Source organism: Phascolarctos cinereus, unplaced genomic scaffold (genome assembly GCF_003287225.1).
Source record: "Phascolarctos cinereus isolate Bilbo 61053 unplaced genomic scaffold, phaCin_HiC Scaffold_1;HRSCAF=81, whole genome shotgun sequence".
Classification (NCBI taxonomy): Eukaryota; Metazoa; Chordata; class Mammalia; order Diprotodontia; family Phascolarctidae; genus Phascolarctos; species Phascolarctos cinereus.
Genome location: NW_027555514.1, coordinates 286356372 through 286579171, shown reverse-complemented (window position 1 = coordinate 286579171; position 222800 = coordinate 286356372). Strand labels below are relative to the sequence as shown.

The window sequence follows — 222800 nt, the reverse complement described above, 5'->3', positions numbered from 1 at the left end:
GGAGGAAAGGGATGTTTGACATATTTCCCATGGTACTTACCCATCCTCTCCAACACCCATTGGGCCCTGAGAACCTAATCTTATGCCAGTATTAAAAACCTCCTGAGTGCTCAATGCATCAAGCTTCCAACTCCTAATTCTAACCTCACAATTAGCAACAATACTATGAGCAACAGTTGCTGCCTTCACTCCATCACCCTCACTAGCTAGCACTTACCGTTTGTACATATGCTCAGTAAATACGTGCTGAATAGACTGGAAAACAAAATGTTTCCTCTGACACAAAACTCAAGAATCCTTAGAAGAAACCATCTCACCTCCATTTCCACCAGCTCTCCCACCCTCACCCATTCCTCCACTTCAGACTAGGCTTGCAAAAATCCTTTGTCAACCAACTGAGGAAGTCTATTTCCTTTCCTCTCTCATGCCCCATTCGTTCAGAAGCCATAAAAGCCTCTTAGATGGTTTCTTAGAGAAAAGCCACTTCAGAGAACAAGAGCAGTCATGTAAATAAGTTATCCCCTCCAAAAACGGGATGGGTCAACCAGCAAGTTCTGACCCTTAGAGGGCATCGCCCTGCTTGCCTCGATGGTATGTGAACAGTCAGCTTGGTGGAAGATCCTGCTGTCCTTCCATCCTACAGTAGCACAGACAGCAGAGCCTACCCGGGTACCCTGTGGAGCTCTGGGGAATCATACCTTAGGAAGCGTATTGGGGAGGGGCTTGGGTATCACAGAGTGGAGGGACACTGGGATACTGGGGGACTGGGGGGAGGGGAGGATAGAGATAGGGGGCAACAGAGGGAAAGCCTACACATGGCCAGCATACACCAGTGTAGACAGCAAGGTATGGTCGGCATCTACAGCTCTCATGGTAGCTGGAGCAGCTGAGGTTGGTGTGGAGAGATTGGGAGCCTGGGAGAGTATAGCGTCTTGGCCTTGGGTCTTCTCTCCTTGGCATTGTGATGGATGGGTAGGTAGATGGGGTGGCACAGTGTGGGTTTCCATCTGGGTTATGCTTCTTGCCGCTACCAAGTCCATGTCTGCACATCGGATGCCAGTGTAGACAGCACATGAATGAAGAACATGCTATAACATGCTGTAGTTGGGCTTACCTGAGGCACAGGAGGTTGGCCTCTGAGAGTCCTAGGATGCCAGACCTAAAGCTGAAAGGGACCTTGGGAGTCCCATAATGCAATGCCCCTATTTTACAGATGAAGAAACTGAGGCCCAGATTGAGTTCATAGGATTTAAAGTTGTACAGGACCTAAGAGGTCATCAAGGCCAGGGATTCTTAGTCTGGTATCCACAGCTCCCCAAGGAGCCCATGGATAGATTTTAAGGGGTCCATGAATCTGGATGGGAAAAAATGCATATTTACTTCAATACACTTGGCTTCCTTTGTAACTATGTGCATTTTTCTTTTCTTTTCTTTTCTTTTTCCCACTTAATAGTATCATTTTATGCATTTTCAAAACACGATTCTGAGAAGGGATTCCTGGGCTTCTGCAGGCAGCCCACAGAAAGATAAGGTCCCTTGATCTGGTCCAGTGCTTTCCTTTTTCACAGAAAAAAAAAAAAAACAGAGGCCTGAGAGCACACAAAACATAAATGGCAAAGTTGGGGCTGATGGCAGGGGGTGCCCACCGCTTCGTGAAGCCCTGTCTTGACTCGGGGACAGGAGAAAAGGGGAAGATTTTTCTTCTCTGTTTCTGGGTTGTTAGATCAGGTCACCGGGAAGAGATGATTGTAAAACTGCTGTCTCGCCCACCGTCACACACCACACACTCTGTTCCCACAAGCCCTCTGTGAAAGAGAGGCAATGAGTTTTCAAATTGCTTTGTGCACCACCCACCCACCCCCAAACTGTGCCCAGAGTGTCAGAGCTGAGCAAGATCCCCGTCTAACCCATTCTGCCCATTTTACAGGTGGGAAAGCTGAGGCCCAACTTGGGGAAAGTCCCTTGTCCAAGGTCCTTTAGCCAGGAAATTACAGCCCTGGGCCTAGAATCCAGGCTTCCTGAGTCTTCACTAGGTTCTCATTCCACTATACCATATTGCCTCCATTTGTAAGGGGAATTTCAATAGGAGTTTGTTATTCTCAGATGTCACTTACTGGAAAGCAGTAGTAGTAATAGCAGCAACAACAGTAGGAGTAGCAGCAGTAGTAACAGCAGGTAGTAGTAGTAGTAGTAGCAGCAGCAGTAGTAGAAGAGTTGCTGTGTGACCCTGGGGTCTGGATTTGAACTGAGGTCTATGTTCTATTCACTGCGCCACCTAGCTGATGTTTGTATAGTGCAGCAATAGTAGCAGCAACAGCAGCATTAGCAGCCGCAGCAGACTTGCCCAGGGTCACACAGATAGTATCTAAGGCTGGATTTGAACTCAGGTCTTCCTGACTCCAGGCCTGGTACTCTATGCACTGCACCACCTAGCTAATGTTTATCTAGGTTTTAATAGGTTTATAATGTTTATGTAGATTTATATAGGTTATATAACGATCATATAGGCTTACTATGTACCACGCACTATGCTAAGTGGTTTTATGGGCCATTGGTGAGTATTCCACAACGCTTTGCCAAACGTCTTCCTGCAACAGTGGGCCTTCCCTGGCCCAGCCTTGCCTTGGGGACCAGCCATTCCACAAGAAGACAGCTGTCCACAAAAGATGCCCAGGCCACGTGGACCTCAGAAATAAGGCCATCAGCTGGCAACGTTGACCCAAAGGCCTGAGATGGCTCTTGAGAAGGAAAGCTTTGGGTGACTGTGGTGACCATGTCTTAGGTTTGTCCGCCCACATCGACCCACATTGTCCAAGGTAATCACTCGAGTCCAGAAGAAGTTGACCAGGAACAAGAGGGAAGGGAGCTCCCGTAAGAATGGGCTCAGCAACTGGGGATGTGTCGCCTGGAGAAGACTGAGGGGCAAGAGGGCACCTGGTCACTGTTTCCAGGCGTCCAAAGACCCTTCACGAGGCAGAGGGATTGTGCCTTTCGCTACAGTCAAAGGGAAGAAAATAGGAACAGTGGCTGCAAATTGCAACTTGACGTGAGGACAAGTTTCGCAACAACAGGAGCTGTCCAGCACCTGCCTCTGCAGCTCTGGAGGCATCTCTGTCCCTGGAGACGCCTCTTTCAGGGACGATATGAGAAAAGATTCCCATTCCATTTGAGGAAGAATCCATATAGAAAACCTCCACTCCAGCTGTGAGACCCTGGGCAAGTCACTTCCCTCACCGAGTCTGTGTGAAATGCAGATAATAACTGTAGCATCTGGTTTCAGGGTTATTAAAAGCAAGTAGTTGGCAATCTTTTTTTTTTAAACTCTATCTTGCCCAATCTGGAAATGCAGGACACTTGATTGGCTTAGCCCACCGCAACTCTGAACTCCAGAGCTCAAGAGATCCCCAAGCCTCAAACTCCCCAATGGCTGGTACTTGGTGATCTTTAAATACTATGGGAGTATCAATAAATCAAGGAGAATTTCTTAGGCACTTGCTAAGTGCCAAGCACTGTGCTGAGCCCTGAGAATATAACAATGACTAGAAGAGAAGTGTAGAGGGTCAGGAGCAAAGGCAAGAGTGGAGTGAGTGGGGTGAGTACGGATGGACTGGGTATTTTCCCAAAATGGAGCAACTCTGCCATCAGAGGAGGAGCTGCAAGGCAGAGGAATCTTCCAGGGTAAGAAGGCCATTGAGGAATGAAGGACATGTGAGTTATTACAACTCACAAGCAACCTTCTCCTTCCAGGGATTGTTAGGAGGAAAGAATGAGGACGTCTATGTATTCTTCAGACATTTATTAAGCATCTATTATATGCAAGATGCCCTGCCCTCAAAGAGTTTACAGTCTCCTAGTGTGCTTTGCTCAAACACAAATGAACATCCCATCACATGAAAAACAATGGAGACCAGGGAAAGATTCAAACAAAGGGCTTCAGTTGGAAATTAGAAGAGGGAATAAAACTTTTAAGGAGATTTGAGGAGGAATGGACATGGAAGAAGCTGTACTTGAGTGGAGCCTTGAAGACAAGGTCAATCAGAGCTCAATCAGTCAATCGACAAGCATTTATGGAACACTGTATGTCAGGCACATGCTGGGAATAAAAAGACAGAGACAAAACTGTGCTGGCCTCCAAAGCTCTTCCAGGCTAACTGGGGAGAAACTGAGTATCTATAAAATTACATGCAAAAGAAATACAAGCTGATTTAGGGATGAGGAGGCACCAGCCTCAAGAAAGGCTTCTTGTAGCAGGACATAGGAGATTCTAAGGACAGAGGGCATGCCAGGCATATGGCACAGCCTGGGCAAATGCCAGGAGAAGGAAGATAGGGAGTCATGTGTGGGGAATAGCAAAACAAAAAAGTCTGCTTTGCCTGGAATGAGACTAGAGATTCTATTACATGAAGATGCCCCGAAGCAGGACAGGAAAGGTGCTTCAAGGATGGCGGTGTGGCAGAGTGGAAAGGGTGCTGGGTTTAGAGTCAGAAGACCCAGGTGCAAATCCTGCCTCTATAACCATGAGCATGTGACCTCGCTGGTCCTCAGCTACTCCATCTGTAAAATGGGGGAAGAGGTAGTCAAGGGGACATCTGAGGTCCTTCAGCTCTGAATCAATGATTCCATGATCCTAAAACAGCATCTACAGGGATGGTGAAGGACCTTGGGGCCACGCCATCAATTCTTCAGGTTTCAGTTTCCTTACCTGTAAAATATTGGGTTGCACCTGGTGACCTCTGAGGTCCCTTCGAGTCCTAGATCTAAGGTACACAGTGGACAGATTGCTGGACCAGGATTCAGGAAGCCTTGGGCACTAGCTGTGTGACCTTGGGCAAGTCACCCTTTGCCTGCCTCAATTTCCCTATCTGTAAAATGGGGGAAATAAGAGCACCTGCCTCCCAGGGTTATCCTGAGGATCAAACGAGATAATATTTGCACAAGCTCTCTGCAAGGTGCTTGATTAAGGCTTGCTGTTGTTGTCGTTCAGAACCTTCCAGGTGCTGCTCTAAAAATAATCCCTCATGCCCCATATGCTTCAGATCCACTCTGTGTAAAGACTGGAGTCGGCTTGTCTCCACAGGGCAGCACGCAGTGTGGACCCCGAAGCCCCCACTTCATTGCACAGCTCTCCGGTGCCATCACACACTCTGTGGGTGGAAGAGAGCTTGCCTTCCCCAGTAGGCATCTCATCCCCACCTCAGTAGGCAGCAGGGAGAGCAATGCTTTGAAAATGTCCAGTTCTGCCTCGTGATATCCTGTCATTAGCCTAGCTGGGAGCCTCTGGGGGGCTCGGCACAGCCTTTAGCAGGTAAGTCACTCCTCCACCTCAGTGTCAGCACTGGGCAAGTGAGTCACCCAGAAGATCTTGCAATGAGGCGCTCCTAAGCACCGCGGGATGCTGGCAAAGTGATGGGACCGGTTGACGCTGTTACCTCCAGAGCCGCTAAGCCTCATCAGCTGACAGCGGGACAGGAGGAAAAGAGGTGAGCGCATCTTCCTCCTCTTCATTTACAAAGAACTGCCCTGTAAGGTAGGCTGGGCGACAATTACTAGGAAGGATCAGACTGAGGGGAAATGAGGGGAGATGTGTGGCCAAGCTCACACAGCTGAAAACAACATGGGAATTAGGACTTGAAACCAAGTTGTCTGACTCTAAAACCAGTATGCTTCCCATGGTTCCTAATGAGGGCTTGACACCGAAATTATAACATCTCACCAGTCAGTTTAAGCACTGTGTGCCAGGCACTGAGCTAGGCACAAAGGATATAAGTACAAGAAAAAAACCCCACCACAGGCCCTGCCTTCAAGGAGCTTTGATTCTATCTGGGAGAAATATTAATTATAAATATAACATAAAACATATACAATTTTTGCTAAAAGCAATGAGAGGGGAGACAAGTGACTGGGGAGATGAAGAAAGGCTTCATGGAGGTGGTGCTGAGTCCTGAAGGAGAGAAGGAATTCCAAAAGACAAAGGTGAAGAGAACGTGCATAACCGGCATGGGACACAACCAGGGCAAGGCTGGGAGGTGGGCTGCCATGTTTGAGGAATAAGGAGAGCAGTCTGGCTAGCCCGTGGGGTTCAGGGAGTAATGAATAACAATGCTGGGAAGGTCAAAGGGGACTGGATTGTGAAGGGTTTTAAATGCCAGAATCGTTTCTAGGCAAAGGAAGTCACCAAAGTTTTGTGGGCAGGGAAGCAGCATCATTATGCTGGTGCTTTAGACAAATCACTTTGGCAACTGGGTAGATGATGGAGTGGAGAGGAACTGGAAACAGGAAGACCAGAAGGTTCTCGAAATAATCTTGACAAGAGGCAAGGAGGTTCTGGCTATATGTGGTGGAGGCTGTGTGTGTAGAAAGGCTGAAGGAGAAACAAGATTTGGCAACTGAGTCAACGTCAGGAATGAGGGAAATTGAGAAGTGGAGGGTCGTGCCGAGGTGCCTGACCTGGAAGCCTGGAGGGACGGTGGTGTCCCGGGCAGACACGGGAATGTTCCGAAGAGTGAAGGTGGGGGCAGGGAGAGGTTGGGATTCAGCTCTGGACTCGCCAAGCTGGGACCAAGGCACCAGCTCGCTGTCACTGAGGAAAGGCAGAAGCTGACTCTTAGCTCAGTTACAAGGTTCTTTTTCCTAAAATCTGGAGACCAACTTTCAAAGAGGGTTTTTTGCTTTCTTTTTGCCATGACTTTCAAGGGCCCAAAACTTGTTCTATGGCAAATTCTAAGCCCATTAAGGTCAGGAGTGGAAGCTGGAGGTCTAGAGCGGACTCTCGAGGCGGTGAGGGGTGTGGAAAGAGCAGGGACCAGGGATCCAGAGATCTTAGAATCACAGATTTGGAGCTGGAAGGGACTTCAAAGTCACCAAATTCAGCTCCCTCATCTTTCACAACAGTAGACTTTGTCCAGGGCCACAGTCCAAAGTGGGACCCAAGGCTTCTGACTTCAAATCCAGCACTCTTTGGATAGCACTGGGGAAATGGATTCAAATCCCACCTCTATCCTTTACTACCTGTGTGGTTCTGGATACATTTCTCCCCTTTCCAAAGTGAGCCTCAGTTTACCCATCTGTAAAATGAGGCACCACCACATATGGACATTGTGCCTTGTGAGCCTCTGTCTATGGATTGGGAGGATGCTCATTTGTTTTTCTCACGCCTGACCCAAGTGTCAGAATTTCATATGTGAAAAGCTGAAAATTCTCCAGACGCTCACCTTTCTGTCAGGAGGGGTGCAAGCCATGATTGCCATTAGGATAGAAATGTGGACTTCGATTCTGATTCTCCTGGCTCTATGGGAACAGTTGGCAGGCTCCTGGTTTTCAGACTCCCTCGAATCTGGGGCAGGCAAAGATCTCTCCCCCAGGCAGAGAAGGAGACCATCTCACCTCCATACCTACAGCTGGAGAAGACTAGGAAAGGCCCCCTACCATGGTTGATGGGCCACTGGACTGAAGAGTCAGGAAAGTCTGCATTCAAATCCCACCTCAGAGACTTCCCAGCAGTGTGACCCAGAGCAAGTTGCTTAGATCTCTGTGCCTCAGTTTTCTTATCTATAAAATGAGTGCTTTCTCCAGCTCTCAATCTGTGAGCCTATGAATCTCACAGGATGAAGGGGTTGTAGGCAGGCAGCCATGGTCCCTGGGGGAGGCTGAGGCCCCACGCCATGAGGTCAGAGATCCAGGGATCAAGTGGATGTAGCTAAATGTGGGAGAGGCAGCGCAGTACTAGAAAGGGTTTTGCACAGGAGAAAGAAGGGAGCCCCTTTTCAATGAGCCCTTGAAAAGAACAAGCAGGCATCTGGATTTCATTAGTTTATTAGTTCCTTAGCATCCACGTCCATTCTCTTGTGGAGCTCACCACCTCCTGCACTAGCTGGCACTTGCAGGGGAGCCCACATCGTCATCTACTGAAGAAATGCTCGTAAGAAATCATTATAAGGGATTTTTGAAGACAAAGTTTTATCGTAATATTCCAAAATATGAAAGAACTCCTCTTCAGACAAATTGATTCCATATTGCCGCAGAACCTGGAGAACAGAGGAGAGCAGATTAGGGGAGCTGGGGTGGATGGGGCAGGGAGCTGGGGGGTCCTTGGGCTAGCCCAGGGAAGAGGCTTAGCTTATTCTGCTGGGGGGAGCAGGGAACGGCAGATTTCAGCTCAATGTAAGGAAGGAATATCCCACAATGAAACAGGCCAACAAAGCAGGGACAGTGCCCCCATCTGACGGGCCTCCTTTAGCAGGGAGGTGAGAGGGGCATCCTGCAGCAGTATTGGGCTGGGCTGGGTGCCCTCTTGGGTCTGTTCCAACTTGGGGACTCTGGGGTTCCACAAAAGAGCAATGAGCTTAAACTCCCAGTTTAGAAAGGATGCCTGTATTATTACTGTGGTAACCTCTGAGGTCCTGTTTGGTCTAAGACTCTGATTCTTTGATGTGGCTGCAAAGGGTCAGGCAAACATAGAGTCAAAGAATGTCAGAGCCAGGAGGGCTGCAGAACAGGGAAGGTCAGAGCTGGGGAGGGCCTCAGAATAGGGTATGTCAGAGCTGGGAGGGCCTCAGAACAGGGTATGTCAGAGCTGGGAGGGGCCTCAGAACAGGTAATGTCAGCACTGGGAGGGCCCTTAGAACAGAGGATGTCAGGGCTGGGAGAAGGCTTAGAACAGGGGATATCAGGGCTGGAAGGGAGCTTAGAAGAGGGAATGTCAGGGCTAGGAGGGCCTCAGAACAGGGGATGTCAGGGCTGGGAGGAGCCTCAGAACAGGGGATGTCAGGGCTGGGAGGGAGCTTAGAACACGGAATGTCAGAGCCGGGATCGTCCTTAGAACAGGGAGGGTCAGAGATGAGAGGGATCTTAGCTCTTCAGTAGCTCAACCTTCTCATTTTACAAAGAAAGAAACTTAGGCTCTAAAATGGGAAATGACTTGCCCAGGGCCACATAGCAAGGCAACAGCAGAGTCAGATGAAGAAACTGAGGCCCAGGGAGAAGTGACTTTTGTAGAAGTCTTATACCCTGAAGGGGCCTCCCCACACACCATGCACCAAACTAGACAGGATCACTGAGGCCCAGAGAAAGGGAATGGCCAGCTTCATGGGACTCAGACAACAAGGGGCAGACACAGATGTTCAGCTCAGGCCCTGGGACAGCCGAGCCTCCACGCCTGCCACCGTGTGCCACGCTGCCTGCCACTGTGTGCCACACTGCCTGCCTCCGCTCCTGCCACCACGTGCCACACTGCCTGCTGCCGCTCCTGCCACCACGTGCCACACTGCCTGCTGCCGCATGCCACACTGCCTGCCACCATGTGCCACACTGCCTGCCACCGCATGCCACACTGCCTGCCTCTGTCCCTCTTTTCTTCCTGATTTAATTGTCCCTTCCTAGAGACGTAGAGAGCAGTAGGGACATGGTACGCCATCATGTGTCCCTTGGGTTTGCTTAAATGTCGGGTTTTGTTACAGAAACAAGGCAGTGAATGAGGAAGGAGCAGAAGGGGAGAGAAGTAGGGGTGAAAAGCCAATAATAAAACTTTAACACAAAGTCCTTTGAAATGTCACAGCCCCGTCAGGACATCCAGGAGCATCTGTGCCTTAGATTTCAATAATCTCATTTTTTTCTGGCCCTAAGATATGAAAATGACCCCAAGATATGAAATGACCCTGAGAAAGTCCTCAGGCCTCAGGTCACCCGTCTATGAAGAGTGCTTAGAAAGAAGATGTGCCCTGGCAGAGGGACAGCTCCGTGGTGGAGGGATAGCATCAGAGGAGGCGGCCATCTACGGGTAGGAAGCGGCTTGGCAGATTTCCGCCCTTCCTTTCCCGGCCCCTCCCCGCCTCAGGGTCCTGCTCACCTTCCTGAAGTCAGCTATGCTTAAGAGGCCGGTCCCAGCTTCATCATAGCTTTTGAAAGTGCGCCGCATGGGTCTCCAGCAGTGGAGAATTTTGGGCTGGATTCTCAGCAAAGCCGCATAAAAGGAAGCGCTCTGAGTTCCTGAACCTTTCTGGTGAAGGGAGACAGGAGGAAACCACAAGACTTAATCACAATAATCCACTGAGGGGCAGAGTGGCCCCTAGAGCCTCAGGCCCACTGAGGCAGCCCCCAAGCTTCTCCATTGCACGTGCCCCACGGCCGACAAATTCCCACCTCTTGACCCTGCAGTCCCCGACATTCGGGACTGCTGCCCACCCCGGTAGAAGCCCTATTTCTTCCTCCACTTCCCTTTTCTTGCACCCAGCTCACCTACACTCCAATACTCCCCAGTCAATTCAATTCAATAAACACTTATTTAGCAGCTACTCTGTGCCAGGTACTGGGAGTGCTGAGACAACAGATACTGGCCCAGCCCTGCTTGCCCTAAGGAAGCTTATGTCCTATCTAGGGAAACAACATGTATAAAACTCAATCCCCACAAGTGTGTGTTAAGCACCTACTGTGTGTCAGATACTACAGCAAGGGTGACAAAGGGGAGAGAGGCAGTCTGCCCTTGAGGGGCTTCTATTCTGTATCAAGGGAAACAGTATGAGCACAGTCAAGCACCTAAGTCACCAACAAGCAGGAGCATTTATTAAGCATCTCCTAAGTCCCAGCTAAGCAGGAGGAATACAGAGAAAGGAAAAAGAAAGCAGTCCCTGTTCCCTGGTGTTCACACAATTGATGTCGGTGTTTGTCCTTCTTCTGAAGAGGGCGCTACATCCGGAGTATAATGCCTTGACATGAAAGTGAACTGGATGGAGTGAGAGAGGGCTGTGCAAAGGCCACAGTCTCCTACTGCCCCTGGGGCTGTCTCCAGTCATCCTGATCAAGCCACTGGACCCAGATGGCTCACAAAATCTATACGAAACACATGCTAAGTAGTTTGGGGGTGGGCTTGACCTAGGAGGCTCCCAAGCCTGTGCTGAGCCTTGCAGGGAGGAGGCAGAGCTGAGAAGAGAGTGCATTCCAGGCATGAGAAACTGGGTGGGCGAGGAACAGTGAGAAAAAGGCAGACAGACTGGTGGGACCAGAGGGTGAATGAGGAGACCACCGGGTAATCGGTCCGGATCTGCTCCAGGCTCCTCTCTTCCAATATTCCCTCCCGATCTCCCACCCTACTGTTAGTAAGCTCCCCCTTCATCATCTGCTTCAGCCCCAAGGTTGGCCATTACCATTACACAATGTTGCGTTTCAAATTCTTTTCCATTTACATGGTTGTACTGTAGACATCGTGTTTGGAGTTTCCGTGGTTCTATTTACTTCACTTGTCTCTGTTCATATGTCTGCCCATGCTACTCTGTATTCATCACAGTCATCAATCACCATTGATAGGCTATTATATTCATGTGCCGCAATTCATTAGGCTATTCCCCAATCAATATTATTTCTGTGTCTTTGCTATCACCAAAGAAGTGATGCTATGAATGTTTGGGTATATATGGAGCCCATCTTTTTCCCCATTAACTTCTTTGGGATGTACACCTAGCAACGGAATCTCTGGCTTAAAGGACATAGACATTTTAGTCACTTTCTTCACGTAACTCCAAACTGCTTTCCAAACTGACTGAGTCAATTCACAGCTCCACCAACAATGCATAAGTATGCGTATCTTCCCACAAGCCCTCCAACGTTGACCATTCTCGTTTTTTTGGAGTGGAGTAATGCCTCAGGGTTGTTTTGATTTATATTTCTCTTATTAATGATCTGGGATATTTTTTCATATGGCTGCCAATAGTTTGTAATTCTTTGGAGAAGTATTTGTCCGTATCCTTTGACCACTTCTCTACTGGGGAATGGCTTTTGGTGTTAGGGAAGCTCCTTTCCTCATGGAGACCCTGGCTGAGTTTCCTCACAGGACACCTGCTAAGTGCCTCTTGGGAAAGGGACAGCCAGCCAGTGGTTCTAAAGGACGAAATCAAAAAGAGCTCATGTTCCTATTGGCCTTTACAATTCCAACCCACTCCATCAATATCCATTAGCTTGGAAGCTGTAGGTCATTTACACCATGTACCTGGGTAATTCTGCAGGGTGGAGGGGGATATCTCCCTCACACAATTTCTTTGGTTCACGGACCCACCCAGAAGAATTTTGAGAATGTCAGTTCCAAGAACAAGCAGTCATTTTGCTTTTTCCGAAAAAGAACATCAGATCCCACGTGAGCATTAGGGTTAACAAGGCACCAGACATAGGACAGGACTGATTTGCCTCAACAGGGCATCCGGATCAGTACCCTTGTTTCTGAGCCCTCTGCCTCAAGAAAAGCCAGGTTTCCCCTCTCCCTTCAAGTGGGTCCCACCTTCCCTCAGAAGGTATATAGTCCATGTGAGTAATAATCCATGGGATGAGTCAGGGTTGCTCCTCCTCCCCTTGTTCTGATCCTTCTTCCACTTTGGGGCCAAGCAGATGGTCCAGGCAGGCTCTTTTCTCCAGGCCAAAGTGAGGCTGATTGTTGCCAGGTTTCCACTGACCTTTTTCTTCTCTTCTCTTTCATCTGGGCTCTCAATGCCTTGCTTCTTTTTTCTTTTTCTTTTTCTTTTTCTTTTTTTTAGGCAATTGGGGTTAAGTGACTTGCCCAGGGTCATACAGCTAATAAGAGTCAAGTGTTTGGTCTGAGGCCAGATTTGAACTCAGGTCCTCCTGACTTCAGGGCTGGTGCTCTATCTACTGTGCCACCTTGTTGCCCCCTAACGCCTTGCTTCTGATGCTCATGAAAGCTCTCTCTTGCCCTGGACCCCAGGGAGTTTCTTTAGAATTCTCTCTTTCATTCCACATTTCCCTGTGGCCCTTCGTGGCCCCTCTGTCCTTGGGTCTCCTTGTAACAGCCACATTAGCACATGGCTAGCTCCATTTTTTCCTCCTAGGCTCTGCTGGCTCCTTCCTTCCACCTCAACATGGCCCCTCTTGAACAAAGACAGAGGCTTACCTTCGTGTCTACTATTGGGATGGACGTGGGAGGGGTCCAGTGAATAAGGAACACTCACCTGCATGAACTGTCACCATCAGGTGGTAGTGATACAGCAAAGGCCATAGAACTGTAAGAGGTGGAAGGACCTTGCAACACAGTCAGTTAACAAGCATTTATTAAGCACCTACTATGTGTCACCGCTGTGCTATGTGCTGGGAATACAAGGGAAGACTAAGCAGTTCTTGAGGAGCTCGTCCCATCGGGACACAAACAAGAAACAGGGTACAGACAATTGCAGAGGAAGGCACACGTCTTTCAGAGCAGGGAGGGACCTTAGAACAGGGAATGACAGGCGAGGAGGGCTCTCCGAATAGAGAACCTCCGAGGATGTTAGGAGGCAGAATGTAGAATCTCAATGTAGAATCTAGAATGTTAGCACTAGCGGTCGTCTCGCCCACAGCAGCTGGGTGGCTGGGTGGCTTGGTAGCTAGAGCACCCACCAGACCTGGAGTCATGAAGACCTGAGTTCAAATACAGCCTCAGACACTAACTGTGTGACCCTGGACAAGTCATCTAACCTCAGTCTGTCTCAGTGTCACATCTGTAAATCGAGGACAATAATAGCACCCACCTCCCACTGTTGTTGTGAGGATCAAATCAGACAATATGTATAAAGCAATCTGCAAATATTGAAGCACCATATGAATGCTAGCTATTATTATCTCTCCCAAACCCTGCTGTTTTCAAATTAGGAGACCGAGTCTCAGAAGAGGACCGTGATTTGTCCAAGATCCCATAATTCATAAGAGTCTGGGCTCAAAGTCCTGGGCATGGTCCATGCCAACAAGCGCCAGGGTCAGCGGGTGGCGGAGAGCCACAGAGAGGCCCAGGCGCCGCGGCAGGTGGGTACGGGAGCACTGAGGACACAGGCGCATGCATACCATCATGTAGACCTGCTGGATTTTCATCCTCTGCATCAGCGAGGTCTCCTTCGCCTTTAAGAGGAGGACACAGCTCTGGAAGAAGTCGCAGTACGCAAACTTTCCATTGTTCTTCAGATCATACTTGGTGATGAGATGCTGGCACTCTTCCTTGCCGATCTCCAGGTTGTACTTGTCTGCCAGAGCTAGAGCACAAGACAGGGAACTCAGCACATTGTCTGCCTGTCCACCTATCCGTCCATCTGCCATCACCTGGGTACCAGCCCCTTAAAGAACCCTTTGAAACAGGCAGAATCTCAGGGGTCAGATGAGGAAGCTCAAGGAAAGATCATGACTGGGGCAAGGTCACACTGCCAGGAAATGTCAGAGGCAGGATTCACCCTCAGTTCTCTCCAAGTTGTCTATAGTTTACCCTAAGGGACTCTCCACTCTTACTGCATGTGCATTTCCCCACAAGAGCAGGGGGAGGGCAGATATTATCATCCTTGTTTTTACAGATTAGGACATGATTCATCCTGTGTTAGCTTCTGAATCTAAGTGCCATGCTCTCTCCACCCATAAGCATACAGCACACTGATAGCTGTTCCCATGAAAGCATGGTGGTCGATAAAACAGCATTACAGAGGGTGGTCAGCTCCACAGGAACAACTTCTTAGTTGCGGAGGGGGGTAGAGAAGACTGCCCCCCCAGGGGCCACAGTGCAGTGGGGCTAGAGCTTTTGCCCAGCTCTCGGCCATCTAGCTGATGGAGGATAATTAGGATAATTAGTCAGATGATGGCACAGCAGAGATTTGGGACATTATGGGGTTAGAGTGAGATATTCATTAGAAATAGAATAATAAGGGCAGCTAGGTGGCACAGTGGATAGAGCACCGGCCCTGAAGTCAGGAGGACCTGAGTTCAAATATGGCCTCAGAACAAACACTTGACACTGACTAGCTGTGTGACCCTGGGCAAGTCACTTAACCCCAACTGCCAAAAAATAAAAATAAAAAAAATAAAAACAGAAATAGAATAATATGCCTCAGCTGACATTTCTCCAGTTTCCATCAATAGGCATTTATTAAGCATTTACTGCATACCAGACACTGTGCCGGGTTGCTGGGGCAACCGAAACAAGAGTGAGGCAGTCCTTCCCCCTCCAGGAGGGAGACTGCATTCCCCTGGCCCCCTTTGACAGATGAAGGAAGCCAGGACCCCAAGAGCCCCCATAGGGCTCCTCTCCTGGCCACCCCATCCTGGGCTTGGGTCTCAGCCTTTCTCCCACCTCAGTTTCCTTGCTTGTCAAATGAGATTAGACCAGGTGTCACTAGAGCCCCTCCCAGCTCTGGCTTTCTCTGCCAGTCTGTGACCACGGTGGGGGCAGGTGCTGGCACCTTGGAATTCGGCCACGGTGATTTCTGCGTGTTTGTCGACGTCCTTCTCCTTACACTCTTTCAGCATCTCCTTCCAGCAACCCTGGATCCTCTTCCTCAGCTTTGCTTCAATCGCCTCACAGTTCTGCAAGAGAGGGAGCCAGGCCCGGGAAGCTGTGGAGCCAGCGGTCGCTGGAACCTGGCGGCACGAACAGAGAGGGGTCAGAGAGGGCGCCTGGTGGGCAGCAGGGGCTCAAGAGGGCAAAGGAGGGAGCAGGACGTCCTTCTTGAGGCCAGAGAGGAGAAGTCACCCAGCCCAAGATGTGCAGGAGGCTTCCCAGCTGCTTCCTTGCCTTTTGGCCGATTTGGAGCTATACTCCCCACACTGTGATAACATCACAATAGGAAGCCCCTCAAGGAGCAGACTCCATTTACCAGCTCAAATCAGCAGCTGTCTTGGAGGTGGAGGGACTGGCCCAGGGTCTCAGTCAGTGTGTGTGTCAGAGGAAGGTCTTGAACCCCAGCCTTCTGATTCCAAAGCATTGCCCCTCTCCCCATACCCCAGTGCCATCTGATGAAGCAAACATGGAATAAGTCCCCGCCGTCCACAAAGGACTGTACTTTGTACTGGAGAACACACGAAGGTTCAGTGCCACACGCTCCCTGGCCTCATGGAGCTCAACCTGCATATACAGCGGGGGATGGGGGCAGGAATTGGTGCTGTCCTGCCTGAACCTGCCTTATTTCATAGCACCCCATGTACTCTGCACTCTACAGCCCAATCTCTGTCCCATAAATGTGCCTCAAACTCTCCCACCTCCATGGCTTTGCTTATGCTGTTCCCTCTGTCCAGGGTTCTCTCTCTCTCTCAAGCGTGCTCTTGTCACCCCTTGAATTTAACCCATCCAGTTAAAACACCAGCTCCTCTAGGTGCCTTGGCCCCCCACCCAAGACTACAGCACTCTCCTGCCCCTCCCTGGGTGCTCTTCCTTTGCACCTTCTGCATTCTCCTCAGCTGTGGACCTCACGCCCCCTCTCCGAGGCTGCTGTTTTAGCAAAACTTTGAATGCCCCTCAGGCCTCAGGATTCTCTGCCCACAGTAGATGCTTAATAAATATTCACTGGTTGAACTGAATAATGGGAGCAACTGTTTCCCCGGGTTAGAAGCCATGCACCTGAAGTGGTCAGCGTTTAGACTAAACTGTCTCCACATAGTATCTCTGTAATTTATTCAGTCACTTTTCTAACAGCTAAACATCACGAAATATCAAAGTAATTAGGAAACAGATGTGGCTGACTGGAAGCCAGGTGGGTGGGCCATGTGCAGAGGCTGGAAAGACAGGCTGCCAATGGGTGTCCCCGGGACCAGCCCCTGTAGCCAAAGCCCACTGCCCAACAGACCCGACTGCTGGAAGCAGGACAAGGGATGAGTTCTCCCCAGAGCACTAGGCCAAGGTATTTGCCGGCTCTGCTGGGGGCACACACCCCTGGCCTTCCCCTTGGGTCTATTCAATCTCTCCTTCGGTCTGACTCTGGGCCCTTTTTCTATCTGTCCCTGATCCCAGCCCAGCCCAAAACATTCAACATTCATTTACCAATTGCCTGCAATGTGCAAGGCCATTAATGAAGTAGGCGAGGGGGAGAGCCTAGACTCACATATAAAAGAGGCAGCAGGGCACAGGAGGAAAGAACGGAGGGCTTTCCATCAGAGGAGGTGGGCTCTTAGCCCTCGCTCCCCTACTTACCTTGCCCAAGTTGAGTTCCCCTCTGTGCCTCAGTCTCCCCACCTTTAGAATGAGGGAGTTGGGGAGCAGCTAGGTACCATCACAGTGCACAGAGCACCAGCCCTGGAGTCAGGAGGACCTGAGTTCAAATCCCACCTCAGACACTTGACAGTTACCAGCTGTGTGACCCTGGGCAAGTCACTTAACCCTGATTGCCTCAATAAATAAATGAATGAATAAACAAACAAATAAATGAGCGAGTTGGATCAGATGATCTGTAAGGAACTTTTCAGCTCAAAATTTGGACTCTATGTCCTATAATCCCATGTTTCTAGAATGTACTTAGCACAAATAGAATTAAGGCCATTTTGTAGAGGAGAAAACCGAGGCTCAGAGAAGGGTTAAGTGATTTGCCCGATGTCGCACAGTAGATGGGTCATCTTAGCCCCAGGTCAGCGCTCCTTCCGCCAAACCGGTCGCCTCCAGCTGAGTGGCCCCCTTCCCAGCTACCCCTCTCTACAGGACGGGCGTCCACGGGCGCCGGGAAAGCCCGAGAGGGACGTGGTAGGCGCTCCGCCTCCGGGCAGCTTACAGTTTCGTGACCAGTCTGGGGGCGCGGCGCGGCCCCCGGGGCGGAGCCGCCTGCGGTCGGGGGCGCGGTCCCCGGCGCTGCGGTCACTGCCGCGGCCTCCGGACTGTTGCCCCGCGATCGCTGGGTTTTCGCCGAATCCGCCGTGGCCGGGGGGCTCAGAGCTTTCTCCATGTTGAACTTGTTTAAGAAGTCCAGGTACTTGAGCCTCCCCTCGCTGTGGAGGGGCAGCTCGTTCCACAGGCTCTCGAACTGGGGACAGAGGGAAAGGCGCGTTAGGTGGGTGGGTGGGGGACGTGACGTCCTCCCCACGCTGGCACTCGTGGGCCGAAGGGGCGCAGCAGCTAATGGAAGGCCTCGGGCCTGAACCAGCCAAACCAGCCTCCCCCCAGTTTCGGCCGGCCTCAGCCCTGGAGAAGGAAGAGGAGTAAGCCATGGCAAACGGGTCATTCACACCCTCTGCAGGACATCTTAAAATGGAATGGGGACCTGGGGAGCAGGTTACGGCCATTCAATCTCGTGGTCAGTCACGGAGGCAGCCAGCCAGCCAACACACCTTTATCCCAGCTACGGGCCTCTGGGTGCACCCCTCTTTTTCCCTGGGACACCAGCGCTCTGCATGCATCTCAACAGGACGCACCTACCTGCTGCCCCACCATCAGCAGGGCTATTGTCTCCTGACAAAACCAGCATTGAGACATTTGGGAAAATGGAAAGGATTTGATAGCTCAGCAGCCCTGGGGTCATACCACCAGGAAACCAGGCAGGGGATTGGACTTGTTGACCTCTGAGGTCCATCCCACTCAGGATTCTTCTGTGACTGTCTCATTCAAAGACCCCAGAACTCAGAGAGGCTGCGATTTCCTATGCCCTCATCTTTACATCCCAGAGAGAGTACCAGGTGCTATCAATTCCGTCTTCACATCATCTCCCCCATCATGGGTCACAGTATCAGAGATTTAGGGCTGGAAGGAACCTCCGGCCCCGTCCCCCCAATTCTCATTGCCTCCATCCTAAGACAGGCATATAAGACCACCAGCCTGGACTTTTACAGCATAAACTTCTTAACAAGTTTGCCCCACTTCCACCCTCTCCCTTCTCGAAACCATGTTCAGATCAAGGCTATAAGTATTTACTGAGCACCTACTATGTATCCCCCACTGGGGATACAAAGAAAGGGCAAATGGAAAACAAAAGATATTCCCTGCCCTCAAGGAGCTCACAGTCTAATGGAGGGTATCCTCCAACAAGCAAACACTTATGCTCAAACAGGACAAAGACAGGATGAACTGGGAATAATAAACAAAGGAAAATCATCAGAATTAAGGGAGACCACCTTGTGTAGAAGGAAGGATTTTAGCTGGGACTTACAGGAAGCCAAGGAAGCCAGGAGGGAGAGAGGAGGAGGGAGTGAATTCCAGGCCTGGGGCCAACCAGGGAACCACGCCCAGGGCTGGAAGGTGGAGAAACAATGAAAAGGTCAGGGTCATTGGATTGGAGTAAAATTAAGAAGCACGAAGGGGCCAGGTTAAGAAGGGCTGAAAGAAGATTTTAGAGTTGATCCTGTAAGTAATGGAAGCCATTCGAGTACAATGAAGTGGGGGAAGGGGAAGGCAATACAATCAGACCTGCCCTTCAGGAAAATCACTATGGCAGATGGAGTGCGGAGAGACTAGAGGCGGGCGGACCCATCCACAAACTATTACAACAGTGTCAGAGCACAGAAGGGGGCATGTTCGCGAGATGCTGCAGAGGTGAACTCCACAGGCCTCGGCAATTGGATTTGGGGGTGAGAGAGAGGGAGGAATCCTGGCTGACTCGTGGGTTGGGAGCCTGGAGGACTGGGAGAATGATGCTGCCCTGTACAGCAACAGGGAAGGTGGGAGTAGGAGGGTTTAGGGAGATAGAGCATGAGTTCTGCTTTAGACATAGTGAATTCAAGATGTCTGCTGAACATCCAGTTTGAGATATCAGAAAAGCAGTTGGAGATGAGAGACTGGAGGTCAGCAAGGAAATTAGAGCAGGATAGGGAAACTTGAGAATCAACACAGAGACAGTCATTAAATCCAAGGTAACTAATGAGATCAGCAAGGAAAGTAGTCTAGAGGGAGAAGGGAGGCAGGTCCGGGACAGAGCCATGAGGGACACCTCTGGTTAGAGGGTGTGACCTGGAGGAGGGGGCAAAGGAGACCAAGGAGGAGCAGTCAGAGAGGGAGAAGGAGAACCAGGTGAGGAGGGGGGAGGGTGTCCTGAAAACCGAGAGGAGAGAGTGATCAAAGGCTGCACAGAGGTTGAGGAGAAGGGGAGGAACGGTCATTGGACGTGGCCACTAAGAGATCATTAGTAACCTTGGAGGGAGCAGTTTGGGTAGAATGAAGTTAGAAGCCGGATTGTGGGGACCAGGCTCAGAGGACAGCAGGAGGAGAGGAAGTGGGAGTGCACCCTGTAAACAGCCTTTGGGAGTCTAGCTACAAAGGGCAGGAAAGATGGAGGGCAGCAGTTAGAGGGCCATGGAAGGATCGAGGGAGGGCGTTTGTCAGGAGGCGGGACACATGGGAGTGCTTGTAAGCTACAGGGAATGATACAGGGAGAGACTGAAAGTAAGTAAGAGTGGAGACAGCAGAAGGGTGACACGCTGGAGGAGACGGGATGGGATGGAGTGAGCAGGTAGAAGAGTAAGGTCGCTTGGTCACGAGAGATGGCGGTGACGGAGGAGGCGGCGACAGAAGGCAGGAGAAGAGGGATGAAGCAACTGGCCTAAGATCACCTGGTGAACTTAGTGCCGAGATGGAATTTGAACCCACTCCTCCTGCCTCTGCATGCAGGGCTCTGGCTCCTGGGCTTTGCCTTCGTGGCTGCAGCCAGAGGTCCGGGGGGAGCTGAGGCCCTAGCACAGGCAGGAGGGGCTCCACACTGGCCCCTGCCTGGAACAGGTAGGCCAGCTTCTCCAGGGTGCCTTTGCTCTATGTGGTGCTGAGGATGCTGAATTCTTTCCTGGCAGGAGGAGAGCTAGACAGAAGCTTCTTCACTTTTCTCTGAACTTCCAGACAGATCAAAGGAGAATGGAGGTGGGAGAGTCTGTGGAGGTAACCACACCCACCCCTGTATTTGATAGAATAGGAAACTGGGGCCCAGAAGAGTCTAGTCTAGAGTCACAGGCCCAAAAGAACCCTGGCTCTGGGGGGAGAGAGAGCTTCTTCCGCTACCCATGACCTCTGAGACCTTGGACAAATGGCCTCACCTCCCTGCACCTACCTTGGTTTAGTCCTCTCTCAAATACAGGGTTTGGACTCAGAGGCCTCTGAGGCCCGTTCCAGCTCTAATGGGGGTCTGAGTTCTGGCTTTGTGTGACTTTATGAAGCACACTTACCTCATCTCTGGAGTTTTCTCCTCTGTGGAATGAGGGGATCAGGCTGCATCATCTCTCTGACCCTTCCCTCCCAGCTCCAAATCCCACTACCCAATGAACCTATGAGCTGGGTGGCCTTGGCTAAGTCCCTTCCTCTCTCCAAGCCTCAGTGTCCTGAAAAATGGGGATGATAATAGTTGCATTCCTTATCTCCCAGGGTTGTGGGGGGAAGGTTTAAAAACCCTAAAATGCCACAGATGTAAATTATTAAAGGATTTTCCATTGGTCACCCAGATATTGAGCAGCTGGGCCCTGGAGGATTCAAAGGCAGGGCAGAGTGCCTGCCTTCTGAGACAGGAATGGACAGAAGGCTGGCCAATTTTAGGGAAAAGCCACAGCTTCAAAAACACAAATTTTGAATTTCATTTTGTCCTTTAAAGAAATGCAATATTCAAACTGTTAAGAATCTCCAAGAAGTCAAGCCCCCCAGATGCCTGCAGCCCTCCTGGTGTGTCCTGTGTTTCTCTGCTTTTGCTTATGAGCTTCCCTTAGCCTGGAAGAAAGGTCCTTCCTTTGCCCTGCCTCCCACCCCACCTCTCCAGCTCTCTCCAGGCAGGTCCAAATGCTGCTTCGTACAAGAAGCCCTCCTGGTCCCCCTAGTCAGAAAGGATCTTTCCTGTTTCTGACCCCCCTGGCACTCTGTCCCTCTCCAGTGGGGGCTAGAGGCTTTTATGCAGTATTATGGATCTTTTTGTGCATGTAGACTGGAAGTTTCTTGAAGGCAGGGACTGGGTACTATCTCAGTTTTCTACCTCAGCCACTTCTGAGCCCAAACTGTACGGACTTTGTAAATGCTTCTTAAGTTTGAGTTTCAACCAAACTGCCAGGAGCATTTTTCAGTTTGGTTCAGACTTGTAATTTCACTGGTGGGTGGGAATATTCTGTCTGTCCCTCAGTGTTAGTATTATAAGAGCAGCTAACATTTCTGTAGCACCGTGGTTTGTAAAGTGATCTGATACTGTCTTGTAGGTTCTTTTTGACACCCTGTCCCCCAGCTTCCACCAGAAGCTGTCAGCTCAGGCAGCAGGCCCCAGACTGACATACAGTAGTTATTGCATGCTACCGAGCCCATGAGCTCTAGCTTTGGTGGGAGCGACGCCCGGCCCCACCCCCACCCCCAGGGCACTCCAATGCACTGGCTGCTGGCAGGAGACATGGGGGCACATCTTACTTGTTCATCATTCAAAATCTGGAAGTAACGATTGCAGATGCTTCGGAAGTCTTCTCTGGATATCAAGTTTGATCTGGAACAATCAATATCAGAAAATTCCTGGGATATGTTCAGGTAGCGGGTCGTCACGACATCCCGGATACGCGTCAGGATGTCTTTCAAGAACTGGTCCTTCAGAGATTTGGGCCTACAGGCTTTCTGCATTTTATCCGACCACTCAGCAGCAGTCTAGACAAAGGAGAATCGGTTTTGGATTCATTTAATAAAGACTGAATCTCAGCTCAGCTCTTGGCCGGGCCTGGCCCCAGGAGGCCCCACTAGAAGCCACCTTTGGATTCTAAAAACAAACGGGGCCTACCTTTCCTGGAAGACCTGCCCGAGCAGGTGATGAAGAAAGGGAACTCGCCACAGTCATGGCACTGAAGCCACAGAAAGATGAGTTTAGAGCTCGGTGTGCCAGGTCAGAGCCCTGCACGCAGAGAAAGGAGGCTTGGGTTCAAATTCTGGCTCAGCACTAAGGTCACCGTGTGATCTTAGGCCAATCACTTTATCCCTCAAAGCCTCACTTTCCTCACCTGTGAAATGGGGGTATAACAACTGCACCCCACCCCATACCTACAGGGTTGTTGAGAGAAGAGCACTTTATAAACTAACCAAAGTGCCACTTGAAGGCCCATTCTTAACACACTGTGGGGGTCACTCATCAGTCACCTAGCCCTGACTCTGCTAGGCACTGTGCTCCAGACACAGAGGGGCTCCGGATGAGGGATTTCACTGCAATGAGGACTTCTGGGAGAGGAAACTCCCTCCACTGACGCAAACGGGCACCTTGTCTGTAACGCGTAGTCTCGGATCAGTGCCCGGGACACTAAGGAGTTAAGTGACACCCTAACTATGGGTCAGAGGTAGGGCTGGAACCCAGGTCTTCTTGACTCTAAGGCAAGCCCTCAAAAGCTACCATGCCGCACTCACTGTCTGAGATATCATGAGTATTGTTATTAATAGCAGCGTGCCTGGACGCTAACAAGTGCTTAACAGATCACGCTCTTTATCAATCTATTATTAGTTAGAATAGCAGCCACTACTTTTATTCTATCACAAAGAACTGTCATTTTGTCCTCGTGGGCAATAGTCCACAGCACATTAAATATAAAAGAAAAACAGTCAGATAGCCACTTGTCTCAGGACCATTTCTATCTGAACTCCATCAAAAACAGATGAAAATGAGAGGATAGTAGCAGTGCTATTTTCGCAGTAGTAAATTGCCAAAGTAGAACATTAATTCATAAACACTGAAGAACATCATTTTGCACAGAGGTTGCCATACTCAACACATGCAACCTCCAAACTACAAAAAGCTCTCAAAACCTAGAGAGTGAGGGGAAGAGACCAGAACATCATCTTCTATCCTGCCTGCCACAGGTGCAGTTAGGGGTGCCCTCAGGGAGCTACAGGAGATAAGCTTCTAGCCCAAGGCTTTTGCTCAGCTAGAAAAAGCAGCCGTTTGGTTCACCTACACAGGAATCCATCACAGAGCAGGACGATGACTTGATGCCATGAGACCCAGCACCTCCACCCCAGAGCACCAACAGTCAGAAGGCATGATGTTTAATGGATGTTTACAACTATTCTCAAAGTCAAATGGCTGAACATTTGCCATCAGGAAAAATACAAATGGTGGACAGGCAGGTTTCAGGTTTTCTGGAATTCTAGCAGCTGTAAATGAGTGCCCAGGACAAACGGCCAGCCTCATCACTGCGTAGTCCAAGGCTGCAGCAGCGGGTCGGTGAGAAGGGATTTCACACCATCTGTACAGATCTGCCCTCATCACTGGACACTAGAAAGGCCAGTGACAGCACAGAACTGTCACATGGCAGGGCTGGAAGGAAGCCTACCTGTTACCAGGTGCAGCAGAAAGATCCCTAGCTCTGCATTCAGAGGACCTGGTGCAAATCCCATCTCTAATGCTAGCAACCTGTGTCCCTAAGATAACCACTATAAAAAGGTCCCTGGGCCTCACCCTCCCCATCTGTAAGATGAAGGGTGGGACCTGATGGAAAGCCATGAGCTGGAGGCCCAGTTCCCCTGCTGTGCATGTGAGAATACAGCCACAGGGGGAGAAAGACCACAGAGCCCATCATGACCAAGCTCTGTGCCTCTTCATAGCGTCCTCCACTGTCCAAACAAAGAGGTCATCCAGGCTAGAACTGAGGCCCTGCCCCCAGCCATGGGGGTTTCCCCTACACTTGGGGAAGTTCTTGGCAACTTTCAGCTCAACCTTCCCCTCCCCAAAAACCTCCAGAAGCTCCTGGTAGTCTTCCGCCCAAAATCAACTAGCAGCTGTTTAGCCTGGTACTCAAGGCCTCTAGACCAGAGCTCAGCTCCAGACTGGCTTTCCTATTTCACGTAACTCTACACTGGAGTCCCACTGACCCCAAACTTAGCTGTGCTCCTGTACCCTTTTTGACCACCATACATTTGTACCCACCATGCTCTGTCCTTGTAGGTGCGTCCTTAACATGCTTTGGAATTAAACTGAAGCTCAAGGACTTTTCTAGTTCACTTTTGATATAAAAAGGAAACTATCTCTTCCATTCAATCATCAGCTCTCCAAAGAGCATGGTACTATAGACATGAGGATAGAGCTGGCCTCAGAGAATGTGGGTTCAAAGGCCCGTTCTGCCACGTACCCACCCAATCTTGGGGAAGTCACTCTATGGTGCTTTCTCACCTATCAGATGAGGGTTTTGAACAAGATGACCCCTAAGGTCCTACCATCTCTGGGATCCTAGTATGAGCCCATGAGAGCCATGCTTTTCCCCTCTGTAAAATGGGGGTGGTCACAACAGGCCGGGTAAATGGGCACCTCTGTTGTGTTCTTTAATATTTCATCAGGCTCTTGTTGGCCCTGGGAGGATTTCGCCTGAGTCAGACTTCTTGTAAGGGGAAATCAGTGCAAGACAAGGATTGTGGGTCCTCCTTTCCAGTCCCCACCAGCCCGTCTCGCCATTGTCATGCTCTGAGGGGGAGGCAGAGCTGGGAACAGCAGATGGCTGCTGGTGTGGCCCGATCATTTCTCTGTCACTTCTCCCAGGATCATTATATCTGAATGGAAAAAAATTATGCTTTTTCCCTGACTAGACGGAATGCTTCTCCTAATCAGAGAAGACACCACCATCTTCAGATGCAAATAACACTTTCCAATATTAACTACGCTTTACATAAAAAGTCCCCTCAGGATAGGAGCTACAGCTGTATTATTAAGAGAAGAAATATGAGGAGAGGAATTGAGCATGCAGATGTGGGAGGCAGGTCTGCACTGTGGCTGGCGCTCACTAGCTCACGTGCCTGCAGTGCCCTAGGCCTCCCCACCGGCCTCCAGTCGACAAAGCAAGGCGGGGCTACTTATTTCTTAAAAGTTAAAACAAAATTATTAGTGGAATTTTTAGGATTGTAAATGAGATCTATTTCTATTTATTCATATTTATATTTTGAGGGGATTTCCCCCCCATTCATCCATTTTAAGAGAATTTATATAATTCAATTCCAAGCAAGCTCACTGGACTCTGAGGTTTTCAATGGTCTCTACAGTCTGGGAAACATCCTGAGGGACTTTGCTACACAAGGAGAGGGGAGACCTGGGTTCTAACCCCACCCTTGTGAGGTGGAACAGGTCACTTGCCCTCTGAGCCTCTGTTTTCTCCTCTGGGAAATGGGGTTGTAGGACCTATAGTCCAGCTGGAACACTTTCAGCCCTGTTCTATGTTTTAAGGTTGCACCCAGCTCTGAGATCCTGTGTTCTAAGGGCATTCCATGTTCTGAGGTCCCTCCTGGCTCTAACATTCTATATTCTGAGGCTCCTCTCAGCTCTCACCTCACCTGTTCTAAGGTCCTTCTCTTAGTTCCGATCATTCTCTGTTCTAAGCATTCTTTCAGCTCTGACATTCCCTGTTCTCAAGGCCCTCTCAGGCCTGACAGTCCTTGTTCTACTTCTCAGGCCCCAAGATTGTAAAGCTGCAACATCCATCCGAGGTCTGCCACCCACTTCCCCAGGATGTAAAGCAGTTCCTCAGGTATCCAAAGCCCCTTATGGCCTGGGTCTGTCTCTCCATCAAAGTAAAAGGCGAAGCTGCTGCAATGGTCTAACTCCCACAGCCGCTCGTCCCTGTCTGGATTTTTCAGAGGGAAATGGGTCTCTCTGCCCGAGTTGCTGCTTCCACAGGGGCTCACGTTGTGCTGTAGCTGGATCAGCTCTCACAGCCCAGGTCTAGGCCACACGTTGGTGTATGACCCACAAAGGGACCCGGCGCTGACACCTATTGTAACTTCAATTCACTTTGGCTCGGTTCCCTTCTGTGCTGCGTTTAACATGGTTTGCCCAGCTCCAGCATGGGCATGGGGGATGTCAAACAGTGATGACAGAGAACCGCCTCGTGGCAGCACTGAAAGGGCCCTCAGAGGCCATTTGCTATCATGGAAAGAAGGACCTGTGTAATCCTGGATAAACCCCTTCCCCTCTCTGCCCCTTCATTTCCTCCCCTGTGAAATGAGACGGTTGGATGAGACAGCCCCGAGGTCCCTTCCCGCGGAACCCGCACAGGGCAGGATGAGGACCCCAAAGCATGGCCCACGCAGGACATGGGCTGGTGCTTCCCTGTCTGCTGCAGGCAGCAAACCCATGCAGATCCTACTTCTGCCGGGGCCACTCTACTACTGGGCGCCTGGGGCAAGTCCCCTCCCCACCTCGGAAGCTATTTCCTCCTGTGGAAAAGGAGAGTTGGATTCGGTGCCCCAGGGGCCCCTCCAGCTGCAGGGTCCTGGATATGACTGTAAGCCTGGGGATGCTTAATCTTGGGGAGGGGAGCTGAGTGTGGGGAGCAACCTGCTGGCTTATCAAGGAATTCTGACCACGCTTGAATTCTGGAATTGCAAACGTTTCCAGGATATGAGTGCAACAGTTATAAAGGTTGCAATTTGCCAATTAAGCCGCATGATTCATTTAGTGAATTTCAGGGTTATGATTGTATACATACATATACACATATACACATACACACACATATACACATACATACACACACATACATATATACACATATACACACATACATAAAGTTTTATATTTCTATATATAAAGTTTCATATATATATATATATATTTCCATTTTTATGTGTGCCCAGATCTATATATAGATATGGATACTGTCCCCCCACCCCCGTCCTTTCCATGTGTATAGAGGGGCTACTATGGGCAGGCAGGGAGGGGAGGAAACCTTTTGCTCCGCAGAGGCCAGGCACCCAGCAGGTAACAAGAAGCCTAATTGGAATCACTCAGGAAAGAATCCTTCTCCTTCTTCCTGAAGAATGGGGTAATTGCTTCTAAGAATTGAAGAATTGCTTCATTTGATCAAATATTTTGATTAGCAAGCAAATTAATTGTACTGTATCTTCATTTGTATTTAGCAGGAAGAAACGGGATTTAAAGAAACAACAGCAGTTTAAAAAAAGCTTTGTCATTTAAAAAAAAATGATAAACCATCCCCAACATACAAATGAAAACAGTGGGTGTGTTGGGCTCCTCCAAGCGCCTCTTCCCACTGGGGAGAGCTGGGCAAGAAGAGGCCAGGCAGAGCAAGAGATTGAAGGAGAGCCTGGCCCTACCGTGTCCCGGCCTCAGTTGCCCAAACGGGAGAATGGAGACCAAAAGAAATTACTTCTTGCATCACTGTTGAAGGAGGGTTGGATTTGGAGGGTCCGGGGTCTGGGTTCGAGATCTAGCTCCCCAGTCATGGCCTGAGATTACCAGACACTTCACTGCACTCAGAAGTGTTTTCCTTCTGTGAAAGGCAGCAGCCCCTGAACTCATTGGACTTAATGGGCTGACCAGCCTCCAAGCGCCCTGCCCACCCTGAATCTGATCTGTCCATCTCGAGGAGTGGTGAGCAAAGTTCTCAGACAGTTGTAGCGGAGGCCAGGCAGGGGTCCTCGCGGCAGGTTCGCTAGTCCACAAGGAAGGGCCCAGCCGCTCCCGACATCATCTTTCTGTCAGCTGGTAGAAGGGCCCCATCCCCATCCACAGCTCAATCAGAGGATCCAGCGTAAGAGTCAGACCTTTCATTTTACAGGCAGAGAAACTGAGGCTCAAGCTCAGTAAGTGTCTGAGGTGGGATTTAAACTCAGGTCCTGCTGGTTTCCAGGTCAGTGCCCTATCTACTCCACAACACTGCCATTAATTGGAGTTATCACCAAGTTGAAATAGTGGAGTTGGTGCATAGGAAACAGTAAATGCTTACTAAGAAATTCATTCATTCAATCATTCCTAATAATAAAAAAGGTGATAATAATAACTCATCTCCTTAGCACTGAAAAGCGGCACTGTGAGGGAGGGAACCTGGGATTTTACAAAAGAGGAAACTGAGGCTGGGATTTCCTGGTTAGGAAGAAAACAAGAGACAGAGTTAGTATTGAACCACTCTTCCCTCCAGGGAAGGGGTTTCTTTTACCCTAAGTCCAGCACCCTTTGCACTCAGACCCCACTGCCTTGATTATACCAGGCTAACCATATCCACAAAATTCCAGTCCACAAGATGGGGATAGTCTCAGGGCACCCTGGGAAACACACTAGCTTTCGACAAGTCATTTAATCTGCTGCCTCAGTTTCCTCAACTGTAAAATGGGGAAAATAATAGCACCTCCCTATCAGGGTTGTTGTGAGGGCCAAATGAGATAATAATTGTGCAATGCTTAACACAATGCCTGGCACACAGGAGGAGCTTAATAAATGCTTGTTTACTCCCTCTTTCCCTCCTTCTGCGGGAAAATCTCAGGAGGAAGTAGCGCCTTGTGCTCCCCAAGGATGGGACTCCCCACTGGAATGTGCCATTGGAGCTTTATTCAAAAGGAACCGAATAATGGGGCGGGGGGGGGGGTGTTGGACGGCAGTCAGAATCCTCAAAATACCGCAACAGGCTCCACGAAGGTGAAATTTAACTGGGATAAATGTAAAGTTCTCTACTTGGGTTCAAAAACTCAATTTCACAAATAAACAATGTGACAGCAGATCCTCAAAGATCTGGGAGTTTCATTGGACTGAAGATTCAGCGACTCAGCAGCGGCCAGCCATTGCTGTCCTCGTGCATCGAGAGCAGCGTGCAGGGCAAGTGAGGCCCTACAGGCCGCTGAGCCGCCTGCTCAGCTCACAGGTCACATCTGCAGGGCTGTGTGCAACAAGGGGTCATGTTTTATGAGAACAGCATTGATAAATATTGGAGCACATCCAAGATAATGAAAGACTTGGCCTCCCAAACTCATGGGATGGGTGGAGGGAACTGTGAGTGTTTAGCCTGGAGAAGAGAAGATGAAGGAAGAGGGATGAACAGTGATGGGGGCGGGGGGGGGGGGTGTTGCAGGAACAAATTCAGGCTTTCATAGAAGGAAAAACTTGCAATGTGAGTGGTCTGAAAGTGAAATCGACTCTCTAAGGAGGGGATGGCCTCTGCCCCGACTAGAGGACTTCCATTAGAGGTTCGATGACTGCTTAGTGTGGGTCAAACGAGATGACCACTGAAGTTAATTCCTTCTCATAGATTCTGAGCATGGTTATCCTTTATTTACAAATGGGGAAATTAAGGCCCAAGAGTGGTGGAGTCTTGTTGCAGATTACAGACCAGAACTGAAACACCCGTCATGAAAAGGTCATAATTTCACAGCAGGAACAGACCCTAGAATTTAAGAAGCCCAAGCTCATCACTTAACAAGGGTGGTAACTGAGGCTGAGAGAGGGGAGGAGTTTGTCTGAGGGAATCAGGTTTCTATGTGCCCTAAGGCATAAACCTGGCAGAGCCTTCAGCCTGGTGTGCCAGCAAATGTTTAACAACCAGCTTTGTATGCATGCCGTGTTTTCCAGTTTAATCTGCATTATTAACGTCATGTCTAGACACCCACAAAACAATCAAGCCCCGATCTGTGATATTCGTGACTTTCAGAGTGTAAACGCTCACACTGAAAATTTCCCAATGGGCGCTTCCAGTGGTGGGAGCTAGCTGCAGCACACCCCTGCCGGCATCAGCCCATCTGGTCCAATGCCCTTCATTTTATGGAGGAGGAAAGTGAGACCCAGAAAAGAGAAGCCTTGCTAGCTAGAGGTCTTCCTCTGAATCAGTCTATCAAGTAAGCATTCATTAGGCACCTACTGTATGCTGGTGCTAAGTCCTATGGATGTAATAATGAAATATAGTCCCTTCAAGAATCTAGTAGGGGAGCAGGGAGGGAAACAGCAGAGGAAGCTGGGAGGGAGGAAGACATTTAGGGATCTTTAAATCAGTCACGTCCTATCAGGAGCATTCAGCCTCACAGAATGGCACAGCTGACTCCATCTAGTTCACAACAATCTCCAGGGCTGCCCCTCCAGAAACGAAAACTTTTCTCCACGTTCTCTTTCACTCTCTTTAAAAACACATGGACAGTGTAAAAAGAAAAATAAATCTAAGGACCACCGTTGGCAACCCTTGGAAAGAGATGAAGACAATAAAAGATTACAAACATTTCAAGGTGGTTTATGGGATCTTCTTCAGTAGGAAAACTACATTCTAAACGTCCTCTTTCCATGGCGGGGGTGGGGCCGGAGGGGAGCCTGTAAACCCTGGATCAGTGGATATTTGCCACAGCTGTATTTTTTCTTTGAAAAAATCAGAGATGATGGCAGCAACCAGGCAAGGCTCTCATTGGTCCCCCGGGGGCTGGACTGTGACATCACAGGGGCTTCAAGTGGAGTTGAGGTCCTGGGTTCAAATCCCAGCACCGCTGCCTTCTAACTCAGAGACCTTAAAGGGCAATTCAATCCACCTTTCCTGGGGTTCTGTTTCCATCTGCCAAACAGGAGCGAGGGTTCACGAGGCCTCTCACATTGCCGGCCAGCTCTGACATTCTATGATCCATTTAATTACCCCAAGGATGCAATGGATGGTTTCATTCAAAAGTCTATTACTTCCGTGGCAATAAAATCGGAAGAAAAGTAGAGAGGCTGGAGATGGGTTTCTTTTTAAAAAAAAGAAAAGGAAAGGAAAGGAAAGGGTCCCTGGATTAAGTTTGGGGGTCTTCCTTGGTTCCACCATTTCCCAAGAGTCAGCAGCTTATTGTTATGACAGAACAGAGGGGCTGGTAAAAAGGGGCAGCTCCTGCCCCCCTAAATGATGCTCTCTGTCTCTGCATCTCTGTGTCTTGATCCCCTTTCTCCCCCTTTGTTTCTCTGTCTCCTTCCCTCCTTCCATCTTTGTCTCTGTCTATATCTGTCTCTGTCTATGTCTCTCCCCATCTGCCTATTCTTTGTCTCTCTCCCCCCTTCTCTCTTCCCTTCCCTCCTCTTTTTTCTCTCTCTCCTTCTCTCTGTCACTCTTTGTCTCTGTCTGTATTTAACTGTCTCTGTCTATGTACTTCCCCACCTGCCTGTTATCTGTCTCTCTCCCCCTCTCCTCCTTCTCTCTTCCCTTCCCTCCTCTCTTTTTTCTCTCTCTCCTTCTCTCTGTCTCTCTTTATCTGTCTTTCTCTCCCACCCCAGACCACCATTCCTAGGAAATGCTCTTTGGGAGCAATTCAATTTACTTTTCCACTGCAGTGTAGACAACGTCTCTGGATTTGGAGGCAGAAGCCCCAAGTTTGAGGCCCATCTACCACTGAGCCATTCATCTACCACCTATATGAAGAATCCAACTCAATCCTATTTAAAGGGTACTTATTGTGCTTTAGACTTTGTCTCAAAAACAATAGAGTGCCATTGCAGGTTCCTAAGCTACTTTTAGAGTAGTTAGGAAGAGTCTATATAGGTAAAGAGTATGGGTACAAGTAGATTATGTTGAGGTGATCTTCAAAAAAAAAAGGCAGGATGAGAAAGAGGGATGCACTGGGAGCAGAAGGGAGGGAGGAGCAGAATGGGGCAAATTTTCTCACATAAAAGAGATGCACACGAAAAGAGCTTTTATGGTGGAGGGGGAAATGGAGGGGAGGATGACAGGCAATGTTAAACCTCACTCTCATCAAAATTGGTTCAAAGAGGGAAGAATACATATACCAACTCAGCTGGGTATAGAAATCTATTTTATCCAAAAGGGAAATAGGAGGGGAAAGAAACAAAAGAGAGGAGAGGTAATGATAAAAGGGAGGGCAGATTAAGGGAGGCAGCGGTCAGAATTAAAACAGACTTTTGGGGAGGGACTGGATAAAAAGAGAGATAAGAAAGAGAAGAAAATGGGATGGAGCGAAATACACAGTAATCATAACTGGGAATGTGAATGGAATGAGTGCACCCATAAAATGGAAGCAGATAGTAGAATGGATTAGAAACCAGAATCCAACAATATATTGTTTACAAGAGACACATTTGAAACAGAAAGACACACACACACAGTTAAAATAAGAGGCTGGAGCAGAATCTAGTATGCTTCAGTTGAAGTAAAAAAGGCAGGGATAGCAATCATGATCCCAGATAAAGCAAAAAACAAAAAACCTAATTAAAACAGGTAATCAGGAAAAGTTCATTTTGTAAAAGTTACCATAGACAATTAATATAAAAAAATTTTATAGCAAGTTTCTCTAATAAAGGTCTCATTTCTCAAATATATAAAGAACTGAATTAAATTTCTAAAATTAAATTAAATTTAAATTTAAATAAAATTAAATTTCTAAAAATAAGAGCTATTCTCAGTTGGTAAATGGTCAAAGGCAATTTTCAGGTGAAGAAATCAAATTTTTTATAGTCATATAAAAAATGCAAATCACTATTGATTAAAGAAACACAAATTAAAACAACTCTGAGGAGGTGCTATCCACACCTATCAGAAATGACAAATGCTGGAGGGGATGGGAGGAAATCAGTCCACTAATGCACTGCTGTAGACTTGTTACTGATTCAACCATTTTGGAGAACAATTTGGAACTATGCTCAAAGGGCTATAAATCTGTGCATACCCTTTGAAGGAGAAATGCCACTACTAGGCCTGTATCTCAAAGAGATCAAAGGAAAAGGAGAAGACCTATATGCACAAAAATACGTATAGCAGATCTTTTTGTGGTGGTTAAGAAACGGAAATTGAGAGGATGCCCATCAACATGACAATATAGGAAAATGATAAATGTTGGAGAAGATGTGGGAAAATTGAAACACTAATGCATTATTGGTAGAGTTGTGAAATGATCCAGCCATTCTGGAGAGCAATTTGGAACTATGCCCAAAAGGCTATAAAAATGTACATACCCTTTGACCCAGCAACAGCACTTCTAGGGCTGTATCCCAAAGAGATCATACAAATGGGAAAAGGACCCACATGTACAAAAATATTTACAGCAGCTCTTTTTGTGGTGGCAAAGAATTGGAAATTGAGGGGATGCCCATCCTTTGGGGAATGGCTGAACAAGTTGTGGTATATGAATGTAATGGAATACTATTGTGCTACAAGAAATGACAAGGGGGAAGTTTCAGCAAAACCTGGCAAGAGCTCTATGAACTGATGCAAAGTGAAGTGAGCAGAACCAGGAGATCGCTGTACATGCCAATAGCAACGTTGTAATTGTGATGTTCAACTGCGGAAGACTTGCCTGCTCTGATCAATACCATGATCCAAACAATTTCAAAGGACTCATGATGAGAAACGCTCTCCATATCCAGAGGGAGAGCTGATGAACTCGCCGTAAACTGAAATATGATGTTCTCACTTTCTTTGTTTTTCTCACTCTTTGGCAACATGGCCAATACACAAATGTGCTTTGCATGATTTCCCGTGTTTAATTGGTATCGTGTTGCTTGCCTTCTCAGTGGGCAGGGAAGGGGAAGGAAGGAGGGAGAAATTTAGAAATATTCATGTTAAGTAGATAATACAAAAGAAAATACCAGAACAAAGGGGTGGCTTTGCCCTCCCCCACAGCCTCAAGGGTTTAGGATAGGCTCTCAATCCACCCTCTCCTTATCTGGGCACAAGTCCGTGATGCAACTCTAAGGTTCACCCAGGCACTTGCCTTCCAATCTGTCCTGGTGTGAGGGGAGCAAGTGCGATCATCACCCCCACTTTACATATGAGGAAAACTGAGGCCCTCAGAGAGGCAGCTCACCACAGTCACACAGAGCCCCACACTAAGGCTGCACCCCTCTGGGGTCAGATCATGAGCATTAATCTTGGGTAATTTCCTTTTAACTGTTTACCTCTGCCTGCTCCCCCAGGGAGGACAGCTGGGATGCAGTTGGCGATCCTGGTGAGGCCTCACCTAAGGGTGCTTTTACCTCCTTTTCCTTTGCCAAATGGCTGCAGCTTCCCCAATTTGTACATTATTCCCAGGCTGCAAATCAGTGATTTTGAGAGATGCTTGGGGGCATTCCCCCACCATCCGCACACAGAGCTGCCCTTGGGCACCATCAGCGACATCGTTAGGTCACCATGTGACCACAGGTGGTGCTGCAGTGGTCTGAGCCTGCCCTCCCCCAGACTTCCAATAACTCCCAATGACCTGTTCTCCCTTCCCGTCTGCCTCGGCCACCACTTCCCGCTCCTCAAATCTCACTCCTCCCCAACTGCACTTTCCTGGTTCTCCTCTGACCCCTCTCCTGTGCCTTCTCTGCCCCAGGACGGTTTTCTATCCCCATCCCCTATGTGAAGGCCCCCTGAAAGACCCTATCTCCGACCTGCTTCTCCTCTCTCTCATTTCACCCTCTCTGCTCACGCTCAGATAATGTCCACATCTCTGTCTCTGCCCCGACCCCTCATCCAGGCTTCAGGCCTCCCATTCCCAACTGTTTGCTGCCCATCTCTACCCACGTGTCCCACCAATACCACCAGTGGCAGCTCTGAATTCATGACCTCCCGACCAGTCCTGCAGAGAGGGCCAGTCAGCCTCTCTGTGGATCCTCCAGCCAGACCCATGTGAGGATTAGGTCACCGCAGCACTTAAGCACCTGTGATTCTGCATAAGCATTCCCGTACAGGTCCTTGACATGCTGACCCAACCCTATGTGGCTCCTTTGTGGAAGACACTAAAAAGGGATTGCCTGAGGCTCAGAAAGATTCAGGGACTTTCCCCAGTCCAGTACACTGTCTGACATGCCAGGCACTTCTCTCAGCATCGGATGGGATTCTACCCTCCCTTGTACAGAAGAAGAAACCAAGGCTGAGAGAAATCAGGTGCTTTGGCCCAGGATCACCAAGGCATCAAGTGCCAGAGCTAGAATCCAAATCCAGCCCTCCCTCCCCCAACCTCTGCCTCCTCCTAGGTCAGAGAGCAATGGCTAACATGGCTGCTCCGGCCAATCCAATGATCCAGGACAGCATCAAAGGATTCGCGGGGAAAAACACTCTCCCCCCCCCCAAGAGAGAGGGCGCAGAAGTACCCATTTCTCACTTTCTTTATTTCCCTTGCTTTTTTTTTCCTTTGCAATATGGCTAATATGGAAATGTCTTGCACGATTTCACATGTATAATTGATATCCTATTGCTTGCCTTCTCCATGAGTGGAAGAGACGTAGGGGGAAGGGAGAGAATTTGGAACTCAAAATTAAACAAGAAAAGAACGTTAAAAATAAATGATCCTTTTTAAAAAGTCAATGGCTAGCTCCTAATTGTTTGAACACTATGTATAACTGTTGACAGTCATATGTCCCTTTTTTAATGCAGATGACAAATGAAGCTATCGAAATTCTAAATGCCAACTTATTCAGAGATTGGGAAATGCTATGTTCCTAACACTAGGCAGGGGATAACTTAATCATCTAGGAGCTCCTTCCAACTGAGACCCCATGATTAGAGATGTCTTGGAAACCCCTGTCACCACCAAGGCACGTTCACCTTCTAATGGTCCACATGAAAGCCAGACCGTTCGTTGTTTATCAAGAATTTCCTGATACCACTGGTCCACCCTCTCCTATTTTAAACAATCATTAAAAGCAGTTTGACAAACATGGCACACATTTCATCGACATTCTTACCTCTTCAAAGAAACAGGGGAAGTTCCGGAGGAAAAATTTCCAATTTATGTGGGTGTGGAGATGAAGTCTTAATTTCTTCAGCACATAAGTATATTGAGAGTCTTTGAGCTTAAAGCATAAATCTTTTATGACCTGTGCAAAATCTGATGCTTTGATTATGCCCGTATCTTCTTTATCATATGCAGCAAATGCCTGGCAAAGAAAAAAGGATGCAGACCTGTCAGAGGCAGGCACAGATTTCAGAAATATTTCTCAACATTGTTTCTAAGGGATGACTGAGACATGTAAAAACACACTATAAAGTTAATCCCATGTCAGGATTTTTTAGAAATATTCATTTACTTTTAAAAATAGCTCACAATTCTATAGAGTCTCAGAGTTTACAGAGGAGGGAGGTGACTTCCCCAAGGTCACTTAGCCAGTGATGGTCAGAGTGGAGGGGTTCAAACTTCATGGCCAGTCCGGTGTTCCCTCCAGCAAACCCCAAAATGGAAGTCCCCACAAATCGATGTTCAGCAAAGGTTAACTGAGGTATATCCTTCACCCCAGAGAAGGACAGCAGGTATATTATCAAACAATCAATTATCAAAGTACTGAACCCGTCTTGCCCAAAATTGTCTTCTTTATTAGCCATCCTGAAAACTCGAAGTGAGTGTGGTGGGACCAAAAAATGAGCGAGACTCAGAAGGCAAGAAGACTGAGCCCGAGTTCCACTTCTGACACTGCCATAAGACGGTGGGCCAAGCATGCTGACTCAGTTTCCCCACTTGTAAAGTAGGAGCAATAAGATAGTGCTCTATGAGATGCCCGGGAGCTCCTCTGCAGCAAGGAACAGGCAGGTGTATGAACCGTCTTCAGTTAGAAGCTGGGTAAGTAAGCCAAGGCTGGGAGGACAGGGGAATTCACTAAATCTCTTAAATGCCTGAAGAATCAATGTCAAAACACAAGGGCTCTGGGATTGCTTTTTTCTTCTAGGTCAGGGATTCTTAGCCTTTTTTTGTGTCGTGGACCTCTACTGGCAAAGTCTCTGGGCCCCTTCTCAGCATCATGCTTTAAAATGCATGAAAAGATTACAAATTAATTCTACTGAAATATGGCTACCAACATATGTTTAAGAATCCAGCTCCTGGGCCCCGAGGGAAGGTGGCTAGTCTGAATAATGGCTGAGGTAGCAGCATGGAGCAGGGGAACGGGGAAGTCAGGGGCTGGCACTGGCGATCCCTCCTAGGGGGGCAGCCTGGGCCTGGGGCTGCCCTTCTTGGGGACCTTGTGAACTCTTAGAAGGCGTCCAGAGCCCCTTCCAGCTCTAAGGGGCCAGCCGTCTTGTGCGTGTCCTGATACCAGTCAATGCCTTGCATCGGGCACTTGGGAAGTCAGACCCACCTTAACCTTGCACCCAGACGGGCTGACCACGCTGCTCCAGAACTGACTGGGACCCGACACCTTCAGAAATATCAGGTGCCTGAATTTGGGCAGGCCAAGGTAGATAAGTCCTTTGTCTCCCTCAGGTTTGCTCTCTATGGACCTGGGCCAGTCCAAGCTGAACACCAGCCCCCTAAGAGTATCTCTCTGCAGAAAGAAATGGCAGTTAAGCTGCCCTGAAGATCTGGAATCCTTGGGAAAGGAAGCTTCCAGAGCAGCAGGAGAATGGATCCAGGACTTCCTCTTTGTACCCAGCTCTTGTGAGCACAGAGAGGAGCTTCCTGCGAAAAGGGCCCTTAGCAAGCTGCCATCTTGTCCAGAGGAGTGAAGGAGATGCGTCACAGAAGCTCTCAGTCATGGCAGGAGCCTGGATCTAGAGCCAGCAAGGGCCTTCCATGTCATCTAGTTCAACACCCTCATTTCACAAGTCAAGCCGACAGTCACAGCAGCATCTACTGGGTGTCAGGGACAGAAAAAGAGGCAGAAACAATGTCGGCTCTCAGGAGCTCGCTGTCCAATGGGAGAAATGACCACAAGTGCCTGTGTACAAAGATGTGGACAGGATAAACTGGAGAGAGTTAATGGGGGGAAGGCCCTGAATCGAGAAGCCTCTCCCAATTCCATAGAAGAAGGTGGGAGTTTTGTTGGGACTTGAAGACAGGGAGGGCAGTAGGCGAAGATGAGCAGGGAGAACATTGCAGGCACAGAGGACAGCCAGAGGAAATGTACAGAGCCGGGAGACGGAGAAGCGTATTCATGGAACAGCAGGGAGGACGGTGCTGCTGGATCAGAGAATCTGTGCTGGGGAGGGAAGGTCAGAAGGTCCAGGTTATGAAAGGCTATGAACACCAAACAGAGGATTTTAAATTTGAACCTGGAGGCAATAGGGGGCTACTGGAGTTTATTGAGGGGGAGAGTAACAGGGTACAGACCCAACTTTAGGAAAATTACTTCGAGTTTTTACACAAACAAAAATCAATGCAGCCAAAATTAGGAGAGCAGGAAACTGGGGAATAATTTTTACAGCAAGTTTCTTTGATAAAAGCCTCGTTTCCCAAATATATAAATAACTGAGCCAAATTCATAAAAACAAGAATCATTCCCTAATTGATAAATGGTCAGAGGATATGAACAAGGCAGTTTTCAGATGAAGAAACCAAAGCTATCTATAGTCGTATGAAAAAAATGCTCAAAATGCAAATTAAAACAACTCTGAGGTACCACCTCACACACCTCTCAGATTGGCTAATATGACAGAAAAGAAAAATGACAATGTTGGAGAAGATATGGAAAAGAAAGAACACCAATGCCCTATTGGTGGAGTTGTGAATTGGTCCAATCATTCTGGAGAACAATTTAGAACTATGCCCAAAGGGCTATAAAATGTGCATACCCTTTGACCCAGCAATATCACTACTAGGTCTGTATCTCTAAGAGATTAAAGAAAAATGGAAGGACTTATATTTCTAGCGGCTCTTTTTGGGTTGGCAAAGAATTGGAAATTGAGGGAATGCTCATCATTTTGGGAACGGTATATGATTGTGATGGAATACTATCATGCTATAAGGAATGATGAGCAGGATAATGTAAGAAAGCCTGGACTTAAATGACCTGATGCAAAGTGAAGTGAGCAGAACCAGGAGAGCACCGTACATAGTACCAACAATATCGTACAATGATCAACTGTGGATGACTTAGCAATTCTGATCAATTCAATGATCCAAGACAGTTGATGAAAAATGCTATCCAGAGCTGATGGTCTCTGAATGCAGACTGAAGCAGACTTTTTCATTTGCTTAAATTTTCTTGTTGTTTTTTCTTTTTGCAAATCTATATGGAAATGTGTTTTGCATGATTTCACATGTATAATGCATAGTATATTGCTTGCCTTCTTAATGGGTGGGGGAAGGTCAAGAGGGAGGGAGAGAATTGGGAATTCAAATTTTTTCTAATTTATGTATTTACTTTTAGTTTTCAACATCCACTTCTGTAAGATTTTAAGTTCCAAATTTTCTCCCCATCTCTCCCCTTCCTCCACCCCAAAACAGCATGCAATTTGATATAGGCTCTACATATACATTCATACTGAACCTATTTTCATATTAGTCATGTTGTAAAGAAGAATTAGAACCAATGGGAGAAACCACAAGAAAGAAGAATGAAAAGAAAAAGAGAAAGAGAGAGAGAGAGAGAGAGAGAGAGAGAGAGAGAGAGAGAGAGAGAGAGAGAGAGAGAGAGAGAGAGAGAGAGTGCAAATGGTCTGCTTTGATCTGCATTCAGACTCCATAGTTCTTTCTCTGGATGTGGATCGCATTTTCCATCATGAGGCCTGTTGTCCTGGATCCTTGCATTGCTAAGAAGAGATAAGTCAAAGTCAGTCATCACACATCATGGCTGTCACTGTGTACAGCATTCTCCTGGCTCTGCTCATTTCACTCAGCATCAGACCATACAAGTCTTTCCAGGTTTTTCTGAAATCAGCCTGCTCATCATTTCTTATAGCACAATAGTATTCCATTACAGTCGTATACCACAACTTGCTCAGCCATTCCCCAACTGATGGGCATCCCCTCAATTTTTAATTCTTGGTCACCACAAAAAGAGCTGCTATAAACATTTTTGTACATGTGGGTCCTTTTCCCATTTGTACGATCTCTCTGGGATACAGCCCTAGAAGTGCTATTGTTGGGTCAAAGGGTATGCACATTTTTATAGCCCTTTGGGCATAGTTCCAAATTGTTTTCCAAAATGATTGGATCATTTCACAACTCCACCAACAATGCATCAGTGTTCCAATTTTCCCACATCTTCTCCAACATTAATCATTCTCCTGTTTTGTCATGTTGGCCAATCTGATAGGTGTGATGTGGTGCCTCAGAGCTGTTTTGATTTGCATTTCTCTAATCAAGAGTGATTTGGAGCATTTTTTTTCATATGACTGTAGATGGCTTTAATTTCTTCATCTGAAAACTGCCTTTTCATATCCTTTGACCACTTATCAATTGGGGAATGACTTGTATTCTTATGAATTTGACTCAGTTCTCTACATATTTTAGAAATGAGGCTTTCATCAGAGACACTGGTTGTAAGGAACTCAAAATTTGTAAAAATGAATGTTAAAATAAGGCATAATCACTTTTTAAAATTAAAGAAGTTTTTAAAAATCACTTTGAGATCTGAATGGAGGATGGTCTGATGAGGAAACTGAAGCCCAGAGAAGGAAAGTGACCATTTGCTCAGGCAGCAAAGCCAGGACAGAACCAAGGACTGCTGACCCCAGATTTTGTACTCTTTTCACTCATTTGGCTTTTGGAGACAGCAGAGAGGCAGGAGATGGAGTTGGCTTTGGGGCACAATCAGGAATCACACCAGGAAAAGCAGACAGGGTATTTGGCCCCCAGTAGCGCCAGACCCTGTGAGTTCCTGTGGCAGCATGGGTGCTCTGGGGCCACCTCCATCCACCACCATTAGGCATTTTCACCAAGGGATGGGATGCACCAATAATTTAATTAGGATGCAGTCACAAGGATCAGACTGATCAGAAATTCCCAAGACTCGTGGAAATCGACTGGGTGAAAACTCTGGGCTCTGCGCATCTTCTTCCCGCTCTGTGCAGGTTCCTTTCCATTACTGCCACCCCTCCCAGAAGCTCCCTAGACCCTCCCCTTGCCTTGGCCATGGCCACCAGATGCAGCCCCAGCAGAGGGAAGGCACAAGAGCCTCTCTTGGCCCGGGGGGGAGGGCATTCCTCTTAGAAAGCACAGGAGGGGAGAGGGAAGAGCCCTCAGCTGGAGTGGTTCTGCCCTTCACTAGTTATGACACCAGGTGAGCCCCATCCCCCTCACTGGGTCTAAGTCTCAATATCCTAATTTGTAAAATGACAGTAACAGCTCACGTTTATGAATCACTTCACATGCATCATCACTGCTTCCTCACAACAGCCTGGGGGAGGGGGGAGTAAGTGCTGGTGTTATACCCATGTTAGGGAAGCACAAGTGAGGCTACTAGAGATCAAAGTGACTTGTTCAGGGTCACATGGCTAGTAAGTATTGGAGGCAGAATTCAAACCCAGATCTTTGTAATGCCACAAAGTTCATTGAGCTCCATCTACTTTGTCCTGATTCTTTTCATTAAAAAAGTGAGGGATCATACATGCTAATCCGTGTCACCAAAGTGTTTCTGTCAACCCTGCAGAATTATGGAAATGAGAAAGAGTCTATTTACCAGCCTTGAGAGACAGGGCACTCTACTGCCCCTTCTTGGAGTCCATTTTCTCACCTGTCAAATCCTCCTTAGCTCATCTACCTCCCCAGAGAAACTGCTTCGAAGCCACGAGCACCATGGATAAGGGGGCAGAGCATGGCCAGGTGCCCAGGAGGGGCAGGGTGAGAGCCTGAGACAATGGGTCGGTGGAGGAGCTGGGGCAACGCTCTGGGAGACCCAGAAACAGCCCTGGAGGCGGTGAGGAGGGCAGGGGTAGTACCTTGAAGAGAGCTTCGTAGTTTGCTGAGACCACTTCCTTCATCTTCTTCAGGGCCTGGTTGGGAGCCAGCGTTGAGAAGCCCACTGCCTGACACTCCTCCTTCTCCTTGGGATGAGCCTTGACGGGGTTGAAGTTATCAAGAGTTTTCAGAAATTCATGGTAGTAGATGATATCGTCGTTACAGGAGATCCCCCAGCTAAAGGGAGAAACACACACAAAGAGAGGGGTGGCAAGGTCAACCACCAAAACCCCCATCCACTGGAGAAACAGTTCTTGAGAGCCCAAGGGCCTCCCCCTCCAGGAAGCCCTCCTGCAAGGTGGTGGTCAGCAATGAGCTGCACCTTTGACCTCCCCATTCATTTCATGGGTAATTCAGCTAGTGACCCAGACCATTCTCCTTGGGGGGGGGTACATACACACATACCACCCCCCTATCTTTTACCTAAAACTATGAGACGTTTTGTCTAGAACAAGTGTTCTTCACCTGCAGTCTGTGAACTCAGTTTTTAAAACCTGTTTTGGCAAATGTAATTTGATGTCATTGGCTTTCTTTTCATCCTGCTCTTCCTCTTCCAACGTGGTTCTAGAATGGCTTGGCTCTAGGCCTCCCCAGACCACCTGCTCCAAGGTTCTGTTAGGAGGAGACCCCGGTCCCAGTCCCAGCTCCATCCCAACTGAGATCAGAGATCTGGAGGACAACCTTCCCATTTGATAGATAGGGAAACTGAGGCCCAGAGGAGGGAAGGGGGTCCCCAGGCTAGGGGGTGAAGCTGGATCCTCTGACTCTGAAGCCAGCGGCCTTTCCACTAGGCCATCCCGCCTTCCCTAGCTGGGTGGCCTTGGGCAAGTCCCACCCCACTCCTTTAGGCCTCCTTTCCTCTTGTCAACTGAGACAGTGGCTCCCTTCAAACCCCCAGGTTTATGGCAGCGCTGTGGTGGGGCTGCCTGGGGGGATGTGTGGAGCTGCAAACAGACAGGTAACAGTGTAGTTGGGAGGGTGGAGTCGGGAGAAACCTTTGGCACTTACTATATAACCACTGAGCCAAGCCTCAGTTTCCAGATCTGTAAAATGGGGATATCTGTAGTGTACTGTGCCCTCACAGGATCACTTGCAAGAGTACAGTCCTTGTGCCGGAAGGGACCTGAGAGGCTGCCTACGTTCCCCAGGCACTGCCCTCAACTCTGCCACCGAACCCTGAGGACCACCAGTGTTGCCACTCAGCCTGCGGTCACACGCACTCTAATCACACCAGACCTTGCCATCTGCCCTGCCCCTAAGTCCTCCTGGGTGAGCCATCCTCCCAATCAGAGTGTGGTCTCCATGAAAGCAGGGGGCACTCAGCACACTGTCATATCCCAAGTGCGGAATAAGCACTTTATCAATTACAGGTGAGGAAACAGACAGCTAGAGACGTTCAGTGACTTGTTGAAGGAGCTGGGAGTGTGAAGGGAGAGAATGCCCAGCTGTTGCTCCGCCAACCTCAATGTCTCCCTCACTTTCAGGGGCTGCTGCTGTGACTGACCTCTGAGCTCTGTGGAGCCACGAATCAGCTACTACTCCTCCACCTCGAACCTTCCTCCCATCCCCTGGGCACTGGGCCCTGAATACAGGCGGCACTAAATAAATGAGGCTGCCCTGCACTGAATTAGGCTCATGGCAGCATTTGGACTCAGAGTCAGGAGCCCTGGGAGAAGTAAGGGCTGGCTCTCCTTCTGAGCAGGAATTTAACTGGGCCCAGGCTTGGGATTTTCTGGGCTGCAATATCCCTCTGTTAGAGAGGCAATGGGCATGCTAGGAAGTGAGCTGACCTGGGAATTGAGAAGACCTGGCTTCAAGTCTTACCTCCGACATACACTGATTGGATAATCGTGGGCAAGTCTTTAAATGCCCCCAGGCAGTTCTTAACAGAGTAAAATTCAGAAAAGGTAGAGGGATAGCCTCCACTGGGAGTTAACAACTCCAATAAAATCATAAACCCAATTTAAAAAAGAAAAAGAAAACAAAATAAAGGGATGAGAAGGGAAGGAGAGGAGAGACAGAGAGGGGAAAAGAGGAGGGGAGGGGAGGGGAAGGAAGGGAAAGGAGGAGACAAAAAGAGAGGAGAGACAGGGGGAAGAGGAAAGAGAAAATGATGGGCTTGGCCTAGAGAACCTTGAGGTCTCTAGCAGCTCCACATTGTCAGGATAATTTCTCTGGCAGTGTGACTTGGATGGACTGGAGAAGCAATAAACTAGGGGCACCCTCATAAGGAACTACTTCCCTGGTCCAGGTGAGAGGTAAAGAGAGACTAAACCAGACCGGGGCTGGGACAAGGAAGGGACAGATTGAAGAGACACCTTGAAGGAAGATTGAATTGGCAAAGCTCAGTGACTGGTGAGAAGCCAAGTTAAAGTCCTTTTAAAGAGCTTGTCTTCCAGGCTTGAAACTGACGTTGCCAAACTTTGCTCTCAAAACCCTGGCAGAAAATACTCAAAAATAGATTTTTACAACCAGAAGCTCGGCAGTTTAGTACTTTCTCAAAAAAAAAAAATCCTTTTGGTTGTGTGTCTAAATATAGATGTCCGTGTGTAAATGTGCTCTCGTTTCTCTCCCAATTCTCTGAGGAGCGAGATCCCATTTCAGCCCCAAATCTGTCATTCATCATATTTACAGCTAAAAGGGCCCTTAGGGAGCCCAAGATCAGAGGGGTCAGAGCCGGAAGAGTCCTTAGAGGTCACTGAGTTCAACAGATGAGAAACCAGGGCGCCCAGGAAACTGAGCAGCTTACTCATCAAGGTCACCCAGGAAGGAAACTGTCAGTATTCGAAACCAGGTCCTTGCACCCTGGATCCACGGTTTTTTCATCCATCGTACTGCCTACCTTTTAAAAATTGAATTAGATTTTCTTTTTTGGGGGGCACGCCCAAAGCCCAGAGCTATTTCTGTGTGCCGCTCCCCACCATAAGAAGCCCAAGTGGCTTCCTCTTGCCTCTAGGGGAAAAAATGCCAGCTCTTTTCCTCATCGTCAGATCCCCTGGCCACTCTGCCTCCAGTTGCTCCACCATTTCTGAGATGATGGCAAACTGCTCACTCTCACTCCTTGTTAGGTTCCAGCCACACTGAACTACTTCATGTTCTCCAGGTACAATGCTCCATCTCCCACCTCTAGATTTTTGCACCAATGTTTGCCAGGCCTGGAATGCTCTCTCTCCTTACCTCTGCCATGTCACCCCCGCTCTCCCACAAGAAGCTCTGCTCAAGTGCTGCCTCCTAGAAAAGGCCTCCTCTGACTACCCCAGCTTTTGGCAATCTTCTGCCATGGAGTTCCTCCACCCTCACTCTGTGTATGGATGCATTCTCCCCATCCCCAATTTGGCACTGTAGTCTCTTGAAGATGAGCGGCTGTTTCATTTTAGTCTTCATAGCTGCAATGCTTAGCACAAAACCTGGCAAACAGTTGGTACCTACTAAGTGCTTGTTTTTGATTATTTGCTCCATGGCTCCTGAGCTTCTCTATGGCCAGCGGTGGAGACATAAGAAGAGTAACCCGAAACATTTTTCCTTTTTCTGCTTGGAGTTGGAAAGTCTACATGGCCAGCTAGGCCAAGGAGAAGTGGACACAACATCCTCTCAGAAGTGATTCTGATTCCCATATTTTTAGGATCATTATTAAGGATTCCATTTTCCTCATCCATGAGTCATTTTTTGAGGTACTTGTGTGTTCAATTCAGTGAGGAATTTCCCCAGAGAATTCAGGTATTTGATCCTCTTCAACTTAGCCAGCATCTGGACGTCCTCCTCTGGTCTGTAGAGCCTTGGTAGGTCTCATTAAATCCTTAACTCTGGATCTCTTGTTCAACTGGCTGATGGCCAGGAGATCCTCAAGCATGAGGATCACCAATGGACATGAGGTGTGGCAGGCTCATCAATACTGATGACAACATGTTGAAAACAATGATGTGGGTATAAGGAGTGGGGTTCACCTCGCCATGGAGGATATGCATGAGGAAGAGGACATAAGGCTAAGGGGTGAAAGTGAGAAATAAAAAGGAAGAGACCTGATGCTTCCTTGTACAATCCAACATTCAATGCCATCCCATTCAGAAGCATTTGTAAAGCCCTTACTGTGCACTTGGCACTGTGCAAGATTCTGGATATGCAAAGAGAAAAGAAAACAGCCCGTGCCCTCAAGGAACTTACGTTCTCTTGTAATGTGATTGAGGCTCAGAAGAAGAGCTCCACCTGCACGTTGGGTATGTCCACCATGAAACACAGACAGAGGGATGCATTGCATAAAATGGTATGGAGGGGTGGTGATCTGCACTGGCAAGGAGCACACTCCCACACGAGGTGTCCCAGGTCTGTAGCAGAATCCAATATTCTATGTGAGAGGTCACTCAGCATGATGTAAAGAGCATTGGATTTGAAGTCAAAGGACCCAGGTTCCAGACCCAACTGGCTGTTTACAATAGCTATGACCTTGATCAAGACACTTCCCTGCTCCCCGTCCCATCCAATCACTCACCAAGTCCTGATTCTACCTCCACAACTCCCGCCCCCTTCTATCTACATGCCCATCACCTCCACCCCCATCTTGGGATCTCATCACTCTCACTTGAACTAACAGGTCATTTGGCTTCCAGTCTGTCCCCTAATCCATCCTCCCTCACAGCTACTAAAGTGACACTTGGAAAGCACAGGACTCTCTGTGCTACAACTTACTAGCTGTGTGACCCTGAGTAAGTCACCCTCCATCTGCCTCTGTATCTTCAACTGTAAGACAGATAATTATAACACATGCTTCACAGGCTTGTTTTGAGGATTAAATGAGATAACATTTGTAAAAAAAAAAGTGTGTAGTACAGTGCCTGGCACACAGAAGGCATTACATAAATGCTCATTCCCTCCTCTTCTTCTTTCCTATTCCACTGCTCAGTAAACTTCTGTGAGTGCTCTCAATCACCACTAGGATAAAATACAAAATACTACACCTGACATTTAAAGGCCTGCCACCCACTGGACTTTCCAGGTTTACTGTGTCCCCCCCACACACAAACCAGATCTCCATCTCCTGTCTCTCTGTCTTTGCATGGGCTGCCTGGAATGCTTTCCCTCCTCACTCCAACCTCTTAAGAATCCCTAGTTCCTTTCAAGGCTTCCTAGTTAATGTCCTCTCCTTCCACTCCCAATTACTCTTTGCTCTTCCTCTCCCCAGGACCTCGCCCAGCGCCTGGTACTGAGTAGGTGCTTAATAAATGCTCACTGAGTTGGATGAGGGAGTGGAAAGGAACAGAAGGCTACTGCTGAGTGAAGTCTGCTTCTCTGAGTAAACACCACAGAACTTTATTTCCTATCTCCACAGCTGCAGAGCAGCCTCCCATATTGCCAGGCTAGAGCTGGCTAAAACGCCAGCCACAGAGCACCAAAGAATAATCAAGAGTATTTCATCTGAAAGATAAATTGCCAAGTTGGTATTAAAATTTAGTAATAAAATCAAATGCATATGCTAATCGCCTCTGCATTATTGAAAGAAAGTCTATTTTGGACCCAGGAAAGAAGAATGCATGGATAATTACAGATAAAGAGATGGTCTCATCAGGAGGGTTTTGAGAAAAACAAATGTCGTAGTTGGAGAGACAGATTCCTTTTTAGGGTGGCAATTCACCAAAAAAAAAAAAGTTGATCACTCCATTGGAAGGTAGGCTGGGTAGGGTTCTAGGAGAGCTGCTTGAAAAGGTGTCAGGTCTGGCTCTGGGGAAGCAGGTGATCTTAGGCTCACTTAAGCCAGGATTTGTCTGGGGCTGCCTTTCGGAAAGGGTCCCTGCACCCAGTGACTGTGGCAGACTCCTCTGTGGGCTGGGAATTCACTCTCAGAGGAGGAAGCTCCCTTAAGGGAGAAGAGATGAAAATTCACCCTTTAAGGACTGGGACAAGGGAAGAGAAACCTCTATAGACACATTCATGTTGGTTTGAGATGGTGCCTTAACAAGGAAAGTATTAAGGATGGATGTGGAGTTAGGAGCCTGGCTTTGAACCTCAGGCTCTTACACTCACTAGCTGGTATGTCATAAAGGGGCGTAAGAATGTAAGCCCTTATTACTATTCAAAAAATGCTCCAGTGGGTTAACGATCTCCTTGAGGTGGGAGCTCCCTCCATTAATGCAGATCACAGCCCATCCAAGACACCCCTGAAGTAAGGCTCTTGTTCACCACAGAGGAGCTATCCAAAGTGCTGGTAGCCTGCCTCCATTCCTTCTGACACAGAACCCTCATTAGCATCATCCATCAAAGAGAGATAACTGTCTTTGCACTGCCCAACCTCCAAGGGTTACTCTGGGGAAAGGGTTCCATAAGTCTCAAAGAGCTGGCCCAGAGAAAGATGATATGATAGATGATGACTGGCCAAGGGCAGGAAGCATCCAGAGGTCAAAGTCAGAGCCCTGGAAGAGTTGAAAATGACTTCAAAGGTCACTTGGTCCAACCCCAATCTACACTTATGACATTCCCTGGCTTGGAATATCCTCTGTTCTCCCTCTCTGTCTACTCAATAAACCAGTTCACCCACAAATATTTATCAAGCATCTACCATGCATACAAGTAGCATACATATCCACAATAAGAGGAGTACATGGAATTTCTAGTCACCCTTTAAAGCCCATTTCAAATTCTACCTCTTCTAGGAAGTCAATCACGAATCCCAACTTGTTCATGACCTTTCCCTCAGACCTCGCACAGCACTTTCCTCCCTTTATCCTCCAATGTAATGGGGAGGAAGAAAAGGAGAGGGGGGAAGAGAAAAAGGAGGATGAGGACAGAGAGGAAAAGGAAGAGAAGAAAGGAGAGGAAAGAGATATAGAAAGAGAGGAATAGCTGGAGTCTAGCTCCATTGGGAGAGAAGGAGGCTGAAGAAGAGGACTAGGACCCTTGCTTGATGTAGGTGGGATGATGAGAGCTGACAGTTAAGAGAAGGCTGCGTTTCTCACCTGTTACTTGGTTTTCTCTATTGTGGAGAATGACTAACAGAACTGATTCCCAAGATAAATGCAGAGATAATGATTGAGAGCCTTTGGCTGACCTTAACAGGCCATGTGACTACATCCTTGGGTCATGAAAGCACTGGCAGGTAGGATTTCTGAGCTGCTGAATGTCAAGGCAAACAGAAGAGGAGAAGGGCAAGTATGGTTGGGATTTTCAAAAAGTAGAACAGAGTCTGCAGACAAGTGCTCAGAGAGTTTGACATCAATTCCTGGAGAAATTCTAGCAAGAGCATTAAAGAGATGGTTGGCAAGTACCCAGAAAGGGACGTGATGATTGAGAAGAGCCAGGAAGACACTGTCATCAAAACAGGCCAGACTGCCTTCATTTCCCTTTTTAACAGGGTTGCTAAACCACTAGAAAAAGAGGATGCTGTGGATATAAAGTAGCCCATACAACTCTTGTAGAGAAGATGGAGAAGTGTGGGTTAGATGATAACATCAACAGATGAATTCATAGCTTGTTGGATGGTCACTCAAAAGTAGTTGTTCATGATTCAATGTCAACATGGTGGAAGGTAGGTCTCCAGGGAAGTGCCCCAGGAATCTGTGCTTGCACAATGACTTGGCCAAAGACATGTTCATCAGATATGACAGTGACTCAAAGAGGGGAGGAACAGCTAAGGAAGTGGATGTGGGAGAGGTGGGATCCAAAATGACTTTGACTGAGGAGAGCGCTGGGCAGGTCCCTATGAAGATGACATTCAGTACGGATCAGTGTGATGTCCTGAAATTGAATACAAAACATTCAACCTCATAAGTGGAAGGTGGAGGAGGCCCGGATAGATGGGGGTTGTTCTGCATAGGATCTGGGGAGCTGTAGCAGCCACATAGCTGCTGCAATCCTGGACTGCATCAGGAGGGGCAGAGAGACGAGAGAGTCCTCCTCTGAAGGGGTGGCTGCAGTTCTATGTGCCACCACTGAAGAAGGTTCTGGAGAGTGGAAAGGCCTGGAGAAGAGCAGACTGGGGAGGGTGGGGGAGGAATTAAAGGCAGAGACCATGACCTGTGTTCAAGTGTTTGAAAGGCTGGCATGTTCACAACTTATCCTGCTTGGCCTCAGAGGGCAGGACCAGGAACCACGGGGGAAGAGGGAAGTAAAAAATAGGACAACTGAGGCTTGGCATCAAGAATAATCATTCATAATTAGAACCATCCAAAAGTGGCACGGGCTGCCACAAGAGGTGCTGGGCCTCACCTCCTTGGAGATCGGATGAGTGCTGGATGGCCACTCTGGCCCCTTGGGACTCGGTGATTCTGTGGCAGGAATCCTCTTTATCCTATCCCTGACAAGTGGGGGCCCGATGGCCTCTGGTCAGGGGAAGGCCACTACCTTTAGCTTCTAGTGAGGGGGCTTTCTTTCTTTTCTTTTTTTCTATCTCTTTGCAGCTTAATAAATGCTGGTGGGTTACATCTACCCACTCATGCTGCTGGCTCTGCCCTCTGCTGCCAAGCCTCGTCCCTCCGTTCCCTGTGAGATTCCTTCAAAGGCTAGCGGGTCGGACCCTTGTCCTTTGTTCACTCCTTCCAGGCCTTCTCTTCTCCAACCCAGACGCAGACTCAAATGATCCAGGACTGGAAGGGACCTCAGGGGCCATCGAAGCCCAACCCATCCATTTTACAGATGAGGAAACTGAGGCCCAGCAAGGGAAGGTAGCTTGGCCAAAGCTCCCAGGCCTGCCATCGCCTGTGCCCTCAGCATCCTGGTCTTCCTCTTCTGAACAGACCCTGCATTTTCTGTGTTCTTCCTAAACTGGACAGAAGACTCCATGTGGCCTGACTGGCCAGTCACCCACGCCTAGGCCTTTGCTCACTGCTGCCAGACTCCACTGAAGCTGTATGATGAGAGAATTAGTATACAGAGAAAGTGCTGGCCTCAGATCCAGAAAGACCTGGGATCAAATCCCGCCTGAGATACTTCCTGGCTGTGTGGCCCCGCAAAGGTTATTTTCCTCATTTATAAAATGAGGTGTTTGTGTTCCATGAGGTCCCTCCCACCGTGCCTGGTGCACAGTAGGCACTTAACAAATGCTGCCTGACTCGCTGACTTGCTCTCTAGTCTAGATCTGGACTCCAGCCACCTGCCTGCCTGTTGCCCACGTCGGACCTGCTGGCATCAGCCTCCTTCTGGAGCTTCCCCCAGTGCTTCTCCTCCACAGCCCCCAGCCCTCCCAGACAGTCACCAAGGCCCATCCGGGCCTCCTTGTGCAGTGTCTTGAGGACATCGCCTGCTCCGATCACCCACGGGCAAGCAGTCCCAGTGGGGTCCATCCCAGCCACACAGATGAGCACACACACACACACTCATCTGCCAGTGACCCCCACTGCAGTAACTCCACACCTCATGCCCAGGATCTGTGATATGGAAGGATCTGGGCCTGCCTCCTACCTGATTGTGACTCCATGAGGGCAGGCACGTCTCTGACTTGAATCCTGTGCCCTTACTTCCCCCACCACCAGGCAGGGCTTTCTCCACACAGTAGGTGCTTTATATGTGGTTTCTGACCTGTTTATACGCTGGGGCTCCTTGGACTGTCCTTGTCACAAACCACAACCTGACCCCATCTCCTTGACATGACTTTGTATTATTGACTTTGTTGAGGGTGCAGGCACTGAACCAGGGCAGCTACTCAGAGACACAGCTCTGCCCTGCCATGCCAAGGATAAGAAGGAAACCAGGACTCTTCTTTCATTATCCCCATGGACCCCTGACTGGCCCTACAAGCTGAGCAGAACATAGAGGGCCCCAATCGGCCTCAGTGGAGGCTGGGCCCACTCTAAGCAGGCAGTATGAAGGAAGAGGAAGAGACCTCTGCTACAAGAGACGAGATAAAGAGACCTTTTGAGCATTGTCATTATCTCCTCTTCAGTTATGTTCGGCTGATATTCCTGCAAGACTTTCTGCATCTCACTCAGGGAGATGAAGGCAGTTTTATGTTTATCCAATTTTGCAAAGGCCTGGCTGATGTCTGGTAATGGTCCTTAAATTTGTCCCTGGAAGAGACAGCAAAGAAAGTGAGCGTTTTCCTGTTCCTTTGTATATGTTACCTTGAAAGAGTTCCTCTGGTAAGGACAGACCCCGGGGGACCTTTTGTGGGATGTGTGGGCAAGGTCAGGAGTCCTGGACCTGGTCGTGGCTTTGCCATTGGCCAGTTATGGGTCCTGGAGGAAATCCCTTAGCATTTCAGACCGTCCGTTTCACCATCTGTTAAATGGCCATGGTCGTCTTGCCTTACCGAGGCCACAGGGGTGTTGGGGGCACCAAGGAGATCACAAACTGCTGTATCATAGAAGTGGGGGCTGGGATGAGGGGGAGACGCTTGAGGGGAAACTTCTGGGAAATTCAACAAATCAACTCAATGAGCATGGATGAAGTGATGAAAAGCTAGGCACTGTGCAGAGGGCTAGGGGTAGAAAGACCTAACGAGCAGTGCCTGCCCTCAGAGATCTTCCATTCTACCTGGGGAAACAACGCACATGCAGAGAAGTCAATAAGAATACACAAAAAGGAAACACAATGCAATTTGGGGTAGGAGGAAGAAAGTTGTAGAGCTGAAGGGACTAAAGGCCTGCCTGCTAATGCCTCCTCCCTGCCCCCCCCAATCGACTTGTATTTGTTGTGTATATTTTTGGTATGTACTTATACAGGGTGTCCCAAGAGTCTTACACGATGGCTTACTATTGCACTAGCACTTTTGGGACACCCTGTCTTCCTCTAGTGGAATGTAAGCTCCTTGAGGGGAGGGACTGTTTCCCTTTTTGTCTTTGCCTGGCAAACAGTAGGCACCTAATAAATGATTGTAGATTGGTTGGTAGGTAGTGACGGGGAACTCATTAACCCTGGAGGCAGTCCAGACAGCTTTGATTGTCTAGAAGTTCTTTGTTTTATTATTAGCATTATCGCTATCATTATTTATGATGATAACAGCTGGCATTGGTAATGTGCTCTAAGGCTTCTGAGGTGCTTCACAAACATTATTTCACCCAATATTCAGACAAGACGTGCCTCTGCCCCACCCTCCACCCCTATTGCTCCCAGTTCTGCCTTCTGGGTTCAAGCAGGGCAAGTCTAATCCCTGCTTTCCCTACATCAAGTCTTCCAGTGCTTTGGTTCAATTAGTTTCTCTCCAGGTGCCTTCCCCCATCAGCCGTGCTCGGCTTTTCATTCCTTTCCCAGGCAGCGGAGTGGTATCCTGGAAACAGCCTCACAATTGGAGCATTCTTTGTTTGCCAGAGGAAATTCAGCACCGTGGAGAGCTCCCTGGCTATGCAGTTGGCTGGCTGTGTGACCTTGGAAAAGTTGATCGCTTCGCCTATGTGCCTTAGTTTCCCCACCTGAAATCCTTGCTATCTCCCTCACCCAGGGCTCTTTTGAAGAGGGAGGGCTGTATGTACCATTGCTGTCATGGAGTCACAATGGAGAAATGCCTTCAATGTGCAGAGTCCATTTTCTTTCTTTTAAAAAAATTTTTTACCAATTTTTTCTTTTGAATTTTTAGTTTTTCAATTAAGAAGAACTTATTTTTCTACCCTTCCCACCATCCCTTCCCAAAAGAATCAAAATAAAGCCCTTATATCAGACATATATACTCAAGCCAAACAAATTTCCAAGCTGGCCTTGGAGTCCAGTCACATTAGTAAGTAAATGTAGGCCGTAATCCCAGGCTGAGAGCTCCATGATCTGACTCGGAGTCCCAGATTTGTGATTAATCTACATGTAACTCTAGTTAAGTCACTTCCCTTTTCAGAGCCTCAATTATCCTCTATGTAAAAATAAGGGGGTTGCTCTAAATCTCCTTGGTTCTCTGAACGCTACTAACAGAGGTCAGGATTTGAACTCCTGCTGATCTCAGATCTAGAGCTGTAAGGGCATCTAGTCCAACCTCCTCAGTGTAAAGGTGAGGCAATTGAGGTGGGGAGGGAGACAGGGAAACAACTCACTAGCTGTTGTTTCTTCATTCATTCATTCATTCAACCCGGGGGCATGGAACTTAGTATTTCTCATAATTGGGTTATGTGAGAAGAAGACTGTATGAACAGAAAGGAAGGTGAGCAGGGGAAGCAGGCATTCAGATCTGAAGTCCTTCTATTAAGGGGGCTTGTTCTGTGAAGTTTGGATTCAGTCAAAGGGCCACACTTGAGGGCCTAGAAGGCCACAGTTTCCCCACCCTGCATTAGTAGAACCTGACTCTTATCTGACATGGACGAAGGAGGACCAAACATGGACATGCAGTCATGAAGAAATTTGGTGTAGAAAGACTGAAAAGGGAAAGAAGCGTGAGTTGGGGTAGTTAAGAAGACGGGTAATGCCAGACAGGGAACTTCCTGACCCTGAAGGGGGAATAAAATGTGGGGGGCTGTTATTGTTCAGTTGTTTCAGTTGTGACCAACTCTTTGTGACCCCATTTGGGGTTTTCCTGGCAAAGGTACTGGAGTGGTTTGCCATTTCCTTCTCCAGCTCATTTTACAAATGAGGAAACTGAGGCAAACTGAGGGTTAAGTGACTTGCCTAAGGTCACACTGCTAGTAAGTAACTCATGAAGATGAGTCTTCCTTATTCCAAGCCTAGTGTTTTATCCAGTGCGCCAACTAGTTGCCATTAATGGAATATTATTACACCATAAGAAATGACAAGAGATAATTTCCACAAAAATCATAAGCATTCCTGTATATTACTAACAAAACTCAGCAAGAAAAGCTAGAAAAAGAACTTCCATTTCAAAATAACTGCAGAAGGCAAAAGCTATTTGGGAGTGTATCTACCAAGATTCATGCAGGAACTATATGAATTCAAGTATAAAACACCCTTTGGGGAAATAAAGCCAGAACTAAATAACTGGAGAAACATTCATTGTTCAGGGGTAGGTCGAGCCAATGTAATCAAAACAAGAATATTAACCTAAATTAACTTATATATTCAGAGTGGTGCCAATCATTCTACCAAAGAGATAGCTTATAGAGCTAGAAAAAAAAATAATGAAATTCATAGGAAGGAATGAAAAGTTGGGAACCTCAAGGATAATAATGAAAGAAGTGGGAAGGAAAGGGGTCTTTCAGGCCAGAAATCAGGTTGTATCACAAAGCAGTAATCATAAAATGATTTGGTACTGGTTAAAAATAGAGAGGTTGATTGGTGTGAAAGATTCAGCACCCAGCATTAGCATAGTGTTTGCTAAACCCAAGATCCTGGTTACTGGAGGAAAGACTCCTGGGAAACTAGGTAGCAGGTTGGCAGAAAATGGATTTAGACCAACACCTCACACCAAGATAAGCTCCAAATGGATACATGGTCATGTTATAAACAAATTGGATCTATGAGTTGAGGAAGAGTTCTTGACTAAACAAGCGATAGAAGGGATCACAAAATAAAATGGACAACTTTAATTAGGTGGCACAGTGCATAGAGTGCCAGGTCTGGACTCAGGAAGACCTGAGTTCAAATCGGGCCTCAGAAACTTACTAGCTGTGTGACCCTGGGCAAGTCACTTAACCCTGTTTGCCTCAGTTCCTCATCTGTAAACTTAGGATAATAACAGAACCTACCTCCTAGAATTATTGTAAAGATCAAATAAGTTAATAATTGTAAAATGCTTAGCATAGGGGTGAGGATATGAATAGGTCATTTTCAAAGGAAGAAATGCAAACTATTAGCAATCATATAGAAAAAGTTCAAAATCATTAATAATTAAGGCAACTCTGAGGTTCTATCTCACTCACATTAGATTAACAAAAATAACAAAAGGAGAAAATGACAAATGTCAGAGGGACTGTAGGAAAACAGACACAATCACACAAAACTGGTAGAATCATGAAATTGTTCAGCCATTCTGAAGAACAATTTATAACTATGCCCAAAAAGCTAGAAAAATGTGCATGCCCCTTAACCCGGCAATACTACTGAGGCCTATACCCCAAAGAAATCAAATCAAGGGGAGAAGGACCCCCCCATGTACAAAAATACTTACAGTAGTTCTATTTATGGTGACCCCAAATTGGAAACTATGGGAAGGGGGTGAAAGAGAAGGACCCATTGACTAATCCTCCTCTTGGCAAACAGCTAGACAAGTTGTGATATATAAACATAAGGGAAGGTGGCTGCATCATAAGACATGATGGGCAGTTTCAGAGCAAACTGGGAAGACTTTTACGAACTGATGCAGAGCAAAGAACAAAGCAAGGAGAACAAATTCCTTAATAACAACATTAATAGAGAAAAACACCTCGAAACAAATTCTGATCCACAAAATGATGAGGCAGGAAACCAAAAGGCTAGGAATGAAACACAACGTTGGCCTCATAGCAGCGAGGCGATGGACTCAAAGTGCCCAAGGAGACACGCGTTTTGGGTCATGGCCAATATGGGGATTTGTTCTGCTGGACTAGACTATAGTGTATTGAGAGCTTTGTTTTTCTCATTTAAAAAAAAAATCATACAGTAGGGGAGTAGTGACAAGAAGGACAGGGTAATAAAACAAATAATTAAATCACACTTTTTGAGCACCAAGTACACTTAAGACAACAGGAGACACTGGGCATTGGGGGAAGGAAGGCACAGATGGAGAAGATCCAGCTGTATCTTCCAGCTGCTTCCCGTCTACTTGGAGAGATAAGGCACAGCACCCGCAGCTAAAACACTGTCACTATGACTTCAATATGAACCTGGAAAAGGGCATGGGATATTTTTTTTTCATTATAAAGAGACGATTTCAGAGAATCCTGGGCAGCATAAGTTGATGTTGCTGAGGAAGGTGGGCAAACCCAAGAGAATCGTTGATACAGGAAGAGCAGCATTGTCAAGAAAATCCACTAGAGAGAATGAAGACTCTAGTTGCTCCATGACCAGTTGCGAATATGGAGGAAGGTCTGCAGAGCAGGCAGCCTCTCCCCCCAACCCAACAAGCTGGGTACAAAAAGACACTGAGCTTTGGACTTGGCCACTTTGGGAATGAATTTTGCTTGACTTTTTTTTCTTTGTCTCATTTGTAATCAGGGGTGGGGAAGGAAGAGGAGAAGTTAGCAACAGCAGTGCCAAAAAAGAGGGAGGGACATGAACAGAAGGATGTTCAGAGATGCAGAAACAGGCAGTCTTTTTCAAAGTGATGTGTAGAATTATATACTTGGATGGGTTTGGTTTTTTTTTTGAAAGCCAGGGGATGAAATGGAGATTCATAGTTTCTTAGAAAATCTTTTTGTGCTCTACCATGAGTATGGAAATGCCCTTTTGTGCGTAAGTTCAGAATTAAAAATTAAAATTGAGAAAAACAAATAGATGAACACCCCCTACACACACACACAGACTGATCTAAATAAGACACTGCATTGACTCAAGCACCAAGATCTCCCAGGGCGCTGTTTGTTCTGGGGGCGTCCCCCCCAACAGAAACCCTCACAGGTGTGTGTGCTCCAGGTACGCTCCATCTCAGGCTGCACAAAGCTCTCTCTTCACCACTACTATTATCCTCCACTTAATCCTTCAAAATGAAAGCAAATGACGGCAGAAAATCAAAACAATTCTGAGATACATATTTTTAGAAAATTGAGGCATTCAATGTTTCCTGGACGAAGCCACGGTTTCCAGGCAGTAATTATTTGTCTTGCAGAAGGAAATATGTGAGCAGAGCAAGAAGCAAGAAGTTTTAAGTCAGGAAAAAAGTCACGATGCCAAGAATTTCCCATTTGTGACAAATATCCAGGGGGCTTTTTGAACACCACAGCTCAGATAATCCCAGGCTGGAAGGGACCTCAGGTGTCATCTGGGCCCCATCCCTGTGGAACAACCCGAGATAGCACAAGTCATCACTTCTGCCAGAGCCTCATTTTCCCCATCCGCAAAATGAGGAGGGTTGGGCTCTGGGGACTCAGAGGTCCCCTCCAATTTTGAGTCAGGGATAATATGATCTGCTTGACCAATGCCAGTGACACACAATTCACTGTCTCCTATTCCTTCCTTCCTTTATTCAATCAGCATTTATTAAGAAAAATGGTTCCTGCCCTAGCCAGTGTCTTGCACATAGCAACTAATGCTTGTTAATTGATTGATTGATTGACTCACTGCTATCCAGAATCCTAGAATCATACCTTTAGAAGTGGCAGAAATCTTAGAGGCTGTAAAATCCAATCCTCTCATTTTACAAATGGGGAAACTGAGGCAGGCACAGGTAAAGAGACTTGCCCAGGTTGCCCAGCTCGAAAGCATGTGAAGCATAATTTGAACTCAGGTCTTTCTGATTACCAACCCAGCACTGCGTCCCCTGGGCCACCTGTCCAGCTGTCCAGTTTACGTTTCACTTTAAGGTAGGGAAGTGAAAAGCAATGTAGACACAGATAAACAAATACAAAATAGATGGGGAGTAAATATGAAGTCATTTTAGTGGGGAGAAAATTTCCCACAGCCTTGCCTTTGCATTGACTGTCCCTGTGCCTGGCCCCCCAGGCTTTCCCCCTACTTTTGAGCACTGCTACTTTTTGGAAGACTAGCTCCTCTCAGCTCAGGCCACCTTCTGAATCAGGCCTGTCCTAATCTCCTCCTACCCCCACCCCCAAGAATTAATGTTCCCTGCCCAAATAATTTTTACTTCTTTTGTGTCCGTTGATATGCTTTTTATCGATGTACCTTTGGTCTCCAACCCACAGTAGAATATGAGCTCCTTGAGGGCAGGGCATTTTCTTTCCATCTTTGTAACCCCCTGGGCCTAGAACAGTGCCTGGTATAAGTGGACCTGTTTGGTTAGAATGGGAGATTCAGAGCGGAGAAGTGTGTAGTTCACCTAGAAAGGTAGACTGTCTTTGACCCTAGTGGCAGTGGGAGCCACTGAGGTTTTTTGAGCAGGAGGGTACTATCAAAAATGAGAAATGGACAACAGAGATGACATTGACACTGACTACAATAATGCCGTGCAGATGTTAAGCCAATTTAAATGACCGCTACAGTGAGAACAAAAGAGCCCGCAAACATTTGATTTCTGTCATTGAGACATCTCAGTTGTGTCCGACTCTCTGTGACCCCATCTGGGCTTTTCTTGGCAGAGACCCTGGAGTGCTTTGCCTTTTCCTTCTCCAGCTCATTTTACAAATGAGGAAACTGAGGCAAACAGGGTAAAGTGACTTGCCCAGGGTCACACAGCTAGTAAGTATCTGAGGCTGGATTCAAATTCAGGTCCACCTGACCACAGAACTGGTGCTCTATCCACTGCACCACCCAGCTGCCCTAAACATTGGACTTACTTGCCTAATGAAGAAAGATTGCTACCACAGGCAACACCAAGTTAGACTATAAAAGCTTAAGAAGAAGGAAAACGAACAATTCATTATGACCAGCACTGTCTCATAAAGCAGAGAGAAACTGCGAGGAGTAAAACCAGTCCAAAGAAAGCTGCACAAGATATACAGTGAGCTCGGGGACCTGAAAATTAGGTGAAAAGGAGAGCGGAGCAGCACATGCTTAGGGAACAGCACGGCTCTCTCGCTGTTTCTAAGCTCCATAAGAGCAAAGGCCCATCCTTTCAAGACAGAGGGCTCACGGGCGTGGCAGCTAGACGTGGACCACCACTGCCCCCAAAGAACAAAAGACAAGCATCCCCCAGGACAATGGAAAGCCATTGGGTGGGCATGGGGGCAATGACACGTGACCAGTGAGGAAGAGAAGGATAAGAGTAAAAGACGTCATCAAAGAACAGGACCTGGAGAAGACGGGCCAGCCGTGGGCCTAGAGCCAGGGATGGCATCTTTGGCTCCTCCCTTTCCATCACACTGTGCCAAATCCAATGATTCGCCCTCAAATACTCTAAGCAACCTGTGGCCTCACTGATTTGAGGAGTTCCCGACCTATTGGTGTCTGCCCCTCCTGGCTTTCCAAAAGTTCCCCACGGGGGTCCGTTCAACATACCGGAAGCCTCCCTTGCTTTCTCCCAATATTGATGACGGTGCCACCCAGGATTTAAACTCAGGTGTTGCTGAGCAGAAGACTGCCATGCCCTGCCACAATTAGCACACGAGTCAAGACGTCACCCTGTGATGTCATCGGTCCCAAAGGAAGGACAAACAACCACAGTGACGAAGGATGCACTGGGAGGCAGGAAGAGCAGTCAGAGGGCTACTGCAATAGGGGAGACGGGGACCTGAACCAGGGACGCCGAAGCAGAGCCAAGGGCACGAGTGTGAGATGCTGCGGCAGAGGGGGAAGGCAGCAGAGGTCTGGCGACCGCTCAAGCGTCAGGAGGGAGGGGCCAATGGCATGGTCAAGGCGTGGGGGAGGGGTGTGCTCACCGGGTAAATGAGTGCCGGGGGCACAGCAGGAGCAGGGACGGCTCCCATCCCCGCCCCCTCCACATCTGGCTCCCGCGCTTACTTGAACGGCCTGGCCGACTCCAAGTACTGCTGCAGCTCCCTGCTCTCCTCCAGTATCGGCTCCGGCTTGGTGAAGTGGCCCATGAAGTTGAAATGATCTACCGCATAGGGCCGATGGATAGAAGGGGAATACTCAATGCCCAAGCGGTTCAAAAATTCTTGGTAAGTAACGTACCCTTTTTGAGCAGTGTCATATCTGTGAAAAGAAAACTTCCAGTCACCATCTAAAGGAGGCAGAGAAAGGCTTCACTAGCTTTGCCTCTTTGGGGGAGAGACAGCACAGGGAATGGCGGGGGGCGGCTTAGAAGAGGGGATGGCAGAGCTGGGAGGGCCTTAGAACAGGGAAGGTCAGGGCTGGGAGGAGCCATAGGACGGGGGGGGGGGGGGGGGAAGTGTTAGGGCTTGGAGGGACCTTAGAACAGGGGATGGCAGGGCTGGAAGGGTCTTAGAACAGGGAAGCTGGGAGGAGCTTTGGAGACCATCTAGTCCACAGGTTCTTAATCTTTTTATAAGTCATGAACCCCTTTGGTAGTCAGCCTGGTGAAGTCCATGGACTCCTCAGAATCATGTTTTAAAATGCTTAAATAAAAATATAAAAGATTACACACAAAACCAATTATTTTGAAAAAACCATAATTTTCCCCTCCACACTCACAGACCCCTTTGAAACCTGAGGGCCCCAGGTTAAGGATCCCTGGACTCTCATTTTATGGCAAAGACCACAAAGTAAGAAAGCGTGTTAGGTGACTGAGCAGAGACTACAGCCATGGCCTTCTACCCCTTGTCCTGTGCTCTGGTCACTTCTTACAGGGGACACCCAGACTCTCTGACTCCTCCACCAGAGACCAGGGCTCAGTTGGTATTAGCAGATGGGGTGATTAGTCAATACTTTTAGTAGATCCATTTTACCGAATGGCCTGATGTTCATAAAGAGTTAAGCAACTTGCTAGTTGTCCCAGAGCTCAGAGTGAGGCTCAAAGGCAGGATCTGAACCCAGGTCTTCTAGCCACCAAGTCCAGCCCTCTGCCCACAAGGCCAGGCCATGGTTGGCAGCTTGTAAGATGCTCTGACATTTACATGAGGGAAGTCCCCCCAAAACCTCATCCTTTGATTCTATGGTTCCATTATATCACCCAACATGCTTATAAGACAGAATTAAAAACCAGAGTGGTTCGTTCACTTCACAGATAATTTCTGAGTCTTTTCTATGGAGAAGATCATAGAGTGAGGACTTGTACAGGCCAAAACAAAACAAAACAAAGCAAAACAAAAAACCCTCCCCTGAACAGCATCAAAAGTCTCATAAACGAACAAGTGGACCTGGGTTCAAATTCCAGTTTAGACACAAGAAAGCCATTTACTGCCTATGTGACCTCAGAGAAGGTCCATGAGTCCCTGGGCCTCATTTTCTCTCTCTGCAAAATAAGGCAAAGTGCAACAGTGGGTAGAGCTATTGTTAGAGTCAGGAAGTCTCATCTTCCGGAGTTCAAATATGGCCTTGACACTTACTATCTGGGTGACCCTAGGTAAGTCACTTCATCCTTTTTGCCTGATTCCTCATCTGTAAAGTGAGCTGGGGAAGGAAATGGCAAACCACTCCAGTGTCTCTGCCAAAAAAGCCCCAAATGGGCTTAAGAAGAGTTGGACAGGACTGAAACAGCTAACCAACAACAAAAATGAAGAAGAAGGAGATTAAGAGGGATGCCCTCTGGGGTCCCTTCTCTCTGTCTATGAGGAGGCCCCATCTCTTCTCTGGGCCTCAGTTTTCTGGTCAGTAAAATGAGAGAGCTCAGATCCCTGCACCTCTAAATTATGCCATGAATGGGATTTGCTTCAAGAAAGTAAGACTCCTCTCTAGTTTCACAAACTTTGGACGCCGGCCAGGCTCCTATCTCATTTTCCACCACTGAATTTTTCTGCATTCTACTCCATTCAAAATCACAGTTTCTAGAGCGTCTGATTTCTCGGTATTATTCCAACAGAATAGAATGGTTCTATAAAATTGTTAAGACCAATTGCCAAACTGCCTTAAAAAAACAAAGGGAAAAGTCTGTTTTTGCAGAAAGGCCTTGGACATAAGCCACAACCCTGCCCCCTACATCACTTCACAAACACCCCAGGCTAGTGCGCTAAAGGCAGCATCGTCTGACTGACCTTCTGGCCAAGCAATGGGTGTGTCTGCTGGCCTCCTGTCAACTGCAGCCTCTGCCCCTGGTACGAATGCCCTGATGTGATGAGATGCAGAGTGAGAAGAATACCGGGACAAGAGTCACAGGACCCAGGCTGGCCTGCAGTTCAGCCACTCAGAACCCGTACGGCCTTAGGAGAGTCATGTAACTCCGTGAGCCTCCATTTCCTCAACTGCTAAATGAGGGGCTTGGATTAGGTGACCTGTCAGGTGCAGCTGTACTCCTGATCTTATGAACAAGCAGCTGCTAGCAGTCAGGCCAGCACCGTGAAGCACCTACTACGTGCCAGGCACTGTGCCAGGTGGGGATCCAAAGACCGCAATGAAACAGTCCCTGCCCTCAGGGAGTGGCACGCTGTCGTGGAAAACCCAAACGGACACATAGAAATACCAACAAGATACATTCAGAATAATTCATGATGATTCGGAGGAGGAGGAGGAGGAAGAGTCTTGCTTTGTGGGAAGCACCAGGGGCTGGCTCCCAAGCAACTTCTGAAGTATGATGGATGGAGCCCCAGGCGGACCCTGGGCGGCCCTGCCCCAGGAGGCCTGAATGCAAATCTCAGCTTTGCCCTCACTCGCTCAGAGGCACAGAGTTCAATGCAGCAGACCGCAAAGGCCTAATCTAAACACCCTAAGAAGGCTCCTGGTGTCTGGTAGGGCAAGCAGCCCGCCCCCCCCACCCAAGGGCGCTCGCTCAGCGGCGCTCGCCTCTAGCCATCCCAGAACTCAGTCAACTTTCAGAACTTGTCAGATAAAAGGGAAATGTATGAGGGGCTCCTGAGCAGCACTGCTAAAGGCAGGGGACTCCAGAAAACAGGAGTGTGCGGTTAACTGTTTGTTCCTGCTGATGATGGAAGTCATACACTTAAGGAAAGGGCAGCCCAGTCCTCTGTCTGTGCACAAAGCCTCAGCCAAACGAGCGGGAGGATCTAAAAGGAGGCCAGGGCTGCTCTCCTGCTGATCTCCCTTCAACAACATGGCTTCCCAGCCGCTCAGTAGCCCTCCACGGCTCCCTATTACCTACCCAATAAAATGCAAACACTCCGGGTCTGCCATTCAAGGCCATCCACAATCTGGTGGCACTTGGATTTCCGATGACATCTTAGGAATCCAAGTTAGGCCTCTGTGGGCACTTTATAAGATCATAGAATTGCAGGAAAACTTGGAGAGGAGACTGAGGCTCAGAAAGAACTGCCCCCTGACTCTTGTCCCTCTGCTGCCTCAGTTTCTCCTTTCCGCCTGCTGTCCTCCTGGGAGGCAGAACCAGATGATCCCATCACAGCTTCTGCTTCTGGCCACCCTGCATTACCTTGGGCTGTTCCCAGAGTCCAAAGTGCTCCTCCTCCTGTTGAAATCCTGCCCAACCTTAGGACTGGCCCCTCTGGGCCCCCCTCCACCTCCTGGCCTGCTCTCGATCACCAATGAGCGTCTTTTGTTGGGTCTGAGGCCCTCTTTGACCAGGAAGTGTGTGTGTGAGCTTGAGGAGAGAAGACGAGGAGAAAGGGGACAGTTGGGAAGGAGAGGGGAGGAGAAGGCCAGCATGTGGGTGGGTTGGTGGGAGGAAGGGGAGTTGACCTTTCCCCTGCCGGGCGGCTTCAAGCTCTCTGCCCACCCAAAAGAACTCTTTCCTTGGGAGCAGCTAGGCCACGGGCAGGGATCTGGTCATGATGGATTTTCTCAGGTGGGAGGCCAGGGGGTGAGGAGGGGGCAGACCTTGGCACACAAGGCTAGCACGAGGTGTCTTGTGGGGAGACTGAAGGAGTTGGGGCAGCTCCGCTTCAGCACTGCGGGGAGGGAGCTTTCTCGTTGAGGACTGTAATTACAGGACCACCAGAAGGGCAGGGACAAGCTCTATGTCTCCCCCATGGCCTGGCCCCGGGCCAGGGCTCTGCACACAGAAGACCTAACATTAAGGAGGATCTGGGGTCAGAAGGCCCAGATTCAAATCCTGCCTTGGAGCCCCAGATGCTCGGCGTCCCCCTTCTCTGCTATTACTTCAATGTGGCTTATGTTTGTGCACACATCGATTCCTCCCAGCAGAATGTAAGCCCCTTGAGGGCAAGCACTGACTCGGTTTTGGTTTTGTCTTTGTAGGCCCAGCATCTGGCTCATAGTAGGTACTTCTGAACTGTTGAGGGGATTGGACTGGATTGGACAGAATCCCTGCTCGGTTCCCCAGCCTGGTGAGCATTAGCCTGCACAGAGCCCAAGCTCTTATTTCTTTTTTATGGGCAATGGTTAGAATAAAAATGCTCATTAGACTAGAGCCACTTCTGAAGAAAACCCCTGAGGTGTGGCCAACCCCAAGCCTACTGCTCCAGATGCTTGGATTCAATGAGAATCTGTTTTGTTTTGTTTTTTCGTGACTTTTATAAGTCCATTCTTATCATCAGAGAAGAGCAGCCCAGGTTGGGAACAAGGGGGCCTTGATTCACTGTCCGCAATCTCAGCCTCCATCACAAATATTGGTTGGAATGTGGGGAAAACAATCAAGCCACCCCTAAGTGGGACAGATGCATCAGGCAAAGTGCCCGCCATCATGGCCCCGGGACCAAGACACACGACCCTCAGAGCCGGCGGCCACACCATCTGGTCCAGGGGAGGGGCACGATCATGTTAATAATGGCCCCAAGCACGCATAGCATGAAAAGCCCTGGCATCTCTGCCACCTGCCACACACCTGCGCAGCCCAGAGCTTCTCTCTGACAGCTTCCTCTTCTGTTGAATGGACTGTTCGGGATCCATGCTAGAATGCAGAAACGGAAGGGAGTCTGGGAAATCCTCCCGCTCCTTTGTGGTCCCAAGGAAAGTGCTCTGGCGGTGGAGTCCGAGGCCAGAGTGTGAAGCCCAGCACTCTCCCCTCCTCTGAGGGACTCTGATGCTGTTTGGGCCTTTCAGGCATGGCCCCTCATGGGGTTTCCTTGGCAGAGACACTGGAGCAGCTCTACCACCTCCTTCTCCACCCTGAGACCTCACCTCCTCTTCCACTAGGCCTTAGTTTTCTCATCTGTAAAATGGAGGGGAAGGGGGACCCAATGGCTTCCAAATTCCCTTATTGACTCTAAATCTATGACCCTTTGAGAAGACAAAGAAGAAAAGGTGCAAAAGGCAGACTTAGATTTCAGTTTGATGTCAGGAAAAAACTTCCTGATGACCAGAACTGTCCCGTAGTGACCTGGGAGGCTTCCCACAAAGGCTGGATGGAGGCTTCCCAGCTCAGGGATGCCAGAGAGGGGATCCTGGGTTACACGGGGCATAGACCAGGTATCCTTTGGGGTCCCTTCGAGCTCTGAGGTTTGGTGATGGAGGCCATGACACATCCAGCATATTGCCCGATGCTTAGTCATCTAGACAACAAGGGGGAACCAGACAGCTGGGCTCTGTTCCCTGATAGCATGTGGTCCTAGAGGCCTCCTGGGTCACTATGGAAGCTTGGCCTTGTGCCTCCTGGCAGGGCAATCCCAAAAGGGCCGAAATGGCTCTGCCGGTGGAACCCAAGCTCTGGCAGACCATGCCAAGCTGGGAAGGCTTCAAGCACCAGCCCCTTTGGTGGATCAAGGACCAGCCTCGCCCACGGGAAAGGCTCAGCCTGAGAAGGCTGGTTACCGGATGATGGATCTGACATAGCTCCTCCACAAAGGCAGTCTGCTAAAACATGGCAGACCCATGCTGACAAAGTCATGGCTCCTTGGAATAATAATAATAATAACTAGCATTCATGCAGCATCTCAAGGTTGCAAAAAGCTTTACAAATATTGTCTCATTTGAACCTCACAACAACCTTGATAGGGAGACGTTCTTATTATCCCTTTTTTACAGATGGGGGAACTGAGGATTAACCTAGGGCACACAGCTAAGTGAATGGCACAGTCCAGACTCAGAGCCATAGAACAAAAGCAGAGGCTCGGGGAGCTTTCAGGCTAGGGTGAAGGCCATGCACATTTCATTAGTTCAGCAGACTTTTATCAAAGGTCCCTCCCCTCCAGGGGCACAGTACTGTGCTAGACCTGATGGGGAACTAAAGGTCAATGGAAGCCAGAGTGGCAAAGAAATAAAGAATGTGTGTGAAGACACTATATGGGAGCCCCTCCGAGGTCCTCTGGTCCAGCTCCATCCTTTACATAAGAGGAAACCGTGGCTCCCAGTCACATGGGCAGTAAGCAAAGAGCCAGGCTTCAGCACCCAGGGCTGGTTCCCTGATGCCGTGCTGACAGCCGCAAGTCGAGGGCCGAAGCACACAGAGGGGAGACCATCCCCTGTGTGGGGAGGGGGAGTCAGGGAGGCATCCCGGAAGGCTTCACAGCGGAGGTGGCACTGAGCACAGATGTGCCCATGGGCACCTTTGAGATCCAAGGTGCCAAGAAAGAAAGTGCCTTCAGGTCTGCTCCCTGCTGCAGAGGCCACGGTCTGCCGTCATTCCCTATTCAGAAACTTTCAGACAGTCCTAAACTTCCTCTCTTCCCATCAGCCAGTTGAACTGTTGATTGTAATTAAAGAGAAGGCAAACGAACAAGCAGTCTAATTTGGCCCAGCGTTGGAACCAAAGAGGAGAAATAGAAAAAGGGGTGTGAAAGAATGTCACACTGCCTTGCTAAATTAGAAGCACAGCAGCCCACTTGTTCCGAAATGCAGCCAACATTTTAGCCGCGACTTGGAGAACTGGGAGGAAAAGTGAGTAAGGACATGGACAGCCCAGGCTGACATGGAAGTCACTCCTTCTCCCAGGAGAGTCAGTCTCTTTATCTATAAGACCAGCTTAGACCTGACAACATCTAAACTCTCTTCTAGCCTTTAAAAAAAAAAAACTAGAGCCCTATGACCCGAGGGCAGGTCTAAGAAGCTCTCAGTCAGTCAACAAGCATTTTTTAAGCACCTACTATGTACCAGGCTAGGCTCTGATCATAAAAAGAAACACAAAAACATGTTGTGCCTGCCCTCAGGGAGCTTACAGTCTATTGGAGAAGCAAGTCACTGAGGTAATCTTACAGAGGAGCAGGGAAGGGGACAGTGCCAGACGAGAAGGCAGAAGGCTTCCATGGGAAATGCATGAATAGTCAAAGTCGATTGACTCAGACTCAGTTTCTCCCTCAGAAGAATGGTGAGGCCAGACCAGATGATCACCAAGGGTTCTCCTGGCTATTCTAACACTCATTCAGAGTTACAAACAGCTTTCCTCCCAACAGCCCCCAGGAGGCAAAGGGATGAAGGGGCTTAACCCAAGGTTCACTCAGACAGGAAGTCAGTGTCTGGGCCAAGACGGGCGCCCATCTCCCAACACCACACCCAAGACACCATGTTCTACTGGGGGAAGGCCTTCCCAGCCCCCACCCCCATGGTCCCAGCTGAAAGACCCCTCTCAGCTCTGACATTTTCTATCCTGTTGTGGGAATTTTGTCTTTTTTATTTGGGACTCAGGAGCATTCTCCTCCACATTTTGGTTAATACTAATCCCATCTGGTCACACCAGGCATGAAGATTTAGTTAGTTGTTACGAAAGCATTAAATATTCCCTAGACAAGAAGAATCTCCACTGTCCCTGACTCTGGTGACATCCTCAGGAAATCCTCCCCCTCCATCGCCTCCTTGTGAAGCCGCTGAGTGTCCGTTCATCTGTAACGTGACTTAGTTTCCCTGTAGAGGTGGATGAAGTTTGATTCCTGGGGGGTGTACGAGATTATGACTCCCTAAGTTTGTTCTCCTTTTATGGCATGGAAGGAGGGTGGGACTGTGGATTTAGCTTCTCTCCAGTGGTTACGGCCTAAGGAAAAGACAGGACTACAGAATGGAAAAGAATCCCTTCTCTGTCCCTGAGGGGGCTTGGGAGGGTCCCAAGGAGGGTCAGGTTTTCTCTGAGGATTGAGCCTGTGCTTGAGGATAATAAGAAAACTGAAGGCTCTACCTCTGTAATTTCTGCATCGTGCTCAACGTCTGTTTGGCAGCAGCCTGCCCACCAGACACCCACCAGAGAGCAGAGGCTGTTCAGCTCCAACATTCCTTGTGCTAAGGGGCTTCACAGCTCAGACATTCCGTTCTAAAGGACCAGACGTTCTATCAGAACACTTCTGAAACCAATTTGAATGTGAAAGAGATGTGGACTTGACAACTATTAATGGAGTCCATAAATGCTGGCCCCAGTTTGGGCACATAAATGGAATGTTAGAGCTCACAGGGAGCTTAGAACAGGGGATGTCAGAGCTGAAGAGGCCTTAGAACAAGGGATGTCAGAGTTGGGAGGTCCCTTAGAACCGGAAAGGTCAGAACTGGGAGGGGCCTCAGAACAGAAATGTCAGGGATGGGAGGGGTCTTAGAACAGGGGATGTCAGAGCTGGGAGGGAAACGTAACCTGTCAGACAATAAGAAGGTCTCAGAGATCATACAGTCCAACCTCGTTGTTTTACAAAGTAACTGAGGCAAAGTAACTAATACTCTTGCCTCCTCCCACACAAGTCGGCAGGACCCAGGCTGGGAGGTTGAGCACAGATTTGCTGACTTCCTGGATCAGTATTCTTGCTTCTATATCATTTTTCTTCAGACAACTAACATTGATTGAGTCCTTTATACTGGGACAATGTCTGTGTAAAACAAATCTGTGGACTAAGGGAGGTTTCTCTGTAAGGACAGGATACAAATACTATCAGACACAGACATGCACCTGTGTGTATGCCAAGAAGGGGTACACCATCTACATAAGCTTTCCTCAGCAAGAATTCCATCGCATATCTGTTCTAGATCTATCCGGAGCTATAACTATCTCTAGCTCCCTAGGTCCCCTGATGCCATGGAGGAAAAGATAATAATACTCACTCATTCACCATGGTAACAAGTTGCCTGAAACAATTAGAATGGAAAAGGACTAGCCTGGGAATCTCCTTACCTCGCCCAGAGCTTTTCAAATTCCCTTGGTGTGATGGGAATGTCAAACCCATACAGAGAATTCCGTATATCCCGTCGTCGGAGAATGCCGTTGCCCTCGCTGTCAGTTTCTAGAAAATTCTGCAACACGAAAAAAGGGGGTTAAGTCAGAACTCAGAAAAACAAGTGCAGCTTGGAACTTCTTGTCAGAGAAATAAAGGCATGCATGCACACCATGCAGAAAATGAAACTGCCTCCTTTCTTTGTCATTGCCAAGAATAAACTTCAGGAGCAATTTAAGACATGTTCATTGTCTTGGGGGGAGGTCTTCTAACGCCAACATTCTAGGCTTCCAAGACCCCAAGGTTCTAAGATTTCATGATTCTGAGACCCTAAGAGGCTATGATTTCATGATTTTAGAACTAAGATATAATCTTCTCTGTGTTTAGTCCTATTGGTACTGGACCCACTCATACTCAGAAACTTCTTTTTAAAAAATTGCAAAGTCAAAACAAGTTACTTTCATAGCCACTGGATAGGGGTGCAATTTTTGGAAATGGATGCCCCCCCATTCAACGTCCCTTCACCAATCTGACCATCCCAAGTCATCTATGGGCAAACAGACCCATCCTTACTAAAGAACTGATAAAGTCAGTAACTCAGGATTGAACGCAGTCCAAGATGCTGGTAGTTTACTATCTCAATCAATCAATTAGCATTCAGTAAGCACTTACCGCATACCAGGCACTGTGCTAAATTATGAAGATACAAAGAAAAGCAAAAATATTCCAATCATCTATAGGCTCAGAGAGGGGGTATGTCTCACCCAAGAATACACAACAAGTCAGTGCCCTGACTGGGACCAGAAACCAGCTCCCCTGAGCTCTAGGCTGGTGCTTGAGCCCTTTTATCCCACACATTCCTCCCTCACCTCACCTGCTTTTTCCTCCTCACTGAGACACCACTGGGCAAAAGAGCATGAAGAGAGGGCAGTCTGGCTCAGAGGCTTTTATTGTTGTGAACAGATAATAAAATAAATAAATAAGAGAAAATAATAAGGCATTGTGCTTTAACTGGTGCAAGGTGTTGCCGTGGTCAAAAAGAAAGAAAAATAAAATCTTGAATGATTCAAATCTCATTAAAAGAAAACAATTTGCACCTCCGTGTGTCTGCAGCCCATGGACCACAATCCCATCTCCTATTTTGCTGGCCCTTTCAGTTTTACAAAGAAATTTTCTCACAACCCTGTAAAGAGAGTAAGGCAAGAATTTGAGAAGCTGAGGAGGAGGAGCTAAAACATTGGACTAAGAGTCAGGAAAGCTAGATTCAAATTCCAACTCAGGCACAAGTTTTCTGAGAGTCATTTTATCTTGGTTTTCTCATCTGTGAAAAGGGGCTAATGATACTTGCCCTACCAAACTCATAGAGCTATGGTCAGGGCTGGGAGCCAGCTTAGAACAGGGGATGCTGGGGGCAGCTAGGTGGCGCAGTGGATAGAGCACCAGCCCTGAAGTCAGGAGGACCTGAGTTCAAATTTGGCCTCAGACCAAACACTTGACACTTACTAGCTGTGTGACCGTGGGCAAGTCACTTAACCCCAATTGCCTCACTAAAAAAAAGAAAGAAAGAACAGGGGATGCTGTAAGGGTCCTGTAATAAGTGGCTGAGGTGGGAACTGAACCCAGGTCTTACTGACTCCAAGCCCAGGGCCTTATCCACCACTGGGCAATGGTGCTGCCTGTGTCAATGGATGAGAGAGGGGGAAGGGAAAAGGGTTGCTTGCTCTTCTGCACTGGGAGGCATGGATCGGGCATTGGGAATTGGGCCTGCACAAGTTAGCAGCACGGGATCGATGGACCTCAGGCTGTATGACCGAAGGACAGCATCCAGTGTGAGAGAGGCCCAGGCCCGGGTCAGGCCACATCTGGATCTCAGCTCTGCAGAAAGGTATTAACAAGCCAGAGCCTGCCCAAAGGAAGGTGACCAGAAGGGGGAGGGGACTGCAGGCCAGGCCACACAGGAATCACTGGAAAGAAGTAGGAGCATTTCAGCTGCAGCAGAGAAGCCTTAGGGAGACCACTGCCCCACAGGAAGCGGTGGCTGGCCCTTCGCCACATCAAGGCCTTCGGCCTGCTCTCTGCTAACGGACCACAGCGGCTGGTCCAAACTTTTGCTTCTCTCCCCAAAGCCGCCATGGCATCCCTTCCCTGACACTCTGCTGAGGACTCCAGAATAGTGGAAGACCATCCTCTGCAAGCCTTCCCTTCATCATCATCTCCCTCTCTCTCCTCCTTTCCCCCAGTCTCTGACAAGGAGGCCAACCCCTCTACACGTTCCCTTGGTCCCATACCCTCCCATCTTCTCTGGCAAATTTCCTCTTGAATCATTCCCCCACATCTCATCTCCAGCATCTGCTTATCTAGCAGCTCCTTCCTAGCCGCCGAGGACTCCGCACAGGCCTCCTCCATCGTTAGCCCTATCGTGCCCAGCAGCCTCCATCCTAGGTCTCTCATGCCTTTCACTAAACCCCTTGAAAAGCTGTCGAAAAGCAGCATTTTCCCCTGCTCTTCTCTCACCCTTCTCAGCCCTCGGCAAGCTGGCCCCTGATGCCACATGAACAGGAGATGTGCCCTCCATAAAGGACACAGCTCGACTTCTTTCCTTGGCCCCGCTTGGACACTGAGGATCCTCGTCTCCGCTCTCTCTACCACCTGTCCGACCGCTCCTTCCCAGTCTCCTCTGTTGGGTCTCCGTATTGACCTGCCTGCTGACCGGGGGCTGGCCCCCACGACTCTGGGGCCCTCTTCTCTTCTCTCTGTTTTATACAATTTCTTTTGGGGTTCTCGTCAGCTCTCAGCCCCAATTATTGTCTCTAGTCAGATGATTCTCAGATCTGTTTATCCAGGACTAGTCTCTCTCCTGAGCTTGGTCTTACATTACCAGCTGCCCTCTGGACATCTCCCAGACAACTCCAACTCAATGTGTCCAGAAGCGAATTCAATGACTCCCCTTCTCCAGACTTCTCTCTCCCTGGGGAAAGCACCACCCGTTATCCATCACCAGGGTCCCCTTTGGCCCTTCTCTCTCTCATGCCATAGAGCCAATCCCTTCCTCAATCCTGTCTTTGCCTTCCCTATACCATCTCTCACCTAGGTCTTCTCCTCTCTGCTCCCCCAGCCACAGGGGCTCCCAAGGACCTCCAGAATCAACAAGGTTCCTCCCTGCCTTTCCAATCTCCCTTTCACAGACTTAGAGATCTGGCCAGTCTGCTCCCCACTCTCCACCTTTTCCTGGCCTGTTCCCCATGTTTGGAATGTCTCCCCTCCTCACTTCCAGCTCCTAGAATCTCAGGCACCCTTGAAGATTCAGCTGAAACCTAGCTTCTGCAGGCAGCCTTTCCTGGTGCCTCCGTCTCCCACAGGGGCTAGTGTCTTCCAAGATTGCCTTCCGTCTACTCTGCCCATCGCTTCTGACTTAGTGGGGTCATCTCTCCGTTAGAAGGAGAGCTCCCTGAGGGCAGGGCCTGCGTGGTCTGGGTTGGTTGTCTATGTCCTGGGCAGTGCTGGGCACATGGGGAGCTCTTCATTAATAAGCAAGATGGCTGCTTGGCCATGATCACTGTTGTCTATGAGGAAAGAGACTCAGAAAAGAGGGCTTAGACTCATTCCAACTAATTCCGAAGGCAGAGCTCAGAGCAATGGGCAGAGGGAATAACGGCATCTGCCGGAGCAGCCTCACCATCATTGCTGCTCAGGGCAGTTTCAGGCAGCTGGTGAGCTTACTACCCATCCCTGGTAGTGGTCAAGCAGCAGCTGCTTGGTCCCTTGAGTATTCGCAGAGGGGACTCATGCATGAATCACAGGGCAGGGGAGGTGACGGGGGGTGGGTCCTCGATGTCTCAGAGAGCAGACAAGTTTACAGATTCATTTTTCCAGGGTGCCATAGGGCTGTGACACATAGACCCCAATAGCCTCTGAAGAATGGAAAATAACTCCCAGTTCTGTATTCTTCCTACTGAACTACATTGCCCTCCCTTCTACTTATAACATGGACCTTTCGGGACCAACCTGGGGGCTTAGCTGTTATTTATACTGCTGTTTCTATGGGGAAGTGAGCTCCAAGTTCCCAACAACCAACTTGCAAATTAATTTTTGGAACATGGCCCATTTGCAAGTTGGGGAGAACAGTTACTATGTGAGTAATGAAGACCAAAATTACTTTTGCTTTATTCAATATCTTTAATAATAAGTGAGTGGTGCTTGACTTTCCCAAATGCCCTGAGGCTGGTTAAAGGCTCCGACTTCCAGAAAGGCATCCCCTCAGTGCATTAAGACTTCAAATTCCGAGGACCACAGACTCACAGAAAAGATAAGAGAATGGGAAATGTACTGAGTTGGAGCCTAAAGAGATCTGGGTTCAAATCCTGCCTTTGACACTTATTAGCTGGAGAACTGTGAGTCAGTTCAATTCTCTGAAACCCAGTTTCCTCATCTGTAAAAGAAGGGGGTCCCTTCTGGCCCTAGCTCCCATGACTACTGTCCCCATTGTGAAGGGCATGCCAGAACATTTCACGACTAGGGTTCAGCTCCCGAAATCAACGGAGACAAAAATGGAAATTGGCATCTGAGTCGAAATGGAGAATGTTCCATTTGGCTGGTAAATGCTTGGAAGATTCACACCGAGGGCGTAGGAGCCAATCTCGGCTATTTCAACAGCTAAGTCAACGAAACACTTCCACAGAGACTGTTCCAAGTCTCAGCTCCCTGTGTCTCACTTCAGTTCAGTCAGAAGACACTCAATTCGGGGCCTCGGAGGCTCTTGTGGCAGGGAAGGGGGGGTCAATAAGAGTCGGGTCTCTTGTGTTTTTCACATGCTATATTCCATCTCCCATCTCTGCACCTTTGCCCTGGCTATTCCCCATGCCTGCAATGCCCTCCTCCTTCATCTCCTTCTCATAGAGTCCTCCTCCTTTAAACAGCATCTTCTGCATGAAGCCATTCTGCCTCCCCCAGCCCTCAATTTCTATCACCCTCCTTATCTTGTTTTTAACCGCCTTATTATTTGCATCTTGTTGTCTTTTGTATTATAGTAACATGTCGCGTTATATTTGTAGATACAGTTACGCTGTCTACTTTCACATACGTCCTTGGCATCTCCCTCTTCAGAACATAAGCCCCTTGTGGGGAGGCAACCTTTCATGCTTTGCACAGTGCCTAGCGTTAAGGCTTGATTAACACCACCTGGTTCCGAAATGCTATGATTGTGGCTTTAACCTTATGCTGACTCCCTGAATGCCCTAAGCCTCCTAGACAAACTCAGGACCACGCCCGTCACAAGGAATTGCTCAGGTCCTCTCTCCCCCCGTTCCCACTGTCATTTTTTTTTAACTTACTCACATTTCTCCTTTTCTCCCCCTGCCCTGCTCATCCCGAGAGAAGGAAGCTAATCTGAGGGCCAGCAATGTCCCGTTCCCGACTTGTGCCTTTAACTATGACCCAGAGAAACAGCTCGGCCACAATCCCTGCCCCGTCCAATTCCCTCTTCCAAGAAGAAAAGTGTTAAGAAGAGGGAGAGGTGGCCATTGCTCTGGGAGCCCACAGGAATCCAGAATGGAATTCAAGAGTCAAACACAAGAAAAGAATCCCAGGTCAGTGAGGGAGTCTCAGACTCTGCTCCAGAGCTCTAACTGATAGAGGCAATGTCCACAGTGTCTCAGAAAACAGCACCAGTGACAGGGAGCTCACTCTTTCACAAGACAGTCCATTCTCCTCACCTGCCCCAACCCTAACCCTAAGAAGTACTTCCTTATTTTGAGAAGCATAAATGACATTAAAAAATCAGGACCCAGATGGCGGCTCAAGCCTAAGTCAAAGTCAGGACCTGAATCAAAGAAGAACCATCCAAGGAAGTCTTTGGGAGTCCCTTCCCTTGGGACAGCAGCATATGCAGGTGACAGGAGAGGTGGTGACTTGGAGCTCAAATCCCACCCTAAAACTTGCTAGTTAATATGAACGTGGGCAAATGGCTTCCCCAGCCATCCCCTGTCAACATGGCCCCAACCCACGGAGCTGGCAAAGGGCCTTCCCATCCTTTAGATGAGACAGACTGAGGCTCTGCCTTAGCCAAGTGACAGATGGAGCAGAACAGCAGGTCTTCCAGGCCAAGGACTGCTGCATCTTTGACTTTGTACCAAGAGTGTCTCATGCTTTTTTTTTGCTTTTTTGGGGGGAGAGGAGGCAAGAAGGCAGGGAACTACAGGTTAGGAAAGTCCTTCCCCCAACACAGATCAGCGGCTCCTTGGAGACTTGCAGGCCAAGAGCTTCTCACACGTTAGGAACCAAAATGCTTGTTGGACTGACATTATGGAAACATTTTATAACTAAGCCCTTAAATTTGCATAATTAATAATTCTAACCCTATAGGATGCATTATGGTCTATAAAGTATTTCCCTCCCAACAGCCTATCTTTCCAGACTAATCTATTCCCCTGCAGGTACTTGACCTCCCACCCAAGCTGGCCTAATTGCTGTTCCTCATACAAGCTGTTACTCTCTTGCCTCCAGGCCTTTGCCCAGGCTGTTTCCCCTGCCGGGAACACTGTCCACCCCTCAGAATCTCCAGCTCCCTCTAAAGTTCAGCTCGAGGGCCACTTTGGACATAAGGCCTTTCCTGAGCCTCCTGCAGATGTTAACTCTCCCCTCCCCAACTGTTTTCTTTGTATGTGTAATGAGGATTTGAGTGAGATCTTGGGATGTGTAGTTCAGAGAGATGAGCATCCCCGCCCCAGCTCGGAGAGCGATTTGGGCCCAACTTTGAGCAGAACTGAGTAACAGCCCAGAGTTCTGAAAGAGACACAGACTGAGAGGAAGGAGGGAGACCTTCACAGATGGGCCGCAGCAGCAACAGTGGGGTCAACCTTCCCCAACCTTGCCCCTCCTCCTCTCCTCCCCTCCCGCAAGTTGATCCAGAAAGAATTAGGCCAACAGGAGAAAGGAGAAAGAAAAGGGTGCCCTGAGACTGGGGAGCCACCATCATCCCCCTCCAGGCGGCCTCAAGGAGGGCTCAGGCTGAAGCCGCAGGGCTCCTGGGAGCCTTTTCAAGGCCTGAGGAAAGCTCCCAGAAGAATGCCAGATGCTTTCCCCAATCTCCACTTCTGGGGCTGCCCACCCACAAAAGGCACAGCTGACTGACGTGCTGCTTTACCTAAACATTAGCAGCAGCATCTCTCATGAGGTCATATCCGCAAAGCCCTCAGCAAAGTAAGTGCCTAATCAATGCTTATTCCCTTCCCCACCTTCCCCAGAACCTGAATTTCTCCTCAAACATTCAAAGACTTAGGGTCACCTGGAAGTAAAAGTTTAGATGAGGGCATGAAGGGAAAGTTCTGCCTCAGTCCTGAGAACTCTCTTGCCTGGGGGCTCTGAGCCATCATGACTGTCCTAACTCCCTGTTTAACATAAACTTCAATAAAGCAGCCACAGATGGGACCACATGGACCATGGTCCCTATACTAAAGAAAGAATTCCTTATTTTACCAGAGCTGATTAAATCTCCAGATTTACATCCCTCCAGAAAGGGAGCAGAGAGAAGAGGGTGGTGAGGAGGACTGTCGCCCTGCCAACAGCACCCTCCAACAGCCCCAGACACCCCAGTGACCAGGATGACACACAAATGCTTAACAGATTTCTTGGAGTGCCCCCATCCCTTGCAGAGAAAACGGGGCTGTTTCTCATCTTTGCAGCCCCAGCACCTGGCAGACATTAGGCACTTAATGAATGCCCTCCCATGCTTCTCTCTTACAGGGGCCCTTTGTCTTTCTCTTTGGCCTCTGAGCTTTAGAAACCTCTTCCTCAACAACCTGGGAAGTGTGGTATCTGCTGCTTAGACTACCTGCCTAATGGAGCTGTGCTGATAACAGCCAGCATTTGGGGTTTGCAACGCACTTTAATCCAAGGTCTCATTAGAGCCTCACAACAACCTCATTAGGGGTGCTATGATTATCTCCATTTTACAGATGGGGAAACTGAGGGACAGAGAGGCTAAGTGACTTGCCCAGGGTCACACAGTAAGTGTCTGGGTTGGGATTTGAACCCAGATCTTCCAAGCCACAACTTTGTCCACTACCACAACCCTCTGGAGTAACTACAGTAACGCCATCTCCATCCATACCGCTCCTGCAAAGAATCACCGTTCCTAGAGTTGACTCACCTGAGATCTCGGGAATCTCATTTGTAAGACTATTTTACAACTGAAATGTGTCGACACAATATTGGCGTGGAAAGTTGTTCTCCTCTCTGAACCTGTGCCTCTGAAGAGACCTGAGGGGCAGGAACCACGGAACCCCCATGGAAGCCAGACAGGCATAGCATTTTCTGGGCACAATGGGTGGTTCCTGCTCTAGAGAGCAGAGCGTTCTCACGCTGGCGCAGTTTATCGCTGCTGGGGCACGGCGATCCCAGAGCCATGGAAAGGGATTCTCTTTCCCTTTAGAGAACACGTCCTCCTTCTTACCTTAGACAAGTCGAACCATCTGTTTCTTGCTTCTGAAACAAGGTAGTTATGAGCCTGATCACAAGCTAGTTCTGAATCTGTGTTCTTCAGTTTGGGCCTTGAAAAGGGAAAAATAATAATAAATAACTGTTTTCAACGGAAGGCGACCACGAATCTCCCGCAGGCTTAGCATCCCCCCTCCAAGGAGCCCCCTGGCCTCCGTGTCAAAGACCCTGCTTTGCGTCTGCCATTTCACATCTGGTCTGACTTGTTCCTTAAAACACTGGCTTATTCCCCCGGCCGCATGGCAGGGAAGTTTTCCTCAATTTTCTTTGTCCCCGTTTATCTTCAGACGGATGTGTGCAGCTCTCACAGCCCCACAAAACAAGCAGACAAAGACAATAACAAAGTGTTCGATGCCTTAGGAGGAGACCCAAGGAGCTCACTTTTCTCCCGGAGTATCCCAGTCGGAGCCAGACTGCAAAGAAGGGTGTGGCATCGCAGGCGCTGCATTGAACCCAGGGCGCTCACCGGGGCTGCTACTGTCTGGGAGAAGGGGGGGGGCAAAGAACTGGCTTTAAATTCTGACTTTGGCCCAAGACAAGTCTCCCACCTGCCCTCCACGAGCTACACGCCCCTCCCTCATCCCCTTGTCTGCGGAAGGAGGTGATAGAAATATCTGTCTTTCCTCCCCATTGTAAAGAACGCCCAAGGGCTGGGACAGATTGATGGGATTGGGAGTCAGATGACCTGGGTTCAAATCCTGGCTTGGCTGCTTCCTAGCTGTGTGACCTTGGGCAAGTACCTGCTTCGGGTTTCTCATCTGAAAAATGGAATGGAATGGGCCGTGGATGGCGTGGCCTCCTTCCAGGGTCTCCCTGCCTCCGGTGTCTCCACAGCCCAGTCCATTCTCCCTCGCTGCCAATGTTTCATTCCAAAACCACAGTTAGGAACATGCCACTCTTCTATTCCAGAAGCTTCTCCTTCGAAGACCGAAGACTGACGTCAGGCTGCTCCCCCACTTTGGCCTCCTTGTTGTTCCTCATACACAACGTCCCACCGCCCAGCCTTTGTCCAGGCTGTGCTCCCAGGCTTGGAATGCCCACCCTTCTTTACCTTGTCTCTAAGAAGGCCCCGATTCCTGCAGAGCTCACTTGAAATCCCACCTTCTATAAAAGGCAGCCTCTCATCAAGCATCGCCCTACCCGTCAAAGCCCTGGGGGGAGCACTAAGGAGTCTGTCACATACAGGCAACCCTGATGGATAACCAGAGGAGCTGGGATCTTACTGCTGTGGGTACTGAGCCCCCACACCCAAGTCAGGCACTTGGGGAGTGCAATGGCTAAAAGAAGACGACAAGTTTGGCACCCGATTAGATGTGTGGGTGAGGGAGAGCGAGGATTCGGGGGTACTGTTGAGGTTCCAGACCTGGGGACCACAGCTAGTGAGTGTCTGGACAGGATTTGAATAGGGGCCCTCCTGTGCTCCCATTTTTTTTTCAGTTTAATTTATTATTTTTAGTTTTCAACATTCACTTCCATAAGATTTTGAGTTTTTAATTTTCTCCCCCTCCCCGAAGGTGTACAATCCAGTATAGGCTCTCCATATGCATTCATGTTAAGCATATTTTCCCATTAGTTGTGATGTAAGGAAGAATTAGAACAATGGGAGGACCCACAAGAAAGAAGAAACAAAACGAAACAGAAGAAAAAAATAGCAAATAGTCTGCTTCGATCTGCATTCAGACTCCACGGTTCTTTCTCTGGATGTGGATAGCATTTTCCACCATGAGTCTTTTGGAGATGTCTTAGATCCTTGTATTACTGAGAAGGGCTAAGTCCATCAATGTTAGTCATCACACAACGTGGCTGTTACTGTGTACAATGTTCTCTTGGTTCTGCTCACTTCACTCAGCATCAGTCCATATTAAGTCTTTCCAGGTTTTTCTGAAGTCCACTTGCTCACCATTTCTTATAGTACAATACTATTCCATTACATTCATATACCACAACTTGCTCAGCCATTCCCCAATGGATGGGCATCCTCTCAATTTCCAATTCTTGGCCACCACAAAAAGAGCTGCTATAAATATTTCTGTACACGTGGGTCCTTTTTCCACTTGTATGATCTCTTGGGTAACTCACAGCTCTAGACTGAGGGCCTGCACGTCCCTGGCCTCTTTGGCAAAAGGCTGACCCCACACATCCCATCACACATCACCTCCTAGACAATGGAACGTTTCTTCTTGGCATCTTTACTCTCCTGATGAATACACGCTTTTTTTACTTGTGGGTCCCTGAGACCATTAGGGGCTTAATCCCAGAATATGCAGAGCTTCCTGGGCCAGCCTGCTCTCTTGGCTGTGTCCTAAGACAGCATTATACTTTTTTCAGTGAAAAGCAGTTTCCTTAAGGCTAGGACCTGGAAAGCTCCTCAGGTCAGCTCTCTCAAGCCACAGCAGACAATAAAGGGCAACAGGCAAACCCATGGGGGACTTCTCCTCTGCCGAGCTATCAACGGTGCTAGAAAGCACCTTTTTCCAATCAGCTTGCCTTCTCTAATCTGCTCCCAGCATCAGAGTGTTCCTCCAAACAGATCCACTCCCCACCACCTAAGAGGCCCACCTATCTCTCTCCTCACCTGGTCTCAGTTCAGAGCAGCTGCTAGTGTCTTCTTTTGTTCCCACTTGCTTTCCCTGTCTCTGTTGACTTCACAGCTGTTGGTTTCTGACTTCTGTATGCAGTGTCTAATGAAAGCATCTACCTTCCAGTTTCCTGGCTTTTCATCCGGCTTCCCCCTGCCTCTTATCAGGGACTGCTCTCATACTAATTCAGCTCTCAAAATCCATATTTCTCTCAGATGTGACACAAGCCATATAAGACGGTCTCATAGTCATCAGAAAGTTCTATCATGGTTTCCCAGTTTCAACCACAAACATCTGCAGAATAGTTGTGTAAATTAGTCATGTAAATTAAAAGTAATAATGCATTTGAGCCATATTTGCCTTCCACTGGCATGCTTTGTCTCCCTGAGGAGCTGTCTTCTCGCCCTCCTGTGCTCAACATTGGATTCTGGGATGAGGAAGGAGGAAAATGTCCAGGATGGGGGCTCAGGAGTTCCGAGACTCACGTTTTATACGTTCTTACTGAACTGCCAAAAAAGCATTCAGTTCTTGCGCATACTACGGTCGCAATGCTTCTTGCATTTTTCTCCTCCTCTCCACTCACACATCTGCCACCCTAATTCAGTCCCTTGCCACGTCTTACTTGGATGACTCCCAAAGCCAAATACCTCTAGTCTCCGTGGCATCAGCCTTTCTCCCTCTATAACCCACCACTGAAACAACTGTTAAAAGAATCTAGGAAATGACTAGATTGGTACATACGTCCCCCTGCTCAAAAATGGCTCCTTATCAGTAGCTCCTAATCAACTATGGGCAAATCGAAGCAAGCCCTCCCTTAGGACCTGGCATTGAGGGTCCCCCGTGAGCTGGTACCCACCCACCTTTGTGGTCCTATTCACTTTCTTGACACCGCAGCCTCCCACTACCAGAGCTCTGCAGGGGAGCTTTGCTCACCCTCTCCTGCCCTCGCTTGCCTCTGCATGCTCCCACAGATGGACCTCCACACCCCAACATGCTCCCTCCCATCAGGACTCTTCAAGGCTCACCCTTTCCCTTCCCACCATGACCTCTGGAGCTCCCCTCCAGCCTACATCTTTTTCTCTCACGTTCCTTCCATCTTCTCGTACCCCCAAGACCTGGTTTCCCTCTGAAGATCCCCCATCTCATGGGCCCTCCACTAATGCTGGCTACTCCTACTCTCCTGCCCCAAGACAGGGCAGAGAAGGACCTTGGTTCCACTTTCACAGCTGTCCTCTGCCACCATCATTCCCCAACCACTCCTCTTTCTTTCAAGTTCCATTAATTTTGTCCAGATTCTCGCACTGCCATTTATGGGCCTCTTTGAGTCACTCTCCCTCCTTCCCAACAACCTCTGTGCCTGATTCACCATTTTCTTTCCCACCCTAACTCCCACCCCTTCAAAAGCCCCTGCCTCCCAGCCTCCATTCTCCTCCAGTGATGCAAAGAAGGGGCCATATGGTCATACCTCAGGTCACATCGAGTTAGGTTGGCCACAGATACTGGAATCCCTAATTAGGGCTCTGAGTCTGTGTTCCAAGGCTCTGGCTGGTAATCTGTACCCTAAGGTCCCTCCCAGGTCTGACATCCCCTCTTCTAAGTGCATTCTAATATGTCTGCCTAATGGGACAGATGAGCAATTGCCTTCTGTCCTGCTCCTTTTGTGACCGCAGGTGACATGTCCCCAGTGAACTGTGCTCCTAATGTAAAAGCAGAAAGACCTAGTCAATCTTACGCTATGAATTTCTTCTTACCTGATAAGTCTTTGTGGGGGGTCATCTTTTTTGAACTGTTTCTTCTCACACAAGTTACGAAACTCCCGGTAATTTAGCGTCAAGCCTGGCTTCAGATTCATCGACTCAAGTAGACGCATAAACTCGTCATCTTTCAGGGTGATCAGCACGTGATGCAACATTGTTCTAAACTCCACCATGTTAATGATGCCGTCATGGTTTGTGTCCGTTTTGTAAAAGGCAGAGTAGGCATCCTTTAAAAAAAATGTGCAGTTTCTTGGGTTTCTGTTTTAAATCATGGTGGTCCCTCTCTCATCAACAAAGTAACCCAAAAAAATTGGTGGGTTTAGAGGGACCTGGTTTCCAGTACTGATTTTTACGTCCAGAAACAATTGAATTTAGTAACTCAGTGTCTTAAAAACATGAGAACACAAATTGCTGGAGGAAGGAATCTCTATTTGATAAGAACTTCTGGGAAAATTAAGAGCAATTTGGCAGAAATTAGGTTTCAACCACCATATTACACCATATACTCTAATAAACTCAACATATACAAATGAATATTAAAAATCACACTATAAAAAATCATGTGAAAAGTGGATCGGGTACTTTTAACAGCCAGGGTAAGAATTACTAAGCAGACAAGGCATGGAAGTCGTCAGAAAAGATATAACTTGATCATTTTGATTACGTGAAATTGAACAGCTTTGGCATGAGCAAAATCAATGAAAAATATGGTAAGAAAGGCAATGGTCAACTCAGGAAAACAATCTTTGCGTCAAATCTCTTTGATGAGGGTTCCATATCCAAGACATACAGAGAATAAATACTAGCATATAAGGCCAAAAGCCTATCTCCACTGGTCAGAGGATATGAAGAAACAGTTCTTGAAAGCAGAATCGGAAACTATTAACAACCATTCGAAAGATTGTTTCAAATGCCTAATGACATGAGAAATGTAAATCAAAACAGCTCTGAGGCTTCATTTCACACCCAGAAAATTGGAGAAGATGACAAAAGATGGGAACAATTAATGCTAAGGGGACTGTGGGGAAATAGGCCCACTAATACATTGTTGGTAGAGCTGTGAAATGGTGGGATCATTTTGGAAAACAATTTGGAATTATGCTAATAAAGTGCCAAAATTGCCAATCCCTTTCAATGTATACATAAATGCCACACTGGGCGTGTGCTCTGAAGAGGTAAAATAAAACACAAATTTTCATGATCTTATACAAGTTATTTGGGACAAGTAATCATTTTTATATGGTGACAGCAACAATCATGTGTGTATGCTTCTGCTGACACCAGGCTAACTCAGAATATCTTGATGAAAGTGGACTAATGAAAGTAGCCACAATCACTGATTTGAGTTGGTTCTCTGTCATTGAGGGCTGAATTTTAAGTCAAACTTCACATGTTTCATTTCTCTTTTGTTTTTGAGTTCTGTTTGTTTTAAAAATGGATATTACTCATGTTTCCATGACAGTGACTGTTAGAGATATGACAGGGGCTATTGATGAGAAGTACAGCAATTCAAGGATCATTCAGACCCACAATGCAATGGGATTGGTTCTGCCAAAGCACAAAGCCAAGACTTTGAGAAACAATTGCTGTGAAATAACCTAAAAAATCCTCAGACAACAAGCAAAGACATTCCAAGGGATGTGGAATCTGGATAGGATTGTTACTGATTCCTCTACCATGCATCCGAAGCTTCCCGATGTTGGAAGAGCTATGAGAAGCACAAGAAGAAAGGGCAGCCGCTATCCATCGCTATAAAGAGAAAATGCTTGTCATGGGCAAGTCAATAGAAAGACTGGAGTCCTGAAGATGGGGAAAAGGTCCTTTTTACTGATGAAAAACTTCTGCCAAATCCATTGGCAAAAGAAGTGTTGGAGAGCCTGTAATATCCGGGTATTTCATCAAACACTAAAATATTCACTCCCCAAAAATATATTTTGGGAATTTTTTAAGACCGGTGGACCCAGGAGTCTTGTCCCCATTAAGGAAATGATAACCCCTGATATATCATAAATACTAAATGACCCCTGATAAATAATGCTGAGAAACAGAATTGTTCCAGGCTGACCAGAATTCCCAGCTGAAGATGGAATGCTTCAACATTACCTTGCATCATTCCACACATAATAAAAGATTAAGAGAAGTACGGAAAATCTCTTATGAACTGATGCAAAGTGAAGTGAACAGACCCCGGAACAAACTAGGAGTGTAGCATTGAGACAAAGCTCCATGAATGTGCTGTAAGAAATGATGAACAGATAACTATAGAGAAGCACGGAAAATCTCTTATGAACTGATGCAAAGTGAAGTGAGCAGAACTGGGAAAACACATGCACAATGACTACAGACACGCAACGGGAAAGAGAAACACACACAGAAAAATCAAAACTGAGGGCTATGAAATGAGAAAAGCCAAATCTGACCCCAAAGAACAATATAAGAACGCTCCTCCCTCCCTTCTTTAAAGAGGTGGGGAAATATGGGTGTGGCATAGAGTATACAGTGTCAGGCTTAGCTGTTGTGTCAGTTGGTTTTTCCAAACTTTTTTTTTTCTCTTTTTTGCTCTAGGAGATGCAAGGAGGTTGTCTATTGGGAAACGGAAGTGGCATCTGAGCAAAGAATGTGATAAAGCATGTTAAAAATAATAATCCTCCATTGCTGGAGCATGTTAAGGTTCACAGTGCACTTTCCTCACCACGATTATGTGAGATGAAACTGTGAGCAATAATATCCCTCTTCTAGAGAGGAGAAAAATGGCCACTCACAGAGGTGACACAATTGACCCGTGGCCACACAGAGATAAAGGGCAGGACTGGAATCTGCTCCGATGATTCACCACTTCATTCACCAGTGTTCTCACCAGAGCCTGCTGCTTCCTGGGTAACCCCAGGGGCGAGTCCTGAAAGAGAACCCAGGGCCAAAAAGACTGGTCTCGAGGTAGCTGCCCGCACTGTCCAGCGTGGTAACAGAGGAAGCCGTGGAAAACCCAGGAGCTACTAGTTAAGCTAAGGCCAGAAAACAAATGTCTCCTTTTCTTCTGTCCTAGACACTCCCAGCATGAATACTCCTTCCACCAATGCAAACTGGCACTTGGCCTGTAACCGTTAGTGCCGGGGCACCCGGGGTGGTAGGTGACTTGGCCAGAGTCACACAGCCAGAACACAGGTTTTCCCATGCCACATTGCCTCTCACTCATCAGATGACAAGGAAGCAGTGTGGTGCAATGGTAGGTGCCAGGAGACCTGGGTTCAAATCCTGGCTCTTCCTCATAATTCCTGTGTGATCCTTGGTAAGTCACCTTAGCTCTCTCAAGGGTTTATCCTTGATTATTTGTGGGGGGAGGTGGGTTATTTGTAGAAGAATTCTGCTTTCAGGGCAAGGATCCCAACATTTCGAGGCTGTATAAGAACCTGCCCAGAGCAGCTACTTAAAGAATGCTTTGAGAGTGGCTTAAGAAAGCGTGGCACAGGGTCCCCAGGGAGGGGGCCCTCCTCTCTCTCCTCCAGAAATCTAACAAAAGCTGAACAAAGGGGGTGACGATGGAGGGTGGAGAGATGGGGATTCGGAGGAGGGGGCCTCTTCTCCAGGGCAGGGCCCCAGCTGCTGGCCCTTCCCTGCAGAGGGGCAGTGGGACAGGGTGGAGAGGGGAAGCAGGAAGCCCTGCTGCCACTCTCAGCCCGGCTGAGCCTCAGGGGGCTAGCCAGTGACTCTGCCCTGCTCAGCCCACACACGGGCATGTTGTTTGTGGAAAGAGAGCAGGACTTCCCGGAGGAAGACAAGGGGGACAGAGGGTTTCGGCTGGACTCTCTTACCCCGTAGATTTCTTTGATCTTCTTGGGAAAATTCTTCAGGCATTCTTCAGCAGATGTAAAATGACTCTCAAAACTACCCTTTGGAGTAGCAGCCGTTGGCACGGCCAGGATCCCAGAGGGCTCTTGTCCACCAGGCTTCCCCTCTGAAGCTATTAAAGAAATCACAAAAGGCCGAAGGTCACAAGGCCCCTGCTTGCTCTTTTGAAGCCCAGTCGCCATATTTGTTCTGACTGTATCGGGGACAAATCCCAGCCCATTCATGCAGTGGGAGGCACTGGCCAAAAATAAGTCAGCCCCCTCCCCCTCCAGGCCTTCCTCTGGTACCAAGCCTCTGCCTGATGCTCCCAGTGACATTGGTATGGATTTCCTATTTATTTCTATTGGCTCATCTGCATTCATATGGTCTCCCTTCAAGGGAACATAAGCTTCTCAGAATTGTGCTTCTAAATGCATAAAAGAAAATAAAAAGGCCCAGAGAGGAAGTGGCTTGCCCAGGGTCCTAGAGCTAGTAAGAGATCTAGTTAGAGGGGTCACGGAAGATATAGTGGGAGCACCCTGGCTCTGGGGTCAGAGGGCCCCGGGTTCAGTCTCCGCTGCCAGCTTAGACAAGGTTCTCCCCAGGCCGGAATCTCCTCAGCTGCCAGATGGGGAGGGGGGCATCGATGGCCCCCAAGGCCTTCCCTTCCAGCCCCACCCTGGGATGCCACAGTTCAGGTCTCTTGATTCCTAGAGCAGCACCTTCTCCATCATGGCATCTGCAGTGCTCAGGGACATAGGTCTTGTAGCTGAAAGGGACCTCAGAGGTCATGGAGGCCAACCCCTGGTCCTACAGGCAAAGAAGCTGGAAAATGCTGCATACGCCCAGCAAGGAGAAGTGCAGTGAGCCCGGGAGGCAGGTGTCCACAGAGGAATGGCCAGGATGGGCAAGACGTGGATGCTGACAGCAAGGACGACCAGCTGGGCCTCACCGAGGGTGCCTGCAGGGGCCTGGCGCCCCAGAAGCACTGGCTCCATAGATCCAGGGCCACCTCTCCAAGTCAAGGCCCCATCGCTTCTCCCTAGCTCCCGTGTCTCCCACCTCCGGCCCCTCCTTGAGGCAGTGGCCGCAGCGATCTCCCCAAGATGGGGCTCTGGCCATGACACTGCCCAGCTCAGGGGAGCGGCTCCTGATCCTCTCTGATAAGATATCACCTCCTCCCCACAACCACCTTAAGCTCCCCATATCTGGCTTTAGATTTTTAAGTCCCTCACTCCCATTCCCAAGCTCCTCATCCCAGCCCACAAACAGCGATCTAACAATGAAACTGAAAAACCCTTGAGCTAATATTTACGCCATCTTTGGAGAACCTCCCTAGAGCTCATTCCTCCAACTGGAATGCTGTGTGATGTTGGAGAAGAGCCCGAGAACACCAGAGCAGAGGCAGAGCCACTCACATAATGTGGGCAGGCCCAACTTCGGCTCATTGTTCTGGGATGCCATTGTCTTTGGGAGGAAATCTTCATCCGTCTATCTCGAGGAAGAGTACCAGCACCCAGGACCAGGCAAGATGGTGGAGGGAGGCAAGTGGTCGGGTGGGACCAACCACTGGCCCTGCCATTTGTGACAGACTAATAAAGAACAGAGGTGATGTGGCATTGGGAAGTGTGCTGGACACAGCAAATCCCTTCCCTTCTCTCTGCCTCATGAGCCTCCTCTGTAAAACTGCGGGGTTCTAGCTCAGCATCTATGCTCCCACATCCTCAACAGTCTCTGCGCTCCTTCAAAGCTCCAAATCATGACATTTCACCTCCCGGGCCTCAGTTTCCTTCTCTGTCAGATAAGGGGCTTGGACCACATGGCCTGTGAGGTCCCTTCCAGCTCCACATCTCCTGGTCTATGAATAGCAAGCCTAGATTTAGGGAATTGGGGTGGAGGAGAATTCTTTAAGTTGTAGGAGACTGCGAATTTAACATTCTGTCCTTTTAATTTTATTCATCTTAATTTGGCTTAACTAGGCATATATCTCCCTCCTTGAAAAGAAAATCAGGACCTGGTCGCTGCCATTTAAGACAATCATCTGAATGGCTTTTTTACAAAAATCCAAATGTGATTAGACTAAGTTAGTGAGCACCAGCCCCTCTGGGCCCCCAGGAGGGTATGGATGACATTGTAGGCACACCCTAAACCACATCGGTCCTGCTTCGTGACACTCTCTGCTCTGGGGGCCAGCCCAAATGAGGCCTTGCTGTTATACACACACACACACACACACACACACACACAAATGTGTATGCACACACATAGACATACACGCACGTACATATATACACACATACACATGCACATGCACACACATACACACATATACACACATGCACCTATACACACTCATATGCACATGCACACATGCACACACATACACACATGCACACGCCTATACACACACTCGTACACACATGCACATGCACACACGCATACACACACACACGCACAATGTTCCTTCATCTCCAGAATTCACACCTTTGCCCATGTTGTCCCCTGCCTGGGACACACCCTTGCTTGCCTCCCCCTTGTAGGATCCCTTCCCCTTCAAGGCCCAGTTCAAGGGCCACAGCCTGAGCTGCCCCATAGCCACGGCTCCCTGCCTCTGAAATTACCTTGCAGTAACTTGTATTACATTCAGTGTTTTACATATATGTATGTGTGAAAGTGTTCTTTCCCCAGTGAAGTGTAAGCTACACCAGGACAAAGACGGTTTTCCTTTTCACTCATTCCCGTCAAAGGGCACAGCGCCGGGCCGGGCACGGGCAGGAGTCTGCTCAGCACTTGTGAGTGAGCAAGTGACTGGGCACAGTGTTCACCCCTTTACCCAAGCCCCAGCTCAGCCTCTGTGGCACCGCCCACCACATCATGTGGCCAAGAATGCCGATGGCGCTGACTCATGGCCGCAACAACCCCGGAGCTCGGCTCTAAGCAGGCGCCCTTTGCCGATGCTAGCGCTGCACGGTCACTGACAGACTGAGCGCCTGAGCCCCAGCTCAGAGTCTGCGGTCTGGCTGCGGGACAAAGGGAACAGCCCAGCTGTTCATACAAGATTTGCTTCAGGCCATATTTGCATCTTACATTGAGCTACCTTCAAATCCAGATGCAAAATCAAGATAACTCAGTCCTTCGTTTTTATATCCTATTTTTTTAACCAGCAGGCCAAACTGTTCATCATCCATGGGCATTCCGTTATCTTCCAGCACCTGGCAGAGAGAGAAGATGAGGAGGAGAAAGTTAAGCGGCAGCCTCCACTGGGCGTTTCAGCTGGCACCTCGGAATGGCACGGCCCATTGCTGGGAACAAGGACAAGACGGAAGTGGGGTGCTTGTCTTAGCCAATGGCATCTCTGGTGCCTGCTATGATTGACAGGGGATTGATTTCACTTCTACACAAAGAATCCAAAACTAAGCCAAGCAAGTTAGCTGCCTCTTAGCAGGGGAAAAGTGTGGGGTAGGGAGCAAACATTGGGCTGGGAGGCCAGAGAGCTGGACTGGGGAGCACCTACTAGCTGTGTGACCTCAGCTGAGTCCCTTTCCCCCTGTGGACCCCAAGAGGCTCATCTGGAAAATGGCAGGGTCGGACAAGATGGTGTCTGAGGTCCCCTCCAGCTCATGAAGCCTACTGCTCTCATTCTAAGCATAAAACAATGTCAGCTTTATTGTAACTTTCAGTCAAATGCATGAGCCCATCCTTTGCTCATTGTAGCATTGGCCAGGCTGGACTTTGGCCTCCAAGTCACTCTCAGTCTCTCCCGTCACAAACACGGAAAAGAACATGACCACAAAAGGCATTCTAACCTGCTTTCTGGCTCAAGACACTTGAGTGAGTGGGAGGAGTGGAGATGAGTCACTGAGAAGGAGCTGAGTCCATAGGCCAACTCAAGTTGGACAACAATAACTGGAAAGGAGAAAGGTCATTACTGAGTTGTTTCAGTCTGCCCGACTCTTTGTGACCCCATTGGGGCTCTTCTTGGCAGAGATCCTGCAGTGATGTCATTTCCTTCTCCAGGTCATTTTATAGATAAAGAAACTGAGGCAAACAAGGCAAAGTTACTTGCCCAGGGTCACACAAGCTAGTAAGTACCTGAGATTTGAACTCAGATCTTCCTGACTCCAAGCTCTGTGCTCTACACTGAAGGAAGGACTAGCTACTTACTATCTATTTGGCCATGAGCCAATCAGGTACCATTTCTGGGCCTCAGTCTCCTCATCTGTAAAAGGAGGGGGTTAGACTAGTAGCCTCTTCCGTGACTATGTCGATGATGCCTCCCTTCCGTCATCTCCAAATCACCCTCTCTAGAGCTTATTCACACATATTGTCTCCCTCCTTAGACTGTGAGCTCCTCGAGGGCAGGGACTGTCTTCTACCTTTCTTTGGACCCCCAGCCCTTAGCACAGTGCCTGGCAAACAGTAGGTGATTAATAAATGTTTATTGACTGACTATGAAAAAAATCATAGTCTTCAGGTCTGGCGTAAGGCAGTGGCACCAGTCATTGCAATGACAGTGACGAAGGAAAAGCCCCCAGGGGTGATGGAGAAGAAAAATCATAGGACCTGGTGCTGGATTACTGATGGGGACTAGGGAAAGGAGTTGACAATGAACCCAGCAGTCACTGGAGGGTCTTGGAGGACAAGGGGAATGAGATATAGTGGGAAAATATGGTATCAAAGGATTTGAGTTTGAATCCTGGCTCTGTCACTTGTTACCTGTGAAAGCTTGGGCAAGTCATTCTTCTCTCCAGGCCTGTTTGCTTATCTGTAAAAACGAGGGGACTAGACTAGATGACTACTAGGGGTTTTTTTAATTCATTTCAACAAGCACTTATTAAGCACCTATCATACGCTTGGGGCTCAAGGTAAGGATTCAAAAATTTAAAAACAAATTCCCTGCCCTCAAGGAACTCATTTGCTACCAGGATGAAACAACCTAGGATCCCAGCTCTGGAGCCAGAAGGGACCTCAAGGGCTCTCTAGCTGAACTCCCTCATTTTACATATGTGGAAACTGAGACCCAAGCAGGCTGAGTGACTTATCCAAGGTCCCCCAAGTAATTTATATCAGAGATGGGATTTACACCCAGTACCTCCAGTTTCAAATTTAGTGCTCTTCCCATTGTACCACGCTGCCTCCCAATGTACACAAGGTAGTATATATGCAGGATATCTACACACTAAATACAGTGATGGGAGGGGTAGTAATCAAGACTGGCTTCCTGTAGGAGGGAGTATTTAAGCTGAGCCTTGAAGGGAGCTGGAGGCTCCAAGAGGTAAAGGTAACGAGGGAGATCGTTCCAGGGATGTACAAAGATGGGAGAATAGAATGTTAGGGAGGGGCAACAGGGAGTGGGCTGAAACAAGGGACTGCTTGAGGAGGAGTGACGCTACAGCAGAGCATCGATTTCCTCCCTCCCCCCCACCAACCCCCAAATGGACGTATTGGCTGATATAACCTTGGCAAATAATTATGCAGATTTTTTATTGGGAATTCTTCCTATCCAGCTCCTTCATAATAACCCCCATAGAATGGAGACAAGAAATATTCCCCAGGATACTGGACAGCACCTGAGGAAAGGGGTACAGTTCTGAATGCCTCCAGAAGGCTGCCCAATGGCAGTGCAGGGTGGGATCAGTGCAGACCACCAAGTAGAAACAAGAGGAGAAAGAAAGGAAAAGGCACGATTATAGGAAGAGAGACTGAGCCTTTGACAACACACACGGCCCTCATGCCTCTCAGTCTCCCCTTGCTCCACTGACATTCCAAGATGATTGGAAAGCCAATCAGCAAGCTTTATTACAAGCCTCATAGAAGCAGCTGTAGTCAGAGCCTTCTCTCCTTCTGCCTTCGACATCTCCCCCCAGCGCTTATTCTTCATCCTCATCCTAACTTCCAGTCTGTACACCCCTCAGGCTCTCCTGGGACTTCACCCATGCTCCCGTTTTACTCTGAACCTTTTATGAGGCACGAATGCCTCTTTGATTGGGTCAAGAAGGGAACAGAGTGACTGGCTCTGAGCAAATAAGTTAGACAGCCTCTGAGGGTTTTAAATGGCTGAGCCCTAAGTGAAGTTCAGTAGTTCACATTTAGTGATAGGAGAGATTGCAAGGTAACAGCTCTATCTATAGAAGAGACCCCTACAGGTGAGGGGAGAGCAGTGGATTTACACACACACACACGCACACACACACACACACACACACACACACACACACGCTATACGGCTTTCAAGGAGAAGTACTAGACCAGTAAGAGTCACTGCACCCAGTGCAGAGATGACACAACACAAATGAGGGCATCTGTCACTTCAAAGACATGTTCCAGCCAAATACAGATACAGAGACAGGGACCTGGAGGAAAAAGTAGCTTCAAGAAAGAGAACTGTGAATTGAGAGCTGAGCTGAGAAAAGGGCAGGCTTGAGAAGCCAGTAAGACACTCCACCCAGGGGTAGCTTCGTGAGGACTTTGTGAAGTGAGAATGCACTTTCAGTACCTTTGCCACATACGTCTCCTGTAAGCATTCCTCATTATCATCACAGTTTAGGTGTGCCTACTCTTATGACAGATGCTCCGTTCATTTGTGGGAAAGCGCATACGCGGCTCATGGGAGGAATATTTTGTGACTACTAGCTTCTTGCAATGCCATTTGAGACAATGCCCTTGCTAAGAGCTAACTGGGTGTTATCGGCTGATTGTTAATGTGAAACCTACCAGTGGGGGCTCATGATCCGCAGGAGTAGGAGTAGCCACCTACGAGGCTTCCCCCAGAAACTGAGGTAACAGTTGCCCTCTGGGGACCCAATCTACAAAACTGAGTGCGAGCTGGGGGAGCTGCTCAGAGCAGGTGCTAGAACTATAAAATGGGTACAATAACACCGGTAACACAGATGCTTCACAGGATTGGTGGGATGATCAAATGAAACGATATAAAGGTACAAAGTGATTTTGAAATATCAAACTCCTATGTAAGTATCTATTATTATTATTTTTATTATTATTATTGTGTTATTTGTCTGAGGTCACCCAGGGAAGCCACTGGATTTAGAGCTAGAGTTTTTAGAATTGCATAGATGAGGTAAGGAAAGTCACTCAAGATCAAACGGATCGAGCAGCCAAGGCAAGAGGAAGCCTAGGCCTACAGAGCCGGATCTCAAGGCTCTCTCCACCATGCACCCCCTGGAGTACAGTGACTGACTTACCCTAATAAGAAGCAAGACCATCAAGCCAGAGCCCAGGTTTAAATGGGCCATCAGAGCTGCCCTGTGGAATTGCTAACACTCTGGACACACACAGAAGCCAGCAGCAACAACAGGGCACTGGGGACTGTCTCTACTTGGAAAGTAAGAGTCCTGGCCTCGTGTATTGTACAATACTGGAAGCATCCTATTCCCCATGGGCTGTCTGCCTGAAATATTCAGAAGAAAATCAGTGAATTCCTAGCGGCATTACCTGGAAATGCCAACATATAGAAATTACCCTCTAATAAGCCCAAGCAGGATTGAGCTGTGGACAGGGGTGGGGAATGCAAGAGATGGGCCTAAATTTGGTCCTAGTCTGAATTTCATCTGAGCCGAGAACAATTACCAAGAGATGAGACTTCTGTTTGTGCCTATAGTTGTGAAAATGCAACATGGCTGAAAAAGTCTTTAGTTGCAAAGTTCTAAACTGGGAATGTTAACATGTAAAATTGCATTGAAACATATGAAACATCTTTCGTGTGTTTCAGATGCATAGGCTAAGACTCACATGGAGGCCCACTTTGAGGGTTACTCTGCAGTACCAGTACTACTGCTCTTATGGAGTTAAGAGCAGAGCACTTCCAGCTCATAACAACAATAATAGCTATCATAACAGTCTCAGTTTACAAAGCATTTACACGTGTTATCTCATTTGACCTTCATAACAACTCTGGGAGATAGGGGCTACCATTATCTCCATTTTACAGATGAGGAAACCAAGGCAAACAGAGGTGAAGTGACCCACAGCTAGTAAGTGAGGTGGTTTTTCCATCGGTAAAATGAGGGGGTTAGACCAGGTGATCTCTCATGTCCATCTTAGCTCTAAATTGATAAACTTTTCCATTCTAAATTCTTTCATCTCCAGCCTAAGTCATTTCTTCATGCAAGTTTAAAACCTTCACTGTGAAACAGTGGCAGAGTTTTGCCTTGGCCAAAGCAAAGACTTTTTCCTGTGTCCCTGAAGAGCCCAATCTGTTGGCTGTGATGACCTGTTGGGAGGCCACAGGCCCACGAAGACCAGGATGGACAAGAGGTGGCCTCTGCTGAGCCTCACCTCAGAAACTACCCAGCCTCTCTCGGGTTTCCCTTCCCTCCGAGGTCACTCAAGGCTTAGCTTCCTTTTCTTCTCTTTAAAAACAGATTTATATTTCCCATGTACTGACATATGGAAATGTTTTCTTCTCCGGTAAAATGGAAACTCCTTGAGGACAGAGTTGGTTCGTTTTGGGGTTTGTGCCTAGCACAGGGCATGGCACAACTCTTCAAAGAGTCTGACGGTCCAGTGGCAATGTATTTTCCAAGGCTATCTTGAGCCAGTTATGTCTTCAGGGAAATGTTGAGATGATGAATGGCTCCTGGAGACAGGTCTGGTGGATTTTTGGGGCTTACACAGAACTGTTGGGTGGCAATAGGCCAGCCACGTCAGGGAAATCGAGGAACACATGCAAACATGTGATGTGCAAACACGTGCACGTGAGCATGGGCATACATGTGCAGAAGTACGGGACCACACTCATGCATGCATGCACTCGCGCGCACACACACACACACACACTTTGCACTGTCCTACCTTCCTAAATTCCTCTTTGCTGATCTTCTCCAGGGGATGCTTGCTGTACTCGAGGAAGGTGTCCCGAAAGCCGGTGTCCTGCAGCTGAATCCAGTTCTTGAGGCTCTCGATCACTTCTTCAAGAGCCTTGTTTTTCATTGGCTCATTTCTATAGTCACCATGCTTACTCCTGAAACACAGAGGCCCACCCACAAGGTTTACAGGAGGATGGTGGCACGATGACAGTGGTGAGTGGGGACGCCTTGAGCTGAACCACGTGGTGCCTCAGTGGACCAGGGCGAGCCGGTCAGTCTAAGTCTCTGTCCTCTCTAGCTGTCCAATGAGAGGATGGTCTAGACACCTTGGGGAAGTGAAGACGCCCCCATGGGTGGTGGAGGTCTTCAGGAAGGACAATGACTCCCCATTGGGGAGGGCATTAAGGAGGATGCCTATTCAGGAATTAGCTGGTCTAGATGGCTACCAAGGGCCCAGGCTGGCTCTGACATTCTGTAAAAATGTCAGATCAAGCTGTGTGGGGGCTTAGGTGGTCGAGGCCCCTACACCAGGGCCAATAGGCAAGCCTCTGGTCTGCATTGCTTTTGCACCAACTGTTTGCACGTTGTCTCCCCCATTAGAGGGTGAGCTCCCTGAGAGCAGGGACTGCCCCAGCTTTCTTTGAATTCCTAGTGTTTAGCACAGTGCCAGGAACACAGCAGGTGCTTAATAAATGTTTAGCAACTTGGCCCAAGCCCTACACACTCCATCACTACTAAATCCTGCGTGGTGATTAGAGTGCTCTTGGAGGCAGAAGACCTACATTCAAATCCTGCCTCAGATACTTCGTTGCATGACTCGAGGCCAGTCACTTCACCCCTGCCTGCCTCATTTCCCTCACCTGTAAAATGGGGGTAATAATAGCATCTACCTCCCAGGGTTGTTGTGAGGGTCGAATGAGATCACATACAACATGGCTGTGGGAGCCTTACTACAGTGCCATGGTGGGGGGGGGAGGGGGCGGACAGGCCCCTGAGTATACAGGATTACAGATTCATTAGCCGCCTGGGGTAATAGCCTCCTTTTTTCACAGGAGGAAACAGAGGCCTGGGAAGGGGAGGAGATGGAGTGACTCCTATTCATTGCTTTTCTAGAAACAAACAGATCACTGTGACATTACAATCAGGTGGGCAGAGAGTGTGGCTGGGTGTCCCAGCACACCCTGGGGCAAATGGTAATATAATAGTGATAATAATAATAATAATAATAGCATTTCTGTAGCTCTTTAAGGTTTGTAAAGTCTTTACACAAATTCCCTCATTTGCTCCTCACAACAACCCCAGAGGGGCTGCTATTATCCCCATTTTACAGATAAGGAAACTGAGTCACAGAGGTTAAGTGACTTGCCCAGGGTCACACAGCTAGGCAGTAAGCTCCCTGAGAGCCAGAAGTGCTTCATTTTTGTCTTGGTAGCGAGTCCCTGCCCCTTTGGGGCCCACTCCCCTCACCCATCATCTGAAAAGTCTTCCAGCTCAATGATTCCGAGACCATCATGAATGCCTGGCCCTTCGAGGCCATCACCGTCTTGCCTGTCCCTGTCCTCCCTCTGCCCTACAGGGACTTTTAACCTATCTTTTTCAGTCTGATCCATCTTCCCCATTTTGGAAGCTCTTGCCAATGCCACCACCCTAACAGGAATGCCTTCAGGTTTTGTCAGCCACCCATTAAGACAGTCCACCGATACTCATCCCAGAACATCTTCCAAGGGAGGCTACAGTGAGAAAACCTCGCCTCTCTTTTACATTTCTTTGTGGATTTATTATGACCCATGAACAAGCAAGTTAAAATCATTCTTTTTCATTAGCACTCAGTGGCATTTTTCAAGAAGAAGAAGAGTCAGAATGTTCATCAGGTGGGCTTTTTTAATAGATTCACTAAGTATGTTTATGCTAAGACTTAAATTTGGCAATCATTTTAATAGCTTGATCACTCGTACTGGAAATGTTAAGTAAACAGTTTAATGGGAGCTTTTCCCAAAGAAGATGAAAGGAAGAAGTCTGGGCTGCTGGAAAGGTAAAGGGAGCAGCGATCCTGCAGTAGAATGATGGACTCTTGGCTGGAATCAGAAGGGAACTTAAGTCCAATGACCTGGCACCAAGCCTAATGTGGATGTGGGAACTTCTAGCCCAGCCTATGCCAGAGAACCCAGACTGGGAATCAGAAGACCTCGTGTCTTCTAGGTACCATGTGTGACCTTGTGCCCATCTCCCCTTCTATACGAGAGGTTTTGAATAGATGGACTCGAAAGTCCTTTCTAAAGCTCTAAAATATGGCAGAACCATGTCCAACGGCTACTGAAGCACTTCCGGCTCATCGAGAAGCAAAATTAGAAGGACCTAGGTGCTAATCAATTAACAATCAATAAGCATTTATTAAGCACCTACTGTGTGCTAGGCACTGTGCTGAGTGTCAGGGATAAAAGACAGACATGAAACAGCCCCTGCCTTCAAGGACCTTATTTGGAAGGAGGGCCAAGCACTCTGCCAGGTGCTGGGAATACAGAACAAAAAAGATAAAAGTGCCTGCCCTGAGGAGCTTCCACTCTCTCAGGCCAGCTTTCCAAGCTCCATGTTGGAACTTCATGGAACCTCCTCAGCTCTCAGAAGGCAGTGTTTGCTTTGGTTTTCTCTTCTCTTTTTAAAGCTGAGATTTATTTTATTTTTTAAACATTCGTCTTTTTATTTTGAGTTCCACATGGTCTCCCTCCCTCCAGTCCTTCCCCCACCCATTGAGAAGGCAAGTAAGTGCTTTGTTTTTCTCAGGTTTTCCATAAATGGCATCACTTATCAATTCCCCCCAAAAGATTTGTAATACATGTACCATACGTCTCATTTAACCTACAACAGCCTAGTCAAACAAATGAATAATTTTTAACCTCAAATCAAAAGCTTGTCTCTATACCTCTCATAAACATCATCTCTTCGACAAGTTCCATTTAGTGACTGGAAGCTCTGGACGGTGACTGGAGAGTCTTGGGGCAGGCTGGTGATTCCAATACTGGCCAAAAGTTTCTTGTAAAGGATTCCTCCTGAAGTCGCATCATGGAATTTATCACAGAGTCTGAATAAAAGAAAGAAACCATTAGAACTTTGGGGAATGAAAGAAAAGCCTCACTCTGTATCTTTGGCCTCTGTAAGTGTTCTAGAAAGAGTTGGGGAGCCCTAGTGGCCACAGAGCAGATTTCCCTTGGGATTGCAGAGGAAACCAAGCGCTTCCAAATCAGCTCGACCAGTGCTTGCCCCATCACAGACAACACAGACATGTTAAAAAAAAAAAGGCTTTTTTTTTACAGATACAGCTGATACAACACAGCAATAAACATGCATTAAACTCCAGTCATGTACAGGACCCTGTGCTATGTGCTGAGGGAGATACCAAGTTTTGATAAGAGCACAGACCCTGCCCTCCCAGAACTCACTCACTGCCAAGGCGATGGCACCAACATAGATAACTTATAACACTATCTCAGGATGAATGGGAAGAGGTGTGAGGCAAAGAGCTATGTGAGGTCTACATGGGAAGAGTGTTCACTAATGGGGGCTCTTCCTAGGGGAGGTTGGGCTTTAAAGAACAAGAACTCAACAGCCAAGGAGAGTGAGAGACGTCACTCCAAGCATGGAGAATGGACTGAGCAAAGACACAGAGACATCATCTCCAAACTGAGAAGGACAATGCTTACCCTACCTCCTGTGGAGGGTTTGGGAAGGAAAGCCCTTTGTAATCGTGCATGACTATTATGATATGCACCAGGTGGCACCACTACACAGCCGTGGGCCTAGAGTAGGAAAGAACTGAGTTCAAATCCTGATTCAGATACTGACTAGTTGTGTGACCCTGGCAAGTCACTTAGCCTGTCTGCCTGTCTGTGCCTCAGTTTCCTAGGTTTCCTCTTCTATAAAATGGGGATAATAATAACACCTAGCTCCCAAGGCTGTGAGGATTAAATGAGATCATATTTGTAAAGCAGTTAGCACAGTGCTAGGCACATAAAGCACACTGAATAAGCGCTTCCTTTTTCCATATACATCTAAGTATAGATAACTATGTTATCTATGGAACACAGCTACGTACATACACATGTATATGTGATATATGTGGGAATTGGTGTGGTGTGGATCTGGAGTCAAGAGGACCCTGGCTCTGCCCCCAGCCCAAAAGGAGCTTCTCTAAAGTCTGCATTTCTCTCAGCACTGAGCACAAGGTCCTGTACTCCACAGGGGCTAATGGCATCAGCTCTTCTTGGCTTGGAGGGAAGCAGGACTCCATCCCCTAGAAGGCTTTGGGCGAATCTGTAGCAGGAGCAGCCTCTGATGTACGTGGTCCAGAAAATCACAAAATGAGAGGGCAAGAGCTGACCAATTAATTCAGCCTTTGTCAGCCCCTGCTTGAGGCGATTAAGTCACGACACACACCGGCACAGCTTCCAGTTATACCGGCTCCCCTTTTTTGAGCCGGTTGAGTTTAATAAAGCACTTTCAAAATGTGATCTCTCATTATTGGAAGCCATGCTAGCGTGCCCCTGGCCTTAATCAGTTACCTAGAGCAGGAGCTGGTAAACTCTGGCCCGAGGGCTAAATCCAGCTCCCTGCCCGTTTTCATAAGGCTGATGAGCTCAGAACGGCCTCACCCTACCGCTGACCAAATAAATGGTGGTGAGTTGTCTTGGGATTGGGTTTAAGCAGAGAGAAGACTTGGGGAAGTCCAGGCAATGAGATGACACACTCGGAATCAGTGGCCAGACAACTTACTTTGTCAGATGCTCATCAGACAAATAGCGGCAGACCATTTGTAAGATTTTCTTTAAATTATTTCTACTAATGACTCCCGAGTCTCCAATGTCATAGGTCTTCAACAAGGTATGGAAGCCTTGCAAGTTCTTGGAAATGGCATCGTGAAGGACTTCTTCCATCTAACACAAACATCAGAAACATTTTTATTTCATGATCCTTTGTATAAAACAAATGAGGCAACGTCCACTGAATGAACATGAAGGAAGAGAAGGAACTGGAGCATAATGGAAAGAAAACTAGGCTTTGAGTTTTAAATTGGGGTTGAAGCTCTGACTCTGACACATGCCAGTCATGTAGCCCCCGACAAGTCCCATCTCCTCTCTGGGCACATTTTCTCCTTGGTAAGATGGGGATAACCTAACGTTTGCTTGGCCTCCATCACAGGGCACTACAAGGCACATGCTCTGTTCACTGTAAAGCTTGTGAGTGATGGTGGTACCTCCCTATACTCACCTTGCATCTCTAATAGCCATCCCAACAGGCACAAGCATTGGCAGATGCTAGCCAGGTGAGAAAGCTCTGAGTGCAAGGTGGGATAGGCCGACTATGTCTGTCTGTCACCAGGGGTGGAGAGGCTCCTCACCAAAGTGATAGCCACTTGGAGATGGCAGCTTTGGGCGGCCAACAACTAACCATCAAAGGCTACTTGCAGAAGCATGGAGTGGGTGCACTCAATGACAAAATCCTGAGCTCTTAAAATACCGAGTCAACCTAGTGTAAGGTCGATAGTAATGCCACTGATCTTATTAATAACAAGAAAGGGAATGTTACTTACTGAATCCCAAGCTAGAAATTGAGGTGTCTTTTCATCTTTGAATCCATTCAGTCTTTTTTTTCTAAGCTAGTGGAGAGAGAGGACCACTTATTGGAAAAAAAAACTGATTACATAATTTAAAAAAACAAATTTCATGGGATTCTTTTCTGCCTTTTCCCAGTGCCCCTGCATCTGCTGTTGCCTGGAATTTGCTCCTTCCCACTATAAGCCCCCTCTCAAGACTGTGGTGCAGGTACAAGCCTACACTCAAAGCCTTTCTTAATTCATTCAGTTGTTAGAGTTCTCTCTCCCTTCTCAATTTATGCAGTATTTGGTTCTCTGTGTAGCTAAGCTCATCATACACACAACACACACACACATCCCAGAACAGAAACTCCTGGTGAGACCAGAGACTCAGGTTTTTTCAGTGATTTGCTGTGTATTTTTTTCTTTGTATCTCTGATACCTAGTCCCATGTGGGGAACATAGTAGTTTAACAAATAGATGTTTCCTGAATGGGATATATTCAGGATATACGTGCTACCTATAGCAGCTATTCAATAAAGATGGTTTGCCATGCCATTATCTCTTCCAACCTGTCCAGCAATGAAACTGTCACATCATTAATGTCTTGGAACCTCTTCCAGGGATGAAGCCTGCTCTCTCTCACAGTCTCAAGATGGTCACAACCCAGACTTGGCTGTCCCCCATCTCTCATCCTTTGCAAAGCAAAATATTTGATGAAATGGGTGGTATCGAAGTTGTATTGCATAAGGTAATGTGCCTGCATCACACATACAGACTTTCTAAAAGGGCTTCAATATGGGTTGAATTCAAACTTTGGACCCAATAAAATGGCCCCTTTTGAACCATGAAGTGTGTTCTGGGTGCTCCACCAGGCGTTGAAATCACTGGAAAGCAGAAGGGTGGCAGGGCCTTGGCTGAGGCATCCCACCATTGCAGGAAGGAAGGCAGATGCAGCACAGCTTGGGGCAAGTCTATGAGTGCCTCCATAAGGTCATCCAAGCCTATGGCCCAATTAGGCCATCAGAGAACACTGCCCAGCCAGGGTTCAAAGCATTTATGAAGAACTCACCATGTGCCAGCAGCCCCTATGCTAAGAGCAGGAGATACAAAGAAAGGTGAAAACAGGCCCTGCCTTCTAGAGTCTCCCAGTGTAATGGGAGAGACACCCCGGCAAGCAACTGTGTACAAACAAGATCCGGCAGGAGAAATCAGGGGCTCTCAGACAGAAGGCAGCAGCATTAAGGATGACTGGGAAGGACTTCTGGTAGAAAGCAAGACTTTAGCTGGACTACCCAACCCTAACCATGCTGGTCACACTCACACGCTGGATGGAGAAATCTCTATCTAGAAAGGTGGCAGGGCAGAATGGGGAGAGCCCTGCGTACACCTGGAGCCCAGTTGGGGCGAGGAGGACGGGACCTGACTTTGTGTCCTCCCAGCTGGGTGACCCTGGCCAAGTCCCTTAACCATCTTGAACCTTTATTTCCTCAACTACAAAATTGAAATAACCATTCTTCCACCTCCAGGAAGGTTGCGAGGAAAGTACTTTGTGAACCTGGAATCCCTGGAAATGGCTGCTGAGCCATCTAGTGAGGACTCCCAGCAAGTGGCCAGCTGGCATCGGGGGTCCCCGTCACATGGGACAGCCCCTTCCACAAGCTCTCCTTTTCCTCAAGCCTGACCCTGCCTCTCTGCAGTTCCCACCCCCCTCCCTCCACCCCCTGGGGACAATTCTATGCCTAAACCTCGCACAGAGATCCTGCCACTCCCAAGTCTGCTCTTCCCCAGGGTAAATCCAACTTAAGTCAACAAACATTTATTCAACACCTACTGTGTTCAAATGATTGTGCCAAGTGCTGGGGATACAGAGACAAAATAAGACAGGCCCTGCCCTCGAGGAGCTTCCACCCCACCCGAGAAATGTAGCACAGAAAATTCAAGACAGGGACTTGGGGGAAGGAAAGGGGACGGCATTAACTGCACATCCTCTGGCCCTTCCATCCACCTTTGTCAGGCCTGGTGCCAGCCCCTTCCCCACTCCTGTCACCTCCGCCCAGCGCTGACCCCGGTCCTGGGATCTTCTGCTAGGAGAGTCCACATGCTCGTGTACACACACACACACACACACACGCGCGCGCGCGCCCCTTGGAGAAAAAGTTGAAGAGGCATTGCCGTGGACACCTAGGGTGAAGCTCCACTCTGCCCGGCTCCCTACAGAGACGCCCGGGAGCCCAGGGAGGTTTCAGGGAGCTTCAGTCAGCAGGAGATGGAAGCCCAGCCTGCGGGTCCGCGGCACGTTACAATGCCTAGGCCGCTTCACTGGCAGGACCTTGGACGGCTCCCGGGCCCGGACGCCGTCGTCTGCTCCGCTGGCACACTCACCGCGGAGCTCTCCTCTTCCAGCAGGTACAAGAGGGTGATGTAGTGGACGCAGCCCGAGCCTGCTGGGTCCAGGATCTGCATGAGCTCTTTGTATTCGAGGTCGTTGACTTTCCAGAGGGCACAGTTCAGGATCTGCCGCAGTTCTTTCCCCGTGATCTTCCCGTCCTGCTTCTGACTCGGGCACCACGGGGTGGAGGAGAAAAGGGACAGAGACAGAGACCAGCATGAAAGAAGTGTGGCAGCTTTGATTTGGCCGGCCGATGCCCGCGGGCAAGCGGAAGATAGGGACCCAGCCCCCCACCCTTGTGGGGCCTCTGTTTTCTTACCTCTGTGAAGTGGGTATAGTAATGCACGTAGGGCAAATTGTAAAGAGTTCAACTGGAAAATATGGTTGTAAGTAAACATGTAGTACATTTGGGAAAAGAGGAGGCAGAAAGATCCAGGTTGGGCAAGGGACTGAAAGAGATGTCAGAGGGAGGGGCAGGGAAGGAACTGGCAACGATTAGTGTGGAGAAGACTGGGATAGAGGTGGAGAGTAATGGGCCATTGATTGAGGCAGTGCACTGGATAGTGCCTGAAGGAAGAAAGACCTGAGTTCAAATCCTGCCTTGTACACTGACTAGCTGTGTGGCCCTGGGCAAGTCATTTTACCCCTGTCTGCCTCAGTCTCCTCATCTGTAAGAGAATTGAACTAGCTGGCCTCAGGAGTCCCTTCCAGAGCCTCAGTCTACTCAGCTCCCATGAGCTGCTCCTCCCTGCTGCCTCACCTGCCCACCTACCTTTGATCCTGCCCTCACCTACAATTATCACACATCCGTGTTTGTGAATGCTGAAATGCCCTCATCCAATGGTAATGTTGTACTATCTTCCTCTGTTTCCCGGTGCCTGCCTCCTCCTAAACGGTTCTTCATCTTCACTGTGGCCTCCAATCCCTCCACCCCACCATCTCCCCTACCTACCCTGGCTCCACTGTCCTCTCTAGCCCCTTAGCACCCTCTTCTCTGCCCTCAAACCCTCGGCCTTTGTCTTCTCCCCAAGTATTCCTTGTCAAACCCCAACCCTCCATCTGTGCCCACCATCTGTCGACGCTGCTCCTCTTCTCGTCCTGCTGGACAGAGAAGGAGGAAATCACGAAAGCAAACTCTCCACTCCTTCCCTCTGCCTTTTATTTCCACCCTGGCTTCCTTCAAGCCTCAATTAGCTCCTCCCCCTTCAAATGCCCTCCTTCATTTTTCTGGGTACCTATGGTGCCTCCCCAGTGAATGGAAGCCCCTTGAGGGCAAGGATTTTTTTGTTTGGGTCCTTATATTGTTGGCACTTAGCAAGGTGTCTTGAAGATAGATGTTTCTTAATTTTACTTTAAAAAATTGTGTCCTGTAACCAAAAAATGCCCTATAAATGTCAGCTATTCATTATTGTTATTATATTCTTCTCCTTAATCAAAGGGCCTAATTTATTTTAAAGGAGCAACTTAATTGCCCAGAAAGGTGTGTTCTATTCAGCATGCCCTTCTAAAGCCCATCTAAGTAAATTTATTCTACACAGAAATGCATTTTTCCATGGAACAAAACCTAACAAAGCCACCTGCCTTGATGGCATCATGAAACACCAGTCTTTGTTCTCAAGGGATGTAGTTACCAACCTACTAAGGACCTCTGGGTCCTGGGATCAGTCAGCTATCCCACCCTGCCCCAGGGGCTTTGGGACCTCACTCATCCTCCTCTTTCTTTAGTGCCTGGGTTCTAGGCTCAGCCATCCCACCCTGCCCCAGGGGCTCTGGGACCTCACTCATCCTCCCCTTCCTTTAGTGCCTGGGTTCTAGGCTCAGCCATCCCGCCCTGCCCCAGGGGCTCTGGGACCTCACTCATCCTCCCCTTCCTTTAGTGCCTGGGTTCTAGGCTCAGCCATCCCACCCTGCCCCAGGGGCTCTGGGACCTCACTCATCCTCCTCTTCCTTTAGTGCTTGGGTTCTAGGCTCAGCCATCCCACCCTGACCAAGGGGCTCTGGGACCTCACACCTCCCTTTTCCTTTCACCTCTGGGACCTTGTTCAGCTACCTTCTTCCACCCCAGGGTCTCCTCAAGCTCCTATATTCTCCCCATTCTCTTAGTGTCTGGAAGGGTTAGGACGAGGCCAACCCTACGGAAAAGATTTTCTCCAGTGAATGACACCGTCAGAGCTCACCCGAGTCATGTCCAGAGAGCCCCATTCCCTTGAATTCCTTGAAGCTTTCCCATCCCCTGATCACTAGGGATTTCACCATGAGGGTGCCGAGCCACCATCACCATGCTCCTCAAGGCAGTGGCGGCTGTCTCCGTATGGCTCATTCCTAAAGCTCAGAGTCTCGAAGGAGCCCTCACAACAGCGCTCTTAGGTGCTGGAGGCACCGAAGGCATCATTATTCCATTTCCCAAAACTGAGACTTGCCTGTGGTCACACAGCTAATGTATAAGGTGGAACTGGAACCAAAAACAACTTGCTTTGCGGCTGGGTGCTCCACCCACTGTACCACACTGCCCCTCGGCCCCTTAACAGCCCATTTATCGGTGCCAGACACTGTGACAGGAGCTTAACATGTGTCATGTCCTCATGTTCATAGAGCCAGCTCTCAGAACAGTCCCACCAGATCAGCAGGGCATGGATTATGGCCATTTTACAGACAGCAAAACTGAGGCCCTGAGAGGCCAAGGGACTTGCCTAAGATAATACAGCTAACAGACCACAGAATTCACTGCTTCTCCTTTTCCTTCTTTAAACTGACCCCCAAACCCTGCCTTTTAAAAAGCGACATCAAGGCAGAAGAGAGTGTAACCTCGGGGGATTCACTGAACCCTTCTGGGCCTCATCTGTGTGGGGTGGGGGTGCTGCTCTGGGTGACTGGGCAGGTGTAGGCCCTCAGGGAGTCCCCAGGGATGCCCCTTCTGGGAGAGGACAGGGCAGCTTCTGTCAGTCCCTCCGGGTGGCTGACCAAGCCCAGAGCTCCCACAGGCCCAGCCTCACTCTTACCCCAGTCTTACCGGGTTAATCATATGGAAGGCCTTCTTCAAGGAGGAGAAGTCTTCCACGTGCCTACAAAGCTTCATGATAATGTTCTCCTTGTAGATGGGCTCTTCCCCAGACATTCTGAGGGAAGAATAACAGGAGAGAAGGTCTTCCTCCCAGACCAGCCCCACCCTCGACCCTCCTCAGAGCTGGGCCAGCCAGCCCCAATCACCAGGGGTCTGCCGGCCAGTCCCCTGGCTACCCCAGCCCAAGGTCAGAGCTTGCAAGGTTCCATCGGCCCCAACGGCATTCCTTCCTGGCCCTGGTCCTCCGTCCAGGCAGCCAGGGTCCAGGTCCAGGCAGTAGCCTCTCATGACCAGAAAGGCACAGGATGTGGTCAGAAATGCCTCTAAGCCCCCTCCTCCCTGCATCACTGAACAGATGCCTGATGGGTACTGGATGGAAGGATTCATATCCCAAGGTCCCGCTCCGAGCAAGTGGAAGAGCTTTCCAGAAAGTGGCCATAGACAAGGAATGTGTCTTTACACATACAAACCTAGACATGTACATACATATAAACAGGCAAACACATATGTGCATGCGTGTGTGTTCATATATGTTTATTGTGTGCTTATGCAGTGACCATGTAAGAGCCAGCATTTCTACAGGACAGTTGGGTTTGCAAAGCACTTTACAAATATTTGATTCTCTCGACAGCCTTGAGAGCTTGAGACATTTTTATCAACCCCAGTTCACAGATGATGAAACTGAGGCAGGCAGAGCTCAAATGACTTGTCCAGGGTCAATTGAACTCAAGCCTTCCTGACTCTAGTGCTTTACCTACTGCGCCCTCAAAGGCCCGTATGTTACAATATTGACATGAGGCTTTTTTTTTAACACATGGGAGCCAACATTTTCTTACCTTGGGAACATAACTCTAAAATTCAAACTGAAAGCAATAGGAAAATATAATTCAGCTTACATTCTTTGAAACACAATTGTCTTGCTTGCACTTAGTGAAATTAATAGGAAAAGGCTGCTATTAAGTGCTTTCCTTTTGCACCCTCAGCACCTGGCCCATAGTAGGTACTTGATAAATGTTAGCTGAATGAATGATTGACCGAGCCTGTGCCAGTTACAATGTCAGACGCTGGAGGTATAAAGCCAAAACATAGAATAGGCCCTGTCCTCGAGGAGTTTACATTCTAACATTGTGAGGCTTGGTGACTAGGGAAAGGAGCAGTGGCAGGGCAGATGTCCAGGTGCCCATAAGGGCTTGGCCCTTCTCCACCTTGCCCCCAAAGTCCTTGGAATCACCAAAGAGCTCAATGTCAGGAACAGACATGGTTTTATCCGTGGAAATGGCATCAGAGAAGCACCCTGACCCCCTGCTCTGTCACTGGGTGCTGAGGGCTGAGAAGCTTGGCCAAGGCTCCTACTGGCCTTTGTATCTGGAGCCCGCCCTGCACTGAGCTCAGTGTTCATTGACCAGGTCGAGGAGTGGGGTAACCCAGCATGCATTCACTTATTCACTCACTAGCCCACCAGGAAAAGGGTGGGGTCTGGAGGCAGAAAGCTCTTAGTTCAAAAGACCCCAGGCAAGGCAATTTACTCATGTAAAATGAGGATAATAGAATCTAATTAGATAATGTTTGTAAAGTGCTTTGCAAACCTTAAAGATCTCTAGAAATGCTAGTTAGTTTTCTTATTATTCTCATTATTACTATCATCATTCATTTTGATAGTGTGAGGTCCACTTGCCCCGGAAAGCCTAGAGTGAAGAAAAGACCTCCAGTGGTGGATTAAGGAGCCCTATCCTGAGGTCCCAGCTCTATCATGATTGGCTAAGTGGCCTTGGGGGTCAAGTCACCTCATTTCTCTGTGCCTCTGTTTCCTCATCTGAAAAATGGACATACAATTCCTTGCCCTTCCTACCTCCCGGGGTTCTTTTGAGAATCAGGTCAGAGGCCACATGTGAAGGCTTTGCAGTCATAAATGGCTCTAAAAATGGGAGTTCTTTACCCAGAATATCCCTATGTCTGTATACACACTTAAAGCCCTTTCAGTGAGACCCCATCTGCCAAGTCTCAAATGACTACCGATGGCATTCCACCCACATATGACTTCTCTCAATATTCCACAGTATTTTAATCAAATTCAGTTCATAAAAGGGAGCAGAACATACAACATACCTTTTCTTTTTCCTCAGGGGAATCATGTATCCATTGTCAACTAAGGCACAGTCCTGACATTTTCTTAAAAATTGCTTCCAAGCAATTTTACTGGTGGTTTTAAATCCTAATCTGGGTCAAGTAAAATAGAAATGCTGTTTTAAACAGTTTTAGCTCTATTCTAGGCCCCCTGAATTCAGTGTTCAGGAAGGAGGCAGGGCAGCAGCAGTCTGGGGGAGGTTTCCATCTGAAGCCGAAAGAACAGAATAGCCGTGTAAGACTTCGAGGAAATGAAGCCCCAGCAGAGTGTGTGGCTTGTGGAGAGTGAAGCAAGAGAGGAAGGAGGAGCTGGGATCACCAGCTCCAAAGCCCCTGCTGTGGAACCCAAGGCCCTGGGAGCGCCTGCAGCCCCCCGCCTAGTGTGTCCCGGGGGAGGGTACCCTTCCCGCCATTGCCCTGGCAACTTGCTGCCCAAAGTCCCCAGAAGATGGAGAACTCACTGCCTTCCCAAGAAGCCCATTCCACTTAGGGAAAACACTCATCTTTGTAACCTTTTCCTTAAGACTCTGGTCTTACCCTCTCTAGCTTCTCACCTTTGTGCGTAGTTCTATGCTCTGGGGCCAAGCAGAATCAGGCTAAGCCCCTTTTAGGGGACAGGCCTGTGGCTACCTAAAGATGGCTTCTGTGTCCCTTCTGGTTCTCAGTCAACGGTCCTTCACCCCCCCTCCCCTCCATTGCTCCAGTTGTTTTTAAAATCCCCATTTACTTCAAGTGCTCCCATGGCATGGATTGGAGACCCTTCCCTATCTCCATCACTCTCCTCTTAACTCTTTCCAGATTATCATTCCACTTCCAGGAGCCAAGATGGCGGAGTGAAAAGGTAGTCGCTCTCACTCTCCCCTATCAACCTCTGAAAACCCAGAAAATATCACCCCAGAAGAAAACCCTGGAACACCTGAACTAGAAGAAAGACAAGGAGCAGTAGTGCAGTAGGCCAGCAAACGGGCGTCCCAGTGCCTCAGCAAAAATAAGGGAGGCAGAACTACAAGGGGCCCCAGGCAGACAAGTACCCTGCGGCATTCATCTGAAAGGAGGTGAAGAAAACAACCTAAAGGCTTCCTAAAGCCCCGGCCTTGCTGATTCCAACCCAACACCAGGTGAGCTGTAGGAGCCCTGAAGCCTCCAATTGTGAAGAAATACTGAAGCCCAGGTGGTAGAGCAGGCAAACACCAACACCTGGACCTCCGAGTGCCTCAGTGAGGGCGGGGGAACCGGTGGAAACCAGCTCAGAAAACCACCAGGAGTCTCAGCAATCCACCACAAAGGAATCTCCCAGTGCATTAGCAGAAACGAGGGAGACAACACTGCAGGGGGCCCCAGGCAGATAAACACCCTGCAGCACCCGTCTAAAAGGAGCTGAAGAAAGCTAAAGGAAAGGAAAAGCAGGCAACCTAGAATTGCCTGAAAGTTCCAGCCCAACATGCGGTAAGCTGCCAGAAACCTACAGCCTCCAATTCCCAGCATAAGAGGCCCCAGAACAAAGCCAGTGACCAAGACCTAGGCTCCCAACACAAGAAGCTTGGGTCAGTACCCTCTGTTCCCCAGCAGGAGAGCTCAATCTCTTTAAAGGCCAGGGAATAAAGAAACACCATGAGTAAAAAGAAACGTACCATAGATTCATATTATGAGAAGAGTGAAGATCAAGACAGAAATTCTGAAGAGGACAACATTGTCAACAAACCCACATCTGCAACAACAAAAGGGAATATGAACTGGTCTGAAGCCCAAAAAGCCTTCTTAGAAGAGCTCAAGAAGGATTTTAATAGTCAAATGAGAGAGGTAAAAGAGTCCTTCAAAAATACAATTGGCCAATTGGAAAAAAAATACACTGAAGAAAACAAGTCCCTAAAAAACACAATTGGCCAATTGAAGAAGGAAGGACAAAAACTAACAGAAGAGTACACTGAAGAAAACAAGTCCCTAAAAAACACAATTGGCCAGTTGAAGAAGGAAGTACAAAAACTAACAGAAGAAAACAATCTGTTAAAAACTAGAATTGGACAAATGGAAACTAATGTCTCTATGAGAGAGCAAGAAACATGTCAAACAGAAACAAAAAAAAAAAAATGAAAAAATAGATGAAAATGTAAAATACCTCATCAGTAAAACAACGACCTGGAAAATCAACTCAGGAGAGACAATTTAAAAATTATTGGACTACCTGAAAATCATGATGAAAAAAAGAGCCTGGACAGTATCTTTCAGGAAATCATAAAGGAAAACTGCCCAGAAGTCCTAGAACCAGAAGGGAAAATAACCATAGAAAGAATCCACTGATCACCACCTGAAAGAGATCCCAAATTGACAACGCAAAATTCCAAAATTACCAGATGAAAGAGAAGGTGCTGCAAGCAGCCAGAAAGAAACAATTTAAATATCATGGAACCACAGTCAGGATTACACAGGACCTTGCAGCTTCTACATTAAAAGACCGCAGGGCATGGAACATGATATTCCGTAAGGCAAAGGAGCTTGGAATGCAGCCAAGGATCAATTACCCAGCAAAAATGAGCATCATTTTTCAAGGGAGGAGGTGGATATTCAACGAAATAGGAGACTTCCAAACTTTCCTGATAAAAAGACCAGAGCTCAACAAAAAATTTGATCTTCAAGTACAGGACTCAAGAAGGACTTAAAAAGGTAAATGGGACAGAAGGATACAATATGTTGTTAATAAGGGGGGGGCTGTTTAAACCCCTACAAGGGAATATGAGACTTGCAACCCTTGAGAACTGTATTGTTATTACACCTTGTTAAAGGAGTATACATAAAGAGGGTGGATATTAGTTGACTTTGATGTAATGATAAAAAAAATCTAATCAAGTGGGTTAAATGGATCCAAATAAGTGGATCAATCTGATCTTAGAAAATGTACTGAGAAAGGAGGAGGCAGACAAGAGTAAATTACATTACAGGAAAAGACAGAAAATCCTATTACAGCAGAGGGAAAGAAGGGGGGGAGCATTGTTTGAACCTTACTCTCATCAGATTTGGCTCAAGAAAGGTATAATATAATCAGTTAGGTATAGAAATCTAACTTGCCCTATAGGCAGTAGGAGGGAAAAGGGGAAAGAAAAGGGAGGGGGGGGAAGAAGGGAGGGAAGCAGCAGTAAGACTAAAGGGGAAGAAAAGGGAAAGGGATAATAAAAGGGGGAAGGGACTGAAGGAGGTGGTGGTCAAAAGCAAAACACTAGTGAAGGGGAGAAAGGAAAAAGGAGAAAGAAAAACTCTTTCCAGCTTATCAAACTCCATCCTATACTGTGGTGTCAGCACAAGACTCCTGATGAAGGGGGCAGCCAGGTGGTGCAGTGGATAGAGCTCTGGCCTTGGAGTCAGGAGGACCTGAGTTCAAATCCGGTCTCAGACCCATGACACTCACCAGCTGTGTGACCCTGGGCAAGTCACTTAACCCCGGCTGCCTCACCAAAGAGAAAAAAGACTCCTGAGGAAGGCTGAGCAGCCATAAAAAACGGTTGCAATCTTGGGCAGAATTAAGAGGGATGTCGATTCTGGGCTGGGGAGGCGATGGTGTCATATCACATGACACAGTGAGCTGCAGCTCACCAAGACTCCCAGATCTTTTTTCCAACAAACTGGGCCTCTCCCTTCCTGTGCTTGTGGATTCGATAAGACCTGACGTGCATTCCTGCTGAATTTCGCTTTTGGGTCTGATCTCTGTCATGCAGGGTGTTGGTGCTTAGAACCATGCCTGGCACATAGTCAGTGCTTAACACATGTTTATTCCTTTCCCCTTCCCTCCCCTGCAAAGTCAGATGTTGGCAGGCCAGCGACCATGACGGCCTGTACAAAAGTGGGAGGAAGGTAAGCGGCAGTGACGGGGAGACTGCTGGTTCCACGTGGATGCTCTCCAGATACACAGACCGCAGACACAACTCATCTCCATGAAGGTCTTTCCTTCTCCAAATTGCAGACACTACTCTGATATCCTTTTGTCCATTGGAAACGCTGTCTCACCACCAGCTTGGACAAACTGGAAATGGATTCCTGCCATGGAAGCATAAGAGGCCATCCCCTCCCTGTGAGCTAGATTCATCTGGGGGCCATGTGTCAAGGAGAGCTGCATTGTGGCAGTCCAAGTCACCAACAGCTACATGTCATCTACCACCAAGGTCTATGGGGGGTGGGAGCTCTGCCTTCCAATAGTGGAATGAGCAGCCAACGTGGGGTTCCCTGTGGGGTAAACCTCGGAGACCCAGATCTTCACTCAGGCTGGGGGGGGGGTGGTTCTTCCTAACAAACAGAGCTGTCCTTGAGTGGGAGGGGCTGCCCTGGAAGGTGGTGAGCTCCCCATCAATTAAAGAACAAGTGAGAATTGGATGGCCACTTGTCAGGGACTCCGTTGTCCTGATTACAGTGTTACTGCTGTTGCTGTGCACCTGGTGGTGATTGAAGTGGGGATTTCTGCCCTGAGATGGGCTGGACTTGGAACTCAGAGCTGGCAGAGGCTGTAGAACAGGGGATGTCAGAGCTGGGAGGGAGCTGAGAACTGGGGATGTCAGAAAAATGGGAGACAAACCATCCTAGCTTGGTTTTGAGCACTGTTCTTAGATGAAATGCACTTTCTCCATTGAGGCCATACGACTTACATTGCGAACAATGAGAGCCCGGGACAATGAGGGAGGGTCCCGTAAGAATCTCCAAAAGATGCCCACGAAGCAGCCCTGCTCCTGTCCCTTCCCCATGGCCCCATGGAAACATGATTGATCCCTCTTAATGTCTGTCCCAGGCCTTTGGATTCACTGTCCCCTGGACATGGGGGAGAGTAGTTACTTCTACTCCCTGTCCTTCCCCCAGGAAACTGGACACTCTTTGAAGGCAGGAGTTGGGTCATTTCTAGAGAAAGGACACAAGGCCCAGCTCTGACCCTCTAGGCCTCAGTTTCCTCATCTGAAAAATGAGGAGGTTGGATAAGACAATTCTCCCAGCTCCCAAGCCTCTGACCGCACGCTCCTATGACTCTCCAGTGTCAAGAAGAGCAGCCTCAAAAGGCCATCCACACCCCTACTGGACAGCTCTGCATGGAAGCTGTTGGAATCCCCTTCTCAAGTGCGCACCCCAACAAATCCCCTTGGATACCTGGAGGGATAAGGAACTCACTAGCTCAGAGACAACCCCTTCCCCTCTGGGGAGCTGTAATACTTCTGAAATCCTGGGACTTCCCAGTCCTAGCCCCGGAATGTTTCCCTTCAGACTTCCCTCCTCAGAGCCAATCAGCCCAGTTCCTTCAAATGATCCTTGAGGGCAGTTAGATCCCTAAGAGTCTTGGGTTGTATCCTAAGAGATCGGAGAGGGGTGAGCTCAAAGATCCATAGGGATCACCGGACAAGTCAGCCGCCACTCCCTCCTTGCTTCCCTGGGTTCTCCACGTGACATCTCGCCCCACGTCCAGGTTAGACCACGTTCTACCCAGGCCACGTTGGAGCCCCAAACCAGGAGGCCCGAAGAGGTGGCTGTGTCCTCGTGAGCTAGCGAGCCCATGGCCCCGCGAGGCTGAATCAGGGACCTCACCCACGGATTCCTGCCCTCCCCTGCTGCAGAGTGCAGCCCTTCTTCCCCATCTGCTCCTCTCGTGCAGAGGGTGCCTCGCCAGGCTATTTTGCAGATGCCGCTGCAGCCCGAGGCAGGCCACCTGGTTCCCAGCCTGCCTGGCCCATCTTCCTCCACTCACTTGGCTAACATTTAAAATGTTGCCCAGGAAAACTTACCTCTTCAGTAGCTGCAGAAAGATCCCTTTTGGTAATGGGAATATAAAGTTGTCAACAACAGTGTTTAAGTGATTCAGAGACAGGTACCCTCTCTTGTTGGTGTCAAATGCACTGAGGGCTTTCTCGATATTCGTCGTGGACACACCAAACTAGAAGGAAATCAATTCAGAGCGGCGTGCTCAGTAGAGATGTGTTTGTGGTGAACCTCACCTATCAATGTGTTTTATTTTTGCAAGGCCTTTTCAAATTCCCTCTTCTCCCCCAACTGATCAAAAAGGTTACCATAGCATGCACTGACCTTCAGATGTTTAATTAATGAGCTTCGCTACAAAGCCGGCTTGGCTGTCCCTGCTGCCCAAGTGACAAGGCCAACAGGGAAGACGGGACGTTAGGCCGCCGCTCCGCCTCACATTTCAAGGAGCTAAAAATACTTGGGGAAACTGCCAATTTGATACATCTTCCTTAATATACTTCCAAGCCATCCCTACTGTGAGCCCATGCCAGGCTGCTCTCCATTAAATCAGGTCAATCAAACAATAAAAGCCAGCACCATCTTATTAAAAACAGCTCCTCCTTTTTTTTAACCACAAAGAAAACAATAAATGGAAAGGCTACTTAAACATAGTAAGCATCGAGCATTTCTTTAATTATTTCTTTTTGTTCTCATTTTGTTCTGCTTTTTTTTAATTAATGGAAAATAACCTACACACACACACACACACACACACACACACACACACACACACACACACACACCCTCTCTGCATCCCCCCAAAAAATGGGGAAATGAGCTTTGCTTATGGGACTCCAGAATTCCAGTAAACTAGGTTAACTGCAGCAGGAAGATGGCACATAAAGTGACAGGAAGATGGCTTTGCTTTTTTGAGGATTTTCCTGCTGTTTATTGTTGAGCAATAATATGACAGTCTCCAGCTTTGCCTCCTGCCTGCCCCTCCCTCTCTGAACTGGCTGGATTCCACTCTGCCCCCTTCTCCCCTTTTCCAGTGGCCCCTAATGACCACTGGAAGAAACAGCAGAGACAAGCAAGGGGCCCAGGCTTTGTGGCTGGACTCACTGACCAGAAGCAAAATGTGTTAAGGAATAAAGTCCTTCTTGGGGCAGCTGGGTGGCACAGTGGATAGAGTGCTGGCCTCAGAGTCAGGAGGACGTGACTTTAAATCCAGTCTCAGACACTTGACACTTACTAGCTGTGTGACCCTGGGCAAGTCACTTAACCCCGATCACCTCACAAAAAAAAGAAAAAAAAAGAGTAAAGTCCTTCTTGGTCAGCCAGGCAAGATTTCCTGGTGACCAAAGGAATAAGAAGCAGGCTCATTCTTAATGCATGGGTGGGTATACATAGGCCACCATGGCAGAGAGAGATACAGATACAGAGACAAGAAGAGAGAGGGGAGGGAGAGAGACAGACAGAGAAAGAGAGACAGAGACAAAGAGGGAGAGAGCAAGACAGACAGAGACAAGACAGAGGAGACAGAGGAGACAGAGGCAGAGAGACAGAGTGGAAGGAGAGACAGACAGACAGAAAGAGACAGAGATACAGAGAGAGACAGAGACAAAGAGGGAGAGAGCAAGAGAGACAGAGACAGGGATAGGAAGAGAGAGAGAGCAGAGATAGGAAGAGAGAGACAGAGATAGGAAGAGAAAAACAGAGACAGAGACAGGAAGAGAGAGCACAGGGAGAGAGAGACAGAGACAGAGAGATACCGTCACCTGGTGATCAGTGTTCCCCTGGTAAACCGCTTCCTTTGCCAGCTTTGGGAGAGTAGGATGCCTTGGGCCCACGCTAGAAGGCAGCTAAGGGGCTCAGGAGATAGAACCCAGGACTTGGAGTCAAGAAAACAGGTTCAAATCCTGCCTTGTGTACTTTCTAGCTGTGTGACCCTCAGCCAGCTACTTAACCTCTCTGAGCCAAAGTGGAGATGCTCACAGCACCTGCCCAGATGTGCTGTTGTAAGGACCCAGAGAGATAATTTAGAGAACCTCCCTCCCTCTCCAAAGGCTGGCTGCCATGGGGAGGATGATGATGATGAGTGAGCTCATCCATTCAGAGAGACTTGCCAGGGCTGGTGTTCCCTTGGCAGGAGCCCAGGGTCACCTCTATGACACTGCAAGGCACCAGAAGAGGGATTTTATGGAGCAGAAGAAAGCCAAGGGCGTGGACTCTGAGGATGCTTTCGGGGAACCTGGGAACCAATCTTCTTATGATTCCATTCAACGTAACTAACACCTGCCCTCAAGGAGTTTATAACCTGTTGAAGGAAGTGGGTGGGGGGAGGCAGAGGTCAGGGGAGGGGCTGGCGCATGTTCGAATGTCTGTGACATGTGTGAGAGGCAAAGGAGGAGGCCAGACAGATGCTCTTTGCAGAGAGTGACAACTTCCTTCATGTAAAAAGGTGCCATGTGGGTCAAACAGCATGGATAATGAATAAGAGGCTAATGGATGCGATGCCATGAGACTATAAACAGCCAATCAGGAGGCTGAGAGCTTGATAGAAAGCCAATGGAGCACGTCTGTTGAGACAAAGGTTACAAACAGCTTTCCCAGGCTCCGGACTCATCAGCACTGGTGTTGAGTAGACCTATGCTTGCCCAATGCCAAGCAGTAACAGGTTACAATGTAGACATGAACATGAATGACCTTCCTTCACAGCTGTGCAAGATGAACCCAAACTGTGGCTGGGCTCAGAGATCTCCAGATAGCGTAGACCCTGGGTGGAGATTCTGAATCCCGTTGCCAGCGGTGCAAGACATCTAGCCTCCAGAACAGTTTTTTCTTGATCTCTTTTGTAAGGGGTCAAGGTCCAGTTCTTTTGGAACTAGAAAAGGACCTTCTGAAAATACAACTGTCTGTGTAATCTTACAGAAGGAGGGTCCCTTTTAAGAACTGACCGATGAAAACTTGTCAATGAAGTCTTTTCTCCCCGCCCACTATTCTGGTCCTTTGATATCTGTGAAGAGGTGAAGGGGAAAGATCTCTGAACTTATCAGGAATTGTGGGCGATGGTGGCAGCTCCACTAATTCCTAGCCACGTGATCGTAGGCAAGCTGTCTCATCTCTGAGACTGTTTCTTCCTCTGCCAAATAGGAGACAGACATCCATCTGGCCCCATAGGTTGTGGTGAAAAAAGGCACTTTAAAAGCCATTAAGTGCCCTGGCTATAGGAGATGCTGTTAAGGAGCCCTGGCCTCACCCTCAAGGAGCCTTAACAAACCTAACACTCATGCCCTCTGCCAAAGCCCAGTGAAAACCAGGCAGAAGGTTGAGTAACAATTCTGTATATGCCCTGTTCTTTCATACACACACACACACACACACACACACACACACACACACACACACACACACACACACACACACTTCTCCTACTTTTGTTCTGTCTTACTATTTTAGAGATGTTGGTGAAGAGATTCAAAGTTGCCAATGCTGGCCCAGGACCAGAGGTCTGACCTAGGGGGAGGGAGGACGAAGGCAAGAGGAAGAGAGAGATGAAATTACCTGGGCTGAGAGGCTAAGCTATTAATAAAGGTGGAAGGAGCCAATTCAACATTTAAAGACAAAGAGGATGTCTTGAGCTAACGATTTTAAAAGACTCTTCTGAAGGCCTGCTTCTTGACCTACCAATAGTAACTCTAAATTGCTAACATTGTAATTTCTATTAAAATCTGTCTCAGTGGCCTTATTATGGCTTGTAATGACTCAGGGCTATGAAATGTAGATGGGAGGAGGGGTTGATTGAGGAGTCCATTTGACAACATTATAAAGCACAGGCCTTTGTCCATGTCGAGGCTGGGCATGCACTCTGGCCATTCTGAGATACACACACTTTGCCGGAGTAGAAAATATTTCACTGAGGGGAGAGCATTGCAGGGGGGTTGGTCAGATCAGTTGAGTGTCCACATTCCTGAAATATCATTATATGGAGGGTGAATTCTGGCTTGGAGGGGCTCGGCCATAGTCCCACAGTCTCAGGGACAAACCAGGACACCTCAGGACAGAGCCAGAGCACATGCCTGGGTCCCTGGGAAGTGTCCCCAGTGGATTAGGGAGACTCAGTTGCTCAGTCCACACTACCATGGAATTATAGACCTTAAAAATTATAGACTTCTGGGGCAGCTAGGTGGCACAGTGGATAGAGCACCAGTTCTGGAGTCAGGAGGACCTGAGTTCAAATGCAGCCTCAGACACGTAACACTTACTAACTGTGTGACCCTGGGCAAGTCACTTAACCCCATTGCCTAGCCAAAAAAGAAAAAAAATATTATAGAGCTCAGAGGCCATCTGGCCCACTCATTTTGTTTTGTGAAGAAATTGAAAGTCAGAGGTTAAGTGGCTTGCCCAAGGTCACACAGGGAGCAAATGGAAGCCATGTTCTTTGGGCAAGGGGGGGACGTACTCACCCATAAAATTATTTGGGCCACATTTGTTTGGAGGAACTTGAATGCGTTACAAGGCGGGAAGCAGGGGTGATGCCTTCCGTCCCTCCCGGGGAGAGGAGCAAGCTCCCCTGCTGGAGGGCTCTCAAGGCTAAGCCAGCAGATCCCAGCATGGCACCTCCATGGACGTCAGAGCCATCAGCCTGGCTCAGTACTACAAGACTGACCATGACATCACGGGGAAAGGGGAAGGGGATAAGAATTTGTTGAGCTCCTAGTGTGTGAGGAACCGCTCGCACAAGCTCTTTTGACAAAGAATTCCTCCTTCCATCCTCACCACACCCTGGGAGGTGAGTTCTTGGGAGGGCTGGGACACTCCCCGCTGGAGCGCAACCCCACACTGCTGAAGCTACGGAAGCAATGGAGGCGTCCCAAGGAGCCACTCACCTCTTTGAAGAACGCTGCCTCAATGTCGTCCATAGAAGAGTTTTCCCAACCATCTCCAGATGTTGACGAGAAGGAGAATACATATTTATTTTCTGGTTTCACCCTCCACGTACACTCTGTTAAGGAGGGAGGGGAAGAAGGGGAAATGGCACCTGCGAGTTACCCACCACTGCTGGCTACCAGCATGCTCGCTCTCCTTTGCTGGCCAGCTTCTGGTCCAGATTCAGGGTTTCATCGGTTTGGCGAATCCTCCTGTGGGGACTCCACCCACCAGTGGGGTCTGGCCTCAGAGATGCCGGGGGCACCTTCCAGGAGGGGATGGAGGAAGGCCTGGAAAACCTGCCTTCCTGACTCCAAAGGCAGCCCTCCCCCTCCCACAACACCCGAGTAAAAATACCGAGTGATTGACTCGAGTCTTCTCAGATAAGACTGTTTCTGGGTGTTCAACAAGCCTGAAACATGAGGAGGCCTGTGAAGAATCCCACATGGCTTTACAGATTGACTTCCCAAAATGGCTCCGGGTAAATCACACTTCTGCCAGGCTCCAGCCCAAATAAGCCACTTAGAATAACTGTCAGAGGCTGTCGTTCCACTCTCACCATCCTCGAGGGGAGGCCCGGGAGGGGTGCTCCCCTGCCCCACCCCCACAGGTGCCCAAGACACACACTTGAGACAGGGCATGGGAGGTCTCCAAAGGAGCACTAGCCTTCAGGGTGCAGAGTCAGAACCAGAAGATGGCCTGGTCATGAGAGAAGGAGCCCCAGAGGTCATGGGGGCCCAGAGCCAAAGCTGGAAAGCACCTCTGAGGTCACCTCACCCAACCCCTCATATTACAGAGGCGGCATCTGAGGACCTTTGTTCAGCTGAGTGCGTTATCAGGTGAACAAGTCTTTGAGACATGAAACAAAGACTTAGCCGGCCCTGCCGGTAGCTTAGACCACTGACCACGTACAGAACGCTCATGGGCCTGACCGAGGCACGTATGGTTCCCTGCCCTGGGACTCACACAACCAAGTGTGGGGATACTGGCCGACAGACCTGGGGCTCCTCATCATGGGTGACTCACATCTACCCTGATTAGCCCCCAGGGGCCAAGACAGGAAACTTACCCAGGATGTCAGGACCCATGGAGCCTGGTGCCCAGGGGACTGTGTCAAGAGGGATGGGTTGGGTTGGAAGAGGAAGAGGGCCTTGAGCTGGAATGAGAAGGAACAGAAGCTGTGGGGCTAAGTCTGCGCCACTGCCACTTCCATGGCAGGAATGCCCACAGAAGCCTGGTGATGCTGGAGCCAGGGAAGTGAGCGGCTGTCTCTGCAGGTCCTCACACCACTGGCTGCTGAGACCAAGCAGAGAGGAGATAGGGAATGACTGGCCAACACTCTGTTTCCCCCACCCCCAAATGAGTCTGGTTGGGCATCGTTCCTTCCCATCCAAAACACCTCCCCCCTCCACCGAACCTAAGCCAGCCTAGAGCCTCAGAGATATTGGGGGCCCTGGGATCCAGCGATGCTCCATCAAGAGGAGGTAGGGCTACTATTGATGTGGCTGGGGAAAGAAAGCAGGAGACATTTCATGGAGGAACTCATCTAGGCCATAAAGGATGAGAAGGAATTCAATAGGCAGAGATGGGGTAGAGCAAGGGGGTGCAGAGGGGAGAATGGGGGGGATTCTAATTCTAGTGAGCGACAAAACCAAAGTCAAAGAGGTCAGGGAATAAGGAATGCACACAAGGAAGGTGCAGTTGTGGACAGCCCTGAACACCAGGACAAGGAGTTGGACCTTTATAAAGCAGGCAATAGGGAGCCACAGAGGCTTTTGAGAAGTAGCATCGTCAGACCTGTGCCTAAGGACTGCAGAGGGGCACTGATCGGGGCCTTAACCCACTTGATGAAGTGACCGGATGTAGGGGGCAAAATGGGCTTTTCATCATCTCTGATTCCTATGGGGAAGGATGGAGGAGGGAGGAGACATTCAGAATGGCCACTGAAGGGAGTGGGAGCATAATGGATGGCCCGCCTTGCTGCGGTGAGTGCCCAGTGGAGAGCGGATGTCACGTTAAGGGTGCCCCATTTTATCCTGTGGGATGGCTACAGGGGCCACTGGAGATTCTGAAGCAGGAAGCGATGCGGTCAGACCCTAGTTTTGGGAAGACGACTTGGGCAAGTTTGCAGGAGATGCATCGGAGAGAAGAAAACAGAAACAGGAAAACCAGGTGAGGCTTTGGCAGTGGTGATGTAGTGAGGCATTGACAGATTCAACGTGGAGAGAGCAAATATGAAAAGTGGGAAAGATCTGTCGGGCTTTCTCTAACAAACAACTCAGTTAATGACAGGAATTCTCCCACCCCAATCCCAGAGGAGAAGGAAGGAACTACCAGGACTAGGAAGACCACAGGTCTGGTGGCTAGACTAGCCCCAGGGCGTACAGACCGAGGCTTATTCTGGGGGCCTCGAGGGGTCCACTGCCAAGATGCCCCAAAGTGGGGAGGACACAAAGCATTGGGGGGATCTCAGACCTCACTGACATCACCAGGTGACTGAGTAAAAAGACATCTCTGACCGCTAATGATGAGCTAGACAGTGAAATCGCAATCATCCAAATGAAACCAAAAAGCAGCCGACTATCTGACATCACAAAAGGTGACAAAGGGCTGTCACCAACCCGCTGCCCTGGGGATGCTGCCTGCGGCCGCTGAGACACACCTGCCAGTGAAGACAAAGGAGGGCGGCGGTGGGAGGGGCCCCGGAGGACTCGGGCCATGCACCCCCGGGCCCAACCTGGCCCCATCCCTTGTCTCCCTGCACGTCACAGCCTTTCAGCCTGGCCCTGGCTCTCCTCCCCTTTGAGTTCCTGGGGCTTTGTAGGTTTGAGGCTTGGAGGCGGGCTTCGTATCCCAGTCCTGATCTTCATTAGTTGGCGTCATGTCTCAGGCATCTCCCTGATTTGGGGTTTCCTGACTGGGGTACCCCCATGCCCTTAAACAGGAAGGTCCTTTAGACTCCATTTAGGAACATGTCCTGGGACATACATCTGACACTAAAGTCTATCTCAGTAAGAGTGTTTTTTCCCACTTATGGAGGGCATGGTCAAAGAAATCTCACTTAATCATAGAATGTTGGGTTGGAAATGTCCTAGGAACAAAGAAGGTCAGAGCTGGGGAGGGGAATCTTAGAACAGGGGATCATGTAGCTGGGAGAAGCCTTGGAACAGGGAATGTCAGAGCTGGGAGGGGCCTGAGAACAGTGGATACCAGAGCTGGGAAAGGCCTTAGAACAGTGGGTGTCAGAGCTATGAAGGGCCTTGGAACAGGGACTGTCAGAGTCGGGAGGCCCTTAGAACAGCGGATGTCAGAGCTGGGAGGAGCCTGAAAACTGGGGATATCGGAGCTAGGAAGGATCTTGGAACAGGGAATGTCAGAACTGGGAGGGATTTTGTACCTGGATTTTAACTAGTTCTACAATCATTAATGGTATTTTTGTGGCAAGCTCATATTTCTCGTAATGAATTATATGCAAGAACGTGTAAAAGATGGGAAAAAACATCAAAAAATCATGTCCAGAAGGAAATGGGCTATCATTAAGTGACAGACAGACTGACAGCCCGCATGGGGCATGGACACCCAGCCCGAGAGGGTAAGGGAACTGGAGGAAGGGCCTCAGCACACTGCGTGGACACCCTAGGCAGGGTCCATGGGAGGCCATGGACAAGAAGAAACAAGGAGGAGGCAGTAGAGAGGTCGCAATCTGTATTGGTGGAGAGAGGACATCGTCAATGAGATCACAAGTTCCTTCCCATTCCATTAGGGTGAAAATATGATGCAATATTTCATAAAGGCAGAACAGTGATGAGCCCTGGTGCTTAATTATAATAATAGCTTACATCTTCACAGCACTTTGCAGTTATAAATCACTCTTCACACATTACCTCACAGCCTGCCCTGAGAAAACCATTGGGTAAATCTCAGCGTCCTTCAGAACCAGGAGCAGGTGTGAGAATCCATAGTCTTAATCCTTCTAGTGCTAATAACAGCCCCATGAGGCAGCGGGTTCAAGCATTATTGGGACCAGGCTACAAAAGGGAGGAGGGAGGGCAACCCACAAACAAGCTTGTATTAAGCACCTACTGTGTGCCATGCACTGGGCTAAGCCCTTTACAATCATCACATGTGGTCCTAGGAGGTAGGTGCTGCTATTTCCCCACTTTATGGCTGAAGAAACCGAGGCAGAAAGCAGTGAAGTGACCTGAAGAGCTCATCCCTGCCCACTCACTGACGGACGACAGGATGCTGGGCCGGGCCACGGTGCCCTTTCCTGAGGCTGATCTGGGCCATTCTTCAGTCCAGCGGCCAGCCACCTGGGGGGGGGGGGCCTGCAGCTCCCGGCGTCTCCACCTGCAGCTCTGTCACTCACCCATCACCGCAGGACTTCACGATGGCCAAAGTGGTCAATGGCTTGAGCAGCGCGTGGCTTCCTGGTCTCCGTGAATGTTGTCCATAGACATTTGCATTAGACGCTAAGCCCCTTGGGGGCAGGGACTGTCTTTTGCCTTTCTGTGTACCCCCAGCACTCAGCACAGTGCTTGGCACACCAGGTGCTTACATGTACTTACTGAGTTCACCTGACCTAGTCCTCGTACACTTTCTTTTTTTGTTGTTGTTTTTTTTTGGGGGGGGGTTGTGTGTGGTTTTTTTTAAGGCAATTGGGGTTAAGTGACTTGCCCAGGGTCACACAGCTAGTAAGTGTCAAGTGTTTGGTGTGAGGCCAGATTTGAACTCAGGTCCTCCTGACTTCAGGGCTGGTGCTTTACCCACTGTGCCACCGAGCTGCCCCCCTCGTACACTTTCTATGGTCCAATCTGTGTCACCTTTACCTGGCTACCTGGCACACCTTTTCTTATGAAATGCCAGGTCCCTGAGGGCACAACCACATCTTACTTCTCTCAGAGCCCCACCTGGAGACCTTCCCTTTCACTAGGGTGGGCGCTCCTTTCCGATGACACAGAAAGCCCACGGCCCACCAGCCCCAAACTGACAACGCGCTGCCCAGAGCGGCCACCTTGCTGGTGTCTGATGAGGGTGACACTTCCTCGGGCCTGGCCTCCCCCCGGGGCTCTGAAGGCCCAGCACGCACCTTTGTTGCCCAGGCTGTATTTCTGGTTCAGGTTAATGTTCACGGCCAGGTTCTTTAGGAATGCATTGTAGTCCAAGGCAGTGTCCTTCCCAATGCTGTAGCGACTCCAGAGCCTGAAAAACACGGGGTGCCCAGGTAGTCAAGGCGGCGGCGGCAGGGGGCAGCACTGAGCCCTACCAAAAGGTCAGAAGGATGAGGACCAAGAGACTGCTGGGTTTGGCAAATGAGGTCATGGCAACTTTGGAGAAAACCACTTCAGTTGAGTGACGGGAAATGGAAGCCAGACCCCAAGGGGCTGAGGAAGGAATGAGGAGGAAGGGGAGTACAGGCGATTCTTTCAAAGAATTAGGCTCCGCCTTTCTCTTCTTTTCAATAGAAAGTTTGGGGACTATGGGTGTGGAATACAGCATACACAGGCAGGAGTCATCGTGTTGCTGGATGGACTTGTTTTTCTTTGTTCGTGTTGTGGGGAGGGGGAGGGAAACAGCATGGAGAGAGGAGAGAGGAGGGAGAGAGAGAGGGGGAAGAGAGAGGAAGAGAAAAGGTGAGACAGAGAAGGAGAAGAGAGGAGGAGAGAGAAAGAAAGAAGAGAGGGAGAGAGGAGGGAGAGAGAGAGAGAGAGAAGAAGGGATAGGGAAAGAGGGGAAAGGGAAAGGGAGTGAGGAAGGGGATGGAGCATTTACCATGTGCCGAGCACAGGCTCTGGAGTCAGAGGACCTGGGTTCAAATCCCACCTCTGACACTTACTACCTGTGAGATTTGCTTTCTCACCTGTAAAGCAAGGGAGTTGGACCAGAGGGTCTCAGGCTCCTCTCCTCTCAATCTACAATCTGATGAGCACAGGAGTCATCACTCTCTAGTCTAGGAATCTTCCAGCACTTAACACTTCTGGAAACACAGCTAGAATAAACCACCCTGGTCCTTAAATGTCATCACTGTCATTTCACAAACAAGAAGCGGCTGGCCTGAGGAGTCCCCATTTCCCTTGTACCAGGGTTAACCGAGTACTCCCCTCCCTACAAGCCCGGGACACAGGCTTAGGGTGATGGCCAAGGGCTGTGGCTCAGACCAGGGATCAGATGTGCTCTGTTCATCCAGAGGGCAGGGCTAGGAGTGATTGGGGGAAGCTGCCAAGAGGAAGATTGAGCCTTGAGATCAGGAGAGCAGAGGAGGAGCCTCCAGAGGGGGTGGGCTCCGTTCTCCTTGGGGGTCCCCCAGCAAATGCTGGACAGAGCAGGCATTCCTTCTGGGCCAGGCCTGGTCTGTGTGCATACTGAGGCCCCTTCCTACTCTCATATTCTGTGACTAATTAATGATAACAATGGCACCCATCTACATTGTGCTCTAAGGTTTGCAAAGCCCTTTACAAATCTTATTTAATTTGAAAACCTCACAATAGCCTGGGAGGAAGGTGCTTTTATTGTCCCCACTTTACACATGAGGAAACTGAGGCGGACAGAGGTTTAAGTGACTTGCTCAGGGTCACACAGCTAGGAACTGTCTGAGGCTGGATTTGAACTCTGGGTCTAGCCCCAGCCTCCTGTCCACTAAGAGCATTTTCTTGACATCTCACTGGATCCACGATCACATCATTGTTGAGATATCTTCCAGGGAAGCAGGTCACATGCAGCCTGTCCACTCTCACCATCCTGTGAGACTCTTGTCCACGTCCTCCTCAGGCCTCCTTGGAGGGGTGGCCCGCCCGATGTGCCAGAGCCTCTTCTCATTGTCTGCTTACCGACAGTGTCCATTGGCCATCCACTGGCCTCTCCCACTCTCACTCCATGACTCTGGTCACACATCTCTTTGAGGACATCCTCTGGCCTGGGTCTTCACTGGCCACACCCACCATGCTGCCCTTCATTGCCTTTGGGTGTCGGGGAAACATCCGCATACCAAGGGTGGCTGCCACCATCACAGAACGACAGCCGGTCCAGGGTCCCCATAGAAGGAGAGGGAAGCCCTCCAGAGGCTCCACCTTGCACAGGGCAGTGGGCAGGTCCTCAAGGGGAGCCAAAACCATTCAGAAAGACAGCAGCCCTTAGGTCGCAGAGAGATAGCAGACTCAGGGTCAGGAAGACCCGGGTTCAAATTCTGTTCTGCTGTTTAGTGGGCAGGTCCCCTTACCCTTCAGTGCCCCAGGTAACTCCCCAAGAAATCTCAGACACTGGGAAGGGGCTGATCTTTATTAGAAGGGAGAGTTTCTTCACCAGAGCCTCCTTAGACCAATGAAATTAGAGGTCCAGTTTAAAAAGGAAACTGTTCAAAAGAGTCTGACCTAATGAATAGGCATTTATGAAGCTCCTACTCTGTGCCAGGCATAGAGAAGAGCACACCTCCTGGGAGGCTCCAACGGCCAGTTAGAAGGACTAGCCAGCCCAGCTGGCCTTACCGCACCGGACCTCAGACCGACACAGGCCCCCGGCTTACCAGGAGGAGGCAGGCAGGCTGGGGGCCTCCATTCCTCACCTGCTCAAGCTTCTCCCCAACATTAACACCCTCCTTTTTTTTTAATGAATTGTTATTGGCCTTTTTTGTTTTTACCACACTTACACATCCCAATGGATCCCTCTCTCATCCTCCTCCCAGAGAACTACCCCTTACACCAAAGTATAAGAAAGGGTGATGAGGGGAGAGATCCAATCTTCAGAATTAACCAGTATATCCAAAAACAAGTCTGACTTTACATGCTGTGTTCCACACCCATAGTCCCCGACACACACCTCTGCAAAGAAACAGGGGGAGGTGAAAGGCCCATTTTTCACACAGCAATACTTCTGGGATGATGCCACACGGCTGGTTGTGGATCACAGAGTCCATGAAGACTTAGCCCGGAGGGTGACCCAGAGAGGGATGGTCCTGTTGCTATGGGAACCGAATGCTGTGTGGACGTGAAAGGCATCCCAGGAGACTTGTGGTTCCCGCTCCTCCGAGGCGGAAGGGCCTTGTGGTCCGGCAGAGCCCTCGTCCTCCAACATCCCAGCCTCTGCCTGGACAGCTGTGACATCAGCAAACTCCCTGTCTCCAAGTCTCTGTACGATGAGGCTTCCCTCGTATCTGAGAGCCCCCCATCTAAGGTTTTTGGCTCCGGTTGCCTTTCTTGGGGTGATCTGGATAGACTCTGAACACCAAATAAGTACCCAACCTAAAGGACTGGCCTTTCCAAGATCAGCCAGTGCAGTCATCTCATTTTACAGATGGGGAAACAGAGTCAGAGCGAGTGGATTCCCCAAGGTTGCCCAGAGGGTGAGCAGCAGAGCTGGGGCCCACGCCACCTGCCTCACGGGCCCTTTCTTTCCTTGCGAGCACAGATCGACTCCCTCCTTGGTCACTGTGGTGTGAAGAAAGCTGGAAAAGATCTAACTTTAAACCCACAGAGACCCAGGGATATTGTTAGGAAGAGATCAGTTCGATCATTTCAGGGATGAAGGCACAGAGAGTCAACGAGCAATACGTATCTCTGCATGTGCTAAATGGATGCCCAGCTCTTACCCCCTAGACATCAGAAACTTCTCTTCTTTTTGACCAGCGCTGAGAGACCAAGACAGGAAGAAAAGGCATGGGGCTAAAAAGGGAAGAGAATCAAGAAACAAGAGGCGGGTCCAAGAGCTTTCCCACCTCAGTGCCTTTGCCTCCCCCTTTGTATCACTTGCTCACTTCTGACCAGTTCTTTAAAGCATCCTCTCCAATATCAAAGCCGCCTCTTGCAGGAAGCCTCCCTTGCTTACCTAGCAATCCCTAACACATTTACCTATTATCATAGTAGTGGCATCAGTCTAGACCATAAGCTTCTTATGTCTTAACAAAACTTTGGGCTTCCTCAAGAATCTAACTCAGTGTTCTTCTGCCCAAGTAGCTGGTGGATCTAATTCAATCTCTTCCATCTAGCAGGGGAGGATCTGGTCCCATAATAGTTTGACTGAGAGAAAGAGAGGAGAGTGGAAAGGATCACAAGTCTGATCCATTCTCACAATTCTCTTGCAATTCCCATTTTATGGAATTGGTCAGTCCACACACACCTAATAAGGTTCCACTCTGGTGCTAGCGGCACACCAGGCTAGAAGCTAAAGGTATCAAGACAAACCTGAGTAGTGCTTGCCCTCAGGGAGCTTACATTCTCTCAGGGGAGCCATGTGGGGCTTGATAGGTATGCCAGGCTTTCCTCCAGTCACCCTGGGAGAGAGGTGGGGAAACTGGACCCAGAGAGGAAGTACCTTGCTGGGGCTTGCCCATAAGGAAGCGGCAGAGACAGGATTCTTTCCATTACCTGAGGCAACCTCTCGCAGGTTTCATTGTAAGCTATGTTGACATCTCTCCATTCTTATTACCCAGCTCAGTGCTTTGTCTAAGGGTTGATGGGATCACAGACTTTAGAATTGGAAGGAACTTCAGAGTTTTCCTAGTCAAAACCCCCCATTTTACAGGAGAGGAAACTGAGGCCCAGAGAAGGGACTTGCCCAGAGTCTCACAACTAGCAATTTATAGATTCAAGATTCAAACTCATAGATGCTCCATAAATGTTTGCTGAATTTGAATTTGAGGCTCATACACAGGAAAAACACAAGGCAAGATTGGTGGGAGGGGGGAGGGCATTTCTCTGGAATTTCTCTGGAAATTCAAAGAAAAGATTTCAGAAATAGTGAAGATGAGCAAAGACTCTTGACAGGTCTTTAAAATTTTGGATTAGCGATTTGAAAGCTACTGTAACAAAAGAGTTTGTTTTTATCTTAAAGAGGTCACCTCTTTATTCAAGCCTGCTGAGTCGAAAGCTCGGCCTCCACTCCCGTCTTTTTTCAACGTTTGCACCGAAATGGAAGCATCCTAAGTGTTCCCGACACATAGTTATCTCCGTATGTGTTGGGTTCTAAAATTACCTACATTTGTTGCTACTTTCTAAAAATGGAGTAATTATCACTTAAAGTATTTGTTATTTTTCTGTTTTCTAAACCCCACCAATAGTCATGTCATTTATTCATTTAAACACCTACTTTATTTTCCCCCTCGGATGGAGCATGACTATCGTTCCGCCCAGAAAAATCATCTTGAGAGAGAGCTACCAGAGGGGAAAGTTGCATCAGCCTCCCTTCTCCAACGCAGCAAACGTTTACTCGATGTCACCGACGTTTCAAAATGATTGGTTAGCCAGGGAGACAAGAGATAAGACTTTACACAATAGGGGACTGGCCAGTGGGGGCGAGGGACTCAGATGTGCCTCCTCCTGGCTGGGAAGGGCCCGGGAGCCCGCGGGACAATGCAGAGCCCGCACAGGCGCTCTGGGGCTGCTTCCTGCTTATTTGCTGTGCAGCCTCACATGGGCCACTGAGGCACGGCTGAGAACGTGGACAACAGAAGAGCTCGGCCTCTCTTTTCTCTGGGCTGGCAGGCTGTGCAGGAGGTGGAGGCCCCAGAGGGCCCGGGGCAGAGTGTCCTCCTGTCCTCCCAGCCAGCCAGCCAGCCCGCCTCCTAGGTGAGGGGTGGCTCTCCTCTGTCCTCGGTACTGGGCCTCCCGGCGGCCCCGAAGAGTAACCTGCCGTGCATCTACCAAGACCCCGTGCCCCGGGAGCGAGAGGCCACTCCTGGATTCCGCGGGGCAGGGGCTGGAAGTGTCTGAGCCCACTATGCCAGGAGCCGGGGCGTTAGAGGGAGGGCCCAGCGTCTAGGAGGTGCGTCAGTACCTCTGTCCTTGCTATGGTTTCTCAGTAAAAAAAAACAAAGTCCGTTGTAAAACTGAATGTAATTGCTTATAAATGATTATATCGAGGAGACATTGCCTGGTACTGGGAGAGCGATGTGGCAGAACATATATCAGAATGGGGCTCGAGGGGCTACCCCTCATGAGAAGTGGGAGCCTGGGGGCGACATGTAGCAGCTAGGTGGCGCCATCGTGCATAGAGCCATGGCCTGGAGTCAGGAAGACCTGAGTTCCAATCCAGTCTCAGACACTCACTAGCTGTATGACTCTAGGCAAATCATTTCTCCTCTGTCTGCCTCAGTTTCCCCAACTGTGCAATGGTGCTAATAACAGCACCTACCTCACAGGGTTGCTGTGAGAATAAAATGAGCTGTTTGTGAAGTGCACGTGCAATGCCTGGCACACAGTAGGTGCTGCATAAATGTTTGACTGACGGCTGCTGTCATTGCTGTGATGTAGCCAGCCGTGGTCTGGGGACCCAAACTGCTGGAGCGTGTGTGGGTTGGGACGGCAAGTCCAAAGCCTCACTATGCTTATCTGACGCAGCAGAAGGAACCTGCCATGTCTGTTCAGAAGACAGGGCTTCAAGTCCACCCAAGGCTCTGCTCCTTCCTACCCGGGGGCATTGGGCAAGTCACTCCAATTCACTAGGCCTGGGTTAGGTTTCTTCTGGGTAAAATGAGCAAGTTAGACTGTAAGACCGCCAAGCTCCCTAACATTCTACAAGTGACTCTCCCCCCCCCACCTCAGTTCCCTCTTTTGTAAAATGGAATCACTCATTCTTATATCACCTCCCTCACAGGGCAGTGGAAAGAGCCCTGAATTTAAAGGTCTGGGACCCAAACGTGAACCCCAGCTCTCCCACTTACTGCCAGTGTGACCACGGGCATGTTACTGAACCTCTCTGGGCCTCAGCTGCCTCATATGTAAAATGAAAGAGTTAGGTTGCGTTCAATTGTACTGAAAAAGACCTCATGGTTCTAGTGGACCAAAAGCTCGGTAAGAGTCGGCAGTGCCTCATTTCTGAGTCACCTCCAGGTGGGTGACAGACTTTAAGTCTGCGCCACCTGAGGATCCACTGGAGAAGCTGGACCATGGAGAGAAGGCTCAGGGAGACATGAGAGCTGTGGGTCCAGCATTTGCAGGGCCGTCATATGAATCTGGCAAAACACATGGGGAGGGCCGAACCTCACCCTGCCTGTCCTTTGTATGACCAACGAGCCAGGAATGGCTTTTACTCTTTTTATAAACAAGGTTTGTTGTATCAGCTCAAGGGCTGTCCCAAAACAGCCTCCATTTCCTCCTCTGTAAAATGGGAATAATGGGTGGAGCCAAGATGGCAGCATGAAAGCAGTGACTCGCCTGAGCTCTCCCCCACACCCCTCCAAATACCTATAAAAAATGGCTCTAAATAAATTCTGAAGCAGCAGAACAAACAAAAAGACAGAGTGGAACAAATTCCCAGACCAAGACAACCTGGATGGGTGATCAGAAAGGTGTATCGTGCCGGGCTGGTAGCAGAGCGCAGTGCGGCGTGGGCGCACAGGCCGCAAGAACCTGGAGCAGGCCTCAGAGGACTGAATCGCAGGCAGCTGTCGCGGCTTCCAGACCTCTCAGCCCACGAATGACACATCCAACTTAGAAAGTCAATGGGAAAAGTCTGTTTCTGTGGCTCTGAGAGAGGAGCGTGGGGTCTCAGGCATTGTTACATTTTGTCCCTGGAAGCCAATATGTGCACATAATTATATGCAGAATAAACACAAAGTAAATGCAAGGTAGTCACCCACCTGGTAGTGAGAAAGGGAGGGAAGGAGGACTGGAAGCAGGCTTGGAATCAAAGGTCTGGAAGGGAGGGAGGAGGGAGGGAGGAGGGAGGGAGGGATTCCATGAGGCCGAGGGGAGCAGGGAGTGCGGGCCATGACCAGCCTTCTGGCCCTCTCATACAGTCTAAGAGCACACCAGCTTTCTGGGCAACTTGATCACAATGCTCACTCCCACTGAGCTAGGAGCCACTAAAACTAAATGATCAACTAGATTATCTTTGAACTAGGACCTCCACTCTTGAGGGCATCACCTACTGTCATGGCAGCTTGTCATGAAGACCCCTCCTATTCCAGTTATGTGAGACTAAATGCCAACGTGACTCAGGCACTGCTGAATCCACAGGACGTGCCATCTCTGCTCAGACTCCTTCTGGGCGACCCCAAGCCCTGGAGTCCAAGAGGTAGAATCCTCAGGCGTGGAGTGCACAAGAGCCCCAGAAACCTCTTACAGGCCACAGCTCCTCCCATGCGCCAATGACCCCTGCTTGGGTTGGGTGACTCAACTACTTCCAAACTCAATTGGCTGTATTATTGTCTAGCCCATAGCTCTCCCCCACGTGCACAGGGTTACCTTGGGAAGTACTGTTAAATGCTTTGCTGAAATCCAGGTGAACTGTATCCATAGCATCCCCCTGACCCACCACCCATCGAAGTGACCCTGTCAAGAAAGGAATGAGGCAAGTCTGAATAACCTGTTCTTGATGAAGCCAGGCTGGCTCTTTGGGATCACTGCTTCCTTTTCTAAATGTTCATTAACCATCCTTTGACTAACATTCTAGAATCTTTCCAGCAATCAAGTTCAAGTTCTAAAGTTTGTAGTCTAACATTCCTCCCTGCTCAGACATTCAGTGTTCCACATTTGAAGGGCCCTCTCAGCTCTGACATTCTTGGTTCTAAGGCCCCTTCCACCTCTGACAGTCTCTGTTCTAAGCCTGCCTCCCAACTCTCACATTCCATGTTCTAAGGCCCCTCCAAGTTCTGACACTCTCTGTTTTGAATTCCCTTCCAATTCTGATGTTATATGTCATGTGGGTTCTATGGTTCCTCTGAGTTCTGACATTCCATTTTTTAAGTTCCTCCCAGCCCTGATATTCCATTATCAAGGTCCTTCCCAGGCCTGCCATTCTGTATTCGAAGGTCCCCTTTCTAGATGACATTCGGTGCTTCATGTCCCTCCCTCTTGTGCCTGTCGATGTTCTCCCAGGCCCCAACTTTGACCTGCTCTCTTCCAATGTCCCCTCCCAGCTCCTTGCCATTCGAGGTTTCACACTCTAAGGTCCCTTTCGGGTCTGACATTCTGTGAATCTATGGATGCCAACATTAAATATGGAATAATGGTACAAAGAAAGGAATTCAAAATTCATGGTGTTTCTTGTTAAGTAACTAAAAAGACAACAAGATGAATGGAAAGGCGTCTCAGGAAGACAGTATTTCCTTGAGATTCAACCAGAAAAGCCTTAAATCAAATTAAGAAAGATTCCTCTTTTGATGTTTTGTTTTTCTCACACTGGGAAAGCCAGTCCATTATGCTAAGTTTCTGAAGTTGGATCAGACAAATGGCGCTGTTTTTCAGCTTAAAAACTCCAGTAAGAATGGGTGATGTTCTTTATTATTCATTGCTTAGGGATGTTGAAACATGAGTTATCAGCTGCCCAGGGCTGGGACCACAGTGCCAAGCACAAGGTTGATCGCCCCCCTCGAACCTGGGGGGCTTTTCTGGTGGCTGCCAGAGGGGAGGGGGTTTCATCTCACCTCCCGTCCCCACCCCGGGCAGCACAAGAACAGGATTTAATGTGCTGTGCTTGCATCTTGTCCTGGACACTTTCCCAGCCCAAACGGATGCAAAAATTAAAGCATCCACCACGGCGTCTTGTAAAGAGAGGAGGGCTGAAGGGACAAGGAGGGCTGCATCCCAAAGGCAGCCCACCTCCCCTGCCCCCCACCCAACCTTCACCCACAGATACATGTCACAACTTCTGGTCACCTTGCAGGGTGGGGGAGGGGAGGAGAAGATCTTCCTCTCCCCTCCTCCCCATTAGCCATGCCACATTGCTCTCCTGGGTGAAAATATCCTCAGTTTACAGACTGGAGGAGAGGTCAAAGACCTAAAGTCAGGCCCTGGTCCCAGTGCTCTCTGGGTCCGTGACCTGTGAGCCTCTCTGAACCCTGCTCACAAACTCTGAGACAAGTGGTTTAACCTCCCTGTCGAGCCCTCATTCTGTCTAGCTTCTTATTTCATAAATGAGAGAACCGAGTCCCCAGGGGATTAAGTGACTTACCCAAGGTCACACAGGTGGAATGGCCACTCTGCTTCATTTTTCTTACATAATTCTTTGTTTTAGGAGAAGATTCTACTGGATGGGGAGAGAGGGAGTCTTTGGGAAGTGATAGCTAAGTTTTAAAAAATAATTGTCAATAATGCATTTTTTAAAATAAAGAGGAGGAGGAGAGCCTGGATAAGGGCAGGAGCTGGAAGGACCCTCAGAGGCCAACCTAATCCAACCCTCTTGTTTGACAGATGAGGAGACTGGGGGCCGGGATTCAGGAAATCCCTTCATTTTACAAATGAAAAAATTGAGGCATAAGAAAGGGAAGAGAGGTGTCCAAGGTCACACAGGTAGCAAGTGTAAGAGGTAGCATTTGCACCCAGATCCTCTAACCTGAGAACCAGATGGTTTCCATCTTCTCACACCAAGACCGGAGTGTCATCTCTACTTAAAGTGCTCTTGGAAAATGAAGGTTTGCTAACGACCATGCATTCAACATCTTCAGAGTCCTGCCTGCCTGGCTAGAGAGTTAATCTAGCAATACAGAAGCCCCCCATACTCGAGGCTTCCAACTAAGGATCCTTCCATCCTGGTCCTTTGGGTCCATCATGCCATTGGGCCAAGTGGGTTCTCCTGAGCCCCGCCCCAGCTGCCCTCATTGCAGGGGCCAGAAGACTGCCTGACACCAGCTTCCAACACTCATCTACAAATTACAGCGATGGCATAGGGATCTGAAAACAGCCTCAGATATCACAAGTCCAGACACATCGGCCTTTCTATGGGGAAACCAGACCAGCCAAAAAGATTCAGTTACCTGCTTGTTACAGATAAAACGAGCAGTCAGAATTCAAACGCGGGTGTTTCGAACTCTGCTTCTCCCTCACCCCCTTAAAAAAAAAAAAACTCAATCAAAGGAAAATTAGAGGAGCCTGACACATAGTAGGTGCTTAATAAATGTGTGCTGACTGATTGGTGCCTCCATCATCACAGAGTAGGGAGCCTGTTGGCTGACACTGAAAACACGGACATTTTACGCTCTCTTCTTAACCCTGGGCTTCGTGAGAAAAGTCCACTACGAACACAAAACACAGGGGACAGACGACAGGAAGCCAAGCAGGCAAGGAGGGAGAAGATTGGTGATGGATTACTTAAATAAGCAGGATTCGCTCAAATCTGTGAGCCAGATGACAATCACCCGAGGGTACTTAAGGAATTGGCGGGCGCCACAGCAGAGACATTAGCAATCATTTCTGAGGATTCATGGAGAGCTGCGTGAAGCCCTGACAAACGCCCTTGGAGCGCCTGCCTCTCAAACAGACGTGGCCGTCGAGGTGCGCGTGGTCCGCGGCCTGCCCGAGGAGCTCACGGCGAGTCCCCGCCCGCTCTGGGGCCGGCCCCACAGAAGCCCCGCCCACCGCTGGCCCTAGCCGGCCTGCTCAGGGCCACCACGACTCACTTCTCAAATTCGTCATCCCTCATCTTGAAGCAGTAGTTCTCCAGGACTTGCCTCAGCCCGTTGGGGTGAATCTGGCCGGAATGAGTGCAGTCAAAGAGCTTAAAGGCCTTGGTGATGCTTTTCACATTCTTGAAAATCTGGGGGTGAAACAAACGGTTTGGGAAAATTTCATAAACAAATCCAGAGACGAGATGACAAAGCCCATGCGCCCCAAATCAAGGCGGCAAAGAGCGAATGAGCCGGGTGCGGTTTATTATTATTTGTAATATGTCTCCTCCAGGCAGAAGAATGCTTTCTGCCAGAGCGTGGGGCTGCAAAGGGAGCCATCAGTGCAGAGGCAGCGCTCTGCATTTATTGAATGTTTTCGAGGCAATTTTCTCGGTAAATGGTATTGGTGAGTTGAAAAAAAAATCTCCCTTTGATGTAAAGCAATACATTTCATCCACAATTCAATCCCTTTTAGAGATACATGAAAAACCTTTGGTGCTAATTGAAACTTAAAAGTATTTCCATTTTTGTAAATAGCAATTTTTCACAGGCACGTGCACATGCTAAATAACAACAGTCCATTTGCACGTTGGGCTAAACAAGAGAATGATCGGAACCGTTCATGCTTCTGCGGCACTTTGGGGTTGACAAAGGACTTCCCACTCAGGCTTTATTTCACTCTCCCAATAGCCCTCGAGGTGCCTCACATCTCATACAGGAAGGACAACCTGGAGGGTCAACTCAGTTCTATGGGCAATGACACCCCAAGGCTCCATCAGGCCACCTTGCTCAAGTTCATGGAGCAATAGAGGGGAGGAGGCCAGAGCCCAGGTGGTGTGGCCTGACCTGCCACCATCCTTACACTCTTTCCATCAGAGGATCATAGCAACATGGATTCAGGGACCTGAGAGGTCATTAAGTCCAAATTCCCTCATTTAACAGAGGAGGAAACTGAGGCATTGCCCAAGGCTGCATACCGAATAAATGTCTGAAACAGGAACAGCTGCTGTGTATCCTCTCTGACAAGGGGTTTTAACATAGGTTGTTGAGGGCATTCATTCATTCATTCATTCCAGTGAATATTTAGGTAGCACCTGCCACATGCAATGCACTTTACTAGCTGCTGGGGGAGATGTGCACACGAATAATAATAATAATAATATAAAGAGGACACAAGGGGAATGGCAGACAGAGAACTGAAAACTCTCTAGATGGTTATAGAGCAAGTTCTTGGGGGAATGAGAGAGAGAGAGAGAGAGAGAGAGAGAGAGAGAGAGAGAGAGAGAGAGAGAGAGAGAGAGAGGAAGGGAAGGAGAGATCAAAATGGATAGAGAGAGATGAGAAATGGATAGACCAATGGATGGCAGATATACATGGGTGGAGATAGATAGGCAGGCAGATAAAAACTGGCATTTTATGAGCATTTACAGTTTATGAATCTCTTTCTATCATTATTTGAACCTCACAAACAACCCTATGAAGTAGCATATGCTCCAGGTATTAATTACCCCCCCCCCATTTTAAACACAATCCTACATTGGCTGTGTCCGAGAGATCCTACATGTGTCCCTACACACCTCTCTCTGTCGCTACCTCATCTGTGCTCTGGAATTGTGGCTGGTCATTGTGTTCATCAGAGTTCTTAAGTATTTCCTCTGTATGAATGGGATGAAACACTGCTGTACTGTAAGAAATGATGAAAGGGGCAGCTTCCAAGAAACCCAGGAAGACTTGTATGAACTGACACAGAGTAAAGTGAGCAGAACCAAGACAATTCTGATCAATGCAAGGACCAACCACGTGTTGAAGCAGGCTACCCCCCTCCTGGCAGAGGGCAGTGGACTGAGGGTGCAGAATGGGACAGACATTTTGGGACACAGTCAATGGGAGAACTCATTTTCCTTTGTCCTCAACTAACCGTATACTCAGAAGGAAGGGAACGATGTGGATTCCATAAGAGTGTTGCTTCGCCCCAATGCCAAGGAGTTGACCAAGAGGGGCTTGCTTCATTTCTTTGCCCCCAAGTCTGCTCTGTCTGTATCCCTCTCCAGGAGCAGGGGACTTGGTAGAGCATCTGCCTGAGATTGGTCTCCAAGTCTCCTAGCTTAGGGCAGCCTGACAAAGGCAGCAGCATTAGGCCTCTGGGACCCAACACCGGGCCTAGGCAAGAGAAGAGGTGGAAGAGAGGAGGAAAGAGACAGCCGAGGCCCCAGCAATCCCTGTCTACCAGCCGGGGCCTTCTAGCCACCTGCCATGTCAGAGAAGGAGAGAAAGCAAGCAGAGAAGACAAAACATGGGTGGGTGAGCAAACCAAACACCAGTGTGGCCCCTGCCCTCCAGGAGCTTCCATTCTAATGAGCAGGCTAGAAGCTGGAGGCACAAGAGAAGGTGACAAGAGCAAAGGAAAGAGCTGGACCAAGGGACCTAGAAAGAGTCAGAGCTGAGGAGAGCACAGCCCCTGAGACACCACAGGCTAACCCTCACGCCATCAGACAGAGGAATCAGTGACGGCTTCATGGCCCCGCCAGTGCCAAAATGCAAACAAGGATGTCACCAGGCAGAGAGAAGGAGGGAAGTCTGTCCTGCTCTGCAGGTCGGCCATAACAAGCGTCCTGGAGAAGAGCGCAGCCAACAGTGAGCATTTACTGTGCTCCCCAAATGTGCACGTACCGGGCCACGGTGACCCTTTTCTCACGGGTCACAAGCCCAGTAAGGGGATAAGACAACGGCACAGGTAACTATACTATGCAGAATTACAAAGAGTGTTGTAACAGTAGAAAATTACAGCACAAAATGCCCTGCGAGTTCTGAGAGAAAAAGTTGTTCCTGATAGGGGAAGAGGATAAAAGTCAGGGAAGACTTCACGGAGGAGGGGGCACCTGAGTTGGACTTTAAATGACAGGTAGGAATTTAGGAGACAGAGAGGAAAGGAGTGCATTGTAGGGACCCTGAAGAACCTAAGCAAAGATGTGGAGGTAAGAGAGTACAGTGCCTAAAAGGAACGCCAAGGGCAAAAGCAGGGGGTGGGGGAGGGTAGCTATACTGGGGGAGGCAGGGATGGGCTGTGGCTCAGAATCAATAGGACAATGAGAAAAAGCTAAGAGATAGAACAATCTCCCTTTAATTTTGCTCATGTTTTCTTCCAGAGGGCCAATGGGACAGAGGAGATAGAGAGAAGAGTTCAAGACCTCTGACACATGCTGACCGTGTGGCCCTACGTAAGTCACTTACCTTCTCAGGGTCTCAGGCAATTCTCCAAGACTAGAAGTTACAGATAAGGTGCTGACCTGCATTGATGAAGGGACTTTCCTCATCTGGGAGTTGCCTATACCAATGGCATTACTAGTCCAGTCCCTATCCTTTTCTCCATTAAAGAGAATGTTCCTTGAAATTTTAATAACAGAACAAAAAAGGCTTAATGAATTAAACCCAAAGTAAATACAGAGATAGTAAGAAAACAATTACCTACCATAGGTGAGCTCAGGCCCAGGTATACTATAACCCTGTGTCCTGAAAGAATTGCAAATGTGATAGCTGAGACACAATTCGTGACCTTTGAAAGACTAGAGAATGTGTTCTCTACATTGTAATGTGTAGGGAACATATTATTAAAGGGATGGCCCGTGGTTATCCAGAAAGAGAAACAGTAACCACTGACATCAATCTCTGCTTAAACAAAAACATAGCATGGGGGAATTCTGGGAAAATGGTGGAAGGAAAGATAACGTACAGCATAGTTCCTCACCTGCTGCCCTGCCACTACCCTCAAATATACTAAAAAAATGCCCCCACATGGAACACATGTAATATTGACATGGAGAAAAAGTAACTTAGGGGCAGCTAGGTGGTGCAGTGAATAGAGCACCAGGCCTGGACTCAGGAGGACTTGAGTCGAAATCTGACCTCAGACCAGACACTTGACACTTACAAGTTGTGTGACTCTGGGCAAGTCACTTAACCCCAATTGCCTCACCAAAACAAAAAAAGAAAAGAAAAAAGAAAAAGTAACTTAATGAGACTGCCAAAAGGAATTCTTACAGCTGAGAGAATAAAAGAGATAGAGATGGGGGGGGAGAAGGAGAGAAAGAGAGAGAGAGAGTGATGATAGATAGATAGATAGATAGATAGACAGACAGACAGATAGATAGACAGACAGACAGAGACAAAGACAGACAAATTCTCTAATGGGGAGAAAGACAACACATAAAGAGGAGCTCATGGGAGAGCAGAGGTCAGACAGGACAGTGTGATGTGGTGATGGCCAAGAAGTAAGGTAGTGTGCTGGATCTGATCGGGACAAAGTAAAGGTGACCCAACAGAGTCCAGGGTGGGTCCAGGAACAGAATCTACGGTTCGAGGGGGAGGTGATGGGAATGATCACCTTCATGCCTCTCATGCTGTCTACCTGTTGTTCACTAGAACAAACCCCCAAATCTGAAGTTTTAGAAAGAAATGTATTAGGTCATTTGGCAGAAAAATAAGTGAGCCAGAGAGGAGGTGTGGCTCCATCTCCCCAGGGTCTGACACTCCCAACATTCCACGGGGTCCCATGAAATGACAATGGAACAGCTCTGGGAACCTCCAGAATGACTCAGGACAATCCAAAGACTAAAGACCAACACTGGCACTCTCAAGGAAGGAATCAGCATGCTCACAGCTGGAGACAGTGAGCTCAAAGAGACAGAGACACTGGCCATAACAGCAGATTCAGAACCCAGGGAAAAAGGGAATCGAGTCAGAACACAAAAAGGCAGAGGCAGAAGGAAAAGGCACTGAACAAAACCAAAATAGAGATGGACAAAACAGTAAAAGGGAACTTGAACATAAGATACAAAGTCATACTCTAAGGATTATGGGACTTCCAGAAAAATAACACGAAAGAAAACTTGAAGGCCACCCTGTAAGAAACCATGCAAGAAAACTTTCCAGAAATAGCATATTTTTGAGCTAGTTAGTTGGCGTGGTAGATAGAGCACTGGACCCAGAGTCAGGAAGACCTGAATTCAAATCTGGACTCAGACATTTCCTAGCTATCTGACCTTAGACAAGTCATTTAATCTCTATCTGCCTCAGATTCCTCAACTGTAAAATGGGGATAATATTAGTGCCTACTTTCCAGGGTTGTTATGAGGATAAAATCAAACAAACCTTGTAAAGTACTTTGCAAACCTTAAAGCACTATATAAATGATAGTTATTATTTTATTTATTTACTTACTTTTAAATTAGTTTGGTTTTAGTTTTCAATAATCACTTCCATAAGCTTTTGAGTTTTAAATGTTCTCCCCCTCCTTTCCCGCCTCCCTCCCCAAGACAGCATGCAATCTGATATAGGCTCTACATATGCATTCCTATTAAACATATTTTCACATTAGCCATGCTGTAAAGAAGAATTAGAACCAATAGGAAGAACCACAAGAAAGAGGAAACAAAACAAAACAGAAAAAAGAGAAAACAGTATGCTTCAATCTGCATTCAAACTCCATAGTTCTTTCTCTGGATGTAGATAGCATTTTCCTTCGTTAGACTATTGGAGATATCTTAGATCCTTGCAATGCTGAGAAGGGCTAAGTCTATCAAAGTCAGTCATTGCACAACATGGCTATTACTGTGTACAGTGTTCTTCTGGTTCTGTTCACTTCACTCAGCATCAGTCCATACAACTCTTTCCAGGTTTTTCTAAAGTCCACCTGCTCATCATTTCTTATAGCACAATAGCATTCCATTACATTCATATACCACAACTTGTTCAGCCATTCCCCAATTGATGGACATCCTCTCAATTTCCAATTCTTTGCCAACACAAAAAGAGCTGCTATGAATATTTTTGTACATGTGGGTCCTTTTCCCATTTGTATGATCTCTTTGGGATACAGCCCTAGAAGTGCTATTGCTGGGTCAAAGGGTAGCATAATTTTATAGCCCTTTGGGCATGGTTCCAAATTGTTCTCCCAAATGGTTGGATCCTTTTACAACTCTACCAACAACACATTAATGTTCCAATTTTCCCACATCTTCTCCAACATTTATCATTCTCCTGTTTTGTCATGTTGGTCCATTTGATAGGTGTGATGTGGTACCTCAGAGTCAGTTTGATTTGCATTTCTCTAATCAATAGTGATTTAGGGGCAGTTAGGTGGCGCAGTGCATAGAGCACCGGCCCTGAAGTCAGGAGGACCTGAGTTCAAATCCAGCCTCAGACCAAACACTTGACACTTATTAGCAAGTCACTTAACCCCAACTGCCTAAAAAAAATTAAATTTAAAAATAAATAAATAAATAATCAATAGTGATTTAGAGCATTTTTATATGACCATAGATGGCTTTAATTTCTTCATCTGAAAACTGCCTGTTCATATCCTTTGACCATTTCATGGTAGTTATTATCATTAAAATAATACAAATATAATATATTTCATAGCAATATTTTTTTAAAAGCATCAGTAATACTTTTTTAGAGGTCAGTTAGAGCCAGATTATGGATAGTCTTCTTGAATGTCAGGCTAAGACACGTATAATTTCAACAGTGCAATTCAACCATTTATTAGATGTCTGTTACATGGCAGACAGTAATGACAGATGGTATGGCAAAAGAAATAGAAAGCTGGAATTGAAGCCAGGAATACCTGGGTTTGAATTCTGCCTACGACATATATTGGCTCTGTGAGCCTGGACAAGTTACTTAACCTCTTAGTGCTGTGGGTATCTCTCTTAAACTAAGCTACATTTTTCAACAATCAATCACCAAGTTTTCACTGAGCACCTACCACATGCCAAATATAAGACAGTCCCTGTCCTCAAGGACCTTACAATCTGATGGAGGAGATAACCTGCAAACACATAGATACAAAGCAGGCTAGGTACAGGACAAACAGCAAATAACTAACAGAGAGAAAGCACTGGGATGCAGAGGGCTTGGGGAAAGCTTCCAGGCTGTTATCAGAGGCCACTCAGGTTGGCTGAGTAGAAGAGTCCCATGGTCAGATGTGCACTTAGTGATAACGCTTTGGCAGCATTGTGGTGGGTGGACTAGAGGAAGAGCCCAATTAGGAGGCCTCTGCGGTAATCTGGGTGAGAGCTGACCAGGGTTCTGAACTCCTATGGTGGCTGTAAGAATGAAGAGGAGTTACATATGAGAGATGTGGGGATTATTTGGCTACTGATTGGCTGGGTGGGGTGAAGGAAAGGGAGGAGTCCTGGATAATGCTGAAGCTACACACCAGAAGAATGGAGAGGCCTTCACTAGATGCAGAGAAGTTTGGAAGAGGGAAGGGTTTGGGGAGAAGGATAATGAGTTCCATTTTAGACAGCTCTCAGGGACATCCAGCTTACAATGTCCAATCAGTGACCCAGGACTAAAGCTCTAGGGAAGGCTAGAGTCACCTCCATCAATGACAGTTAAACTCATAGGAGCAAGCAAGTTTAGAGATACCTTGCCTCCCTGCACTGGTAATGGGAGACCAAACACAGGGACAGGGCAGGGTAGGTGGGCTTCCCATGCCCAGGAAATCACAGGATTGTCCTCACTCGGCTCCACCACATCCCTGCCCAGAAAAAAAAAGTGTCAAACACCATACTGGCTATTGGTGATGCAAAGGACCTTACATTCTAAAAGGGGAGACAGCACCTGGAGGGGAATAGCCAGAAAAGGGTGCTTTTGCTGCAGAAGCCCAGGGGGTCATGACTGGCACAGAGGAGAATCAAGGAGCACACCCTTTCTAGACACAATGGTAGTGTTGACTGGGCTACAGTTTCCAAAGCAGGAGGTAGAGTCTGGGGAGCAGAAGGGGACATGGTGCATGCGGCAGCAGGGACATTGGCAAGAAGATGGCTGGGGCTGAATCTCGCTCCTCCTCCGAGATGCAGCCCGAGTGCCATCTTCTACATGAAGTGTTTCCTGCTGGCACCCTCCCTGTCTCCCTTGGTTTTAGATGCATTTGCTCTCTTTATATTTATTCTACATACACTTATATATGTGCTTATCATCCCTCCCCCCATGGAGCAGGCTCCTTGGGCATAAGCTGTTTTCATTCTTTACATTTACACCTCTAGCACACTGTAGGCACTTAATAAATGCTTGCTGGCTGATGGATCAGCAGCTGGAAGGAAGCATGGCCTGGGACCAGACAGACAGAGTGAGGCATATGAGTTTGCGCTCCCTCACCCCTCAGGACAGCTCAGCCCTGGGGCAGCCTCAGGAGGGCATGGCAGGAAAGATGCATCGTGCAGAGTCCTGGTCAGATGGGGAGAGGCTGGAAGAACTGGGAGGTGTTCAGTGCGGAGAAAAGGCTCAGGAGGCATAGCTGCCTTCCATTATGTGGAAGTCCAGGATTAGTCTTTGCCCCGGGGGGCAGGAGCAGTAAAGGGAAGTTTCAGAGAAGTCAACTGAGATTTGATCAAAGGGAAAACTTCCTGACCCTTACGGACTTCCCACAAGAGCACAGGCTGCCTTGAGAAGGAGAGGAGTAGAACCTCCAAGTTCCCTTGTCGGGGCTCTTTGAGTAGAAGTTGGATGACCATTTATCAGGCATGGGAATCACAGTGAGGACTCCTTTGGGGTTGGACTACATGGCCCTGAGCTCCTTCCAAATGCCATCGCGGGTGACATTAGCCAGGTAACCTTGGGGATTCCCTGACTGGTTCAACCAGACCAGAGGGAAGGAGTCCCGGAACGGCCATTGTTGCCTGTGATTCTGGCCCCGGGTGGGCCAGAGCAAAGCCCTGCCTTGCCCAAAGAGAGATGGCTTCGTCTGCAAGCTGCTTCCGATCTAGAGCCAAATGGAAGACCTTACACTGCACTGCTCCCAATGGAGCATGTCTTGATTTCCTATGTACTAAATCCCTATACATTTAGAAGGATAAACCCCTCCCCCACGGAATCATGAAGGAGGATAGCTCTCACAATAAACGCATCAATGCTCATTTTCCTTATTATTCTACTTTTGGCGATTTTGTATAAAATCTTTAATTAAAGTTTTTCTTTGAAATTGTCATTATCAACCCAGAAGAAAGAGAGAGAAAAGCACAGCTGTGCAGCGATGAAGCACTATTCAGAACTCAATGAACTGGAGCCGAGTAAGCATCGTGACGGCTGTGTGGGGAGATCGGCCTCCGGATTCTCAGCAGCGCAGTCTGACTTGTCACTTTATATTGATTCCATCTGTTTACACTCTACCCAGTGCTGGCTTCCTGCAGTGAACATTTCCTATTCACCAGCTGGTAGAGATGGGCCAAACCAGATCGGAAAAAATTCGACTGCATTCAGAACCCCATAAAAACAAACTTGCAAACAGGGGACATGTTGGGGGAGGGTGACGACAGGGAACAAGAACCTCTGAAAAAGTTTCTCTCAGCCGCCCCCCCTTTGAAAGGGCCTCGGTGTTTGGCCCTCACCCTCGGGCTGTCACCAAAAGGTCAAGGAAATGAACCCCCAAGTGTTTTGTTTTGTTTTGTTTGCCACTTGAACTTCAAATACTTCCAGAAAAAGAAATCGAGACATCCTTGGAGCCATAGAATCATTGTCAAACCCTTCTGTACTCAGGACCTACCCCACCCCAACCCCTTCTACCTCTCGCTCTGATCAACACTGCCACAGCTTCAGGAAAAGGCCTGTCAATCAGCAGTCCTTTAGACAGGCACCCCATTCCCAGGTCTATGGAAAGACTCTTCACACCAGAACTCCCCTTCCCTCTCTGTGTTATCTCCCCTTGCTAGAATGGAAGCTTCTCGGATGCTAGGCCAAAGAGTTCTGGCTTCATTCTGTAGCTAGCAGAGCCCATGGAAGGATGTTAAGCCAGGGCAAGATCACAGATGTGCGTGGAAACAATTGTAGAACAGTTGGGGGCGGAGCTGGGGTTTGGGGATGGAGGGTGGGAGGAGAAGGAGACCTTTCAGTGGGTCGTTGCACTCATGGGGATGAGCAGTAGCGAGGACCTGAACTCGGGGGCAGCAGTAGGGAGGGGAGAGAGAGAGGACAGAGAGGAAGTCCCTCCCCAGACCTATCCCTGAAGCTTTTCAGTCATCCAAGTTCCAAGCCTTCAAGGGGCTGGGGTCAGTTCCAAATGACAACGATGAAGGTGGCAGCAGCGACAATAACTGCTTCTCAGAGAATCTCGGAACTGGAAGGAGCTCAGAGGGAATGCAGCTGAAATACAGCACGAAGCCTGAATTCCAGCTCCAACCCCACCACCACCACCAGCAGCAGTTAGCCATCCTCTGCTTAGCTGGCTCTGCACCAGCCACAGCAAATCCACACCGCCAAGGGCAGTCCTCAAGCACTTTCTACATACCAGCCTCTGTGTCCAGCCCTGGGGAGACAAAGAAAGGCAAAGACACAGAGCCTGCCCTCGAGGAGTTCACATTCTAAATGGGGAGGGGGAGGCACCACGGAAACTGCTAGGTATATCCGAGGCATCTATGGAACAGATGGATGGTAATTTCGGGGAAAGGCAGTAGAGGGATGAGAAAGGGTTTGAGCTGAATCTTGAAGGAACTCAAGCAACCTACTCCATTTTCTGACAACCATAATTATCAGGAAATTCCTCCTGATATTGGGACACACTCTGGTTCCTTCTCTCTTCTTCCCATTAGCCCCAACTCAGTCATCTGGCCTGAGCAAATTCCATCTAGTCTTTCAAGCACCCTGCCTCACCTCAACCTTTTCTTCTCAGGATCACTATCACGGAAGGAATACTCAGGTCCCTGCTCGTCTCTGTCACCCTCCTCGGTCCCACTTCAGTTTGTCAGTCTCTCCTCAGTGTGGTGCCAGAATCAGACACATGGCTTGAGACGAGATCTGAGTGGAACAGAGGACTCTGCCCTCTCTGCCAGCCGAGGATGCCCCCGGGGGTGACTCACAAGGGTGATCAGGAAACTCCAGGTCAAACCTGCCTGTGTAGGAAGGAAGCTCTTGGCTCCTACAGTCCAGGAGCCTTTGAGATGAAGGAGCACAGGACTGGGAGTCAGAGGGTCACCATCCATCAATCAATAAACACTTGTCAAGTACCTGCTATGTGCCAGGCACTGTGTGAAGCACTGGACCTATGTTCAAATTCTGACTTTGCACACACGCTTCCTGTGTGACCTTGAACAAGTCTCTTCACTTTTCTAGCAGTTTCCTCATTTGTAAGGTGAGGTAATTGGACCAAACAGCTTTTGACTTTCTTGCATGACCCTCCTGGAGTCACTTTGACCTCTCTGGGCCTCAGTTTCCACACCTGTAAAAGCAGGGGGTTAGGCTCAATGACCTCTGAAGTCTGCTAGCTCTAGATCTGAGGTCTTTGTGACCATTCAAAATACATTTTCCCTTTACTCATGATCATTAAGAGTGGCAATAAAGGACTCTTAACTTTAGGAGAGCCGGGGGAAGGTAAGCACAGTCACATTGAATGGATTTGCTGTTTTTCCCTCCTTGCTCCAGTCTTTGGTAATGGCAGATGCGTCCCTGTGTAGTCACAAGACTTCCACCCAAGAACACAGAAACAACGAAGGAGCCACTGTGCTCTGTGAGTCAGGACATAACCTTGGAGGAAGACGGGAGGCTTCTCAAGATTTTCTCCTGCCCCAGCCCCGCGTGGACACTCTGGCGGCTTTCCCCCCTCCTCTGAAGCTCTCCCAGAACACAGCTGAGAACACAGCCCCTGGGAGAGAGCCCGTTTCACCAGCATTCCTAACGTGGCCCAATGTCACCCCCACGGCCTCCCCCTCCACTCCACAGCATAAGCCACTATTCAGATGATCTTTTTACGAGGGAACCAAGGATGGTGGCCAGGGTGAAGTAGCCTAAATTCAATAGGGAAAGGCCACCCATGAACAGAGGTTACTATTACCTTAGAGACCACACAGCTCAACCACCCCCAGGCATGACGGCCAATAACAATACCAAGAAGAGGGAGCCTTTCTGTGGCCTTTTAAGGCATACTCTACAAATATCATTTCATGTGAGCCTCACAATAATCCTGGCAGGTAGGTGGTATGATGGCCCCCATTTTACAGATGAGGAAACTGAGGAAGTCCAGAGTCATATAGCTAGTGAGTGGCTGAGGCTGGATCGGAACTCAAGTCTTCTTGACACCAGCCCCAGCACTCCATCCACTGTGTGCCCAGCTAGACAAGCTTTCTGACTTATTTTATTGTAACAAGAACTTAGAACACAAAAGTAAAGAACGTTCAGAGGAGAACAGTGCGATAGAGGAGATGGCACGTGCAGCGAGTAGGGCAGGAGCCGAGAGCAAAAGAATGGGCAGCCCCACCCTCCCTGGAGCCAGGCCTTCCATACCAGAAGTTCTCTGAGGGCCTTCCAACTCCAAAATGCCTTGTACTATGTTCTAAGGTCTCTCCCAGCCCTGACACCCCCTGTTCTAAGGTCTCTCCCAGCCCTGACAACCCCTGTTCTAAGGCCCCTCCCAGGTCTGACATTCCCTGCTCTAAGGCCCCTCCCTGCTCTGACTTTCCCCTATTCTAAGGCCCCTCAAAGCCCTGATATTCCCTGCTCTAAGGCACCTCCCAGCCCTGGCATCCCCTGTTCTAAGGCTCCTCCCACCTCTGACCTTCTCTGTTCTGAAGCCTCTCCCAGCTCTGACATTCCTTGTTCTAAGCCTCCTCCACCCCCTCGCTCTGACGTCCTATTATTCTGTAATTCACCCTGGATTCTCCAGCCCACTTTGAACAAAAATGCTAAGGCAATTTTCATAAATTGACTTGCTCTACCATATAGCCATAATTCCTTCTAGTTGACCTATTTCCAACTGTCAGTTTAATTGGGCAAGACCGGCATTCTGTTTCAAACAGATGTTTGGAGGGAGACCATGGTTACCCTTCCAGAATGACCAAAGGGTTTTCCCATTTAATGTAATCCTCACAAGAAGTCTCTGAAGCAAGAGTGGCAAGCATAAGTGCACCCATTTCACAGACGAAAGAGCTCTGACCGCCCTCCCTTTGAAATGGATTTCACCTCAAACAAGTATTTACAGATAGCTGTCAGGCGTCAGGTTCTGTGACAGATACTGGGGATGCAAACATAGTCCCTGCTCCCAAGCAGCTTTTGCAGACGCCTGGGCTCTTCTCCACTGAACATTCCCACCTCCACATCTTTACCCAGAGCCTCATCTTCAGCCATTCTCAATCCCTCGGGGTCCCGCCTATCCTCTTTCTCATTGCTAACACCTCAGAGCTCACTCCCTGTGTTAAGGGGGAGTTCCTTTGTCTGGATCAGTCCCTTTGATGAGCTCTGCCTCCAACAGCCCTTTGGCTTCTCCAGCTGGACATCTGATGGGCATCTCAAGCTCAGCCTGGCACAGACAGCACTTGCTCTTTCCCCCAAGCCCTCCCCTCCTCCAGACTCCTCCCAGCCACTCAAGACCATGACCTCCAAGTCATCCTGGACTCCTGACTTTCCTCCTCTCCCACACCCAGGGACCAGATCTTGCTTCTATCTCCAGATGTCTCTGGCATCCATCCCTTCTCTGTCACAGAGCCCACCCTACTCCAGGTCCTCTTTGCTGCTTACCCAGCAGGCTCTTCACCCACCCCTCCTGAATCCAGCTGCTCAAAGATTCTCCCAAATAACCCTATCACTGCCTGGTCCCACAATCTCCAGGGCCTCCCTCCAAACATCAGCTCCTCTGTTAGGCATGTAAGGTTCTGCACAGCCGGTCTCAACCTCCCTCTCCAGCTTGATTACCCATTATCCCCCTCCACGCATGCCACAGTCCAGTCAAACTGACTTTCTTCCTCCACTGTTCCTGGAATGCTGTCCCCTCCCACACATCTTAGAATCTTTCCTTCAGGGCTCGGCATCAATGTCACTTTCTGTATGAAGCCTTTCCTGTTCCCCCAGCTGCTTCTGCCTCATTGTCTACACACTATACTCTCTTGGATAGACTGGAAGCTCCTTGAGGGCAAAGACCAGGTCACTTTCTTCTGCCCTCCACTTCACCCAGTTCCTGGCAAGTAGCCGGACCTCAGGGAGGGTTTGCTCATTGGCTCCATCTGGCTTCAATGACTCAACACTCTGAACAGTTCTCACCTATTGATTTAGATGGGCCTCCTCTGGCCTTGCACACCTAATAATCCCAGTGACTACAGAGTGTGCCAACTGGTGCCCAGAGGCTCTGAGAATAGGCTTAGTGCTGTCCCTTTCACATGGTGATAGGTCAGTGCAGAAATCCCCCCCGAGCTAGGCTGCCTCTCACTCGTCTCTCCAGACTTAGTTCAACTGGTCCCTCTACACACATCACATTCTCCAGCCAAACCAGCCGCTTCGCAGACTCCACCATCCATCTCCACCCTCCAGACATTTGCACTAACTGTCCCTCGTGACTGAAATGCCCTCCACCATCCTGCAACGGAAGACTGAGGTGCCTCCTTCCACCTAACTAAACCACTCAGAACTGGTGCCCTTTCTCTCCTCCAATTGCCTCAAATTGACTTATCCTCTCAGGAGAATGTGTAAGTTCCTTGAGACAGGGACGACTACATTTTTTAAAAGTCTTTGAATCCCCAGGGCCTCCCCAAATGCTGTATACACAGAAGTACTGCACTGGATTGAAGACCTCACAGACTCCGGAGTCCCCTTCATGGATGCCGATGGAAGGCCATCCTGGGCTGTGCAGAATGGGCCACCATTGTCCATTTCCTCCCAAAGTCCACCCCCAGGTCTACTCCGTGTCTTCTTAGGGCACAAAGAAAGCACTCGCTGCATGTCTGCTGACAAATCCTTCAAGGTGTCACGGGCCAGGTTGAAACCTTCCAGGGGCCTTTGTCTAACTACTGCCTCCTGAGCAGTGGCCTCAAGAGCAGACTAGAACCACTGAGAGGCCCTGGGAGCACCCCCAGGGCTACACAGTCAAGCACCAGAGCAGTGGGGGCAGGGAAGGAGGGTTGGAGACAGCAACTGACAGACTTCCAGAAGATGCAGACTTACTCTCCTAATTCCAACAGCAGCCCTCATTCCATCATTGGTGGATGGGGAGAACACAGAAGTGTCTGACTTTAAAAGCCATCAAGGCGCTTCCTCCATTTGGACCCAGGCAAATTTCTGGAGCATCTTCCCTTTAGAACCTGGAAGAACTCTGTGCATATAAATATGCTCAGAAATGTGTACCAAGGGGGTGCACAATCAATCGGCAAGCATTTATTAAATACCTATTAAGCGGTGCAGCGAGGAGAGCCCTGGGCCTGGAATCCGGAAAGACCCAAGTTCAAAGTCAGCCTCAATTACTAGTTGTATGACCCTGAACAAGTCACTTGACCTCAGTCTGCCTCAGTTTCCTCATCTGTAAAATGGAGACAATAATAGCATCTATCTCCCAAATAAATTTGTAGACCTTAAAGCACCATATAAATGTGGTTTATTACTGCTGCTATTATTATAACTACTACTATTGTTGTTATTATTATTATTATTATTATTATCATTATTATTATTGTGACCATGTGCCAGGTGGTGGCACAGGTTAGGCCTTAGGGCACAAAGACAAAAAATGAGACAAAATCCCAACTCTCAAGGTCAAAAGAGTTTAGAGAGCCCAGGTCAAGAGCTCTCCAGCCTCAGTTTCCTCCTCTGTGACATGAAGGGGTTGGACTAGATTGTATTCTTCATTTTTGTGTTGTGACCCACAGTGGTGAAGAGTCTGGTAGATGTATGGACCCCTTCTCGGAATCTTGTTTTCGAAGGTAAACAACAGAATACATAGATTCCCCACCTGAACGAAGACGTTTTGAGATCACGTCCTCAGCTTGCAGCTCCCAGAATGAAGTCTTGGCTGAGAGGTAGAAGGAGGAGACCGCCAACAGCTTTTGTAGAGGTGGTGGAATGCCGCCTGTTTCCATAACAGACATTGGTTTCACAATGGGGCAATCGACGCACCCGCTAAGCTCCGGGTTTAGCTGCATCCCCTCCTAATCCCGCTTTCCTCAGCTCCCTGTTGGCTGGCGCACTTGGTAGTAACTGACTGCAGCAGGTATTTGGACACAGCCCTGACCCCCTATGATCTTGCTGCATTATTTAACATGTGTGTACGTGTGTGTGTGCGTGCGTGCGTGTGTGTGTGTGCGTGTGTGTGCATGCGTGCGTGTGTGTGTGTGTGTGTGTGTGTGTGTGTGTGTGTGTGTGGCTTCCTTAACAAAAACCGAGACTCTCTGAGGACCAGCCCAGGCCAGGGCAGCTGCTCCTTGGTGTCTCTCTCAGAGCCTAGCCAAGCCCCCTGTATCTACTGGGCTTTTGAGAAGTATTTTTAATCCAAGAATAACTAAAGCGGGCACGCCTAAAGTGCCTGAAATTTCCCCTCTCCTTTGACTGTTCCCAGACATTTCTAGGCACAAATATGCTAGAGTCAATGCTCTCCTCCAAGCCCTCTTGGCTCCCACCAGGTCGAACACATTGACAGGCAGCAAGTCCCCAGCAATCTGCCTGCCCTCAAGGCTGAAGTGCCAGACTCTTCCCTTCTGGCCCCTTTGCCCTCATCTCCACCCCCCCTTCAAGGCCCAGGCCCAGCCCCACCTCCTCCAGAAAGTCCTTCCTGATGCCAGTCATCTTTCCTCCCTCTGCCCACCCCAAGCCGCAGCAGCCAGTCTCAGGCCCTTGGTGATGGCAGCTCCGCCCCAATCCAGAGGTAGGGAATGCACTGTGATTTTCCATACTCTGCAGCCCTGAGAGGTGGAGGAGCTCCCCTGGCGGAGGTGCTGCAGACTTCCTGCCTCTCAGCCCGGGTGCTCTCTGCCCTTCCCTAGCCACTCTCTTTAAGGGTTCCCTGAAGCGAGTGCTGGAGGCAAGCTCAGAGGCGAGCTCAGAGTCTAGCTAGGCCAGGAGTTCTTAACTTGGGGTCCACGCACTTGTAAAATATCAATGTGATTGATTTCCTTTGCAATCTATGTATTCTGTTGTTTACCTTCGAAAACAAGATTCTGAGAAGGGATCCATACATTCGCCAGACTCTTCACCACCGTGGGTCACAACACAAAAATGAAGAATACAATCTAGTCCAACCCCTTCATGTCACAGAGGAGGAACTGAGGCTGGAGAGCTGAAATGGGCAAGTTGCACCCAAGGCCGCTGGGACAACGAGCGAGCCATCCCACTGCTCTACAGGTCTGTCTCCTGCTGTCGTTCGTTTCTCGGTCAAGCAGCATCTATTAAGCATTTGCTGTGTACCGAACACTGGGCTATGCCTGGGATCACAAACAAAAAAAGACAAGCCTGCCCTCCAGGAGCTTACAGTCCAAGGGGAAAAGCCAAGACACAAAAGAAGAGTTGAAAAAGGCAGGGAGGGGAGGCGCCCATGCAGGGTCATAGTGGCTCTGTCTGGACAATCAGGGGTGACCGCTGTCCTTTGGAGACTGCATGTGCCAAGGAAGCAACATAAAGGACTTCATTAAAGAAATGGATAAGCAGGAAAAAGGGAGGCAGGGGGCTCGTCATGGAGTGAGACGACTGCTGGGCCCCTCCCTTGTGTGCCCTCAGCATCCACAAGACAGAGAGACAAATGAAGGAAGACTGCCAGCACGTTGGACAGAAGCCCTTTGGCCATTATAAGAAGCGCGATGAAGAGGCATAGGCATAGAAGAGCCATGGTCTCCATCACTGCGGGGCACCAGCTTGGATGAGATCACAGATATATCAGAGCACTGGACTCACGGATCTCCCGCTAGACTCTCAGCCCCCTGAGAGCAGGGCTGAAGGCTCACTTATCTTTTTCCATCTCCAGTTCCAAGCATAGTGCTTCACATGTCAAAGACTCTTAGCAATGGCTGCTGAATGAATGATTCATTGCACCACTAACTTGGGGCAGAAAGCATTTGCTAAGCAAGAATACACTCCCTTCTGAAAACCATCTCCAACTCCAAATGAGTGCTGCCCCAAAGAATAAGGTTTCATTACCACTTCCCTTCAAAGGCTTTAGAAAATTAATAACAGGGGGGAGCCAAAAGGAGGCCTTGGGGCGGAGGCATTTCCAGAACAATTTTAAAAAAATAAAATGGCAACTGATTATTTTGTGATGTGAAACGTTCAACATCAAAATGGAAATGCTAGTCTTCCCTTTGCACGCAGACAAACCGAATAAAAGCTGTGACATTATTAATCACCATATTCAGTTATGATTGATAGACTTCTCCGCAGCAAAGGCAGAAAACCTCGGGATGCAATCTGTCCTAACAGCTCCGCGATATGTTAATATTTCCCTCAGACGAGGGGAGGGGAGAAGGGAGCCATGCGTCCAAATACCTGCTGCAGTCAGTTACTACCAAGTGCGCCGGCCAACAGGGAGCTGAGGAAAGCGGGATTAGGAGGGGATGCAGCTAAACCCGGAGCTTAGCGGGTGCGTCAATTGCCCCATTGTGAAACCAATGTCTGTTATGGAAACAGGCGGCATTCCACCACCTCTACAAAAGCTGTTGGCGGTCTCCTCCTTCTACCTCTCAGCCAAGACTTCATTCTGGGAGCTGCGTGCTGAGGACATGATCTCAAAATGTCTTCGTTCAAGTGGGAAAAGAGCCCCAGGCTCTGGAGTCAGAAGACTTGGGTTCAAATCCTGCCTCCCACGTTTGCTACCTCCATGACCACAAGTGGCTCATAAAACTTCCCTGAGCCTTGGTCTCTTCCTCTGCAAAACAAGGAGGGTTGAACTCGAGGGCCTCCGAGGTTTTGTCCAGCCCTAGACCACAGGGCCTGTGATTCTGCCTTATGGGGTGGCACAGCAGAAAGAGCTCTGCCTTTTGTTAGTCACGTGACTTTGAGTTAGTTAAATTCTCTGAGACTCAGTTTTGCCCCTCTATAAAGTGGGGAGAAGACTCAACTGCATGATTTGCAGGTGGTCCTGAGGAAAACCTTTTACAAACCTTAAAGTGATATAAAAATATGAGTTGTCATCATTGTCATTATAATTATTATTATTATTATTATGCTTTAAGGTTTGCAAAGTGCTTTATAAATGTTATTTCAATGGATCCTCACAAAAACACTAGGAGGTAGGAGCTGTTATTATTATCCTCATTTCATAGCTGAGGAAACTGAGGCAGACAGGGGTTAGATGACTTGCCCAAAGTCACACAGCTAAGAAGTGTCTAGGGCTGGATTTGAACTCAAGTCTTCTTGACTGTAGACCCAGCACTTAGAGAATGACATAATAGACAAGGATGGTTTACAAACCACTAGAGCCACATGAGCTCCCCAATGGTGGCGCAGTGGGATGGTAGGTTGCCATGCTTTGAGTCAGGATGACCTGAGTTCTAGTACTGCTACTGACCCTTACAAGTGCTGGGGTCCCTAGAGCTCCCAGCGACTCACTCCCTAGGACTTGCCTCCAAAGTCTCCCTGACAGTCGTCATGGCTCCTTCTCAGGTCTCCTCAGCAGGATCGTGTATTTTGAACAAAGAGGAACCTTAGAAGCCATCTCAAGCCACTCATTTCACACATGTGGAGACTGAGGCCCAGAGTGGAGAGCATTAGACTGAGTGCTCTGCGAAGGCAGGAGCTATCTTTAGCCATTCTTCATAAGACAGTGCCTGGCATATAGTCGGCATTTAATAAATGCCACCTGGCTGACTGAAGTGACTTGCCCAAAGTCATCCAGGGAAGGGGCAGCAGAGCCAGGAGGGGGCCTGATTGGAGACCCCAAGGCGAGCACATTTTCTGCTGAATCCACCTTCTGAGTGCGATTCACAGACAGATCAACATGATGCCCGGTCAATGCCATCTCAAAATCCAGGAAATTCATTTATCCAGTATTACCTGGAGGGGTCCCAGGGTGATCTGTGGCTCCTCAGACTTGACTCAGAACCTGGTCGGTCCCTTACTACGTATCAACCATGTTCCATGTTACTACACGGCTCTGGGAAAGCGACAGAGCTCTCTGCTAGACTGGGAGCGCCATGAAGGCAGGGACTACATGTCACTGGTCTTCAAATCTCCTCCAAGAACCAGCGCTCTGAAAGCTGAACTAAATGACCACTTCTATGGAGGAGCCGGATGGATGCAGATCTGGAGGCCAAAGACCTAGTTCAAATCCTGACCCTGACACCTCATCAGGGTAACCTTGGACAGCTAGCTCCCTGCTAACTCCTCTGCAAAATGGCAGCTAGATGGCGTTGGACCTGGAGTCAAGACCTGAGTTCAAATCCAGCCTCAGACACTGGCTATGTGACCCTAGGCAAGCCACTTCCCCTCTGTCTGCCTCAGTTTCCTCCACTGTACAATGAGAATAATAAGCCCCTTTTCACAGGGTCGTTGTGAAGATCTAATGAGATAGTGTGGGTAAAGTGCGTGGCACACAGTAGGCCCTATACAGATGCTTATTTCCTTCCCTTCCCCCTACATACCCTCATCAACTCACATACATACTTGTAAACAAGCATCAGAGGTCTCAGGGGTGTCTTAACTTCCCTAACTGAATGGCACATTTTGAAGATCTAATGTTCAGTCTTGGAGGGGAGAAGGAGCTCTGGGATGCCTAAGCACACAGTAGCATTCTCATGGCAGGTCAGGGTGGGGCAGCTGAAAATCTGGGCTTCCAAATGACCTCTGTGCTCTTCCACTGACTTCCCTGACAGGTTCTGTGGCCCTACTATGCTAGGCACAGCCTTGAGTCAGCATAAGAGCATGTCAGTGTAATGTAAGAATATTAACACCCACGAAGGCACTCAGCAGGAAACAACAATTAGCCAACATGTGAATTGTGGTTCAATTAACATTTCTATTCTCAAGGCTAATCATTTGTTAGTTTAAGTGAGACATTAGGCCTTGATTAGAGATGAAACTGTTGGCAGGGTTGGGCTGCCTGGTGAAAAATGCAAGGTGTGTGAAATTGAAGCATGCTTGTGGAGAATTCCAAACCCACTGGCTTTCCTTCGCCAGCATGAACAGCCCTGAGAAAGGCACAGCCTCCTACTTACAACCAGCAGGCTTCACAATGGAACCATAAACAGAATCTCAATGAATGAATCTGCTGTTTGTTCTGCCCTGCCCCACACACTGGACAGGGCATGCTTCTCATGGGGTATTTATTTCCTCAATCCACATCTCTTCATTTGATTTGTGGCTCCAATTACATTTTGGAAGAAAAGAGACCCACAGGGTCTAGGATTCCAGATCTAGAGCTAAAAGGGGCCTCTGAGGCCATCTAGGGCATTTGACAGATGAGGAAACTGAGGGACAGAAAGGGGAAGAGATTTAGGATTGTAGGAGCATAGATTTAGGGTTGGGAGGGGCCTCCGAGGCCATCCAGCCCAGCTTCAGATACAGCAATTAAGTGACCACTTGCCTGTGGTCAGTCACACGGGTAGCATCAAAGGTCATTGCATCATAGAGTCGGAGCTTGGAGGGACCTTAGAAACTGTTGAGCCAACCCCCTCATTTCACAAAGGAGGAAACTGGGGCTCAGAGAAAATAGGGGACTTGTTCCCAGACAGGTGGTGAGTGTCTGTACAGGGTGGGATATGACCCCAGTCTTCCTGACTCTGAGCCCAAGACTCCCCCCACTATGCCTCTGTCTCCAGAATCAGGGGGTTTTGGACATAAGAGACAGCATGACAAAGTAGCCAGAAGCAGGGCTGGGAGTCAGAAAGACCTGGGTTCAAGTCCTCCCATTGTGTCCCTGGGCAAGTCATCTAACCTTGCTTCCCAGCTTTGGGAAGACAAAGCTGCAGAGCCCTCCCAGACTGCCTGGTAGAGGGGGTTTCCATCCTGGGGAACTCCCCACCCAGAGGAAATCCCAGATCTTGATAGAACAAGAGGGATGCTTGGCAGGGTCCCTGCCTCCCGGGGGTGTTGGGAGGCTCCAGTGAGCTACAAAGGACTTGGCAGCCTTCAAAGCTCTGGCTAAACAGGGGGTGATTCCAACAAGCAACAGAGGATCTCCATTGTCTGACTCAGGTGAGTGTTTGCCCATTCCCCTCGCCTTCACTTACTCGCTGACAAAGCCAGCTTGGAAAGGACCCAAGGAAGAGAGATGTCTGCCTTCATGTCCGGCAGATTTCTGACAGACTGAAAAGCAGGCAGCCGCGGACACAGGAGGGTAACAACCTGGCCAGAGTGTCTCGAGCCTCAGAGGGACCCCCACAGCCACCCAACCCAACCCCTCCTTCTGCCGAGGAGATGCCGAGACCCCAAGACAAAAAAGGACTCATCCACATTCACACAGCGAGGCAGCGGAGGGCCTGGGCCCCTGGCTCCCACCAAGGGATTCTGGTGGTGTAAAAATCAGTCAAGAAGTCAGGAAAGTGGGTTAGATGGCTCAGGGTGCCACAAAACTCTCCCCTACCACTGATTGTCAGGGTGACCAGCAGGAGAAGTGCTTTCACACATGAGGGCTTCAGGGCTATTGTAGGTTTTTTAAAAATACTTGAAAATCTCAGAATTCAGCAGAGGAAAATCAATTAGGCACTGTTCAAATTGGCATTTTAAATGGAGCACTTTCAGCCACAGTCCCCACTTTGTTAATGTAATTCACCCGCTTGTGGCTCAGAAAGAGAGACATCCACGTTCTGGTGAAGGGGCAAATGTCCAGCTACTGACCTGGATTTGAGAGCACTACACTGCTCCAGAAACACCCATTCAGCACCCACTGTTTGCAGAGATCATTCTTGGGTACTGGGGGAGAGTTATAGCTTAAATAAAGCCTCACCCTGTCTCCTTCCCCACCAAAGAGCTTACTGTTGAGAAGGGGCAACCCTGCTGCCAGTCATGAACAAGCTTACCCAATGAGTGCATTCTAAAGATACCAAGCCTTGGGTGGCATTTGAAGGTAGACTCCTGGAGGGCTCTGTGGAGGAGGGAGCACTGGAATGGCCCCTTTAAATGAATGAGGGGGAGGTAAGACATTCCAGGTATCAGGAGCTGTCCAGCTGAACCAGAGAAGTTCCCTGGGAGCAAAGGTGGGAAAGGCAGAGTGTTGCCTGCTTTCTGGAACACCTCGTACGCCTAGCCTAAGAGTCTCAGCTTGACTCAGAGGAGCAGGGAGCCAGGGAAGACTTTTGAGCAGAGGAGTGACATCAACAACCACTATTTCAATAACTTGGTCCAGCAAGGTGTCATGTTAAGCACTAGGCCCTCCCTTCTAGAAGCTCCCATCCTAGTGGCCTAGATGGATGGGTAACGAAGACTATTATGACCGTAGCATGAAGGGTGAGTGGGAGGAGAGAGACCGGAAGTCATAGGCCCTGGGGTGACAGGTTCATGGCCTGAGAGACCTCTTATTTTAAGGCAAGCTTACCCCAAACTCCTTATTTTTAGAGTGGAGGAAACGGAACCCTAGAAATGGGAAAGGATGTGCTCAGGCTCAGGCAGGCCTGGACCCACTCCCTCCAGCCCCTAGTCCAGCCCTCCTCCCCCTGGACCATGCTGGCGGCTAGTAGAGACAGCCCCATGTGGACCAGGGCAAGTGAATATGGGCAATGCAGGTGACCCTGGCCTGCATGGCACAAGATGGGCACTGGCGGCTGCAATGCCATCCTGGCTCTGAGACGCCAGGCTGCCAGATGTGGTGGGAGGACCCATCACAACCGCAGGGGGAGTCAACACAAAGTCGTTAAGATTCCCAGCGTTCTCCTTGTCATTCATCCCAATCAACACCAGCGAGGCAAGCCATGCAGCCGGATGCAGGCTTCCAACCAGACTGAGACACAAATGCCTCCACTGTGGGGAAGAGTCTGACAGGAGAGCCAGTGACAGCAGGCGGGCTGTTTCCTGGTATTTACCTCTGGTGGCTGTTATTTAGGCAGGGGTTGGCAGGGAAAGTGGGTTAGAGAACATTCTAATATGATTATACCTTTTCTCCTAACAGGCATTCAAGTTGATTCAATGACCTGATGTTACACTGTTTCCCAGTCACCCTGAAAAAACAAAAAAAGGCAAGAAGATGAATACCTGATACCAAGCAGAGGAGGGACAGACAAAATGCTTGTGGGGGGTGGCTACCCAGAAGCTGCATTTGCATCTTATCACGGTCACTGGGCCCGGTTCCCAAGTTGGAAGGGACCTGAGAGTCATTTAGCCCAATCCCTTCAATTGACAGATGAGGAAACTAAGGCCCATAGCAGTAAAACGATGTCTCCTAGACCTAAGCACTATCGCCTTCTCATCAGCCATCAATGGTCAGTGAGTGAACAGAGCAGGGACACAACTGCTTTGCAATGCATCTAGTGCTCCAGGGCCCATCAGAGCACTGTCACGCACAGGAGGGAGGCTGGGAGATCACTGCCCTCAGTTCACCCAAGGCTGGCCCCCAGAACAGCCCAGGCCCAGTGTAGGCTCAGCTGAAATGGAATAAAAAGGGGGGTCACATCTCTATTTCTTTCACCTCAAAGGGGACAAAAGTCGGTGGGTACTAGCACAAAACCAAGAAATCCAAGTTTACACCTCAGTTTCTTTTCTCACCCCCTTTTGAGAGCACAGCTCAGATGGTAGCTTCCATTTCTCCCCAAATGGAGCTTCTCAAATGGGTGCTTAGATGTAAAGTTTGCAAAACAAACAGTAATCCCTTGGGATGAAATCCTAGATTAGGATGGGGCCCTTTAGAACAAGATCATCAGGCTCCTCGGTATCAGGCCCCAGAAACCCATGGTGAGTCACGGCCCATGAATGGGAAGAATACTAGAGCCTGCCCGGTGGGGATCAGGGAGGTATCCTTGTGCTAAGGTCACCAGAGTGTCTCTGCGGTGGGTTCACGTAGGAAAAGAAAGCTGACTTTAAGGAAGGAGATGTTCTTAAAATAAATAGCCAACTTTTCACTTTTGCCATTGTTACCGGCTCCCAATGTGGAGTGGAGAATCGTATGCATTTAAAATTTAAAGCTTGAGTCCTGTTTCCTACTAAGAAAGGATTCCCTAAGTCACCTCTGAGAAGCAGAAAATAATCAGAAAGGGAGAGGAGGGCACCCATTAGGAGAGCCATTGGGTCCAGGAACAGGGACAGATGTGCTCTGCCCTGGTCCAACCACCCCTGGAGAGCTGGGTTCAGCTCTGGGCATCACAGTCTAAGAAGGACTCCGATTCTCTAGAGATATCCCAGAGGGGCCAGACAAGATGGAGAAGGGCCTCTAGTTTGTGCTAAATGAACATCCCTCAAAGGCCCTACACCCAGGATATTTATCTCGGAGAAGCAAAGACACAAGGAGGCCTGAGAGTTCTCTGTGAGGATTCTGTGGCAGCTGAGAGACAGCTCGGAGCCCATCTAGTCCATGCCTCCCATTTTACACATGAGGAAACTGAGTCCCAGAAAGACCCTTCCCATCAGGAGAAGCAGGGTTACCCTTGTTCTTGGCCCTGGGAGGCAGAACAGTAACACAAGTTGCAAATAGAAAGACTTAGGCACGAGGTGAAAAAAAACTTCCATAATCCCAACTTCCAAAAGTGTAACGGGCCGTCTTAGGACCCCTTCTGTCCCCAAGCAGATTCTGGACCTTATCTGTGACCTACCTTGTCAGGTAGGTCACAGAGGGGCTCCTGGGATTAGAAGGAAGGAACTCTTTGGCTTCTGAAATCCCTTTCAGCTCTGAGACTGATTCATTTCAGAGGAAAAGGAGGCCCATTCACATAATGGCAGCCTGCACGTTTTACAAATTTTATTTTGTTTTGCTCCATTCCATAGCATATTTTAAACTTAGAACCGCAAAGCCATGATTACCAAAGAGCACTGAATTTGAAGTCAGTGGACCTGGGTTCAAACCCCATTTCTGTCACCTGTGTGATTTTGGGCAAATCATTTTCCCAGTATAGACCTCAGTTTCCTTATATGTGAAATTAGTCTAGAAAGCTTTTGGGATCTCTTCTATTTCTAGATCTCTGTGATGCTCTATCTGTCTGACCTTGGGCAAGTCTTGGGCAAGTTTGCTCTCTGGACCTCAGTTTCCTCCACTGAAAAATAAGGGAGTTGAATGAAACAACTTCTGAGGTCCTTTCTAGAGTTAAACCCTGTGTCCCTCTAAGCCTTTTCAAGAGGAAACAGAGAGCAGATGGCACATATACGAATTTAAGAATGTAAAATTTTGCCTTTTGCTTCCCTTCTTTTAAGTCCAATTACTATAATGACTCCTCATTGTTAACATGTTTACCTCACCCCCTGACTCTGGAGCGGGGGTTCTCCCCTTTGCTTGTGTCCCAGACCCCTTGGGCAATCAGTCTCGAAAAGCCCATGGACAGACCCCTTCTCTGAGTCTGTTTCTAAACCATAAAATAAAACACAGGGGATTGCAAAGGAAACCAGGCAGAATGAAATCAAGATGTCATTTTCCCATCCAAGTTTAGGGATCCTCTGAATTCTAACCGTCGACTCCAGGCTAAGAAGCAACTCCAGGGCTCTGTGTGTTACTTTTCAGAATGTTTCACTGAATTATTATAAATTAGAGCATTAATGATGGTAACTCTCAATTCCTACAGAACTTGAAAGTTTACAGACATTTTAGTGCCTACGGTATGAGGTGTACTAGGTACTAGACACTGTACTAGGTGCTTAACAAAAACAAATACAAAAGTGAGACACTTCCTACCCTCAAGGAGCTTACATTCTAAAGCTTACTTCAAAGTGCTTTTTCCTCAAAATAATCCTGTGGGGTCGGGTCTGAAAGTATTATTAACCCCATTTCATAGACAAAGAAACGGAGAAGGGATGTGCCTTGCCCTCTGAAACGTTGTCCCTTCCACCTCCATCTGCTAAACGTGCTCCCATCCTCTAGCACTGGCCTCAAACACCACCTTCTCCAGGAAGCCCTCCTTGAATGCCCAAGCATGATGGGCTTCTCTTACCCCCTCACCACACTCTGATTTTTCTTATGATTATCTTCCCCTGCTGGGTCATAAGCTCCTTGAAGCTAGCCACCAAGTCTCAAGGATCTTTTTATCTTCTCTTGGACCTTACATGGGCATTGTCCAGCGCTTACCACACTGCCTGGCACATACTAGGTGCTTAATAAATGTTCATTGACTGACTGGAGGAGGCATTTATTAAGTGTTTATTGAATAAATCATGAATAACAACGGATTCATCAATTAAATTAGTTCTGATACTCTTCAAGTAATTTTAATGTCTCCGCTCTGGCTCCTGCCTGCAGGCCCTGGGCTTTGGAGTGGTGAGAATTCACCACATCTAGGCTGACCCAAACCCAGCACACCACTCCCAGGACACCTTCATGCCATGCTGCCACGCTGCCACGCTGCCATGCCCACGCCCCCCTGCCCCTAGACCTCCTTTGCACCTCTAACTGTGGGATCAGTCATTAAATCAACATTAGCCATTGCAAAAAGGCCACCCCTCCATGGCTACCACTCCCCTTTAGGAGTAGTCTTCCCCTATTAGAATGGAAGCTCCCTAAGGGCAGGAACTGTTCCCCACTCCCTTCTATGTTCAGAGCTTAGCACAGGCCTGCCCAAAGAAATTCTTATCCATTCCTTCACAGTTCAAAGGTCGCGAGCTCCCTGGCAGTGGCCCTTCACGTCCCAAGGCTGATTGCAGCTCCTCAAGGTCAGAGATGGCCTCATTTTTGTCTCTGCATCCTTGGCATGTTTTTGGTGGGGGAAGGGGCACCAAACTGCAACTTCAGTGGCTTGAGGAGCTCCTGGAAGTGAGAGCACCTTCTCTGAAACTTAGCAGCCCAGAGATCCACCCAGGGAACTCCAAGGGGAAATGACTCATTCAGGGTCACAGAGTCAGTCTGAATCAGAGGCCAACCCAGGTTGAAATGCTTGCATTTCATAAATGCTCGTGGAACTGGCCCCTCAGCAGAAAGTCATTGTGAGGTGCTGTGGCCGAAAGCCATCATGGGCTGGTGGACGCTGCTGGGGGGCTGGGCTTGTTCACGCCCAGCTGGGCTGGTTCTGTGACAAGAGAGAAGCAGTCCATCCACTCGGCTGGCACTCACAGCCTCGCCAGCTGGGCAGCACCTGCCGAGGCATCAGAACCAGAGGGAGAGACCTCTCCGGTCCAACTGCTAGAGTCCAGGGTCACTCCACACCAACAAGAGGCACCCAAGGAGACCGTCTCCGCCTGCCTCCATCCCCCACTTTCATAGGAGCCATAGGGCCGACACTGGATTCCATAAAGGACAAGCCATTCCTTACCTTTTTAGGGAGTGCACATTTGTGATCAGCCTGCCAAACCTGGCCAGGAACTCCAGGTAGGGCACTTCCCCATTGCTGGTGAGCGGGATCTGCAATACAAAGCAAACAACACTAGAGGGACAGTGTCCAGGGGAGGGCAACCCCTGCCAGCCTCCGACCCCTGACCCTGAACGGCAGACTTTGTAGGATGAGCGGTTGATTCAGAGGTTCACAGCTATCCCTTCCAAGACTCGAGTGGAGCAGACATCCCCAGCCATTCAGATGCGAGCACCACCTAGTGAGAGGACACCTGGGTGGCTAGTTTGGGTACCAGGGGAAGCCAAGTACTTCTCCAAAACAATCCCAGGGATCCAGCAGCTCCCAAGTGATGGAGGACCCAGCAGAATCTGGACCTCCACCTCAGAGGACCTAGAGCACTCTGTCCTCTAGTAAAACCAAAATGTGGAGCGGAAAAAGAAAGATTCTGCCTTCTCCATATTACAGTCACTGGTTTCTGAAGGCAGTAAACTGAGTATAAGTATGTTTTGATTTCCACCCACACATATCTATGAACTCCATTTTCCATAGCAGCAGGAAGAAGGGTTTACAAGTCCAAGCAATTAGCCCACACTCCAGTGGGCTGCTAACTTGGCAGAGGCTCAGGCCACTCAACTCATTTCTGGCCAGGGCCTTTTTCACTAGCTCTAATCCTGGGTCAGTCCTTCAATGCTCGCTTTTCTCTCCATTGGCTTTTTTAGCCCGACAAAAGCAGGACAGGAGTGGATTCAAGGGTTCTGTCAACCACAGGACCTGGCAACCTTTCTAGAAGCTCAGACCCCCCCCATTAGAAGAGGACTCATCTGGCCCCATCCAGGCCAGAAGTATGAGCCCCTACTACCCTGTTCCTGCTTAGGGAGCAGCAGACTCTGGCCTCCACATAGTCGGTCCACAACCTTCACCCGCTTCACATTCCTCCTTCCCACTTCCCCGCATTCCTCCTAACTCTGACCTCTGGATCTCCCCACAGGATCAGTCCAACCCATCTTTCAGAGGCTGAAGTCAGTTCATAACCCCCACATCTTCTCTTCTTTATCCTAAATAACCCTAATTCTGGTGGCCTCTCAAACTTCGGACAACAAAGCAAAACAGGTACAATCCCCACTTGTGACATGTGCTCCTGTCAAGCACGTTGGACAACTGTGCTGGACGAGAGAATGCCAAGAGCACGTCTCCCAGACCGGACAGGCTCTCCCACAAATCCAGGCCCCCAAAGCAGACTCAGAATTTGTAGCCTTAGGTTAATGTCCACGTGGACAGCACTGAGCTCCACTCAGGCCTCTCTAACACTCACCTCTGAGGAGATGCTTTGGGCACAGGCTTATAGAGGGAGGCAGAGAGCCCCCCCAACTCAAGGTGAGAGAGGGGAGGGCATCCTGAGATGCCCACAGGCAGCCTGGATTGTAGTGTGCATGGAGGAAAGGAGCAACCAATCAGTCAACATTTACTAAGCACCTACTGTGTGACAGGCATCATGCTGGGCACTGCCATACAAAAAGTCAAAAGGATAGTCTCTGCCCTCAGGGAATCCCCCTTCTAATGGCGGAGGCATGTAAATTACTAGGTATATACAAGATCCCTACAGAGTATACAAAGTAACCTTAGAAGAGTGGAAAGGGTTCAGCACTCCTGAGTTCAAATCTGGCCTCAGACACTAGCCTGGGCAAGGCACTTACTTGCCGTCTGCCTCAGTTTCCTCATCTGTAAAATGGAGTTAATGACAGCACCTACCTCATGGGGTGGTTATGAGAACCAAGTGAGATAATATGTGTAACTGCTTAGCACAGTGCCTAATAAATGTAGATTCCCTTCCCTTGTGAACTAGCATTTATAAAGTGCCTACTACATGCCCCAACATGCTTTACAAACAGTCTCTCATCCGGCCTTTACAAGAATCCTGTGAGTTAGGTGCTGTTATGACTCTGTTTTACTATGGAGGTAACTGAGGCACGCAGAAGTCAGATGACTCGCCCAGGGTCACACAGCCTTCCTGACTCCAGGGCCAGCGCTCTCTCCATCCCCCACCTCACCGCCTCCACAGGGAAGGCATTCCAGGAGCAGGAGGGCCCTGAAAAGAAGACCCCGTAGAAGGTAACATTGGAGGCATAGACGCTGAGAGGTATGGAGGAGGGGTGGGGAGCAGCTCACTCCTGACCCAGTGAAGCAGACCTGGACGGACCTGGGGACAGAGATCTCTGGATGGGAGCTGCTGCCACCCGGCCCTGCCCTGCAGCCCCACTGCTGGCCTCCTCCCTGCCCAGGGTCACAGATCGCCCGTTTCCTACACACACAAGAGGCAGGGAGTTGGGGGGACTGGAAAGGGAAGAACTTTGCTCGTTCCCAGTGAATTCTAGCCCCAGCACACTGGCCTGACCCTGGGGCTCCGGCCTGCCTCGGGGCCTCATCTCCCCCACTCCCCTTCTCTGCCACCCTGGTCTGTCTATCCCTGCTCCCGGCTGCCTTCGGGGCCTTGCCCAGGCCTAGAATGCCCCCTTCTTCGCCTTCTCCTCTAAGAACGCCTGCTTTCCTCTGGGGCTCAGCTCCAGACCCCTTCCGTCAGCCTTTCTAATGTCCCATTGGCCGGGGCCCCTCCCCGCAGATGGCCTCTATTTTTAAAGATTTTGTATTTGTTTCTATGTGTGCATGTTAGCAATGAAGCTCCTCGAGGGCAAGGACCTGGCACGGTGCTATGCACACAGTAGGTGCTCAATAAATGCTTAGTAGCTGATTGATTGCTGCGAGTCATGTTGGTTCATCTGCGTGATGTATCAGGAAACCCCCCCCAACCCCCACCCCCATTAGACTGTAAGCTTTTGAAGGGCTGGGCCTGTGGGCATGGCTTTTGTCATCTTTGCCCCCCCAGACCTAGCACAGTGCCCCGTACACAAGAGGAGCATAATAAAAGCACACTGACCTGAACCCTGACACTAGCTCCTACTGCCCCATCCACAGGCACAAGTCAGCCTGGCCTAAGCCCCTGGAGGGAGGGGAATATTTGCAGAAAACTCTGGGAGGCATCTAATGAAAGGCCTGCAGGGCTGAAGCTCAGGTCATCTCTAAAGGCAGGCTGAGAGCCCACTTTGGACGTACATACCCCCCTCCACTATGATCCTCCTAATCAAGGCATGGAAGTGATCCCGGCTCTCAAAGGCTCCGCCAGCAGAACCCAAACTCTCCCTGCTGAGCTGGGAAGGCTTCTGAGGACACCTGGCAATGGACCACAAATGATCGGCTCTCACCCCCCCGCAGCCTCCAGGGACAGACGGCTGCTGAGACGAGGGCCGGCTACCACAGTAGGAAGGGGTCACAATCAGTGCCGACAGAGAGGTGACCAATAGTAGAGGAGGTCCCGAAGGGTCCAGGGGAATCTGCTCGATTTCTTGAGCTGCCGTTAAGACACATGCTGGGCTTTCAGGGACAAGAGCTTTGAGGACAAAAGGCACCAGAATTGGTACCTACTTGAGAGAAAGAAACAACAAACACGTCCGGAAAGAGCCCGGGAAAAGCCTGTGAAATCTGAGGACAGGAAAATCAAAGGCACAGGGGTCGAGCGGAACTGGAGCCCGCCAGAAATTCATCTTTGGTTATGTGTTCTCCTGACAAACGGCTCCACAGCTCCAGAATGGGCAAAGTAACTAGAGGCCAGACTTCCCCAAGAGCCTGGCGTGAGAGCCCAGGGAGGAGCAGCTTCTGTGGGGAGCAGGCCTGGCTTTCCAAACAATCACCACAGACAGTGATGAAGTGGAGGTCACTCAGAGGGGACAGCCAGGGTGGCCAGGGGGCCAGAGGCTGTGGCAGGGCCAGCGGCTGGAGGAGCTGGGGATTCACAGCCTGAAGAGGAGGAGTCTGGGGAGGACCGAAAGGGCCGAGGGAGACCTTGGAAAAACCCACCAGCCCATGTAGGAATCTAGGCTCCCAGGGGTGGAAGAAGCCGACAAGGCCCCTAGGTCCAAACCCTAGCTGAAACACAACTCTGCCCGGTCAGCTACCACCCCCGTGAGCATACGTGTGTGTGTGTGTGTGTGTGTGTGTGTGTGTGTGTGTGTGTGTGTACGTGTATGTGTGTGTGTGTCCGTGCATGGATGCGTGTGGTTTTCGAACTGCCCACCCAGGGCATGTTCTTGTCATCCCTTGTTCAGTTGAGTCTGACTCTCCACGACTTTATCGGGGTTTTCTTGACAGAGATACTGCAGTGATTTGCCATTTCCTTCTCCGGCTCATTTTACAGATGAGGAAACCAAGGCAAGTGGGGGGAAGTGACTTGCTCAGGGTCACACAGCTAGTAAATATCTGAGGCCAGATTTGAACTCAGGTCTTCCTGACTCCAAGTCCAGCACTCCATCCTCTGCACCACCTAACTGCCCCCTTGGCATCACTATATTTACCCAAATGTATTTATTTTGAATGTATTTGCCCAAACTATAAGGGCCTTGAGGGCAAGCTGCACAAAAGTATTACTATGTACACGAGATGTATGATATGAGGAAGCTGGCTTCTTCCCAGAGGTTCCTCATAGGAAGTCATAGCTATTAAAGCTATGGTAAGCCCATAGAGCAGAGAACATCAGAGTTAGGGGGAACCTTAGAACAGGGAAGGTCAGAGCTGAGAGGTGCCTTAGAACAGGGGGTGTCAGAGCTGAGAGGTGCCTTAGAACAGGGGATGTCAGAGCTGGGAGGGGCCTTAGAACAAGGAAGGTCAGGGCTGGGAGGGGCCTTAGAATAGGGAAGGTCAGAGCTGGGAGGGGCCTTATAACAAGGAAGGTGAGGGCTGGGAGGGGCCTTAGAACAAGGAAGGTCAGGGCTGGGAGGGGCCTTAGAACAGGGAAGGTCAGGGCTGGGAGGCACCTTAGAATAGGGGATGTCAGAGCTGGGAGTATCTTAGTCCAACCCCTTAATCTTACAGATGAATAAATGAAAGCTCTAAGGAGAACTGCCTTGCTTTAGGTCCCCAGGGTCCTAGGACCCCGAGTCCCGATGCATTGCTCCTGTCACACCCTCCTTGCCTCCCCCACTTTACTTTGAAGAACCATGAGAATTGAGTAGATGCCTCGGGTCACCTGCAGCCCACTGTCCATACCTGAGACAGGACTTCATTAAACTGCTTGCGGGTGAGAGGCAGAAGGTAGACTTCAATTATCCTTCTCAGCTGATTCTTTGTCACCCTCAGGGTCTGCTCAGAATCAATTATGTTAAACGCTTTCTTCAAGTCGTCTTCTTTCTCGAGAATTTTTTGAAAGAAGATTCGATCGAGATCCGCAAAGGACAAGATGGGATTCACAACGCATATGGCTGGAAAACAGAAGCAGCTGTTTAGTAAGTGCATTTACAACAGAGAACCAGGGAGAAGTGTTCAGAACGGGGCCAGAGCAGCTCAGCTTCATAAACACCTTTCTGTAACAGCCCAAGACCCAGTGATGGCCGGCCCGGGCCCCACACAGCTCTGGGTGGAAGGGGGAGCGAATGGTCCCTCCCCTTGGGGAAAAGGCTCAGAGACACTCAGAGGCTTGCCTGAGGTCACACAGCGTTGCTGGCTCCGAGGAGGAGAATGCTTTCTATGCTGCTCTACATGACTGGGGACCTGGAAGGGGATTTCCCAGTCATCCAAGGTCTAGGACTCTGAGTTGGGGATCCCCACCCCCCAGGAGATTCCAGCTCTGAGGGAATGAACACAAAGCAGCACAAAGGAAAGGCTCTTTCTTCTAACCCTCCCAGAACGTCAGCTTTCTGAGGCCAGGGACTCCTGTTTCTGTATGCCTCTGCGCATAGTAGGAACTTTAATTCACAGATCTGACAGCAGGGGAGTAATAGGAGAATCTAATTAAGGGTAGATTACATGGTTTTATTGACATTGTTGGATCATTAGGCCCAACAAGGGTCAGAGGATCAGCTGGTCTTTGGGAAAGCCTCCATCGGGAGGCCTCCGGGCACAAAATCTGAGAAGGGTCTCAGTCTGCATCAGAGGAAGCAGAAGCCACACGGTCTGAAATGAGTCAGGGATCCCGGAGGGTCCCAGTAAGTACACGAATCTGAAAACAGTCTTTCCTTGGGTATTTTCCCCCACTCAGAATCTTTCCTGCCCATTCCCCATCTGGGTCCACTCCCCCTGGCAGGAGCAGGGAATGCCCCAGATCACAGAGCAGCAAAGCCCGTTTGGCTAAAAGAAAAGATGGGGGGCACTCAGAGCCTACGCAGAGCATGTACATCGCTGGACCTCACCCCCATGTGGGGAATGAAAAATGCTCAGAGGCTGAGCCGAAAGAGACCCTGAAGCTGCTGGTGCACCCCAGAGCAAAGATGAGGAAACCGAGGCCCAGAAGTCAGGCTCAGCTCTCTTATGAAAAAGTCAGCCACCTCCATGATCCTCCCCCCTTATCCAACCTCCCATCTGGCCTGGAACTGAATGTCTTCTACCGTGTTCCCAGCCTGGCACCTGCCAGCCTCTGCCCGGCAACCAACAAGGACTCTTAGGAAGTGCCTGCTATATGCAAGGCACAGCTCTAGGGGCTGGGGATACAGAGACAAAAGGAGACACTCCCTGTCCTCAGGAAGCTTACCTTCTACCAGGGGAAACACGTCCTGTACATACACAATCAATCAACAAACAGGCATTTATTAAGCGACACGTGTGTGTGCGCCAGTGCAACACTAGGTGCGAGGGCACAGAGACAAAGACATCATGGAAAGCTCAGGGCCTGCGACGAACCGTAATCCCTGTCCTGCAGATCATTTTCTGTCGTCATCAGCCACGTGTCCCAGTCCGACCCTCTGAGCCGCCCAGAACAGCTGGCTCCCTCTGCCACAGGACAGTCTATCAGCATTATCACCTGCCTACTCCTGCCTCCTGCAGGCCAACGCCGGCCAGGCCTTTCCCCCAGTCTTCCTCTGCCACGGTCTCCAAAGCTCTCACTCCAGCTTATCAACATCTCTACTCAGACATGGTGCCAGCACCAGCCAACGTGTCGTGGATGGAGAACATTCAAGGTGAGTTGGAATAAATGTAACTAATGTACCCCCTTCAACCACATATGTGTACATGCATGTGCACATACTCCACTCCTGTCTTAAAATGGAGAAGAGGGGAACATGCAAGTTAAATACAATAGGACGGGTAAATACGGTATGTACTCACCGATGGCACAAATTAGTAACAAATGACTTAATTTTCTTTTACCATGGAATTTCAGCTATTTTACTACCTACCAGGGAGAGAGAGAAGGTGGGAAAAGAATGTTTGTGGGCCAGTAAATCTTCAGCTTTTACGCACAAGGCTGTAAATGGTTTTGTGATTATAGTTTATTTATTAGCTCTGTCCATCACTTATTAAGCTCTGGGCAGATATAAAACATCATTTTACGAAAGCTCCATCTCCCCTAGAACACACCTATGACATACAACTAGAGAAGGATGGTGGGATTATTTGTGCCCCCCATCTCACCCCCATTTATCATTGCAATTTCTCACTGAGTCACTGAGCCCCTCTGGGTACAGCCATGATGCCACCTGGGTTCCTAGATGGCCTCGGGTATGGACAAAGCAGACCCTGAATCAATCCATCAAAACGGGGTGCAAAGGGTATTGCACTGGGAGCCAGAAGTCCTGGGTTCAAGGTATCTCCTTGCCATTTTTAGATTTATGAAGACGGGCAACTCAGTTCAAGGGGGATAATAACAACTATACTTCCACCCCTCGCAGGGCTTGTGGAAGGGCAGTAGTTGGTAAGCTTCATGATGTTACAGAAAAATGAGCTATTCTTATTCCCCCAATTTCAGAGAGGAGGGTGTCAGGAGGGGAGGCAATAATGAATTCCATTTGACACACGTTGAGTTTAAGACATCCAGTTTGAAGCGTCCAAGAGGAAGAGAGGACAGAAGTCAGCAGAGAGGCCTGGGCTAGAGAAGTGATGTGAGCATCACCCGCAGGAGGCGGGCAGTGAAGCTGGGGGAGCTGATGCGGTCACCCACCCCAGGCAATTCTCCCAAGCCCTGGGCCGTGGCTTGTTGTCCACCTGACAAAGCCTGAAGGGCAGCGTCCTCGCCTGGAGCTTCCCACGGCCGAGACATGACAGGTCCAAGCCGACGAGCGACGAGGCTTGTCTCATCACTGTCATCCCCGTGAGAGTGAGCAAGCAGTAGAGTACTTTAAAGTGTATGTATCTGTCCTAGGACACAGTGTGTGTGTTAAATTGCAGGTAATACTGTGTGCCATTATAGTATGACAACGTTATGCTTTGTGTGGGGGCATTGTTGCCTGTTCTATGTATCACTGTATATTGTGCATGTCCCGAAATACTGTGTATGTCTCTATTACTGCATATGGGTGTTATTGTCTAATGTCCACATGCGTATTATTGCCTGTTGTCTATACATTTATTACTGTGTGTACATATATGTATGTATGTACCCAGAAATTATCAGATCTGAAATTTTGAGAAATTACTTGGGTAGGGAAGAGTACGCATGCAATGCAAAAACCAAACTAACTGAGCTGAATATCTTTGGCTTCAAACCCACAGGGTGTTGACACAGTGGAGATTCATTTGTAAACTGGTAACAAATGGTCCTTCTCAGGAGCATTGAATGCCTTAGTTAATTCTGTCACTCAGTGCTGTCACACTGACACATGAACCCTCCTGTCCACTCTGGCCTGGAATGATCAGGATGGGTCTGGAGGGTGTAAGAGGTAGAGAAAAACAGCCAGGGATGGTGAGGCACACGAGGAAAGGTCACCAGAGGCCTGCCACTGAGAGACTGGAAAGATTTCATTCCCAGGCCTCAAATCTTTTTTCGTTCCCCAAGTTCCCAAAAGCTGAAAATTGCTTTTGAATGACTTGGCCCTGTTTCAACCTCTAGGGGAACCGGCATGAAGCCACCATCAATTAATTTCTCTTTCTTTGAAAGTTAAACCATTTTTTTAAGGTATGGGAGCATACTTTGGGAAAGAAAAAAAATCCAATTAGCCTGCTAGCACTGCTTGGGAGGGAGATGAAGAAAAGCCTCTGGCGCTTGAGAAGAAGGTAGAAAAGGAGGATAGTCATTCACCAAGCACAGGACGAACCTCCACCATCCATCAGTTAAGTCAGTCTGGTCTCCCTCTTCTCAGCAGAGTGAAGCCAGGTACTGATCGAAAGGTATTTCTCCTCCTCCTCCCCCTCCCACTCCTCCTCCTCCCCTCCTCTTCTACCCTCCTTTTCCCCTCCTCCCCCCAGCCCTCCTGCCCCTCCTCCCCCTTCTGCCCCTTCTCCTCCTCCTCCTCCCTCACCGTGGACCAGGACAACATGTAAAGGGAAGAGCTGTCCCCGAAGACACTGCTGATGGTCTCAGAGAGGGAAAACATTCAGCTAGATTCAGTCACCCAAAGTGGTAACTTGAGAGGATAAGGAAATTTCACCTTGTTGCATCAATTAGGGCAACATTACAAGGGGTCCCTCTGTTCTATTCTGTACAAAGATTGGAATCACCAGATGTTAGCACAGAAAGCACCTCCAACAAAAGTCTTATCCAACTGTCCCATTTTCCAGATGAGGAAACTGAGCCCCAGAAAGGAAAGTGACTTGCCCAGGCCGCAGAACAAGCAAGTGACATCTGAAACCTAACCATCATTGGCTCCTTGGTAACATGTTTGAATACAGCTGCTTTTCTAAATACAGTCCTGGGTACTCACATGAAGATGACTTGATGAGATTTCTGCCAGCATTAGCGGTTGTGATACCAAAGGGCGAAGAATGAGGCCTTGCATCTGCTTTGATTCCAGCAGTTGTGGGATGCAAAGACCCCAAATCCACTGAATTCACAACTGTTCGTATTAACTCCCTGTGACAGAAAAGAAAACAGCATCCTGTGACTAGGGTGTCCCTGGGCCACGGTCCTGCCTTTCCTGAATGGAAACAGGAAGGCTCAGGGAATTCCCCCCCTCCCCCCATGATCTGCCTGCCCAGTCCGTGGGGACCTTCACACACCAAGATTTGGGGCAGTCCAAACAGGCCCTCAGGAAAGGAGAAACTCAAAACAAACACTTTCCTAAAATGCCACTGAGTGATGAGATGGGACAGAGATAGGGGTAGGCGTGTCTAGGACAGGGAGGAATTAAAAATCCCCTCTAAAAGTACATGGTAAAGTGAGGAGCCAAGATGGCAGATTAGAGGTAAACCAGCTGAGCTCTCCCAACATTCCTCTCCAAACAACTTTAAAATAACACCTCAAATCAAATTTGGGAGCAGCAAAGCCAACAAAAGGTCAAGAGGAGGCATTTTTCCAGCCAAAGAAAACTTAAGAGGATGGCAGGATAGGTCTATGACACTGGGGTGGAAGTCTGTCCATAGCCCACACGCAATGAGGAGCCGCCACCACCGCCATCACCGCCACCACCGCCACCACTTCCATCACCAGAACCACCGCCACCACTGCCGCCACTGCCACCATCGCTGCCATTGCCACTGCCACAGAAGCTTCAGGAGCTGTCAGCCCAGAGATGGTGAAGGGCTCAGACAACTGGTGGGAAAGAGATTCCAGGGAACCCTTTGCTGGCACTGATTGGTAACTCCAGTGCTCATACACAGTTCTGGATCACAGCTCCAGGGCAGTGAGGAGCACTGGGGGTCAGCAGGGACCCTGGTCGCAGCTACAGGACCAAGAGGAGCACTAGCACATGTGGCTTCAGGGGAGCAGGAGCCTTTCCTGGGTAAAGACCAGAGCACAGACCAGGAGAGCAGTGACCACACCTCTCCCAGGATCACACCGTCTTGGAAGCACTAAAAACTTGCAGACCCTCAGACTGGCTCTGAAAAAAAGCAGCATGAAAAAGCCTGAAGCTTTTTGCCTCCACATCCCCAAGTGGGCAGAGCCCAACTTTAACATAAAGTTTAAAGTCAAGAAATAGGCAGGAAAAAGGGCAAACAACAACAAAAAAGAACTTGACCACAAAAAGCTACTGTGGGAGAGGGAATTGTGGGAAGATTGTAGAATAAGGCAGGAAATCAGCTGGCTCTCCCAAATTCCCCCCCCCCAAATAACTTAAAATAATGCCTCAAAGTGAATTTTAGAGTGGCAAAAATAATAAAAAGTTGGGGTAAAGTAGTCATCCAGGCTAAGACAACTTGGGAGGATGTTAGGAAAGCTCTGACCTGCCAGGGCTGGTGGTCTGGCTGGGAATGAAATGTGAATGGTCAGTAGCAGCAAGATGAGGTAGCTATGTCAGAGGCAGGGGATGCAGGAACTTTCACACCAGGATTGTGTGGGTGTGAGAAGCTCATCAGGGAAAGACCAGGGGAGGGGGAGGAGAGCTGATCAGGGAAAGATTGAAGGGTTGGCCTCTGCTGGCCAAGGACACGGGGCCCAGGCACATAAGCTGGACAAGGTCCCAGGCTGTCACAGAGGTTTTGGTTCCCAGGCAGAGGGGTCCAGTGATGCCTGCAGCCACAGGAGAACAGAGGTCAGTGGTGCATTTCCAGGACGTAGAGGAGTGAAAACATTTGGCATACAGTAGTGCAAGGGCCCGCTACTATTTGGGATTTGGGAATTTGAGAGAGCCAGGAAATTTCCTGCCTTATTCCACAATCTTCCCACAATTCCCTTTCCTACAGTAGCTTGTGTGGTCACAGCTCAAGGGAGAAGAAGAACACCTAAGGTCATTCATAAATCAAAGTGTGGGATGGAAGAGCAGAGACCACCCTTGGTGCTATGATCACCTTGGAAGAACCAAGGCCCTTGGATACAGCTCAGAAAACAACAGCATGAAAAACCCTTCCCCACTCCCTGGAAGCAGAGCCCAACCTAACATAAAGTTAATAGCCAATTAATAGGCTGTTTTAAAAAATGAATAAACCCAACCACAGATAGTTACTATGGTGATAGAGAAGATCAGGATTCAAACTAAGAAGACCATGAAGTCAAAACAAATTCAAAGAAAATGTAAAATGGTCACAAAAAGAGGTCTTGGAAGAGCTTAAAAAAGACTTTAAAAATCAAATAAGAGGTTAGGGGAAACTGGGGGAAAGAACTAAGAGTAATGCAAGAAAATCAAGAAATCATGAAAAGAAAGTCAACCAATTAAAAAAATATCCAAAAACTTACTGAAGAAAATAACTCCTTAAAAATGAGAATTGGGCAAGATGAAGCTAATGACTTCATAAGACATGAAGAAATAATAACAACAAAATCAAAAGAATGGAAAAATAAAAGATAACATAAATATTTCATTGGAAAAACAATTGACCGAGAAAACAGATCAAGGAGAAATAATGAAGTCATGATCAAAAAAAGAGTCTAGACATTATATGTCAAGAAATTATTAAGAAAATTACCCTAAAGTTTTAGAACTAGAGGGTAAAACAGAAATTGAAAGAATCCATCAATCACCTACTAAAAGAGATCCCAAAATGAAAACTTACAGGAACATTACATTTCAAAGCTCCTAGGTAAAGGAGAAAATATTACAAGCAACTAGAAAGAAATAATCCAAATATTGTGGAATTATAATAAGGATAACACAATATTTAGTAGTTTCTACATTAAAAATGGCAAAAGATGTGCAATACATGCAAATGAGTTGGGTTTGCAACTAAGAATAACCCACCCAGCAAAGCTAAGTGTAATCCTGCAAGAGAGGAAAAAAATATTTAATGAATTAAAGGACTTTCAGACATTCTTGAGGAAAATAACTGAACTTTAAAATACAAAAATCAAAAGGAACATAAGAAGGTAAACATAAAAGACTAATCATAAAGAATTTAATAAGGTTAAACTATTTACTTTCTTACATGGGAAAATTATATTTGTAACTCTTAAGAATGTCATCATTATTAGGATAGTTCAAAAGAGTGTATATACATAGAAGGACTGGATTTGAGTTGACTATGATGAACCTAAAAAATAGTACTGGATGCAAAAAGGTAAAATGGAGCAAATTATCTCATACAAAAGAGGTGTAAATGGAAGAACTATTACAGTGGAGGACAAGAGAGAGTGAAGGGTGGGTTATGCAGGAATTTTATTCTCATCAGAATTGGGTTAAAGAAGGAATAACTTGTACATCTAGCTGATAAAAGCCTTTTTAACTTGCAGAGAAATAAGAGGGCAAGGAGATAGGAAGGGTATGCAGATTAAGAAATAGAAGGATAAGGGGATAATATAAGGGAGAGTCAAAAGGGTGCATGAATTACTGGAGGCAGTGGTCAGAAATAAATTAAACTTCTGCTGAGGGAAGAGAGAGAGAGAGAGAGAGAGAGAGAGAGAGAGAGAGAGAGAGAGAGAAGGAGGAGGAGGAGGAGGAGGAGGAGGAAGAAGGAAGGAGGGAGGAGGAGAGCAAAAGAGAGGAGAGGAAAATAGAGAAACTGGGAAAAATAGGATAGCAGGCAATACACAACTAGTAATTTTAACTTTAAATGAAAAGTGAGATGAATTTGCCTACAAAACAGAAATAAGTAGCAGAATGGAACAAAAACCAGAACCTGATGATATGTTGTTTACAAGAAATACAATTGAAAATGAGGGACAAAAAAAAAATAAGGAACACAAATAGAACAAAAATAAAGGGATGGAGTAGAATTTATTATGCTACAGCTGAAGTTAAAAAAAAAAGCAGGGACAGCAATGATGATTTCAGACAAAGCAAAAGCAAAAACAGATCTATTAAAAGAGATAAGCAGGGAAACTACATTTTGCTAAAAAATGAATTACAGGTGGAAACAGATAGCAAAACTATAACAGTGGGAGCCTTCAACCTTCCCCTCTCAGAACTAGATAAATCTAACCAAAAATAAATAAGAAAGAAGTCAAGGAGATGAATAGAATTTTAGATAAGCTAGATACAATACACATCTGGAGAGAATTAAATGGGAATAGAAACAAATATATCATTTTCTCGGTGGTACATGGCACCTTTATAAAAATTGACCATACACTAAAGCATAACAAAGCTTATAGGCAGAAATACATAATGCATGCTTTTCAGATCATAATGCAATAAAAATTATATTTAAGGACCATGGAAACAGATTGAAAATTAATTGGAAACTAAATAACCTAATCTTAAAGAATGAGTGAGTCAAAGAACAAATCATAGAAATAAATAATTTTATTAAAGAGAATGACAATAATGAGGCAATATACCAAAACTTATGAGGTACAGCAAAATCAGTAATCAGAGGAAAATTTATATCATTAAATGCTTACATCAATAAAATAAAGAACCAGGTCAATAATCGAGTATTCAATTTAAAAAACTAAAAAAAAAAAAGAATAAATTTAAAATCACCAATTAAACACCAAATTGGAAATCCTGAAAATGAAAGATAAGATTAATAAAAACTTAATGTAAGAAAACCATTAAATTAATACCTAAAATTCATAGCTGGTTTTACGGGGGGGGGGGGGAGAGAACACTGCTAAGATTAACAAAAGAAGAAACAGAATATCTAAATAAACCTGTTTTAGAAAAAAAAATTGAACAGGCTTTCCTAAGAAAAAAAAAGTGGCAGGACCAGGTGGATTTACAAATGAATTTTAACAAAGATTTAAAGATCAACTAATTCTAATGTTAAATAAATAATTTGGAATAATAGGCAAAGAAGGAGTCCTACCAAACTCCTTCTATGAAACAAAGATTGTGCTGATACCTAAACCAGGAAGAGCAAAAACAGAGAAAGAAAATTATAGACCAACTTCATTAGTGAATATTGAAGCAAACATACCAAATAAAATACTAGCTAGGAGACTACAGCGATACATCACAAAGCATTTACATTGTGAGCAAGTGGGATTCATACCAGGAAGGCAGGGTTCAATATAAAGGAAATTTTTAACATAACTGATTATATCAGTAACAAAATCAATAAAAATCTTATGATTATATCAAATCAATATGATTTTTCCTTAAAATGATAAGAATCATCTACCTAAAACTATCAGCAAGCACTATCTGTAATGGGGATAAGCTAGAACCTTCCCAATAAAATCAAGAGTAAAACAAGGATGCCCATTATCATCAATATTATTTAATATTGTAATTGAAATGTTAGCAATAAGGGAAGAAAAAGAAATTGAAGAAAACAAAATGAACAATAAGGAAATTAAAACTATTTCTTTTTGAAAATTCAAATAGAAAATTAGTTGAAACAATTAGTTACTTTAGCAAAGTAGCAGGATATAAAAAAAACCCACATAACTCATCCACATTTCTATATATTACCCACAATGACCTTCAAGAAGAGTGGTAAAAGATATTTTATTTAAAATAACAACAGATGATATAAAACACTTGGGAGTATATCTGCTGAGATAAACCCAAGAACTATATGAACATAATTATAAAACACTTCTTATGCAAATAAAGTCAGATTTAAATAATTGGAGAATGAACTGATACAAAAGTGAAGTGAGCAGAATCAGGAGACTATTGTACACAGTAACAGTAATAATATATGATTATCAACTGTGAATGACTTAGCTTCTCTGATTAAGACAACAATCCAGCACAATTATAAAGGATTTGTCATAAAAAAAAAAATACTATTCACCTGCAAAGAGAAAGACAATGGAGTCTGAGTGCAGATTCAAGCATAAGGTTTTCTTTTTCACTTTCTTTATTTTTCCTGCTTTTCTTCTAGCATGGTAATATGAAAATGTTTTGCATGACTTCACATGTTTGATATCACACTTCTTGTCTTCTCAATGGACAGGGAAGGGTGGGATCGAGGAAGAAAATTTGGAACTCAAATTTAAAAAAAAAATGCTAAAATAAATAATATGCTGATTTTTTTTTTTCAGAAATAAAAATAAATAAATAAATGGAGAAATATTCATTGTTCGTGGGTGGACTGAGCCAATATAATAAAAATTATAAATTCTACCTAAATTAATATACTTATTCAGTGCCATACCAATTAAACAACCAAAAGATTATTTTATTAAGCTAGAAAAACAACAAAATTCATTTAGAAAAACAAAAGGTCAAGAATATCAAAGGAATTAACGAAAAAAAAATGTAAAGGAAAGAGGTCTAGCAGTACCAGATCTTAAACTGTATTATAAAGTGGCAATTAAGTGGATAGAGCACCAGCTCTGGAGTCAAGAGGAACTGAGTTCAAATCCAGCCTCAGACATTTGTTGCTTACTAGCTGTGTGATGCTGGGCAAGTCACTTAACTCCTGATTGCCTCACCATAAAAATAAATGAATGAATGAATGAATGAATGAATGAATGAATGAATGAATACATACATACATAAATAAATAAGTGAATGAATGAATGAATGAATGAATGAATGAATGAATGAATGAATAAATAAATAAATGAAGTGGTGATTATCAAAACTATCTGGTACTCGCTAAGAAACAGAATGAGGGATGAGTGGAATAGAATAGGTACACAATACATAGTAGTAAATGGTTATGGTGACCTTGAGTTTGATAAATGCAAAGATCTAAGATTTTGGGATAAGAACTCACTATTTGGTTAAAAAAATTGCTGGAAAAACTGGAAAGCAGCCTGACAGAAATAAATTAAATATAGACCAATATCTTACACCATTTTCAAAGATTAGGTCAAAATGGATACATGACCTAGACATAAAAGGTAATATCATAAGTAAATTAGAAGAACATATTACTTATCAGATTTATGGATAAAGAATTTATGAATAAACAAGAGTTAGAAAGCATTGTAAGACATAAAATGGATAATTTTGATTACATTAATTTTAATAAGTTTTGTATAAATAAAATCAATGACTATGCCCAAAGGGCTATAAACCTATATATACCCTTTGCTCCAGCAGTACCACTACTAGGTCTGTATCCCAAAGAGATCATAAAAAGAGATAAAAGGAACCATGTATACAAAAAATATTTATAGCAGCTATTTTTGTGGTGGCAAAGAATTGGAAACTGAGGGACTGTGCATTAATTGGGAAATGGCTGAACAAGTTGTGGTATATGAATGTAATGGAACACTATTGTGCTATAAGAAATGATGAGCATGCAGACTTCAGAAAAACCTGGAAAGACTTACATAAGCTGATGCTGAGTAAAGTGAGCAGAATCAGGAGAACATTATACATAATAACAGCAACATTGCGTGATGATCAACTATGATAGACAGCTCTTTTCAGCAATATAATGATCTAAGACAATTCCAAAAGACTCATGAGGGAAAATGCTATCCACATCCAGAGAAAGAACTATGGAGTCTGAATGCATATCAAAGCATACTATTTTCACATTTTTGCTGGTTTTTCTCTCTCGTGATTTTTCCCTTTTGTTTCACAACATGACTAATGTAGAAATATGTTTAATATGATTGTGCATATATAACCTATATCAGATTGTTTGCCATCTTGGGAAAGGGTGGGGGGGGGAATTTGGAATTCAAAATCTTATAAAAGTGAATGTTGAAAAATATCTTTACACGTAATTGAAAAAAATAAAATACTAATAAGTGAGGGGAAAAAACAAAGAAGTTCATAGCTGGAGGTAACAGGAAGCCAGGAAGGTGTAATATGGACAGACCTGCACTCAAAAGCTGGTATAAACATCCCGCACATACAAACACACACACACACACGCAAAACAAAACAAATCAATAAATAAATAAAAACAATGTAGCCAAGATTAGAAGGAAAGCAGAAAATGGGATGGGGGGAGAGATGTTCTCAGACATAGGCCTCATATCTCAAATATATACATAACTGAGTGAAATTTGTAAGAATATGAGTCATTCCTCAATTGATAAATGGTCAAAGGATATGAACAGGAAGTTTTCAAAAGAAGAAATCAAAGCCATATACAGTCATATGAAAAATTCTCTAAATCATTATTGATTAGAGAAATGCACATAAAAACAGTTCTGAGGTACCATCTCACCACTAACAGACTGGCTAAAATGATAGAGGGAAAAATGACAAATGTTGGGGGGATATGGAAAAATTGGGGCACTAATTCCACTGCTGGTGGAATTGTGAACTGATCCAACCATTCTGGAGAGTGAATTGAATTACGTCCAAAGAGTTACAAAACTGTGTATACCCTTTGCAGATGACTGAGCATTCAATGCAGCCTCTGAGGTTGAGATGCAAGAGCACAGATCGATATCGATTCGCTGCAGCTTGCGCTAATGTCGGCCTGACAATCGACACCAAGAAAACAGAGAGCTCCGCCATTCTGTCCCTGCACAGAATCGCTTACTTCTTCATGCACGTTTGTAGAATTGCTCACCATCCACTTAATATTTTTTTATTATTTATTTAACATTCTTTTTTTTTTTTTAAGTTTTGAGTAAATGAGGTTGGCTGGGAGGCCACCACGCCTCTCTCCCTCCAGTGTGCAACTAAACCACTGAGTAAACATGATTCACTGATGAGGAGATCCCTTTCCATAAACACGGAGCAAAAGAGTCCATTCATACACACTACCTTCATGCAATTACATGAGCATTTATTAAGCACCTACTATTTATAAGGCATTTTGCTTAGGGGAAAAAATAACGAAATAAGATACAGACCCTGCTTTGAGGAGTTTACAATCTGATGGAGCAAAGGAAAGATATGTAGAAATAACTAAGATACATGACACAATATGGTAAGTACAGCAGAGACGTCAAAAGGACCAAGGAAAATGTGGGGAAGGAAAGAGCTAGCATAGCTGGAGGGGTCAGGAAGGCTTCAAGGAAGAGGCGGCATCTCACTTGGATCTGAAAGGAATGGAGGGATTTCAACAATGAGAGATCGAGATACAGCAGCCTAGATTTAGAGGGGGAAGGGGGCGTCAGAGGCCACCAAGTCCAATCTCCTCATTTCAAAGATGAGGAAAGGGAAGTCCAGAGAAGTCACATGATATGTCCATGGTAATGCAGAGAAGCAAGAGGATTGGTCAGAATTTGAACTCAAGCCCTTCAATTCCAAATCCAGCCCTCTATGCCACTATACCACATGGTTCCATTGCAGACGTGAGGGGAGACATAAGCAAAAGGTTGGAAATGGTAGAGAGCAGGACAAGAATAAGAGCTGTTGAACAGTCCCATTGCCAAGCTGATGGACTAGAAGAATAATGGAACCCTCAATAGAAAGAGGGAAATTTGTCACCAGAAGTAGCAGTTGGGTTTAAAATGGAGCTGCTTATAATAGGAGAAGGAAGGTGCAGGGCCCTCCACACTACAGCATCTGAAGCAAAAGCAGGGTGTTTGAAAAAGCAGAGTTGAAAAGTTGGGCTGGTGCCAGATTGAAGAGGGCCTTGATGCCATGATACAGAGCTTGGGTTTTATTCCATAAACAACGGGGAGTCACTGAAAGCTTTTGGGAGGGAGGCCAATGCAATCAGAACAATGGATAAGGAAGATTACCAAGGCAGCCATGAGAAGAAGGGAGTAGAGAAGAGGGCCTGGGCACAAGGAGGCCAGTCAGGTTATTCCCACAGTCCCAGAATGAGGAGAACAGGGCCCGAGTCAGGGTGTTTGCAGGCTGGCTGAACAGGAGGAAAGGAATGCGAGATACGCTATGGAAGAAAACTTGGCAGGGCTGGCAAGACTGGATGTTGGGGTTGAGAGTAGGGAAGAATCAATGAGTCCAAAGCGTTCAAGCCTGAGTGATGGAATGATAGCCACATCAGCAGCAGAGCTAGAGAAGGGATGCGGAGAGGAGATCTGGGGAGACAAGGACTTCGGTTTGGGTCACGACGAACTTCAGGAGGCAGGCAACCATCTGCGCAGAGTGCACCAGGCAGCCAGAAACTTGGAGCAGTACACCCAAGTGGAGGCTGCCATGTCCACGTAGAGGGGGTCACTGAAGTCATGGGAGAGGAGGAGCTCCCCAGTGGAGAGAGAGGAAAGAGAGAAAGTGAAAGGGCCAGGACAGACTTGGAGAACATCCCACGTAAGAGGAGGAGAAGGAGCCCAAGCCCAAGAAGGATGTGGAAGGAGATGTGGAAGGAGAACCCAACAACAATGCTGAAGGGGAGGGGAAAGAACACAGAGGACCTGAATTCAAGTCCTTGTTCCATATGCCCCGCCCCATCAAAATTAGCCACAAGTTCTCCCCTCCTGTGCTTCAGAATCAGGGAAAGAATCAAGTTCCCCTCACCCCTTTTTTCACTTTTTGAAGAGTTAAATCAGTATGAAGGCAACTTTAGACATTAACAGCTGCTATGCCCAAAAAGCTATTAAACCGTGCATACCCTTTGACCCAGAAATATCATTACTGGGTCTATACCCCAAAGAGATCAAAGAAAGGGGGAAAGGACCTATATTTACAAAAGTCTTTATAGCATCCATGGTGGCAAAGAATTGGAAATGAAGGGGTGCCCATCAGCTGGGGGATGACTGAACAAGTTATGGTATATGGATAGGATGGAATACTACTATGGTACATGAAAGGATGAAGGGGATGGTTTCAAAGGAACCTGGGAAGACCTAGACGATCTGATGCCAAGCGAAGTGAACAGAAGCAGGAGAACATCATACAGGATAATAACAAGACTGCAAAGACAAACAGCCTTGAAAACAGACCAGTATAAACATCAAGACTCTGATCAACACAACAGCCAGCCCCAATCACAGAGGGCTCGCAATGAAACACGCTACCCACGTCCTGAAGAGAAGGGAGAACTCACACTGCAGACTGGGACATTTTTGGGTACACAGTCAATGAAGGAATTTGTTTTGCTTGATTACACTTTTTAATGAGAGGGATCTGTTTTTCTTGTTTATACAATGGGGGTGAGGTGGGAAGGAAAGAGAGGTGGGAAGGCAGATCTGAAAATAAGATAAAATTAAATTTAAAAGAAAAAAGTTTCCAACTGCCCTGTTTTTAGGAAAGAGGGAGAAGAGCTCCAACTAATGTCCAAATAATTCAAGTCCCCCATCATCCACACTTATGTATCAGTTTTGTTTCTTAGACACATTATCTACCTCCTCCTTCTGGCTAGGTGGTCTATGGCATACTCCCTCCATAATATTAATTCTGTTTCTGCCTTCATTGATTCTTGCCCAAATGTTACTTATCATGTGTCCCTCTACAATTCATACATTTCCTCTGTCTTCTTGATATACATTAGTCCACTGACTCTTTTATCTAACAGCTTCCTTTTCAATAAAGTATATATTTCCATTGCCACATTCCACTCAGGGCCCACATTTTGCTAAGTGTCAGTAACGGCTATTAGGTCAAATTTACCTGTTTGGGTCAGGATCTCTAGCTCATTTTGTTTACTACTCAGATTCTGTGATTTGTATAAAGATATGGATCGCATATGTCCACATAGATATGGATAGCTTAGGATCATGGAAGGAGAAGGCAAATTGTAAGCGTTACCTAAGGTTTAAGGTTAGTAGGGCAGGGAGGGTGAAGGATGTATAGGAGATTAAGGATTCAAAAGTAGAGAAGAGGGGAAACTAGGTGGCACAGTTGGTGGAACAATGGCCCTGGAGTCAGGAGGACCTGACTTCAAATCCAGCCTCACACACTTACTGTGTGACCCTGGGCAAGTCACTTAACTCCAATTGTCTCCAAAAGTAGAGAAGATGGCATGGCTTAAATGGCTGAGTACTAAACGAAGACTATGCTGGGAGGGAAGTTAAAGCTACAATGGGGTTAATGAACTAGGAGAATGGAGAGGAATAAAAAAAAAATCACGATGAAGGAAAAAAGCAGGTTTGGGGGGAATAAGAGAGTGGGGGAGGAGAGAGATGGGACAAAAGATTGTGTTTAGAGGGGAACATGTCAGAGTTCATCTTGGAAGTGGGGCAGTTTCAAGTGATCTAGAATTCACAGGAAACCTGTGAGGTGGTCAGGCAAGGGAAGATCGTTCCCACTTACCAGATAAGAAAGCTGAGGTTAAGTGACTTGCCTAAGACTATATAACCCTTAAGCTACAGCGCTAGGACTAGTTTTCCAGTCCTGATTCCTAGATCAAGTGCAACAGGCTGCTTCCCATCAGATGTCTTTTATTTAATGTGCGCTGCGGCTAAACACATTTGCAATTCACAGCTTTTATTTACGCGTCTTTGAATTCACACTCAGTGCCCCATGTGGCCCCCATTGGATACTCCCTTGTAACAAAGAAAAACTCGAGCAAAATCGACCACCACAATCACTACGCCTGACATTGTACGCAACATTCAAAACACAAACTAGGTGGGAGAGTTAAAAACAGTGTCCCTATTTAATAATTGCTAAGACAACTGGAAAGCTCCGTGTGTGAGTTAACTCTGCATTTAGCCATGTGTCCATTTGGAGCTCAATGTAGTCCACTTACATAGAGAGAGCTATACATATATGCACATACATGTGTCCGACTAAAGAACTTGAATCCAATTGACAGGGAAAGGGCACCACCCCCACGCCACCCCTACTGATGGTTCTAGCCAATCACTTCAGCAACAAGCATTTATTAAGCGCTCCCTGCGTGGTGGGCCCTGTGCTGGCTACTACGACAGAAGACAAGAATGAAATAGCCCCTGCCCTCAAGGAGATTACCTGATCAAGTCAGAAGCGCACACAATGGAGGCTCAGTGGGAGGAGGCTTAAAGGTTCGCAGACTCACAAATGGAGAGCGTGAAGGGACCTCAGTGGTCCAAGCCCCTCATTTTGTAGTGGAGGAGGCAGCGGCCTTGGAGGGGCCGGGACTAAACCAAGGTCACACAGCCATAAGCGCCAACCCCGCCAGCGCTGGGAGGGGAGAGCTGCCGCGGAGCGTCAGGGAAGTAAGTCCTTGTCTGCATCCGACCCGGGGGGGGGGGGGGCGTGGGAGGAGGTCATTCACTTGACTAGGTCTCAGTTTCCGTACATGAAGTCTCTGTCATCCTTGATGCATTGTACAGATAGGAGATTCCATTACCGTGGAGAACTCCTTCTAGAAAAGCAGGGCAACGCCTCTCTGCGGCCGACAGCTCTGGGCAGTCTGGAGGATGCTGAGAGGTTGAGTGGGGACCTGACCAAGGTGCTGCAGCCAGGCTCGGTCAGAGCCCAAGCCTTCCTCACAGATGGAGAAGACGACCTTCCGGGATCCTTCCCTGCTCTAACATCCCACATCCATTTCCTAAGGAGCAGACTCTGTTGAAAATCATGAATGTGTTTCATTTATTTTTCTCTGTCCAGGTCAATCACAAATGACTTAAACAAGTAGTTTAGGGAAAAGAGCTCCCAGTACAGAACTAGGAGACCTAGGTTCTATCCCCTTCTTCACCACCAACCACTCTGAGCCTCAATCACCTCATCCGTAAAGTGAATGGATCGGCCTAAACTTCCGACATCCCTTCTAGTACTAAACTGTTATTTGGTCCATTGGAAAGAGAGCCAGACTCAGTTAGAGCACCTGAGTTCGAAGCCCGACTCTGCTATGTGTAACCTTGGGCAAGTTACTTTCCTTTTGTGAACCTCGGTTTCCCCATCTGTAAATGATAGGATTGGACTAAGTGATCCCTCAGGTCCCTTCTGGTTCTAAAACCCTGCAATCAGCACTACATAAGTGCTGGTTATGATATTTTGGTTATTATCATAAGACCCTCCCAGCTATCCACGGCTGGTTGAGAACACTTGGCCTTCTGCTTCACTAGGAGTCTTTCAGCCGTGTGAGTCCCAGCTACAGCTACATGCGCTGATGCAAATAGAGCTGTTTTCTTTATTTTATCCATAAATTCTCTCCCTAACAGCAATAAGGCACACCAGGGCTTCCGCCTCGTGCCTCATCACACCACCTAAGGAGAGGGATAATCACCCAGAAATGTACTTCCTGGCAGGTATTTTATTACTCGAATACAGAGTGCTACCATCCAGAGCACACTTAGTTAGAGATGGCAGAGATGTGAAAGGAAGCCCTCAACGGGACCACCGGGAGCAGAAGGAGAAGGGGCACAAGGACGATCTGCTGGGTTGTCTCCAGTTTCAATTTGTGCTAGTCCTGGGGTCATAAAAGGAACTGATCACAACTGTTTATTGAGTTGAATTGAATTGAACCACATCTCCAATTAGAAAATGAGTGGGCCGAAGGGATACATCAGGCGACTCTTTGAAGATGGCGCCACTCTGTGAATATTTGGTATAATCCTTCTGCCGTGTGAGGAGTTTCTACCCAACTGCTACTACAAATACCATTCCCAACTTACCTTTAAATGTTAACATGATTCTAAAGTGCCCTTTTTGAGTTCAATCTGAGCATACCTGGCATTCCCATAGCATCAAATTGTAATACAGGTGACTTGTGGACACTCAGAAAGTGGAGTGATGATTACTATGACCCAGCATGGGTTCACTAAGGAAAAATTGAATCAATGAGATTGCCTTCATAGAAAACAGGTATCCTGAGAGAAGTAGGTGGCAGCCCAGTCGCACTCGGCCCTGCTCGCCTCCTATAGAGTATTATATGTCCAATTCTGGCTGGACACTGACAAGTGAAGAGACACTGACAAACTGCACTGTGTTCAAGGAGAAAGACCTGGACATTGGCAGGATCCCAAACCATGTCACATGGCCATCATCGGTTGAAGGAATTGAGGGTCCCCTCAGAGCCCCAAAAGTTCCTTCTGACTTCAAATCAATGACCCTATTTTCCAGAATGTAGCCTGATAAACAAAATATTTGAGGGAGACTCAAGTATTTATCCTCAAATATTTGAATTACTGTCCCTTTTCTTCACTATTGGAAGTATTCGTGTTTGGGTCACCAGAGCCTGGATTTGAGACCATCTTATGCATCTTCAGCCAACTTACCCCAGCAGAATTTTCAGCTATGAGAGCCTACTTATTCTTCCTCATAGCTCTTTATGTTTAATTAATTTATTTTATTATGAATTTAAGAAATAAAACAAGCATTTCCATAACAAAGTGGGGTAGAAAAACAGAGGATTGCACCTGAAATTGCAGATCCATTATGTAAAACTTGCTATTCCTTTCAAATATACACCAGAGTTATCAGATGACTTTCTTTTTTTTTTCCTTCCCCCCAGCCCAAACTTTGAGATGGCTACCATTAGATACAAATCTGTATGTGTGTATATATATATATATATATATATATGTATGTATGCATGTATGTATGTATGTATGTACATGTATATAGGTATATGTATGTGTATGTGTGTATACATACATACATACATGCATACATACATACATATATATATATAAATAAAAATAAGGGGATGGTGGAAGCATAAAGAAAGAAGAGAAGAAAATTTTGAAAAACCATTCATACATGTTTCATCTGCTGTGTAACAGAGTTAAAAGTCATACTGATTATATTATTTTCCAAATAAACACACAAAATGGGAGTTATAACTGATCAGTGGTCATATCTGCCAACAGGTCTTAACAAGCAAGTGCTGGCAGGCAAGCGTGTCATGCATTGTTGGGAAGTCCAGCATGCATCGGCAGGAATATGTGCATGTAATGGCTTGTTTGCAATATGATACTATACAGTTATGTGGCACAATATTGCATCATCAAAATTTCAAAGAAGAAAAAAACAAAAATTTATAATAAATTATTAAATTTAAGATGCATCATTTTTTAAAAATATTTTATATTTTTTGGAATGATGCAAATTTAAAAAAAAACAAAACATTAAAGGATTAAAGAAAGTAGATTTCCAGGGAGGTGCTGAGTAATTTTTTTCTTTTTTTTTGTCTTTTTTTGTCTTTTTTTTTTTTTGGCTAGGCAATGGGGTTAAGTGACTTGCCTAGGATCACACAGCTAGTAAGTGTTATGTGTCTGAGACCAGACTTGAACTCAGGTCCTCCTGACTCCAGGGTTGGTGCTCTATCCATTGTACCACCTAGCTGCCCCCTGAGTAATTTTTTAAAAAGGAGGTGGTAGACCAAATAAGTTTGGGACCCTCTGCTGTATACAATGTTCTCTTGGTTCTGTTCATTTCACTCTTCATTATTTCGTGGAGGTCTCTATGCTTTTCTAAAATGAGTGAGCTCATCATTTCCTACATCAGAGTAATATTTCATCATGAAAATATACCACAATTTGTTTAGCCATTCTCCTATTGATGGGCATCCTCACAATTTCCAGTTCTTTGTCACCACAAAGAGAGCTGCTATAAATGTTTTAGCACATGGAAGTTCTTTTCTATTTTCCCTAATTATCTTAGGAGACAGACCTAACAATGGCATTGCTGGGTCAAAGGGCATAGGCAGTTTAATAACTCTTTGGGCATAATTCCAAATCTCTGGATTAGCTCACAGATCCACCAACAATGAATTACGGTCCTGATTTTTCCATATCCCCTCCAAAAATTTGTCACTTTCCCTTTCTATCATTTTAGCCAATCTGATAGGTGTGAAATGATATCTCAAGGTTGTTTTAACTTGTATTTCTCTAATCAATAATGATTTAGAACATTTTTTCATATGACTATATATTGTTTTGATTTCTTCATCAGAAAACTGCCTGTTCGTATCCTTTAACCATTTATCAACTGGGGAATGACTCACATTCCTATAGCTTTGACAAAATTATATACCTGAGATACAAGACCTTTATGTGAGAAACTGTCTATAAATATTTTCCCTGGTTTTCTGCTTTCCTTCTGATCTTGGCCACATTTGTTTTATTTGCACAAAACCTTTTTAATTTAATGTAATCAAAATCATCCATTTTACATTCCACAACACTCTCTACCTCTTGTTTGTTCATAAATTCTTCATCTATCTATAAGTCTGATAGGTAATATGGTCCACTGTTCTTTAAATCTTCTTGTAACATCTCCCTTTATATCTAGGTCATGTATCCATTTTGACCTTATCTTGGTAAAGGGGGTAAGATTTATGCCCAATTTCTGCCAGACTGCTTTCCAGCTTTCCCAACAATTTTTACCAAATAATGAATTCTTATCCCAAAAACTTAAGTCTTTACATCTGTCAAACACTGGGTTTCTCAGCGCTCTTTAAAGGCTGTCTTCCCAAAACCTACCCATGCTTCTGATGGGCCCACCTTCCTTCTCCTCATCTATCACAGGTTCTAAGATGGTAGAGTCACATCCTCCCAAAGTTCCTTATTGGCCACAATCAGGTCCAAAACACTGGGGAGGCAGGGAGGAAGCGGAAAGGGAAGGGAATTAGCATTTATACAGCACCCACTGTATGCCAGACACTATGCTAAGTGCTTGACAAACGTCTTATTTGATGTGAACAACAATTCCCCTTGTTTTGTATACTTCTTAAGATATGATGTCCTTTTTCCATATTTGGATAATTGTTTTTCAGTCTGGTCGGTTTCCTTTTGTCGTTCTCTGTAACTTAAGGTGTCAATTACCAGCGTGATCTGAGCAGGACACTAAGGCTTCCCTAGACTGACCCTGCGCTCCCCGAGGGCTCCAGGACACATAACAAATGAAGAGCCCCACCCAGCCATGGTGGCCAGTAATTGTAAAGTTCAAATGAGATAATAGAAAACGATCTGCAAACTTGACAGCCTCGAATAAATCTCTAGACTCATCACTCCTGTTTCTTGAGCTCTGATCCAAAAATTCAAATTCCGTTTCCCTCCCCTATCTTTGTAACCAACTGTTCACTTCCCACATCCTCCTTTTTTCCTCTGAGCCTTCAATGTGCAGCGGTGCCATCACCTGAAGGCCAGACTCTGGGGATATCCACCTTGAAAGACAGACCACCAATAGACCAAGAACCGTACGCTGAGGGGAAGGGGCCCCGCCCTGCCCTCGAGGTGTAGCTGCCAGCCCGGCTACAGGACGGTGGACAAGCTCCTGATGGCTGAGAGGGAGCGAAACGGGCAGATTGAAATGTCGGCCCACGAGCATTTGAGACAGAATGGTTATGAGTAATTAGTCAGCACAGGTGTGTCCAGGTGGTAGCGCATTGGGCAGGCGAAGGCGGCGGTCGGGTCAGGTTAAGATTGTCAGACAACGCAAGGGCCATTTTGTGCCTTCTGAGGCAGCCTCCTGGAGCGTGTGGGATAAGGCCAAGAGGGGATGCTGGCACTAGGCGAAGGGCAATGCAGCCTTCCGTGCTTAGAGCCCAGAATGGAATGCACTTTGGATCCCAAGGCTGGTCCCCCACACTACAGTGTCAGCATTTCGGAACGCTAAGATAACGAAGTCTGCAGTTCGCTACTTTCTAGGTTCCTTCTGAGGGGCTGCTTGGTCATTCTGTCAGTGGGGTTGTGGTCATCACAAGGCTCAGGAGCCCTCTAATTTCATTCTAGATGCACACACCACACCACCCCCGAAGGTAACATGCATCTAAACGAGCCTGTCCAATTAGTAAGTGGCCATACCCATTCCTCTCGGCAGGAAGCTGCACCCACTAAGACTTGGCTCCCCTTCCTGTGACCTGTCCCAAAGGGCCTCCTTTCTAGTGGCATTCATGGAATCTTGTCTTTATTCCACGGAACTCAATGACCTTCCTTCTCCTCCTCCTTGGACATTGGCAGGGGGAGGAAGAGGAAAGGGTCCATCTCCATTCTTTGTGAGAAGAACCTCAAATCTGTGATGTTGCTGCAACAGTCGAGTGGTCCCTCCCTTCCACCCTTCCCTTCCTGCCCTTCTTACATTCTCCCCACATAGCCTGAAGTCTTCTGCCTTCTCTGATTCTTCTTTGCTTTACTCTTAAAGCATTTCTGTTGTTTTCCCCCAAGGAACACTTCATTTCCCTTCACTTCCCTGATAAGCCATGGAAAAATTGTTAAATTTGCCAGAAAACAAAGTACTTTAAGCCCAGAAATTCAGTCTCCCTGAATCTTATCTTCAAGTTTAGTGCCTCTGGTTTAAAAAGAGAGAAGGGAAGAGAGCATATCTATGCAGAAAGTCCCTGGCATACAAAGGGGTAGCTAATATACCTGCACATGGGGCACTTACGGAGCCCGTGAATATTCACGCGAACAATCCCTATAGTCACCATCACACTCACTCATAGCTCCTGATCGCAGGCTCTGTTGACACTGCCTTGGGTCCCATTTTGTACACAGAAGGCATTCGGCATGAGCCCACCATTCTGATGACTGCTCTTCGAGTTCCAAGATGACCCACATGGTGAGGTACTATACATGGCCATAACTTTTAGTTAAGCATTCTTGTACATTCTGTTCTGCAGAAAATTAAACGACTGAAAAACTGACCCATCTCAGCAGCCAGGGAAGTTTTGTTTCAATGGTATTCAGTCCCATATGCCTGGAACAGCCACCCACCTTCCATCCGCCAAGCCTCCTCTCCCTCTTCATCCACAATCCTCCTCCAACCCTACCTCCCAGACCTCCACTTAGCAATTACCTTTTCCCATGAGATACACTTAAAAGAAACTGTGAGAGAAAACCGAAGATCAAACTCAAAATACCAAACAAACCTTTAAAAAGGAATGTACATTTGCTTGGCTTTTTTAAATGTTGATTATACATAAAGCCAGGAGGACCTGTGTGTCATGCTGCCTTAGGATGAAACATGTAGGAGTATGAAGTTGTGGTTTTTGTTCGGCACTTGTGATAGCTCAGACGCTCAGTAAATCTTAACTAATGACTCAAAGATACATCGTTTGCTCATGAACATAGGCACACCTCGCCAAACGCCGTTAATCGGTTCCACAAAATCACAGCATTGGGTGGGACGATGGAATGGGGGCAGGGAGGCTTTTTCCATATCCAGAGTATTATTAATGGAATGGTCAGCAAATGGACGAGCAAGCTCTGACTTGTGTCACAGCCAAGATTTCAATCTGCATTGTGGGCAGCCACGCATCTGCCACACAGAGTGAGAGCAGGATTTCACAGTGTGATGGCGGAGCTGAGTTACCCTGATAATTCCACAGATCCAAGAATTCATCAGTGTGGCTCCTCTACCAGGGCACACCCTGAAATCCATCCAAGTCAACTCTTCTCCTCCCGCACGGCTTCCACACAGGCCCTGCCCGACAGGACCACCCATGGATTGTACGGACTGTCCATCAGTCATCCTTCCCCTTTGCCACGTGGCTGGCCTACCTTCCGGTCTGGTCATAAATCTTTCTGGGGACATCCTTTACCCTCCTCCCTTGGGCAGCTCTTGCCCGGGAATGTGTTACAGCCTAGTGACACCCGCGCTCTACACCTCCACCGTCCTGTAAGCGACCCTCAACTTTCATTCTTTGGAAGCAGCAGCATTCTGTGCCTCACAATCAAACAACATCCTCAGAAGAATATCGAACCGGAGTTATGAAGTGGGTCCAACCACTCTGAAAAAGCAACATGCAGTTAATAATGGTGATGGTAACATTTACATAGCACATACTATATTACAAGAACTATGCTAGATGCTTCACAAATATTGTCTCATTTGATCCTCACAACTGCCCTGGAAGGTAGTGTGCTATTATTATCCTCATTTTACAGATGAGCAAACTGAGGCAAACAGAGGTTAGGTGACTTGCCTAAGTCAGAGGTCAGATTTAAACTCAGGTCTTCCTGACTCCAGGCCCAGAATTCTATTCATTGGGCCAAATAGCCATCCTCAATTATGCAAATAAAGTAAGTAAAATGACCCAGAGATTCTACTACTAGGCACATATCCCTAGTGAGGTCATTGAGGCCCTACATACACCAAAAATGTATAGCAACACTTTTTTGTGGTAGCAAAGAGCTGGCAACAAAGGAGATGCCCATTGACTGAGGCATGGCTGAACAAAGTACGGCACATGAAAGTGAAGGAATGCTACTGACTGTAAAAATTAGCTAATATGATGAATACAAAGAAGCATGGAAAGATCTCTATGAAGTGATGCAAAATGAAGTCAGCAGAGCCAAGAAATCAGTATTATACACGCGGACTTCCAACAATGGAAACAGAAGGAACAATCACCACAAAACAATTGAAACGATATTGTGAAACACCATAAAGAATAAGATTGGTCTCAAAAAAGAGATAAGACACCTCCCTCACACGCATATGCACGCGCGCGCGCGCATACACACACACACACACACACACACACATACACTTTGTAGCGAATGGGGTCCATACATGTGAACCTTACATGTAACAGATTTTTTTCAACATATTGATCAGTTTTGCTGATTATTTTCTTCCTCTTTTATCTTTTGCTTCTTTTTTTAATTGTTTTTATGGGGTGACTCTCTGGCAGGAAAAAGGAGTGATATAGTGAGAAATCTAGGCAATGTGGAAACAAAAGATAGCAATAAAAGTCTCTGTTTTTAAAATGAAAGAAAACTGGCCCTAACAAGATGGGCCTCTGTTTCAGGGAGAAGTGTGGGTGGGGCCTTAAAGGCAGTCTGCAAGTTTCCAAAGGCCATTCAGCCTTCACTTCTCCTCCTGTTCAGCTCTGTTCAGTTCTGGCCCAGCTAATTGTCCATTCAAAGTACCTGTTCAGTATATATGCTGGTGGACCAGCTGATGAGTGGTCAATCCATCCAACTGCCTATCACAGCCTGGACTAGAAGCATCAGTTTGGGTTATAATGTAGACACTAGTATATCATGGTATTATTTCAAAATGGCACTGCTTGGACTCTGGAGTCCAACTCTGCAAGTCTGCGAACATTGCAGAGAGTACAGAGTATAGTACTAAACTTTATGGGATGACCACCAACAAAAATTTAAAGTTAGAAAAAAGAAATATGAGCCAACAGTGAAATGTGGCGTCTAAATGGGATTTAAGGGGTTAATCCTTAGGCCTCTTCCTACCTTTCCAGGCTCCTTACATTTTACTCCCCTCCATATATTCTATGATGGAGTGAGTCCAGCCTTCAGGCCCTTTTCCTGACTCCAGGCCTTGGCACTTATCTGTCCCCCATGCCAGGAGAGCCCTTGCTCTTCCTCGTCTCCATCTCCTGCCTTCCCTGGCTTCTTTCGAGACTAAACTCAAAGTCTGCCTTCCTCCCCACCCCCTTCCTGTCCCATACAGATCGAGCATGCGGTTCTTGGCTTGTTGTCTGCCCTGTTAGACAGCAACTTCCTTGAGAGCAGGGACTGGGTTTTTCCCTTTCTTTGTCTCCTCAACACTCAGCCCAGTGCCTGGCACACAGTGAGCACTTAATAAATGCTTGTTGACTGACAGATGGTCAGTAATTAGCGCTTTCCTAGAATGGAGTGCTCTGCACTAGCAGTCAGCGAGTGCACCATCACCCCAAGTCTGCAAGAGAAAGCCAGGTGCCCACAGGGGGGCTGCAGAAGGGATCCTGACTCTCCTCTAGGTGTGAGATTAAAGGCTCCATGAATCAATCAGTTAATCTTGACTAAGATTCACTGGGAATACAAGACAAAAAAAAAAAAAGAACCGGTTGCCCTCGGGGGCTTACCAAGAATCTCCTAGGGGCTGAGACCCAGGTCAGTCAGAATCAAAGCCTGCCCACAGGCCTTCTGCTGGACAGCTCCTCCTACCTCACCCTTCTCAAGGATGGCTATTTTCCATCGGACAAGGAGAAAGAGTCTTCCTTCCTTCAGTCTCCTGACAGAAGGTACTATTTCTCTTTTCACCAAGCCCAGACATGTGCTGGGATCTCAAAGGACAGCGCCCACAGAGAGTTTTTCCATCTTTAAACTTGGTGAGAGGTAAAAATGTTGCTGCTGCTGCTGCCACCTACCGTCTGTCCCCTTCCACGAGAGTGGACTGTGCAGCCCAGACTGGAGAGAAGCCGGCTAGGCCCAAGGCCTCACAAGTTGCTGGCAGACTGGAATTCCTGGTGTGCAGAGGCCTCCAGAGCCTACAGAATGAGGCCCTCCACAGGGAAATGTGAAGGCACCTTGACGGCCTTCCTTCGCACTATCCCCCACCCTGAGCTGACCCATCTCCCCAGCTTTATGGGTATGGCTCTGCCTAGAATGTGGGCCCCACTCAGCAGGCCTCAGCCATTCCACCACAGTCATCCTCCCAGCCCCCTGCTCCAGGAAATCTTCTTTGATTCCTTCCACCTATAAGTTACCTACTCCACATCACTGCTGTTACCTGTCAAGCTCCAAGCTGCTCTCTCCACTTTCTCCCTGATTTTAATCCTATCTGTCTTGTTACTGTAGAAATGGTTCTCCTGGTCCTGCCCTCTCCTCTCTACACCAGTTCATACAACCAAATCCCAAGTTTCTCTGGAATTGTCCCTTTTGTCATTTCTTAAGGCACAATAGTATTCCATTACATTCATATACATGAAAGACTAAAGAACTCTGACCAACCAGAGCTCTGCTGATGAGGCAGTCTGCTTACCTCCAGATGGAGAGCGGAAGGATGCAATACCCAGATGTCTTTCCGTGGCCAACGTGGAAATTTGTCTGGCTTGACTATGCATATTTGTCACAAAGGTTTTGCTTTTCTTTCTTTTTTCCCAGTGGAAGGGTGAAGTGTGAGAAAGAGAAAATAAATTATTGCTAATTAAAAAGTAAAATAATTGCCAAAATGTCACATCTATCTGAAGTGACATTTTCTACTCCATCTTCAACCATCATCAGTATAAAAGACTTATCTACAACCTGGCTGTGAGATTCTTTAGTCTTCTCCAATCCAATCCAATCCAATCCAAGGTCTTTCTTTATGACACTACATCACCATTGGCCTACACAGTCACCATGGAATGGTGGCACCTCCAGGATTCTGAACTTCCAAATATCACTTTCCAACCATAACCTCTTATCCTACCCCTCTCACCAATCAAGATAAAATGAGATCAATATTTTCAGATATAGCCAATGTGGGAATTTATTTTGCATGGCTGTGAATATTTGTTACAAGGGCTTTGTTTTTCTTTTTTTTTTTAATTGGGAAAAGGAGGGAGTTGAAGTATAGAAGCCTAGCAGTTGGGTTTTTAAAGAAAAGAAAAGGAAGAAAAGGACACTGCAACATTTTTTAAAATACAAAAAACAAAAGGAAGACCAGAAGGAAACACAAACAGGACAGCTTTGAAAATTTGAAAATTACATGTTATATTTATTACATGCTTAAAAGGAAAAGCAAACTATATGGAATGGAGATTTACAGTTTCAGATACAGTCCTCTTCTTTTCTTTTTAACTTCTATATGGAAATCTTCATTTTATTTGGTACTTGTTAAGTTCAGAATAAAAATAAATATTTTTAATTCAGGAAGAAATTTCCATAAAAACAGAGAATTATGCAATAACTTCAACTAGAACTTTAGGGGAAAAAATAATTAGATGATCATTTTACTCCTAGAATGGTTTTTTAAAAGCCATTTAAAAAAGAACTGAAGAAAGAGATAAGGAGTGACATTAGAACTTTTAATGAAAAACTCAAAAGGAAGATTTATGGTTTAGAAGAGAAGCCAGAAAATCATAACAAAGCAGTGGACATCCTAAAACAAAGAGCTGAGCTGAGGGCACTCCAAATGCAATGACAGAACAATCTTTAATTGTATCAAAAGATAGCAAAATCAGAAGAATATGAGAGATCTCTACAAGCAAAGATAATTAAGTTGGAAGACAGAACACAAAGAGAAAGCACAAAAATCATTGCCCTTCCTGTAAAACATGATAAAGTAACAATAAAAATATTCAAGAAGTCATTTTTTAATTACCCAAAATTGTTGGAACCAGTAAGTCATGGGCAAATTTGCACGATCCACAGGATGCCAACAGAGAGTAACCCCACATTTAACTGATGCAAATAGTTAGTAGTCAGGCTCCAGAGCTTTCAGGTCAAAGAGAAAATATCACAAGTGACCAGGAAAAGCCAGCTCATATACCAAGGAACTCTAGTCATAATCACCCAGAACTAATCACCAACAATGAGAAATGGAAGAAAAGGCTGGAATATGATATACCAAAAAAGCAAAGGAAATAGATTACACCACAGCATAATTTATCCTGCAAACTTTGTATTAGGAGGAGGGAGGGAGAAGGAAGAATGGTCTTTTATCAGAATAATAAGTTCGAAGAATTCCTTTTGAGAAAGTTAGAACTGAATCCTTGGAATGCAAACAGAATACAAAAGAAACTTGAGAAAGTAAAAGGGTGAGGTGATGATTTGGCACTTAAATATTGAAAGAAGAGAGGAGAATATTGTCCTTTGTGAGTCCCACATTGTCCAAGCATCACTGAGGTAAGAAAAAGAAAGACAAGTTCTCTGTGTTTTCAAGAAGAAATGCCCAAGTGAAGGAAGATGGTGGACAAAAGGGCTCTTTTTTCTTCAGACACGGAGGTAGAGGTGAGAAGGAAAGGAGGAGGACTGAACCATGTTCTCATTTGAGCTGGACTAAGAAGAGGAAGGAGAGAGGGCTCTGCCTCAGTGGATGACTTCAGAGAGGGGATGCCTCAAGCCATACAAAATACAGCTAGGGACCATTTTTTCTGTTAAAGTTGAGTACAAGATCCAGTGATTTGGGCCTGTCCTGGGAAGGTAGGATGAAGGAAGCAGACCAGGATCAAATTGTCCCAAGCACAATAAACTGCAGTTATAGCTAATGCTGGTTTCTTCCAGAAAGGGAAAGTGAAAAGGAAATGGAAAGAAATATAACAGAATTTGATGGAGAATAAAAACAAACAAAAATCAAAATCATCAATGTTAATGAGTCAGATTTGTCCAACAAATAGAAGAGGGTAAAGAACCGAATTAGAAAGCAAAACCCCAAATCTGCGCATATAAAAGAAACACACATAACATAAAGAATCTATGCAATTAAAATGAAGGATGATAGAATTTATTATGTTTAAGATGGATCTATATAAGTGGGAAGGACAGTCATGATGTCAGTCAAGACAATAGTAAAAATGGATATGGTCAAGAGAGACGAACAGGGAAATTACAATGTGCTTAAATATAATGTCTCTTATGTCATATATATGATGCCTTCACCATATAAAATGAAACTATCAAAATTAAATATGCATGTACCTAATGGCATTGCAGCTAAGTACTTAAAAATGGAATTGCAAAAAGACCTAGGTAATAAGACACTAATTGTTGGTGATAGCAACACATCTCTTTCAGATTTAGACAACTCTAATAGAAAGATAAGCAAAAAAATTAACTAAGGATCTGAATAAAATGTTCCAAAATTTAATATAATAATCGTTTTCCAATTACTGAATGGAAATGTTAAGAAGCACCCAAATCACATCATACATTTACAAAAATCAACTATATGGCAGAGCATAAAGAACTTATAAATTCAGAAAGGCAAAAATACTAAAATACATCCTCTACAAATCACAAAGCAATAAAATTGTAACTAATAAGGCTTAACCTGCTAAAGCTGCAGAAGTTAATGGAGGCTAAAGAACATTGTCTTAAATAACAAGTGGGCCAAAGAACAAATCACAGAGACGATAAATAACGGACCATGGGCAAGTTATCCTTTGAGCATTAGCTTCTGCCACTTAAAAATGGGGACAATTCCATGTAGCAGAGTTGTTCTGATGCTCAAATGAGACAAGGCATGTAAAGTGTGAATTTTAAAGTGTTACAAAAACATCAGGACTTTTTCCCATTGATGTATTTATACAAAATTTATAAATGCTATATGTATAAATACACGAGTGGGAAAAAGCATTTGTATATGTATGTATGTATATATGTAGATGTGTGTGTTTTCCATTGGGGAGGGAAGTGGGTGTGTCACACACACGTATACACTTAAGGGACCAGCTCTGTGGACTGTCCTTCCAAATGTAAACCTTCATCTGAACAATAGGCATTCTTTATCCATGGGGTTTGATAACCAAATTGTCCTATAGGCTGTTCCTCAAAACCTGCATTTCATCTCCAGTTTCCAATTGCTTCCCCTCTTTTCGGTCCCTCCTCTCTCCAATCCATCTTCCAAGGAAGTGTGACCACATTGCTCCTCTGCTCAAAAATGAGGCTAAAACGCAAAAAAGGAAGGAAACACGAATTTATTAAGCACCTACTATGTGCTAAGCACTTTACAAATATGACCTCATTTGTCTTCCTTGGGAGGCAGGTGCCTCTGTTTTATAGTTGGAGAAACTAAGTCAGAGGTGAAGAGACTTGCCCATGGTCAAACACCTAGTAAGTATCTGGCGCAGAATTTGAATTCAGGTCCCCCCAACTCCAGGCAGGGAAACTCGAGGCCTCAGCCTGGCACTTAAAGCCTTCCACAATTCAGGTCCAACCTTCCTTTCCAGAAGTATTCTATCACTCCCACTTTGTTCTATGTCCCAGCCTCCTACCTGTCATTCTAAGCCTTTGTTAGTGAGGCTGGGGACTGGGGACAGAAGGGAGAACCCCCCAGCTTCTACTCCTGAGTCTGTGGCACCCCCACATCTGTTGGGACACCAAAACTCCTGAGATCTTTTCGGTCTTCCTTGGTCTTTCTCGACATATCAGTGAAAATGACTCCACAAAATGACTTCATAAGCTTTCCTCTAGAAGGAGATATGGAAACAATCAGAATATAAACTCTGAGGTGATTTTCATGCAGCCCAGCACTATTCTCTGACATGGAGGAATGCACTCAGAGGAAAAGTTAAGTTCCTGCTGAATAAAATGAAATTCTTTGGCCGGCAGACTAAAGAGAGTCTGAGCAGCAGCGTCTGGCTCTGCCGCCCCGCCCCTCCTCACCTTGCTCTGGAGGAGGAGCATCAGAAAAAGGACAGGGGCTCAGCGAGGGGGGCTCAGCGAGGACATGCAGCAGAGGAATAGCACTAGGGCTTGACTGGGTGACTGGAACAGGCAGGGGAGAGGAGAGGCAGCCAGCAGGGCTGATGTTTGAGCCACAGACAGGGCCTCGGCCCCAAGGACCACCACCAAGCTGTCTCTGGAGCATAATGATTGTTGGAGCCTTTCCCCCCAGAGATAACTGACAAAAGAAGGTGAAACCTATCTCTCCTTCTTCCCCACTCACCCCCCTTCCTCTGGTGGCAGATGTTGATTCCAAAGTTTTCCTGCTCTTTAAAGTTGTTTACATTTTCTGTTTAATTAGTTTGACTGCAGGCTTAGATAAAGTTTTGATTGATCATAACTGCTTATGGTTTGTGTGTTTTATTATTTGTGAATAGGGAGTTGTAAAAAAGATAAAGAGACAATGAGGCATGTTATGCAGAGAGTCAGACAGACAGAAAGACAGAAGCAAATAGGCACACAAATTCCCTGTTTGAATTGTCAGGGGCAGGTGTGGAGAGAAGCTCTTCTCCCCAGCTGGGGGCCCCTAAGCTATATGAAAGAGAATCTTATTGGTCTTTTTTTTAAATGAATTTCCAAAAGTGAAGTGAAAGATGAATCTAGGATTTCCCCTGAGTTGACAGCCAGCCAATAGTCATTGCTTTTTTGGGTGGGGGCTGGTATTATGCTGTAGTGATCATGTGACCCATATCCCATCATTCTCCTTCATGAATACACAAAACAAATCCTCTGTATAAGCAGAGTTGAGGGCAGTAACTAGAGAGTGAGTAGATCACGCCTAGTGAAAGGAGAAAAGAAGAAGGAGAGTGAATAGACAAGACTGCGGACTCCCATATTTGAGAACCCCTTCCCTTCTGTGGTGGTCTAGTGGAACCTTTTCATCTTCTATAAACAGCCCCCCTGGACACAGTGACACTGTGGGGAGCTCAGTCGTGAACATACCAATCTGGTGTACAAGGACTGTCAAGGGAATGATTAGCTTAACAATTCTTAGCTATAACCCTAGGAATGTAAGGCCTGCAGTTACTCCTATAATGAAGATGGCCCTGCATTGCTTCTCCAAGGCTCAAAAGGGTACATGTTCCTGAGGACCTTTCTAGGAAGGAAAAAGGGACAAGCAGACTGATGGAGACAGACAGACAGACACAGACAGGCAGACAAACTGAGAGCCGATCCAAGGCTCCCTCAGAGGAGATTCAAGACAGAAATTGAAGCAAGGAGGGATGGAGGCCCAGAGTTTGCCTTGACCAGTGATAGGAGAGGGAAGGAAGGCAGGAACACAGCCTCCAGATTCTTGTTCCCCTGATGGCTGACAGGAAAGGAAATAGGAAAATTCAGAGAAAAATGTTCAGATTCTTGTGCCCTTAGAGGGAGAAGGGAAGGGAAAGAGGAAGGGGAGAAGGTGCAGGGGAAGAGGAGATTGGGGGAGAATGGGAAGAGGGGCAGAAGGAGGTGATGAGACTGGGGGAGGGGGAAGAAGAGGAAGAGGGGCAGGAGGGGGAAGGAGGGAATAAGATTGGGGGGAGTATGGGGAGGGGGAAGAGGGGCAGAAGGAGGAATGAGATTGGGGAGGGGAAGAAGAGGAAGAGGGGCAGGAGGGGGAAGGAGGGAATAAGATTGGGGGGAGTATGGGGAGGGGGAAGAGGGGCAGAAGGAGGGAATAAGATTGGGGGGGAGTATGGGAAGGGGGAAGAGGAGCAGAAGGAACAAGAGAAGAGGGGGAGGGGAGGAAGGGGGGACCGGATTGGGGAGAGTAGGAGTGGGGAGAAGGGAAGGAGGCACAGTCAAGTCAGGCTCCTGAAATCCTGCCCACTCCTTCTGCTCAGACCAGGTCGCAAGCTGAGTCACATGTTCCCTCTCAGCTCTACCTCCTCAGAGGTGAAGCATTGCCTGTCCACACAGGAAACTCTGCCAGAGAAAGAAAATCCATCTGTCAGGAAGGCATTGAAGGCCCGTGAAGTGGCAGCACCAGGTCCCATCTTGGATTCCACAGTACTGCATAAGGAGGGCATGCCTCTCGGGAGGCCAGCCTTTCAATTCCTGACCCATTAAGGAACACTTCTCTGCTAGCAAGAAGGGGAGGGGCAGGTGCTCCTGCTGCCTTTACCCCCATCCAAACAACCAGAAGTTGTCAGCTGTGACTTTGCAAGGGAGATGGGGTAGGGATACCGCATCTTCCTCCCTCCATTGATGGGTTCATAATACCCACCACCGTGCCCACTACATTTCCAAAGACAGGCCAAATTGAGGACACTCTATAACATTCCCTCTTCCATCTTCATACCTCTGCATAGGCTGCCCCCCCCACCTATCAGGCTCTCCCTCTTCACCTCACCTGCCCCCTCAAATGCCACACCCTGGCCTTCCAATTCATCAGCTTCTCAAGCAACTTCTCTTTCCCTCCACTGCATTCCTACCTTACCTCTTCTTCATCCTCTCCTCAATCCCTAGGGTCCTCCATCCCTCCCCCCACCCAGCTCTCCCAGCCCATCCTCTGTGCTTTGATCCCTCTTTCCTTTCTTCATCATCTTCAAGAGAATCTGACCAATCCAACTTTACTGTCTCACACTCTGGCTTCCCTCAGTCCCTTGTCCTACCACACCACCTCTCACCCAGGGATCCCTCCCTGCCCAAAGAATCACAGAACTGCAGCATTAGAAGAACCTCAGTGGCCTCTCATCCAAGCCACACATAAAAATAAATCTACAACTCACATCCAAAATAGAACTCATCTCCCCCGACCCCACCAAAAAAACCCTGTTCCATTTCTCAATTTCCATTGTTTCTTATTTTCCTATTCTTGCACTCATACAACATTCCTTCTACTTGGCATGTCATCCGTTGCCAACTCTGCCTGCTAAAATTTTGCCCACCCTTGCCTTCTCAGCCTGGAATATCCTTCCACCATGCTGGTCCCTTTCTCTCATTGGCACGTTCCTCCCAGAGCCTCCATTTTGAGGGCGAGCTCAGGCTGGTCATCCTCCCAGTTACACATCTGACTCTCTAGAGTCATAGATATAGATATAGATATAGATGTAGATGTAGATGTAGATGTAGGTGTAGATGTAGATATAGATATAGATAGATATAGATATAGATATAGATATAGATATAGATATAGATATAGATATAGATATAGATATAGATATAGATATAGATATAGATATAGATATAGATATAGATATAGATATAGATATAGATTAGATATAGATCAGATATAGATATAGACAGACATAGAAAAACATAGATATAGATATAGACATAGAGATAGATATAGACATAGATTAGATATAGATATAGATCAGATATAGATATAGATATCGACATAGACAGACATAGACAAACATAGATATAGATACAGATACAGATATAGATATAGATATAGATATAGATATAGATATAGATATAGATATAGATATAGATATAGATATAGATATAGATATGGATATAGACATAGATATAGATACAGATACAGATGTAGGTATAGATATGGATATAGACATAGATATAGATACAGATACAGATGTAGGTATAGGTATAGGTATAGGTATAGGTATAGGTATAGATACAGATACAGATGCAGATGCAGATACAGATACAGATGTAGATACAGATACAAATGTAGATACAGATAGATATAGATGTAGATGTAGATATAGGTATAGGTATAGGTATAGGTATAGATATAGATACAGATACAGATGCAGATACAGATACAGATGCAGATACAGATACAGATGTAGATACAGATATAGATGTAGATGTAGGTGTAGATATAGGTATAGGTATAGGTATAGGTATAGATACAGATACAGATACAGATGCAGATACAGATACAGATACAGATACAGATACAGATACAGATACAGATACAGATACAGATACAGATACAGATACAGATATATAGATATAGATATAGATATAGATATAGATATAGATATAGATATAGATACAGATACAGATATAGACTAGATATAGATATAGATATAGAAATAGATATAGATTAGATATAGATATATATTCCTTTCCCCACCTTTCATGTGTTATCTTCTACCTTTAGAATGTAAGCTCCTTGAGGGCAGGAACCATCTTTCACTTTGCTTGTATCTGTAACTCCAGGGCTTAGCCCAATGCCTGGCACATAGTAAGTGCTTAATAAAAGCTTGTTGCCCAACTGCCCACCCTTCAAAACCCAAATGCCACCCACTCCAGGAAGCTTTCCCTGAGCTCATGAGTTGTGAATTAATCTTCCTCAGACACCAAGTGCCATTTCTTACCCTTCTTGTCTCATATTTTTTTCTGTGTAATAGTTACTGCATGAGAGGCAATGGATACAGTGGATACAGGGATGGCCTTAGAGTCAGAAGGACCTGGCCCAAGTCCTGCCTGACCCATATTAGCTAAGTGATTGTGGCTAAGTCACTTGACCTCTTAGTACCCCAGGCAAAGCTCTAAGAGGATAAATTGCAGACCAATTGCTGCCTGGACTGCGGACACTTCCACATGTAGAGAAGCTGACAAGGTGAAAGCCCAGACCCCATCTCCCCAGACATTCCATATTTGTATCACATCTCTGATGAGAGCAGGCCATGTTACTCGGCTGCAGGCCAAGATCAGAGCACTGTTTGGTCATCTTTCTATAGCCTGCAGTGTTGTGCACATAGGAGGTTCTTCATACTGTAAATGGTTGTACTGAATAATATGGAGGACAGATGAATGGATGAAGGAAGATGAATGAGGGAACTCATTACCTGTTTGCAAGGAAGACTGAAACAGGCATGTAGAACAGTCAGAAACATAAAGGCACACCAAGGCTCAGAAACACTTACCTTGCTTTCCTTTCCCCTCCTTTCATTTTCAAAAAGACCTAATAATTCCAAATATGGAAATTCTGAAAAACAAAAGGAACAGAGTGAACCTATTAGTCTGGGATTCAAGGTCTCTGAAAGACAGCATGGCATAGAGAATAGAAAGCCAGCTTTGGGGTCAAGGACACCTAGGTTCGAGTCTCACCTCCGAAACATACTGGTCGGTGGCTTAATCTCTCAGTGTCCCAGGCATCACTCTAAGACTAAGTTAGAGAACAGGTGCCAACCTGAACTGATGGAGGGCGTGTCCTCATAGGAGAGCTCCCTACACTAATAACGTCACAGGAACAGTCCCAATCCCCACCTCGCCCCGAACCTTTCCACACCACTGCTCTCAGGGACCAGGTCACTATGTCCTGTACCTGTCCAGAGCCGCTCCTCTCTCTGGACCTCGACTGATTTGTCTCCCCATTCATGGAATCCCCTCCAAACTTCTGCTCCCATCCCCAAGATGTACTCTTGGAACCCAAGCAAGCCTTCCTTTAAAGACCAGCTTAAATGTCACCACCTTCTTGAGAGCTCGCCTTTGGGGAAAGTAATAGCCCTTCCTTTAGGCCGCTGTGCATAGCTCTTCGGGCCTGCCTCAGGCTCTTATGCTGCATGTTCTTGTCTGCTTCTGTCGATCTCTGTCTCTGTCTTTCCATCTCCCCTTCCCCCAGTCAGTTTCTCTCCTCTCTTTCTCCCTCTCCCTCTCCTTCCTTCTCTCTCTATATAGACATAGATACACACATATATACATATGTAAAATAAACACGTGTATATGTATATTTATAGACACGTGGACAAATAAACATATGCAGGATGTTCTAGCTACTAAAAGTTTAAAACTGCACTGCAATTTTTGGGACAGCCCACACATGCTTTAATCCAAACTTTTCGTCTATCAGTGGTCAGCACCCACTCTGCCTGGAGCCCTGAATGCTTAAGGGACCTGCCCAGGGTCACCCAGCTAGGATGGGTCAGATATACAACTTACATCAGGTCTTTCTGACTCCAAGGCCAATTCTGTCTCTATTCTACATACTGTATGTTTCCATTTGACAGTTCAATAGAATTTATTATGTGCCTCCTATTACCTTCAAGGCTATGTCTTTCATGCTAGACACCGAAACACACACACACACACACACACACACATACACAGCAGCAGCAGAATTCACTCAACAAATATTTTCTAAACATGTGCTAGGGGTAAAAAGCACAGTTCAGCCCAACATTTAGGTGAGATAAGCCCTGCCTTCAAGGAGCTTGGAATCTGATTTATCACCTCCCCTTGAGGCAGGGACCATTTGGGTTTCATCTCTGTACACCAGCTTCTGTCACAGTACCTGCTTAAGAAATGCCTGTTGATATCGGCATAATTGAGCATATCAACATCAAAACCAACAGAAACCACATGATCATCTCAATAGATGCAGAAAAGGCTTTTGACAAAATACAACACCCATTCCTATTAAAAACACTAGAGACCACAGGAATAAATGCTGTCTTCCTTAAAAGAGTAAGTAGCATCTACCTAAAACCTTCAGCAAGCATCATATGTAATGGGGACAAGCTAGAAGAATTTCCAATAAGATGGGGAGTGAAATAAGGATTTCCATTATCACCATTATATTCAATATCGTACTGGAAACGTTAGCTTTAGAAATAAGAGAAGACAAAGAACTTGAAGGCATTAGAATAGGCAAAGAAGAAACAAAGCTACCACTCTTTGCAGATGACATGATGATGTACTTAGAGAATCCTAGAGAATCAAGTAAAAAACTACTTGAAATAATAAACAACTTTAGCAAAGTTGCAGCCTATAAAATAAACCCACATAAATCATCAGCATTTCTGTATATTACCCACAAAGCCCAACAGCAAGAGATAGAAAGAGAAATCCATTTAAACTTACTGTAGACATTATAAAAATTTAGGAGTCTACCTACTGAAACAAACCTAGGAACTATATGAACACAATTACAAAACACTTTTCACACAAATAAATCAGATCTAAATAATTGGAAAAACATCAGTTGCTCATGGGTAGGCCAGCTAATATAATAAAAATGACAATCTACCTAAGCTAATTTACTTATTCAGTGCCATACCAATCAAACTACCAAAAAATTATTTTATAGAGTTAGAAAAAACAAGATTCATTTGGAAAACAAAAGGCCAGAATATCAAAGGAACTAATGAAAAGAAATGCAGGGGAAGGTGGCCTAGTTCCAGATCTTAAATTGCATTATAAAGTAGCAATCATCAAAAGTACTTGATACTGGCTAAGAAATAGAGTGGAGGATCAGTGGAATAGATTAGGAATGCAAGACAAAGTCAGTGACTATAGTAATCTACTATTTGATAAACCCAAAGACCCCAGCTTCTGGATAAGAACCACTCTTTGAAAAAAACTGCTGGGAAAACTGGAAAAGAGTATGGCAGAAACTAGGCATAGACCAAATCTCACACCATATACCAAAATAAAGTCAAAATGGGTTCATGATTAGATATAAAGGCTGATACCTATAAGTAATGGAGAACAAGGAATAGTTTACCTATCAGATCTATGGAGAGCAGAAGAATTCATGACCAAACAGGAGATAGAGAACATTATGAAATGCAAAATGGATAATTTTGATTACATTAAATTGAAAAAGTTTTTGCCCAAACAAAGCCAATGCAACCAAGATTAGAAGGAAGGAGAAAATGGGAAAGAATTTTTACAACCAGTTCTCTGATAAGGCCTCATTTCTAAAATATATAGAGAATTAAGTCAAATTTATAAGAATACAAGTCATTCCCCAATTGATAAATGGTCAAAGGATATGAACAGACAGTTCTCAGATGAAGAAATTAAAGCCATCTATAGTCATGTGAAAAAATGCTCTAAATCACTATTGATTAGAGAAATGCAAATCAAAACAACTCTGAGGTACCACATCACACCTATCAGATTGGCCAACATGACAAAACAGGAAAATGATAAACGTCGGAGAAGATGTGGGAAAATGGGAACACTAATGCATTGTTGCTGGAATTGTGAACTGATCCAACCATTTTGGAGAGCAATTTGGAACTATGCTCAAAGGGCTATAAAAATGTGCATACTCTTTGACCCAGCAATGCCACTAGGAGGCCTGTATCCCAAAGAGATCATACAAACAGGAAAAGGACCCATATGTACAAAAATATTTATAACAGCTCTTGTTGTGGTGACAAAGAATTGGAAATTGAGAGAATGCCCATCAATTGAGGAATGGCTGAATAAGTTGTGGTATATGAATGTAATAGAATACTATTGTGCTATAAGAAATGATGAGCAGGCAGACTTTAGAAAAATCTGGAAAGACGTGTATGGACTGATGCTGAGTGAAATGAGCAGAACCAGGAGAACCTTGTACACAGTAACAGCCAAGTTGTGTGATGAGTAACATTGATAGACTTAGCCCTTCTCAGCAATGCAAAGATCCAAGACAACTCCAAAAGTCTCATGATGGAAAATGCTATCCACATCCAAAGAACTATAGCATTTGAATGCAGAGCAAAGCATACTATTTGCTATTTTTTCTTCTGTTTTGTTTTGTTTCTTCTTTCTGGTGGTTCCTCCTATTGGTTCTAATTCTTCCTTACAACATGACTAATGTGAAAATATGTTTAATAGGAATGTATATATATATATATGTGTGTATAGCCTATATCAGATTGTATGCCATCTTGGGGAGGGAGGTGGGAAGGGAGGGGAGAAAAATTTAAAACTCAAAAGCTTATGGAAGTGATTGTTCATAAATCAAAATAAATTAATAAGAAAAAAGAAATAGGGCAACTGCCATTCTTAAATTAAAATTATATAAGATTCTATGACAGATGTGTCCACAGACGTAATTTCATTTAATGAGCCACTTAGTATCAACACCAAATATGGCACAAAATGGAAAAGAATTGACAACTAAAAGTAGTATCATGGTGGATATCTTGTGCAAAGTTCAAAATGAAAAAGAATTTCCTACTTATGGAGGGATTTTCAAGATATTCCTATTCTCAGGTTATATATTTCTTAATTATATCAAAATCTAGAACACTACAAGTCCTTCTCAGAGAGATTCACTATGATACATATAAGATTGGCATTACCATCCACGCTACAAAAACAAAGTGGATGAGAAACATATATTGACACATAATTAGATGGGAAACCCATTGGAGTATTGCATCAACACCTATGTCATGGACAGGAACCATGAATAGATGATAAACTGATCCCAGAATTAAAGGAGATAGGATTGAAATGCATTTTGGAACACTTCCTAGCTGTGTGACCCTGGGCAGTAACTTAACCTCAATTGCCTCACCAAAAAAAAACAAATGCATTTTGGAAATTGTGTAACCCTTTCAAGTTTTCCAAACTGTTTAATCATTTAATTAATTAATGATAAGCAAAAGCTTATCATTCTTATATTAGTAAAGAACTTAATGCCATATGATTCTGAATAAAAATCTGATTCATATAAAAAAAGAAATGCCTGTTGATTGATTGATCCATAAGACCAAGATAGCTGCTCCAGCCATGACTTAAGTGTATTAGTTACAAAAAAAGATGCTCTGGACAGACCTAGGCAAGGACAGCAGTTACAAACCAGAGACACAAAAGGCCTGAGATGAAAACACCCCCTCCCCCCCACCATGCCTAACTTCACTGAGCTTCACTCAGCATTCACACAGTCTGTGCTGAGCCCAACAGAGTATCCTGTCCTAAAGAGGGCACTTCATAAAGGCTGGATAACAAGTGAGTGCCTACTCATAGATCTTCCAGAAACACGTTGATCTCCAGCTTCTAATGGATGCTATTTCCATCCAACTCATAGCAAAACTTCTACCCATCCCTGCCTCAGCATCCAGAGAACACACAAATCAAAACACCAGAGTCCACATGTGCCCAGCCCGACCCAAATGGCACCTCTAGCACAGTCGGAGGGCATTGGTCTCATCGGGAAACATATGTCGCTTCACTAGGAAGGGGGAGTTTCCAAAGAAACACAAAAGCCTCTGAAGAGATGTTTCACTCTGACAACCTGAGAGAGATCTCAGGTTATCCCAGGGCACAGAGCTTGACCTGATTCAATCTACTTACTTTACAAATGGAGAAACTGTCCTGCGGAGGAGAAATCCCTTTCCCAACACGATACAGTGAGTTCATGGCCAAACCACATCTAGGAACCCAATCCCGAGCTTCCCAATCAATCATGAAATCAGCAAGCATTGACTAAGCACCAGGCACAGTGCTAGGTCCTAGGCACATAAAGCTGGGAGTGAGGATCTCTTGTTGCTGTGGCCAAAGAGAAGGACAAGAATGGATGAAAACCCTGAAGGCATCAGAAAATGGGAGGGGGGGAGAGGAGGAAGCTCCCCTAGAGTGGCCTCAATTTCACTAAAGCAGGAGGCAAGGACAAATCCAAGGAAGAAAGAACCTAAGAGTCAAATGGAGAGTCCAAAAGAGACAAAGCAACTAACAGGGAGATGAAAGCACAGGCTAGATGTCATAAACAACACCAGCTGCCCGGCCAGGACGTCCTACCCCCCAATTTCCCACCATACCAGGCTGTCTCCTTTAATATTTGGGCAGCTAGGCTGTCTCCTTGTGCTCAGGGCAGCTAGGTGGCACAGTGGATAGAGCACTGGCCCGGAGTCAGGAGGACCTGAGTTCAAATCTGGCCTCAGACACATAATACTTACTAGATGTGTGACCCTGGGCAAGTCACTTAACCCCCATTGCCTAGGGAGGGGGAAAAAAGAGTATTTTGATGCTCCTCAGATGTTGCCATCTTTATATTGGGAAGCCGTATGCTGAGGCTCCAAGAGGCTTCCTGTGGAGCTGTATTCAGGCAGTGAGAGACTTTGAAAGTATCACCAGCATAGATTCCCCCTGAGGGGGCAGAAGAGATGGATGGAAAATGCAAGAAAGTTCCAAAGGAATAATATTTAGAGTGACAAATACCATAGGAAACGCTCACTCTTTGTAGGTTAATGAATCATAGACTCTAAGAATCATAGGGTTCAGAACAGAAAGAGAACTTAGAACCTAGAACCATGGAACATTAAACCTGGAAGGGGTCTGACAGAAGTCCAAGGCCCCCATTTTATAGAGGAGTAAACTGAGGTCCAGAGGGGAAAAGCCATCCTCAACATTCCCCAGTGAGTAAGTAACAGAACCAGAACTGGAATCCACATCTACTGTCTCCAAACCCAGGGCTGTTTCAACCATTAAAGGAGTTAGAAGGAACCTCAGAGTTCTCCTAGTCCAGTGCCTTAGCCTAGCACTTAAAGATGGCCCTCCATAATCTGGTTCCAACTTTTCTTTACAGTTTTGTCATTATTCTCCACATTCTAGCCAAATTGAACTTTGTACACATACTCTAAGTTAGACTCCAACCAAGTTGTTTCCCAAACTTGACATGTCAACATCCCTCTCACCTGGAGTGAATAGAGAATGGTCTAATTCCATCTAAAATGTAAAGGACTAGCCTTGGAGTCAGAGAGTACTTACAAGGAAATCTCTTAACCCTCCCTAAGTCTTGACTTCCCGCCTTTAAAATCAATCTGTCTACGCTTCCTTCCACTGCCATCATTATGAGGAAAATGCTTTGTAACCTTTAAAGGACCATAGAAATGGAAGTTACCATTAGTCACTCATATTTGGGAAGGGAAGGGAAGGATAGAGGGGACCTGGCCATATCAATGTAGGGAGTTCCCTCTACCAATGCAGCTCAAAAAGCATCTCTAGTCTTAGAGAGGTGAAGTCACTCACCCAGGATCACACAACCAATGAATGTCAGAGACAGAACTTCAACTCAGGTCTTCCTGACCATGTGAGAGTGGGATTATGCGGAGGGCATAAGAGGTACACTACAGACTTAGAGTGAGGAAGATAGGGGCAAGTCACTGAGGTCCAGATCCCTCTCTAATCACTGTGCCATGCTATTGTACAGCTTCATTTATACTTGATCAAACCAAAAGGCAGTGGGAAAGCTATACCATTTCAGTATTCATGCACACCCTTGACCATGGTGCCTAAAAGAGAGGCTCAATGGAGCTGGAGAGAAAACTGTATAATCAGGTCTGCATAATATTCAGAAATGTCCCTATTTAGGGAAATCCTTAACCCCCATAAGCCCCATAACTGAGGAGGATCTCCAATACAGTATTGTGCATGCATGAATATTTAATGTTTCAAAAGTCCGATCTTTCTTCACTGCACCACACAAATTTACTGAGGACAGTCGATTCATGCCTTGTATTTGGTACCAAGTAAGAAGCAAGCAAAGGCCAGCTGGGTCAGGGCAGACGATAAAAGAAAAAAGCCGAGAGCTAGAGTCCGAGCAGCATTCTAAGCCCAGCTTCATCACCATCAGCTCTGGGGTCTTGGGCACTAACATCCCTGGGCCTCAGTTTCCTAAGCTCAAATAGGAACAACCATCCCTAAGCCCTGCCTCGAGCTTGGGTGGCTGGGAGTAGAGAACTAGATACACCGTAAAGTGACATCGTTATTAGGAGGGAAGCTACGGTACTGTCTCTCCCACTCTTCCCGTTTTCTCTCCGTTGATCTTACAAGGCTGCCCTCTTCATTCTTGCTGTGGATCGAGTCCTTCCAGAAAGCTTTTGTAGGCCCTCGGCAACTAGAGACACGTCCCGGCCCTCTAAGTACACGTGCAGCCAGGCTTTGTAGACTTCAATGCCAGGGAGAGGTGGCCAGGCCGACCAAGGAACCGTCGGTCGTTGGTAGATTTGGGAGAGATTGAATCTCTAGAAGAGACCACTTAAGTGAGAGAGACACGAATGACTGCGTCCAACTCGCTGGCTGCGTCAGATCCTTGGTCTCCGAAGGTAGAACTAGGCGCAGTGTGGGAGCGAGATTCTAATTCCGCGCAAGAAAGAACTGACCATTGGAGCTCGCCCACAATAGGATGAGCTGCCTTGGAACGGCGGGACTCTCACAGCCCTGGAATGTCCACTGGGTGGTTCCTGGGGCACAGAACCTCGTAGAGGGGCTCCCTCCCTTGGACCAATCGTCCATCTCTAAGGTGATGATGGGGTTCCCATGGCTCAATGCTTGGTCCCTAGGGAGCTCTGAGGACCCTTCCCTCCTTCCTCCACTTCGTCCATTTCCCGCCTCCTCGTCCTCCTCTCTCCTCCTCCCCCTTCCTCCTCATCTTCTGTCCTCTTTCCTCATCCTCCTCTTTTCTCGTCCTCCTCCCTCCTCCGGCCTCTCTTTCCCTCCTCCGTTCCCGGCCCCGCCTCCCTGGGACATCAGCCCCGCCCCCTGCTCTTCATCCCTCCCTGGCTGCAGCCCCACGCTGGCTGCGGATCCCCTCCCCCCGCCCTTCACGTACCCGCTTCACTCTATCCCCTGAGTGGGGCGGGGACTCTTCCTCGCGACCCCTCCTAGCTAGCCCCGCCGCCACCTGCCCGAGCGTCCCGCGCTGCCCAGTCCCGGCCTGTCCGGAGTCCCGTCCAGAGCGTCTCGCGCCTTGGAAGCCAGAAGCCCTCTGTCCCCGACCAGTTCTCGCGTCCCGGCTGCTGTTGCCAAGGCGACGGGAACGTCCGCTTGATGGGTCCTGAGTCCGGGGAGGGGGAGGGGCCTAACGCCGGCAGCCCAGGATTGGTCCTGGCGAGGTCCCGAGCCGGGAAGCACCGCCCCCAACCGCCTCCTGGCGAGGAGGTCCAACGGCTGAGGGACATAAACGCAGACAAAGACACCAACGGATGCAGCGGGAGGAGAAGGAGCTTGTGAGTTGGCTTTGAGACGCCAGGGGCCAAAGGGGGAGGGGGGAACGGGAATTAACAGGGGCCAGGCCCTCCTCTGCCGAGCCTCGGTGTTCTCTGCAAATTAGGGAGAATCTTTCCTCACCCTGCCCCCAGAATTTAGTTATCCTTATTGATTATTGATGAGTGATCAGATTCCGCTCCAATGGATAGCACCTCTCACGAAATGATCTCTTCAGTCAATCATTTAGCATTTATTAAGGACCTACTATGTGCCAGGCACTGTGCTGTGCCATGGAGGACACAAAAAGAGGCAAAGACAGTCCCTGCCCTCTAGGAGCTTGAAGTGTAGAGAGAGAAACCACCTGAAAACACCTGAGTACAAACAAGATATGCATAGACAGGATGGATGGGGGAAGGCACTTAACTCCCACGGATTTAATTAGTATCTTTATGCAGATGATTCCCAGATCTACATATTCAGCCCTAGTTAACATCTCCATCTGCCTACTGGTCATCCCCCAACGAGATGCCTCCTTCATCTCAAGCTCAACATGTCCAAAACTCAATTCATTATCTTCCCCCAATACTGTCCCCTCTTCTAACTTGCCTGTTACTGTCAAGTTTGCCAACATTCTCCCGGTTACTAGGCTCACTGTCCTCCCCACCTCCACCTGCAGGCTGTTGTCAGATCTGTCCATTTCTACCTTCACAACATCCAGAATGTCCAGTGTTTTCCTGAGCTCTGGCCCCACATCTCTACCTGCCTAGGAGACATCTCAAAATGGTTGTTCTGTAAATATCTCAAACTCATCGTGTCCAAAACATTATCTTTCCCCAAGAAGCCCTTGCCTTTTCCTAATTTCCCTATTTCTGTCAAGGGGATCCCTACTTTCTGGTCACCTAAGCAGGCCATCTCCATTCTCCCTGGTCTTTTACATTCAGTCATTTGCCAGATTGCCAACTCTTTTGTCCTTCATTTCTTGCAAGACTCAGTTCAGGTGCCCCCTTCTGCATGGAGCTTCCTCCATCACCCAGCTTCTAGTTCCTCCCTCTCCAAACTACCCTTTAATACATATAATATGTGCATGTATACATACAGGGTAAAACACTGAGCACAAAATGAGACCATTTATTTAACATTTTAAAGCACCTATTATGTGCAAGCTAGTGAGCTGGGCACATAGTTCCTCCCCTCACAAAGCCTATGAGCTCCTGGAGGAGAAGATGAAACAGGTCATATACTAATGAGCCCTGCCCCCCTGGTCCAGGCCCTCATCCCTTCTCACATGATCTGCTCCCAGTTGGGGTTCTCCAATCCAGCCTCCACACAGGTCTGAGCACAGCCCTCCCCTACTGGAGAAGTCCCCGTGGCTCCCCCTCTCCTCCCTAGTGGGCAGCCTGAGGCAGTGGAAAGACCGCATGCCAAAGTGCTGGAGGACCTCGGTTGTGGCCGGCTCTGACTCTGTCACTCTCTGGGCCTCGCTGAACTCTAACGACTTTTCCTGGCATAATCGATGATTCTCTTTCCAGACTTACTTCACATGGCTTCCTTTTGCATGCCCTGCATTCTGGCCGAACTGGACCTGAACTCGATAGTCCATCTCCCATCTCTGGGTCAGGAGGAGGAGGTGAATGAATGGCTAAGGAGAAGAGGCCATTCCAGATCAACAAAGGCCCAGCAGCTAGAAAGTAGAGATGTTCCAACAATGATCAGCCATACACATTTCAACTTTCTCATTTATATATGGAGGGAACTGAGTCCTAGAGTCCAGGGGCATGTGGGGAGCAAAGAGCAGAGGCAGGAAGGCTTCCCCAGGGAACATGCCACTGTTTTCACTCATGCCTGTCCTGCCTCTCCTTCCCCTGCCAGGCCTTAAACAGCCAGCTCACTGATCCTCTCGTGCCTCACTTAGCACTTTACTAAGTGACACTGTGTGATGTGGGTTCGTGTCCTAGCCCCCAGCAGACTCCGGCAGAACAAGACCACACCCTCCTCCAGCGGGCTAGCACAGCACCCTGAGCACAGTAGGTGCTCAAGTGTCAAGGTCACACCACCGATGGGGACGGCAGCCCTCCACCAACTCTGACTGCTCCTTGTGGCACAGCTGTCCCTGGTGGGGGCCGATCCCCCTCGGTAAAGATTGCAGGCGTCCTTCAGATTCCTGGGGAATTCGTCTCAGTCCAGGATCCTGTAACCTTCACGCTCCTGGAAGCGGGAAGGCCAATCAGCCAGTACTAATTAGGTGGCTACCCGCCCCAGTCTCTGGGCTAGGGCCCGGTGGGACAAAGACAGAATGAAAGGAGTTTGCTTACCTTCCCACCCCAGGCAACGTCTGAAGACCTGGCGATTTAGGCCAGCCACTACCTCTCCCCGGCCTCAGTGCCCTCCTCTGTAAAGTTAGGGGCTAACTATCCTACCCCATTCACGTGCTTTAAGATGCCAATACAGCCCTGGGGAGCGTGCCCCCCTCCATTTGAGAAAGAGTAATGTCCTTCCCACTGAGCTGAGCCCAGCGCCAGGTACGCAATGACGCTGTCCAATCGTTTCAGCCACATGGGACCCCTCCTGAGCCCAGGTGGGGCTTTCTTGACTACGATACTGGCATTGTTTGCATTTCCTTCTCCAGTCAGGCACACAGTAGGTGCTTAACAAATGCTTGCTGGCTGCTTACGTGTAGCACATGAATTGCCAGCTATTGAAGTTGGATCAGTGTCTAGAGCGCCGCGTGGCTCGCCCCCTCATTTTGCAGATGAAGAAGCTGAGACTCCAACAGATTGAGTGACTCACCATGAGTGGCAGAGCCAGCCCTCCAGCCAAGGTCGAGCTGTGTCCACTCTGCCAGAGACTGGAGCCAGGAGAGCCTGGAGGCAGAGGCCAGCCAGAGACCAGAGGTAGGAAACATCGGGAGCTTTGTGGGGACCCTTTCCTCACCACTGACCTGTGTGGCCTCGGTCACTTTTCCTCATGGGCACTAGGAGGAGGCTTGAATAGGCAGTCAGGGATGGGTTGGGGGCCTTCCAGCCCCTCTGAGCCTGCGAAGCTGCCCCGAGATGCCTCCCTGAAGATACCAGGAAAGGTTCTCTCGGCATCCAGGACTCCTTGGGAAGGGGCAGCTTTGCTCCCAAGGCTTAGGCCCCGGACACTGCCGACACAGGGAAAGGGCATATTGGTGATTTTTTTTACTGTTTTCTGCACAGGTTCAGCCCTCCCACATTTTTAAAAAATCCCAGCACACTTTTCTGGGAGCCCAGATTCCCTTCCCCAATGGTGAGGAAACAGACTGAAGGGCTGAAGCTGAGGGATTTGGTGCCGAGTGACTGACAGAGATCTGTGTGCGAGATCCAAGTTGTCATGTGATACTCAGAATTGGCAAGGACCTGGAGCCTCCAAGACGAGGCCTGTAGGCCCGAGCTGTGCGGTAGGTGTTTCCATGGCTCATTCACTCAGTGGCCAACCCTCTAGCCCGTCCAGGGCTGGGTTGGGTCTCCCGTGTCCCTTGAGAAGGAAAAAGGCCCACTGACTCTGTAGCCTCATCAGCGTGCAGTTTGCCCAAGGAGAGTAGAAGCACTATAGAACTGGGAGCATTAAGCACCTACTACGTGCTAGGCACAATGATGCTAGGACTGGGGAGATGAGGACAACAGTGAAACTGCCTTGTCCTCAGGGAGCTTACAGTCTACTAGCAGAATGTGCCATAGGCACAGATAAGTAAATAGAGGATATATAAAAAAATCACAATGATTGGAGGCAGAGAGCTACCACGGGCGGGGGTGGTTAGGAAGGCCTCTTAAGGAGGGGCCATATCAGCGGAACCTTGAGGAACCTGCATGGTGCAGTGGATAGAGTGCTGGGCCCAGGGTCAGGAAGGCTTGAGTCCAAATCTGGCCTCAGACACTCACTAGCTGGGCGAACCCAAGCAAGTCACTTCACCTCGGACTGCCTCAGTTTCCTCATCTGTAAAATGGGGATAATAACAGCACCTCCCAGGGCTGTTGGGAGAATCAAATGAGATAGTGAGCAGTCTATAAATGTTAGCTAGTATTATTTCTAGAGGTAAAGGCGAGCAGGAAGGGTTTCTCAGGCCTGGGAATGGGCGATGGCTAAGAGCCAGGAGTAAAGGCCCAGCCACAAGGCCAGAGGGCAGGAGTGCAGGGGGGAGTTGGACCCGGCCCAGCAAGCGCAATGTACTCAGACTTCCGGAAGACATCTAACAGCCAGCTCACTTCACTGGTCGGGCAACAGCAAGAGTCCTCTGAAAACGGCAGACTCAAGGAGAAGGGCAGGGCAGAAGGGCCGAGTTCTAGGGTCTTGGTACAAGCTCAGCTTCTAATCTGCTGCTATTCAGCCTGCCCCCAGGGAGAGCCCATGGCCACGAGCCCAGAGCATCGGGGACTCCAGGCTGACTGCATGCCAAGTCTGCCCGAGGAGAAGCGTTTGATTTGGAACTCAGAAGTCTTGGATTCAAATCCTGACCCTGCTCCTTATTGTTCTCTGTAGCATGCCTTTGGGGAGAGGCTTAACTACTGAAGAGACTGTCACTTGGACCCCTAAGTTGGTCCTCCCCTCATTACCATTGGAAAAAAGCTTGTGGGTAGAAAAGGGACCACGCAAAAGGGGGAGAGAGATAGGGAGCACCAGAACGCCAAGCAAGCAGGGAGAGGAGATGCCCCATGCAGAGGCCGAGGCACGGGCGGCAGCTTGGCCCAAGAGCCCGATGGCAGAAAACGATCCCCACCAGGGGCTACCCCTTCCTTTGCCCCTTTACTTTCCTTTTTTAATTTATTTTTATTTTCAGTTCCACATGCTCTCCACCCATTGAGAAGGCAAGAAACACAATGCCCATCGCACATAAGAAGTCACACAAAATGCTGTCCTTTGACTTCTTCCAGGAAGCTCTGTGGGGTAGAGGAATGTGAGTCTTCCAAACAGAAAGGAAAAGAGACAGAGCGCCTCCTCATGGTTCCCTGGATTCAGACTGAGCCTAAGGGCCTGGGAAGTAATTTAGAACAATGGGGCAAAGTGAGGAAACCCGTGTTGGACTGTATAAGACTGGCAAAGAACATGGGAGTGATGTTACCTTGAGAGCAGCCGTCATGAAGGGAGCCCCGAGCCCTTCTCCCAATCACGCTGTAAAGTGCATAGAAGAGGATGTGCACAGTTACAAAGAAGGCCAATCATTTGGAAATGAAATGCCTTTTTTTTATCCAAGTTCATTTCTAGGACATGCTTCCTGTCCCGTTGGAGGGAGGTGAGTGTGCAGCCCAGCTTCCTTAGGTCGCAGGTGTTCCAGCGACAAGCCTCGGCATCCTCCCGAGAAGTCTCCATCCTCCCAACCCTGGCTGGCGCAGAGCAAGCAGTTCAAGGCAGAATGGAATCAAATGCTAAGTGTGAGAAAGGCTAAAGGGATGGATCAGTGTTAGGCACAGCTTCCGCGGGGCAGGCCGTGATCTGGGCCTTGGAGGATGGGCAGGGTCTGGGAACAAGCCTGAGAAGAGCATTTCAAGCTCATTCATCGCCTCACACTGGGACTCGCTAGAGCAGTGACTCTGAAACGTTTTGGTCTCGAGACCCTTTCACACGCTTCAAAAGTTGAGAGGCCTCCTGCCTCCCCAAAGCTTTTGTTGATATGGGCCATATCTATTATGGATTAGAGGGAGGTATGGGGCGCTCCAGGAAGACCAGCTCCTCTGAGGGGAGGGCTGCTCTTCCACCTGAGGGTCCAAGAAGCCGTAGCATGTGCCGCAGCCACACCCCGGTAAACAGCAGAAAGGCTAAACCAGACTGAGGCCTCAAACCTGTTCGTGAGTGAGAGAGATGTCTTCCCCGAGCATGGGAATGCATTTTTTCAATGTAAAAGTTTTTCAATTCCCTGTAATCAACTAGACCTTTCCTTTTATATAACTCTTTTTGCAGATGAGGAAACTGAGACTAACAGGGTTAAGTGACTTGCCCAGGGTCACACAGCTAGTAACTGTCTGATGCCACATTTGAATTTAGGTCTTCTGACTCCGGAGCTTGTGCTCTATCCACTGCCACCTAGCTGCCCCAAACTCTGTCGGTGGAATTGGTTCCACCAGCCTCAAAAGCTGGAAACACAAGAACAAAGACCGGGGAGGGGGAGTGCTCACAGCCCTTGAAGGGCTCAGCTTTCCTTTCCTAGCGCCTCCCTCTCCCTTCTTTGCAGGGACGGGATTTGCTTTTCTTGGTGGATAAGGGTGGAGCCTGGACCTGCAGTTGCAGGGGTATGGGGCCGGCTCTGAGGAGGAGTCCCCTTCCTCTAGTGCAGGCTGGCACCTTCTCTGTAACTTGTAGGCCTGACCCCGGGGCCTCCTCTTTACCCAGCTCTCCTTCCCCTCTATTTTCGAAATATAAATTTAAATTGGTGTTTCCCCTTCATTTTCCCCTGTATCCTTCTGTCTATACCACCATTACCACCCCCCGCAGCCATTACCTATAAGAATTTAAAAGAGGAAGAAAAAAGTTTCACTAAACTCACCAATGTATTAAAAAAAATCAATGTTAAATTCACTGTTACATAGCCATGTGCCTTCACTTCTGCACGAGGCAGGAGAAGCGCCTGTCTTCTCATAGATCTCGTGACTTTACGCTCAGTTTTGATCATTTTCTTTGCTTTTTCCGTGCACTGATTACAACCCTGACATCGCTGTGGACGTTGTTTCCAAGGCTCCACTTGCTCCATTTTGCACCCGTTTGCACATCCTTCCGTGTTTCTCTGCACTCATTCATTCTATTTGCCATTTCTTGCAGCTCAGGAAGGTTACATTGGCCTCACGTGCCAAAACTGGTTGGGTCATGCCCCACTAGAGGCGTCTACTTTGTTTGACCGTGAAATGTGTGGTTCTAACAACCTAAAGAGAGATGGGAGGCCTTTCTTTTTGTCGTGGGCCTCCTTGAAGCCACACCGAGCAGTGGAATCTGGCTCATTGAGGATGGGCATCTTAATCACTTTCTCTGCATAATTCCCCATTGCTCTTCAGAATGGTCAGACCAATTCTCAGCTCCACCCACCATGCATCAGGGCACCCACCTTTCCACAGCTCTTCCAACACTGCCTAGTCCCACCTTTGGGCATCTTTGTTAATTCGAAGGGTATGAGCTGAAACCTCTGGGTTGTTTCAGCTGACACTTCTCTCATTATCAGTGGATGGAGCACTGTTTCATATGGCTATTAATAGTCCACAAATCTCCTTTTGAGCACTTATCCACTCTTATATTTCCATTAGTTGTCTAGATTTCTTGGGTATCGGACCCATATCAAGATATTGTCACAAAGATGTTATTTTTCCCAACAGACCCACTTGTCCTACTCAGATTCACTTTTTTTAATGTAAAAGCTTTTTAATTCTCTGTAATCAAAACTCATCCATTTTGCTTGCTTTTTTCATTAGAGGCCTGTGAGGTTTGGAAAATAGCCATGTTTTGCCCTCTTTGCCACCCACTGTTCTAACTGGCTGTAGGACAGGCCTTCTGGACTTGGGGGCCACAGACCCCCTCTGTATTTCAGGGCATCCATGGAAACAATAAATGACATTTCATTTCGAAAGAACTGCTGTGTAAATGAGTGGTGAGCATCTCTGCTTAGGCAAAGGATCATGACCTTAAGCCCAAAGTAGAAAGCATTGGATCTGATGAGACAAAGAGGCTTCAGGGAGAGAGAAGGAAGAGAGCCCTGCCTGTGCTGGTAGATGGCACCCCCAAGGGCACCTGGGCTCCACCAGGGCTGACTTGCTCTGTCTGCGACTGAAGCGAGGCCATGGAGTAGCATCCTGAAGTCTCCAAGGCCTGCATCCCCAGGACCACAGTTAACGGGGAGGAAGGCAGAAGCCCACCACCCACACTGGACCTTTGGCTTCTCTTCCCCAACCAGTGCTTGCTGCCCACAGATAGAGCCATTGAGTGAATACTTAGAATCAGGGGAGGTAAAGACTACAAGGAGCTGGAGAGCTCATCTTGTCCAACTCACTCATTCTCCAGATGAGTAAACTGAGGCTCACACAGAAGAAATGACCCAATCTGAGAATTAGAACCAATACAAGGAACCACAAGAAAGAGGATACAAAACAGAAGAAAAAAAGAGCAAATAGTCTGCTTCGATCTGCTTTCAGACTCCATAGTTCTTTCTCTGGATGTGGATAGCATTTCATCATGAGACCTTTAGAGATGTCTTGGATCCTAGCATGGCTGAGAAGAGCTCAGTCTATCAAAGTCAGTCATCGCACAACGTGGCTGTTACTGTGTGCAGCGTTCTCCTGGTTCTGCTCACTCCACTCAGCATCAGTCCATACAAGTCTTTCCAAGTTTTTCTGAAGTCCACCTGCTCATTATTTCTTATAGCATGATAGTATTCCATTACATTCATATACCACAACTTGCTCAGCCATTCCCCAATTGGTGAGCATCCCTCAATTTCCAATTCTTTGCCACCACAAAAAGAGCTGCTATGAATGTTTTTGTACATGTGGGTCCTTTGCCCATTTGTATGATCTCTTTGGAATACAGCCCTAGAAGTGCTATTGCTGGGTCAAAGGGTATGCATAATTTTATAGCCCTTTGGGCATTTAAAGTCCTTAAAGAACTGCCTAAGGCCAAGAGATGG

At 47.6% G+C, this 222800-nt stretch overlaps 1 protein-coding gene and 1 long non-coding RNA gene across 2 annotated transcripts; both read right to left on the bottom strand.

Moving 5' to 3' along the window:
- Positions 1-7796: 7796 nt before the first annotated feature.
- On the bottom strand, positions 7797-173479 carry EFCAB6 (EF-hand calcium binding domain 6). Its single transcript, XM_078150502.1, is given in 33 exon segments — positions 7797-8024; positions 9845-9994; positions 13813-13997; positions 15189-15366; positions 17484-17732; positions 22061-22288; positions 36024-36215; positions 41929-42124; positions 51782-51917; positions 51920-51936; positions 60290-60484; positions 69354-69472; positions 77843-77939; positions 82217-82449; positions 86032-86180; positions 89145-89259; positions 94859-95027; positions 97793-97951; positions 99640-99800; positions 100457-100522; positions 102845-103015; positions 105862-105967; positions 108019-108129; positions 113784-113932; positions 118626-118741; positions 119735-119821; positions 123755-123867; positions 134993-135129; positions 158742-158805; positions 163027-163115; positions 168139-168350; positions 172722-172870; positions 173385-173479. Coding segments are annotated over 33 exon segments (4716 nt in total). The 3' UTR covers positions 7797-7901.
- A 25481-nt stretch (positions 173480-198960) lies between these two features.
- LOC110205887 (uncharacterized) lies at positions 198961-214003 on the bottom strand. The gene is made up of 3 exons (XR_002323731.2): positions 213807-214003; positions 205399-205460; positions 198961-199790 (listed from the first exon to the last, which is right to left on the bottom strand). It is a non-coding gene; the product is annotated as an uncharacterized LOC110205887 (long non-coding RNA).
- Between the last annotated feature and the right edge of the window lie 8797 nt (positions 214004-222800).